At 40.6% G+C, this 227,817-nt stretch overlaps 4 protein-coding genes and 1 pseudogene across 16 annotated transcripts; 1 reads left to right on the top strand and 4 right to left on the bottom strand.

Annotated features, from left to right (window-relative positions):
- Positions 1 to 38,590: 38,590 nt before the first annotated feature.
- Positions 38,591 to 92,422, top strand: TM6SF1 (transmembrane 6 superfamily member 1). 10 transcript variants are annotated; one of them, XM_036845037.1, is made up of 11 exons: positions 38,591 to 39,134; positions 44,055 to 44,158; positions 46,319 to 46,416; positions 49,955 to 50,058; positions 51,837 to 51,919; positions 52,547 to 52,668; positions 54,453 to 54,557; positions 56,360 to 56,452; positions 56,656 to 56,775; positions 65,621 to 65,712; positions 66,021 to 66,112. In XM_036845037.1, the coding sequence occupies exons 1-10, from the start codon at positions 39,043 to 39,045 to the stop codon at positions 65,690 to 65,692; spliced, it is 993 nt and encodes a 330-aa protein (XP_036700932.1). In that variant the 5' UTR covers positions 38,591 to 39,042; the 3' UTR covers positions 65,693 to 65,712; positions 66,021 to 66,112. The 10 variants fall into 10 exon arrangements, with proteins under 10 accessions (XP_036700932.1, XP_036700934.1, XP_036700933.1 ...); XM_036845039.1 differs by lacking the exons at positions 65,621 to 65,712; positions 66,021 to 66,112 and adding an exon at positions 91,704 to 92,422 and having other exon boundaries at positions 38,595 to 39,134; XM_036845038.1 differs by lacking the exons at positions 65,621 to 65,712; positions 66,021 to 66,112 and adding an exon at positions 61,170 to 62,122 and having other exon boundaries at positions 38,596 to 39,134.
- On the bottom strand, positions 62,221 to 141,007 carry HDGFL3 (HDGF like 3). The gene is made up of 6 exons (XM_036845047.1): positions 140,493 to 141,007; positions 90,844 to 90,920; positions 83,297 to 83,435; positions 80,417 to 80,575; positions 76,319 to 76,465; positions 62,221 to 67,050 (listed from the first exon to the last, which is right to left on the bottom strand). The coding sequence occupies exons 1-6, from the start codon at positions 140,574 to 140,576 to the stop codon at positions 67,045 to 67,047; spliced, it is 612 nt and encodes a 203-aa protein (XP_036700942.1). The 5' UTR covers positions 140,577 to 141,007; the 3' UTR covers positions 62,221 to 67,044.
- Positions 120,156 to 140,076, bottom strand: LOC118891110 (annotated as a pseudogene).
- A 9,354-nt stretch (positions 141,008 to 150,361) lies between the features above and the next one.
- Positions 150,362 to 160,258, bottom strand: LOC118889800 (serine/threonine-protein kinase MARK2-like). Its single transcript, XM_036841974.1, has 3 exons — positions 159,964 to 160,258; positions 157,311 to 158,554; positions 150,362 to 150,393 (listed from the first exon to the last, which is right to left on the bottom strand). Exons 2-3 carry the CDS (start codon positions 158,314 to 158,316, stop codon positions 150,362 to 150,364), a joined length of 1,038 nt encoding a protein of 345 aa, XP_036697869.1. The 5' UTR covers positions 158,317 to 158,554; positions 159,964 to 160,258.
- Positions 160,259 to 193,136: 32,878 nt separating this feature from the next.
- Positions 193,137 to 226,929, bottom strand: BNC1 (basonuclin 1). 4 transcript variants are annotated; one of them, XM_036844268.1, is made up of 5 exons: positions 226,494 to 226,929; positions 205,154 to 205,277; positions 203,853 to 204,088; positions 199,695 to 201,541; positions 193,137 to 195,422 (listed from the first exon to the last, which is right to left on the bottom strand). In XM_036844268.1, exons 1-5 carry the CDS (start codon positions 226,500 to 226,502, stop codon positions 194,738 to 194,740), a joined length of 2,901 nt encoding a protein of 966 aa, XP_036700163.1. In that variant the 5' UTR covers positions 226,503 to 226,929; the 3' UTR covers positions 193,137 to 194,737. The 4 variants fall into 4 exon arrangements, with proteins under 4 accessions (XP_036700163.1, XP_036700164.1, XP_036700166.1 ...); XM_036844269.1 differs by having other exon boundaries at positions 205,154 to 205,253; positions 226,494 to 226,927; XM_036844271.1 differs by lacking the exon at positions 205,154 to 205,277 and having other exon boundaries at positions 226,494 to 226,928.
- Positions 226,930 to 227,817: the final 888 nt, after the last annotated feature.

The raw sequence follows: 227,817 nt of genomic DNA, 5'->3' as shown, positions 1-227,817 counted from the left end.
TAAAATCCTTTACGGTGATGTCTGCTCCTTGTGACTAGCAGTAACCTTCACAAGACTAGCAGAAAACTGCAAAAAATATGTGCTTGATTGCATGTACTCCCCCTTCACCAAAATCACATATATACTGACCTCCCCACTCTTTGGAGCAGTTTCTCAGAGCTATCTGAAATGCTGTCTCCCAGGCTATAGTCTTCATTTTGCCCCAAATAAAACTTAACTCACAAATCTCACGTTGTGCATTTTTTTTTCAGTCAACAGCTTGTAGGAGCCAGGGAGGGCAAAAAGTCACCTATCCTCCAAACACTGGGGATCTGTGCTCTGATTTCTGCTTCTGAACACAAATGTACAGACAAAGAGGGGGCAGCTATTGTTGTTGTAGTACCTCTCTCCATTGTTGCAAGATGCTTTAGCTGAAGTGACTTCCTGGGGATTTAAAGGACCAGCACCTTCCCTCCCCCACCCCCCTACCCCCATCCTTCATTTTCACTTTTTACCTTTTGAGGAGCCAGGTATTAAAGACTAGTATATTAAAAAGCAACCGTATTCATGGGGAAAATTAGAAAGTAACCATACATGCCCAAAAGGCTGAGAAAAGACCTGAGAAGACCTTAAGTTTATACCTCAGGCTGATCCGTGGCAAAGAGACAGATTTTACAGTAATCAAAACAACAAAAATAGCAAAAAATAGCAAATGCTGGGGAAAAGGGAGAATCTGATTTGCAAATTACCACATTACTAGATTCAAATGTCCAGTGTTCAACAAAAAAATCACAAGGCATACAAAGAAATAGGAAAGTTTGACCCATTCAAAGGAAAAAAATAAATCAGCAGAAACTGTTCCTGAAAAAGACCTAATGGCAGATATACTAGACAGACTTTAAAAAAACTATCTTAAAGATGCTCACATAACTTAAGAAAATGTGGAGAAAATCAAGAAAATGATGTGTGAACAAAACAGAAGTATCAATAAAGAGATAGGAAGCTTGAAAAGAAACCAAAAAGAAATTCCAGAGCTGAAAAGTACAATAACTGAAATGAAAAATTTGCTAGAAGAATTCAAGGGCACACTTGAGCAAGCAGAAAAAAAGAATCAGCAAACTTAAAGATAAGATAATAGAGATCATCAAGGCAAAGAACAGAAAGAAAAAAGATTGAAGAAAAGCAAACAGAGCCTAAGAGAACTATAGGCCCTCATAAAAGAGACAACACTGTGGGATTTTTAGAAGGAGAAGAGAGAGCTAAAGGGGCAGAGAGAACACTTGAAGAAATAATGGCTGAAAACTTATGAAGCAAAAACTGACAGAATTGAAGGGAGAAATAGATGGTTCTACAGTAATAGTTGGAGACATCAATATCCCACTCACGGTAATGGATAGAACAACCAGATAGAAGATGAGTAAGGAAACAGAGGACTTGAACAACCTGATAAGCCAACTAGATCTAACAGACATATACAGAACACTCCACTCAACAACAGCAGCATGCACATTCTTCCCAAGTGAACATGGGACATGTCTTCTCTGACCACAAAGAGATGAAGTTAGAAATCAATAACAAAGGGAAAATGGGGAAATTCACAAAATTTTGGAAACTAAACAATATACTTTTAAACAACCAATAGACCAAAGAAGAAATCACAAGAGAAATTAGAAAATACTTAGAGACAAATGAAAATGAAAACGCAAAATACCAGGGACTTCCTGGCGGTCCAGTAGTTAGGACTTTGCCTTCCAATGCAGGGGGTGTGGGTTCAATCCCTGGTCAGGGGGCTAAGATCCCACATGCCTCGTGGCCAAAAAACCAAAACATAAAGCAGAAGCAATATTGTAACAAATTCAATAAAGACTTTAAAAATGGTCCACATCAAAAAAAAAAATCTTAAAAAAACCCCACAATATACCACACAACATTGTAAATCAACTATACATCAATTTAAAAATATATATATACCAAAATTTAGGAGATGCAATAAAAACAGTGCTAAGGGGGAAATTTACAGCTATAAATGCTTATGTTAAAAAACATGCAATATCTCAAATCAACAACCTAACTTTACAAGTTAAGGAACTAGAAAAAGAAGAACAAACTAAACTCAAAGCTAGCAGAAAGAAGGAAATAATAAATATTAGAGCATTGATAAATAACAGAGAGAACAGAAAAACAGCACAGGAAATCAATGAAACCAAAAGTTGATTCTTTGAAAAGATCAACAAAATTGATAAACCTTTGGCTAGGTAGACTAAGGAAAAAAGAGAGAAGATTCAAATTACTAAGATCAGAAATGAAAGTGGGGACGCTACCACATGCTACAGAAATAAAAAGGGTTATAAGAGAGTACTGTGAACAATTGTTTGCCAAAAAATTGGATATCCTAGATGAAATGGACAAATTCCTAGAAACTCAAAACAACAACAACAGAAACCTTTTAAAACACTTTTTTAAGGGACTTCTCTGGCGGTCCAGTGGGTAAGACTCTGTGCTCCCAACGTAGGGGGCCTGAGTTCGATCCCTGGTCAGGAACTAGATCCTTCATGCCGCAACTAAGTCCACACACTGCAACTAAACTGAAAAATGCAGATCCCACAGGCTGCAACAAAGATCCCGAGTGCCACAACTAAGACCCAGCGCAGCCTAAATAAATGTCTTAAAAAAAAAAACCCAGTTATTTATTTATTTATTTATTTTAAATAAATACATTTATTTAAAAAATAAATAAATAAAAGAAAATGAACAAACACAATACAATACAATACAAAAAAAGCCACTGTGACCTATTCATCATTCTGTGTCAGAATCTAAACATGGTCACCTTTGGACAGAGTCCCACCAGTCAGCCCACCTTGGGCAACACGCCCACTGATGACACTTCTTATCCATTACCCAACCAAAACCATAACATGAATTTGAAACAGGGAAGGAAAAAAGAACCAAAATTTCTAAGGCCCTGCTTTTTTTTCTTCTTTTTCTTTAAATTGAAATATAGTTGACTGTAAAATATTGTGTTAGTTTCAGGTGTACAACATGGTGATCCAACAATTAAATGCATTATGAAATGATCACCGCAAGCCCAGTAATTATCTGTCACCATACAAAATCATTACATTATTAACTCTTAATTAAAATTTAGTTAACCTTACAGTATTAACTCTAACTCTACACCCCTGTAACTTACTCATTTTATAACTTGAAGTTTGTATCTCTTAAACCTCTTCACCTATTTCACTCAACCCCCTGCCTCCTTCTCCTCTGGCAAACACCAGTTTGCTCCATGTATCTATAAGTCTGTTTCTTACTATTCTTTAGTTTTGTTTTCTTTGTTCATTTGCAAAACACTTTTTTAAATGGTAAGGAAGACTTTATTCAAGTCCATTGCAATGGGGGCATTGCAGTAGGGGAGAGTGATCAAGCTCAACTCCAAATACAGCAATGAGAGCTGAGGATTTATAGCCAATAAGCAAAATGAGGGGGTCAATAATGGAAAATTACTAAGAGGAAACATCAAGGGTAGGGAGATTCTTGCTAAACTAATTTAGGATTTTTGCTGAAGGCAAGCCAGAGTAATCAGGTATCAAGGGTAGGGAGTGAGAAACTTGATCAGGTATTGAGGGTAATCAGATGAAGGGTGAGGGCCTTCTTCCTAAACTAACTTAGAGGATTCTTGCTAAGACTGAGTTAGGCAGGCCAAAGACAGGCCTGGGGCCGAGGTTGAGGCACATCTGAGAAGAAGGCTCAGAGGAGCCTGAGTAAAGTTTGGTCAAGGAGAGTCTTTGTCAGAATTAAAGAATAAATAATGCAGATAAGACTTGAGGGACTAGGGTCTTTAAGAGAAGGGAAGCACATGAGATTTACTCTTGCTTTTTCCCTGAGGGCATTTTCTAATTTGTTGCTTATTTCTCAAGCAGAAAGAACTCAAGAGACAGACTATGAAACTGCCAGAGTAGTTGGGGCAAAGTCCTGGAAAGGAGGGAACTACAAAGAAGTGAACCCCAAAATCTTCATACAAATTAACTTTATGCTATTGGATAACTTCTAAGTTCCGCATGGGCAAGGAGAAACAATAGCAGCCGAGAGAACGGAGACAAGGAGAGACTTCACATGTGCTGCAGTGTTGGGGAGACAGAGGTTGTAGTTCAAGGTCCACCAAGATGGAGGAGCCTTAGTGATTACAAGGGACTTTGGCTGAGATCCCATAAGGACATGCCCTAGAAGTAAGGGTTACACACTAGTAGTAAGAGAAAAATTAACTAGGTTAAAACCTGTCTTTGACAGGTTCAAGGTGATCTGTACGAGCTGCTGTGAGGAAATTTAATCCTGTTCAAAGAAAGATATATCATCTGGAGACTCAACATTTTTTCTTCTACAGTGTTGTTGGGAAAAAAATAAAAATTATGAGGCGTGCTAAAAAAAAGAGAGACAGAGAGAGAGAGAAGGAGAAAGAATAGACAACAGAATCAGTTCTATGGATGATTCAGATATTGGATTTATCAGATGAGGACTGTAAAATAACTATGATTAATATGATGAGGAAAATAGACGAAAGATGGAGAATTTCACCAGAGAGTTAGAATCCATGAAAAAAGAGTCAGGTGGAGATTTCTTGACCTGAAAAGCACTATAACAAATTAATACCTAGACACTTTGTGTTTAATAGCAAATTAGACACAGCAGAACAGACGACTAGTATAACTAGACGACAAGTCAGTAGATGTCCAAATTGAAATACAGAGAGAAAAAAGGACAGAAAATACAGAAGGGAATGTGTCTATTTATCATATGAGACAGAATGAAAAATGGAGTACTAGAAGGAGAACAGAGAATGAGGCAGAACAGTATTTGAAGAAAACTGGCTGGACATTTCCCAGAGCAAGTGCCCCAAGAAAACCAGGTAGAGCTGCATAATTTTTTGGATCTAGCCTCAGACGTCATGCAAGGATGCAAGGTCATATCCATTGCATTCTATTGGTTACAAACAAGTCACTAAGACCAGTCCAGATTCAAAGAGGGGGGACACAGACCCCCACCTCTTGATGGAGTAATATCTAAGAATTCATGGACATGCTTTAAAACCACCACCCTACTAAAACTACACATACCTCTATCCTATGACCCAGCCATTCCACTCCTGGGTATATATGCAACAGGGTACTTATGCCCACCAAAAGAAGTACATGAATGTGCATAGCAGCTTTATTCATAATAAATGACCAAATAATTACCAATAGTAGAATGGATAAATGGTGGTATATTCATACAATGTATGAAAAAGAGCAAACCCTAATATTGAAATAATATGAATTAATTTCAAAACATGTTAAGCAGAAGAAGCCAGACATAAAGAATATATTATGATTTCATTTGTATCAATCTTCACCATAGGCAAAACTAATATGCAGGGCTATAGGTATAGAATAGCAGTTAGCTTTTGGGGGATTGTTGACTGGGAGGGTACATGAGGGAATTTCTGGGGTAACAGAAATGTTCTGTATTTAGTGGTAGTTATAGGGCTGTTGTTCTGGTTATTTATTACTGTGTAACAAACCTGTCCAAAACCTAGCGGCTTAAAACAACAATTATTTTTTTTTTGTGAATCTGCATTGCGGGCAGGGCTTGGCAGGGAAGGCTCTTGTCTCTCCGCCCAGAGTCATCTAGGGTGGCTTGACTGAGGGCTAGAAGATCCACTTTCAAGAAGCCTCACTCACGTGGCTGGCAAGTTGGTGCAGGCTGTTGGCTGGGAGCTCAGTTGGAGTTGAGGGCCCAGGACCTTGGTTTCTCTCCACATGAGCCTCTCCATGTGACTGGGCCTCCTCATAGCATGGTGGTTCCAAGGGCAAGTGGCCTGAAAGAGAGAGAGAGAGCCAGGAAAAGGTTCTATCTCCTTTTATGACCTAGCCCTGACAGTCACACAGCATATTACCTCCACACTTAGTTTGTTGAGGTGGTCACAAAGGCCTGCCCAGGTGCTAAAGGAGGAGACAGACTCTGCACTTGATGGGGGAGTGGCAAGTCACACTGTGGGAAAGTCACATGGGATTATAGACATTGTTAAGTCATCTTTAGAAAATACAGTCGGTTATAGGAGTTTACACATGTAAACATTTGTTAGCTTTATACTTGAGACTTGTGTCCTTCACTATATATAAGTTATATCTCAATAGAAAAGCAAATAAAATGTGAAAAACTTGTGAAAGAATATATAAACTTACAAAGACTGACAATTCTTGCCCTTCTTTCCTGTACAACCATTCTGTGGGAGTCACCACCATTATCTGTTTGACATGTACACTTTTTTTTTATATGTACACTTTTAAACTTTATCCTGTATACTTGAAAACATTGCCTATCTGTCTATCTATCTAACTATCTAAATCTGTCTATCTATCCATCCATCCATCCGTCTATATAGACACGTATACTCCTAAATACAATTTTTTAAAAAATAAACATACACAATACACATATTGTTTTGAAATTTGCTTTTTTTCACTTAGTACATTGTGGAAATCCTTCCATGCCAGGCAGTTTGGGAGTGGAATGCCTTCAAATGTTCAAAGAATAGATGCTAAATAAATGAGAGCTTAGATGATAGATTTCCAAATTCATATTGTGAAGTTAGCTTAACTTTGTTACCAAAACCTGACCAAGAGAACTCACAGAAAGGAAAACTATCAGCCAATCTCATATGGGAATATAATATCAAAATCTCAAAGTAACAGCAAATCAAATTTAGCACTAATTAAAAGCATAATTAACCACAACTAAGTAAAATTTATTCACGTAGTAATTCGAAGGTAGTTCAATATAAAGAAATAGTACTGGCAATTATCTCTTCAAATATGGACATCTTGACCCAAGTATCAAAAAGACATCTCCAAATACCCTTTGACACAATAGTTTTCCTCTTGGATATTTATCTGATTCAAATATACTCATTTATTTGTGAAATGACAGAAGTACCTGGATATCATGACAGTTTTATTTGTGTAATAAAAGATTTGAATTTCCATTAAGAGAGAACTGGTTAAGTTGTGATATATTCATATAATGGAACACTATGAAGTCATTAGAAAGAATGAGGCAGTATTATATGTACTAATATGGCAGCAATTCAAGTTATATTGTCCAGTGAAAAAGGAAGATTACAAAAATAAATTAAAATGAGTTATACAGCTGAAATAATACAAAATTTAGTAGGCATTATAGTGTATAGCAAAAATCCTATGTGACGATGTATTATCCAACTGTTGGCCTTGACCTCTCTCTACCTCGGTTTCCTCATCTGTAAATTTATTATTATATAAATAAAAGTCATATCACAGAGTCAGGAGTGGACCCAGGTTTTACGGGTCTGAAGCTAATACAATAGTGTGTGTGTGTGTGTGTGTGTGTGTGTGTGTGTGTGTGTGTTGGCGGGGGTACTTTTTAAGAAAAAGAATGCAAAATCAGATAGAAAATTGGGGTATATGGGTCTTAATTGCACAAGTCTTTCAAACTTTTCTATATGTTTGAAATTATTGAAAAATTAGTTAGAAAAGTATTTATTTATAATGAAAAAAAAATCATAAGAAATCACACATTTTTAAAAAGCTGACCAATATCACAAACAGCACAAATCCAGAAAATAACATAATCTTTTAAATTAAGTAACTGCCTGAAAAACTTCTATAATACTTTCCCTCTGTAGTTTTGTCTTTATACTCTTTATCTCTTGACATGAAAATGATTTTGGAACATCATTTTCTAGAGAGAGAACAGAAAAATTATTTATGCTTTTCCTCTAACAGGATCAAAAAATTTATTATTGGTTGTTTAGAGAAGTTTTTTCATGTTCAGAACTTGTTACTGATAATATGCACATTCTAAGTATTATTATGAAACTTGGGAACCTCTCTCTGTCGTTTCTTCTCTGTCTGAGCTGTAACAGACATTTACAGTACTGCTAGACGTTTGTGTCCAACAAACCCAGGAATTCTGATAAATTATATTTTGTGTGATTCCTGTCACAAAAGGCTATGATTAGCTATCATTGTAACCAACGAATAATCAAGAATATTCCCCAAAAGAGAGGACTTCTTTCTTGACCAGATATTAATAAAAACCAAATCTTCCATTTGCAATTTTACATTTTGATAGATTGGAAAAATTTCCCACAGAAATCTGTTGTTATTTATTTTTAACCTTGTTTTTTTCCACTGTCCACATACCTCTGGGGCTGAGTCCCAGAAGATCCATTTAAATTGTAATAAGAGTTCTGGCTCGTACCTTTGTGTCATGATGCTGGGTAAGTTGGCACAAAAGGCAGTAGAAGTATTCCTGGAAGCTATTCCTACAGTGGCCATCTAGCAAAAGTGACTGATAACCACATAAGGATATCCTACTAAACCTAACTAAATCTATCCCTGACTCAGGTTCTCCTTAAGGCCAGAGGCCATTCCAATGCCTCCCAGTGACATAGAGAAATTGCGATGGAAGATTTATCAGAACCACCAGTCTTAACCAACAGTCATTAACATATCTTATTTTGCAAATTTTACAAAAACATAACATTGTGTGAATATATTGCTAGGGCCCCTCCCAGACTCTTGGATGAGGTTTGTGCAAGTGAAGGGCCCTGAAGCTTAAGCTTCATTAGTTTCATGATAAATCTGCCTCTGCATAGAGTTGATGTAAGGCTTAACTGAATTAATATATGGAAAGCATTTAGAACAGCCCAAGTAAGTGCTCAATAAATACTATTTATTATACATTACTGATATAGAAATAGATAGATAAATACAGCAGACTAGCAAGTCCAGAAAGAGACTTGATTACATATATACATTCATTTATTGGAGGTAGATTATATTTCACTCTCTATTCCAAAATATACACCTGAAAGAATAAATCTATATATTAAAGAAGACTGATAACAGAGAAGAAAAGAAGAAGAAGAAGAACAACAACAAGACAAAAGGAACCGGGCTTCCCTGGTGGCGCAGTGGTTGAGAATCTGCCTGCTAATGCAGGGGACACGGGTTCGAGCCCTGGTCTGGGAGGATCCCACATGCCGCGGAGCGGCTGGGCCCGTGAGCCACAACTACTGAGCATGCGCGTCTGGAGCCTGTGCCCCGCAACGGGAGGGTCCGCGATGGTGAGAGGCCCGCGCACCGCGATGAAGAGCGGTCCCCGCACCGCGATGAACAGTGGTCCCCACTTGCCGCAACTAGAGAAAGCCCTCGCACGAACCGAGGACCCAACACAGCCATAAATAAATAAATAAATAAAAATTAAAAAAAAAAAAAAAAAAAAAAAAAAAAGACAAAAGGAACCAAAATAAAGTGCAAGTGAAATGATCTGGTTTTGAGGTGGAGAATTTCTTTTTTTTTTTTAGAAATTAAAAAAAAATTATTTATTTTACTTATTTTTATTTTTGGCTGTGTTGGGTCTCTGTTGCTGCGTGTGGGCTTTCTCTAGTTTCGGCGAACGGGGGCTACTCTTCGTTGTGGTGCGTGGGCTTCTCATTCGATGCCTTCTCTTGCTGCGAAACATGGGCTCTAGGCGCGTGGGCTTCAGTAGTTGTGGCTCGTGGGCTCAGTTGTTGTGGCTTGCGGGCTCTAGAGCGCAGGCTCAGTAGTTGTGGCGCACGGGCTTAGTTGCTCCGCGGCATGTGGGATCTTCCCGGACCAGGGATCGAACCCATGTCCCCTGCATTGGCAGGCAGATTCTTAACCACTGTGCCACCAGGGAAGTCCCTCATCCCCTTTTTTAAATGGACAAAGGACATGAACAGGGACTGCATAGAAGTATAACCTTTCTGAACAGCGACTCAGAAATGTGTGTTCCAGTTTAAAATCTATGTATCTTTCGTCCCAGCAATTCTACCTATGGCAATTTATCCTGAGGAAATAAGAGCAGAGTATAGAACTAAAAACAACAACAACAACAAGGATGTCAAAGCATTATAATAAATTTTTAAAATGGAAACACCCTAGACAGATGATTGGTTAGGTAAATTGTGGTACAATCATACGACAGAACAATAAATATCTATTAAGGAATGTTTATTGGTATGAGAACGTCTTCTCAACCCATAACGCTGAGTGAAAGAGCAGGCTACAGAGCAAGATATAGAGCATACCATTTTTTCCTATGGGCTCAGAGTATACCATTTTGTTTTAAATATCTGTATTATATGTATAACAAAGACAAAGTTTATAACCACTGCTGTTAATTTGATATATTGCAGGGTGATGGAACTGTGAGTGGTTCCACACACTTTATATTACTTTTCTTACTTGAGATTAAGAAAGAGGTAAAAATATTGTGAGGTTTGACTGCATACAATTATTGAATTGGTTAACTGGTAAGTTATAGCAAGGACACCAGCATGTCTATGTCATAAGATGCAGTTTATTTCTTTGTCTTCCTCTGAAATGCTGTTAGGTATCACCTCTCATTTGACTAAATGCAATTTAATTCAGTTCAACACTCATTGCATACTCTTAGTGAAAGTCACTGGAGATGACATTACAAAGATGACTAGAACATATTACTTTCCTCAAAGAAGCTAATAATTTATTAGGAGGGGGAAACACACTGGGACCTGCTTCAGCTAGAAATAAAATTTCTTTTTGGATTTAAAAAAAAAAAGCAACAGTAAGGGCAATTTGCCATCCTGTAGACTAAATTCAGCTTATTTATGGAGTTCTTCTTTCTTTGCTTGTCATCGCTTTCTGGAATTCAGCCTAGAAAGTAACATATGTCACCATGTGTGCTAGTTTATAATTAGAACAAATGTGAGGATTTATAAGAAAAAGAGCTATTGGCTAAAAAACATTTAGTAAAACTCTAGAAAAGGCAGTCAGGAGAAAGAAGGAGGAAGAGTTCTATTTTGGAAATTAATTTAATGCTAAAGAAAGAGAAGACTTTTAAAAAATATAAAAGGCAATTATTATGTCCTTAGGATTTTTATGTTTCAGGAGTGCGTGAAAAAGTAGCTGCTATTGGATTACCCTGTATTTGAAAGGATGAGTATTGTGCGTATAAATAGAAGCTAAGGTCAAGAAACTAAAGGCAGAAAAAGACTCACGTGTTCAGCAGAGACTGATAAGCATGTGAAATAAAATCTTTTACTCATAAGCCTGCAATTATGCCTGTGACCAGAGTTTGAGCTCCAGGGAAGAGGGGAGGGGTAAAAGTCAGAAAGGTCCAAGATCGCCCTTCTTGTAAACCTTAAACCAGTCCAAGACTTCACCAGACTTCACTATGATAACATTAACAGCAGAGACTTATTTCTAAGACCTCTGAGCCCATAGGGTAATTTTCTCCCTACACTTCACCTGTTTCCAACTGAGCATTAACACTTTTCAGAAAGATGTGGTTGACCTAAGCCCTAAAAACCACCATCTCCTCCCCATTTAGGGTCAAGAGTTTCTGAGAAGGCTTTCCCAGAGGCATGGCCCCAGGAATTAAAAAGCAGACAGGGGCTTCCCTGATGGCGCAGTGGTTAAGAATCCGCCTGCTAGTGCAGGGGACACAGGTGTGAGCCCTGATCAGGGAAGATCCCACATGCCGTGGAGCAACTAAGCCCGTGCGCCACAACTACTGAGCCTGCACTCTAGAGCCTGTGAGCCACAGCTACTGAGCCTGTGTGCCACAGCTACTGAAGCTGGCATGCCTAGAGCCTGTGCTCTGCAACAAGAGAAGCCACCGCAATAAGAAGCCTGCGCACCGCACCGCAACGAAGAGTAGCCCCCGCTCACCACAACTAGAGAAAGCCCACGCACAGCAAAAAAGACCCAACATAGCCAAAAATAAATAAATAAATAAATTTATTAAAAAATTAAAAATAAAAAGCAAACAGGTAGAGGGTCACCTCTAGTCTGAAGTAGCTTGATTTCCCACCATCTTTCCATCCCCCTACTGACCTCCTCTAGCCTAGAATTCCCATGTTCTGCTTTCCTGCTCAGGACAGAGCAATTCAGCTTTCATCCTTCTCCACTGTCCTGTCAGCTTTCATGTCCCCTCAGGCTTTAGCAGGGCATGTTTCCCTGAGCACTTCCCCACCCTCCCCGCCTTGACTGTCCCCTCTGTCTTTTCTTGGGCTCCTGTCCCAGCTTCCCTGGGCCAGACTCATTCACCACGGGCTCCACCGCTACGCCCCACTGTGCATGGTTGCCAGGGTCTCCACTGAGTGGTGGTGGGTTGCCTGGATGCTCAGCGGATCTGCTGCCTCTTCTTTGTCCTTCTCTGAGGGACTCTGCACTTGACTCTCATCACTAGAGGCTCTTCAAGGACAGGGGAGAGAACTGCCTTTTAGTTTACCAAGTCAACTCAAGTTCTTTAAGTCCACAGTTCTTAGAGAGATGGACACACCTCTCCATGTGGAGTATCTCTCTTCTGCTTTCACCTAGGAGCCACTCTTGCCGACTTGAATGAGAATGTAATGGCTGATACACGGTTTTAGTCTGTGACCCATCTGAGGGATAGGGGGACATAACTACCCATCCCAAACAGATTCTTGGTACCTTTTCACTAAGGAACTGGACTCGTGGGTGGGAACAGGAGGTACTGTCTGTTTCCTTTATCTTTTGGGTCCTATTTCTTAGGTTCCCTCAGGCAATAACATTCCTTCTGATCCAGCTTTCTGGGAGTTGAGGAGGGGAAAGCTGAGATTTGTAACTCCAAATAGCCCTGGTTTCTTAACCCAAACATTTGTCCATTGGCTGGCCCTGGGGGGTCCTAGGCATGATTTATCTTTATTGCCTTCCCACTATTTTTCTTCCAAATCCCAGATCCCACAGAATTCTCATGGACTCCCAGAATCTGTCATCTTCTGTCAAAATTTCACCTCCTTTCTGTGATCCCATGAGAGCATGCATTATTTTGGGCCAGTACAACTGAAATAAACGTTAGATTTTTAGTTAACTAATGTGACATAGAGAGGAGTGTAGGGAAACTAGGTTTGTCAATCAAGTAGAAGTCAGGGAACTCTGAGGAGAGTTTATTTAGATGCCACAACAATACCAATAAGCACACAAGTACTGAGGTTATTGTTTTGGGTAATCACTTTTCTCCTCCTCCCCCTCCCCTTCCTTGTTCTGACACTACCTCATCACTTATTTTTAACAACTTTCTTGTTCAAAAATTCCATTTTTAATTCACCCTGGTTGCACAGCCACTATGGAGAGTAGTATAGGGGTTCCTTAAAAAACTAAAAATAGAACTACCATGTGACCCAGCAATCCCACTACTGGGCATATACCCTGAGAAAACCATAATTCAGAAAGAGACATGTACCCCAATGTTCATTGCAGCATTATTTACAATAGCCAGGTCACAGAAACAACCTAAATGTCCACAAACAGAGGAACGGATAAAGAAGATGTGGTACATATATTCAATGGAATATTACTCAGCCATAAAAAGGAATGAAATTGGGTCATTTGCAGAGACGTGGATGGACCTAGAGACTGTCATAGAGAGTGAAGCAAGTCAGAAAGAGAAAAACAAATATCGTATATTAACGCATATATGCGGAATCTGAAAAAATTGGTATAGATGATCTTATTTACAAAGCAGCAGCAGCATAGCACAGGGAGGTCGGCTCAGTGCTTTGTGATAACCTAGAGGGGTGGGATAGGGAGGATGGAAGGGAGGCTCAAGAGGGAGGGGATATGGGGACATGTGTATGCATATGGCTGATTCACTTTGTTGTGCAACAGAAACTAACACAGTATTGTGAAGCAATTATACTCCAATAAAGATCTATTAAAAAAAATTGACACACACACACACAAAAGAAAAGAAATAAAGACACAGGCGTAGAGAACAAACGTATGGATACCAACAGGGAAGGGGGGGGGTGGGATGAATTGAGAGATTGGGATTGATTTACATACACTATTGATACTATGTATAAAATAGATAACTAATGAGGACCTACTGTATAGCACAGGGAACTCTACTCAGTGCTCTGTGGTGACCTAAATGGGAAGGAAATCCAAAAAAGAGGGGATACATGTAAACGCAGAGCTGATTCACTTTGCTGTACAGCAGAAACTAACACAACGTTGTAAAGCAACTATACTCCAATAAAATTAAAAAAACAAAAAAGAAGCAGCCAACAATTTGAAGTGGGATAGCACGAAGTGTAGAGCACACACTCTGGAGCCACACGGCCTGGGTTTGAATTCCGGCTATGCCCCTTACTGATTGTGCGACCTTGGGCAAGTTGCTTAACCTCTGTATGCCTCAGTCTCCTTACCTATAAAATGGGGATTATGACATCTACTTTACAGAGTTGCTACGAAGATAATGTAATAAAGCACTTAAAATACTGCCTGACACATGGTGAGAGCTCTCTTTAAGTGTTTTAAAACAAATATATGTCTTTGAGCAAATTAGGGAGAATAAGCATTTGATTAGTAAGTTTTCTGAGACTTTGCAGACCTGAGAATGTCTTGGTGTTGCCTTGTTCTATGAATGACAGCCTTGCTGAGAAAACAATCCTTTGGAATAAACCTCATCCTTGCCCCCTCCCCTACCACCAAGCCCTGTAGATGCGGTTCCATTGCATCTGGGCTTGACCGGGTCCTCAGAAGAAGTGAAGGCAATCTGACTTGGATTCATGAAAGCCATCCCTGCTGGGAAAACCTGCAAACTATTTGCAATTGAAACAACCATGTCACAGTCTCTGACTTAAATAAATTTTTGTTTTTACTTTTTATTGTGGAAGATTTCAAATATACATAAAAATGAGAGGATTCCTGACAATTTTAATAAAGACTCTGTTTATGTATAAACTCATCTTTTCCTTCTCAAATTACCTTTATATCTTTAGTTATTGACTGTTGAGGGTTGGAAAATCTTCCTGGAGTTTCCCGAGGTCTGGAGTCCAGATGTTATTTTCTGTTGTCTAGGAGTTCTGTGATAAATGCTGTGGAAAGCCTGGATCTAAATTCTGGCTAGATCAGTTACTAATTATGGCTTTATTAATTTTCTCTACACATTTCTTCATTTTTCAAGCAATGTTCATGACTTTAGATTATTGTATGGGATAAATTAGTTAATACTGTATCTCAGCAAATCCAGGACACCAGTGATTATAAGAACATATTTTATATACCACTAAGAAACAAACAAGGCTTCCAATTAAACTAATACACAATGAATTTTTTTATCACCTAAGATTCTTGTTTTATACTTATTGAAATAATTCTTTCAGACTTATTTAGAAATATATATTTATCATTTACCACTTTGATAGGATTTCATTAGTATTTTCTATTTGACTAAACCTATAGTTTTATTTTTTTCTCAGTTGAATGACACATATCAGTTATAAGATGCATTCTGATTTTAGAGCTGTTAAAATGGGAAGAAAATATACATTTAGAATTGATTAAATACAGTATATGTAAACCTTTCTGCTTACAATAGGAATTCAGTGATTTTCTCCAGTTTTGTTTTGTTTTGTTTTACTGTACATTTTTCTTTTGGAGTTCTTTTATGTTCTGACTGATTTTCTACTGTGTCAATTTTTACTTCCACTGCTTCTAATAGTGACTTTAAGTAGTCTGGTATTAATTTTTTATAATAATTTTAAAACTTGCCTGTTGTTCTTGGATATATGTCCTCTTTTATCTCTTTCACAGCTCATGAACCTCACATGATATTAAAAAAAATCCATTCCAGATCTAAATGTAAAAGGACCAAAAAAAAATTCTTATAGCAGAAAACAAAGGAGAAGATATTGGAGCAGGCAAAAATTTCTTAAAAAGGAAATATAAAGCACTTTACCCATCAAATAAAATTAATGAATTGGCCTATATTAAAATTAAGAACTTCTGTTTATCAAAAGATACAAATTAAGAGAATGAAAAAGCAAGCTATAGATTTGGAAAAGATATTTGCAATACATATATCTGACAAAGGACTGTCATCCAAAATGTGTAAATTGATAAGAGAAAGGAAGCCAGCTGAATAAAAAATGGGCAAGAGGGCTTCCATGGTGGTGCAGTGGTTAAGAATCTGCCTGCCAATTCAGGGGACACAGGTTCCAGCCCTGGTCCGGGAAGATCCCACATGCTGCAAAGCAACTAATCCCGTGAGCCACAGCTACTGAGCCTGCGCTCTAGAGCCTGCGAGCCACAACTACTGAGCCTGCGTGTCACAACTACTGAAGCCTGCGTGCCTAGAGCCCGTGCTCCACAACAAAAGAAGCCACCGCAATGAGAAGCCCGTGTACCGCAATGAAGAGTAGCCTCCGCTTGCCACAACTAGAAAAAGCTCGCGTGCAGCAACAAAGACCCAACGCAGCCAAAAATAAATAAATAAATAAAAATTTTTAAGAAAGGGCAAGGGACTTGAATAGGCACTTCATTAATGAGGTTACTCAAAAGGCCAAGAAGCACACAAAAAGTTGTTCAACATCGTCATCATCAAGGAAATGCAAACTAACACCATAATAAGATACAGCTATACCAGGACCTCAATGGCTAAAAATTAAATGGCTGACAATAACAAGTGCTGATAAGGATGTAGAACAATCAGAATGTTCATCGTCCCCTGATGGGAGTGTAACTTGATACAACCATTTTGAAATATTATTTGGCATTATCTCCTAAAGATGAACATACACATAATCTATGACCCAGAGATTCCACTCTTAGGGATATTCCCAACAGAAATATGTATGTATGTTCACCAAAAGACATGCCCAAGAATGTTCATAGGAGTACAATTTGTAATAAATGAAAACTAGAGAGCACCCAAGTGTTCATCTTCAATGGACAGAAATGTAAATTGTGACATATTATCACAATGGAAACCTACACAGAATGAACTGATACAAGAGCATAGATGAATCCTACAAACATAATATTGAATAAAAGGAGCCAGACCCCAAAGAGTACATACTGTGTAATCCTGCATATGTAAAGTTCAAAAACAAGAAACTAATCTGTGGTGTTATAAGTCAAGGTATGAAAATGATGTGAGGCAGTCTTCTGGGTGCTGTTGATGTTCTGTTTCCAGATCTGGGTATTGCAGAAGTGTAGACCCACTTTTGAAAATTCACTGAACTATACTCTTAGGATTTGTGCACCTTTTGGTGTCTGTGTTAGACTTTAAGTTGCCAGAAAAATGTTGAAGATTTGTTCTCCAAATTCTTACATTTCTTCTGGATGATTTAGTCAAGAAGTTTTCCTTAGGCTCTTACTGCTTTTTACTGTCATCATCCTTAGATTACTTTTTGCTTGTTTACGTATTGGTGATGATATTTTTGCACACAATAAATGGATGTATTTTATTTCCCTCTTAAATAATGTTCCCGCGCAGCCTTCCCTAAGACAGGAGGCTTATCTTCCCAGAGAAAGAAAGAGTGACTATTTGGCCTCCTTATCAAAGTGATTGGTCTAAAATTAGGGTGGCCAGAGAAAAGATGCAGTGTTCATTCCTGAGCCTCTTTTAGCCCCCTCGGAATGTAGAATTGAGAGCCAGCAGCCCTGCCATGGATCTGCTGGTGGGGGGTGGTGGTGGTGGTGAGGTGACCCCACAGCCTGGACCTCCTGGTCAGGGGCCAGATGGACAATGTTGTAGCGATTCAGTGAAGCCCATGGCTCCGTGAAAGCTACGGTGAGGTCAAGCCAGCTGGAGAGCAGCCCTCAGGCTCTGAGCAAGATAAATAAAACTGGGTTACAGGTTAGAGCAACTGCAGGGGTCAGCTGTGGACACCAGAAGCCAGGGCCAAGGCCCGTTGCGCCTCAGTGGTCACCAGCCCCCACAGAGCAAAGGGCCAGCATGAGGCCACGATATCTTGAGGTCACCAGGGCCCCTTCCCTGTACCAAAATGCTACCTTAGAGATAAGCTGGAGGAGAAGGGTGGAATCTGACAGACTGAGTCGTTTTGACTCTGAAGCAGCCTTACTAAAAGGGCTTGGTCCTATTCCTGACTGGGACTGATTGTACTAGAACGGACTAAAATACATGTTTCCGTGTCACCTAATCAGTGGGACCCGGTAAGGTCAGATTGCTTAAGGATAAATAAAAGAGCTACATTTCTTTGGAACTTCTGAGTATAGTGCAACGAAATTTGCAGCCCTCTTTCTCTCTTTTATATTTTCTTGATTTTACCAACTTGTAAACTTTTGTTGCTGGAAATAGTTCATTTTAGGAATTTTTCTAGCTATTTGAATAGAATGTGAAGAGAAAGCTCCTGGCATTGCTACTCTCCACAATCATCCCTTTACTTATTAGTAAAACAATTTTATAGTTTCTCTTTCCATTCTATTCATCATCCAACCATCTATCTACCCACCCAAACAGTAACCATTTTTTGGAGCCATGTTCCAGGTATTGAGCTAGAAGATGAATGACAGTCCTTTGCTATCAGGTGTCGAATACAGAGGGTAAGCAGATAGCCAACACTGTTCCAATTTCACCTTTCCACACATCCACACAGGCTTGTTTTCACTTTTGGTGTCTAGGCATACTAATTGCCAGGAATTATTGAAAGTACTGGGTTTCTGAGTCTTATGACCCATTGGCAATCATCTTTAAGAGCTTCCTTGCTTTATAGTATGTCAAGATGTACATCTGCTGCCCTAGACCTGGAATCAGCCATTTCTCTAAGGAGCCTCGGTTCCATTTAATAGGAAATATATTTAGAAACCAGAATCTGGCCTCTAAGGAAGCTCATTTCTTCAGGGTTGGTCATTATTTCTAGTTCTTTTCAGTGGACAGAGATGAGATGAAGAATATTAGGGGAGGAACAGATTTTAGAGGGTAAAGGAGAACTAATTTTTCTCAGTTATTTTTCTATTATCAATCATAGATTATTATTTTTGACTATAAATACATACATCTGTTCTAAGTACCTTTATTTATAGTTTTTATTCCCCTTTGAATTCATTCACTTAGGATAATTTACTCTTGTAGGTTTATTAGGACCGAGGGCAGGAACACTCAAGTGTCTCGCTTAATTATTTCCTGAGTCTATATACAGGACCAGCTATGTAATTTGTCATCCCATATAAAATGAAAATGGGGGCCCTGGTTCAAACAGCAGTTAATAAGTTCCACAAAGGTACTAAACTAAAAAGCTTTTCTCTTTTTTTTCACCGTCTCTCCCTCCCCGATCCTCCCTCCACCTGTCCTGGTGTTTCTAATTTGCTATTTAATGTCAGGTTCCCCTGGGCCCAGGGCTACTGGCAGGCTGAGTGCAGACCTCACAGGCTCCCTAGGGGGCAGTCCCCTTGGCAGCAGGCATGCACGGGGCACAGCAGCTGCCAGGTTCCCTTCCCTGGCAAGACCAGCAATGTCCCCTTCCCATAGGCCAGTTGCCCTCACCCACAGGAATGGGAGAACCTCAAAGGTATTGCAACCTTCGTGCCAGGACGTGGTAGGTATCTAGATTTGGGGATGGGTGAGAGGTTTGCCCCGAGGCCAGGGTGTTTCTACTCTGGGGTGAGGTCAGCTGCCTGAGCCACCACCAAGTGCACTGTGCCCAACTCTGATCCTTCCCATGCCCTAGCCAAGGCTCCCACCAGGAACGAGGGTGCCAGTGGTTGCTGGGCAGGAAGGCAGGCCAGGTAAGGCCCAAGGCACCAACGTGGGGGGAGTGGGTGGCTCAAGCTGGTCCCTGGGAGGCAGGCAGTCATCAGAAGTGGGGGACAGTGCATGAGCCAAGGCTCCAAGCCTCTGGTGCATGCCCCATTGTCCCACTGGACTTCACTTACGAAACACAAATTCAAAGATTAAATTCTTAAGAATTTCATGATGGTGACTACAGAGCATTAAACCCCAAATGTGGGGCTCTTCAGAGCACAGGGCTCTGTGTGCCTCCACTGGTCCTGTGTCCATGAAGTGGTCCCTTCCTGTTTCAGCAGCAATTTTATAAATATGCCTGGGGCCCCTGGGGTTCTTGGAGACCCTTCCAGGGGATCTGTGAGGTCAAAACTATTTTCATAATAACAGGAGGACAATATTTGCCTTTTTCACTCTCATTCTCTCAGGAGTGTACAGTGAGGTTTTCCAAAGGCTGCCTGACAGTGTGATACTGTAACAGATTGAATTCAGAAGCAGAGAATTCAGCTGTCTTCTATTAAGCCAGACATTAAAGAGATTTTCAAAAATGTAAAACAATACTATTCTTCTCACTAATTTCTATTGTAGAAAATATAGTTATTTTAAATAAAAATATGTTATCTGTCATTATTTTAAATTTTTAATATTTATTTCTATATAGTCCTTTTTGTTGTTATTTTTAGGTGAATGAAGATATTTAAAATTTTCCAGTTTAAATTTCCAACACAACAAATATCGATAGATAGACCCACATAAACAAAAGCTGTTGGGGTCCTCAATACTTTTTTTAATGAATAAATTTTAAAAATTGAAATAAAATTCATGACATAAAATTAACCATTTTAAAGTGCGTAATTTGGTGGCATTTAGTCCACTGTGTTGTGCGACCATGACCTCTATTTAGTTCTAAGACATTTTCTTTCATCACCCCAAATGGAAACTCTGTGCTCGTTAAACAGTCACTCCCCCATTCTTCCCTCCCCTCAGGCCCTGGTAACTGCTAGTCTGCTTTCTGTCTCTATGGATTTGCCTATTTTGGACGTTTCATATAAATGGAATTATCTAATCTGTGACCTTCCTTTCACTTATAATGTTTTTGAGGTTCACCCACACGATAGCATGTATCAGTACTTCATTCCTTTTTATGATTGAATAATATTCCATTGTATGATATGCCATATTTTGTTTATTCATTCATCATTTGATGGATATTTGGGTTGTTTCCACCTTTTAGCTACTGTGAACAGTGCTACTGTGAACATTCATGTACAAGTATTTCTTGGAATACATGTTTTTAATTTCTTGGGGTATGATACCTAAGAGTAGAATTTCTGGGTCAAATGATAATTTTATGTTTAATTTTTTGAGGAAGTGACAAAGTGGTGATTTTTTTGTTTGTTTTTTTGACAAAGTGTTTTTCACAGCAGCTGCATCATTTTATATTCCCATCAGCAATGTACGAGGGTTCCAATTTCTCCACATCCTCAACACTTGTGATTTTCCTTTTTTTTTTTAATTGTAGCTATCCTAGTGGGTGTGAAGTGGTATCTCATTTGTAGTATTGATTTGCATTTCCATAATGATTAATGATGAGCAGCTTTTCATATGCTTACTGGCCATTTGTATATCTTCTTTGGAGAAATGTCTATTCAAACCCTTTGCTCGTTTTAAATTGGGTTGTCTTTTTGTTGTAGGGTTCTAAGAGTTCTTTATATATTCTGGATACTAGACCTTTATCAGATATATGTTTTATAAATATTTTCTCCCATTTTGTAAGTTGTCTTCTTACTTTCTTGTTAGTGCATTGTTTTAAATGAATTTTTATTGGAATATAGTTGATTTCTTAGTAGTGTCTTTTGATGTACAAAAGTTTAAAATTTTGTTTACTTATTTATTTATTATTGAAGTATAGTTGATTTACAATATTATGTTAGTTTCAGGTATACAGCATAGTGATTCAGTATTTTTACAGATTATACTTCATTAAATGTTATTACAAGATAATAGCTATAATTCCTTGTACTATACAATATATGTTTTTTGCTTATCTACTTTATACATAGTAGTTTTTATCTTTTAGTCCCCTACCCCTAACTTGCTCCTCCCCTTTCCCTCTCTCCTCTGGTAACCACTAGTTTGTTTTTTATATCTGTGAGAAAAGCTTTTAATTTTGATTAAATCAATTTGCCTCGTTTTTCTTTTGTTGTTTATGTTTTTGATGTCATTTCTAAGAATCTCTTGCCAAATCCAAAGCATGAAGATTTACCCCTATGTTTTTTTATGAGTTTTATAATTTTACGTATCATTGTAAATCAAATATACTTCAATTAAAAAAAGAGTTTTATAATTTTAGCTCTTACATTTAGGTCTATGATCCATTTTGATTAATTATTATATATGGTATGAGGTAGAGTTCTAACTTAATTCTTTTGCATGTGGATATCCAGTTGTCCCAGCACCATTTGTTGAAATGACTATTCTTTCCACCATTGAATGGTCTTGGCACTTTTGTTGAAAATCAATTAATCATAGATTTCTTGACTTATTTCTGGACTCTCTATTCTATTCTAATTATTTATATATCTATCCCTATGCCAGTACCACACTGTCTTGATTCCTGTAGCTTTATAGTAAGTTTTGAAATTGGGAAATGTGAGTCCTCCAACTTTGTTTTTCTTTTTCAAGGTTGTTTTGGCTATTCAGAGCCCCTTGTAATTCCTTATCAATTTTATAATCAGCTTGTCAATTTCTGCAAAAAAAAAAAAGGTCATTTGAATCTTTGTAGGGATTGCATTCACTGTGTAGATTGTAATGGGTAGTATTGCCATCTTAAAGGTATTAAGTCTTTTAATCCATGATCCCAGAACGTCTTTCCATTTATTTAGATCTTTATTTTTTTTCAGCAATGTTTTGTAGTTTTCAGTGCACAAGTCTTGCACCAACTTGGCTAAATTTATTCCTAAGTGTTTTTATTATTTTTGATGCTATTACAAATGGAATTGTTTAAAAATTTTTTATTTTCAGATTGCTTGTTCCTAATATATAGAAATATAGCTGGTTTTTGAGTGTTGATCTTAGATCCTCCAACTTTGCTGAATTCATTAATTAACTCAGTTTTTTTGTGTGTGTATTTTTTGAGATATTCTATATACAGGATGATATTATCTGTTAATTTTACTTCTTCCTTTCCAATTTGGACTCCTTTACTTCTTTTTCTTGACTAATGGCTCTGGCTAGGACTTCCTGTATAGTGTTGTTGACCAGCAGTGGTGAAAGTAGACATCCTTGTCTTGTTCCTGATCTTAGGGGAAAGTCTTTAGTCTTTTATTATTGAGTATGTTAGCTGTGGGTTTGTTGAGTGTTCTTATCATGAAGGGCCCAATAATTTTTAAGAATGTTGGGAATTCCCTGGTGGTCCAGTGGCTAGGACTCTGCCTTTCACTGCCGAGGGCCCAGGTTCAATCCCTGGTCAGGGAACTAGGATCCCGCAAGCCATGGGGCATGGCAAAAAAAAAAAAAAAAAAAGGAATGTAAAGGGGTCCTGCTGGTATAGAATATTAGTTAAGAGCAAGAGCTTTGTAATCAGTCTAGGTCTTTTGAATCACAGTTTGGCCGCTTACTTGCTTCATGAACTGCTTGGACAATTTAACGGTGCGCTCCAGTTTCCTTATTTGGAAAATGGAGATTTATTTATAACAGTGACATGATCTACCTCAGAGTGGTAAGTGAGGATTACATGACTACACACTAAAACAGTGCCTGAGGTGGAGTAAATGATCAATACATATTGGCAATTATTCAAAGAACTGAACCAATTTAAATGTTCCCTGGCAATTTCTATTCTGCTAAAGTCTACGCCACATAGATTTAATAATTTGACTTTGCTTTTGATTATTTAATAGATGGTGCTTCATTTTTCAAATTTACATTTCTGTAACTACTGTAGAGGCTGAAGAGTTTTCAAATTTTTATCACAGTTGTGATTTTCCCCTTTTTAATCTATTTTAAATCTCCAGTTGTACTTTATTATTAGCTGTCTCACATATTAGTTTGATGCAGTCAAGTATAAGATAAATAACTAAAATTAGTCCAGTTTACACCACATTATCAAGGCTGTTGTCCTGTTCATAAAAATAATATTAGGGCTCCAAGGACAGTGAAGAGCTGTAATTATCTGTCCCACATAATTTGAATCTTCGAAATAAGCCATGGAGACTGAGCACAGTTGCTGTGATTCTGCTGCAGCGATATAAATATGACCTTCCACGAAAAAGCATGTCATGGCCAGAAGTGAAATTCAAAGCAGCAGGCTGGTTTTCAGAGTCCACACCATTAGAATAGGCTGCCTCTCTGGTTACAGCAAAGTAAATATAGACCAGGCTTATTATATGAACACATTTCATTTAACTTTGCCCATCTCTATTGATTTCCCAATTCAGTTTCAACAGAAACTGGATCAACCCAGTTATAAGTAGGTCTGCTTATTCTTTTCCCATCCACCTCAGACACTTCCTTTCTTCCCAAGGCTAAGTTTTCCACCTTTGCTCTTCAGTTCATTCCCTTACTATCCTGCTGTTCTGTCTCTTGCTTTTCTTTCTGGTGACTTCAAGCTCTCCTCTTCCACCAGCACCTTTTCCCGGTACCCACAAATATGTAAATATTTCCCCTAACAGGAAAAAGGTCCTCAACCCCGTGTCAGTCTCAGAGTGTCCCCCTTTCTTCTTCCTTCCTATCACAGTATTCACTCTGCTTTCTTATTTCTGGCCACTCCTCAAGCAACAATAGGATGGCTTTGGCCACCACTCCTCTGAGCACCTCTAAGGCCGCTGGAGATCTCCTAACTGCTACATCTTTGTCATTTCATTTTTTTTTTAAGATTTTTTTTTTTTGATGTGGACCATTTTTTAAAGTCTTTTGAATTTGTTACAATATTGTTTCTGTTTTATGTTTTGGTTTTTTGGCCGCAAGTCATGTGGGATGTTATCTCCCCGGCCAGGGATCGAACCCGCACCCCCTGCATTGGAAGGCAAAGTCCTAACCACTGGACCGCCATTTTCACTGGGTGTGATGGTTGACTCCTAACTCTTTGACACTCTCCTTGCCTGGGTCTGTGATATATTTTTATAATTTTTCACCTTTCTAACTTTTCCTTTTCATTTTCCTGCATGACGAGCTCCTCCTCTGTCTCCACCCTTAACCGTTGGTTTACTCAGGATGCCATTCTTGGTGCCCTTTTTTTCCCCCTCCACCCACATTTTCTGCATGATCTCTTCTGTTCCCATGATTTCAGCTAATGCCGGTGATTCTCAAACCTATATCTTCATCTCTGATCATTCTTATAAGCATAATACTTGTTTTAGATATCCAAACGTCTACTAGAAATCTCCTCCTGGAGTCCCACAAATGCATCAAACTGAGCTGACATCTCCTTTGCCGGAAGCTCCTTCAGCTCCTTATGAAGTAAATTGCTGCTAACTTAAAAAAATCCAGCTGAAATCCTGGCACTCAAGTGGAAAGAATGTCTGGCTGTCTGATTTTAGCCTCTGGTTTCAACAGATCACAACATACAGAATGCAACACAGTTGTGTTCTTTCTTTCTTAGTTTATAAAATTTGATTTTATTTGGGCAGCAACAAGCACAAGGAAGGAGGACCCTGTCTCCAGGCCTCTGAGAAAAACCGCGATAGGTTTCCATATATCTCAGTGTACCTTCATCCCCTGAGTTCCCTGTCCCTTTCCTTCTCCCCAGCTAGCTGCCACTCCTAAATTCTTCTCTGCTTCGTGCCTCTCACATCCTGTTAATCTACAAGCTCTGTAGATTCTATTCCTAATTAATCTCTCCTTTCTACTCTCATTGTAGCTGCCCTGGTTCAAGATGCCTTTTTTTGTGTTTATTTATTTATTTATTTGTTTGTTTTTGTTTTGGGCTGTGTTGGGTCTTCGTTGCTGCGCACAGGCTTTCTCTAGTTGCGGCAAGAGGGGGCTACTCTTTGTTGCGGTGCACAGGCTTCTCATTGCGGTGGCTTCTCTTGCTGGGGAGCACAGGCTCCAGGCGCGCGGGCTTCAGTAGTTGTGGCACACGGGCTCAGTAGTTGTGGCGCACAGGCTTTGTTGCTCTGCGACATGTGGGATCTTCCCGGACCAGGGCTCGAACCCGTGTCCCTTGCATTGGCAGGCGGATTCTTAACCACTGCGCCACCAGGGACCCGACGACTTCGTTTTTCTTGCTTGGATTACTGCTCCTCTTATCCCTTTGCTTCCTGTTTCATTCCCCTTCACCTCAAACCCTGCACACCTACTAGAATAATCTTCTAAAATGGCCAACCTGAACATGTCCCTCTCCATCTTAAAAGTTTCATTCGTTCTTCTACCCCGGGGGTACCCCAGGGAGGCTGGCACTTCCTAGATCGTGCTATGGTATTTTAGCCTCCGTTCCATTCCATATGTGGTAGATAACTTCTTTCTGAAATGCCCTCTCTGCCTTGGTCCTCCAGGGATTACTTCCTCTGAGACGCCTTCGTTGAATTAATGATTACTTCCCTGGGGCACCTTTCATCTTTATTATTATTGTCCTTCTCAAATACAGCTGTGACTGTGATCATTTTTTTATAGGTCTGAGTCCTCTGTAGATTGTGAATAGGTTGGTCACTTATTTATACTTTCCTTTTTTATAACCACAGTGCTTAGTAGAATATGTGGTACATCATCTTTATTCAATAAATAAATGTGTATTGAATGAATGTTTTAAATGTGATTGTTTGGATAGGGAATTCAGTGAGCTCTCCAGTACTTGGAGGCTAATTATAAAATATACAGCTTCTTTAGTCCTCATTCTGTATCTCCTTCCCACTTCTCCTTTCTGCTTCCTGCCTTTATGTCATTTCCTTTCTACACTAGACATCAAGCAGGTGGTGAACCAATGAGTGAGAAGTGAATATGACAGTTGGGACAGTCAGTTTTACCATAAACAGAATTCTTATTGTCTGAGTATTCATTAGTCAAGACCCCACCGTTTGAGTTTATGTAAAGTAGCAGAAGTCAACAGCCTTCCAACATATTTACTAACAAACCAGTCAATAACGAAATCAGTCCCAACTGGACTAGCCAGAGTTTACCTCTGCCATTGAGTCAATGGCTTTTTTTAGTAGTCAGTCATCCTTTCCAGGATTGTGGGGTTGCAGAATTTCATGAAGTTGATTAAAGAGATGTTGGAGAATGGTTTATTCACAAATGAAAATTTGATTATAAAACCAGTTAACAAATGAAGCAAATAAGTGACAAGGATAAAAATGTGATAAGTTCTTCAAAGAAGGTGATTTGAATATCAAAGGACTAAGAACTGCCTTTGGAGGAATTCCCTGGCAGTCCAGTGGTTGGGACTCCACGCTTTCACTGCAGGGGGCAAGGGTTCAATCCCTGATCGGGGAACTAAGATCCCACATGCTTCGCAGTGCGGCCTTAAAAAAAAGAACTGCCTTTGGAAAACTGACTAATCTCTTGAATACTTATGCAAAGACACCTGTTTTGGATCTTGATGAAAAACTCAAAAATGATATGAATGTTGTGCACTATGCCATCATACTAATTTTATTTACTTATTTATTTTTATCAAAGTTATACATCTGTTTAATAAAAAGAGGTGTATGTGGCTTGAAACGAAAACCAGAATCCCTTTCCCTTCTTTTCCCCATCCCTGCATTCTGCCCCTGAAGGCAACGTCTTCTAATGCCTGCTTTTGCCCCATATTTCTAAATAACATGTTTACACTGGAATTTCTTGATTTTTTTCAGGTTTGGATGTTATCTATTGACTTTCTACTATAGAAGATGAGGCCGTTTGCTTAGTTTTCTATTTCCTCTCACTACTTCAAAGTCTCTGGAGTTGTTCATATCTTAATACCTTCAAACATACTAGGTAACCTAATAGTTACATCTTTTTCTAGAGACAGTTCTCCTGGAGTTGCCTCCCTTCTGCCCTAAACTGGACTGCTTGTTCTCCAGGCCTGCTCCTGCACAGCTGTCACCCCATCTTCCTGGGTGATCCCTCAGCCCCGTTCATGGGCTGGAGCTCCTGTTTCCTGAATCCCACATCTTCTTCTACATTGTATACTCCCTTGTATCAGTGAAACACGTTTTCCAGTAGCTTTCTGAGAAAAGGCTCAAGGGAGGTAGATTTTTTGAGACCTTGCATTTCTGAAAATGCCTTTTTATTTTCACCTCTTGCTTGATAGTTTAATTTTTTTGAGTTAAAGTCCTGAGCTATCTGGACTAGATAATCTGAAAACTTTCCCGCTTAATAACGCCTAAATGGGAGGACTTCCCTGGTGGTCCAGCAGTTAAGACTACGCTCCCAATGCAGGGGGCCTGAGTTCGATCCCTGGTCAAGGAACTAGATCCCGCATGCCACAACTAAAGATCTCTCATGTGGCAATGAAGATCCTGCAAGCCGCAACTAAAGACCCAGCACAGCCAAATAAAAAAATAAAAAAATAAAAATAAAATAAAAACACCTAAATGCTGGATACAATATAACAGGAGCACTTAAACATGTAGCCTAGACTGCAAGAAAGTAAGTGAAATTCCCAGAGGCTAAAACTAAAGTCTGGGGCCTGGAGTCAGCGAGAAATGCAGTGCCTACAGCTCCAGGGAGGTTGTCATTTCAATAACCTGGAAACTTGGTTTTTATGTCTACACTAGTCTAGGAGACCTGGCTTTGAGTTCACTGGATGCGGAACATTGAAACTGATATCCTGCAGAGAGCTGGGACCTTTAAAGGAGACATAACCTGTGATGAAAGGGTGAACTAGCAAAAAATGTCCCACCACAAAAGGGGCTAAAGACAAAGATCATAGGTCATGTCTTGAGCTCAGAGTAGTGGGGGAAGCCCTCCCTTGTAAAACTGTAGCCATTCTATACCATTGTTTGAGATCTGAATTTCTTCTACCAGCATATTCTGGGGGAAATTATTGACCTTTCCCATCTGATTCTTCTTATGATCAATTGCATCTTTTCCTGACATCTGATTTGGGTTTGAAGATATTATCTGTCTCCAGCAGTGGATTAGGACAGTGTTTCTCAGAGGGTAGACTGGAGACAACTTTGAGAACTTCTGGATTAGAGCCAAGCTCACTGACTCTTGGGAAGGACCTTTGCTTTCAAAGCTCATCAGGTCAGTGAAGAAACTTGCAGGAAACTGACCCTGGACTGAACAAGTGTAAAGAAGCTCCAAACAACATGCACACCTTGACCTGGCCGTTTTGTGTTTAAGTATTGCCACCTGGAGAAACTCTTGATGTGTGCACAAGAGAGAATCACAAGATGTTCATTACAGCATTGTTTATAGAAGTGAAAAATTAAAAACAATTCTGAGATCTATTAGCAGAGGAATGAAAAATAAATCGTGGTATGGTCATACAGTAGAATGCTCTAGCAGTGAAAATGAATGAACAAGTGTATAGAAATCAGTGGATTTCAAAAACTCAATGTTAAGTGAAAAAAATATGTAAGAATATTATCATTTATGTAAATTTTATAAAATAACTATATATTGTTTACATGTATAGAGACATATATAAATAAAGACTGGATATGCCCCAGTTACAGGGTAGTGATTACTTCTAGAGATGGTGGGAGAGGAATGGGACTGGAAAGGGGATTTCAATTTCAATTTTATTAAAAAAAAAAAAGGCTTTGAAACACCTTCTTCTCTGTCAGCCCCTCTCAATTTTTGTAGCTGTGATTCTTACAGGGTAAAGGTTTACAATATTTACATTTTGTTTTGTAACTCTGTTTTCCAGTTATTTCAAAAATAGAAAACTTTTTTTTTTTTTTGGCTGCAGCAGAGATCTCAGTTCCCCGACCAAGGATCTAACCCACGCTCTCTGTAGTGGAAGCGTGGAGTCTCAACCACTGCACCGCCAGGGAAGTACCTAGAAAACTTTTAAATAGCATAGTTCTGTGACATGTAAATATTAGTCACTAAAGAAACAATTCATGTGATTGGAGCCAGAGAATATTAATAAATGTAAATCCTCATGTCATTTAAACATTGTTGGTCCAGGGAGACCCATTCAAGCATCCCAACGTGATCAATTCTCTTGATTTGTTGCTGGCTTTTTTCACTTCCTTGGGGTTTCAGTTTCTTGTATTCCATGCTGTCTTTTCTTGAACTTTTAAAAAAATTTTGCTGGAAAATATACTGGCATAATCTGTCATCTAGGATGCATGGATAGTAAATGTTCTTGCGTATCTGAAAATGCCTTCACAAATTACTGGCAGTGTGGCAGGGTTTAGAATTCTAGGTCCGAGACTGGTTTCCTTGCTAACTGTGAAGATACTACTCTGTTTTCCAGGATTCAATGTTGTTAATGTTAGATGACAGTTCTGTGTCTTGTTCTTTAGTAGGAAATCCCAAAGATTTTAGGATTTCCTGTTTACATGTACAATTATAAAATTTTACCAGGATGTGTCTATCTAGATTTTAATTCAATTCAACAAATATTTACTGATGCCCGCTAAAGGTCAGGCACTGTTCAAGGTGCTAGGTTTCACTGGACAATGAACAAATCAGGCAAAGATTCTCACCCTCCTGGAGCTGACAATTTAGCAAGGGAGACAGGCTGAAAATAATATGCATATTTCTTATGCATGGATAAGAAAATTACATAGTATGCCAGCAGGTGAAATATGCTATGGGAAAAAGGAATGAGTAGATCAGTGTAAAGGGTTCTGGGAATGCTGGTGGGGAGAGCTTAGTCTTTTTTCTTTAATTTTGTTCAGTGGGCTTTTTCAGTCTTGAAGACTTGTGTATTTCTTGAGCTGAAGAAGATATTGTTCTGTTACTTCTTTGCTATCTTCTCTCCACTATTTTCTCCATTCTTTCCTAATAAGATAGGTGCAGGACCTCCTGGGTCCCTGCTCCACGCTCTTATATTTTCTGCCTCTTTATTTTTCTTGCTCTATATTATGTGAGATTCCTTGATTGTAGATTAACTGCTTGGTCTTTAACTGTGCCCAAATTATTATTTCAGCCCATGAATTGAATTTTCCCTACTGCAATCCCATTTTTAATTTCCTAGAACTTTTTCTTGTTCTTTGTTCCTTTCTGTTAGCCACTTCTGACCATTTCTCAACTGCAGTGCCTTCTCACGTTTCTCTGAGGATGTTAATTGCAATTTTTATAAAGTTCTTTCTTAAATTGTCTCTGTTTCCGCCAAGGTCAGTTTTTCTATTGGTTCAACCTGGGCCTTCTCTTTCATGCTGCTGATGTTCCTAATATATTTAGCAACCTTGGTTTTCTGCTTATAGTTATGAATAAAGGACTATGTTAAGCAGTGTGGGTAGCTTTCCTGAACATCTTGGCAGATTTGTTGGTCCCTGTCAGGCCTCTCCCCTGGCTGACAGAATTGTCTGAGAGTTCTATGCACGTGGGGTTTCAGAAGATAGATACCTTTTTAGGGTACCAGGATAAGAGGGAAGTAGTCAAGTTAGAGACCCTCACGGTTGTCCAAGTAGGTTTTATTCTGGGGGCAGAGCCCTTTAGAATTTCTAACTGGGTTCTGCTTAATTCTCAGGCCCTCCTACTGGCCCCCTCAGACATCGTCTAAACAGATTTCCCTCTTTCTTTAGAGAGCAGGTTTCTTGATTAATGATGAGGGAGAATGCCATTGCTTTCAGCTATTACATTTTCGTGCCAGGAGAGAAGGAAGGGCTGACTATCTGAGCTGTCCACAATACTGTTCCTTATGCTCGTCCAAACACCCCCTACTCTGCGTTTAGTGACTCTGAACTTGGACCTGCTCCTTATCTCCCTTGGGAAGAATTTTGGTGTCTCAGGTTTAAATTGTCTCTGTTCTTTCTCCACTACTGTTTCCTATTTTTCTGTTATCCATGACTGCATAACAAACCACCTCAAACTTTCGTGGCTTAAAGCATCAAAAATGTCTCACTTTTCATGATTCTGTGGGTTGACCATGCAGTTCTTTTGCTTTATGTGGTGTTGATGTTGGGATGGCTGGGAGGTCAAAACTAACCTTCTTCCATGTTTGGTGCTGGCTGCTGGCTGGGATCTCAGCTTGGGCTGTCAGCCAGGGGCCTTGGTTTTTCTCTGTGTTGGCCTTTCCACATGGCTGCTTGGGCCTCCTTACACCATGGCGGCTGGGTTCCAAGAAAGAGCACCATAAGAAGACAGACTCTAATGGGCAAGCTCTTATAAGCTTTTGTTTAAATTATGCTTCCTAATGTCCCATTGGCCAGAGCAAGCTAGCCACCTGCCAAGTCCAGAGTCACTGTGGTAGGGAAATACAAAGGGCACAAATACTGAGAAGTGTGGTTCAGGACACCAGCAAAGTAACAGCTACCACAATCTTCTATGTATCCTTCAGATTTCAGGTCTACTAGGAGTATTCTTTCCTATTTCAAGCACTGTATTGCTTAGTCTTTTTTTAAAATGTATTTATTGGCCAGTTAATTATGTTAACTATTCTTATGTTAACTACTTTTACGTTAACTCTTGAATCAGAGGTTGAAAAGGTATCTAGAGGGGAAAAGTAAATGTCAGGGAAGTCCCTCAACCTCCCCTCCAATGGGTTCTGTCTAACCCAAACCCTGACATGTGAGGTCTTTTTTGTTATACCTCAGGAGCGTCTGAACAATGCAGCAACCTCGGGTTTGTTTGTCCCATGCTCATCCTTTTCATGCAAGAGTGTCAAATTACCCTCCATTTGTTTGCCTGTCAAACCATAATGCTCTGTCCTTACTTATCCACTCAGAATGTTTCTTCTCTCTTGCCAGCCACTGTAATTTCAAACTCTCTGTTGCTTCATTTGTATTAAAATGTTACTATATGAAATAATATTCACAGAACATTGCCTGAAGGATATTCATGAATACCCTTCGATCAGAGCTGGCAGATTGATTTAAGTTGGCAAGTGAGAAGAAGCCTATTGGTGATGTCCAATCTCCATGGGAGAAGGTTTCATTGATCATTGGTGAATGATCAATGAAGCCCATTGGTGCTCTGGACTTGGACTGGACGTGGTGGTTTGCTTGCCGGGAAGGTATTTCCGCCTCTGCCCCCAGATATCGTAAAATTTATCACCGAACCAAACCAAACCCTCTGAGAGTTGCTTATCTGTGAGGAATTATTTTGGCTCCTTTGCACTGAGTGACTCTTGGCAATATGCTAGCCACCTGCACTGAAGACATACTGAGAGACAACTGTTCAGAATTAGATTTCTATATTTATTGTAGGAATGTTGCTGAGGACATACTATATGACATGGTGTTCCCTTTAAGAGGAGCCATGAGAGAGTTCTTCTGAGCCTATGATCTGTTTTTATCTTACGGACACTGTGACTGTTATAACATTGTTTCCCTCTGCTTTGATTGCTAGGAAACCCAGGGCAATGGTGCAGATCTCATCTAGCAACTGCACAAGACTTTTTGACAAACATTTTACATACTAACTTTACCTCTCCCTTCAGTCAGCATTTATTGAGCATCTGCTCTATGCCTGGCACTACCCAAAAATATCCATGTTAATCATTGTAGCATATTAAGACAGTCAGGGCACTCGTGGCCAAAGACAAACCCAGTGTTTAATGTGACTTAGTGTTTAGGATAACTTAATGTTTCTTTGAGTGGACTGGTCACTCTCTGGTCCCTTCTCGGGACAAGACCCTAGTAATGTACCCACTAAGATACACCACCCTTGCCCTGGTCACTCTCAGGTCATTTTTTTTCTGTCTCTATACACCCCACAGAGCAATCTGTTTGTCCCTTTCACGTTTGTCTAGAGTGTTCAGCCTTTCCAAAGAACACGATCACAACTTTTATCAGAAGGATAAAAAATAGGAAAAAATGGGGAGAGGGAAGAGGGGAGGGACAAATTAGAGGTATGGCATTAACAGATACAAACTACTATATATAAAATAGATAAGCAACAAGGGCCTACTGTATAGCACAGGGAACTGTACCCAGTATCTTGTAATAACGTGTAATGGAAAAGAATCTGCAAAAATTACTGAATCACTATTCTGTACACCTGAAAGTAACACAATATTGTAAATCAACTATACTTCAATAAGAAAAAAATAGAAAGAAAAAAAGGAAGGAAGAAAGAAAAATAGTGGAAAACTGAAGCATGTGAAAGGGGAAGACGGCACTGGGGCTGGGGGCTAACGAGTGAACACAGGGCTGACTTCTTCACTCTTCCAGAACAGCCTCACTGTGCTCCCTCAGTTCCTGCCCAGCAGTATTCTTCCTTAGTTCCTACTTCCTATGTGACCAGGTTCTCTGATGTTTTGCTTTCACTTCCCCTCCATGGCAGAAGCAGACATGGTCAGGGGCCCTTCCGTGTAATTCCAGATTTGTCAATTCTTTTGAACCAATACACCCAAAACTGTCTTTCTCATCAGGGAATGGGCAGAGTACAGACCTCCATGTGTCTATTTTTGCTTCCAGGAAGCTTGGAGTCAAATTTCACAGCTACAATATTAGCCTTCATGACTTGCAAGATGGATGGTCCTAAAAAAACAAAAACCAAAAATCAAAAAACAAATTTATTGTCTGAATGCCTTTTATTTTAAGTCATACCCAACCCTTTTTCAAGAGAAGGGGCAACTTAATAATTACTGATTTGCATAGAGCAGAACTCCAGAGCTCAGCCTCCTAAAGCAATGAGTCAACTGGCCAAATCTGTAGGGTGTCCACCCACCATTTCTAAGGTGCCCGATGTGATGCTTTGCTGCTGGTCAGCTGTGGCATCATGGGTATAGTGACTTAAAGTCAGCAAATCTGAATTTAAGTGCACCCTCTCTTAGCCCTTTGACCTTGGGCAAGTTGCCTCACCTCTTTGAGCCCCAGTTTCTTCATCCATAAATGGCTCCATATTCTTCAGAGAACTGCTGTGAAGATTATAGGATAATGTTGATGGAATTCCTTTATAATTTACAGAGTACTGCAGTGCTGGAGAATGAGATTATATTCACTGGGTTTGTGCCCTCCCCGGAAACCTGGGGAGGGTTCCTATCAAATAGTCTTCACCACTACAAGCATTCTGACCACTCATATTTTCAGCACTAAGACAAATTTTTGTCAACAAAATAATATAATCTCCAACATGTATACCAAAGTACCCCAAAGCTTTGCCATGGCCCTTGGGTCCCTTGCAGACTCCTAGGGAGCAGCTCACAGGTGTGGGATGTTGGATGCTTCTGCCATGGATTTCAGATGCCCTTGGGCTGCTCTGCTGATGGAAATGCTCACCAGCCCCTCTCAGGTGGCCTCTGTTACCATTCTCTTTGACTCTACCCTCTTCCTGGACATTGAATTCATTTCCTTGATTTTTAAGCCACACCTCTAGGCTGGTGACCCTCAAATCTGTATCTGCAGCCTGTGCTTCTCTTGGTGCCAAAGACCAGTATCCCCAACTGCCTATGGGATGGCTCCTCCTGGGAGCCCCATGGGTACTGGAAACCCAACATATCCAAAACCAAACTCATCCTCAAGCCCCCTTCTCCCAGCTCTCTCCTCTTACAATTCCTATCCAGATCTTTCACATCTGCCCCCTCCTCTTCCCTCTCATTGCCATCACTTTGGTTCAGGTCCTCAGCATCTCTTGCTAGGATAAGCCTCCTAACCGGACTTCCTGCCTCCTACCTCTCCTCTTTCTAAACCATGGTCCACATCAGCTGCCAGGCAGATCTTTGAAGATGCTACTCTGGGGAATTCCCCTGCAGGCCAGTGGTTAGGACTCCGTGCTTTCACTACCGCAGCCCAGGGTTCAATCTCTGGTCGGGGAACTAAGATCCCACAAGCCTCGTGGCATGCCCCCCCCCCCCAAAAAAAGTGACTCTGATTAAATCAGCCTCTCCTCCTACGCATAAATCTTAAATGCTCCCTGCCCTTGAGGTTTTCTGAGACTGAGTCCCCAATCACCTCTCCATTGCCACTTCCCGCCAGCCCCCCTCATGCATGAGTGTTTCCAACCAGAGCAAACAGCTTGAAGTTCATTGACTGACATGCTCTCTCGTACATTTCTGCCTTTCACATGTGTTGTTTCCATTTCCTGGAAAACCCCACTAGTCCCTGCCTGCTTGTCCAGCTTCTACTTGTTCTGCAAGGCTGGTCTAAAGCCTCAACTCCTCTCTGAATCTTTTCTTGACCCCTTCAGACAGATTGGTGATTCCTACAGCAATTTGTGCACAAATCTTTTATCACCTTGCATGCTAATTGTTTACATGTGTTTTTCTCACACTAGACTGTGGTCTTTTTGGGCGAAATGTGTTTGTAATTCATCTTTGTGTGACCACTTCTTAGAACAATGCTGGAAACATGGTAGACTCTCTGAGGATGTTTGAGTCCTCTTGTTAGTGATTTAATTGTCACACCCATTCCTAAAGTAGCAGAGAGCCTAACCGAAGCCAGCTTGATAAGATAGGAGGAATACATATAGAACTGTGAAGTCCAATTCAGAAGCCACTGGCCACAGGTAGCTATTAAGCACTTGAAATGTGACTAGCCTGAAATGAGATATACTGTAAAATACACACAAAATTGCAAAGCCTTAGTATTAAAAAAAAAAGAATGTAAAGTTTCCCATTAACACCTTTGACATTGATGACCATTGAAATGATCATCTTTTGGACATATCGTGTTAAATAAAATATATTATTAAAATTAATTTCACCTCTGTCTTTTTACTTTTCTAATGTGGTTACTAGAAAATTTAAAACTACACATGCGGTTCACATTTGTGGCTTGCATTATATTTCCGTCAGACAATGATGATCTAGAGCGTTCATTCTGTGAACAAATATTTCTCGAGTACCTGCTTCATACAGGTGTTAGTCTAGGTGATGGAAATAGAACGGTAAACAAGATAGATAAGGTTCCTGACCTCAGGGAGCTTATATCATAATGGAGAGAGGGACACAGAACAGGAAGCAGATGTGTAAACAAGATAATTTTGGACAGTATAAGTAAAGTACTATGAAGAAAGCAAAGCAGGGTACTTGATAGAGAGGGTGGGGGAGGCACAGGAGGGCGGCCAGGTAAGGTCTTCTAGAGCAGGTGAGGTCAGAGGCAGGGAGACAGGGGAGGAGGCTGGCACATGGAAGATAGTAGAGACCTGAACTGAGACAGCAATGGTAGAGATAGGGAGACAGACTTGAGAGATATTTGGGAAGTAACAGGAGGACTGTGGTAATCACAGGAGTTCGGGATTGGCCAGAACCGATGCGGACTGCCAATTTTCTGGATCACCAGGTGAATGGTGGTGCCACCAGATGAGATAAAGCTGGAGTGGTCTTGCGGCAGACGAGGAATTCCATTTTGGCCATGTTGAGGGTGAGGTGCCTGTGGAATGCCAGGGAGCAGCGCTGAGGGGAGACATTGGTGCTAGGAATGATAAAATGGGATCTATTAGCACAGACACGGTCATTAAAACCCAGCATAGATGGGACGAAGTGATAGAGTGGCATGGACATATTTACACTACCAAATGTAAAATGGATAGCTGGTGGGAAGCAGCCACATAGCACAGGGAGATCAGCTCGGTGCTTTGTGACCACCTAGAGGGGTGGGATAGGGAGGGTGGGAGGGAGACGCAAGAGGGAGGGAGATGTGGGGATATATGTATATGTATAGCTGATTCACTTTGTTGTAAAGCAGAAACTAACACACCATTGTAAAGCAATTATACTCCAATAAAGATGTTAAAAAAAAAGTTTTAAAAGGGATAAAAACAACAACAATAACAACAACAACCCAGCAAGGAAAGAGCGAAGATGGCAAATGGAGAGGACACACAGGTCCAGGGAGCACTTTTCTAAACTGGATCATACACGAGCGTGTGTCTAGGTTGAGGGGAAGGACCCAGGGTGGCTAGAGGGGTTCACGGTATAAGAGAGAAGGCAAGATTGATTCGGCAAGGTTTGGCTGGTGATGGAGGGGTTGGGCTGGCCTGGGAGACTGGCTAGGAGGAGAGAAGGGGTCTCGGACGAGGTATTTGCCCTTGGGGAGGAGGAAAGAGTTTAAGGAGCTGGTAAAGGTTAGGAGTAGTTGTGGAAGAGGATGATGTCCAGGTCACAGGTAAGGACATCACTTGGGGAAGCTTTGGATGTGTCACAGTTTGGGCCAAGGCTTTATCATTATGTCCTCAGAGTTTGAGAAGCCTCCAAGAAGCGCTGGGATAGGGGATTGGGAAAGCTGGCTTTTGAAAGTTGAGTGGCCCTGGGGCAGCTCAGAGCCTCTTTGCCACTCTTTTCTCTCATCTCTAAAAGGAGCTGCTGGTGTCTTCAGCTCGTTAGCAGGTGTAAGGTCACTAAGTACATGTGCTTCCCTTGGTTGCTTGAGCTGTCCTCTGTCTGAAACTCACTTCCCTTCCCTTTCCTAGCCAGTAGAGGACTCCAGGCTCTGTCCCAGGGGCCCCCCCACAGCATGGTCAAGCAGCCAGGACAGACTTGGCCCGCATTATTCTCTGTAACAGGGGGCGTCTGTCTGTCTGATAGCAGTGTGAGGGCAGAGCCCTTGGCTTCCTTGTACTCTGTATGGCCTAGGGCAGGCTGGCTGGTGGTAAGATGGCTTCCAGGAACGTTACCTGTAATAGAAATGAATAGCGTTCTAGTCTCTTGAATCATCGTATTCCTCGGAGTGTCAGCTCCAAATAAAAATGGGAACTGCAGGTGATAGCAGTGTACTGAGCAGTACTGGGCACGCACTTCATGCCTATTAACTCAGTGAATCCCACAGTCACACTGACGTGGGTTATTCCCATTTGGTAGAGAAGGGAAAAGACACAGAGAGGTTAAGTACTTGACCAAGGTCAACATCTGGTGAGTGAGCAGACGGGGTTTAAACCGGAATTCGGACTCGGCGTAGGAGCACTGCTCGCTGCCGGCTGTTGGCTGCTCCGGTGGAGAGGTTCCAAGGTTTCGGGATCATTTATCCCTTCCTATCCCCGGCCCGAGGGTTCCCCACGTGGATGATCTCGCGGGCTCTTCCCGCTCTGACACCCCCGGGTCTGGCTCCACCCTCTGCCTGCCCGCAGTTCGGCCCAGACACTCTCCAGAGCCTCTCTCGTCGATGACAAGGTCCCAGCTGCGCCCAGGGCCGGGGCCCCGCTTCCACCTCCCGGTCCGCCGCCTTCCCGCAGAGCGCGCGCCTCTGGGGACACCTGTCCCCGGGCAGGGGGCTGTTGCCGCTCCTCGGCGCCGCCCGGCGCTCGCGGTGGAGTCCCAGCAGCCCTGGGCGGGAGGACGGCAGGGGGCCTCTCGGGCCTGTGCAGCGGCCCTGCTTACCAGGCGGCTGCGGGCGGGCGCGCCGAGGGGGCGCTGCTGAGGGCGCAGCACGGTGGGCGCGCTGGGCGCGCTGGGCGGGGCGCCTTGAAGGGCGCGGCCGAGGGGCGCGGGCGCAGCCGGAAGCTAGGGCGGGGCGCCCGCACGGGATGCGGTGAAGGGCAAGCGGCGCGGCGGCGGCGATGAGTGCCTCGGCGGCCACAGGGGTCTTCGTGCTGTCCCTCTCGGCCATCCCGGTCACCTACGTCTTCAACCACCTGGCGGCCCAGCACGAGTGAGTGGGTGCGCGCGGCGGGGGTCGGCGCGTCAGGAGCCCCAGCAACTTTTCAGAGGGGGCCGAGCCGCAAACTGCAGGGCAGAGGTTCGCCGGCCTCCAGGGCTCCGCGGGCGGCCGGAGGAGGGGAGGCGCCCGGAGTCGTGCGGGCCGGGGTCCTCGCTTAGGCTGGCATCCCTGACATTCGGCGCAATTCTGGGGGCAAGTGCTGCGCGTCCGCTCTGTGCCCGCCCCGTGCCAGGTATCCGGGGTTACAGAGGTCAATAAGGCAATGCCCCTGCCCTTGAAGTGCCCAGGGACAGGGGTGGGGCGGTACACACACCGACAGCTTGGAGCTTGGTCTTATCTCGGGCTGTGCCTTGTTCGTTTCGCATTTCTCAGGAACGTTTCCATGTATGGACACACGCATACTTGTCATTTCGTATTAATTTTAGAAACTGTTGTGAATGACTAGCAGAAATAGCCCAGAACGAACAGGTAAAGACCTGGGTTCTAGGCCTGGCTTTGGCACTAACCGTGTGGCCCGGCCTCAGTTCTCCTGTCTGTCAAATGGCCTATATTTGCATCCTATTGTCGGGATCCAAAAAGCCGTAAGGGCGCAGTGTTGTGTAGGATGGGCGGCGAGGCAGAGAGGCAGGGCAGTTCCATGCTAAGGAAATGGGTGGGGCTGAAGGAGGCCGCACATGGATTTTGATCAAAGCCCTGCCTCTCCTCTGTGAGGGACCCCTGGCCAAGCAACGGGCACCAGGCAGCAGCCGGCCTGCTCCAGCAGTGGGAAAGGTGCCAGACCTCCGGGCCTGCTGATGTTTCTTGCTGTCTGCGGGGAAGAGGAAGTAAACCTGTTATGTTTCCCACAGCAGTTGGTGCTAAGGGAATTGCATCAGTCTGTACGCTGCAAACCCCCTCCAGACTTTCAGGCTGTAGAGAAGTGTCTGCCCACAGGGCAGTGACTTGCTCCTCTCTCGTTCCTGGGGTCACCACTTGCTGACAGCCTTATCCAGGTGGCACCCATCCATACTGAGTGCTCCCTAGGCATGGGTGGTGACAGCCCTTGGTCTGACCCAGTCTTGGGGCACAAATCCTGGAAGAAGCATCTCTGGGCAGTGAATGTCACATGTCTGTGAATATAGTGCATGGAGGACCCTGCCCTCCTAAAATGGCATTATGGGCAGTTCAGCAAATATTTATTGAGTACATATTGTATGCTTGGCACTGTTCCAGGTGCTGGGGAAATAGCTATGAACAAACCACAAGAGATTGGGGAGGCATGTGTTGAGATAGACATCAGCACAGAAAATGGGGCAACATGAGAGTGATGGGGGGGACTGGTGGTCAGGGAAGGCTTCTTGGAGGAGGTGACTTGAGCTGCAGGAGGTGGCCACAGGAAGATCTGGGGACAGAGCTTTCCAGGCAGGGGAACAGGGAGCAGTGCAGGGAGAGGGATGTGGCTGGGTGTGAGGATATTTGGGAGGGAGGGCAGCGCAGCTTGTTGAAGGATCACGTGGCATGGAGAGGATCTGAGGATGACTGAGATTTTGGCCTCAGCCACTGGGAGGATGGTGATGGCATTTACTGAACACATGGTGAATTATGTATTGCTGTGTATTGTTGAGCACATTGCTAAGCCCTGCAGAGTTTGGAATAATTGGTTCCAACCATTCTTCTTGTCCTCCTGCAGGTTAAAATCCCAGTAGCCTTTGCTTCCTCCCTCTTCTTTCTCCACTCCTTCCCTCCAGCCCTCCCACTGTCTCCTTCCCCCTAATTACCCGGGCTGGGCTAGCATCTGTTTCTTCCTTGCTGTTCCCCTGGCACTGGCCCTCTCTGGCCCAGCCCACAGCAAAGCCTCCCACGGGAGGTCCCCTTCCCGCCCCAGTGCCCTGTGCATTTCTGCCTCAGCCCACCAGCCCAGCCCACTGTGCTGGTGCTTCAGCCACACTGGACTGTTCTGTGCTCCTAGGACACTCCTTAACTTTCCCGCCTCCTTGCCGTTGCTCACACTGTTTCCTCTGACGGGGATGCCTTCCTCCCTGTAGCTGACTGTTGAAGCCACACCTGGACTTTATGGCCCAGAGGAAAATGCCACCTCTGCCTCTTCCAGGTCCCTCCAAGCAGATGTGATCTCTCCCTCCTCTGAGCCTCGCTGGGTTGTGCTCTTCCCACAGGAGTTACTTTCCTGTGGTCAGAACTTACCTTCTCAGGCCATAGCTCCCCTTAGTATTGTCCTGCCCAGCACAGGGCCTCATGCCTAGTGGGCATCCCGTTAAGTTTGCATTAGTTGACTTAGTTGAAGCTTCCTTCCCACCAGACCTTTTACGAAAGCCTGAAAAACAGAAAAATCAAATTAAGTCGAGGAGTCAGAAAAGGGTGGGATCTCTCTCTCTGTCACAAACACACACACACACACACACAAATGCACACACACACACACAAATACACACACACGCACAAACACTCTGCTCATACTCACCCATACATGACCCCTCTCAGTAGCTGTCTGTTCATGGAAGGGCATCAGTAACTCCCCGCCCCCCCATCCCAAAACGCACACACATTCCAAGACTAACAACATTTCCACCCTTGGGTTAATGGCAGCCCTTACCCCTCCCCCCACACCCCGAGTCCCTGCTGGATCCATGTCTCCCTGTTCTGAGCAGGTCCTGCACTTGGCTGTCAGTGGGAGACACAGGTGATCTGTTGCCCCAGTTTCTCTTCATTTTTTGCTCCTCCCCCAGAGGTGGAGAGTGTGAGAGGACACTGTGAACCAGTTCACACTGCTCTCTCATAGTCCAGAAGAGCACCAGCTGTGTGACGGTGCTGGCTGCGAGCCTAGGTCCTTGGTAGGAGCCGGGATGGGAGTTGTCTCCTGCCACTACCTGTCTCAGGCTGTGATTAAAATGTCTGTCAGCTTACATCGCACACCTATCCTCTTCCCTCTTCACCGGATGCTTCAGCCCAGCATCATGTTCCTGACCCACATTAGCTTCCTCTTCCATCCTCTCCTCCTTTGTCTCATCCCTACAGGAGGAGCCTGGAGCATCCACTGATGTGCACTGCTAGAAACCTCCTATTTCAGTCTCTTACCTGGTCACTGACATGGTCATCCTCATTCTTATCATAGAACTATGTCATCCATTCACCATCCGTCCATCCACCCATCCATCCACCATCCATCGTCCATCCATCCATCCATCCATTCATCCGTTCACCATCCATCATCCATCCCTCCACCCACCATCCATCATCTGTCATCCATCCAACTATCCATCCATCTACCATCCATCTGTCCATCTACCATCCATCCACCCATCCATCCATTTCTCCTTCTTTTCTTCCTCTCCCTTTCCTTCCCTCCCTCATTCATCCATCAATTCCTGAACACCTTAAAAGAGGTCCCGAGGCAGACTTTCTGTGCATACTCATCCAGGTTTCTTGAAAAAGGTTGCACGTTCCCATACCCCACCCCTGAAATATTCTGATTCTGTAGGTCTAGGGTGGCATTTGGAAATCTGGGCGCTGCTGATGCTCAGAGCCCACTCCTTTACTCTTAAGTGGGTCCTGGGGCCAGGTGCTGGGGATACAGCTTTCCTGGACCTGGGGCCAGTCTCCTTGGGGTCCATCTACCTGCAAGTAGTTGGATCACTTCCTGACTGACCTCTCTGACATTAGGGGCAGATTTCTGACTGGTGCCTAGCACCCATTCCAGCTGTAGGTGTGTGGAGTGAACTTCAGCATAAGTTCGTCCCTCAGATATTAGTAGGTATTGGTGGGCTGTGAAGGATACTTTCCAGAAGTCCCGGGGCATGTGGCAAAGGTTTTCCAAAAGTCCTCTGTGATGGTGTGGAGGGCTCTTGGCTAAGGAGTGGTGCTTGCAGCAGCTCTCAAGGGCTACCGAGGAGTGTAGCAGGCCATGGGAGTGGGCCAGGTGGTGCTTTGTCTAGAACTGGATGCCTTGTTGGTGTGGAGGAGTGAGAGAGAGAACATCTCTTAGGACTGGAGGTAGCCTTCTGGGTGAGAGAGCTCAGAGCCTATTGAGATAGGTTCCCCCCATGTAGACAGGGATCTCTTTTTCATCCACAGTGCCTGGCACATAGGGTGTACAATGCATTTTTCCTCAATATGTTTTTTAATGAATTAAAAAACAGATGATGAAATGACATGATGTTCCTAAGGTCACACAGGGAGTGGCAGAGTAGGTACTAGACTCCTGGTCCCTTGACTGCTAATTCCACCAAGCCTCGTGCCCTAGTGCTGTCCTGCTGAGGAGGGGCTTTGGTCCCCAGTCTCCTTGGTGCCATGCCCTTTCCCAGGAGAAAGACCAGGGGCTGTGCCCAACCTAGCCTCACCCTGGCTTCCTGGGTGTGGGGTTGGATGTTGGCTTGGCTTCCTGGGTGTTGGGGGGCTGGCATCATTCTCACCTTAGGCCCGGCCTAGGCTCTTCCCTCCTTGGATTGGCCTCGTCCTCTGGCCCCTTTGATTATACACACAGCCTGTGGGCTTGTCCACCGAGAAGGTGTATGTAGTTGTGACTCCTGTGTGTTCCCTGGAGCTCAGTCTGAGGGTTTCCAGCTGGCCCTGAGAGAGGAGGCAGATTCAGTGGTTAGACCTGTCAGACACTGGGAACAGGGCTTGGAGGAGCAGGTGGACAGAGGCAGCGGGACAGCAGCAGAAGGCGCTCGGACACATGGTTCACCCAGGTGGGCAGGATGACAGGAGAGTGAGGACCTAGTACCTCTGGTCCCTGAAAGTCACAGGGGCAGCCCAGAGGGGCCCAAGTGCTGCGGATAAACTTCATGAACTCCACTGTGCTTGAGGGATAGGCAGAGGCAGAGCTGCGAGAGAATGCATTCAATAGCCAGGAAATTCCATGCACCAGTGTGTTTATTTTGATAAGTGACCACCTCCCTGTTCTGGTTGTTGCAGTTCCTGGACAATTGTAGGGGTGGCTGCCCTCATCCTGTTCCTGGTAGCCCTGTTGGCTCGTGTCCTGGTCAAAAGGAAACCACCCCGGGACCCACTGTTCTATGGTACGTCTCCATGGGCGGGAAGCCCTTTGTGTCCACCTAAGAGCACAACACTCGGGCCTCAGTCTCTTTCCCTCTGTGGTTGTGAATACTCTGAGCCCACTGGTAAAGCGGCGGGAAGGGTGGGAGTATTTTTGTTTTCCTGTAAGCTAAAGTCTCTCCCAGGCTGTGGACCCCACCCTGTCGCAGCTGGGATCCTGGTGGAGGGAAGGTCGCTGCCAGGGCCAGGCAGGACACCCCTCCGTTCCTCTCCCCTGTCCCCAGCCATGCTCTGACCTCTGACCTCGGCTCTTTTACCAGCTCCTTCCTGGCTTCCTGCCTTCAGCCTGCTGTTTGCAGCGCCCTCCACCTGGCACGGAACGTAGCCGTGTGGAGCCTTAGTTTGCACATTTGTGTAATGAGGAAAATAATAGTATCAGTACTTACCGTGGAGGGTTGGTACAAACACTAAATAAGATACTAGTTGTAAAGTACTCAGACCATTGCCTGGCAAGTACACTTGTATGTTAAAGGAATAAAAACACCACTGATTGAGCACCTGTGGTGTGCCTGGTGTGACTCTGAGCACATTAGCCGTATCATTTTATTTAATCCTCACAACAAATGTCCTCCCTGCACAGATGAAGAATCTGGCTCAGAGGTGCTAAGAAACGTGGTCAAGGTCACAGTTAGTGAGACAGCACCGAGCCGCACAGTTTCTCCCAACTTGCATGTAAAGAATGCTGAAGCTTAGAGAAATGATGTCACTTACCTAAGGCCTGACAGCCAGTCAGGAGATGAGCTGGGCCTGTCTGAGTTCAAGGCCGCACTCCACCTGCCTGTGATCTGGCCTCTGCCCGCCTCTGCAGACTGTCTCCTGCTGCCGTCTTCCCCCCACTCCCTCCATACTCCGTGGAGCCCACGCTTAGCTGCGCTCATGTCTCTCCCAACCCCTCAGGGTGGAGGGCCCTTGCTCCTACGCCCTCAGCCCTCTGTCCTCATGTCTGTCACTGCAGCCACAGGGCCAGACTGGAGGGCAGAGAATGTCCTTGTCATCTCTGACCCAGCGTCTGACGCTCCTGTTGGCACCGGCGATTGTTGGTAGAATAGTCGAATGAGCGTGTGCTGAAGGCTTCCTCTCCTGGGGGACACGCAGTGGCCGATCACCTGATGGCTCATTGCTGTCAGCGGGATCTGGACCAGAGGCCTGCACAGAGGCCCGGGGAGGCAGGGCCTACAGGGCCGGGCACGCGTGGGCCTTCTGCTCCTTCTGGGGAGGATGTAAACGCAGACTCAGGGCAAGGCCAGCTTCCCTTCTCTGTGAGTTAACCTTCCCCGCCCTCCTCTCCATTTCTTTTTTCACAGCTGTTTTGATATTCACCATCAGATTTTTCTACCATCCATGCCCATCACATAGTTTGACACCGATTTGTTACAACTTGAACATGCAGCTTTACTGACAAACTGCCACACACTAAATTTGATCACTCACTGTTTAAAAAGTATTATTCCTAAGCTGTTTGTTGCTGGTAGTTTTCAGCCCGTTGAGGAGATTCTCACAACCTTAGTGAGATTCTCTAAGATGCTACGGCTTTCCTTCTTTAACATTCAATGGTTCCATCTCGTATCCATTTTTAAAAAAAATCACTGGCCTTTCTTCTTAAAGCCACTGTCACTTGCACGTCAGCCGCTGTCTGTCTTTCGGATCTCCAGTGTGGGATAAAGCAAGTGCGTTGGACACACCGTGAGGCGGACTGCTTGGTAACCACTGAGATGAATGATCTCTTTTGAGTCCATGTTTTAAACCTGGGGGTCACCTCTGTGCTTCCTTGGCCACTGGTTAATGGTTTTGTTCCCGCTACCCAGGTGGGTTGCAGATGTGGCCCTGGCAGCCACGTGTAGGAAGTGGAGGATGGGTGGGGCAGGCTGGTAGAATCCTCTGGGACAGTCAGTGGGTGACTTTGTCACTCGCTACTCCCTGGGGAGGGGGTGTCCTCTCCCAGCTCCACGACACGGGCAGAGATCCAGCTGCGTGCACAGGAGGTACGTTCTTTTAGTCCGTATTGACAACATCCGCAGTATCTTCTGGAAAACATGAAAAGAAATCATTACTGGCGAATGCCAGGCTCTTAGGCAACGTCCCCTGAGCTACGGCTTTTTGAACTCCTGCTTTCTTTGCTCTAGTGTACGCGGTTTTTGGATTTACCAGCGTGGTGAACCTCATCATAGGACTGGAACAGGACGGGATCATTGATGGCTTCATGACATACTACTTGAGAGAGGTACGGGGTCAGTAGCGAGTACAAGCCTTGAACTAAAGGGTCTGCGACCCCAGCAGCATTGCTCGAGATGGAAATCCTTTCGTTTAGCGTAAGCAGGGATGACACACGGTATTTCATTTGCTGCCATAGACACAGGACACTTAGTCACGTGGAAGGTGAAGCAGAAAGTTAGGATTGGATCATGGGAGGCAGTTCTCCTCGGCGTTCGGTCTTACAGCTCCTTCCTCACACCCAACCCACCACCTTTGCCCTTTACTTGTATTTAATATAAATGAGGTTACTTTAAATGAATCCAGTATCTGTGTATCTACTGTTATTAATACACTACTCTCTAAGAAAGCCCAGGTCAGTCTTAAATGTATAAAGCCCCAAACACTGAGGCAGTTAATAAAGCCATTTGATTGTGAGGATGAACACGCACTTCTCCCCCCATCACAGCATGACAGACCTACCTGGCACCTGACAGAGCTAGTCCTTTTTCCTTATTTTATGGTGTGATGAATCCAGCCCCAGAGAGGTTAAGTAACGTACTTAAGGTCACACAGGAAATAAGGAGCAGAGCTGGAAGTGTAGTCTTCATCTGTGTTTCAAATAATGGGGAGCTTTGTGTGCAAGCTAAGGGAGTTTGGATTTTGTCCCGCGTGTGAGGGAAGATTTTAAGTCAGCGAACAGTGCAGTCAGCTCTGAGAAGGATGGGCTTGACGGGAAGGGTCGATGTCATGAGCTGGGACTCCCGTCAGGAGGCTTTTGCAGGGCCAGCAAGGGCATGAAGATGGCCCAGACGGAGGCCAAGCATGGACCGTAGAGAAGAAGGACGGACTTCAGAGAACTTGGGCGGCTGGAATGAGTAGGTCTCGGGGATGAGTTTGGGGCAATGGGGAGAGTAAGGGCTGAGGTGCCATCCTGATTCCTGCTTTTGGAAGAACGCTGGTGTTATTCAACCGGAGAGGGACAAAAGGGGAAATGCAGTTCCACAGATGTTCGGTGAGCAGACTGGGGGGGTCACAAGACCTGCTTTCTCCCTCCAGGAGCTAATGTGGCAGTGAGATGGCATGGTCCTAGGCGCAGAGATGGAGGCTCACGCCGGGCGCAGCGTGCACTGAGGAAGAACTGACTCTGGGAGCACTCGGGGGAGCCTCAGCGAGTTGGTGCTGCTGCCCTCGGCTTCTTTAAAAATGGCAGTGGCAGTGGATGATAAACGTTTTCCAGATAGACTAGGGGGTGGAGGGCATGCCAAGGAGAAGAGACAGTGTGGGCAAAGGCTTAAGAGAAGGGACTTCCCTGGCGGTCCAGTGGTTAGGACTCTGTGCTTCCACTGCAGGGGGCGCAGGTTCCAGCCCTGGTCGGGGAGCTAAGATCCCACAAGCTGCACGGCGTGGCCAAAAAAGAAAAAGAAAAAAAATGAGGCTTAGAGAGGAGAAACAGCATATGTCTCCCCACTGCCAGCCTGGGGTGCACGTGTGCAGGGATGATGCTGAGTTCAGCTGGGGACGTGTGGAGTTTCAGGTGGGTAAGGAACATCCTGGCAGGGTGTCCCAGCTGGCAGGGCTTCGCAGCTGTTGAGCTCGGGGAAGAGATACAAGGACCATCAGGGTATAGTTGGTACCTGAAGGTCTGAGAGGAAAGGAGAGGGTAGAGAGGAGAGGGCCGAGGGTGGAACTTGGGAGACCGTGGCCAGAAGATCAGGAGCCTCCAAAGTGGACTGTGAGGGGACAGGCGAAGAGGCAGAAGGAAAGCCTGGAGAGCACAGGGCCAGAGTCCAGAGTGGGGAGGTTTCAGGAAGGAGGCGGCTGCCAAGAGGGCCTGGAGGTTGAGCTGGTGAGGGTGGTAAGACAGGGTATGAGATGGGGGGCTGGGATGTAACTGTGGGAGGGTCTGCAGGGCCAGGCTCAGGGACCCGGCTGCCAGATAAGAGGAGGTGGGGCTTGGTCTTACAGCCACCAGCAGCTTTGGCAGGTTTTTGAGCAGAAGAGTGACATGTCAAGAGCCAGGGCAGCAGTGTGGTGAATTGGAAGGAGAGGAGAGAGGTAGGAAGACCATGTGGGAAAGGTCCAGTGAGGGGCACTGAGGGCTTGAACTAGGCCATGACGAGAGGGAGGGTTGCCTGGGGTGACATTATAGAGGTAAAATTGATAGGACTTGCCAACAGACTGCATAAGAGAACAAGGAATGAACAACGACCCTGTGGTTTTGACCTGGGTAAGTTGAATGGTGTCGCCATGAAAATAGAGAGGCCAGGTGGGGCTTGGTTGAAGGGGGAAGCCAATGAGTTAAAGGAGGTAAGGTGAGTTTGAAGGGCCCATGGACCAGACAGTTGAAGATGCCCATCAAGCCACCAGGAGAGGTCAGCACTGGCCCCGAGAGCCAGGTGTGTAGGCATCAATGATTAAAACCATGAACTTAGATAGTATTATCCAATCAAAGCATGTCAGAGAGAAAAGATGTGGGCCAGGCACGGGTACTGAAGTATGACTCACGTTGTTTCCTCCACCTCTGTGATTTTCACTTGATTTGATTTTTGAGGCAAGATGACAGAGAGCAGTCTTTGCCCCAGGGGAGTGCAAAGCTTCAGAGAATCCCCTGCTTGGTTGGTTGACTGATGGGCTGGTTGATCTGCACTGTTCCTTGTTGTAGAAAGGACTTAAGGCATCTTAGGAAAACATCTGAAACAAGGCAGGAGAGCACAAATGGAGAAAGAAGAAAGGAAAGTGAGGTGGAGCCAGAATGACACTAAAAACCCAGGCAAGTTTGACAGTGACTTTACAGTAGCCACCTGGAAACATAAGCACCTGGGAAAGGGAAATGTCGTTCATCATATAATCTGTGCTTATAAAATTAAAAATTTCTCAGAAGTATAGCTCTTCTTGGTAGTATAGTTTCTGCTAGGAATTAGCTGTGTGACCTTAGGCAGGTCAAGTAAACTCTTCGAACCTCTGTTTCCTCATCTGTAAAATGGAGTCAATCGTGTCTATCCCATAGTGGTGTTGGGAAGGTTGAACGAGGGGTTGGGTGTGAAGCTCTGAGTGTAGTGCCTGCCGGTCTGTGCCTGCATGGGGACAGAGGCGGGGGAAAGGCGTACCTTCCTCACACTCATCCCACCAAGCCTCTGGGTCAGTATGAATTTTGACGGTCAGCCAGTGGCTCTGGTCAGCAGGGTCTTCCCTGGCCACCCCCTCTGCCCAGAGCCAAACACCTTTAGTCACAGATTAGACTTGGCCTCAGTGAGTTCGTCATGTGGCCAGGACTGCCTGTAACACCATCAGTTTTGCATCACTGTGCACACCTGTGTTGACCTAGCTATAGGCCAGGCATTCTCTAATTCCACCCTCTGTGGCAGACCCTAGTTCTGGCGGCTCCAGGGTAAATGTATATTTTCATGTTTCTACCAGTTGTGCAATTGTATGGGATTAAGAATAGTTTCATTTTAGCAGACGAAGATGTTCTGCTGCTTTATTTTACTTTCAGTACAGGTCTGGTGTTCTGTGTTGAAGTGTCTGAGTCATATTTAAAGTGGACTTCTGTTTAATGCTTTCCTTAGGGTGAACCGTATCTGAACACGGCCTATGGGCACATGATCTGCTACTGGGATGGCTCTGCTCATTATCTGATGTATCTGGTGATGGTGGCAGCCATAGCCTGGGAGTAAGTCAGTTCACCTGGTGGGTGTGCCTTTGTTACCTTAGCAATTGATAGGCGGGTAGGTAAGGAAAATGGATGTATAGAGGCACATACACAGGCAGGTACACATGGACACGAATCTAGGGTCTCTGGAGACAAGTTAGACATGGCTTTATTTTTCCTTGTGTCACTGCCTTTCGAACATATGCCTTTGGATTTCTCCTCTGCCATGATGGACAGCTCGGGCAGACCCCTTAACTTTCTGATTATGTTCTCTTGTAAGAGTAGTCTCATTTTCAGAAATTAAAGCCCAGCACATACTAATTCAAAACTTCAAACAACTCCTTTCAGTTCAGAGCTCTCTTTCCCTCCAGTTCAGGCTTACCCCTGAAGCTTAGCAGCCTGCTTTGAGGCTGGGGTGCGTGGTCTGTCCCTTTATTCCTTCTCAGCTTGCTCTGCGGCTGGCTCCTCTGGGAGCATGTGTGTTATGTACACGGGGTTAAAGGAAGAGGGGCAGAGTCTTACACGACAATTGCTGTTTTCTGGGAATTGGTAGCCTCTGTTATGATATGCTGGCTCTGTCTTGTGGGGCACATGTGTGGGTTCTTGGAGACCCCTACCACAGGAAGGAACCTCTGCATTACACTGATCCCTGAAATGAGCAATGCTCTCTCAGATTGAATTTGTGTGACTCTCCTGCTCATGGTGGTACACCCACAGCTTCTTTCTGCTGTGGCCTCTGTAACCCAGAGGGCACGCCCTTTGGGGTGGGGATCCTTTAAAGATGGCTCAAGCCCAGCTACCTTCCCAGGCCTCCCCTTGGCTCCAGGTTAGAGAAAGTCGTGCATTTTGCCCCACACCAGGTTGAAATTCAGCTTGACCAACTGTCCTGTGCCACTCCCATGCCCTCAGTCATCCACTCAAGGACAGTTCCAACTAATTTCTGGACTTTTCTAGGCCCCCCGCCCATCTCTTCATGAATGTTCCCAAGCTCCAGGGAACACATCAGGTATTTCTGAGAATGCTCAGGCTCTGCTTGCTGCCAGGAGTGGGCCAGTGTTTCTATGGTTCGGTTAGCATCCAGCTGGGGAGGAACATTCTGGTCTGTCCCCCTGCTGACAATCCCAGTCATTGTGAACGGGCCTCTTGGGATCTGATGCATTTGGCTTGGGGGGTGGGGCAGGGCAGGAAGCACACAGTATTCTCCACTTCTCTTTCCCATCAGAGAATCTCTTTTTGAATTTCTCATGGCCCTTTATGGAGGTGACCGTCAGTTATCAGTTGCAAACAGTTTTTGTCAACATCGCCTATTAAGATTAGGGGTATGTGTCTAGCAGCTCCTTCAGAACATGGGGTAGGTATCACTTATTACACTTATCTCTGGGGCTTTGGCTAAAATCCTGTGACACCAGGGAAAGTCCACTTAACATCCTACTACTCATAATGATTTAAAATATGGATCCAATTTTCTTTGAACCTTCTTTTCACTTTCATGCTGTGAGTTTCATAAATAATAGTGAAATGCAGGACTCCTTTGATAGTGATGACCATGGTATGGTTTAATAGATCAGTGTAGCAAGCATAATTTCCTATTCAAAAGGACACAAAGAGGGTTCTATAGCATATCACATATGGAAATGCAGTTTGATCACCAGGGTTCCTTGTATTTGATTTATTACTCTTGATTCAGTACATTTTGATTCATGTACTTTACTAGTTAGAACAAAGATAATATTGTGGAGCATCTTATGCTAATAGTATTCTAAGACAAATGTGTTAAGTCAGGATTTTTTTCATTACAGGGAAAGTTATAGAACCATTGGCCTATATTGGGTCGGATCTATTATTATGAGCATTGTTGTTTTTGTGCCAGGAAACATTGTAGGTAAGAAACTTTATCTTAAAGTTCACTTTCCTTTTCTGAAACAATAGGAATTGTTTTTAAATAGGGAAGCTATTTTGGTTGTAATAGAACCAAGAAATTCCAAGTATACCAAAAAAGCTGTTTTGCAGAATTACTCCTTTCCCTTCCATCTCACCTTTTAAGAAATGCTTTTGAGCAATTTTCCGAAGTGTGCACTGAACAATTAGACTATCTAATATCAGTGTTTCCTGACTTTTAGAAGGATCTAGTGGAGTAAGTATTGTGTTTGTGGCTACATTCAGTGTGAAAATATTTCCTACAACTCTTTGTATTATATATAACTCTTGACACACTATGGGAACTTGATAAATGTACTTGAAAATTAAGATTCTTGAAAGCTAATGTAGAAGAGTTATTTATGCATGCAAGAAATCAGGATATTATATTGTCTATTTTTAAAGTACTGTAGATAGGGCATGCCTGTTAATAATAAACACCTAATAATTTTAAATTGACCTGTTTTTGGTTTTATTAAAAATACTGTCTGGCCCATATCAAAATTTTAGATGACTTGAGATGGGGAGGTGTTCTCCATGTTGTGTTTGGATATACTTTTGACGTTCTCTTTTTTTTCTCTCTTTTAAATAGGGAAGTATGGAACACGCATTTGCCCTGCTTTTTTCTTAAGCATACCATATACTTGTCTTCCTGTCTGGGCTGGTTTCAGAATCTATAATCAGCCATCAGAAAATTATAATTATCCCTCAAAGGTGATTTTATTAAGTTAAATGTAACCTGCTCTCAGACTCACAGGGCTCACTCACCACTGGCTACTGGATTGAACCATGCCTCCAGGGATGGAACCTTTGGGGCATTCAGTCAGTGTGACTGTGCTGATTCTGCAGCATTGGTTCACACCTCAGTTATGGTGGCCAGAATGGTCTGTTTCTGCGTGAATAGATCTGCTTTGACTGGCCAGGCCATGCTTTTTGGAACTTCCTGTGCCAGAGGTTACACTGGCTCTTCCCATCAGATTCCGCATTAGTGTGCGGAGCGTGAGGTTTGTCTGGGGCTGTTAACAGCCTGGAGTCTGAGCACCTGGGCACCTCTTTCAGAGATATCTATGCACTACTGCCCCAAAGGGAGGCTGGAGAGATACTGCTGTTCCAGGTAGCACACACAGCCATAGGGTCTGATTACCAAGAGATCCAGGCACATGGAGACTGGCTACAGGACGTCTTCTGAGACACCTCCCTTCCATTCACAGCCGAGGTGGTCAAGGTGAAACAATACTGGCCGGGCAGGTACTCTGTTAAGGTCTTCATTTCTAAGCTAGTGACATTTTTCTAAGTTTCTCTTCCTTTCATAGGTATTAGATCCTTAAGCAAGATCCTTTAAGCAAAATTGATATATGAAAATATGAGTTACTAGAGATAATCAGAACACGATTCTTCATTTTACAAAAAGACTTACAATAGAATTCATTAAAATACATTTTAATTTACAAACACTTCATTTGTAAACATTTAGACACATGCTCTGTAAACTCAGCTTGGCACACTGACAACTGGTACTCCCGTACACCCTTCTGAGGAATGAGATGGTTGTTAAAAAATAAGCAAACAGTAACCATAGCCTTGGTCCTCGCTCGGCTCCACGTCAGTGTATCAATACCGTTCCGTTCATGTTGTAAGACACATAGACTGTTCATTTAAAAAAACTGTTAAAACACAGTGATGGCCGGGGAGAAATAGGCATTGTCATACAGTGCTGGTAGGAACATAAACTCAGCATCGCTCTGCAAAACCACCTGGCAGTGTTATCAACCTTAACAAATTTAACTTTTTAATCTATTAATTCTACTTCTAGGGCACTATCCTAAGAAAATCATCAGAGATGCTGTCAAAGATTTATGTACAAAGTTGCTCATCATCACATTAAGTGTAACAGTGAAAATGCCTAAATGTCCAATAATCAGAGATATGGCACTTCCATGTGATGTTAAGTTTTAGAAGAATTTTTAATAATGTGGTAAAGTACTGATAGGTAGATAGTGAGAGGCAAGAGAACAAATGCAAAATTGTTTATACATTAAGTCCTAATTTTGTGAAAAAATAAATGTAGATTATATATTATACATACCTATGTAGTACAATGTGTGTGTGTATATATATATATATATATATATATATATATATATATATATATAACTACATATATGTGACTGGAAAATATAACAACTGTTAATAGTAGTATGATGGGTTAATGGTTTATTTTTTAAAAATGAGTGTATTTTACATTTATAATCATAAAAATGCTTTTTCAAAAAAATATGGCCTCATAGAGCCAGAAGGGCCCTTTGAGATCACCTGGCCCAGTCTCATTTCACAGATGAGGAACTGAGACTTGAGAGAAATTTTCCTGTTACATGGTTAGTGGTTTTGAATCTTCAACATTCTCTTATCACCCATCATCATGGTATCTATGTTTCAGTAGATCTCAGATTATTCTTCGGCACCTTGGGCCTGCTCATTAGTTACCAACTCTACTTTAGGTCATTCAAGAAATCCAAGCGAAAGACCTGCTGAGAAGACCATTTGATTTAATGTTGGTTGTGTGTCTCCTTCTGGCAACTGGATTTTGCCTGTTTAGAGGCTTGGTAAGCATAAGAGATCATAATAACATAAAGTATATTTTAAATCAGATTTCCTAGTGCACTAACAAAACATACCTCCCATTAGAGCCTGGAGGCCTGGACCTGCTTCCTGACACTCTCCTACCCTCACCCCAGACCTCTCCTCCCAAAGGGGTAGTCCCTTCTGGGCTGCTCCATACCACCTCCTTCAGGTCCTTAGATCAAGCTCTGTACCTGAAAAATTAGCCATTAGTCTCATTCTTTTGGTTCCTTTGATGTTTCTGATTTAAGTATCTTTGGTAAGGGTGGTAACTTAAGACTAGTCAAACCGTGGCACAGAGCATCCATGTGTTCTCAGGAGTAGGGAGATGGGATTGAGGAAGGGGTACCAGAGTAAAGTGTTAGACTCCTGGCCATTTACTAGCTGTGTGGCCTTGGAAAAATCACTTAACCTCTTTGATCCTCAGTTTCTTCCTCTGTAAAATAACAGTACCTACCTTATAGTACTGTTTGAAGATTAAATGATAAGGCACATCGAACACTTGCAGAGGGCCTTATACCTAATAAGCGCTCAGTAAGTGATTGCTCTTACTATTTTTATTGATCAAGGATCCTTCACAATATCCCAGTTTCATGGTTTATTCTCAGTAGCAATAAATTTGAGCAGCCAGAATTATACGGGTAACTTTAATGACAATTACTGTTCTAAGGCTGCTGGCATTACACAGCAGTTGGGGGGCAGAGTGGCAAGTGTAAACTGATGCAGCTGATTCATTGTTTTGGGGCGGCTAGCTGGGTGACAGGGTGAGTAGTCTTAAGAGCTGTCTCCCTCTGTGGATCATCAGAAACTTCCTGGAGCAGAGTTGGCTAATAGGAGTGGCATGGAAGGGAAGTAAAGGAGAAAGCAGGGCCATAGGCTTTGCTCAGACCACAGAGCACTGAAACCATTCTTTGTTTAGTTTGCTGTAATTCCTAAAGTCAAAAGAACAAAAACAGCAACAATAAAAATGAGCCCCAACTGTTTTCTTGCATAGCCATCTCCACTTGCCTGTGCACATGAGAAAAACGTGTGCATGGGTGAGTGTGTACCCTTGGTAGGTGGGGCTTTGAGGTTGGGGCCCATTTTTACCAACTCTGCCACTGACGTGTTCATGTTATTTAGGTGGGACAACATTTATGGCTAAGGACACAAGGAATGGTACCTGAGGGAGGTGACTCAGAGGGGACCCAGTAATGTGCCAGAGACACTTTGTCTGTTCTGTGGCCTAAAGTCTACTCTGCCGTGACTAAATCTGCTCTGCCCTCTTTCAAAGTGGATATAGGAGGTGGCTTCAGAGAGGACCTCACTTTCAAATCATTATCCTTTACTGCCCCCAAAGGCCATTTACTCTGTGAGGCACTGGAGATAGGAGGATGCTATTTTTGAATCTTGCAAAGCACAGTTAAGATGAATTTGGTATAGAAATGTACTTTTCTTCCTGCAGGGAATAGTTGGTGAGTTATTCCCAGGAAAAGTGAAACTGATAATCTAAAGCAAGCTGTGCTTTGGTTAGCCAAACCTAGACATTTAAACTGAATACTCGAAAGATCCCCAAGAACAGAGCATTAGTTTCCATTTCCTTCTCCACTCTTAACCTCTACTTAATCTCTTCAGAGTAAATCTGTAGAATATTTATTTTCTTTCCTTTTTTTACTGATGAGCTTCTAAAATAGCTTTTGTTAAATAGAAAGCAGCTTGTGACTAAACCTGGCACGTTTAGCCTTATCAGCAAACATAAGAACCAGATGTGACTGTATCTTTATAATGCATTCATTTTTGTTCGTAGATTGCTTTGGATTGCCCAGCTGAGCTCTGCCGATTATATACGCAATTTCAAGAGCCCTACCTAAAGGATCCTGCTGCTTATGCTAAAATCCAGGTCAAGTAGTTATGAAGCCTAAGATTTTTCTAAAATTAATTTTCTCTCTCTTTTTTTTAAGAATGGGAAAATGTGATACCATGTAGGAAATAGGAGTTAACGTTTTCTAAGGCGAAAATGTTAATTGATGAAAATGTTGTGCTTTTCGTAAGGCCAGATTAACTATTAATTTACTGATGACGTTATTTCTCTGTTCAATGCAGATGCTGGCATATCTGTTCTATTCTGTCCCTTACTTTGTGATGGCGCTTTATGGCTTAGTGGTTCCTGGATGCTCCTGGATGCCTGACATAACCCTGATACATGCTGGAGGTCTAGCTCAGGTACTAAGAATATGCTGTTAAGAAAGTTTATTGGGGATTTGGCTGTCATTGTTGAGTGTCTAAAAAATATCTCTGCTCTATGTTTTAGGGTAGGAAACAGTTATTAGCTATGTTGTGCCCTTTGCTTTACAGTTCTTTGGAAGACATTTCTGCATTACTTAAATCTCATAATCTGGTAGGTGCGCCATTCAGTTATACAGATGAGGAAACTGAGGCCCAGCAAGATTAAATGATTTGTTCAAGGTCACATACCCAGCAAGCGGCACTGCTGTTTCCCAGTCTCTGAGCACCACAGCTACTAAAAGAGAATTGAGAGCTGTTATCATTAAGATGTCTATCTGAATTTAAGATTTCAGAAGTTGACTATATTATGCTACACAGGACCAGGGAAACTGGTTTTAAAAAAGTTCTGCTCCTGGGAAGCTGGGCCTGTCATTCCATTCCTCCCCTCTGGTACTTAGCCAAGCCTCTGGCCTACAGTAGATGTTCAGTGAATGCTTACTTCATTGAACTGGGAATGAAATTATCTATGGAATTATCATTCAAAGCATATTTTTATAACAACCTATCAAAACAAATTGATTTTATGAACAAGGAAAATTATTTTGTTCTCTTATTACTGTAAATTAGAAAACCCAAGTGAACTCATCTTTTAAAATCATTATCTTTGTCTCGCTCTTTTCAAGCAGGCATAAAAATGAGGTTCATCCAGCAACTCTAGGCATATACAGTTAATTATACTCATGGTATAATAATTATGATGGCAAAAAGACACACTAGAATTTACAGGGTTTAAAACCAGTAACAGCATTTATGGGTTAATACATTGGGCTCAATCTTTCCAGTCTGAGGTACTTCTTCTTAACTATAGAATTAGAATATAAATATCAAAAAAGTTGATACAGTATTCAGAAGTAATGTTTCCTGTCCTTTCCTTGAAGGACATAAGGAAAGAGAAGTAGTATTTACCCTCTTTGCAGACCTCTGAATACCTTATTTCTCAGGCCTTGGTGTGGGTCTTTATTTCCGTATCTTTCAATACCAACTGTAAGGTGATGACTTTTAATTTCCCATCCTTAGCTCAAACTGTTCCCAGACTCTTATATTTAATTCCGAACTCCTTCTTTTCACTTGGGTGTCTTACTGACATCTCAGATTTAAGGTCTAAAATAGGACTCCTGATCCTCCCCACAACTTCTCTTTCATTTCTCCATCTCTGAAAATAGCCCTTCCTGGCATCCAGCAGCTCAAGTCAAAAATGTGGAGTAGTTCTTTACACTTCCCATTCCCTTACCGTCTACGTGTAGCCCATCACTAGGTCTGGTTAGTTCTCTCGCCAGAGTAATTTGCAAATCCGCCACTTTTTTACAGCTCCACTGCCACTATGATAGGTTGAGCTCTCATTACCTTACTTCATGCAAGGCAAGCCATGCTAAGTGTTTTACTTACCTATTTGTGTAAAGACAGGCTGTGTGCTCTGCTGGAGTAGCAAATACCCAGTGGCTAAAAATAAAGTTTTATTTATTGCTTGTGCAAAGATCATGTGGGATATTTTCAAGAGTCAGGCCTGGCACCGACCCAACTGCACAGGAGGCTGATACATGTGGTCTTCCTGTGTGCCTCAGAAGAAACTGTGTGATGAACACACAGCATCATCTCTGCAAGTTTTTCAAAAGCCTCACTTAAAGATAAGCAGGCCAAGACCCAGGGTAGTTGTTACTTGCCTAAGGTCACAAAGTTACTAGAAGAGGGATATAAAATCCCATCTGACTCCAAAGCCCAAATTCTTCTCCGTTGTGTTATCCCTCTCCTCATGCAAACAGTTAACTATGCTCCAGAATCCTACAGCAGAGTAAGACTTTGTACGTGGCGTGTAGGAGTTAGAGGACCTTCTGGGAGTGGGAGGCAATGACACCTGAGCTGTGGGCTTTACTGGCCGAATAGACTTGAGAAGACTGCGGAAGCGTTTAGATGTTGGAGTGTGCCCCGGTTAGAGGGTACAGAGGGCCTCCCACTCGCCCCACTCTTACCAGCCCCTTGATTAGATTGTTCAGGGTTCAACATCTACTCATTACCCGTGTGCTTTTGCCTGCACAATCCAGCTTCCTCTGCATGCCATGTACCTTGGCCTGCCCTGCACCACGCCCTAATGCAGGAACACCGAGTGTCATCAGCTAGGAGGCTGGCAAGAGTAAGGCCAAGTGTTGGACCTGGTCAAGTCTCAGGAGACAACTTGAGAACTAGGCAGGAGGACCTAGGCCAGGGCCTAGCCATGTGCACAGCGTCAGCAGAGTCAGGAGGCTTAGGATGGTCAGAGCTTGGGGGCAAATGGGTACTTAAATCTGTAACAGTAAGATGAACCCTACACTGTACCTGCTAGTGAGGCTAAGCTTGCAGACAGGCACCTGTGACTCCAGCCAGGAGGTTCTGGGAAAGGCAGTGTGGACAGCAGAGCGGCTGGCAGCAGCAGTGGCAGTCTCAGCCATACGCCAGGCCTTGAAGAAATCTCTGGTCTTATCCATCACTGCCCAATTTGCAAAGGTAGCCTGAGGCTGTCGACTAGATTCTGTCAATGTCAGAAGGATGTTTCTCCCAACTCAACAGAAGAATGGTGTAATCTGAGAATTATGTGTCTGACATTCCCATAACTCTTAGCTGGGCTTTAATATCTACCTATTCAGAGTGTTTAGCCTAAGGAAGAGTTACAAATCACACTGCGACAAAACAGTGCATATGATGAGAATGCTGAATCCCAGTCGTGTGATTTGTCTTCTGCTTAGCGAATACTTGCTCACGAAATGAATTCTCATCTTGAGAGGATATCGGACACATTCATCATAGAAGCTCTCCATTACCTTGATTAGCACCCCGAGCTTGCTAAAACTGCCATTCCTAATTTAGAAGCTTTATGTATTCATGATCCCACTAACTTTATCAAAATCTGCTTTTATTGTAAGATCTAGTGAACTCCCAAGAACCTGTGACTTAATAATAAGAAAAAAATCCTTGAAGAACTTCTAGATCAGTACAAGTCAATGGAAAACATGGTTGGTAGTTATTAGGTCCCTCATTTCAGACCATTTAGGAATTTGCCAAACGTGCTGCCTTCAGAAATCAAAAGATAAATCAAAAGGTAAACTAAAATGCAATAAAACCAGGACACATTTTACACCGAAGAGTTCCATTGGGGACTTTAACCCAAGTATCTTTTCATATAAAATTAAAGTTTCAAGTCTAATTTGAAAAGTATTACAGGCTGTTTAGATCTACTTATTAGCATTTTTTAAATCAACTGAAGAATTTTTCTCTGCTAACATATCACTGAAAATTAAAAGATATAGTTAATATGGTTAAGACCATGAGCTCTGGAGGCAGACTGGTTCGAATCTCATTCACTGATCACTTCAGTGACCTGGGTCACTCACCTCTTTGATACTGTTTCCTCTTCTATAAAGTAAGAATAATAATAGTACCTTTCTCATAGAGCTGCTGTTAAGGATTTGATGTGGTAATATGTGTAAAGGGTGTAGAGCAGTGCCTGGCACATTATAAGCTGTGGGCCTCTTTGTTGCTTTTGTTAATATTGTTGTTGTTAGAAGCTTCCCAGTAAGAGTTCGGAGGAGAAATGCCTTATGTTGCTCAGAAGATACATTAATCTGTAGCTGTGTGTATTGCGTGTAATTACCTAAAAATCAGAGGAACTGGAAGAAAGCTCTGGGACAGGTTCACAGTGGGTTTGGCAGGGAGCCTGCCATGCCATCCAATTAACAGCTCGCAGCCATGGAAGCAGGAGCAGTTCCACTTCAGTCAGGCAATGCCAGGGCCCCTTCCCACCTGCTGCCTCAGACTCTCCCACCCCCTGGCTATGCAGGTGCCATGTACTTTCTCACAAAAGGGTCTGGAGGCTCATCTGTGGATAATCTGGTTGTCAAGAGTTGACTCTACTGGGGGACAAGTTTTATTAAGTTTTTTCCTTTATGGAAGCCTTTAAGAAAACCTGAAAGTAAAGGTTTAGGAAGAACATGGATAATTGGGATACTAATGCAAATCTCATTTTAATCATTTGCTTCTGATGTGATTCATCACTAAACATCTTTTTTAGTATTAAAACTAGAGCTTGGGTTTAATGTCTTTTTATGTGCTTGTTATCCTTTGGTGGAGACAGACAGTCTTGAAATTGTCAAAAGATCAGCAAGGGAATCTAAAAACAAAGGGCCCAGGTTTTCAAGCAAGTAGAGTGCCAGATCATGAACAAGTATGTCACTTGGGTTTTGTATCTGTCTGTGGAAGAGCTCCATGTGCTTGGCACTGTCCTAAGCACTTGACAAAGATCAACTCATTGAACCTGTATAACAATCCTATGAGGTGGACTCCATTATTATTCTGCTTTTCAGGTGAGGAGCCAGAGGTAGTTACATACCTAACACAAGGTCATATTGCTGGTTTTCGGTGAAGCTGGGATTTGACGCTGTCAATCTGGTTCCAGATTCAGTGTTCTTAACCACAAGACTATGGCGCTCAGAAAACCCTAAGAAACGGTAACACGGTTCTAGATTAGCTATTTATACCATATCAGCCAAACAGCCTGGCTACTGTCCCAATGTTCACATTAGTTTTTGCCTATAATATTTATGTGGACACACAAAACTCTTTCAATTCTCCTTTCTGGAACCAAGATTGTGATTTTTAGTCAAATTCTTTCCAGGTTGTCTCTATAGGAAAACAGAGCTATTAAAATTTAACCTTTTTCTTTGCCTTTATTGCCTTGTTTTCCATCCCAACCATCCATTCTTTAAAAAAAAAAAATATCAAAGTAAATCTCTTAACTAAATTTAAGGTGAAAAATGATTTAGAATGAAGTAGAAGAAAAATTATTAGGGGCTCAACCTCACATCACTGAATTTTGGAGAAATTTCTGGGATCCATAACTTGAACCTGTCATCTTGGCCATGTGTCAGTTCAGCAGCACTGAGGTCACCAAGCCACCAGATCCTACTAGCACAGTGCTCAGGCTGAGCTCTTCGGCCCTGTCATAAGGAGGTCTCATGTGCTGGTGGGAAAATCACCCAGGAGACACGGTGCAGCCCCTTAGCAGCTATGTGCTTGGGAAGGGAACCCTCCTCAAGTGAGAATGAGGGTTTTCTGAAACTTCAGCACCCTGGAAACTGGACGCCATATGCCTTGGGAGGAAGCTATGGTCAGGTTGCTCACTCAGCTAGAGGTGAGGCCACTATAAGTACACCCATTAGAACTATGAGCAGTACCGGAAACTGCAGAAAATTGGCCTCAGGCTTTTTCTCTCAATTACATACTTCTTTTGATTAGAAATGCAATCATCTTTGCCCCTTGTTAAAACATTCTGAAGCAAAAGGCCTACTAAAATAGGTATAAAAATAGAGAAATGCTTTGTAGAAGCTTTTTTGCATTTTGACAGTCACAAGACCATTACTGTTGAACGTTTATTGAGCTCTAACAATGTGATAGGTGCCACACAAAACATCAGACACAGTACCTGCCCGGTGGGCTTACAATCTAATCTAAGGACACGATCATTTTTTAATGTTGCCATGAGTTTGCTGTTTGTGAAAATGAGGTATTAACTGCACCGGTTAGTGCAGCAAAAAAAGCCTACGAAATCAGACTTTTTAGCAGGTTCCCTATGCAAGTAGGCATGATTGCTCATATTATTCTCTCAAACTATGGTTCGCATTTCCCCAAATTTGGTGATTTTTGAGATGTGTGTAAGTGTCTACAAAGATAGACACCAAATGCACATTTCTTAAAACCATGGTTCAAATCTGGCCTCTAGTCCAGAAGAAAAAATTTAGTTACATATTCAGAAAAATACTGTTATTCAAAATAGGCCCTAGAAGAAAACAGTGACAGGGGCCAAGTTCCTGTTCAGTGTTCCTAGAATGTCCACAAGAGCAGCTCCTCAGGGCAGCCTCTCAAATGCCCTTTACTCTCAAGGTCTTTTTAGCCCAGAGATGGAAACGCTTAACGTTTGCTGGGTTCTGTTTGGGCATGTGCCCCGGGGGAGGTGTGTTTGAGGGCAGAGCCCTCTCAGTGCCTCACAGATCACAATGCAGACAATTCCTGCATTGGCATTGGCGTTGGTCCCTGGGTCCTTGGCAACACACCACGCTAATTTAATTTCTATCTCCAGAAAGCAGCAAAACTACCAGAGGCCCCCAGAATGTATCAGTAACTTGCAAAAATGTAACCTGTTAAAATCTGTCACTGATACAATCTGTATACATACTGCTTATGAAAACTTGTCCTTTGCTCATCATAGTAAAGTCAAGTGCTAAGTAACACTTTTATCTCTGTTAACCACTTAGCAGAATAAACTGATTTATTAACCACTTAGCAGAATAAACTGATTTCATATGGAACGAAATGTAAGATAACTCATATGTATTTAAAGCAAATTATTTAGTTTTCATTCTTGTTACTTCTGTGCCTTCTTTAGATTATAGTATCTTCTGTCTCTTCACTTTGATCCTGATGAACTAAGTCACCACTTATCACATTTAGACTCCCAATCCTTTATTTGTGTATATCTTGAATTTCAGTAAGATATGAAATGCAGACTCCAGGATTGCACTCTGTAATGATACAAGGATCCTGAGGAAATACTTTCACAGAAGCCTTTTCTAATAGTTTCCCCTGTGCTTATGAAAAGTATTCAAAAAAGACCACTGGCACATTCTGAATGCATGTTCTCAACAAGTAATCTAAGTACAAATGGGAAGCTCTTGCCTTTCTGTTTTGTAAACTCAGATTATGCTGACAAGCCATACTTCTAAATAATTTGATTTGAAAAGGTTGCCTGCATGTATATTTGCCATTTTTTAAAGAGCAACCAAATCCCTACCCCCACCTTATCTTACAAAACAACCCTTAGTATTTTTTAAGTTGCATTAAAAAACAAATACGTGAATAAATAAACAAACAAATGCATAATGAAGGGCTTTGAGCTCTTGCTCCAAGGAGTAGGTGAAAGAACTGATAAATGAAGCTGAGGCCCTCCCTCAGTGCTTCTCTTTAAATAGTTAGGCTAAAAATATTTTAAGCTGTCTAAACTCTGTACTTGCTTCATTTTTATTGGAACACATTTTGTGAGCCACAACTGAGTTCCTATATAGGATATCTCCAGAATGTAAATCAGGAAAAAGCAGATTTTATTCAGATTTTTTGTTAAATTGAGCCACTGCTGTTTGGTATGGGGGCACTAGATGCGTTAAAAAACAGCTAGCCTGATAAAGACGTGCTAAAGAAGGTTTACTTTATTTGAACAGTTAAGTCAAGACTGGCCCTAAATTCAATGAAATATTGAAGACTATGGATTGTTTGAAAGTCCTAGTTTTGAGGGCACAGCAGCATGGTCTGAATGAATCATTCAGAACTCATCGTGCATCCAACTAAACACAAAATTCATGCTTACCCCCCCCCCTTTTTTTTAATGCAACAGGCTCAGTTTTCTCACATCGGTGCTTCTCTTCATGCTAGAACTGCTTATATCTACAGAGTCCCTGAAGAAGCGAAAATCCTTTTTTTAGCATTAAACATAGCATATGGAGTTCTTCCTCAGCTCTTGGCCTATCGCTGTATCTACAAACCAGAGTTCTTCATAAAAACAAAGGCAGATGAAAAAGTTGAATAAAAGCATTATTTTATGTTTTTTCTCTCTAAATTACTGACTTCTGTTATTTTGGTACCAATATTTGGTCCCATTCCACTCTCTTCCCATACAGGAACATTTAAGAATACATAAATTCTTGCTCCGTACTGTATATGTGAGCTATCATAGGAATTATGTGGATAAATTTTCTTTTTTTGAAGGAAAATTGAAGTTATTCAGAAAGCTTGTTTAAAGAAATAATATATTTCAAGTTATTTGTGAATAAACTTGACCACCTATCTCAATATTCTGTTTGCACACTTTAAATATAAGTGAAAAATTACAATTTAGCTCCTATAATAGTGAGCATGAAAAGGAAACTGTTCAAAAGTGAAAATGGTCTATGCATATTAAAAATTTCAAAGTAGCAAATACAGATGGAGAAATATTTTTGCATATAAGATCTATATGTTTCATTATCAACCTCAGTATAAAAGACAAATTATCATAATATTTAAAAATGTTGTTTGAAAAATGTTTTCCCAAGGAAAGTACATTATTTACTGCTGTTTCAAAAATTGCTTTTACTGAAATTTTTTTGTGAGTCTAAATAGCTAAGGAGGGAATCTATAACTTTATCATTACCCTTATTTTATTGGTGACTGGAAATGTTTCTATTGTATTTCTGTGTATATTTTTAATAAATTATTTTTGGTCTTTTATGAAGACAAATCTTATTAAATTTGAAACATTTTGTATATTTTTTTTCAGAAAAAGTTCTGTAGTCTTTACGCTTTTTGTTTTAAAAATCTGTCAGTTATATGTTCCAGTTCAAAATGTCATCTACATTCTCATGTTTTAGTGTGAGCAATGAAGAGGACTTTTCATGAATTAAATTTCATTACTTTTAAATTAAAATATTCAAAATTAAAAAGTACCTTTTAAGGAAAAAGAACTGGACTGGCATTCCTACTATCTTTTAATGAACTTTTCATATTTGGAAATGTGAGTGAGTATAATAGAGGAAAATCAATATTTGCTAATAAGTAAGAGAAACAAACCAAAAATCCAGCCGCCTCCTCAGAGCCCGGGAGTGGTAAGTGGACTGGCGCTTTCATGCCCTCAGCTGCCATCATCACCACCACCACCCCTACCATCATCATCATCAGTGGCCCTAAGCTTTTAGAGCCACTCATGTTTTTCCTTCATGTTATTTACTAGCTCTTCACCAAAATAAGAAAACCAAAAGAAAATGGGGTCCAAATCAATGCATGGATAATGTCAAGTGTGTGAATTTAGGGTCCACTGAACTGGTAAGTATCTTAGACGTGCAAGCAATCATGTAGCCAGTTCCTCTCCCTCCCCACAGGGTTTAAAAAAACCCTAAAACCCATAGAGTGTTAAAAGAAAACCCTCACCTGCACTTGATTCTATTGTCAACTTGCTGTTAACAATTTTTGCTTTAATATATGAATTACATTAATACCTCACATTACATATATGAAGCCAAATTACACTAACTTAGTTGTTTACAACCTCAAACCTTACTCCCAGTACACATTCCAATAAATTTATTCTGTAAAAACAATACATTTTTTTGTTTTTGATTTTTTTTTTACAGTAAACTTTTCAACTACAAACCTCGAATACGCGAAAGATGTTCCAAGGACAAGCATAACAGGATTGATAAAACCCAAACTGACTAAATGTGTTCTCACAATATAAGCTGGCATAAAAATAAATAAAATTTTCTATTATCACAATTGCAACAATAATGTACACATAATAATGGTTTGTGGATGAGTATTAACTATTCTAATTCTAGTTCCAAAAGAAAACAACAGATCATTTTAAAAGTCTATATTTAAAAGTCAATGCTTTGTCTTACTTCCCATAGGGCTACTGCTGATTCCAGCTTTAAAATGTAAAGTATCCAGCTTGAGTGATTAGCTCAAATTGTATTGAGACTGGGAAAAAATAAATCATTGCCTTTATTTTGGAGTAACACAAAAGACTCACTAACTTCACATATAGAAACTGAGTTTGTGTACGTTAACAACATGAGTTTTGAGAAGTATAAGCTGTCAACTAGCTATTTCTAATACGGAATAGATATTTTACAATATGATTAAACTTTACACATGGCCTCAAAACTGAAGAACAATTTTAAGTTTATCTTCAATATGCCAACATTGTGTATCTAGGAATTGGTTCCTGGGTTCTGTCACAGAGAGGAAATCCCTTAAGCATTATGTTGAGTGGTCATTTTAAAAAATGCTAATTTATATTTAACTGAGTGTTTGGTGATGGTGGAGTAAAGGCAGGAGACTGATGAACATAACTGCCTTGATAAAGGATCCTAGACTTGTATAAGCTTGTGCAAAAATCTGGATAATCCTTAGTGGTTAAGGGCAACTTCATGCAACCAAATAACAAGAAATTAAATCAATAACCTTAAAAAAGGCTAAAATGTCTTTTTTCCCCCAAACACAACAGAGAGGAATGTGAATAATGTACATACAAACTGGGGTTCTGTCAATGACAACAAGGACTATGTGTTGGTTCATATCAAATCCAAGAATATTAGACAACCAAACGTATAACCTTCTTGTGGTTTTCTTAATATGCAGCATTCATTATGGTAGTTAGGTCTGAAAAAAAAGAAAGAAAACAAGCCTTTAGATGATTTTGGATATTAAGAATAAAAGCTATCCACACCTTTATAGTATATAACTGGGTTTTCTGAGATTCCAACCTGCACTGCAGCATTAACAATACTTAGCAAGAACAGCCCCTGAGGCTCTGCTTTATACCTATCAGTGCAAAAACCTAAAGGAAGGACTAGGGCATTTTTAGTGTTCCATTAAGAAAAAAAAAAAAAAGGCTTCCCTGGTGGCGCAGTGGTTGAGAATCTGCCAATGCAGGGCACACGGGTTCGAGCCCTGGTCTGGGAGGATCCCACATGCCGAGGAGCAGCTAGGCCCGTGAGCCACAACTACTGAGCCTGCGCGTCTGGAGCCTGTGCTCCCAACAAGAGAGGCCGCGATAGTGAGAAGCCCGCGCACCGCAATGAAGAGTGGCCCCCGCTTGCCGCAACTAGAGAAAGCCCTCGCACAGAAACGAAGACCCAACACAGCCAAAAATAAATTATTAAATTAAAAAAAAAAAGTCTAATTGGAAAGGGCACTGACAATGTAGCTAATATTAAGAAAAAAAGGGAAAAAACCAATAAACTTTGTCTACTGTCTGGCAGGGAACAGAGTGCAGTAGCATGCACTCTGTACAACTCCAGTACTACGTATTGCTGGGATACATACAGTCCATGGAAAAATCAAGATAATCCATCTTTGTGAGGACTTTGGTGTCAGAAGGAAGGGTAAATTCCTGAAAATTTTAAAAGTATTTGAAGAGTATGCAGATTATTCTGTATAATATTTACAACTTAATTACTTGTGACATATGGCTCAAAGAAATAACAAAAGTTAATAAAATCAAGATGTACAAAAAGAACGGAAGCCTAGATTTCTGTTAAAATTTAGATTACATCCATGTGACAAAGATAAAATATTTCCGTTTCCTAAAAGAATTATGTTTCAATCTGGGTCCCACTTTAAATTGTATCAGGTTACATTTCCCCACAGGGATGCTATTTTTGTTTTCTTCATCATTATCCCAAATACATTAAACCCCTTAGTAATGTTCTCATGAGATGAATGAAAGAGGGAACTCGGGCCCCCAATATTTTTTCTAAAAACACCCTGCTTCAGCTCTTTACTTCACTGAGTGAATGAACTTGTTTGTAAGCATACACGTGCTCACTCATGGGTATGTTTTCACTTATGCAGCCAAAATCTATCTTGTACCGTACATAATACAATATACAAATAATTCCAGAACCTTCAAATAGGAAACGTTACTAAACCTACCATCCATTCAAGATGGCAGAAGTACATTTCTTAGCCTTCTTTGTTCCTACCAAAATGAGAAAGCCAATCAAATAAAAATTACATTTAAAATCTGTGAACTTGGAAGATTCAGTTGCCTGGTGACTCCTAACAAAGAAAAACACTAGAAATAAGATTATACTCACAGACTTTGGAGGATTTTCCTCCCTTATGAAGGAGGAAGACACCCATTAAAACAATGAAAAATTGTTAATCAACCAAAGAAAATTCTTTATAACAATGTCTTTTTATTAATATTAACGTGAAAGGCAATACATTCTATGTTTACATTGGTAGAAAATTCATAGTAACAACTACTCAATCCATGTTGAAGAGTATGTTTGGAACAGAGGGTCTGATGGCAGCCTCAGAATATTACTAGTGCTCCAAACAAAGTACAAGTGGTAGCAAAATGTGACTATAACTTTAAGGACATGCTTTTTTGGGGGTGGGGTCTTTAAACAAGGTGCTATCAAATGAGTACTTATAAAACCAAATTATAAATCTAATTTTTTTAACTTCTCATACCATAATCACTCTCTGTGCACCTGTGTGTGAAAATATATCTTGCTAATTCATAATGGTGAATGTTCTGGACACACTGTTCTGAGTATTTGCTAGACTGGAAGCCTCCTCCACGTAAGCGGCCAGAAGTTGTTCCTTATCGCGCTGGTTGCCATGCTCAGCGCCACACCACTTCTATACTGGATAATGGCTGGCTAATCCAATCAGATTCTCTCTTGAGGTATTTGAATATGAGGCACATTGAAAGGCTGTAGGGTGGCAGTGAAGCTGAAGGACACCCAGAACATAGTAAGCAGAAGTTATGAGGCAGGTGAAGTCATAGGATCATTTTATGGAGCACCAGTTTTACTGCAAAAAATGATGACAGATAAACTATGGTTATTCAGACTTGGGTATTTGGCACTTTGTCAAAAATAAATGAAATGAGCCTATTATTTCAAGGAAAATGGCAGTATTTGTCGCCAATGATAAAATCTGAGCTTTTAAGTGAAAATTAGAACTACATGTCTATATAAGACCACATTTTCTTCCTATACTTCAACCAGAATAACATATCACAACAGACTGAATCCAGAAGCAGATATGAGAATCCTGCCTGATGTCTTCTATTAAAGCAGACATTAAAGAGATTTTTCAAAATGTAAAACCGTACCATTTTTCTCAAAAAATTTTGGGGAAAATGCATTTATTTTTCACAAAAACGTGTTATTTATACTAAGTAATGGGTTTATTATTATTTTAAAGGAAATTAATATCTTAAAATTTTGTTTTTATTTCTAATTAAGTAAATATCAATAGCTATATCAAAAACTCTTTGGGGCGCTCAATAACTTTTAAGAGTATTAAAGGGGTCCTGAGCCAGCTTGATGAACCACTGGCTTAGAATAAATGAGAATGAACGGTGAGAAATGAGACTGAAAAGATAAATTGGGGTTGGAGTGTGAAGGCCATTATATGCTGAAATAAGGAGTCTGGGCTTGATCTAGAGGGCAATGGCAAGACATAAGCAGGCAGCACTATATGGCAGGAAGAACAATAGGTCCAGAGTCAGAAGAATAAAGGTGTGAATATTGGTTAGTGGTTACAGTGAACTCTCTGGCTGTCCTCCCAACATTTATTCTATCCTCTGCTCCTCCTCACAATTATGTGATAGCCTTGTGATTTGGGGACTTGACTCCAGCTCCAGGGATGGGGAGAACCTGACTGGTCTGAGCCAGTTCTAATCCCCTTGTTATCAGTGGTTGATTCAGGGATGGGCAGCTTTCTGACATGGATCTCAATGATGGCTGCCTCCTGGTATTCATACCCTTGTGTAATACCTTCCCTTTGAGTGTGGGCTGGACCTTGTGACTTGCTTCTAATAAACAGAATGAGGCAAAAGTGATGGGATAACAAAAGACTGACTTCTGTGTTGCTAGCATTCTCTCTCTTGCTAATGAAGCCAGCTGCCATGCTGGAGTTGCCTTATGGAGAGACTCATGTGGCAAGCAACCAAGGGAGGCCTTTGGCCAACAGTCAATGAAGAACTGAAGCCCTCAGCCCAGTAAGCTGTGTGTAACCGAATCCTGCCAACAACTTTCTGAGTGAGCTTGGAAGAGGACCACCCCGCCCCCCCAGTTGAGCCTCAAAATGATCTGAGCCCCTGCTAATACTTTTAACTGCAGCTTTGGAGAGATCGAGATAGAGGTATCAACAGGTTACGTCTATTTGGATTCCTGACTCATAGAAAATGCTGTTTTAGGCCACTGAGTTTTGGGATAATTTGTCACATGGCAAGAGACAATAAAGCAGGTATATTATCTGCATGGCTTCCTGGCCACAAAGATTAGTCCCCTCCACTTCAAAGCCACGTGAGTCAAGAAGGGGAGCTCTAAGAGTTCTGGAGCCTACCCCTTTCTGCCTCATGCTTCCACTAGCAGGGGTGAGGATGAAGGCAGAGGGCCTCTGGAAATAAAGGGTGTCTCAGAAGTCTGTGGGTTCCTTGTAAGAACCTCTTCTTTCCTTTCTTTACCAATATTCATAACTTAACACCACTATCTGCCTTGAGCCATCAATAATCCTTTTTCCTTATGCCCTTTATTCTTGCTTACTTCGGTTGCCACAAGATGGGCTCCAGAGCATCTATCACTTCCTGGACTCTCATCCTCAGTCACTTTATACATGTTCGTTTATAACCTCATCTCTTAAATGCTCCCACTGCCCCCAAACCAGATTCCTCAATCTCTTCCACTGGGCCCCTTGGAAATCATAGCCATCAGCAAATTTCCTATATTCACGAGATATTTTACTCATCAACTTGTTCTAACTGAAACCTGGTTTCCACTGAAGATAGTGCTGCTTCTTTTCCTGCAACCCCCAGATGGTAACTATTTCCTTTGCCACAGCTCTTATACTACAGGCCCCCGAGGTAGGGAAGGTGTCCTTGATCTTAATGACTATTTCTCAGCTATTCTTCCTCTCCCTTGTGCTTCCATCCCCAGGAAGAACAATCCTTCTAGCTTTTAGTCTCAATATTGTGAACCACCACCCCTCCCTACTGCAGTCACCTCCAGACACCCCGGGTCACTCCCCCTTTCCCCTTGAAGAATTTAGCTCTGGCCCACTGTCATTCAATACCATAACTGCTGGATGTCAACATGCAGAGAGATCGTCTTTCCAATACTCTGGCCTCTTAAGTTCCTAGACTTCCTCTTCTCCAAAGATCTCGTCTTCCACCTTACCTCAGTCACTCATTTCCATGGTTATTTCGTAGACAAGTGATTCTCAACCACTGAGAGTATTTGCAAATACTGTTTTAAGTCACTGTTTTTTTGGGGGGAATTATGGGAACATTTTAGGTTATTATAAGAACTTGGAGGTCCTGTGGCATTTAATGGGCAGGGGCCAAGGGTACTAAATGTCCTGCGATGTGAACAGTGCTCACACAATGAAAAACTGTCCCACTCAAAATACCAAACTCACCTGCACTGTCATCAGCACCTACTGCCACCCTTCCGCAGTTTGATCTAAACATCTTCCTATTCTATCTCCACCTATCTTTCCAGCTCGCTCCCTTTATCCAGTACTCCAACTCCAAGAATTCTTGGATATGCAAAATCTGTTGATCCTATCTCCTTCCTCACATCCTTATTTCCCTCTGAACATATTTTGGATTCCATGGGTCCATCATTATAATTAATCCCTTCCTTGCATACACCCGCAACTCCCTTGTCTTGAACCTCCTTTATTCTCTGGGCAAGCGCCAATTCTAGTTAAATGCAATTCTCTGCCACTCCGTGATTGCACAATTGAATATGCCTGGAGAAAAACACATAGCCATCTGACCGTTCTCACTTTAAATTCATGACCACTAACCTCATGTGGGCCCTTACTGCTGTCTGGCAATTCAACTTCATTTCCCAAGTCCAATCACTCTTCTGTTCTTCTAAGTAACTATTTTATCCCTTTTCCTCTCTCTTTAAACTTTCAACACTTCTTCCTGTTCTCACTCTCAAATGTTAACCTTGCTTCCTAAGAAGATAAAAGCAATCAGATGAGAACTTATGCATGCTCTCACCCCAAGTACTCAGTTACCTGCCCCTGTGCCCACTCTGCATTTCCTCCTGCTTCAGTGGATGGAGTAAGGTAACCCTTCCGGATGTGCACTAGATTTTATGCCTTCTTGCCTTCTGAAGGGCACTACTGTGGCAATTTTTTCTTACATTATTATTTTGTGATCATTCCATATTTGGATCATTCTGATCAGCATATGTGCTGTATATTCTCCCATCAAGAAAAAAAAGCCCCTCTGACCTTCTATCCTGGACCATGTCTATTAAATATTTGAAAAAAAAATTAGGCTACTTGCCCTACAAGATATCAGGACACATTATAAAGCTACTAAAATTTAAGAAAGTTTAGTACTGACCAAAGGAACAGAATAGAGAACCCAGAGAGAGACCCATGGCTATATGACAGATGGCACTGCAGATCAGAGAGGAAAGGAGAGACTATTTAATAAATGGTGCTGGTTAAATGGTTATGCTATGGGGAAAATGCAGTGGGAGCCTATCTCATACCATACACAAAAATCAATTCCAGATGGATTAAACACTGAAATGTTAAGAACAAAACTTTACAATTTTAAAAGGAAATATAGGAGAATACCTTTCTGACTTTGAGATAGGAAAAGACTTCTTAAACAAGACAGAAAAATGATAACCATAACAAGAAAAGTCTGATACATTTGACTACAATAAAATTAAGAAAGTCTGCTCACTAACAGCTTAGAGAAGATATCTGCAATGCATATGACCACCCATAGTAGTCAGAATCCAGAATATGTAAAGGAGTCCTACAAGTCAGTAAGAAAAGAAGTCCAACAGGAAAATGGGCCAAAAACCAAAATCAAGCACTGCACAGAAGAGGAAACAAAGGTGGTCAATAAACATGTGAAAAGAGGCTCAACTTCATTATTGATCAAAGAATCACAAATTTAGACTATAATTTACATCCACTATATTGGCAAAAATTTTAAAGTCTGACAATGCCCAGTTAGTCACAGGGAACTCATACACTGATGGTGGGAGTATACACGGGTCCAACAACTTAGGAAAATAATTTGGCATTACCTTGTAAAGTTAAAAACCTTAAACTCATGACTCAGCATGTCCAGTGTGAGTTTACATACCCTAAAGAAACTCTTACATATGTGCATTAGCTCAAAAATGAGTAAAATTAAATTATTATTTAAGTATATATGTATATGTTAGGTATGGGCTAAAATTCTGAAAATGAAAAGACATAATAAATACAACACTAGTGGTTATCTCTGGGTAGGAAGAAGATAGGATGGGGAAGAACATGTATATAGATACAAGTTATTGTTATGTTCTAGTTTTGGCTGAGTGGTAGGGTCTCTGGTATTCATTAAATTACCATGCTTACTACTTTATTTTTATATTATATATATATATATCCTTTTGTGTATAAAATTATATTATTAGAAACAGGTTAAAAATAAGATCTCAGCCTCTTGCTTCAAATTCAGGCTCTGACTAGCTGTGTGACCCTGGGCCAATCCTTTCAGCTTCAGTTTCCCCAGCTACAAAATGAAGATAACACCTGCACCTACCTCCTGGGATTTGTATGAGGATCAAATGCATGTACAGCATTTAGCACAGTATGTGGCACATGGTAAAAATGTTGGCCACTACTACTCTGACTCTGCTGCTGTTGTTACTTCTAGTAGCAACTATCTTCTGAGGTGCTTTCAAGTTATTAAAGTAGAAATGGTTTTATTAAATTAGAAAAATGAATCTACAATGCAAGAGCTACAGAGTGAGAAGTCATCAGTAATACATAACAGCTGAAACCACATGAGTGCATAAGATGGAAACAGGGGAAGCTTTCAGACTGGAAGTGTGCCAAGACAGCCTAGAGAAAAGTGCTCTAGAAGGAGACTGAGGAGCCACTGGGAGAGAAAGCAGAAGAGACTGGTGACCTGGAGGCAAAGTCAGGAGGAGAAAGTGGCTAATGGTATTAAATGCTGCAGAGTAAAATAAAGACTAAAGGAGACACTGGATTTGGCAATGAGAGGATCACTAGGAACTTTTACAAGAGCAGTTTCCATGAACCGGTCAAAGAAGAAACAAGAGTGCCATGGGTTAAGGTAGCGGTCCCCAACCTATTTGGCACCAGGGACTGGGTTTCATGGAAGACAATTTTTCCACGGACCGGGGTGCAGGGGGCCGGGGGGAGATGGTTCAGGCGGTAATGCGAGCAATGGGGAGCGGCAGATGAAGCTTCCTTGCTCGCCTGCCGCTCACCTCCTGCTGTGCAGCCCAGTTCCTAACAGGTCTCTGACTGACAGGTAGCGGTCCACGGCCTGGGGGTTGGGGAACCCTGGGTTAAGGCATGAGTAGCTGAGAAAATGGACCCTGGGAGAAGAAAGAACTCTTTTAAGAAATTAGAGATGAAGAGAAAGGTGAAAAGAGTAGGATACATGGTGGAAGGGAGGTATCTTTAAGGTTAAGGGAGACCTGATACTGTCTATAGGCAGAGAGTAAGGAGCCAGCAGAAAAGAAAGTAAAAGTATAGGAGAGAAAGGGGACCACTGATGGGGTGTAGCCTTGGAGAAAGCAGGAGATGATATTCTGGACTCTGGTGATAGGAAGGTGCAGATTAGTGCTTCTCTTTAATGTGCATATGAATGACTTGGGCGGTTAGTTAAAATGCAGATTCTGATTCGATAGCTCTGGGGTTGAGCCTGGATTCTGCATTTCTAACAAGCCCCCAGGTGATGTTGATGCTACCTGTCTGCAGACCACACACTGAGTAGTATGGGTGTAAACTACCTCTTCCTCTGTCACGGGAAGTACAGCTAGAAATGGGATTGGCAGTAAAGGGGAGACAAGTTGAGGGAGTTTTTGCTATATACATATTGAAGTTACCTAGGATGAAGGAAGATAGCAGGTGAGATAAAAAGAAAATCAAATCCAAGTCAGGTACTCAAGCCTTTAGTGACTGTTAGCAGCTCTGTGTCCCTGGGAGGGCTGCAGGCAAAGGTAATGATAGAGGACTATTTATTGGAGAGAGGTCAAGAGAAGGAAGACAGGCAGAGGATGGAGTAAACTGAGCTGGGTGACAGAAACAAGGGAATAAACAGAATCATAACTTGGGAAAAATTATGGGTAACTGGAAGCAGGAGGAGACAGTTGAGAGGTAAACAGTAATGACAAGAGTAAGCAAGAACTCAGCTGAAACCAGAATTTAACTAAAGAGTAATAATAATTTATTTTATCAGTATTGTTTTAAAATGATTTGCCGCTGTCCAATTAGTCTTCATAAAGACTCATGGAAAATGACCAGGGGCAAAATCTGCCTTCACTAAAACTTTTACAAAGGTGGACTTGCCTGTGACTTTGAAGTTAACAGAGGTTAACAAAAGTTAACAAGATTCAAAGTGTACAAGTTTTCCCCTTGGTTACTTTAAACATTAATATTCACATATAGCTTGAATATTTAAATGTTTATAATCCCCATGGGTATATTAAATTACATACTGCTTCTAAGAAAGAAGCAGCAGTATAAAATACCCTATTTTGAACATGCCATTCATTTTATAAGAAATACAACTGTCAAATTCTGAGGTGGCATTTCATAATTTCAATACTTCATGCCTGACTTCTAAAAAACTCTCAAGGTGCTGAAGTTAGTTTAAAAAAGAATAAACCTGTCAGAGTTCCAAACTGATAGACAGGTGTAATTCCCACCCAGCTCTCTTTTGTTCTCAGACTCTAAGCACCCGATCACTTATTCAGGAGCTGTGAGTGAATGTATATGTCAAGCTGAGAATGTTTCTCCATTTACTAAGGCAACGTTTACTAATGCTGAGATATGAAACCTGTCCTGAGGCAAAATGTCTTCTAAGTTAATAGGAAGATAAGAGAAGTTACAGGTATATTCTTACCCCTTCACTGGTTTTTTGCAAGTCTGAAGTTGTGTTTCTTGTGTCATTGCCGGCATCTCCACCCTCAGAGCTGCTTTTATTTTCTTCTTCTTTGCAGTCCTTGTCATCTTCATCTCCTGGAGATTTCCGGGACTGTTTGGAGGATTTCTAAATATTTAGACAAGTTAAAAAGTACAGTCAAAAGTAGAAACCCAAATGCACAAATGTAAGTAAGAAATGTAGAAGTAGCTGACCTATATCCAGTCTTTGTGGCTTGATACAGGATATACCAATACAACATGGCAGTGTGCCACGACTGAGCTAGGTGACCTTGGACAAGTCATTTCACCTCACGGGGCCTCAGTTTAACCAGCTGGAAAGGAAGTAGAGGTGGACTAGATAACCTTCTAGTTCTTTCCAGCAGTGTGATATTAAAAGTAGAAAATAGAGATTCACATACCTGGAACACTGTCAATGAATAAATATAGCTGACGGACACCACTCTAGGAAGGCTACAGAGCTAGAAGGCACCCTAAAGGTCTCCTTGTCCCTCCCCATCATTTCACAGTAGAATGTTAGGTCCAGAGAAGCAAGGTAAACTATCTAGGATACTATATGGATATTCATGTTGGAACACTTATGGAAGCTGTTTGGTTAATGGTATACATGGAATGATCTTGACAAAACTTTTCTATCACTAAATGATATGAATTAACTTTAATCTTTTAAATTATGGATAGTTATTTAAGAACTCAAGGCCACACTGGTAAACTAGCCCTTTTTTTCTTATCAACTTGCATTTGAAACCAAGATGAACTCTACAGTGAAGATGAAAATACAATTATAGTTCGCAGCCAGAGCTGCTTTGCAGAACAGCATTAAAGTGATCAAAAGCTGGCCCCACTGTGCACCTTTAAGAAAATAAAATGTAGCATTTCACTTACATTTCCTTTTTGAGAAATTTTATGAATCTTTAAGCACATGGCAAATAACAGCTAAGGCAAAACTCATTAAGGCAAGTCACTTTTGGTCTTACAGAAATGAATTAGCAAATCTGAGCTTCCTGAGACAATCAATATTTTAAAATGCAACTTTCAAAGAGAAAATATCTTCTAGCTATGTGATAGAATATGTAATTACATTGCTTCTATTTTACTTAACTGAAACTACCAACCAAGCCCAAAATGTCAGTTTAAAATGACTCCATTTTTACTTTTTACAAGGAGGGAAAGCAGGGATTTAATAATCCAAACATGGAGTGCCTGGAGTTAAAGTTTAGATCAAGTATGATGATATAAAAAGTGAAATACTTTTGTTTTCCTAGTAAATACAGTATAATTATTGAAATGCAGTAGTTGCTTTATATAGTAATTCTCAAGTAATAGTCCTTGACTTGCAGTTCTTACAGATAATAAGGCAGAACTCCCTAAAATTTATAGCGCTTACAAAGGATACTTACGAGTAATTCTACAAGTGAGTTTTTAAGCTTTATACTTTGATATACATAGACTAGAATTAGGGCATTACTATGTTTTGCTAATGAGTCACATTCGGTATTCTACTAAGAAATCTGGCTGCCAAGCTATATTTGGTAACCTTAGAAAGCTCTTACTGTGCTTATGCAGATCGTCGCAATTCCTGTAATTTTGGGGAAGGACCCTTCATCAGTTTCATCAATATGGTTTTGAACTGGTTGTGTGTCCAACTGTTGCTATCTTTGGTTTTTAACTAAGATTACTAACAGTTTACTATCATCATCAGTTTAGTTTGTTGTGAGGCTCTCTGATTAGCCCTACTTTATACAGTAAATAACTTGCATGCAAAATATTTTTTGCTTATAATTTTCTAGTATCTGTTATGGCTCAAATATGAATCACACATACACTTACTGCTAAAATGATATATACATAACCTCCCTCAAATGTGCTTATACTATGGCTCTTCATTATGAACTTTTTTTTTCCACAGAAAAACAGAATTAGGTGAGGTAGAGGGAAAGTGGGACTTCTCCCTCAACCTAACTTGGATGCAGTCAAAAAAGTCTGTGAACCAAAAGTTTAGTGGTAAAGGAAGATTATTGAACTTTAAGAAACAGATGTAAAAAAAATCACCATATTCAACAAAAAGGAAGCATTTGGGGAGCCAAAGAGAGCAGTGAGGTTATATGAGGTAAGTGGTTCTCTAAATGTGGTTCCCAGATCAGCAACATCAGCTCACTGGATATTTAATTCCCCACCCTGGACCCCGCCCTAGACCTACTAAAATAGAAAATGGTGGGGGGTGCCGACACTCAGCAATAAGTGTTTTAACAAGCCCTCCAGGTGATTCTGATGCATGCAAAAGTTTGAGAACTATTGTGCTAGGTTACTCAGTTGATATTGAAAATTAAAAATCATGGTTCTTAAGTGATCATGAAAGTTGTGATCTTGAAGGAAAGCAAAGGAAATGATTCTTTAATTTAAAATCGATAAGCCTTAGTAAGTAAAGTTATGTCTTTACCTCTTCACTACTTTAAATTATAAATCCACCCCGGGTATGAGCCCTATTACTTCTGGCTTTCACAAGAGTGATGAAGTAATGACATTTAAAAGCCACATATCCACACTATTAAATACCTCAGGTACCTTAGAGAGCTTAGATAATTTAGGGTGGTGCAACACATTACATAGAAGCTCAGCAGGCAATCATAAACTAAATTCAATTCAATTGGGTGTTTAAATGAAGTCCAAAACGTTAAAAGAAATTCAGCTTAAAAAATAACCCCTATGGAACATACAGTCTGTTAGGGAAAATTCTAATTATTTTGTTGCCATTTGCAAACTTTACCCCCATTTAAGGCAGATACCATGTTTTTCATTAGGTGTACAGGAAGTAACATGCATTCATACAATTTTACCCGTATGCCAGTTGGGTGGATTTTATAGACTGTAAAATAAAATGTTGATAGTCTAAGAAACCCTTGATACTTGTTTTAAGGAATTTCCTAAGTATATCCAGCCACTAAATACCAGAGTCTAAATGGAAGTAATTTGTCCAAGTATTCAACTGTGTGACAGACCAATTGCAGCAAAACTTGTACCCATCTTTATCTTCAAAGATCCATCTACCTTGCTTTAAGTTTCTAAAAGGTGAACAATTTCCACAATATCATAGTTTTTTCAATTGTATTTCTAAATTACTGTATGAAAAACCTAAACCTTCAATTTGTAAATCAAGGATCATGTCACGCCTCCAATAAATTATTGTTACATCTGGAATAAAATTCAAACTCCTTAACATGGCATGCCAGTCTCCATTATTTAGCCCTTGCCTGTCTCTGCCTTCTTTCAATCCAGGGCATGTCAAACTCTTCCTTCCCTCAGAGCTTTGCTGCTCTGCCACATGTGCTCTTCGTCCCATGCTCTTCTTTCAGGTCTCAGCATAAATTTCATCTTTTTGGAAAGGCCCGGCCACTCTATCTAAATAGATACACTTATTCTGTTGTTCCCTGCTCCCATTCATTTCCTTCATAGCCCTTTCAGAATTTACAGTTATTTATTATTTGTTTTTTAACTCTGTGTTTCCACCCCCCCAATCCACTGTATTGTAAGTTACATGAGGGTAGGAATGGCGTTGGATTTACTCACCACTATCTACCTAGTACAAGTGTCTGACATAGAATAGGTGACCTGGAAATATGAGAACTGAACAAATAAAGAGCCAAAGCACATTCTTTAAAGCAGAGAGACAAGAAAGAGTCTATCTTTATATTTACATCTATAATACTAGACATAGTCCTAAATTGTACTGAGTCTCTTATATTCCTAAATTCTTCAGGGCTCACCTGGGGGTTGTTATAAGAGGAATACCTATTCTTACATCCTTGATTAAAGAACAGTCCTCCTCCAACGGAGAAGGTGCTATTTTCAGGGTCTATAGCCCTTATGAGTCAATACCAGTTACCCTCACATCTAAGATCACCTGTCTTATTCCCCTCAGATATATTACTGTCTCTAAAGGCAGAGGCTCCACAGAGCTAATATATTTCTATGTGCCCAGTGAATGAATTAAAAGTAATCTAAAAACCTTTAATGAATATGCATACAGCATTAACAACAATGGAAAAGGTTTCTCAGTAACCTTTGAAGTGTATGACTTTTTCCGTTTTGAGCCTGCTTTTTCATTCTTTCTTTTGCCTTTTCCATCTTCTTCTACTCTATCACCTTCTTCCTCACTGCTTGCATCTGCAGTATTCCCGCCTTCTCCCTCGGTTTCTGAAGAGCTCTGTTGCTGAATTGCCTAAGAGATAATAAAATATTAGCTAATTACATTTTTGAAAAATAGCAAAGACTACAGACTATGAAAAGAATCATTCTATTCTAATTAGAAGAAGTTCAGCTTACTCAAGATTTTCAAAATAAACGGCTGTCAACTTCAATTTTCCAGTGACCAATTGACATGAACCCTCTTAAGGTGAAAGAATTACAGGCATACCTCGGAGATACTGCAGGTTCAGTTCCAGACCACCGCAATACAGCAAATATCACGATAAAGCAAGTCACGTGAATTTTTTGGTTCCCCAGTGCATACAAAAGTTATGTTTATACTAAACTGTAGTCTATTAAGGTTGCAGTAGCATTATGTCTATAAAAACAATGTGTATACCTTAATTTAAAAATATTTTATTGCTAAAAAATGCTAACCATCATCTGAGCCTTCAGCGAGTCCTCATCATTTTTGCTGGTGGACGGTCAGCCATGCTGATGGTTGCTGACTGGTCAGGGTGGTGGCTGCTGAAGGCTGGGAGGCTGTGGCAACTTCTTAAAATAAGACAACAGTGAAGTTTGCAGTATCAATTGACAAATGATTTCTCTGTAGCAGGCAATGCAGCTGGATAGCATTTTACCCACCATAGAATTTCTTTCAAAATTGGAGTCAGTCCTCTTAAACCCTGTCACCACTTTATCAACTAAGTTTATATAATATTCTGAATCCTTTGTGGTCATGTCAACAATCTTCACAGCATCTTCACCAGGAGTAGCTTTCATCTCAAGAAACTACACTCTGCTCATCCATAAGAAGCAATTCCTTATTGATTCAAGTTTTAGCAGGAGTTTGCAACAATTTAGTTACATCTCCAGGCTCTGCTTCTAATTCTAATTCTCTTGCCATTTCCACCACATCTGCAGTTCCTTCCTCCACTGAAGTCTTGAAACCCTCCAAGTCATCCATGAGGTTTGGAATCCACTTCTTCCAAACTCCTGTTAATGTTGATATTCTGACCTCTTCCTATGAATCATGAATGTTCTTAATGGCATCTAGAATGGTGAATACTTTCCAGAAGGTTTTCAACTGACTTTTGCCCAGATCCATCAGAGGAATCATCATCTACGGCAGCTATAGCCTTACAAAATGTATTTCTTAAATAATAAACTTGAAATCTAAATTACTCTTTGATCCATGGCTGCAGAATGGATGTTGTGTTAGGAGGCATGAAAACAACACTGATCTCATTGTACATCTCCATTAGAGCTTCTGGGTGACCAGGTGCATTGTCAACGAGCAGTAATATCAAGATTTTCAAAGGAATCTTTTTTTCTGAGCAGTAGGTCTCAACGGTGGGCTTAAAATATTTAGTATACCATGTTGTCAATAGACTGTGCTGTCATCCAGGCTTTGGTGTTCCATTTATAAAACACAGGCAGAGGAGATTCAGCATAATTCTTAAGGGCCCTAGGATTTCTAGAATTTCAATGAGCACTGGCTTCAACTGAAAGTCACCAGTTGCATTAGCTCCTAACAAGAGTCAGCTTGTCCTCTGAGGCTTTGAAGTCAGGCACAGACTTCTCCTCTCTAGCTATGAAAGTCCTAGATGGCATCTTCCAATAGAAGGCCGTTTCATCTACATTGAAAATCTGTTGTTTAATGTAGCCACCTTCATTAATTATCTTAGCTAGATCTTCTGGATAACTTGCTGCAGCTTCTACATCAGCACTTGCTGCTTCACCTTGCACTTTTATGTTATAGAAATGGCTTCTTTCCTTAAACCTCTGGCATCAACCTCGGCTAGCTTCAAACTTTTCTTCTGCACTTCCTCACCTCTCTTAGTGTTCAGAGAATCGAAGACAGTTAGGGCCTTCTCTAGATTAGGCTTTAGCTTAAGGGAATGTTATGGCCGGTTTGATCTTCTATCCAGACTACTCAAACCTTCTCCACAGCAGCAATAAGGCTGTTTTGCTTTCTTATTATTCATGTGTTCACCAGAGTAGTACTTTTAAATTCTTTCAAGAACTTTTCCCTTGCATTCACAACTTGGCTAACTGCTTGGCTCCAAGAGGCCTAGCTTTCGGCCTATTCCAGTTTTCAACATGCCTTCCTCACTAAGCTTAATCATTTCTAAGCTTTTGATTTAAAATAAGAGATGTGTGATTTTTCCTTTCACCTGAATACTTAAGATGCCATTGCAGGGTTATTAACTGGCCCAGCTTCAATACTGTTGTGTCTCAGGGGATAGGGAGGCTCAAGGAGAGGGAGAAAGGGGAACGGCTGATCAGTGGCACAGTCAGAACACACACAACATTATCAATTAAGTTCACTGTCTTATATGGGTGTAGTTTGTGGTGCCCCAAAACAATTATAATAGTAACATCAAAGAGCACTGATCACAAGTCACTATAACAAATATAAGAATAATGAAAAAGTTTGAAATATTGAGAGAATTACCAAAATGTGATGCCAAGACATGAGGTGAGCAAATGCTGTTGGAAAAATGGGGCCAACAGGCTTGCTCAATGCAGGGTTGCCACAAACCTTTGATTTGTAAAAAATGCAGTATCTGTGAACTGCAACAGAGCAAGGTATGCCTGTACATTTAATCCAAAGTGCTACTGGAGCCAGAAACAATTGTGACTTCAAATGGGTGGTGGGTAATCATTAGTACAAAGGACATATAAGAAAGATCCAAAAAAGAATTAAAATAAAAAATGAGATGTAGCAAGTGATAATGAAGTAAAACATCACCTGGTATCCAGTAAACTTTACTCCTGGGTTATTTTCTATTTCCCACAATCCTTCATTAAATCCTTTCCGTTTGTTTGACTTTCCAAACTTGTCTTTGTATTCCTTATAAGGGAAAAGGTCTTTGGGACCTAGAAATGCACTGCAGAGATATATTAGAAAGAGATTTGATATTTTGACCTTCAAATGTAAGATATTTTTAATATCAACTCAAGTGTCAGAGCATATTTTAGTAAATACATTAAAAGTATATATAAACCCTCTCAGTTAGACACATATCACAAGATGTTTTGCAAATAGATTTCAAGGTAGAAAAAATAAGACAGCTAGGTATGCAAGCCAGCAACCCTGGATGGTGCTACTTTGATTTTACTTTTAAATTACTAATTTCTTTTTTGTTTTGAAATTGATTTTTAGTTAAACTACTTTAAAAGTAGTTTTAAAAATGTCTACTTTGACCACTTAAATTATCATCTTAAACTAAGACTTACCTATGCTAATCTTTCAGAGGTAAGGGTTTTGTAAGACTCACAGTAAAAACATAAACACTGGATTAAAAAATGATTTTAACTCTATATGCCACATTAGTGTATTTATTCACTATTATTTCTATAAATTAAAAAAGCATTAGTGTTTAATGACGCACTACACAAGAAAAAAATTAGAAGTGGCAAAGTAGATAGAATCATCCAATTTAAACCTTATCCTAAATTAGTCATAATTATGAAAAGAAAATGAGTTAGAATAAATCCTGGGGCTGGCTAATAGATCTGAGCATTTAAACTAGAGTCTTCAGCATTATTATCTATGATATTAACCTGGTGAATAAGATGGTGGAGGCCCACATGCTGGCTGAGACTCATTTCAAACTAAGATTCATTTATTCAACAAATTTTATCAAACATCTCTAATGTGTCAGGCACTATTCCAGAGGTGCTGGGGATTCTTCAGGGAACAAAGAGATGAATGTCTCTGCCTTCATGGAGCATACATTCTAGTAGCAAGGGTAGGGGTCTAGACAATAAAGAAGATAAATAAATAAAATACATAGTACTGTGTGCTGAAAATAAATCAATAAATATATAGATGAAGCAGAGGAGGGGGATGGTTAAGGACTGGGGTGGATTTTACAGTTTTAGAAATACAGATCAAGAAGGAAGGCCTCACTGAAAAGGGAACATCTAAGAACTGAAGGGGGTGAAGGAAGAACCCATGCAGTTATCTGGGGAAGAGTAGAGCAGACTGAAGGAAGAGCAAGTACAACAGACCCTGAGGTGGGACAATGCCTAGTGTGTCTGAAAAATTAAGAGGCCAGTGTGGCTAGACTGAAATGAGTGAAGAGAGAGCTGTGTGAGATGAGGTCAGAGAGGTAACAGGGTGGGAGCACAGATTACGTCAGGCCTTGGAGGCCACTACAAAGGCTTTGAGTCACATGGGAAGCCATTAAAGGTTTTGAGAAGTGACAATTTGTGTTTTAACAGCGTCACTTTGGCTGCTGTGTTGAAAACACACTGAAGAGCTAGGTACTAGGGTAGAAGCAGAGAGACTAATTAGGCTACTGAAGTAACAGTGGTGACTTGGACCAGTTGTAAGCAGTGCAGTTGGTGAGAGGTGGCTGGATTCTGAATTCACTCTCAAGAAAAGAGCCAAGGTATTTGTTAATGGGCTAGATATGGCACGTCAGAGAGAGGGTGGAACTGAGGATATCTCCAAGGTTTTAGATTGAGCAATTAGAAGAATGCAGTTGATATTTACTGAAATGGAAAGATTTTTGAGAGAACAAGATTTGAAGATGAAAAGCTTAGTTTTGGATGTTGAATTTGAAAACTTGGTTAGATATCCCAGTGAAGATGTCAAGTAGGCAACTGGGCAGGTGATTCTGTAATTCAGGGGAAAGGTCTGTGCTGGAGATATATATTTGGAACTTATCAGCAGAGACGATGTTGAAAGCTTTGAGACCATAGGTTAACAGTTTACTGCTGATTTTTATAAATTCCATTTTCTGACTGGATCTTAGTACTGATCCCTTCCTTACACTGCCCAGCTGGTCAAGAATTCAAGTTGATAAAATCACCTGAGGAAGCTTTCTGACCCCAATCACCAAACTTTCCTTGACTGTTCACCTTTAATCGTTCAGCATGACTGCATTTCACTGAATCCAGAGATAGTTTATCAGGATACTGGACATTCTAACCAAATGCCTGACAAACTGAGCATGAGAAGGAAATGTGACTTTGGGTACGGTGATTTCACTTTTAGAGCAATTTGACATGAATTATTAGACTGTGGCTTTTGACCTTTCTCCAGTCCTTGACTCTATGTATAGGAATTAATTGTGGGCTAAGCTGCCTGAGGTTCACGTCAGCTACAGATGCTAACCAGAGCTTGTCTGTACTTTAATTATGCCACAGGAGTCAAGGTTAATGATTCAACTGGCCATGTTAGCTGTTGCCAGAAAAAGGAACACTGAATGAGCTATTCTAAAACAAGTTCTTGTTTTTCATAGACAATCTTGGTTTTTCCTGGATTATAGATAATTCCACAAATCAAATCCCCTCTCAACTGGTTAACTTTGCTGTACATTTTATAAATTTTAAAGGGTAGGCCAGAAAATAGAATTGTTCAAAGTTACATGCTCTAAGGATGTTATTTTTTTTCCTGACAAAGGCTGCCTTGAAAATTGTCCAGACTAAAACTACTGGGGTAAAGTTATATGGAGCAGAAGAAATTGGGGCTCCAATCACCTACCTGTCTGAGCAACAGATTCAAAGAAACTGGGGCTCCAATCACCTATCTGTGTAAGCAACAGATTCAAAGCCATGTTCTGAGGAAAATTCTGGTCCTGCCTTGGGGTGCTCCTGCTGACACAGTTTTCTTGTTAAGTTCCTCACCTTCCACATACTTTCCCCCCCTTTCATTTATTTCATTTAATCAATTTTAATTCATTCAACAGCTAGTTTTAGACACTCCCGAAGTCATTCTACGAGGCCACCATCACCCTGATACCAAAACCAGACAAAGATACCAAAAAAAGAAAATTACAGACCAATATCACTGATGAATATAGATGCAAAAATCCTCAACAAAATACTAGCAAACAGAATGCAACAACACATTAAAAGGAGCATACACCATGACCAAGTGGGATTTATCCCTGGGATGCAAGGATTCTTCAATATACCCAAATCAATCAATGTGATACACCATATTAACAAATTGAAGAAGAAAAACCATATGATCATCTCAATAGATGCAGAAAAAGCTTTTGACAAAATTCAACACCCACTTATGATAAAAACTCTCCAGAAAGTGGGCACAGAGGGAACATGCCTCAACATAATAAAGGCCATATATGACAAACCCAGAGCAAACATCATTCTCAATGGTGAAAAACTGAAAGCATTTCCTCTAAGATCAGGAACAAGACAAGGATGTCCACTCTTGCCACTATTATTCAACCTAGTTTTGGAAGTCCTAGCCACGGCAATCAGAGAAGAAAAAGAAATAAAAGGAATACAAATTGGAAAAGAAGAAGTAAAACTGTCACTGTGCAGATGACATGATACTATATATAGAGAGTCCTAAAGATGCCACCAGAATACTACTAGAGCTAATCAATGAATTGGGTAAAGTTGCAGGATACAAAATTAATGCACAGAAATCTCTTGCATTCCTATACACTAATGATGAAAAATCTGAAAGAGAAATTAAGGAAACACTCTCATTTACCATTGCAACAAAAAGAATAAAATACCTAGGAATAAACCTACCTAGGGAGACAAAAGACCTGTATGCAGAACACTATAAGATAAGACACTGATGAAAGAAATTAAAGATGATACCAACAAATGGAGAGATATACCATGTTCTTAGATTGGAGGAATCAATATTGTGAAAATGACTATACTACCCAAAGCAATCTACAGATTCAATGCAACACCTACCAAATTACCAATGGCATTTTTTACGGAACTAGGACAAAAAATCTTAAAATTTGTATGGAGACACAAAAGACCCAGAATAGCCAAAGCAGTCCTGAGGGAAAAAAATGGAGCTGGAGGAATCAGACTCCCTGACTTCGGACTAAACTACAAAGCTACAGTAATCAAGGCAATATGGTACTGGCACAAAAACAGAAACACAGATCAATGGAACAAGATAGAAAGCCCAGAGATAAACCCACACACCTATGGTCAACTAATCTATGACAAAGGAGGCAAGGATATGCAATGGAGAAAAGACAGTCTCTTCAGTAAGTGGTGCTGGGAAAACTGGACAGCTACATGTAAAAGAATGAAATTAGAACACTCCCTAACACCATACACAAAAATACACTCTAAATGGATTAGAGACCTAAATGTAAGACTGGACACTGTAAAACTCTTAGAGGAAAACATAGGAAGAACACTCTTTGACATAAATCACAGCAAGATCTTTTTTGATCCACCTCCTAGAGTAATGGAAATAAAAACAAAAATAAACAACTGGGACCTAATGAAACTTCAAAGCTTTTGCAAAGCAAAGGAAACCATAAACAAGATGAAAAGACAACCCTCAGAATGGGAGAAAATATTTGCAAACAAATCAATGGACAAGGGATTAATCTCCAAAATATATAAACAGCTCATGCAGCTCAATACTAAAAAAACAAACAACCCAATCCAAAAATGGGCAGAAGACCTAAATAGACATTTCTCCAAAGAAGACATACAGATGGCCAAGAAGCACATGAAAAGCTGCTCAACATCACTAATTATTAGAGAAATGCAAATCAAAACTGCAGTGAGGTATCACCTCACACCAGTTAGAATGGGCATCATCGGAAAGTCTACAGACAACAAATGCTGGAGAGGGTGTGGAGAAAAGGGAACCCTCTTGCACTGTTGGTGGGAATGTAAATTGATACAGCCACTAAGGAGAACAGTATGGAGGTTCCTTAAAAAACTAAAAATAGAATTACCTTATGATCCAGCAATCCCACTACTGGGCATATACCCAGAGAAAACCATAATTCAAAAAGACACATGCACCCCAGTGTTCACTGCAGCACTATTTACAATAGCCAGGTCATGGAAGCAACCTAAATGCCCACCAACAGACGAATGGATAAAGAAGATGTGGTACATATATACAATGGAATATTACTCAGCCATAAAAAGGAACGAAATTGGGTCATTTGTTGAGATGTGGATGGATCTAGAGACTGTCATGCAGAGTGAAGTAAGTCAGAAAGAGAAAAACAAATATCGTATATTAACGCATATATGTGGAACCTAGAAAAATGGTACGCATGAATCGGTTTGCAGGGCAGAAATTGAGACACAGATGTAGAGAACAAACGTATGGACACCAAGGGGGGAAAGCGGCAGGGGGTGGGGGTGGGGGTGGTATGAATTGGGCAACTGGGATTGACATCTACACACTGATGTGTATAAAATTGATGACTAATAAGAACCTGCTGTATAAAAAAATAAATAAAATAAAATTCAAAAATTCAAAAACAACAAAAAAACACCTACCATGGGCCAGGCACTGTGTAAAGCACTGTGTATATAGGGCTTAGCAACATCCACACAATCTCTGCTTTCACAGAGAGACTGAATGTTAGGTACTTGCCAGGGCATATAATCTCAGGTTTAAGGACACCTAATACTTAGTAAATGATCAGCTGAAACAATGTTATAACAGGTTTTCTAAAGTTCATTCTCCTCCAGATGTTTTAAAATCTACCTCTGGATGATCAAACCAGCAAAAAACTCACATACGGACTGTATCACACTGCTCCTTGGTAGAACTGCTTTTACTGAATTGAGACTTGGAATTATGCCACTGACTTATATTAAGGATGCTATAAGAAATAACTCCATAAAATCCTTCACACTGTTTACTGGAATGATTCTGTTACTTTTACTAGCAATATACCAGGTGGCAAATTCTTTAAGGGCAACTTTTATTTTCACTGCCTTAAAGAATATCTAGAAAATGTTTACTAAGTGAATGAAAGTTACCACATAATATTAGTAAATGGTTGATTTTGGTGTATGCAATGGAAATGTGATAATCTTGTTTATCAAATCCTGCCTTGTTCTAGATATACAATCAGATCACTTGGAATTAGGTCCTAAAGAAAAAGCAAAATAATGGTATAGACATAAAAGAGAAGGAGGAATAAGGGAAATACAAAAATAGGTATCACAAAGCCCTACGCACTTATTACTATAGGTAAAACATTTATTTCTAAGCTTCGAGCAACCTCTTCAAGGAGAAAAACATGTTAAGTTGCATAGTCCACAAGTGTCTATTAGATAAAAATAAAACAAAGAAAATAAAACCTCTTGAAAAAAACATAAATTTCTCACATGAAGACAAGAAAGAAATATGCCTTAAAGGGCCCTCTCCCAGCTAGCTCTCTTTCAATATGAGAACGAGGAAGATGTCAGAGTGGTAGAGACAGCAAGAAAAGAAAAAGTTCATGCCTGGCTCTACTAACATTCACATGAACATAGGGGGTGACCCTGAATATAAGATTTCATCTTAGTTTTTAGCTTTCCCCCCCATTTGCAGTTCCTATTCCATTTGTGTCCTTGTTGTAAATAACCATATACATTCTCAGTGTGTCAGGTTCTGTGTGTCAAGACTGCCTATGGTTCCCTAGCATCCATTATCATTGTCTTTCTTTTAATGGATACTCCTCCCAATTTGCTTCCCCAACAAAGTTGCCTAGCTAGAGACTATGCTTCCAGCTTCCTTACAGCTAGATGTGACCATATGGCCAAGTTCTTGCCACTGGAATAAATGCAACTGTAAGCCACATATTCAACTGCTGTGTCATTTCCTTACCTTTTCCCTCTCCCCCTTCCCTCTACCTGGAAGATGCACAGGTACTGCTGAGCCAGTTTCTGCTTTTTTTTTTTTTTTTTAAATAAGCAGACAAGGGCAATGCCCTAGGGAATGGCAGGCCAACACAACAGGAGAAACCTGGGTCCCTAGAGCACAGCTGAACATCCACCTTGATCTACCTACCTTGATAGACAGATCTATCTATCTATCTAGATAGATAGATAGATCCCCCATCCCTGGACTGTTTCCAAAAAAAGAAGTAAATTCCTATATTATTTGAGACACTGTATTTTCAGTTTCCTTTATTCAATAGCTTAATCTGTACTCTGACCAACACAATTACAAAAACTTAGAAAGGTAGTATGTTTCCTTCAAGGTCTGACAAGTTGAAGGAGCCTGAGAGAACATAACTTTGTTCTGTGAAATATGAATGGAAGACATCTCTCTAGGTCTTAAAAGTGTCCTAAAGGAAACTTCTGGGTCATGCCCAACATTTAAGCAGAAACAGAAATGATATTCAAAAGCAAAATAAATGAAAAATCTTTACATTAAGAAAAAAATATATTATCTTTGCAATTTTATATAATTGATTATAATGATTTTAACAACATATAAAATAATATAAAGTGATTTTAACAACATATAAAATAATGTAGTCTAGCAGAATCAAATTAGAACTGTTGAAAATTTAAGTTGTTTTGTTGACTTACGTTTCATGGGTGCCAAAAAAGAAGATAGGATACTTATTTGCTGGAGGCTTCACAGCTCCCTCTGGGAGTTCATCAATCTATTAAAGATAAAATCATGTAAAATAGCATAAACATGATATAAACATTGTTCCGATAATTTATTGCTAATTTCAAAATAAAATCACTCTAATAAAAATCCCAACAGTTTTTCTTTTCTTGAACCTTATGATTCTAAAGGTCGTATTTGGCACACCATATGGAGAGTAACACTGTAAATTGATTATAACTATTATGGTAATACATAATCAGGAGCCAAAACTACTCATTTCCTTCAACTCAATAGAATTACTCTTGGGAATCTGTCCTAGTGAAATAATTCAAAAGAATAACGAAAAAGAAACAGAAGATGCACTTTTGGGGGATAGTAACAAATTTTTACACCCCACCCTACAAGATAGGAGAATTATGGAAAATTAACTCAAAATACTATGTAGTCATTGAAAGATATCATCTCTTGCTCGGACTAGTGCAAGTCTCTCCCCATCCACTGAAGCTCACATTACCTTTTTAAAGCATATTTGATTGTGCCAAATCCTTCAACAGCTTCTCATAGCTGTGCATCTGAAACCTCTGGGGCTTTTAAAAAATAAAGATCATCAATCCTTCCCCGACCCAGCAATTTTTATGTACAGCTGAGGTTGAGAACTTCTCATAGGATAAAGTCTAAATTCCTTAGAATGCAACATAGTTATATATACATTATTCCCTAGAATGTTTCAAGAAATGGTCCTTGACTCCTAAATCTCCATCTGTAGTCCCAATCTTTCCTTTGAACTCCAGGCATGAAATTACAAACATCTACAAACCATTTCCATTTACAGGTCCTACAAACAGCTTAAAATGAAGAAAAGGCCTGGAGTTCTTCAGAAGAGGCATACTTGGAGTTTATAGAGCAAGGAAAAGGGTCTGGTATCCTGTGTCCTGAAGATATCTGCAGGCCTTCTTAACTAACATATGGCGACAGCCTGAGGATTACTACAGCATCACAACATTCATCTCTGAACTGAATGAACCATGTGTCACAGAACAGATGCTCTGGTGTACTGAGAAAAGATGGCCTTTCAGTCTAGAAACTTTAGTCCTGCTTCTGACTTCAATTGTGATATCGAAGATATCACTTAATGACTTTCACATCTGTAAAATGAGATGGTTGCACTAGGTAACCTCTAGGTTTCCTTCAAGTCCTGAAATTCCATGCCTTGCCTAAAACTGAACTAATTTTCTCTGAATCTGTTTTTGTTTCCTATCTTAAGTATTGGTACACTCAGTACCAAGAAAGAAACCTTAATGTTTTTATTATTATTCAGTTTTTCACCAAATTCCCCAATTTGGCTCCTGAAATGTCTCCAAATTGAACACCATTCCCATTACTAAATTTAGTTCCCTAAAAAAGTTCTCATTATCTTTTGACAAGGCCACAGCAGCCTGTCAAAGTATCTCCTTGCCTCTGGGCTTTCCCGTTACTGACTGTACAACTTCTGGGTAAACCCTGTATGTTTTACATTCAATACACTACCCTACAAAGACAACTTAAAATGAGTAATTTCATTTTGAGTAAAATTCAATATAGGGCTTCCCTGGTGGCGCAGTGGTTGAGAATCTGCCTGCCAGTGCAGGGGACACGGGTTCGAGCCCTGGTCTGGTAGATCCCACATGCCGTGGAGCGGCTGGGCCCGTGAGCCACAATTATTGAGCCTGCGCATCTGGCGCCTGTGCTCCGCAACAAGAGAGGCCGTGATAGTGAGAGGCCCGCGCACTGCGATGAAGAGTGGCCCCCGCTTGCCGCAACTGGAGAAGGCTCTCGCACAGAAACGAAGACCCAACACAGCCATAAAATAAAAAATAAATTAAAAAAAAAAAAATTCAATATATATTCAATTATATACACACACACACACACACACACTCTCTCTCTCTCATACATACATTGTGATAAAAAATACATAACATAAAATTTTCTATCTTACCCATTTTTAAATATACAGTTCAGTAATGTTAAGAATATTCACACTATGATACAGATCTCCAGAAAATGAATAACTATATTTTAAATGGACAAAAAATAGAACTTAATATGGAAATGTATATGTTTATGTATGTGGGAGGCACTGAATTGCTAGCTGACAAAACACTATCACATCATGGTTTGTTTTTTTTTTTTTAATTAATTATTTATTTATTTTTGGTTGTGTTGGGTCTTCGTTTCTGTGCGAGGGCTTCCTCTAGCTGCGGCAAGTGGGGGCCACTCTTCATCGCAGTGCGCGGGCCTCACTATCGTGGCCTTTCATTGCGGAGCACAGGCTCCAGACGCGCAGGCTGAGTAGTTGTGGCTCACGGGCCTAGTTGCTCCGCGGCATGTGGGATCTTCCCAGACCAGGGCTCGAACCCGTGTCCCCTGCATTAGCAGGCAGATTCTCAACCACTGCGCCACCAGGGAAGCCCCAACATCATGGTTTTTTTTCACTCTTGTGAGAAAACTGAAAGTGAATCTTTTTTAAAAAACTTTTAAAACTTTTCTTTCAAATAAAACACAACTTTTGGTTAAACTTTTCCTTTGCTGTGTTATATAACTAACATCTACTGTAGAAGTTGCAAACTGACGGCCCTTAGGCCACATCTGGCCTGAAGAAATGTTTTGTTTGGCTCACACAGTGTTTTTAAAAAACTGAATTAGGTATCAACACTTTAAAATTGCAAGATTCATCTTAAAATCCAGAATAGCCTCTGTGAAAAAATATCGAAGATAGGGATAAGCAACACTAAGCTTGCATTCCCAGGAGGCAACAATTAGCTGAAGATGATCAACAGCTGCCTTCAGACAAGGTATGTTCTCTCAAGTTTGCTACATTCCCCACCACTCTCTAGGTAATGTTGTAAATGCCTGCTTCCCTTACTTACATTGCTTGCATGGCCCCTCTGGATATGAGTTCATGCCCCTGTAATAAATAATGCCAAAATAGTGGCCTTACCATCACGCTGGTTCCCTCATAAAGGTGTTAAATGTTGACATGCACTAACTATATTTTACTGAGTCTTGTTTTGAAAATTACACTGACAGTTTTGGAATTATACCAAATTGTTCAAGTGGATATACCTTCTTGAACCAATTAAAGAGTGCACCTCCTAGGCACTGGTTTTTGTTTGTTTGTTTTGGCTTCTAGAGTGAATACCAAGTGGCAATAGAACTTTATCTTCAGAGTTTCTGTTTTTCTACTGTTTCTATTTTCCTGACTTTTATTTTCACTTTTATTTCTGGTTCTTGGCTATGTTTGGTTCTGATTCTGGTTTGCACACAGCCAATGTGTTATTCCCCATTAATAGGAGGATGGGGACCTATTCTCTTTTGGGTATGACAGGGCAAATAATCTGGTACAATAGTCTTTTGGTTTGTAGAAGAATAAGTCTTGCTTTTACTGGAAAGAAGAAAAGCCCTTTGAGATCTAGATCAGTGAGTGTATGTATTTTGTGTTTCCTTTAACCTGTAACTGAAGTTGTAGACCTGAAGCCATAGGCTCTCTGTGTGCCTATCATACTTGAGAGTCTTTACCCTTCCTTGTGTGAGTTTGAAACATTTTCCTATTTCTGGGAAGGGTATTAACAAACTAGATATAAATTTCTTAAAATGAAAGAGCTCTGTTTTTACTGATTTACAGATACCAATAAGATTACGAAAATCTAATATAAAGGAACGTAAGAATCCTCAAGAAATTAAAAAGTGAATGTAGAATACTTCAAATACGGTGGTCTTTTTGTTATTGTTCATTGTTTATCTGTCTGCTTTGTTCACTGCAGAGACACAGGGAATGTCAGTTAGAACTGAGGCTCTGTCCCTTGGAGTCTACAACTCTAACAAGCCCCATGGACTTGGGGCCTGGAGGCAGGCAGCCTCACATTTCCTAGAAAACTTGTTCTCAGAGTTTCATCCCTGGGCCTTCACCATCAGTGTCACCTGCGGACTCATTAGAAATGCTAGTTCTCAGTCCAGAACCCTAATGAGGGTTAGGCCCAAGAATCAGTGTTTTAAGAAGCCTCCAACTGTTTTTGATATACATTATAAAACATTCCATCCTCCTGCTGTGGTTTCTGTGGATGAGTTGCCTTTGTTTCTTCTGATTAACGTTAAGTCTGCTTAGGGAGGAGATATGGGGATATATGTATATGGAGAGCTGATTCACTTTGTTATAAACCAGGAACTAACACACCATTGTAAAGCAATTACACTCCAATAAAGATGTTAAAACAACAACAACAACAAAAAACATTAAGTCTGCTTAAATCTGTGGGATTTTTGCCTTGAGACCGCAAAATTGCATCAGTGCACATTTATTTTCCTAATATTTTAAAAAATGTATAACATGTCCAGTTTTCTGTTTTTTAATTAAAGGAGTGCTACATTATATTAAATGTGGTGGCTTTTTAAGGAAAAAACCCTTCTCACAGGAACTGTTAGCTCGTAAGTATTCTTATATAAGAATCCAAATTTAAGTAATCGAAGTGAATCTTTGAACAAATCAGACTGGTTTACAATTTTGGTTTAAAAATAACTATTCGGGGGCTTCCCTGGTGGCGCAGTGGTTGAGAGTCTGCCTGCCAATGCAGGGGACACAGGTTCGAACCCTGGTCTGGGAAGATCCCACATGCCGCGGAGCAACTAGGCCCGTGAGCCACAATTACTGAGCCTGCGCGTCTGGAGCTTGTGCTCCGCAACAAGAGAGGCCGCGATAGTGAGAGGCCTACGCACCGTGATGAAGAGTAGCCCCCACTTGCTGCAACTAGAGAAAGCCCTCGCACAGAAATGAAGACCCAACACAGCCAAAAATAAATAAATTAATTAAAAAAAACACAAAAAACTATTTGTCTTTATCTGGATTTAATCATTGTAGAGTGTAATATAAGTAAATTTAAGAAAATAAAATTGGGGTTTCTCATGAAGATACTAATTTACATCTGAATTTATTAAGTTCTGAAGTTCTTACCTAACCTCCCTCGGCAGACTTCCCTGGTGGTGCAGTGGTTAAGAATCAGCCTGCCAATGCAGGGACACAGGTTCGATCCATGGTCCGGGAAGATCCCACATGCCGCAGAGCAATGAAGCCCGTGCGCCACAACTACTGAGCCTGCGCTCTAGAGCCTGCGAGCCACAACTACTGAGGCCTCACGCCACAAACTACTGAAGCCCATGAGCCTAGAGCCTGAGCTCCGCAACAAGAGAACCACCACAATGAGAAGCCCGTGAACCTCAAGGAAGAGTAGCCCCTGCTCGCCGCAACTAGAGAAAGCCCACACACAGCAACAAAGACGCAACGCAGCCAAAAATAAATAATAATAAAAAAAAATAAAGGCATCATCATATAGATAAAAACAAATAAGGAAATAATTAACAAAAGAATAAAATGGACATTAAAAACAAAGGAAAAAAGGGTCTACTGATAAGCTAATATTACTTCCATATAATGTTTAAGATGAAGGAAAACGTAAACTTAAATTATAATTCTGACAAACTTTTCTATATCAACAGTAATTATGTTCTGTGGTATGTTAAGATTAAACATAATTTCCGGGCTTCCCTGGTGGCGCAGTGGTTGAGAATCTGCCTGCCAATGCAGGGGACACGGGTTCGAGCCCTGGTCTGGGAAGATCCCACATGCCGCGGAGCGACTAGGCCCGTGAGCCACAACTGCTGAGCCTGCGCGTCTGGGGCCTGTGCTCCGCAACAAGAGAGACCGCGATAGTGAGAGGCCCGTGCACCGCGATGAAGAGTGGCCCCCATTTGCCGCAACTAGAGAAAGCCCTTGCACAGAAACGAAGAAGACCCAACACAGCCATAAATAAATAAATAAATAAATAAATAAAAAAAAATTTTTTTTAAAAAAAACATAATTTCCAATAGTTAACTTTAAGACCTTGGACTAATATTAAATTGAGTTAATTAAATGATCATCTTTGCATCTTTGAATAATTCCTAAGTAAGACAGAATACTGAAACATTGGTCAGCAAGTGTAGTTTTAACATATATATGATTTTAATTTTTATATGTTATGTAGTGGAAAGGACACGTGTATTATGTGTATCCATGAGCTTTGATGGTTTGTTAAAACACCTGTATATAACAGAAATTTCTCAGTTTCTCTGTGAAACAGACGTTAGTTACCTTGGTTAAGTTATAATTGATATGGAGATTGAGACTATACTAAGAACAATAGTGACACAGAAATACAACCATGTATGCAAAGATAATGAATGGCATGTGTTCTTGTTTATTAATGGGAAAAGATTAGTCTTTTGTACTTGAAGTAAAAGTATCTAGGTTGTTCCAAAATGTGAAAGAGGATAATGAAGGACAAACCTGGATATTGAAAGCTGTAGAACATTAGTGGAAAGGGAAATTTATTTGCCTTGGACTATAATAACTGCAAATAATAGTCTAAAATATGCAATGAAATATTAAAATTTTTCCAAAGCTGGCTCAGTTTTGATGGATTTATTCATAAGATTAAAAAGGGAAAGCTTCTAAATCCATTAATGTCAAATATTTATTAATATAAAACTAGAATTTGGTTTTCTCTGTTAAAATAAAAAATTGGTCTTGGAGTATTCTATCTGTTCTTAACAAAATATGGTAAAAGGTTATTCTTTACCTCCTGAATAATCTGCATAGATAGCCATATCTCACTAGAATAACTTCTTGGAGTTTGTGCTGACTCTGTCATATCATAAATTTGTTTTTAAACAAACAACGAAAGTTCCTTGCTGAAGAGTTAAAGTTCTTTTAAAAAACTGGGTCACCACCTTCTATGTTAATTTAAAACATTATATTGTTACTTTGACTAAGTCATTATTCATTATCCTCAGATATCTAAGCTCCTATCTTAATGAAGCAATGAAGTCTGATAATTCTTGTGATGCTGCTGAGTTCAGAGAACTCACTGTGAAACAAATGATTTGGTTCAGATTGTGGTGTAAGACCAAAGTGCAGTATTACGTGCTACCTCAACATTTTGTAAAATGGGGATGGTCTTGAATGGTCTACCTGCAAGTTCTCTTCCTCGCTCTGCTCCTGTGGATAAGGTCCCCTAGTCAAAAAATCCTCTTCATCAAAGGGACCAAGCAAAGTTTCTTTTTAATCCCTGCTAGCCTTTATCCCCGGTTTTGGTTCCCTGCTAGCCTCAGAATTATTCAGACAAGCCAATCACATCCTCCTGTGTGAACCCCACTCTCCTGATACTACAAAGTCTTCTTCCCTTTGCCTGAGTTGTTCACTGTTTCTGAGTGCAACCTCCAGGTCGCCCTGTACAGCACGCAGTGTCCTCCTCCTCTGGGATGTGAGTTTATGTAACTAATAAATTGTTGCCTATCTTATCTGTCCAGTGTTGTGTGTTGAGTCATTCCCAAAAACATATTGTGGGAATCCTCTCTCTCACCAATAGGGTGAATAGGAAGTGATTAAAATACAGATAGGCACCAACATCAGGGGAATCTTATCAGAATGCTGGGGTAAGAGGTTCCACACAATGGCTCAAATTTATTATGTGTGGTAGCTTAGAGGTTTCATGCACCGAGTCCAGATGGTAGTTGCGGGTGGGGTTGAGTGGAGGAAGAGAAGTCCTGAGGGCCAGAGGGCTAGGCAGAGATACCAAGGTCCCTCCCTTGGCAGTGTCTCTTCTCTCAGAAATGCTCATGGCCCATTCATTCCCTTACTTTGTTCAAATCTCTGCTCAAATAGCACTGCATCAGAGGGCTTTTCCCCTACAACTCAACTTAAAATAACACCTCTTACCCTGTCATTCTCTATTCTTTTATTCTGCTTTATTTTTATTGTAAGAATTTCCCTGCCCTTGAGTATTTGTTTGTTTCTTCACATTAGAATATAATCTTTGTGACAGGGAAACTTGCTTTGTTCTCCACAATAGCTCTACTGCCTAAAGCAGCACCTGATACATGATTGGTGCATAATAAATATTCCTCGAGGACCAAGGTTTCCTTACTGACTCAGGATCTGAAGAAGCCTATACTTACATGGAGAGAATCAGTGACCCTGGCTGTGAAGAAGAGAAAGGTACACCACAGACCACTTTCAATCACAGATTACTAAGAAAAACTATTATGAGGTTATAGTATAAAGGAGTCTTTATGCTTAAGAAAAGGAAATAAGAAGAACAAACTTGTCTCTTTGAATATGCCAATAAGAAGAATTTTGGGGGCTAGCTGACTAAGAATGCGGAGGAAAAAAAGACCATTTTACCTATTAAAGTTTATTAGGTGAGGTTAAATTACAGAGGGGAAAAAAGCTTGTGATATTATAAAATGGCTTTAGATAAAGAGAAGTCTATAAATGAGTCAACAAATTTACTGTAGGGGAAGAAAGGGAAAGCACACTATGGAAAAAGGAAATGTGCACAAGAGGAAGGGGAAAGAATTTTTAAAATTTGAGTATATCTGGATTAACAAACAGGTAACTGATCAACTTAATATCTGAAAATAACACTTTGTTAGAAGGACCCCAAACATAAGGAGATAACTTCCAAAATAACAGTTCAAAAAATCTGTTGAAAACCAGTCCCTAATTAGCTTCAAGAATATAAAAACCATCACTTGTTAGTTGACAGAGCAATTTCACATTGAAAGACATTTTGTTTTTCACTCAATAAAACTTTGAAAAACCTCGCCATTTTCATCTTTAGAACATTATAAATAATTTTGAGAGGTCACAATACACTTAGAACACAGTGCTTTTAACTTATTGTAGGCTTTATGTAGAGGATAGGCCAGATGACTGACTGAGGTCCCTCATTCGTATGTTACATTGCTGATTCTGGAGGAGGAGCATGTATGGGGCATTAACACATCCTCACAGTATACCTGGGGAGAGCCAATCTGACAAATGGAGAAACTCAGGCTGAATAGTAAAAAGTGAGGGATTTGGTGTATGATCTTCATTTATATCGCCAGATCCCTCTTTTTTTTTTTTTTTTTTTTTAAATTATAGCAGGCACATTTTAAATTGAAATGTATAAAAAATCTGGCCTATTCCCCCAACTTTCCCTCAGTCTTAAGCAATTGTCCACACAGGTTCAATCTTGAACAGGTATAAATACACTCGTTTTTAGGGTTTATCTGCATTTTTAAAAAATTTTATTTATTTATTTATTTTTGGCTGCGTTGGGTCTTCACTGCTGTGCGAGCTTTCTCTAGTTGTGGCGAATGGGCGCTACTCTTCATCGCGGTGTGCGGGCTTCTCATTGCAGTGGCTTCTCTTGTTGTGGAGCACGTGTTCTAGGCACGCGGGCTTCAGTAGTTGCAGCACGTGGGCTCAGTAGTTGTAGCTCGCAGGCTCTAGAGCGCAGGCTCAGTAGTTGAGCGCACAGGCTTAGTTGCTCCATGGCATGTGGGATCTTCCCGGACCAGGGCTCGAACCCGTGTCCCCTGCACTGGCAGGCGGATTCTTAACCACTGTGCCACCAGGGAAGCCCTCTATCTGCATTTTTATTGAAGTAAAATTTATAGTGAAATATACTGGTCTTAAATGTATTGAATATATTTAACAAGAATTTGATACATGCATATACCCATTTAACCAACCCCTAATCAGGTACAGAACTTGTTATCTCAGAACATTTCCTCGTACTCCCTACCGGTTATTTCTCATCCACCACAGGCAACCACCTTCCTGATTTCCATCATCACAGATTGGTTTTGCCTGTTCCTGAACTTAAAAAAAAAAAAAGCAACAAGTTTTTGGTCATTGGCTTCTTTTGCTCAATGTCTTTTTGAGATGAATTCATATTATACTAGTAATATAATTCTAATATCATTCTTTTATATTGCCAAGTAGTATTCTACTGCATCCATTCTCTTTATGTGATGATGGACATTTGTTATTGTTTCTAGTTTTGACTATTGTGAATGAAACTGCTAAAATTATTCTTGTACCTTTTTTGGAGGGAATATATGCTTTCATCTTTCTTGGATAAATACCTAGGAAAAGGATTAGTGAGTAATAGTGTAGGGATATGTTTAACTTTGTAAGAAACTTCCACACTGTGTTCCAAAGTGGTTATTATACCTTTTTTTTTTTTAATTTATTTTACTTATTTATTTTTGGCTGCGTTGGGTCTTCGTTGCTGCACGCGGGGTTTCTCTAGTTGCGACTAGCGGGGGCTACTCTTCGTTGTGGTGCGCGGGCTTCTCATTGTGGTGGCTTCTCTTGTTGCAGAGCACAGGCTCTAGGTACATGGGCTCCAGTAGTTGTGGCACACGGGCTCAGTAGTTGTGGCACGTGAGCTCAAGAGCGCAGGCTCAGTAGTTTCGGCGCACAGGCTTAGCTGCTCCGCAGCATGTGGGATCTTCCCAGACCAGGGCTTGAACCCGTGTCCCCTGCATTGGTAGGCAGATTCTTAACCACTGCGCCACCAGGGAAGCCCAGTTATACCATTTTAAACCCCCTTGAACAATACACGAGTTCCAGTTGCTCTACATCCTAACCAACACTTGGTGTGGCCAGTCTTTTTAATTTTAGCCATTCTAATAGGTGTGAAGTGGTATCTATTGTGGGTATCTTTTAACATACCAAACTGTCACAGTGCTCTACACATTTACCCAAGAGAAATGAAAGCTTATGTCCATACAAAGATCTGTACAAGGATGTATATGGCAGCTTTACTCATAATTGTGAAAATCTGGAAACAGTCTAGATGTCCATCAACATGAGAATGGTTAAACAAACTGTGGTGTATTCACACAAGGGAATACTATTCTGTAGTAAAAAGAACAAAGTACTAATCATACGATAACATGGATGAATCTCAAAAGCATTATGGTAAATGACAGAAGTCTGCATAAAAGAGTAATACTGGTATATTGCATAAATGGAATATTGCATGATTCCATTTATATGAAGTTCCAGAAAAGAAAAAGCTAATTTGTGATGAAAAAAACCTCTAAACAGTGATTACCTCTGGGGGAAGGTGGGAGTAGTAACTGTCTGGGAAGAGGCATAAGAGAATTTTCTGGGGTGATGGTATATTTCATTTCTTGATAGGGGTTTGGGTTATATGGGTGTATAAATCTGTCATAACTCATCAAATGGAACATTCACTGTATGTAACTTTTACCTCAAAAATGTAAATAAACATTAAATTCTAGTTAATTACATGCATGCTAAAGTGTTTAGGAATGAAATACAATAATGTATGCAAATTCACTTAAAATACATAAAAATAAGATAAATTGATGGATGGAGAGAAATTGTTAGATGGATACAAATGTCATAAAACAAACCTAGCAAAATGCTAATTGTAGACTCTAGGTGGTGGGTTATGGTGTTCACTTTTTATATCAACTTCTGATACGTTTCAAAAATTTCATAATAATATTTTGGTAAAAATAGGAGAAGAGGGGAGAGAGGATGAGGGTAGTATAACAAGTTGGTTATAACCTTGTTCTTAAAATGGAGTCAACTGATATTGTTTAGTCAATAAATCAATATGAGACAGGAGGGGCTTCCCTGGTGGTGCAGTGGTTAAGAATCCGCCTGCCAATGCAGGGGACATGGGTTCGAGCCCTGGTCCAGGAAGATCCCACATGCTGCGGAGCAACTAAGCCTGTGCACCACAACTACTGAGCCTGTGTGCCACAACTACTGAAGCCCTCCTGCCTAGAGCCCAGGCTCCACAACAAGAGAAGCCACCACAACGAGAAGCCCATGCACCGCAACAAACAGCAGCCCTCACTCGCTGCAACTAGAGAAAGCCCGTGTGCAGCAACGAAGACCCAATGCAGCCAAAAAAAAAAAAAGAGACAGGAAACTGTTGTGCTTTCTTATAAGCCGAGTTGGTTTTTAAAACTGTGTACGTACAATACTTAAGCTAAAAACAACTGAATTCAAAAAAGAATTTTTAATGAAGCAATGCCATTTGCAGCAACATGCATGGACCTGGAGATTATCATACTAAGTGAAGTCAGACAAAGACAAATATCTCATGATATCACTATATATGGAATCTTAAAAAAAAAAAAAAAAAGATACAAAATGAGCTTGTTTACAAAACAGAAACAGACTCACAGACATTGAAAACAAATTTATGGTTACCAAAGGGGAAAGGCAGGGGAGGGATAAATTAGGAGTTTAGGATTAACAGATACACATTACTATATATAAAATGGATAAGCAAGGAGGACCTCCTGTATAGCACAGGGAACTATATGCAATATCTTATAATACCCTATAATGGAAAAGAATCTGAAAAAGAATATATATATAAAACTGAATCACTTTGCTGTACACCTGAAACTAACGCAACATTGTAAATCAACTATACTTCAATTTAAAAAAATTTTTAAAGTTTTTAAAACCACCAAATTGTCAATTAGTGATTGCACTTCCACCAATCATGTGAGTCCCTAAATCCCTACATCTTCACTAATAATGAATAATTTATTATCTTTTTATCTTATCTAAATTTGCTATGTGAAAAATGCTGTTTTGTTTTGATTTGTACTTTCTTAATTATAGATGATGTTGAACATCTTTTCATATGTTAAAAAGTTATTTGTATTATGTTTTCTATAAACTGCTTTTTCATATCCCGTGCCCATTTTTCTACTGGGTTGTTGTCTAGTTTTGTTACTGATCAGTAAAAGCTCATTTTGTTTGTATGCCTGTCTGTCTGTCTACCTATCTATGTCAGCCCTTTTCCTACCATTTGTTATGTTTTTTACCCATTTATCATTTGCCTTGACTTCATCTGCAAAATTTTTTTTGCTAGCAGAAATTTCTTAATTTTTACATAGTAACAGATATTAATCATTTCCTTTGTGGCTTACGGGTTTGTATCTTGCTTAAAAGGCCTTTCCTACTTTAAGATTACCCAAAAATTATCCCATATTTTCTCTTGTATTACTTTTGTGATTTCACAAGTCACAAAATAATTCTATGAATTATTTTCTTAAGCTAGAAATGTGCCTAATAGTAAGTGGAGGGAAATGAGCACCCACATAAATAATTACTAGGGCTATAAACTGCTACAAACATTTAAGAAATTGATATGATTGCATATATTATAAAATTAAAACATACATACCACATGGCCTAACAATTCCACTTCTAGGAACCAATCTATCCTACAGAAATAAGAACATGAGTGAGTATGTAAACATAAACAAACCAATATGTTCACTGAGGCTCTCCTGCCAAAGAAACAACTAACGGGCCATCAGCGTAGGAATGGTTAACTAAATTATGGTGCAGTCACAGTATGGCACATCCATAGCCAAGATCTATGTGCATTGACTTGGAAAGCTAGCAATATATCAAGGACAAGTGAAAAGAGCAAGCTGCAGGATAAAAAATGTTAGGACAAGTGAAAAGAGCAAGCTGCAGGATAAAAAATGTTAACTACATAAAACCATGCGTGCACGTGAATGCTTATGTAAGTGGAGGAAAACATTAGGAAGGGTACACGCCAAACTATCAATGCTAGTTATCTCAATGGGGTAGGAATGGTAGTGCTATAAAACATTTCTTCTGAAATTAAAAATAAACAAAAATATTATTTTGTCAGAGTAACCCAATAAAAACATTGATGTTTAGGGCTTGCCCTGGCAAGGCTGATTAAAAAAATAATTGCAGAATGGAATTTTTATTAGGTAAAGAGCAAATGGACAATTAAACTTCCAGACTCTACTGTCTATGTGTGCTGGATGACTTTTCCTTTAAACCGTCAGCCCCTCTATGGTTCAGCCCCTCTGAACCAATGAGAACCTCATCTGATCAGATATAAAGACACCTTTTCCCACTACAAGGGGGGTTTGGAATGAGTCTCCAGTTATATACTTGGTTTGAATTTCTAAGGACACTATATTTGCAGAATTTAGCCTTCCCTTTTCCATTTCCCTAGTAAGGAGTCTTAGCTGGTCTTCCTCCAGCAAAATTTCCTTAATTATATGCAAGATTTTATATAGCACATTTTAATGGGGAGAGAATTCACTGCTTTACTCATATCCTCCAAACCCTGCTTCCCCCATCAAAAAGATGTAAAGAAAAACAATCATGCTAAACTAAATTCAGACACTTGTGAATCTAATTCACAGTATTTGTACCAATTTGGGAACATCTTTTATTTTTGGTGTCAACTCATCAAGCTTTATGTTGTCAACAAAAAATGATATACAATATCTGTTTTTTTCCCCCTTAAATTCTATTTTATATGATATAAATTACTGCCATTTCTTGTTTTATTCAAATCTGATAAATAGATCTTTCCAATTGGGGCGAATTTTTGTCTTCTACTATTTTGTGTTAGATCGGTCTCTTTTAAACACTGCATTGCTGGGTTTTATTTATCAATCCAAACGGAGAACCATTTATGTTTGTAACATAATGTCTGACTTTTTATGCCTATTTTTTCTCTTCATGTTTATTTTTATTACATGAATTATAACTCAAATACCTCATTTTTAATTCACTAAGTACTTCCTATATTTCAAGAACACTATTAAAATAATATTTACACAATAATATTAAGATAATATTTACCTATTTATTCTAATCTGAAACAAAATATTTAGTGCTTTCCCCTCTCTTCTTCCCTTTCCCAATCTTCCCTCCATCTTTTCTCTATTAGGTTTTACTGTTTGGTTTAATAAATTAGTTACTAATCACTTTTTTTGTTATAGTGACTGTAGGCAACTATCCAAGGGAGATGCCTTCAAAGAAGGAGGAGGAAGAAGGCAAACAGCATGTAAAACAGGATGTTGATATGGAACTACCAGAGTGTCAGTTTCAGCTGAAGATCTAAGACAATAGATAATACATTCCAAAATGAGGTGAGTAACCACCATGCCAAACTTGCAAAGAATGTGGGCAAAAAACTTTGTAAACTTTAGCTCTAGCACAATAAGAAAACAAAACAAAGAAAGGTTGGAGAAGGAAAGAAAAGAGATAGAGATTAGGAGAGGATTTTTGGAAAAAGCTTCTTTTCCCCAAGGACCTTGACCTAGGGAAAGAAGTTTCAACAAGACTACTTGGAGAGCTTAAGATATATCTTCTAGAGCTTGGGAGTCACAGGAGACTGGTGTTTGACTCAGGTCTGAGAAATCCTGAGAAAGAGTACAGGACTTCCTGGTCAGTTCCTCTGATGGCAGAGTGAAATGGGTGATGAATGCACTGAGATTGGCTTGCACTTCAAGAGTTTCTTGTGGTAAGAATGCAAGTCTTCCATGGACCATTAGCTAGAGATACAGTAAGTCCTCTACATATGAACCTTCAAGTTGTGAACTTTTAAAGATGCAAACATGCGTCCACACGTCCAACCACGTAAGGTAGTTCACGTGTCTGGTATACATTGTCACATGCATGCATTCTCTACAAGTGGTTGTGCTTTCGTGTACTTTACCGTATAGCACTGTAGAGAGTACGGTAGTACAATATCTTTATTTCAAGTCAGGATGTCTGGAAGCAAGCGTAAAAGCAGCAGTGATGTAGCTGGTACTGCTAAGAAACGCCAAGCGGTAATGATGTAAACAAAAGTGAAAATAACTGAGAGTGGAACGAGGCGAAAAGATGGTAGGTGTTGCTCGTTCTTACGACTCGTTCAACCATCAGCATGATCCTAAAGAACAAGCGCGATCATGAAAAGTGTGAAGTCTGCTGTGCTGATGATGTTTACAATAATATTGAAGAAGCGTGGAGAAGTGATGGAGGACATGGAGAAACTTCTCAGTGTGTGGATGCAGGATCAGCATCAGCGTTGAGTCCTGCTCAGCTTAATGCTGATTCAAGAGAAAACTGAAAGCCTTTATGAAGACTTGAAGAAAAAACACGGCGAAGAATCAGAGGGTGCATCTTTTAATGCCAGCCATGGCTGGTTTCATTGGTTCAAGGTTACAGCCAACCTTCACAATGTAAAAGTTAAGTGTTGAGGCAGTGAGTGCAGATATGGTAGCTGCCCAGGAATTTCCTGAAATGCTTCAAGAAATTATTGATGAAGGCGCATATTTACCCAAGCAGGTTTTTAATGTGGATCACACAGGACTGTACTGGAAGAAGATGCCAGACCGAAGTTACATCAGTAAGGAGGAAAAGTTGATGCCAGGCTATAAAGCAGCAAAGGACAGGCTAACTCTTGTTGTTTGGTGGCAATGCTTCCAGTGATATGAAGCTGAAGCCTCTCTTAGTTTATCATTCAGAGAACCCAAGAGCCCTTTAAAAATATAGCCAAGGGCTCTTCCTGTTGTGTGGAAGAATAACCCCAAAGCCTGGGTTACACAGGCCATTTTCCAGGACTGGCTTTTCCACCACTTTATCCAAGAGGTAGAGAAATATTGCTTGGAGAAGGACGTCCCATTCAACATTCTATTGCTGCTTGACAGTGCTCCAGGCCATCCCCCATTCATGGATGACTTTCATCCCAACGTCAAAGTAGTGTTATCTGCCACCGAATACTACGTCACTTATCCAACCTATGGACCAGGGAGTTATAGCGACTTTCAAAATATTATTTGCATCACACTTTTCATCAGGCAGTAAAGACGAGTGACAAATCAGGAACAACCTTGCGACAATTTTGGAAGGACTGTAACATCTACAGGCCAGAAAAAACACTGACTTTGTTTGGCGTGAGGTTACAGCCATCACCATGAATGGGGTTTGGAAGAACTTTTGTTCACAGTTTGTTCACGATTTTTGTGGCTGTGAGAAGGTGGATGAGGAGTCCAAAGAAGTCTTCAGCAACTTAGTGACCCTCAGCGAGAAGTTGGAGCTAGATCTCCAAGAGGATGACTTCACTGAACTCCTTGCTGTGCAACATGAGGAGCTTACTAATGAGGACCTGATGGAACTGGAGGCCCAGAGAAAGGACAAAGAGAGACAAGAGGAAGAATTAACTGAAGAACCGAAGATTCACGATGCAGGAAATGGCAAGGGGATTTTCTGTTATTTGAGGAGGCACTGTTAGTTTTTGAGGCACAGGACCCGAACGTAGAACGGTACACGAAGGTTGCAGCAGCCGTTCAGAATGCAATCCTGTGCTACCGCGTCATCTATGACGAGAAAAAAAGAGCTGCTACCCAGACATCACTGGGTTGTCTTTTCAAGAGGGTAGATAGAATGGAATCCAGCAAGGAACCAGAATCTGTGCCATCGACGTCAGGTGTGAGTGATGTTGCAGCTTGCCCTCCATCTCCTATTGCTGATAATCCTTCAGCTCTACCATCTCCCACCTCCTCTCCCTCCTCCAGTCAGTAACTCTTCTTGCCTGTTCACTTGATGCCAGCCCCTGGATGCCAGCTCTTGTACTGTACTACTGTACTTTTCAAGGTACTGTACTGTAAGAGTCAAAATGTTTTCTTTCTTGTGTTTTTTTTTATGTATTGTTTGTGTGAAAAGTATTATAAACCTGTTCCAGTACTATATAGCCAATTGTGTCAGTTGGGGACCTAGGCTAACTTTGTTGGACTTAACGAACAAACTAAACTTATGAACGCGCTCTTGGAATGGAACTTGTTATACGTATGTAGGGGACTTACTGTAGTATGAAAGTTGTCTTAAATCCTATCCAAGAGGGCCATGTGGAGGTGAGGGGACCACAGCAGAAAGAAGGCAGAAATGTACCGTGACATGTCTAGGGAGGAGGGACTGGACTAAGTGCCTATTCATAGGAGATACATTTGCCTGTATCAAGAGAAGTGAAGGTGAGATAATCCCAGGATTACTGGAGGTGGGGTGGTAGGGTGCTTCTAAAATGGTTCCCAATAATCCTCATTTCCTGGTATTCATGGCCTTGTGTAATCCCCTCTTCTTGAGTGTGGGCTAGATCTAGTTATCTACTTCTAATGAATGGAATATGGCAAAAGTGATGGGATGTCACTTCCAAGACTGCGTTAAAAAAGGCTGTCACTTCCAGCTTGCAGACACTTGCCCTCTTGATTGCTTGCTTTAAGGAAACTTGCTGCCATACCATGAGTTGCTCTGTGGAGAAGCCCATGTGGCAAGGAACCCAGGGATGGCTCTGGCCGACAGCTCATGAAGAAATAAGGCCTTTAAAGTCAATAACTCATGAGGAACTGAATCCTGACAACAACTCCTGGAGTGAGCTTGGAAGCAAATCCATTCCCTAGTCAAGCCGTAAGATGACTATGACAGACACAGAGGCAGAAGGTCCAGGTAAGCCACGCCTAGATTCCTGATCCACAGAAATTGTGAAATAATAAATGTTTATTGTTTTAAGCCAGTAAATTTTGGAGTAATCTGTTATGTAGCAAAAGGTAAAACAGGGTAGCTCTAAAGAAAGTACAAAAGAATTCATGAGCAAAAGAATCAGCTCGAAACAGCTGCCCAGTCCAGACAGCATCAACGCCAGCTCACAACAGCTTTTAGTCTAATAAGAACTTTCCTGCTACCTTCTACCCATTTCAACCCTAGAGGGCTGAAGAATGTTGGATGAGCAGTCAATACATTAAGTAAGGTCAAAAAAATTAGTTGACTCCCCCCCCTCTTAATACAGTAGGCCAACTTTTGGTAGGGAGAAATTTTGGCTTTAAATAAAGTTTGAAGTTTTAAATAATTATACAGAATTGACCATATTCATTATTGAACTTAGTCTGCTTTTGTACTAGAACTGCTTTGAGGACTTCTCATTAGCAGAGAGTGATCAGAAAAGTTATAGGACTTCATCCAAAGGGACTGGAGCAATGTTAGCATCACAAAATGGGTCTGAACAGAGTAGAGGCAAAACAAAGCTTCAAAAAAGCAAAATGAGGAAAGAAAGAAGTCAGAGCAGCTAAATCATAGAGAGAAACAGCAAAGGTGGGGGTAGGTCAAGATGAATACTAAGTGATGCATGAAGACAAGGCAAGAGAAAATCAGCTAGGCTAGAATCCAACATTTTGTAAATGGTAGTTTCCAAACCCAGAGGTCTTCACAGTGCTCTGAGAAGTTTGCATTATTAATGACAGTCATGGTATCTGTTTCAATTTCAATTTAAAAATCAATAAATACAATAATTTAAATACTTTCTTTCTAAAACTGAACAGTATGAGAGCCTCTTCGTATCTACTGAGCAAGTATGTGTAGCAATAGTAGGTAAGTGTGTTCACGACTGAAATATTCAGTTAGGTTTATCACTCAACTGAACACAGCTAGCTGCTTCTGGATTTGACCATTAATCTGTTCTAATTTTTATTCTTTGTCTCATATTATTTAGCTTATATCCAAAACAAACTGTTTGTTAAGACTGCAAAAGAAATATGGATGTTGAAACAGAAGTTAGTGAAAAGCACAAAATGATAATAATCTTGTAACATTTTTTCAAAATTATCTTTATTCTATCTGAAAATTGAATTTATCTGATCAATATCAAGATTCTCCATCTGAACCAGTATTGAAAGGAGAAAAAAATGATGACAAGTATATCCCAATTTAGCATTTTATTTAAAAAAATTAATTATACTTTAGATTATCATTTTGGTGACTATCTTTTCATGTCTTTTATATACATGCACATATATTTTACATAAATGGGATATGTTACAGAAGCTGTTTTATCATGGAGATCCTTTTTCTTTTAAATAGAGACGTGTGTGTGTGTGCGCGTGTACGTATTGAGTGGTAGGTGAGCGGAGGTTTACCTCTACAACCTCTCTCAGACCTACTTATCCCAAGGTAATGATTACAGTTGGAACCTTCAAAGTCATGGTTCCTCATCTGCTGATTCGACCAACCGTGGAATGAAAATTATTTGAGAAAAAAAATTCCAGAAAATTCCAAAAAAGCAAAACTTGAATTTGCCAAGTGCTGGTAACTATACAGCATTTACATTGTATTAGGTATTATAAGTAAGCTAGAGATGATATAAAGTATATGGGAGGATGTATGTAGGTTACATATAAAGGACTTGGGTGTCTGCAGATTTTGGTATATGCAGAGGTACTGGAAACAATCCTCCTGAGAATATCGAGACATGATTATTCATAGCAAAGTATGCTTTTCTCCATGTTCATATACAAATATTTTATACACAGGCAGAAGTGTTTTTTTTGGGGGGGGGTGACTACGGTGTTTCTCACACACACATGCACACAAAATGAATCACATTTTATCAAATTCTCTGCATTATTAAAAGTCCTTGAAGTCAACTGGCATAGATTTAACTCATTTATTTTTAATGACTGCATAATAATCCAGTGATTGGATAACCTATAATTTACCCAACTTTTTCCTGAGGAATGTTAAATAAGGAATTTACCTTATTTTTAGTGTTTTTGCCCTTAAAAAAGGCTACAGTAAACATACTTAGATTTTTATGCACTGGTGCTTCTATTTCCATGAGATACGATTTCCAGGAGTGAGACTGTTGGATCATATATTAGAGGGTATTTTTCATTTTAATAGATATTGCCAGACTGCTTTCAAAAAAGGTTATAATAATTCACTTTTCCACCAAGATATGAAAATGACCTCCCTTCCAATCTTTGACAGCATTAGGCATTACTGCTCTTTTAAATTTGCATTTCCCTGATTAATGGTGAGGTTAAGCATCTTTTCATAGGTTTATTGGCTATTAGGATTTGCCCTTCAGTGAATTGCCTATTCATATCATTTTTGCATTTCCCTATAGGCTTCTGTCTTTTTACCATTCATCTGTAATATATTAACCTGATATCTATACTCTCCATTGCAAATATATTTCTCTATTATATAATATGTCCATTGAAACATTTTCTTCTCTTGAGTTCCAGGATACTACACTCTCCTGATTTTTTTTTTTTCCTTTCTCACCATCCACTTCTTTTCAGTCTTCTTTTCACAGCTCCTCTTCTCTACACAGACTTACTCCCCTGGTGATTTCATCCAATTCCATGGTTCTGAATGCCATCTATACACTGATGAGTCTCATATTTCTACCCCCAAAATCCAGACCTCCCTTTTGAGCGTCAGACTCACCTACCTCAGTGTCTCATAGGCATTTCAACTCTTAATCTTATGGCCTAACCCATTTATCTTTCAGTATTCTCTAATGTGAGTAAATGACATCACTGTCCAACCAGCTGCTCATATTCGAAACCTGGAAGTCATTATTGATTTACTTCTCTCCCATACAGATATGTCTCAATAACACTAATTCCTTTCAATTATACCCCCTTAAATATATCACCAAACTAACCATTTCTTTCTACATCCACTTCTGTCCGCTCTGGTCTACTCTACCATCATCTAATGCCTAAACTTCTACAAAAGGCTCCTAACTGGGCCCTTTGCATCCACCTCCCTAGCCCCTACCTCTGCCCCCAACAATCAATTCTTCAGATCCTAAACATAAGTCAGATCATGTCATTCTGCTCGAAACACTCCAGTGACTTGCCATATTTTTAAAAATTCTAAACTCATTGCTAAAGCTGTAAGACCCATGATAGGAATTTTGTCTACCTCCTTGAACTCATCTCCCGCCCTTCTGCCCCTAGCCCTAGCTCATTCTGTATTAGTCTCATTTGCCTTCTTGCTCTTCCTTGAATATGCCAAGCTCATTCCAACTTTTACCCCAGAGCTGTACGACTCCTTCCTCTCGAACATTGACTCTGCTCAAATGTCACATTTTCAGAAAACCCTTCCTTGATTGTGCAGAAACACACACCCACACAGCATCACATCATATGCTATCCTCTTTGCTTGCTTCATCTTTTTCCATATCTCTTATGGTTACATTAAATTACAGATTGCTTTGCTTGCTTGCTTAGTCATCTACCCCACTCTAAACTAAAACATAAGCTTTATGAGGACAGAAAACATGTCCACTCTCGTTCACTACTAAATCCCTAGCACCCAAAACAGTGCCTGGCACATAGCAGGAATTCAGTGTAATTTTTTTTTTTTTCAAGAATGACTAAATGTTGCTTTATTATTTTTTGACACCGATCATTGCAAAGCTAGCCTAATTACATTGAAAGGAACCAATATATAGCTGTAGTTCATTCGTTTTTAATGTTTAATATTTTTACATCAATATACCACCATTTAATTTTCCATTCTCTGTCAAGGACATTTGGGTTACTTCCAAGTTTTTTTGCTATTATGAATCATGTTGGTGTGAATATTCTTGTACACATCTTCTAGTACACACATGTGAGTTTCTCTAGGATTACAGATGTTGAGTCAGAAAGTATGCAAAATTCAACTTCATAACATAAAGCTAATTTGTTTTCCAAAGTGGTTGACCAATTTATACTCCTTCAGTGGTGTACAAGAATTCCTCTTGCTGGACTTCCCTGGTGGTGCAGTGGTTAAGAATCCTCCTGCCAATGCAGGGGACACGGGTTCGAGCCCTGGCCCGGGAAGATCCCATATGCTGCAGAGCAACTAAGCCCGCGAGCCACAACTACTGAAGCCTGCGTGCCTAGAGCCCCTGCTCCGCAACAAGAGAAGCCACCACAACTAGAGAAAGCCCGTGGGCAGCAACGAAGACCCAATGCAGCCAAAAATAAGTAAATAAAATTTTTAAAAAATTAATAAAAGAATTCCTATTGGGATAAACAACAAGGTCCTACTCTATAGCACAGGGAACTATATCCCATCTCCTGGGATAAACAATAATGGAAAAGAATTTTAAAGAAGAATGTCTGTATGTGTATAACTGAGTCACTCTGCTGCACAGCGGAGATCGGCACAGCATTGTAAACTATACTTCAATTAAAAAAAAGAAAAAAAATACTCAAATAAAAAATCACGGAGTCTAATAAAACACAGATAATGGCCAAAAATAAATTCCTGTTGATCCACATCCTCTCCAACATATGATATTGGAAAATCTCTTAATTTTTGGCAATCTCATTATGATCTTAATTTGCATTTCCCTAACTACTAATAAGGTTGAGCATCTTTAACTATATGTATAGGCCTTATGTAATTCTTCTATGAAATGGCTGTTCATGTCTTTTTGCCTATTTTACTATCCAGCTATTTGTCTTTTTCTTATTGATTCATTCTGTATACTAAAGCTTTGCTGGTTCTGTGTGTAGCAACTTCCTCCAGGTTGTGGCTTATATTTTCAAGTTCATTAAAGGATTTTTTAATTCAACAGAAGCACTTGATTTTAACGTACTAAAATTTATCAATTTTTCCTTCCATGGCTAGTTTTTTTCTGTGTTGTCATAGAAAATTCTTCCCTACTCCAGGGATATAATATATTCTCCCCATATGCTTTAAAAGCTTTTTACACTTTCATCTATGTAGAAATGATCTTTGCATATAGTATGAAATAGGGATCCATCTTCATATGGATACTATATAATTAACTCATATGGATAACTAATCATGCTAGCATTGTTTAAAAATACTCTCTCCATATCCCCCCTCCCCTACCTGCAATGCCACCCTTGTCACATAGCATGGTTCCATATATCTGTGGACCAGTTTCTGGGTAACCATTCTGTTCTACTGGTCAGTACAACTCTCCCTGAGCCAAACACTGTCTTAATTTACTATTAACTACTATTTGAACAATTCTACATTTTGATATCTGATAGGACAAGTCCCACCATCTTGTTCTTACTGTTCAGAAATGTCTTGTCTTGGTTATCTACCCTTCCATGTATATTTTAAAGGACAACAAAACAAAACCATAATTTAAAAACAAACACTCATTTACAACAGCAACAAAAAGTATAAGATACCTAAGAATGTACAGAGACTTATAAAACAATTTAAAAGCATTTAAGAAAGCCCACATAAATGAAGAAACAGACCACATTCATGTATTAGAAACCTAAATAAGATGTTAATTTTTCCATATTAATCCATAAATATAATTCAAATTCAATCAAAATCCCAACATAGTTTATTGTGAATCTTGACAAGCTAATATACTGTTTTTAACCCTCACTCCTTGATTGGAAGCATAAAGAATTATAAATTTAGTATAAGATATAAAACTTTAACCAAAATATGTATTAGAATCTAAAATGTGATCAGCCTTATCTATTTCCAATGATAGGTCTTTCTTAATCGAAGTCTAGAAATTTTCCTTTATTATACTTCAGATAATTAATTTTGAAATATCTGTCCTGTCTTCTAGAGTTCATGTTGTTAGCAAGCTGACTCTCTCTGAAATATACTTGTTGTGTATCATCTCTTCCCTTATATTTGTCTCCAAACACTTCTTTTGCTTTCTAGATATGTTCTTCAAAGTCTGTCTTCTATTTGACTAATTTATTGATTCTGCTTGTTACCTGAGGTGTTTACATACTCTTTACTCTGGCTATTCTTATTTAATAGAGTCATTGTTCACAACCTAATGTTCTTTACTGAAAAAAAAAAAAAAAAATTAAAGAACACAGACGTGTTACAGTACCATAAAGAAAGGCCTTGGACAATCATAAGGCATAGCATAAAAGGACTTTAAAAAAGCCAGCGAGAAAGGGAAGAAACAGCATAAAGGTTGGAAAAAGCAAATACTCTTCGCATACTTTCAAATTTAGTATAGAAGCAATTATCCTGAATGGCTCTGAAAACAAGGGACCTATGCCCTAGACTGCTGATATCAAACAAAAGGCAAAATCACAGAAGCAAAGTACAAGTATGATAATCCATGAAGTGCCTCAGAAATTTAACCTATAGCAGCATTAATAATATTCTAAGGATTTAGAACCATCTCCTAAATGTATCCAATTGTAATTTATCTCTCTTTAAGGATAAAGACGTGAAATTCGTTTTGTCTTTCTGCCAAAAGCACCAATCTACCAAAAAAAAAAATAAAAAAAGCAAAAAACAAACCCCCCGAAAATGTAATGACTGTGTTCCTGACAGGGTTGCTAAACAAATATTTAATAATAGAAAGTAGACAGTAGGAAGAAAACACCAAAAATTCCACAGGATAATTTTCTCAGAGATTCTTTCCTTCAGTTTATGTCTCAGGGACGAAATTCATCACTTGTAAATTAGAATAATTCTACACATAAAACAAAATTAAAGCATATAATAGTCTTAAACTATGCCTGTTTTTGACAAATAAAGGTGGTAGCTGAGCCAAACCATCTTGACTGCCTCATCTATGCAAAAGCTCATTTAAACATTTAAATAATCACTCACAGGCATTTTCTGAACACTGTATCTCATTTTCCTTGTTCTCAATTATACCCAACTGCCTCATATAAGGCTAGGCCTGGGCAAACTTGTGCTTTGTCTTCATTCTCACCTTTTCATCTTTCTGATAAGATCACAATGACCCCAGGACCTCATATTTCACTGCTCTTGCTTTCCCCACATATGCTGCATATGGATGTCCATAAAAACTCACTGTCCCAGGAATATCTGTTCAGAGTCCTGTTCTTTGCTTATTTTAAAATAAATTACAGGGACTTCCCTGGCGGTCCATTTATTAAGACTTTGCTTTCCAATGCAGGGGGTGTGGGTTCGATCCCTGGTCTGGGAGCTAAGATCCCACATGCCTCATGGCTAAAAAACCAAAACACAGAACAGAAGCAATACTGCAACAAATTCAATAAAGACTTAAAAATAAATAAATAAATAAACAAATAACAACAAGCACAATGATCAACAGAGTGAAAAGGGAGTCCACATAGTGGGAAAAATATTTGCAAATCATATATCTAATAAGGAGTTAATAATATTTAGAATATATAAAGAACTCTTACAACTCAATAACAAACCCCCCCAAAAAACCCAATTAAAAAATGGGCAAAGGACTTGAAGATATACTTCTCCAAAGATATACAAATGGCCAATAAAGCACATGAAAACATTCTCAACATGGATAATCATTAAGGAAACGCAAATCAAAGCCACAATGAGATATCACTTCATACCCATTAAAATGGCTACTTTCAAAAAAAAAAAAACCCAAAAAACAAAAAACAAAAACCCCAGAAAATATAAAGTGTTGGCAAAGATATGGAGAAACTGGAACCCTTGTGCGCTGTTGGTGGGAATGTAAAATGGTGCAGTCCCTATGGAAAACAGTACGGTATTTCCTAAAAAAAATTAAAAATAGGATTATCATATGACCCAGCAATTCTACTTCTGAGTATATACCCAAAAGAATTAAAGGCAGGGTATCGAAGAGATATGTGTACCCACACGTTTATAGCAGCATTATTCACAATAGCTAAAAGGTGGAAGCATTCCAGGTTTTCATCAACGAATGAATGAAGAAACAAAATGTGGGATATACACGCAGTAAAATATTATTCGGCCTCAAGAAGGAAGAAATTCTAATACATGCTACCACGTGGATGAACTTTGAGGACATTATGCTAAGTGAAATACTCCGGTCACAAAAAAGACATGTACTGTATGATTCCACTTATATGAGGTACACAGAGAAGTCAAATTCATAGAGACAGAAAGTAAAATGGTGGCTGACAAGGTTTGGGGGTAGAGGAGAACGGGGAGTTACTGTTTAATGGGTACAGAGTTTCAGTTTTGCAATATGAAAAAGTTCTGAAGATGGATGATGGTGATGGTTACACAACAATGTGAATGTACTTAATACCACTGAATTGTCCACTTAAAAATAGTAAATTTTATGTTATGTATATTTTAACACAATTAAAAAGAAAAAATTACAATTAGCACATAAATAGCTCATCCTAAGACTGGTTTTAAACCCTTTTCTTACCTGAGCCTTAAATTTTCTAAATTAAATAAGGGTTTCTGTCTAACTGTCAAAATGGTTAGAGTGAATTCCGTATTTTCTTTCACTTCTCGCTCTCATCCTACGCAGGTGAGTAAAGAGGGCAATGGATTGTACTGCAGTTCTTCCTACTAACTTGCTCTGTAATTCTGAGAAAGTCACTTGGTCAAGAAGTTTAATGCATTTTAGTTTTCTCATCCCTCCCCTCAAAGTAACACTGGAAGTCATCTTAAATCTTATGTCTCAGAAGGTACTATCACTAAACTTTTCATTAACGACTTCAAAACTGACTGCAGGGAGGCAGGAAGCAATAGCACAAAATGTAAAGGAAGGTCCATTCAAGATGCAGTGTTCTCTCTCTATAACAGTTAAATTGTGTAAGTCCTATTACAAATAATAGGACAATAAATAGTTCTAAAAACTACATTTCAATGTCCTATAACCAAAAAAGGGCTGAAACCCAGCCTTTTTGTAAGGAAATGCCAATAAAAAATGTCTCTATTCTCTTTTTCATGTTCCTTCTGGGTTGGTCAGTTTTATTACTTGTTCATTTAGTCTAGCTGCCTTGTTGATAGGAAAATCTTCTCATCACTTTCTGCACACATCTCACTTTTATTCTTTTCCTTTATGCATCTATGGTTCTCTTCCTTAACCTATCTCAAGCTTTTTCAAGGTAAGGTCATGTCTCATTCATTTTTGTAATGCTAAGTCTATCAAGTCTATCATGGAGACTAACCCAGAGCATACACTCAATGAACACTTAATGGGAATATGATGATGGAACACTAGTGTTACCCAATTCACACAGCCCCGCCTTCACAAGGAAATAACTGGAAATTAAAAAGATGAAAGTTTCAATGACAGAAATTAAGAATGTTACACAACAAACTGTTTAAAACCAGGAAGCATTTCTGCTAACCAAAAAAGGAGATAAAATCTTGAGGAAGTCTGCTAACAAAGAGTGGAATAGGGGAAAATCGCCCAGGGGTGGTCAAAAAACATTAAGCTACATATATACTGTTTATACAATTTACATCTTAAAACAGGAAAGAAAAGTTACGAGTGAAAGATTGGATAAAGACACAACAGCCAAATGTATACAAAAATAAAAGCAGGTTACAAGTTACAAGTACCATAACTTACACGCTAAAAAAGTATGAAATGGTAGAGTGGATCGTTATATATATATTTTTTGTAATTTCCCCAGTTTATCTGAAAACAATCTTTTCTGACATATATTCATAGGAATTTTAGATCAGTCATCTCCAAGTGCACAGAAATTACCTATATTTGCCTATAAACTAAGCACTGATAAAAGAATACTTAACATATCAATATTTAAGCATTCCAATATAAAAGGACTTTTCCCAACTTATTATTTTTTTCCCACCTAAGCTGATCTATATTTGACATTCAGGTTAATTACATGCATGTAAAAGCAGGCACAGTCCTCAAACTAACCTAAGGTAAACCAGCACACAAGTGTCCTTATTCCCGGACATAATTACATTTCCAGAGGCAAAGTGGTTCAAATGGGAACAAGTAAGCTAACTTCCTTATGAAATAAACTAAACAGACACAAACTAAGGAGTGAAGGTGCTAAAGATTAATCCCACAAATCTTCCTCCTTCCTGTCCTGTAAATGCACAAGTGTGCACTGTGAGCATGTATGAACACTTCTCACCAACATCACTGGACACCAGGCCCTGGCATCAAGAGGTAGTGCAAGGCAGGGGGCCCCATCCACACAGAGGGAAGACGTAGTGCAGATTCTTGGAAGTGCCGATGGGATCAGATGCTGATGGGCCTTACAGTGATGTTTTACTTCATTATGTTCTATTTTGTTGCTCTACTATTTTGTTTGTTCCACTATTTTTGTAACTGCGGTGAAGTGGGAGGTTCAACTAGTCTAAGAACATTTACCCCATAAACTGTCTGAATCAAAATTTTTATTTATTCTTCCGCCAAACACAACTGATTTCCATCTACAATTTTTTTTAATTTAATTTTTATTTTATATTGGAGTATAGTTGATTTACAATATTGTGTTAGTTTCAGGTGTACAGCAAAGTTATTCAGTTATACATATATCCATTCTTTTTCAGATTCTTTTCCCGTACAGGTTATTACAGGATATGGAGTAGAGTTCCCTGTGCTATGCAGTAGGTCCTTGTTGATTACCTATTTTATATATAGCCGTGTGTACATGTTAATCCCAAACTCCTAATTTATCTCTCCTGCCCACCTTTCCCCTTTGCAGAGCACAGAATCTTAAAAGGGAAAGTTCAGGGTAGGCTTCTTGGAGGAGGTGCCATTCTTTCTAAGGATAGTAGAACCTCCTGGGGTGGCAGGAGGGAGCAGTGTGTCAAAGTTTGAGAAATATAAGAAAATATGGCAAAACTAGGGTACACGAGTGGAACTCTGGGTTTGGGAAAGAAATGAGAGTTGATACTGGAAACCTAGTGGGGACAAACAGAAAGGGGCCTTGTTACAATTATTTTTTAAAGTAAGAAACAGTGAGTCAACTGAAGAAAGGGCTGTGGCCTTGGCTAGGGAATGGTGACACTGTGTCACTCGACTGAGAATGCGGGCCTATGGGGACGAACCTGGGCCGCAGCAGGACTGGAACCGGGTCAGTGAACCTTCTCCAGCAAGGCTGTGCAGCACCGCACACACTGGTGGTAGACGGTCTCAAAGTCAGCGTCATTACCATAATAAGGATCTTCAATAATGAGTTGTTCCTGTGGATCCTAGCTCCCAAGTGTTCAATTTTCGCTCTGCAGTTTTTAACTTGATTACTTTTCCTATTCACATCTCTCAGGTTGCTTTCATCCATACATAGTATATAATCAAAAGTGGCAAAGACTTCTTTGGTAACTTGCCAGGCAATGTGACTCATGGGGATAACCATGCTTCTTCATGCAAGCCTGCCCCCGATAATCAGGAGGGTTTCCTAGTTCATACGTGGACACTGCTGCACTGTCTATCCTCCAAGTATCTGAAATGTTTTGATCAGTTACAAGTTTCCTGAAAACTGTTTCTGCGATGGGTGATCGACAGATGTTACCCAGACACACGAACAGCACTGACTTGGTCACCCGTATGGCCGTCTTCCCGCGCGCATAGAGGCGCCCACTTGGATCATTATATTCTGACAAAAGGTACACTACCCTGGAGTTATAAGTCCTAAACACTTATGTGCCAAGTTAAGCCCTGAAATAGTCAAAAATATTGTGAGAGATATGTAGAAATATAATAGATATGGTAGCTATACTTCTGCATCTCTAAATATTGACTGCTACAGAAGCCTTCTTTTTAGGAATACAAAGAACACTTTAAAAAAAGTTGATCACAGGGACTTCCCTCGTGGTCCAGCAGTTAAGACTCTGCATTCCCAATGCAGGGGGCCTGGGTTCAATCCCTGGTCAGGGAACTAAATCCTGCATGCTGCAACTAAGACCCGGTGCAGCCAAATAAGTAAATAAATAAATATTTTTTTAAAAGTTGATCACATATTAAAAGAAAACTCAAATTAAAAAATAGTTTAAAAGACTACATACTCTGATAACAAGGTAATCATGCTAAAAAAACAAATTTAAACATTGTATAAAAACGTTTAACCAATGATAATTTCTAAAATTATCTCCTAAACATCTCTTAGGCCAAAAAAGAAAAGAAAATCACAATTAAAATCTATGTTGAAAATGATTATAAAACACCAATTACCCAAATCTACATGTTGAAGACAAATCTGACCTTAAGAAAACTAGCTTTAAAAATTTTCATTTTCAAAAAAAATTTCAAAGAATTTCATGACTTTTGAAATAAAGAAAAGAAAGGTAGAAGATGAAATCAGAAATTTATGATGTAGGGGAAAAAAAATAGGAGAACTGATTAACCAAAAAAAAGGGAGAAATAAAAACCAAGAGCTAGAGTTTTGGTGAAAAAAATGACAATAAAGCTGACACATCTTTGGCAAATCTAAATACAAAAATTTTTTTTAAATATATAAAATTAGTAATGAGATGTAACTACAGTGACTGAGACTAAAAATTATAATAGAATGATATATATATATATATAAAACTCTACACTAGAAGGTTTACTATATCTATGAAATAGACACTTTTCTAGGAAAATAAAAATGGTAGAATTGACTCAAGAAGAGTAGAACATGTGAATAAACCAATAACCATGAAATTGATTTAAAAGATGCCCGAAAAAACCCTCAAAAAGTTTCCAGGCCTGAAGTGGTTTTAAGGTCTTTCAAGTCTTGGAAGTAGACTTGCTTGCTTGCTAAATATAAATTATTTTAGGGACTTCCCTGGTGGCACAGTGGTTAAGAATCCGCCTGCCAACGCAGGGGACACGGGTTCGAACCCTGGTCCGGAAAGATCCCACATGCCACAGAGCAGCTAAGCCCGTGCTCCACAACTACTGAGCCTGCATGCTGCAACTACTGAAGCCTGTGTGCCTAGAGCCCGTGCTCTGCAACAAGAGAAGCCACTGCAATGAGAAGCCAGCACACTGCGACAAAAAGTAGCCCCCGCTCGCTGCAACTAGAGAAAGCCCGCATGCAGCAATGAGGACCCAATGCAGCCAAAAATAAATAAACAAAAATAATTTTTTAAAAAATTGAAATTATTTTAGGGCATCTAAAAATTGGAAAGCTTACCACACATTTTACCGAATCAGCAAAGTTGTGAAAGAAATCAGACAAAAGACTTACTACAACCGACAGAACTGAAAGGAGAATAGACAATTCAACAATAATGGATGGAGACTTCAATACCTCACTCTAAATAACGGATAGAACAACTAAACTAGACAGAAGATCAAAAAGGAAACAGAAGACACTATAAACTAACTAGACCTAACAGACATCTATAGAACACTTCACTGAATAGCAGCAGAATACGCATTCTTCTCAAGTGTACATGGAATATTCTCCAGAATAGAACATACGTTAGGTCATAAAACATGCTTCAATGAATTTAAAAGGACTGAAGTCATACAAAGTATGTTCTCTGACCACAAGGTAATGAAATTAGACATCACTAATAAAAGGAAATTTGGGAAATTCACAAATACATAGAAATTAGACAGCACGCTACTAAACAATTGGCAAAGGAAAAATCACAAGGAAAATTAAAATTACTTGTAGATGAATGAAAACATAAACATAATATACCAAAACTTATGGGATGCAGTGAAAGCAATGCTTAGAGAGAAATTTATAGCTATGTACACTTATATTAAAAAGGAAGATCACACATCAATAACCTAACCTTCTACCTTCAGAAACTGGAAAAAGAATAGCACACCAACTTAAAGCAAATAAAAGGAAGAAAAAAATAAAGATTAGAGTGGAAATAAGTAAAATAGATAATAGAAAAATACAGGAAATCAATGAAACCAAAAGTTAGTTCTTTGAAAAGATCAATAAAATTGACAAATCTTAGGCTAGAATGACCAAGAAAAAAGAGAGAAGATTCAAATTACTAAAATCAGGAACGAAAAGAGAACATTACTACTGACCTTACAGAAATAAAAATGACTATCAGGGAATAGTATGGATAACTGTATGGCAACAAATTAGATAACCTAGATAAAATGAACAAATTCCTAGAAAGGCACAAACTATTGAAACCCACTGAAGAAGAAATAGAAAATGTGATTAGAGCTATAATAAGAGATTGAATTATAAAAAAATACCATAAGTAATAAAAAAAAAAAACTACCACAAAGAATCTAAAAAAGGGCAACTCATAGAAACAAGAGTAGAATGATGGTTGCCAGGGACTGGAGGGTAGGGGAAATTGGGAGATGTTGGTCAAAGGATACAAACTTCCAGTTATAAGATGAATAAGTTTTGGGGATCTAACATACAGCATGGTGATTATAGTTAACAATACTGTATAGACTTGAAAGTTGCTGAGAGTAAATCTTAAAAGTTCTCACTACAAAAGAAATGGTAATTATGTGAGGTGACTGAAGTGCTAACTAACCCTACTAGGGTAATCACTTTATAATGTGTAAGTGTATCAAATCAACACGTTGTACACCTTAAATTTACACAATACTTTATGTCAGTTAAATCTCAATAAAGCTGTTTAAAATTAAAAAAACACCCACAAAGAAAAGCTCAGGTCCAGATAGCTTCATTGGTGAATCCTACCAAACATTTAAAGAATTAATACCAATCCTTCACAAACTCTTTCAAAAAACAGAAGAGGAGGGAACACTCCCCAACTCATTTTTTGAGGCCTGTATTACTCTGATACCAGGATCCCAGAAATAGACATCACACGAAAACAGAACTATAGATCAATATTACTTACGACCATAGATGCAAAAATCTATGACAAAAATACAGATCTCCCTCAACTTATGATGGAGTTACATCCCAATAAACCCATAATAAACTGAAATTATCATTAAGACAGAAATGCATTTAATACACCTAACATACCGAATATCATAGCTTAGCCTAGCCTAGCCTACCTTAAATGTGCTCAGAACACTTACATTAACTTACAGTTGGGCAAAACAATCTAACACAAAGCCTATTTTATAATAAAATGTTGAGCATCTCATGTAATTTATGGAATACCATTCTGAAAGTGAAATACAGAATGGTTGTATGGATAGAGAATGGTTCTAAGTGTATTGGCTGTTTACCCTAGTGACAGTGTGGCTGACTGGGAGCTACGGCTCACTGCCGCTGCCCAGCATCAGGAGAAAGTATCTTACTGCATATCGCTAGCCTGGGAAAAGATCAAAATTCAAAACTTGAAGTGTGGTTTCTACTGAATGTGTATCACTTTTGTACCATCATGAAGTCGAAAAATTATAAGTTCAACCGTCAAGTGTCAGGGATTCTGTTTCTTATTAGCAAACAGAATCCAGCAATGTATAAAAAGAATTATGCACCGTGACCAAGAAGTTTTATTCCAAGAATGTGAGATTGGTTTAACACACAAAAATCAATCAATATAATACACCATATTAATAGAACAAAAGACAAAACATCACACGGTTATCTCAACAGATGTGGGAAAAGCATCTGACAAAATCCAACATCCTTCCATGATAAAAACATTCAACAAACTAGGAATAGAAGGAAACACCCTCAACCTGATAAAGGGCATCTCTGAAAAACCCACAGCTAACGTCATACTTAACTGTGGAAGTCTAAAATTTCCTGCATAAGATAAGGAACAAGACAAGGATGTCCACTTTGACCACTTCTATTCAACATTGTACTGGAGGTTCTAGTCAAGGTCATTAGGCTATATGGAATGTAAAATGGTATAACAGCTTTGGAAAAGAGCCTGGGAATTTCTCAAAGGGTTAAACAAAGAGTTACCGTATGACCCAGCAATTCCATTCCTAAGTATATACCCAAGAGATTGAAAACATTAAATCCACATAAAAAATTGTACACACATGTTCATTGCAGCATTATTTATAACAGCCCAAAGTGGAAATGACCCAAATACCCGTCAACTGATGAACAGATAAACAAAATGTGGAGTACCTATGGAATGTTATTCAGACATTACAAGGAATAAACTACTAGGACTTCCCTGGTGGCACAGTGGTTGGGCCTCCGTGCTCCCAATGCAGGGGGCCTGGGTTTGATCTCTCATCGGGGAACTGGATCCTACATGCATGCCGCAACTAAGAATTTGCATGCCACAACTAAGGAGCTAGCGAGCCGCAACTAAGGGGCACACCTGTTGCAACTAAGACCCAGCGCAACCAAATAAATAAATGAATATTAAATAAACAATAAATAAAAGAAATAAACTACTGGTACACACTACAACATGGATGAACTTTGAAAATATTATGTTAAAGAAGCCAGACATAATTGGCCATATATTCTTTTTTAAAAAATAAATAAATTTATTTATTTATGGATGGCTATGTTGGGTCTTCATTGCTGTGCGTGAGCTTTCTCTAGTTGTGGCGAGCAGGGGCTACTCTTCATTGCAGTGCGCGGGCTTCTCATTGTGGTGGTTTCTCTTGTTGTGGAGCATGGGCTCTAGGCACGCGGGCTTCAGTAACTGTGGCACGTGGGCTCAGTAGTTGTGGCATGCGGGCTCTAGAGCGCAGGCTCAGTAGTTGTAGCTCACGGGCTTAGTTGCTCCGCGGCATGTGGGATCTTCCCAGACCAGGGCTCAAACCCATGTGGTTTAGAATCCCCTGCACTGGCAGGTGGATTCTTAACCACTGCCCCACCAGGGAAGTCCAATTGGCCATATATTCTATGATACCTTCAAATGAAATACCCAGAATAAGCAAATTCTTAGAGACAAAGTAGATTAGTGATTGTCATGGATTGGGGATAAGGATGGATGATGACGGACTGCTTAATGGGTATGCGTTTCCTTTTGGGGTGATAAAAACGTTCTAGAATTAGCAATGGTTGTACAGCATTGTGAATATAATAAAAACCACTGAACTGTATAACTTAAACAGGTGAATTTTATGTTACCTAAATTATATCTCAACAAAAAAAGAAATGTATGTACAATAGTCCCCCATTATCTGCAGTATCATTTTCTGTGGTTTCAGTTACCTGTGATCAACCATGGTCCAAAAATATTTAATGGAAAATTCCAGAAATAAACAATTCATAAGTTTTAAATTGCACGCCATTCTCAGTAGTGTTATGAAATCTCAAGCCATCCTGGAGTGGGACATGAATTATCCCTTTGTCCAGCATATCCTACCTGTTAATAACTTAGTAGCTGTCTCAGTTATCAGATCAACTGTTGCAGTATTGCAGTGCTTGTGTTCAAGTAGCCTTGATTTTACTTAATGAGGGCCCCAAAGTGCAAGAGTAGCGATGCTGGCAATTTGGATATGCCAAAGAGAAGCTGTGAAGTGCTTTCATTAAGTGAAAAGGTGAAAGTTCTCGACTTAATAAGGAGAGAAAAAATACCATTTGCTGAAGTTGCTAAGATCTACTGTATGAAAGAATATTCTATCCATGAAATTGTGAAGGAAAAAGAAATTTATGCTAGTTTTGCTGTTGCACTCCAAACTGCAAAAGTTATGGCCATAGTGCATTATAAGTGTTTAGTTAAGATGGAAAAGGCATTAAATTTATACAATAAGATATTTTGAGAGAGACCACATTCACGTAACTTTTATTACAATGTATTGATATAACTGTTTTATTTTATTATTTGTTATTTAATATTTTACCATGCCTAATTTATAAATTAAACTCTATCATGGGTACACAGGTATAGGAAAAAACGTATACATAGGGCTCAGTATTATCTGCAATTTCAGGCATCCACTGGGGGTACTGTAATGTATCCCCATGGATAAGGGGGGATTACTGTACTGAAACAAAGTAAGATGTATTCCAGGTATACAAGTACAATTTAATATTTAAAATATATAATTAATAAAAAGGCCAAAAGAGAAAACTTACAAGACTATTACAATTCGACAAAATTTAACTTTAACAAAATTTAACTTCCATTCTTGATAAGAATTCTTAGAAAAATAAGAATAAAAGAATACATCAATGGAAAACAGTATGGGGGTTCCTTAAAAAACTAAAAATAAGAGTTGCCACATGATCCTGCAATCCCATTCCTGGGCTTATATCTAGAGAAAACTATAATTCAAAAAGATACGTGCACCCCAATGTTCACTGCAGCACTATTTACAATAGCCAAAACATAGAAACAACCTAAATGCCCACTGACAGATGAATGGATAAAGAAGATGTGGTATATATACAGAATGAAGTATTACTCAGCCATAAAAAAGAATGAAATAATGCCATTTGCAGCAACATGGATGGACCTAGAGATTACCATGCTAAGTAAGTCAGAAGGAGAAAGATAAATACCATATGATATCACTTATATGTGTAATTTAAAATATGACATATGAACTTACCCACGACACAGAAACAGACTCACAGTCCTAGAGAACAGACTTGTGGTTGCCAAGGGGGAGGGGGGCTAGGGAGGGATGGATTGGGAGTTTGGGGTTAGCAGATGCAAATTATTACACATAGAATGGATAAACAACAAGGTCCTACACAGGGAACTATATTCAATATCCTGTGATAAACCATAATGGAAAAGAATATGAAAAAGTATGTATATATAGGTATAACTGAATCACTTTCCTGTATAGTAGAAATTAACACATTATAAATCAACTATACTTCAATAAAATAAATTTTAAAAAAAGAACATATCAACATGATGTGGACCCCAGCTGTCATAAAATTTTATCATAATGTTCTGAAATGTGCACAAATATAACAGTACTACTATTATAACAATACATTATAAAACCAAGATAAATTTATACAGTATTAAGTAGGAATAAAATGACACCAAAAAATCCAAATTAATAATTTAATGTCATACTGTTTTGCTGGAATTACATCCTGTTTACAACATGAATACGCCTCAGGTTCTTTTGTGTTTAGCATTCTTACGCTGCCCTGGGCTGTATAATGAATCAAATTTCACACTATTTTTCTCTATCAGAACTACCACCAGGCCTCCATTTGCACAGCCCATCTTGACATCATTAGGTGATCAATAAGATGTTGGAGGCAAAGAATAAGGAGCATCTAGGATAATTTGAGGTCTTTGTTTTTGGGGGTGACTGGCTAAATAGTAATCTTTAAGTAAAACAGGAATACTTGGGTTGGGAGGGGTGGCTAGATTACTTTTGATGATGAATTTGTGGTACCTGAGGGACAGCTAGATGGAGCTGTCTAGTAGGTAAATGGATGTATGGATTTGAAGTCTGGGCCTGAAACAGAAATTTAGAAGAATGGTGGCTTGAAGCCAAAGAAGAACCTGTAAAGTTATGGTTAGAGAAGCAGAAGAATCTTTCAAAAGAAACACATGAGGGAAGTCAAGGGAAGAGAATTTTTTAACAGCAGTGTTAATTTCCACAGAGGCAGCAATTAGGGTTGAAATGAATTCTATTAATTGGCAGGTGATGGTGACTTCTGGGAGAGGGGTGAGAAAGAGACAGTAAGGTCAGTTATTTAAAGAAGCTTGGCTACCAAGGAAAGCAGAGAGAGCAGTGCCTGGAAGATAGAGATTATTCTTTCTAGTCTGAAGAGAGAAGGTCAGTGGAGGGGAAGAGGCTGATGACTTAAAGTCTATGAGAACAAAACTTTGTTTAGGTCACCTCTCTGCCCCCAGCATCTATTAGGGTGTTAGTGTTTGGGACACAGCAAACACTCAAAAATATCAATATTTGCTGAATGTTGAATGAAGAAAGGAAAAGGGTGGGGTCAAGCAAGAAGGGGAGGGTCTTAGTAAGGAGGATGGGGAAGAGGCGATGGAGAGGGAAAAAAACATTTTTTTGATCATCCGTTAAACTTCAGATTCTTTATGTTCAAAATCTTTGAAATAACCCTGAAAAGAAGGCATTATTGTCTCCATTTTACAGTCCATCAAAGCAAAGAGATCAGGTACCCAAGGTCATTCATCTGTTGAGGGATAGAGACAGTAAGCAGACATGGCTTTATCTGCACATAAAGCTCCTGCTCTTCCACTGCACCTTGAAAATGAACATATAAAATATGAAAGTAAAATAATTTGCTGAAAATAAGGGGAAAGAAGTTGAGTTGGAAGAGGGTAGTAAAAGTATCTACTAACACCTGAGGAGGATGGACAAGGAGCTGACCCAGGTCAAGTAAAAGGAGTGATGAGCAGTGTTGAGGACCTAACTGAAATTAATACTGGAACAGCCCCAGTCTGCATGCCTTTGTGATTAAGTCTAGTTGGTCTCAGCAGGAGTTTGTAGGGTGAATGCATGAAAGTGTGCATGGGGTGAGAGCAGTTCAAGTAATCATGTAGATCTAATTTGGATAAGGAAGGAGTGAAGCCAGGAGGTAGCTGGGATACCCAGAGAAAATGGAGAGGTCAAGGGCTTATTTTTTAGAGTTTACAATATTGAATGAGAAGCAATTTTAATGGTGCAAAGGAGGGGTCTTCAATCACCATCATCTCTATTTCACTTCAACAAACTTCTCTAACCGCCCGCTCTTGCTGAGCTGCCCTACTTCTGTAATTTGCTTTTATGACAATATTAAAAACAAGGGACACATTTGTTCTGGGTTACCTGATCCCTTGTAGTTAAATAAATATTTGCCCCAGACAAGGAGCTTATTAAAAATGAACAATGGAGACCATCAAATTTCATAACTCTACAAAGGCTCTGTCCTTCACCCGCCACCCCACCTAGCACAAGATAGGGCCAGTGAACAACAGCAGTGACAAAAAGCTGAGCGGAGAACCACCAGAGTTCTTGAATACCTGACTTAACACAAAGATTAACCTAACCCTTTTGTTTCCAGATACTTCCACTTAGTATAGTGGGGCTATTTTCCAATAGAAGTGTACTTATTTTGTGTGAGTCAGTCAGCCAGATGTGAGATATAAAACTGTGCTTACTATAACTTTTCAGAAATATATCTTTTTCAGAAATTGAAGTGTCTTACTATCATCAATATTAGATTGTCTCTTCTGAGATTGCTGTTATCTAAATAGTAGCAAGGAAATCTCTTTTTGATTGGACAAAAGTGATTGTAAAGAAAATACAGAACCATTAGAAATGTGGTAGTCCCATGACTTTACATCCACCTCAGAGGGTACCACAAACCTACCCCACCTATAGGTTTTCTGGACTTAACAAAAGCCCATCAATCCCAGTCATAGATAGCCTGATACCTCCACAGTCTAGTCTCACAAACCCAAGAAAACCCCAGAACCTCAATATTATCAGCCAGGGAACACTAGATAGTCAGTGTTTATCACTAACTAGTTAGCAAATGTATGAAGCTTATTACCCTCAACAAGCCATATTTATGAAACTATAATTAGCTTCATAGAGAAAGCTAAGAAAGTAGTAGGTATATTTGCAGTTCAAAGAATAGAAGGAAAATGAGAGTAGAAATATCTGATCTGTATACCTTTGGAGATCAAGTAAAATACTGGCCAGGGTGGTTAAGTGACCTAACATAACTTTCATTTCTTATGTTCATGTGACCTCCATGTAGGACTATGGCTACAGCAGAATAAAAAGCTCAGGACTATTAACTCATCTCAAAAATCCAACTACTAAAAAAAAAAAAAAAAAAAAAAATCCAACTACTGTTCTATATAAACATATATAACTCACATAGATTAATCTCCCTTTGGCCTAACAGACCAGACCAGTGCTTTTCAAACTACAGGTAGTGAAATTGATTTTGTGGGTTACAACCTGATTTTATACAAAATGAAATATAAAAACATCAAGATGCATCACATATAGTATGTTTTGGTGAAAATCTTTTTCTAGTGTGTGTGTATGAAATTAATATTTATTTCTTACTGTCAGTTACAGTCAAAAACAGTCTGAAAGCCACTAGACTAGACTGCAACAGAATCAATCAGCAACAATGACTCATTTCCAAAGTCTAAATACTTTTTCAAAATTATTGACTTAATCCTCATGTAGCAGTCCAGCGAAGGAGATAAGAACAGTTATGCCTTGTTTGAAGATAGCTGGTCTCATTTTGAAAGTCAAACAGAAGTCTTGAGGGAATTAATTTTCAATCCATTTAACATATGCTAACTCCAAAAAAAAAATGAACTGAGAATTCATAATACTGCTCCCTCCAAATATGCATTTCCTCCAAAATTAAAGATGTCATTAGTACAAAAGTTCTACTTCAGTGACAGAAAGGAAGAAGAGATCTAAAGGCATGGGTTTATTTTTTGACATTTTTCCCTACATAAAAGTTTTTCAATCTCTGTGAAACTCATTTTTATATTTGCTAACCACTACTGAACCTAAATGAACCCACCACTTACAACAACTCTCACCTTAAAACATATTTTGATAGAAACTAAGAAGTTACTAGTATGTTAGTAAGAATTACCCAGTCCACTTTGAAACGGTACCTCCACTTTTGGGGAGCCTTCAAGACTCTATAATCAGGCTTAGGGAATCCACTCAGAGCTTGAGTTTCAGTGATCAAGTGGGAGTGGTTGATTCATAGGCACCGTTTATCTGCCAACGAAGTCCAGCTTAGTTTGCCCCCAAATCCTGAAGCTATGTGGACCCTCTAGAGATGGCTCATCACACTCAGAAATCTGGAGGGGTAATATTAATGGGAAGTCCCCACAACTCCCAGAGCCTAAAGCCAACTTACTATTATAAAGTCACAAGGAAACTGCTGAAAGACACACTTGCCAAACCACAAAAACATTTACTGAGACTTTACTAGGTCTGGTGTTTCTGGGAGGTAATTATTAGGTACTTAATTAGCAAACACTTCCTTCATGTGTATTTTCACATTTGATTACTAGGAAAAAGGGTGAGACTAAGAATTATCACTCTCCCTGTTTTACAAAGAGGTTGTAATAAAAAAAGATGCCCAAACCTAACAAACCAAGAGAGTGGTAGAATGAGGTGCTTATCTTTTAACTCCTGGTCTAGTTGTCTTTCCCGACATGGCAGGAAGTCTTGCTCAGAAATCTGGAGGATGTCACTCTAAATGTCTGAGCTCACCAATCATTAGATTATTTCACTCTTTTTAACCTCTACGTGGCTCTCTGTAACCCTACAGATGGTACTTACCTAACTACAGCAAATTCTTATCAAGTAAGAAGATATAGTAGAAAAATTCAATTACTACCTCCATTTTAATCAGCTGAAAGGAGATTACATATACAAATGGCAGTGATACACTGTACATAGGAAAATGCTGTTACAGAGATTGGGAATGCAGTAAACTGGCAAGAAGTTACACAGGCTAGTAGTAGTAGTTCTTATGATTTAGCTTCTAGGCTCTACTGAACCAGTAACTCTCATAACTACCCTACCTGATGTTCAAAGTAGATGTGTTCTCTCACACATAAAGGTTTTAGAACTTACACTAAGTCAACATCATGCTACTCATTCAGAATTGATTTTAATGGGTCTCTGCTTTCTTTAAATGCACAACTAATATTTATTTTTATATTGCCTTGTGTCAAAGGGCTTTCAAAGAGATATAGACTAAAGATAATATAATAAATGTTACAATAGTAAATGTTCTCTGACTGAATATTTCCAGCTTCACAGAAACTTGTGAGCCCTACAAACACACATATATGTATGGTCTTTTTACATACCGCCAAATGCTTCTTTAGTCCTTTACCTAATCTGATATCACATTTCTTATGTTCTTGTGGCATTCTTAATAATCTGGGATTAAGACACTTAATTAAGTTGTCTTTAGGTGAATTTCTTAAGCTAAGTCTTGGTTCTCTTACGGGGATATCTACCTCATAGTAGTGTTATTATATATACTCATTCTAACTTGATAATCAAGACACATATACATTATTGATAGAATGTCATATACGATACATATATTCTGCCTAACTTGTAATCAAAGAAATTAATTCAATTAAATATTTGTGCTTATTAAATTGAGAAAGATTTTTAAAAGTTTGAATCATCTACTTTTAATGAATATGTGAAAAAACAAGTATTCTCTTATTCTGGTAGTGGGTAAGATAAGATAGTGAAATCTTTGTAATACAAACCTTTAAAACATGCACATGCCCCTTGACTCAGAAATATAATTTCCAGAGATTTCTCCTAAGGAAATAACAATTAAGCCAAAAGAATGTTTCTCAGAGTATTCTTTTATAGTATAAAACTGGAAATAAAATAAGTGTCTTACAATAGCAAGTAGTTATAATTTATAAAAATAGGTCCATGCCATAAATTACCAGATGGCTACTACAAATAATGTTATAAAAACATACTCATTGCCATTGAAAGTCTTCTAAAGATACAGTGTTTAGAGGGGAAAAAAGGTTGCAAAACTGTATATATTACAAAAATTATGTACTTACACATATAGGTACATATTCATGATGCTTGTAAGTATGTCTAGGGATGTTAATCTTTCTACAGTGAACATTATTACTTGTGTAATAACTGTAACTCTGTCACACAGGTGAAATTAATATATAACATGAAGGTCAGTCCATTCTCTCTTTTAAATAAGGATAGTTTAAATAGTTTACAGTATGAGTAAATTGTTTTCAGTGCAAGGAACACTATTAACTGTTAAGGGTCCTCTATAGTCAGTACTTCTATTCTGTGGTGAAGGAGAAATTTTAAAAAATTCTAATCAGTTACAGACATTTTAATAAAATACATTAAAGATGAATTATTAGAAAATTAAAATTAAAAGGCATACAAATACAAACCTCAATTTTAAACCAGATTCACAAACAAAAAGTTACTCTATCAAATTGCTAAAAAAGTTTCTAAACTCTTGCTCTCAATTTCTGTATCTATCTTGTCACTGACAGGTAACAAACAGTCCACAGACCATGCTTTCAGTACTGCTTGAAATGATTAAGAAATCTTTTTGCAGTGGGCTAACAACCGTATTAAGTGGACTATATTTTGATCAGACATCTGGAGACTCTTCTGCAATAGAAGATATTTCTCTAATAAACAGGAATATTTGGGCTCTTCCTCTACTATATTTATTAGTCTATAATGTTTTTCTAATGTTAAGACATTTTCAACAAAGTCATATATCATTTTAAACCATCAGTCATTTTCCAAAAGAATCAAACACAATCTCATATAGTGGAATTAAGAGAATTAATATTCTTCAAATCATGGGGCAACAAGTAGTCATTAGGGCATTCCAAAGGGGATATGCCAGATATACAGATTCACCTGGCTGATGGAAAATGTAAATGTTGGTATTGAGAGTTTAAGTTGCCTGTTTGCTCCCAGGGTTAAGCTGAAGAAAATGAGACAGTTTGCCAGTCTCAAACTGGCAATGTGAATATAGTCTCTTGGGGAAAGGCTGAGTGAGCCTGTGCCACTCTACCTGAGGAATGAACCAACGATGGACTTCTGTGGACTCAGGAGAAAGTAATACAGATTATAAACATCTTACTTTATGTCGAGATTGAAAAGAATTTAAGTGTCAACTGATTCTCTGAAAATATGTAGCCTGGTCTCCAGAAATAAAGGTTCACAGTCTAGCAGTTTACTGTCAAGGCCAAAAAAAAAATGGAAAGTGCTATGGATCAGAAACTGAGGATTCCCAACCAGTATTTACATTAATAAGAGGATAGGGAAACACTTTAATTATTCAATTACAATGTTTTAAAATTGCTGCAAGTTTAATCTGTTGGTAGAAAAACAAAAAAATACACCTAGTACAGTGCCTTACATACAGTAGGTACTCAATAAAAGTTCAATAAGAGTTCAGCTCTTTGAACTGTCATAGAGGGGTAAGTCAAATGCTTAATTCTTAAGTTTTAACAAGTGAGAGGTGGAGAGCTAGATCAAAAATATGATGAGCAATGAATGATTTACCATGAAAGGAACAGAAAGACTCTAGTAGCGTTAAGCAAAAGACAGAGGCAGAATCCAGAACTACAAAGAAGCCTCAAGAGAAAGCTGTTAAGTAGTAAATGAAGCTTCTAAAATAGTCAAAGGGAATAGGAAGATGCAACTTTGTAGGACTGAAGCCCTAAAGGAAAAAATTTCTCACTGAAAGCTAAGAATGGTGAAATTCAATCCAAGAAGAAGCTTGGAGTATTAGATTCTTTTTCCCCACCTCATACAAAGCGTGCTTTTAAAATTGAGGCATTATATACACAAATTGAGGCATTATATACATAATAGTGCATAAATCCCCATGTGCAAGCTTGATAAATTTTTACATACGTACAAACCCAGATCAAGATACAGAACATTTCCAGTGCCTCCTACCAGTCAGTAACCCCACCACCACCTCCACCTACCACAAACTGATCACCATTGATCAGCTTTGCCTGTTTTTGAACATCATGGGATCATACAGAAGGTACTGTCTTGCGTCTGGCTTTTTTCACTCAACCTTATATTTCTGAGATTCATCCATATTTTTGTGGGCATCAGTAGTCTGCCCCTTTTTATTGCTGGGTAGTACTCCACTATACAAACATACTACAAATTTGCTTATCCGTTCTCGTGTTGATGGACATCTGGGTTGTTTTCAGTCTTCTGCTATTATGGATAAAGCTGCCATGTACGAGCATTACTGTACAAGTCTTTTGGTGGACATAAACACCCATTTCTCTTGGGTATATGCCTAGAACAGACTGCCAAATCACAAGGCAGGCGTGTGTTTAACTACAGTAGATCAGGCCAGTTTTCTAAAGTGGTTATATCAACTTACTCTCCTATTAAAGATGTTTGAGAGTTCTCATATAAAGTTAATTTTTTTTAAATTTTTATTTATTTACTTATTAATTTATTTATTTTTGGCTGTGTTGGGTCTTCGTTTCTGTGCGAGGGCTTTCTCCAGTCGCGGCGAGCGGGGGCCACTCCTCATCGCGATGTGCGGGCCTCCAACCATCGCGGCCTCTCGTTGCGGAGCACAGGCTCCAGACGCGCAGGCTCAGTAATTGTGGCTCACGGGGCCCAGCCGCTCCGCGGCATGTGGGATCTTCCCAGACCAGGGCTCGAACCCGTATCCCCTGCATTAGCAGGCAGACTCCCAACCACTGCGCCACCAGGGAAGCCCCAGAAGGTTAACTTTTAAAAAGCTCTTTAATTGAAACACAAGAGCTTTAAGACTTCCTGGTTTTTGTATTGTTTTTTGTTTTTCCATTTTTTAGAGTAGGGGTAACATAAGCAGAGTGCTCACACCTCAGGGGATACACAAGATGATTTTAGAGGGTCTGAGAAGAAAATAGTACAACTTCTATCTTAGTTTCTTATTCTTTCACCTAAAAAGTAAATTTTACTAATATCCAATACATCAATTAACACTAGTTTGCTTATTTAGATAGTTATATTTATTCACTTTAGGCATACTGTGACTTATTGCCATTTGTGTGTGCCTGGTTGAGTAGAATTATGGAACATCTACTTCTAACAGAATTCTCGCTAAATGAACAAGTGGCTAAAGGAGTCCTACAAAGATGACACTAATAATGTAAGCACAAGCAAACAAGGAAATGGCCAAGCTGACAGTTCTATTCTATAATATCTCTTTAGAAGATAAAAACTGTGACAATCTAGTCAGATCTCACAAGAAGGAGGCAAAAATATTCCAAAAATTAGTACTTTTTAAAATATAAACTTAATCTAGTACTATTAATGACATTTTGCCAATAAGAATTTTAAAACATAAAATATCTATATCATCTGTCATCCCTATTAGTTTTTTCGTATGTATCTTATAATATGTATAATAGTACAAAGTACATGTATATGTAATTTTAAAGTAAATTTACACATAGTAGAGATGCATGCTCTATTTTTTTTTTTTTTACCAACAAGGTACACAATCAAAAGCCTTCAGAGGGACTTCCCTGGTGGTTCAGTGGTAAAGAATCTGCCTTCCAATGTAGGGGACTCGGGTTCCATCCCTGGTCAGGGAACTAAGATCCCACATGCCATGGGGCAACTAGGCCTGCGCGCCTCAACTGGAGAGAAGAACTAGAGAGAAGCCCGCATGCCGCAGTGAAAGATCCTGCATGCCCCAACTAAGACCCTACGTGGCCAAAAATAAAAAATAAATAAAATATTTTTTTAAAATTAAAAAAAAAAGGCTTCAGAGACTCTTGTTTTAGCATAAGTATTTTTTAGTATTAAGCTAGTTAGTCCTTAGGCATAAATGAACTTCTAATTTTTAAAGTCATATACAGCAAGTATACTCCATTAGAAACAGCCAGCTGCTACTTAATGTTAAAATAATACATCTGAAAAGGAAGGAGGACAACAATCAACTGGGAAGAGGCATAAGGGAACTTTCTTGGGTACTGGTACTGTTCTGTCCCAGTAGGGGCTTGCATTATACCAGTGTATACATTTGTCAACTCACTGAATGGTACATTTAAGGTAAGTGTGTTTCAGTCTATGTAAATTTTACCTCAAAGGAAAAAAAAAGAATCTATTAGAAATATTGACCTCTAGTTAATGAAATACATTCTGGAGTGTCTAGGAGTAAATTATCTGCAACTTACTTTGAAATGCATTAAAAAAAAGATGGACTGCTGTATGGATAGAGGGATGGATATGTGAACAAATAGGTGATACAGCAAGTATAGCAAAATGTTAAGTACAGAATCTAGGTGGTAGATATATGGCTGTTCACTATACAATTTTTTTAATTCTCTATATGTTTGAAATTTTTCATGATAAAATGTTGGACAAATAACAAATCTACTTAAGAGCTGAAAATTTTAAATAGTGTAGTGATACAGGGGAAAAATTAGAAATTCAAAAAGCAAAAAAGATAGGAACATTCAAGTACTGCTGCTTAGTGCTTCTACATACACTAAATCTGTGAGGTGAGAATTATCCCTATTTTACAGAGTAGTAAACTGAAACTTAGACTACAGAACACACCCTGGGCACAGAGTGTGAAGCTCAGCCAAAAGCTGAAACCAACCTGATCAAATTTACTAGATGCCTGAATTCTCTAGACTCACATTCCTCACAAGGGGATTCCTAGGACCAAAACAAATGTCTTCTCTACAGCAGAGAAGTCACTTCTCCATGCCACGTGGACCAGCTCTGACCATCAGAAAGCTCCTCCCCATAGCCTGAAGAAATGTTTCCCCCATGTTCTCCCTCCTATGTTTCATTCCTTGTGGCCATATATTGATAGAATCCCAACATGGCTGGCCTTCATATCAAGAGACAATATTTGAAATTTAAATAAGTAGGATTTTCCCCCCCATACTTGATAATATCATCATCTACAAAGCTATAGCTAGGTGTAAAGTGGGGATACTATCTCACAGAATTCGGATGCAAATAAAACGAGAACACTGACACATTCAACTGTAACAAAGAGTAGGGACTCAAACATCTTTCTTCTTTTTCTAACCTTTACCTTTCTTTGGAAATTACAACATGTCACTCACTATAAAATATTTTTTAAAAATTAGAGACTTAGGTCCTTCCCTTGAGGAGCTCACGTTAAATGTGAACAGACACACATTTTTTCCCCTGTATTTACTGTATCTTATCTAACAATGTAATTGATTTTATTTCCTCATTTTATTTTCCATTTTGCCTTGGTTGGGAATTATAACTCCTAGGAATTTTATGTACAATTAAATATACAACTACGACTACTTCTGCAGCACTTTTTTGTTTCAAAATGACTACAGGTGGCCAACATATGCAAGCAATATGTTAATGAAATTTTAAGTCTATTTTCTTTTTGACTCTCAGGAGATATTTTCAAAGGTAAGATTAAAGAAAGCCATTGTGTTACAAGAAAATGACCAACTAGTGATGATAACTTTCAATTCACTTTTGACTATGTATAAACATATGTGCCCTATAGCTGTTTATTTCTTACTTAACGAATATATTCAAGGGGTTCCCTAAAGGACTCCTAAAGTAACAAATCTTGCCTCAAAGCATTATGGCACTGTAGTAGGAAAAATAACCCATTATTCCACCATGAAAACTTTGCCTTATTTAAGGAAAACCTACAATTCAGATGTGGAGAAAAGTTATTTGCACAGCCTCACGGAATCTGAATAAGACTGTTTTTTCCCCTTGAAATCTGAGGTTGTTAGTGTTGGAAGGAATCCTAGAGATGATCATTTTACAGTTGCAGAAATGGATATTCAGACAGTTGAGATGATTAGCCCGTAACAGAGCCCAGACCTGATGCCAGGGTCCCCCAATTCCTGACCCAGTTTTCTTTCCATTTTACAATCGTGACAAACTAAAAACAAAAAAAGTGTTTATGTCCATCCATTACTTCAACTTCACTAAATTTCAGTCTGGCCACCCATGATGTCACTTCCTTTTGTGAATGGGTGTATTTGGGGGAGGGGGGAATCTCAGTACCTTCACTTGCATATAATACAACATTTTTAGAGCCTGCACTCATACTTATGCCACTATTTCCCATGTCTACTTCTATTCCTCAAGTTTACTAACATAATCTTCAACATGTTTTGACCCTCCTTTTCACTGTTTCTTATTTCAAGCAATTAACTGCCAACTGTTATAAAAGTAAAAGGGATTTATTTTAAGACACAAAGCACACATGTTAGCAAAGGGCCTAATAAAATTTAATGTTATGTATTACACGCAGATGCTTTCTAGAGAAAGAGCCCAGCGAAAACCCTGCTACACAGAAAGAGAGCGCTATTGTGGACTGTTGTGGGAGGCCGAGGATAAGGTCTGGGATCTGACCTAAAACAAACATGGAGGTGAAAAGGCACGAGGAGCTTACAGGACACACCAGCCAGTGCCAAGCTGCAAGCTCCCGGCTATTTGGTGTCGGTTTAAAAGAACCATGGGCACCAAAGATGCACGTACCCCAGGACAAGGATAGGGCAGGCGGGGCACCCGGAATCGCGCTCAGGGAAAACTCAACAAGTCTGGATGGCGAAGGATGCAACGAGACGGATGAATGACTGCCAAGAGGCTCCAGCTAGCTCTCAATGACCACTACCCCTTTCCAGGATTTGCGCCGCAGGCGCCCGCCGGCTCTCCGACAGCCATTTGCACTACGCTCCCCTACGTGCCCCGACGTTCGCCCGGGACCGCGGTGTCTACCAACGACCCTGCCCGGAGCGATGGCCCCACTCCAGGCCCGCTTCCCGGCGGCGCGGGCTCCCGGTCACCACCGGCTTTCCGGGAGGAAGGCAGCGGCGGGCCTGCCGGGGCCGGAGCCGCCTTCGAAAGTGGGCGGAAGGATGGCGGCCCTCGCGGGGTGCGGGCGCGGCCCGGAACCCTCGCCTCCGGCGCGGCCCCGTCCTCCCTGCGCAGCGCCGCCCGCGCCCTCAGCCCCGGCCGCAGTCGGCCGCTCGCGGCGGGCTCCGCGCTCCGGGCTGAGGCAATGGGGAAAGGGGGCGGGCGCGCCATCATGAAGGGGAAAATGGTGGGCGGGCGGGCCCGCGCGCGGCCGCCGTACTCACCCGGGCCGGCCAGTGCGGGTAGCCCTTCATCTTGGCGAAGACCAGGTCGCCCGCCTTGTACTCGCGGGGCCGCGGACGCGCCATCCCGGCCGCTCCCCTTCCTGGTCGTCCTTGGGCGACGCGAAGATGCCGGGAGGCCGCCCCCCCGCGGGCCAACGGACTGCGCCGCGCTCCCCGCGGGCCTCGAGCCGGGCGGGCGGGCGGACGAGCGGCCGCTCCGACGAAGGGAAGCGGCGAGGCGGCGGCTGGGGCGAGGGGTGGGCGGGGGGCGCAGCAGGCCCGGCAAATCACCGCCCGGCAGCGGGGGAGGGGAGCCCCCGGCCGCTCGGCTCTCCCCGCGCTGAGGTTCCCCGCCGCCGCCGTGCGCTGCTCACAGGCGCCGCGTCGCCTGCCTCATGCCGCCGCCGCCGCCGGCGGCCTCTTTCCCGGGCTCCCGGGCGCGGCGCGAGCACCGGGCCTCGCGCCTCCTCCGAATTCCTCCTCGGGCAGCGACCGCAAACACGATCTTATTATTGTTCTCGCGCGCGCTCAACATCCCCCCCACCACCACTTCCCGCTCCCCACCCCTCCCCTCCAGGGCCGGCCGGTTAATTCCTAGGTACACGGCCGGCTTTTGCGCAGAAACTGAGCGCGCCAGCCCGGCAGCTCGGCGGGCGGGCGGTGGGTGCGTCTTCCCCCAGCACCGAAGCCCGCGCCGGGCGGACGGGAGCACCTACTCCAGAGGCCGCCCGCCGCCCGCTCTCTTTTGTTCTTGGCCCGGAGCTGCCAGCCTCAGCCCAGCCAATCACCACCTGGCCGGCCCGCTCCCCACCCGTCCGCGCCACATCGGGGGCGCTCCCACCGGCACCCCCAGTCCCACGGCCACCTCCCGCTGACTGGTCTCCCTCCCGGCTCCCCGCCGCGGGCCGCTTCTGCTAGTGCTCTCGGTGAGTGGGGCACAAAGGCGCTCCAGGCCGGGGCCGGCCGCGCGAGGGGACCCGCTACGCAGAGCATCAGGCTGCTGGAAAGAGCACCGCTCTGGAGTCAGCGACCTTGTTGGGGTCTCACCCTAGGCCTGCCCTTCACAATGTGGTGTGACCCACCCAGGGCAAGTTAACCGGAGTCACCGGAGGTTATCTAATTTGCCAAGCGGGACAGTCGGGATTCGAACACGGATCTCCATAACTCCAAACTCCGGAAGCGGTTATGCTTTTCCATGCGTGGGCCTTATAGGCCTGTAGTTTTGTGAAAGGGACTTATTCTGGCAGGTCACTCGTTTCCAATCCTGGCAACATTTTGGACAAAGTTTTTTTGAATCTGCCCAATGAATGCTGCCTCTCTCATCATCCTGAAGCTCATCTTTAAGAGGTCAGCTGACGCAGCTCCTGAGCGTAACGAACTTTATGTGGTCCTCATCTTGTCTCCTTGTTTGTGTCTGTCCCCTCTTCTAGGCTTTCTTGCCCTCTCCCCCTTTTATAGAAGCTACAGTTCCTCCCAGCATTTGCGTTCCTCACTTGCTGTGTAGAATTGTGCGTGTGTTTTAACCCCTGCTCGTGTTCCTTTAATGGGGCTTTAAATTCTCTAGACTTCCTGTGGATTGTTTACTTTAATAGTGCTTAACATTATCTACTAATGCATTTCCTTACTACTTGCATCTGGTGATTTTCCTTTTTAGATATTTACCCTTCCTCACCAGTCCTACAGGTTCACCTTTTCCTGTTTTCTCACTGTAGACTAGTCTAGGTCCTTTTGCCTCTGTTGCAAGAGCCTGTGTAAATCGTAGTCTCTTCGGGCTGCTATAACATAATACTGTAAATACTGTAGACTGGGTGACTTATAAACAACAGAAATTTATTTCTCACAGTTCTGAGACTGGGAGGTCCAAGATCAAGGCATAGGCAATTCATTTGTCTGGTGAGGGCCTGCTTCCTGGTTCACAGAAAATAGTCTTTTCTCTGTGTCCTTACATGGGGTAAGGGGTAAAGGGGAGGAGAGTGAGGCAGCTCTCTGGGATCTCTTTTATAAGAGCACTAATCCCATTGATGAGGGCTCCATCCTCATGATCTAATCACCTCCCAAAGGTCCCACTTCCAAATACATTGGTCATTAGGATTTAACATGAATTTTGGGAGGATACAAACATTCAGTCTATAGCAGCCTGCTAATGTGTCTCCCACTTCTAGGACTGCCATGTATACCTGTCGTCATGTCATCATGCGCTGCTCATGAACCTGTGAATGGTTCCTATATCCTCTTATGCCAAACCCAGATCCCTCTGACCAGCTGCCAAAGCCCTAGCTGTTGGCTGCTCTCCCCACATGGTCCCGCCTCCCTCTGGGCACAGATTAGAGATAGGGGAGAGGAGAGAAATGAGAGGGGAAAGGTGGTCAGTTGGAAGCCATGGGAGGACTTTAAATAGGGGAGGGGCACGATCATTGTTTGGGTTTAGACAGATTACTCCGGGGGCCTCTGTGGAGGTGGATTTGAGGGTGAGAGTCTGGAGGCAGGAGCTCAGCTGGCAGGTGGGGGGCTCTCTCCAGAAGAGAGAAGACAAGGGCTGAGACAGGCCTTGCTGACTCACTGGGCAGTATGTAGCAAGGAAGAAGGAGGAGTCAAAAACTCTTCCCTGGTCTCTGGCTTAAGCAATGGGATGATTAGTTTTGACATTCACTGAGATGAGGAAATCCATGAAGAATGGGCAATTTGGAGATGAGATCATGAGTGGTTTTGTGTGTTGAGATTTCCTGGGGTATCCAGAGAGAGATGCTTTAGTGGAGAGCTGAATACACAGCGTAGGGAAAGTGGTCAAGGTAGAACATAGAGACTCGAGTGACTTCAGTAGATAAGTGGTGGCTGAAACCATGAGGGAGGTTCCTAGGAGACCATGTAGAATGTAAAAAGCGGTGGCGAGGATGGAGCCAGGTAACACCAACATTTAAGGGTCAGGCAGAAGAAGAAGAGGAACGTGGTCCTGTAGGAACCAAAGAATTAAAGAATTTCCAGAAGGAGGGAGATGTCCAGCTACATGCCACAGGGAGGTCAAGTTAAGATAAAGGAGGCGATGGCTCCATTTAATCTGGTGATTGAGAAGTATTTGGTGTCCTTGTTGGGAACTGTGTCACTGAAATGGTGATGAGAAGAAACCAGAGAGCAGTGGCTTGAGATGGGAGTGAAAGGTGAACCTGTGGAGGCAGGAAGTGTAGACAGCTCATTCCCAGCGGTGGAGAAGGAATAGCCCAAAAGCATGCAGGGAGAGTTGTTCTGTTGTGATTATTTGGCTGGATTTTAAAGATTGGAGAAATTTGAGTTTGTTATTAGGAGAAGGAGCCAGCAGAGTGGTTGAAGACAGAGTCCAAAGAAGGGACATTTGATGGGGGTTTGGTTATATAGATAATGTGGAGATTTCTCCCAGTCTAGGCTCTGGTTTCAGGTTTTTAATTGAGCCTCGGCCTGACTGCTCAGCACACATTTGCCGCCTGCCTCTCCTGCCGTACCAAGTCACACTTAATGACACACGCACATGGGATCCCCTTACAGGCTCCCTCTGACTGGTCATCGGGAATCTCCTAATGTGCTTGGCTAAGAGCCCATCTGTTTTGCAGCCAGGTTGGATGCAGACCACCTTGTCAACACAGTTTTGCCAGGGATGAAGCATTGCTCTGTGGCTTTCACTGCAGACAGAGCTTTCAGACTGGGTCCTCCGCTTTTATGCAAAGGATTGTTCCTCTGGCTATTCCAGAACAATGCTCTATTCAAATATTTAACAGATAATAAGTAACCCTTTAGAGATACCACTAAGACCATTAAAAGAGTCTGATGTATTTTATTTTAATCAATGTGGCCCCAAGAGCTGGTCTATGTGCTATGTCAAAATAGAATACATTAATTTTACTTGAAAAGTGGAAGGATCTCCATTCACACGTGGTGATAATATCAACTTCCTTTGATCACCTGATTTCAGCATCCTCAAATCCCGATGGGCTACTACATCTCCCTGCCCTTGGCTACCTGATCTATTTTTTGCCACTTCTCACTCACACATCCACACATGCTGTCAACCCTGTCCTGTTTTCACCTTCCCCTTTCATATCTTGGCTCAGCTTCCTGATAAAACTCTTTTAACAGTTCCTTCAAATCTTGTCTCCCAATTCACCCATTCCACGATGCTTCAATTACCTACAATCTATTCCTCCACCCAAAATTATATATGAGATGATATATCTAAAGCATTCGGAACAGTGCCTGGCACATACTAAGTACTCATTAAATGTTAGTTTATATTGTTGTCTTTGTTGTTAACATGGTGTGGTGAAAAGAATTATGGAAAGGGAGTTGGGAAAATTTGGTGTTACACACACACTCGGTATGTCAGAAGGGCACTCCCTGGACTTTGCATCAGAGTTCATTTCTATTACTTTTGCCACTAGGGTTATCTCTCAAATGTCCTTTACCCAGTCCCAGAAGAACTGGTCTCATATTCTTTGAAAGAGAAAGGATCATAAGATATTGACACCCTTGTGACAGTCAAATAGAAGAACTGTAATATACTACTTGTGGTGAGAGAGGGAACTCCCACCTCAGTGTGAGCACCAGGAAGTTCTAGGTTGGCAAAAGGCATCATAAACTCAGCATGGGCCACGATGGGGCAGGGTAGGGGTCAAAGGTTGGGGTCAGCATTGCTGGAGGGAGGGTGGGTAACAGCAGCAACTGTACTCAGGCCACAATGTATAGAAACAGAGAGCCCCCCAATAATGACCCTAGATGCATGTTAATGTTCTCTGAAGACATACTTGAGTCACCTGGATCTTTTTTGGGGAAGGAAAGGGATATTGTTTAGGTCCTGGGAATTTTCCTCCCTGATACTCAGAGTCCAAGGCTGTTTCTATTAAGACTGTTCTCATTCTTCTCCCTTCACTGTCCTGTCTCAGGCTGAGAAACAAACTGGAGAATTTTAGTGAGTTATCAGCTATTTGGGAGAAGAGGTGATTCAATATGTAGAAAGTATTAAAGACGAAGAATTTGCAAATTTAGCTACCACTTTGGCTAGTATTGTTCCAATATTTGTGTAAATGCTGCTGAAGAGAGCCTTGGATCAACAGTTAGCATTCATTTCTTCATTGACTTATTGAACAAATATTTGTCGAGTACTGCTGTGTGTCAGTCATTGTTCTAGGACTAGAAGTCATGGACAACAAGGAGGATGGTGAGGGAATCAAAAACATGTCAGATGAAGTAGTGTTGCAGGAGTTACGAGAGGGCAGTGTATCTAACGGCAACCATCTGAAGGGCTGCTGTGTGGAGTGAAGGATGTGGGAGAAATGATGCGTTGCTAGCTCTAGTCCTAGCCATTGTGAGGCGTAGTAACTTCCACTTTCACCTTCTTGGAATCCTGGCCCACCGTGTAAATACAGTAAGTCCCCTACATACAAACAAGTTCTGTTCCTAGAGCGCGTTCGGAAGTCCAATCTGTCCGTAAGTCCAAAAAAGTTAGCCTAGGTACCCAGCTAACACAATCAGTTCTATAGTACTGTACTGGAATAGGTTTATCATACTTTTCACACAAAAAATACATAAAAAACAAACAAGCACAAAAAATAAAACATTTTTAATCTTACAGTACAGTACCTTGAGAAGTACATCAGTACAGTACAACAGCTGGCATCCAGGGGCTGGCATCGAGTGAACAGGCAAGAAGAGTTACTGACTGGAGGAGGGAGAGGAGGTGGGAGATGGTAGAGCTGAAGGATCATCAGCAATAGGAGACGGAGGGCAAGCTGCAATTTCACTCACTCCTGACGTTGCTGGCACAGGTTCTGGTTCCTTGCTGGAACCAGGTGCACGTTAACGTCTTTGAAATTTCACAACTTGAAGGGGAGTTACTGTAATTACAAATACCCTGCTGGTATGGAAGGGGAAGGGGCACGTGGAGAGAGACAGACCCTGGAGAATGAAAGACTATAGAGAGAGAGAGAGAGAGACACCTAGACAGCCCCCAACTCTTCTGATCCCCCTATTGAGGTGCCAGACATGTGAGTGTAGCCATCTTGGGTCCTCCGACCCCTGTAAGCTACAGGCAGTCCTTACTGAGCCTGGCTCAGATTGCAGAATTATGTGCAAGTAAATGGTGATCATTGTTTTAAGCTACACAATTTGGGGATGGGTTGTTATGTAGCAACAGATAACTGAAACAGGGTTTAATTAGCAGATTAGATACAGCTAAAGGGAGCTTGTGATCTGGAAGATAGGTCAAAAGGAAAGATATTCAGACTTAAGCCCAGAGAGACTAAAGGAAGGAAAAAACAGAAAAGAATGTAGTATAGCCACACCAGCTTTCTATTGGTATTTCTAAGGTATTTTCTATGAGATACGGTGAGAAAGTCTAATATGAAGTCTCAGATGTTGAGGAGAGAGAGAGAAAATGGGATAGAAGCAGTATTTGAAGCCATGATGGCCAAAAATTTTCTAAAACTGATTAAAGCTATCAAGCCATGGATTAAAAAGTATTTTGCATGATGAATTACTTGGGTAATATATATGGAGAAATAAACATTCACAAAAAGTGAGATGAGGTGCATGGAATAAAAAGGCCCTAGATCCTAAGATAGTACAGAAAGTGGGAAAAGCACTAACATATTAAATTTTAATAATTTAAAGATTCATGTCATGATCTGTAGGATAACAACTAAAAGAATAATAAAAGAATTCTCAACTAATGGGTGCAATAACAAAATAGTAAAATAATACAGAACCCAAAAAGGTAAGAAAGAAGAGAAAAAGGACATAGAATAGTGGACTAAATATGAGATAAATATTCATAATTATTTTAACCCAAAAATATCAGTGATCACATTAAAGGTAAAAGGAACAAATACTCCAATTACAATTAAAAGATTGTAAGACTGGATTAAAAAGACATCAGCGTTATGCTTTCAAGAGAGGTACTGTAAGAGTACTGAAAGTAAAATGATTAACAACAAAAAAACCCTTGCAAATATCAATAGAAATGGCTTTACTAACATCAGACAAAATAGACTTTACAACCCAAAGCATTACTATAGATGAGTGGCTCTCAAGTACGAGCGATTTTGCCCTCCAGTGGACATTTGGGAATGTCTAGACATTTTTTTTTTTAAGTATTTATTTATTTGCCCGTGCCGGGTCTTTTTTTTTTTTTTTTTTTTGGCTGCGTTGGGTCTTTGTTGCTGCCCGCGGGCTTTCTCTAGTTGTGGCAAGTGGGGACTACTTTTCATTTTGGTGAATGGGCTTCTCATCAGGGTGGCTTCTCTTGTTGTGGAGCACAGGCTCTAGGTGCGCGGGCTCAGTAGTTGCGGCACACAGGCCCTAGAGTGTGCAGGCTTCACTGGTTGTGGCGTGTGGGCTCAGTAGTTGTGGCACACGGGCTTAGCTGCTCCGTGGCATGTGGGATCTTTCTGGACCAGGGATCGAACCTGTTTCCCCTGCATTGGCAGGTGGATTCTTAACCACTGAGCCACAAGGGAAGTCCCAGTGCCGGGTCTTAGTTGTCACACGCCGGATCTTCGTTGCCGCGAGCAGGATCTTCCTTGCAGCGTGTGGGATCTAGTTCCCTGACCTGGGATTAAACCTGGGCCCCCTGCATTGGGAGCTTGGAGTCTTAACCACTGGACCACCAGGGAAGTCCCTATTCATATAGTTTTGATTGTCATGGGTAGGGTCAGGATGCTACTGGCATCTAGTGGGTAGAGAACAAGGATACTGCTAAACATCCTACCGTGCACAGGACAGCACCACCATACCCACTCAACAAAGAGTTCTCCTGCCCAATATGTCAATAGCACCACAGTTGAGAAATGCTGCTATAAAGGGACATTACATAAAAATAAAATGGTAAATTCACCAGAAAAAAATCAAAAGCTTAATGTATACACTAATAACGTTGCCCCAAAATATATAAAGCAAAAAGTTTACAGAACTACAAGGAGATGAGACAAATCCACATTTATGGTGGGATATTTCAACAAAGTTCTCTTAGGAACTGATAGAAGAAGTGAACAAAAAAAAAAAAAGAATAAGAATGTATGTGATTTATCAAAATATCTACAAACAATAAATGCTGGAGAGGGTGTGGAGAAAAGGGAACCCTCTTGCACTGTTGGTGGGAATGTAAATTGATACAGCCACTATGGAAAACAATATGGAGGTTCCTTAAAAAGCTAAAAATAGAACTACCATATGACCCAGCAATCCCACTACTGGGCATATACCCTGAGAAAACCGTAATTCAAAAAGAGTCATATACCACAATGTTCATTGCAGCTCTATTTACAATAGCCAGGGCATGGAAGCAACCTAAGTGTCCATCGACAGATGAATGGGTAAAGAAGATGTGGCACATATATACAATGGAATATTACTCAGCCATAAAAAGAAACGAAATTGAGTTATTTGTAGTGAGGTGGATGGACCTAGAGTCTGTCATACAAAGTGAAGTAAGTCAGAAAGAGAAAAACAAATACCGTATGCTAACACATATATATGGAATTTAAAAAAAAAAAAAGTTCTGAAGAACCTAGGGGCAGGACAGGAATAAAGATGCAGACGTAGAGAATGGACTTGAGGACATGGGGAGGGGGAAGGGTAAGCTGGGATGAAGTGAGAGAGTGGCATGGACTTACATATACTACCAAATGTAAAATAGATGGCTAGTGGGAAGCAGCCGCATAGCACAGAGAGATCAGCTCGGTGCTTTGTGACCACCTAGAGGGGTGGGATATGGAGGGTGGGAGGGAGACACAAGAGGGAGGAGGTATGGGGATATATGTATATGTATAGCTGATTCACTATGTTATAAAGCAGAAACTAACACACCATTGTAAAGCAATTATACTCCAATAAAGATGTTTAAAAAAAAAACAATGTATGTGATTTAAGTAACGTAAGTAATAAACACAATCTTATTGATATATTTAGAACACAGTACCAAATATCTATAGAATACACATTTTCAAATATATATGGAACATTTACCAAAACTTACCATATGCTGGTTCTTAGAGTTAATCCCGACAACTTCCAAAGGATAAAATTAGGCATGGTGTGTTCTCTGCCCACAGTGGAATTAAGCTGTGAAGTCAGTAACAAAAAGAAAACTAGGAAATTCCAAAATATTTGGAGATGAAACAATATTTTTAGTGTCTAATTTTCAATAACCCATGAGTCAAGAAATTACAATGGAGATCAAAATATATTTTGAAGTGAATAATATTGGAAACACAATGTATCTAAACTTGTGAGATGAAATTAAAGCTGTGTAGAGGCTTAAATGCATATATCAGGGGGAAAAGGATGAAAAGCAATGATCTCAAGCATTCATCTCAACAACTTAGGAAAAGAACATAAAGGTAAACCCAAAAAAGGAGAAGGAAGGAAATAACAAAAAGCAGAAATTAATAAACCATAAAAATATATCACAGGATAAACAAAGCTGGTTTTCTAAAGGACTAATAAAATGGATAAGCCTCTGTCAAGACTGATCAAAAGAAATAGAGAAAGAACAAATAACAAATGAGAAATGAAAAGGGGGACATTTCAAGTTCTACAGATATTTAAAATAATAAAAAAGTCATTGTGGACAACTTTGTGCTGTTACATTTGGAAATTTAGATGAAACTGACAACATACTAGGAAAACACTTCTTACCAGAATTCACACAAGAAGAAAGAGAAATGTGACTAGTCCTAAATCTACTACTGAAAGAAATTCCGTCTGTAAGTGAAATCTGCCCCCAAAGAAAATTCCAGGCCCAGATGGCTTCACTGGTATATTACACCAAACATTTTTAGGAAGAAATAGTGCCAATTCACAGAAACTCTTTCAGAGAATAGAAAAAGAGAGAAGACTGGAAAGTTGTTTTATGAGTCCAGCACAATCTTAATATCAAAACCTGACAAGTATATAACACAAGAAAGGAAAACTATATACCAATCACTCTCACAACACAGATAAAAAAATCTCAACCAAAATATCAGCAAACCAAATCCTGGTATACATAAAAAGAATAATATATCATGACAAATTTGAATCTAATCCAGAATGCAGGTTGTTTAACATTGAAAATTAATCAATGTCATTCACAACGTTAATATAGTAAAGGAGAAAAATCACATGATCCTTTTAGGAAATTCAGGAAAAGTGATAAAATTCAGCATATATTTTTTAAGCAACAACAAACTAGGAATGGATAGGCACTTTCTTAATAGAATAACGGGTATATACAAAAATCTATAACAAACATCGTACTTAATGGTGAAATATTGAAAATTTTCCCTATGACTGTGAACAAGGCAAGGATATCTGCTGTAACACCTTCTATTCACGATTGTACTAGATTCTTTAGCTTATGAATTAAGGTAAAGAGAAAAAACAGGGACTTCCCTGGTGATGCAGTGGCTAAGAATCCGCCTGCCGATGCAGGGGACAAGGGTTCCAGCCCTGGTCTGGGAAGATCCCACATGCTGTGGAGCAACTAAGCCCATGCGCCACAACTACTGATCCTGCGCTCTAGAGCCCGCAAGCCACAACTACTGAAGCCCATGCGCCTAGAGCCCGTGCTCCGCAACAGGAGAAGCCACCACAATCAGAAGCCCGCACACACCACAACGAAGAGTAGCCCCTGCTCACCGCAGCTAGAGAAAGCCTGCGCACAGCAACGAAGACCCAACGCAGCCAACAATAAATAAATAAAATAAATAAATTTATAAAAAAAGAAAAAAAACAAAGTATGAGGATTGGAAAAGAATAAATATACTGTTATTTGCAGATGACATAATTATGTATGTACTAAGTCTAAAAGAACCTATAAATAAACTATTAGAATTAATAAGTGAATTCAACAATGTCACCAGCAAAAGGTCAATATAGAAAAACGAGCAACTGCATTTCCATACACCAGCAATAAACAATTAGAAAATGAAATTTTAGAAATGCTATCATTTTCAATAGCACCAAAAACATCAACTGCTTAGGAATAAATTTCATGAAAGATTTGTTAGAACTTTGCACAGAAACTATATTATTTAGAGAATTTAAAGAAGAACTAAATAAATGAAGAGATATACCATTTTCATAGATTGGAAGACTCAATATCATAAATGTGTTATTCCTTCCCAAGGTGATGTATGGAACCTAATTAAACCAAATTAAAATCCCAACAATTTTTTTGGGGGGTTGGGGGTGTGTGTGAAAATTGACAAGCTGCTTCTAAAACTTGTGTAAAATGCAAGGGGGTAACAATAGCCAAGACAACACTAAAGAAGTGAGTAAAAAGACAAACCACACAGAGTGTGAGAAAATATTTGCAAGACACGTAATCAACGAGGGGCTTATATTCAGAAAATACAAAAAACTCCTACAGATCAATAAGAAAAAGCAACAATCCAAAAGAAAAATGGTTAAAAAACTTGAACAAGCACTTCACAAAAGATGTTAGGCATATGGAAAAAAAAAAAATGAAAAGATTCTCAAATCATTAGGTATCAGAGAAATGCAAATTAGAATAATAATGAAATACCACTATCTTCCTAAGAGAATGGCTAAAATTAAAAGCACAAACAATTCCATGTGTCGGCAAGAATGTGAAGTAATTGAAACTCTCAAACACTGCTGGCAGAAGTATAAGTTGGTATAACCAATTTGGAAAATAATTTATCATTATTTTACTGAAGTTGAATATATTTACTAAAGTTTAATATAAAGCAATTCACTCCTTAGGCATATAAATGTGAACATAAGTACAACAAAAGTCATGTACAAGGGTTTTCTTAGAAGTGTTATTCATAATAGTTAAAACATGGAATAAATCCAGATGTTCATCAACACTAGAATGGATAAATAATGGAACAGTCATATAATAGAATAATTTATGGGATGCAATACCCATAAATACCATAAATACTACCACATGTAATAATATGGATTAATCTTATAAACATAATGTTGAACAAAAGTAGCCAGGCACATGAAAGAATAAGTACTATGAGATTCCATTCACAAAAAGTTCAAAAGTTATCCATGGTATTAGAAGTCAGGATAGTGGTTATCTTTAGGAAGGAAGATGGAGATAATAATTGGGAATGGGCACAGGGGACTTTTGCTGGTAATGTTCTGTTTTTCCACCTGGGGGGTGTTTACACAGGTGTGTTCACTTTATGATAATCACGCTGTACACATGGTAGGCATGTTTTTTCACATCTTTATAATTGTTATACTTGAATAAAGTTTATTTCAAATTAAAAATGAATATTGGTGGACTATGGCTTAAAAATTCTGAAATCAACTCCATGTACATGCTTTTATGTCTGATGTTTGCTTTCCTTGACAAATTCCTAAAGGATGAAGGGGATTTCTGACTTTCAAAGTGACTTCAGGAATGGGAGATAATTCTTAGAAAGTATGCAGAATTCTTTCCAGATCATTAAGGACCACTTACCAATAAAGTTTGAACTTCTCAAGGAGAGAGACTATTTCATTTACTTCTGTATGCCCAGCACCTATCACAAGGTCTGACCTAGCTTTAGGCCAGGGATGGCAAATAGATTTCACTAACTGTGCCAACTCCAAATTATTAATAATGGCTACCTGGAACACCATGTAAGAGAATGTATTTTGAGGCTGCATCCAGGATCAGTGGGAAAGATTCTGTGTTCAGTTAGCCGTGTCTGCCATGTGTACCAGATAAAAAATGATGGCACACACAACATGTACCTGTCATTTGTGGCTTAAAGATGCCACAACCATGGGATCTTGGTTGATGATGCAGAGCACTCAAGAGAATTGTTTGCCCAGGAATTCACCATAGGACCAAAGGCTTTTAAGCTAATAATGGATGATATCAGAGAAAAGTCAATGAATCAATCTGTAGAAATAATTACTATGGAGGAAGTAAGTTTTGATGGGAAGAAAAATAATAGTAAAGGATGTTGGCAGTAAGTCAAAGTGAAATGGAAAGGAAATCAGAAATAGTACTTATGACCTCCAGTGTCTACACATCAACTTTTCCCAAACAAATACTGCTTTTTTAGGATATTCACAAGCAGGTTTCCTAACATTTGTGAGACCCAGGTCAATAGTGTAAATTGAGGCCATGTATCATACAAAAATATTTAGAAGTTATAAGTCAAGCTAACATACTGTTAGATAAAATATGTTCTGCCCACTTACTTTGGCAAGCGTACTTTCAAAATGATAAAACTGAAAAATGTGTAAGCAGCTATAATCTTTATGTGATTGAAACATGGCAAAAATCAAAGATGATGAATATAATTATTATCGCGCATGTCTGCCTGTTCTGTTGATTGTCCAGTGATGTTTGGGTGAGTAATAAATTAAAGGTACACATGGTTAATCAATTGTTTTTATATTTACTCCATAACATTTATTTTCCTGCCTTCATTTCAGCAAATCAAGATTTCCATAACATGCATTTTATTGATAATGATGTCAAATTAGACATTACTAATGTCTGTAATATAACACTGTAGTTCTTAGATGATTTAAAATTTTTTTAAAATTATTTCAATTTGGAGAAATGTTGCTCTGCTGGGGCAGTAACAACTATAATTGCCAATATTCTCAAAGCAATACCTACATTTGGAAAGAAACCAATAATTTTACATATTTTATATATCATGTATATCATGATATGCAACAATGGGATTGCATATATAAAATGATTATTACAGAATATATTATAAAAATATTTTAATTTCATCATATACTGTTAATATTTATTATGATTTTTATCATCTTCTAAAGGAATATCTGTATACATACAGTATTTATTCAGTTATTTTCAAATATTTTCAATGTTGAAATATTCCATAGAAAACCAAAATAGCAGTATCTTGCTTGACTGGTGCAAATTTCTCTTTAAAAAAGACTACTTCTGATTTAATTTGACCAGAAAGGGGTCTCCACAGAATTAGTTTTAGGATCATTTGTAAGTAAATCCTCTCCTTCAGAATCAAGCAAATTGTCTGTTTCCATGTTCTGATATCCTACTATTTTATTGGACTATCACTTTTTTTGCGTATTTCATATGTAGCTTCTTTTGATTTAGAAAAACATGTTCTCAAAAATTAAAAAAATTAATCCTTTTAAAAGTGAAATAGTTTAAAAAAATAAACTTCTGCTAATACTTTTAGTAGCAAGCAACAGTTTATACCAAATAACTGGATAATGCAAATTCAAAATTATTTTAATTTTCCAACAAATACCATGATTTGTTTTTCATTTGAGGATTTTTTGTGATTTCACTGAACTCTTTTTGGGCATTTCATATCTTGTCTAAATTAAGTCTAATAGCCTTAACAACATTCAGCTGGATATAATTAGTGTCCTAGAATGGTTGTAAGGTCACAGTTTATATACATTTTCATCAATATTGTTCTATCTTTGGGCAGACCTAGAAAAATTGTAAGGGAGGAAAAAAACTATTCCTATATCTTTTTCAGTTCTATGACTGGGGCCTGAGAATTAAACTGACAAAGACAGATTAACAAAAGGAAAGGCACACAGATTTTATGTGATGTTAGTATTTTAATCTTTACATGCATGGAGGCCTTCATAGAAAAGCAGTTAGGACCCCGAACAAGCAGTTAGACCCAGGAGCTTGTATACCATGTTAACAAAGAACAATCAATGCAGAGACGTGACAAGTCAAAGGAAAAGGGGTTTGGGCTTCTATGGGTGGTAAATTATGGGAAGGGAGGAAACTAATGGAAGATAATGGTTATTTTAGTAAGATTTGTTTGTCAGCACCTATCTTGGTGCTGACTTTCTGTCTCCAGAAATAAGAATCGTTTTCCTCCTGGTATAGGAGAGGGGAGGGGGAACACCTTCACAAAGGGAAACTTATGACTTGCTTTTAGGGAAAAAGCATTTTTTTTCATTTGCACCTTCTTAATTGCCTTCAGCTCAAAATAATCCTTATGCCAAAGAGGCATATTTTGAGGTGGCATATTCTGATCTTCTGATCTCCTACAATATCATACATAAGCTTTGAACTGTTTCCAAGTATGTCTCTTATCAGAACAGATGAGGCCCCATCTTTTAATATTAAATTCGAACAGTACGCCGTATATGGCACAAAGAATACGTCTATATCCAGGGCCAAAATTCTGGCTTATCCACCCATTTCTTTTTTTTGTTTTTAATTGATTGATTGATTGATTGCTATGTTGGGTCTTCGTTTCTGTGCTAGGGCTTTCTCTAGTTGCAGCAAGCGGGGGCCACTCTTCATCGCGGTGCGCGGGCCTCGCACTATGGTGGCCTCTCTTGTTGCGGAGCACAGGCTCCAGACGCGCAGGCTCAGTAGTTGTGGCTCACGGGCCTAGTTGCTCCGCGGCATGTGGTATCCTCCCAGACCAGGGCTCGAACCCGTGTCCCCTGCATTAGCAGGCAGACTCTCAACCACTGTGCCACCAGGGAAGCCCTATCCACCCTTTTCTTAACTGTTAGTACCCTTGACAGTTTTTTTCCAGCTTTACTGAGATATAACATTGTGTACGTTTAGGTTCATAATGTGATGATTTAATATACATGTATATAGTGAAATGATTACCACAATAATGTTGGTTAACACAACCGTCACCTCATGTAGTTACCATTTCTATTAACACATATATGTGGAATTTAGAAAAACGGTATAGATGAACTTATTTGCAAAGCAGAAATAGAGACACATATAGAGAACAAACGAATGGTTACCAAGGGGGGAGGGATGGATTGGGAGATTGGGACTGACATATATACACTACTATGTATAAAATAGATAACTAATGAGAACCAACTGTATAGCACAGGGAACTCTACAGAATGCTCTGTGGTGACCTAAATGGGAAGGAAATCCAAAAAAGAGGGAATATATGTATATGTATAACTGATTGACTTTGCTGTACAGCAGAAACTAACACAACATTGTAAAGCAACTATACTCCAATGTAACAACAAAAAAAGATTTACTCTTTTGGCAACTTTCAAGTATATAAGTCAGTATTGTTTTTTTTTTTTTTTTTTTTTTTTTTTCTGGAGCATCAAATTTATTAACTAGAATTGGAAGAACCAAAGAGTTCTTGGAACAAGAACTATCCCCCTCCCCCACCAACACGGAAGACAGAAGAGTAGGGGAGGGGAGACGTGCCCCGGGAATGACAGCCCAGTCTCTGAAGTTTCACCCAGGTGGGGGTTAAGGGGCAGACCTGCAGCCACGGCGGCCTCGCTTTTGGTCGCCCGGGCTGCTCCGGACCATCCATCCTCTGAGCTGGCCAGGGTCTTGGATACGATGCTTCTGAAGGCCGTGCAGAGAATACACTCCTCTTCCCCTGCACCGGGCCCCAGGGAGCGCGGCGGCCTGACCTTCCTGCCTCGGTCATCCATGGGGTTCACATGGGCTCACTTTATTATGACGCCTCATGCTGGGCAGCTTGCAACAAAGATGTTTCAAAATAAAGTTCCAGATTCTCCCAGCCACCCCTTGCTTTTTCTGGCTGTGGCCAGAGAGAGTGGATGAGGACACACTCTCAGGCTGCCCAGTGTGGGAGGACCTTCCAGTGTTGGACACACCCAGGGGGCAGCTGGTTCCCTCTGGGGCTCCAATCCTGCTGCTGCTGGAGGTGGATGTCCCAGTGCCACACTGGGGGGCTGGGCTGGGGGTGGCAGTCCTCGACTCCAGGCTGGGTGGGGGACAGGCAGACTCACCGGTCTTCTGCCCTGCCTGCTGGTCTTCCTGCAGCTGCACATTTTTTCTCTGGTAGAGCCACCTGGTTTGCAGGGAGGACACCACAGGGCTTGGAGAAGGCTCACATTCACTGCCACAGAGGTTCCCGCAAGAGAAGGGCTTCAGAGTTATGATGGAGACCTCCACCTTGGGTTTCTTGGAGCTCACACTGCCTGTCCCAGTGTCCTGGATCTGGTCGCAAGTCAAGCCCGGAGTCCTCACCGTTGTCACCTCCCGGTCCTCTGCACAGGGTGGCTGGAGTGGCTCCTTCTGGCCCATGTTGACCCATGGATGCCTCATGAGGTCAGGTAAGGTGCCTCTGTCACTGGGGTTGAGGACAATCATTTTTTGTAATAGATCCCTTATCTCCAAAGACAGATAAGGTGGGATGGGGTATCGCCCTCGTAGGATTTGCTTCAGCAGCTCCTGGAAGTCTTTTCCCACAAAGGGCTGGGACCCAGTTACCATGGCGTAGAGCACTACTCCCAGGCTCCACACGTCCATCGCAGGGCCGCTGTGCCTCTGCCCCTGCAAGAGTTCCGGGGCAGCATAAGGGGCTGTGCCGCAGCTCATGTCCAGTTGGCCAGTGTCATCACACTTGCTGCTGAGGCCAAAGTCTGTAAGTTTGATATTCATGTGGGAATCAAAGAGGAGGTTCATTGGCTTCAGGTCCCGGTGCACGATGCCCCTCTGGTGGCAGTGCTGCAGGGCGGAGAGCAGCTGCCGGAACAGGCCTCGGGCCTCCAACTCTGTCATACGGCCATGGGTCTTCAAATAGCGGTACATGTTCCCCCCACTGAGGTACTCCATCACCACGAAAAATGTCTTCTCTGTGTCAATCACCCCCAGCAGTTTGACAATATTGGGGTGATCGAGAGCCTTCAGACCGCACACGTCCCGGAAAAGTGCCTGGGCACTTGAGAAGCTCTGATACCTTTTTTTAACGACCTTGAGAGCCACCTGTGTCCCGGTCAGAATGTGCCAGGCCAACTTCACTTTACCAAAGGTGCCTTCACCAATGGTGCGGAGGATCTCGAAGTCATCAATATGAATCTCCTCGTCAGCAGAGTTGGCTGTGAGGCCCGGCATCATGGTGATCTGCTAACTACACTGACTGACAGCACTACCTAGCAATACTAACTAACAATGCTAACTGTACCAACAGCGCTAACTAGTACTAACTACACTAACTATGCTAATAAACTATTAACTATACCAACAATACTCACTATGCCAACAGCGCTAACTAGTACTAACTACACTAACTATGCTAATAAACTATTAACTATACCAGCTGTGCTAACTATACCAACAATACTGACTATGCTAACTGTAGAGAGAAAAATGAGACAAATAAAAAAGAGTAGAGAAAAGAGAAAAAAAAAATCAACAAAATGGCAAAAACAAGCTAACTGTAGGTCCAAGGCCGTCAGGTCACCAAAAGCAGCTTCCTGGGCTCTAAGGACCAAAAACCTGGGCCCAGCTTTCTCTTTTATAGGGCTTTGTGAAGTACATCACAGTGGTGCACTCTGAGGTCAGAGCAAGAAATGGACCCATCACAGCTGGGGATAAACCACAGTGGTTTTCTCACTTTTTGAGTTCAAGGCCCCTTTACACTTAGGAAAAAGGATCCCAAAGAAATTTTTCTTTACGTGTGTTATTAGATATTGGTATTCACTTTGTTATAAATTAAAATCTATAGGATACTTCAGTGGCCTTTTTATTTCTAGTTTGAAAATGTGTAATAATTTTAAAGACCTCATAATGTCTACACTTGAAATATTCAATTCCTTTTCCTTAAATTCTGGTCTCAAAATAATGTTACAACTTAACTGACTTCATGCTACTATACAAAATGTTCTGTTGCGTAAGACACGATAAGGTACATTATGAAAGTCTGTGAAGCTGAGAGAAGATTTCCCAGGAAGGTAGGTCATGAGCAGATTTCTCATCAGGAGCCTCGGAGGCCAGATGGCATGGCTCAATGTACTTGAAGTGTTGAAGGAAAGAAACCGTCAACCAAGAATCCTAGACCTAGCAAAACTTTCCTTCGAAAATGAGGGAGAAATGAAGACATTCCCAGTTAATCAAGAGTCGAGAGAGTTCTTAACCACCAGACCTGCCTGCCACAGGGAGTTCTTCAGGTTGGAGTCAAGGACCCTAGGCAGTAACTCAAAGCCTTATGAAGAAATAAAGACCTCTGGTAAAAGTAGATAGACGGGCGATGAGAAAAGCTAGTACTATTGTAACTTTGGTTTGTAGCTCCACTTTTTGTTCTCTGTTTGATTTAAGAGACTAATATATAATAAAACACACACACATACAAATCAAAAAAAAAAAAAAATGTACCTTCCCGGGCCCTACTCCCAGATAATCTGACTTGGAAGGTCTGGAATGAGGTCTGGTAATCTAACTTTTTAAGTGCTCATTTTGAATAAAAAGAAATGTCATAAAAAAGAGAAATGGGGTGGGGGAGGCTATACATTTTTATAAAATGTGAATAAGAGAAAATATCAGAAGGAAATCCTTTAAAATGCCTGGATACCTAGATGGGATTATGAATTTTTTTTCTCTTCTCTCTTCTAAGTTTCACAAAATTTTACATTTTGTTGGGGGAAAAAAGCAGCCCCCTCTCCCCCACATTTTTGATAGAAATAGAATAATCTAAACACTTTCTTAAAGAGCCCCTGAACCCCGCGGCCGCACCTCCATCCTCCTCAGGCCCCGCCCCTCTCCTACCCTCCTGAGTCTCCTCGGCCTGGTCCATCTCCAGTCTGGTCAGCAGGCTCACAAACCACTCGAAAGACCGCTAGCCTCGGTTTACCCAGATGAAGTCCACCTTGAGGAGCTTCCTGTCAGCATCCGGCACACCCTCCCTCCCCGAGTGCTGGCAGTTGGGGCAGATGTGCGTTCTCTTCTGGTGCCTGTACAAGATGCTCTGCAGGATAGAAGCAAAGGGGGTGATGCCGACGCCCGCCCCGATGAGCACGGCATGCTCGGAGGCGAAGATCCTGCGGTTGGGGGTCCCGGAAGGGCCATCGATGTAGCACTTGATGTTACAGAACCGGTGGTTCTCAGAGGACGATAATTCAGTATTGTTAATCATGCTGTGCATTAGATTCCCCAGAACTTACCCATCTTATAACCGGAAGTTTGTACCCTTTGACCACCATCATCCATTCCTGGTACCCTGGTGACCACCAATCTACTCTCTGTTCCATAAGTTCAGTTTTTCTAGTTTCCATATATGAGATCAGACAGCACAATTGACGCTTGAACAGTATAGGAGTTAGGGGTGCTGACTCTCCTCACAGTTGAAAACCTGCATATAACTCATAGCTGGCCCTTTGCATATGTGGTTTCTCCATATTCACAGTTCCAAATCTGCAGATTCAACCAACCTCCGATTGTGTAGTACCATAGTATTTACTATTGGAAAAAATCTGATTATAAGTGGACCCATGCCATTCAAACCCATGTTGTTCAAGGGTCAACTGTATTTGTTTTTCTCTGTCTGACGTTTCACTTAGCATAATACCCTCAAGTTTTATCCATGTTGTTGCAAATGGCAGAATTTCCTTCTTTTTTATGGCTGAATTATATTCCATTTATATATATATATATATATATATATATATATATATATATATATATATATATATATACATACATATAAAACAAAAGAAGAACAGGGAATTTCCTGGCGGTCCAATGGTTAGGACTCTGTGCTTCCACTGCAGGGGCCACGGGTTTGATCCCTGGTTGGGGAACTAAGATCCCAAAAAAGAAGAGCTGAGTGTTTTGCCCACCATCCAATTTTACAAAGATTAACCCACTGTAGTCGCTGACTGACAGTGCACCCTGTGCTTCAGACAGAGAAATTAAGGTGATGACAGGATGAAGCAATCTGTGCTTCAGACAGAGGAAATTAAAGGCGATAAGAGGATGCTCTGTGCTTTGGACAAGCAGGCCCCTTAGATAGTAAGATGTATCTCAGGAAGAATTTTAATGAACCCAGCTTCTTGCATCTTCCCATACATAGAAAAGCACTAAAATCATTAACTTGTGATATCTGTTCTTTGTGACTAGTGGCAAGCTTTTACAAAGATGTATGCTTGACTGCGTGTATTCCCCAGCAAAAAAAAAAAAAAAAAGAGTCATATATAAACTAAGCTTCTACCACCTCTTCAGAGCAGTTTCTCAGAACCCTCTTCAGATCTCCCAGGCTATAGTTAGTCCTCAGCAAGTTTAACTCACAACTCTTGCATTGTGCATTTTTCTTTCAGTCAACAACATACCACACACACACGCACACACACACACACCCCACATTTTCTTTATCCATTCATCCATTGATGGATGGGAACTTAGGTTGTTTCCATATCTTGGCTACAGTGAATAATGCTTCAATGAACACATGGGTTCACATATGAGAGAGTGACTTTATTTCCTTTAGATATAATACCCAGAAATGGGACTGCTGATCATATGGTAACTCTATTTTGAATTTTTTGAGGAACCTCCATACTGTTCTCCATAGTGGCTGCACCAATTTCCATTCCCACCAACAGTGCACAGGCTTCCCTTTTCCCCACATCCTTGCCAACACTTGTTGTCTCTTGTCTTTTTGAGAATAGCCATTCTCACAGGTGTGAGGTGATATCTCACTGTGGTTTTGATTTACATTTCCCTGATAATTAGTGATACTGAGCACCTTTTCATCTACCTGTTGGCCATTTGTATATCTTCTTTGGAAAAATAGCCCTCAACAATTTTTGACATTACTTACATAATTTATATAAAACCAAAATGTTATTTTATTTTATTTTATTTATTTATTTTTGGTTGTGTTGGGTCTTCGTTGCTGCGCGCAGGCTTTCTCTAGCTGCGGCGAGTGAGGGGCTACTCTTCATAGTGGTGCACGGGCTTCTCATTGTGGTGGCTTCTCTTGTTGTGGAGCACGGGCTCTAGGCACACTGGGCCTTCAGTAGTTGTGGCACATGGGATCAGTAGTTGTGGCTCAAGGGCTTAGCTGCTCCACAGCATGTGGGATCTTCCCAGCCCAGGGATCCAACCCATGTCCCCTGCATTGGCAGGCGGATTCTTAACCACTGTACCACCAGGGAAGTCCCCAAACCAAAATGTTTTAATTTTAACTTTAATTAAACTTCATAAAATATTTTCATGGAAATAAAAGCATTTGCCATTCAAGCATAAAATGTCCATTTTATGCCAAGGTAAAGAATCAGTATTGTATAGTATATGATGTATCTATATGAATATATATATGTATACACATTTAAAATTAGTCTTTTTTTTTTTTTGGCCGTGTGGCATGTGGGATCTTAGTTCCCCAACCAGGGACTGAACCTGCACCACCTGCAGTGGAAGCTCGGAGTCTTAACCACTGGACCACCAGGGAAGTCCCCTAAAATTAGTTTTAATTGTTTAGTATTGCAACATATTCTTCTCCACCCTGTGCAATCGTTGGCTGAAACCTTACTAATTCACACCAGAACGATGAATTGGAATACAAAGAAAGGAAAACAAGTAAACTCAGTCCTACCTGGAGAAGATATTTTGTTATGCAAAAATGTATTCAAGCTATCAGAGAAGGATTTGACATGTTAATTTTTCCTTTCTCTTACTTAAGCACTTCTCCCACTCAGAACTTCTCCAGACTTCCAGCCGGTGTTGATCATTCACACTGGCAGCAGAGCCACCCACAAACCTTCATTGTGTTTTGACACAGTCACCTTTGGTTTTGAGGATGCAGGGAAAGTGATGCAGAGAAGCTTTTCTCTGGGTCCTGAACAACGTTTGTGATATGCAGGGCCCAGGGCAAGGATTCCTCTCGTCTGGATCTGTGACTGGTACAGTAATAAGTGTAGGGCAAAAAGAAATACATAGTCACATAAGTTTGGCAAATGCTAAGTTAAAGCACAGTTAAGCCATCTTTACTGTGGGGATTCTTAGAGCCTCTAATACGTTAGAGAATCTAATAAATGGGGGACAAATCTAACAAAATTTTTAATCTTCAAAAGAGGACAAAGTATGTAGCTCATGTCAAATGAATTCACCCTCAGGATCCTTTATTCTTGGAACATCTTATAGGATGGGTGCTCCAGGGAGCAGAGGTTGGGAGATGCTGTTGTACCTCAGTGCACAAGATTTCCTCTCCACAAAGTGGTGGGAAGGGGAGGAAAACACCCTGCAGGGCAGTGCAGTGTTTGAGAAGAGACTCTTTCCTCCACTTACCTCTTCAAAGCCAAGTCAGGGATTCCCCAAGGGAATCACTCGTAGAATTTGGGAAAGTCTGTGAGATGGGGAGGCTGAGGTTTCCATTTGTGACTGTGTTCTTGCTTAGTTACTTGACTTGCTGACCTTTCCCTGGGATACCAGAGCAAGGGAAAAGAGCACTGGAGAAGACAGACGAGGGGCCAGGCCCAACATCCCGTACTTCCCAGAAGCCAAACATATGGAAGAGAGATCCCACAGAACTCCAAGGGCCTGTCAACTGAAAAAAAGCACAACCTAAAAGTTGAGAATTATGTTTTATTTGGGGCATTACTGAGGATTTAAGACCAGGATGCAGCCTCTCAGCTCTGAGGGACTATTCCAAAGAGGTAAGGGAGGAGCCAGGATCTATAGGAATTTTTGCAAAAACAAAACAAAACAAAACAAATCAGGTAATCAAGCATCAAAAGATTATTGCTAATTAAAGAACAACCAGATATCTCAAGTTAATGAATTTAACGCTTTTCTATGTACAGGAAGGTTTAAGAGACTGGGCTTAATGAAATCATTCCTTTGATATGCACCTTAACTACCAAGGGCCAGGATCCTGTTTTTCTCCATCCTGAATCCCCTCAGCGTGCACCGTTGTGGGCGGCTGCAGTGGCTGATGGCTTGATGGCCACAACATCCTTTGTTTTCTGATATGGCAGATGATATTCTTTGTTTATAGTCACACAGGTTGCCATGCAGAACAGATGATATAGGGAGCCTTAGTCTTTCAGGGGCCACCACAAGGGGGAATGACATTTTACAGATATCCTAGGAATGCAACACAATACCACTAGCTGGGGAATCATGGAGAAGATGCGGCCAAGTCTCCTAATGGCACCAGTGCTAACCCCTCACCATTGTTCACACCACACCAACAGACAATGAGCTAAGAGAGGCTTGTAACATGGAGGACCCCAGGTTTCTATCCTCCTCCTGCCCTGGAGAGAGAAGAAGTCACCAGGAAGAGGTGGGGGTTGAACAGATCTGTCCTGCTACCAACACTTCACAACATGACTCTATACTTTAGTCAGGATGGTGAAGTGGAGAGGGAGCTTTAAGCCACATTTGCAATTGATACATTAAAGTCAACTGGACTGAATCTTAAAAAAAAAAATGAAAAGGTAACTGAATTTAGGGAATTAGTATGAGAGGTTAAGAGAGCCCTCTCCGCAGTAAGAAAAAGATTTCTCCAGAGAAGAAAAAAATAAATAAAACTATTTCATAGTGGTGGTTAAAAACAGGTTTTGGAGCCAGACTACTACCTGCACTGACTTGTTGGTTCCTCTTATTAGCTGAATGACCTTTGACATGTTACTTAATTTCTCTGGGACTCAGTTACCTCATCTGTAAAATGGGGATGATGAGAGTATCTATTTCACAAGGTTATTCTGAGGATTAAAAAAGTTGCTATTTGTAGAGCACTTAGGAACATACATGGCACAGAGTAAACTTTTTATAAATGGTTGTTAAGAATAAAATAAGTTGGATTTCCATCATACTCAATAGTGAAAGGCTGAAAGCATTTCCTCTAAGATTAGGAACAAGACAAGGATGCCCACTCTTGCCACTTTTATTCAACATAGTTTTGGAAGTCCTAGCCACATCAATCAGAGAAGAAAAAGAAATAAAAGGAATCCAAATTGGAAAAGAAGTACAACTGTCACTGTTTGCAGATGACATGATGCTATACATAGAAAAATCCTAAAGACACTACCAGACAACTACTAGAGCTCATCAGTAAAGTTGCTGGATACAAAATTAATATACAGAAATCTGTTGCATTTGTACACTAACAATGAAATATCAGAAAGAGAAATTAAGGAAACAACCCCATTTACCATCACATCAAAAAGAATTAAATACCTAGGAAGAAACCCACCTAAGGAGGCAAAAGACCTGTACTCTGAAAGCTATAAGATGCTGATGAAAGAAACTGAAAAAGACATGGATGGAAAGATGTACCATGCTCTTGGATTGGAAGACTCAATATTGTTAAAAATGACCATACTACCCAAGGCAATCCACAGATTCAATGCAATCCCTATCTAGTTACCAATAGCATTTTTCACAGAACTAGAACAAAAAAACTTTTAAATTTGTATGGAAACACGAAAGACCCTGAATTGCCACAACAATCTTGAGAAAGAAGAACGGAGCTAGAGGAATCATGCTCTCTGACTTCAGACTATACTACAAAGCTACAGTAATCACAACAGTATGGTACTGACACAAAAACTGACATATAGATCAATGGAACAGAGTAGAAAGCCCAGAAATAAACCCTCACAGTTATGATCAATTAATCTATGGCAAAGGAGACAAGAATATACAATGGAGAAGAGACAGTCTCTTCAATAAGTGATGTTGGGAAAACTGGACAGCCACATGTAAAAGAATGAAATTAGAACATTCTTTAACACCATACACAAAAATAAACTCAAAATAGATTAAAGATCTAAAGGTAAGACTGGCTACTATAAAACTCCTAGAGGAAAACATAGGCAGAACACTCTTTGACATAAATCACAGCAATATTTTTTTGGATCCGTCTCTTAGAGTAATGGAAATAAACACAAAAATAAACAAATGGGACCTAATTAAACTTAAAAGCTTTTGCATAGCAAAGGAAACCATAAACAAAATGAAAAGACAACGTACAGACTGGGAGAGAATATTTGCAAATGATGCTACTGACTAGGGATTAATTTCTAAAATATACAAATAGCTAATACAGCTTAATATCAAAAAAACAAACAATCCAGTCAAAAAATGGGCAGAAGACCTAAATAAACATGTCTCCAAAGAAGACATACAGCGGCCAACAGGCACATGAAAAGATGCTCAATATCACTAATTATTAAAGAAATGCAAATCAAAACTACAGTGAGATATCACCTCACACCAGTCAGAATGGCCATCATTAAAACTTCTACACATAATAAATGCTGGAGAGGGTGTGGAGAAAAAGGAACCCTCCTACACTGTTGGTGGGAATGTAAATTGGTGCAGCCACTATGGAGAACAGTATGGAGGTTCCTTAAAAAATTAAAAATAGAGTTATCATATGATCCTGCAATCCCACTCCTGGGCATATATCTGGAGAAAACTCTTAATACAAAAAGATACATGCACCCCAACCTTCGTAGCAGTACTATTTACAATAGCCAAGATACAGAAGCAACCTAAATGTCCATCAACAGATGAATGGATAAAGAAGACGTGGTATATACACACACACACACACACACAATGGAATACTAGTTAGCCATAAAAAAGAATGAAACAATGCCATTTGCAGCAGCATGGATGGACCTAGAGATAATCATATCAAGTGAAGTAAGTCAGACAGAGAAAGACAATTATCATATCACTTCTATGTGGAATCTAAAAAAAATGATACAAATAAACAAAACAGAAAAAGACTCACAGACATAGAAAACAAATTTATGACTACCAAAGAGGATAGTGGGGCGGGGGAGATAAATCTCAGAGTTTGGGATTAACATATACACACTACTATACATAAAATAGGTAAACAACAAGGACCTACTGTATAGCAGAGAGAACTATACTCAATATCTTGTAATAAACTATAATGGAAAAGAATCTGAAAAAGAATATATATATATATATATATATATATATATATATATATAACTGAATCACTTTGCTGTACACTTGAAACTAACACAACATTGTAAATTAACTATACTTCAATTAAAAAAAATAAGAGGTGGATTTCTCAATAGACTGGCTATACTCAAATGACTACTGGGCTAGGCAAGAAATGTAAGTGGTTGAAACAAACTATGTACAAGATAAGGAGTGGTGAGGACAGTGGCAAACTGGGGAGCCCCTTATAAAAGGGACAGTCATGCTAAGCTTCAGCTGATTGTTACCATATTGGAACGAGGCCCAACCTTAATTAGAAATATTCCTGAAAGACATTACTGGAGAAAAATGCCCTCACCTACCACAACTTCAAGTGGTCCATTTCACTGATAATTCATTCAACATGAAATAACTAGAGGTGAGAATCTATACTTATCTCTTGGCAGAGGTTTATGAGTTGGCCAGTTGGCCAGGGACTTGGAAAGAACAATATTGGAGTGAAAAGGAGATCTAGGGAAGAGATATGAAGATGGACCTCCTTGAAAGGGCACAGAGTGTAAGGATATTTATGTCCCATGTGGGTGCTCACCAAAGGGCATCTACCATAAAATAATTAAGTAGATAAGAAGACATGATCTGAGGAGGTCAGCAAGCCTCTTTTCCCAGCTACCTTAGTGCTTGCTGAATGCTCTGTATTCAAAGTGGCCATGATGGCAGCAATGGGCCCAACACGTAGACCTCCTCCTCATCAGGATGATGTAGCTGAATGTCTAACCTGCCAACAGCACAGGCCAATGATGATACCATAATATGAAGTAGGCAGTAATTGGTTCTCATTGGAATAATCACTTATGGATATGGATTACCTTTTCTATCTGCAGTGCTTCTGATAGTACCACCCTCCCTGGACTTATGGAATGCTTTATTCACCAGGAAAGTATTTCATACATCACTTCTGACCAAACAACTCATTTCACAGCGAAAGGAGAACCACAACAAGTTCATGCTCATGTAATTCACTGGCTTTACCATGTGCCCCAACACTCAGAAACAGCTGGCCTGAGAGAACAGTAGCATGGCCTACTGAAGACAGCTACAGTGTAAGTTGGAAGACAATAACTCTGAAAGGTTGGGGTATATCCTACAAAATATGTTTCTTTTCTTCTTGTACCAGTGATCAATATATGTGCTAATTTTTCCATAGCCAGGATATTCAGGTTTAGAAATCAAGGGGTAGAAATGGGAATGTTTCTAATAACCCACTCACAAAATTTTTGCTTCCAAATATGATAGGTTTCTGCTAGCTTAGAGGTCTTAGTTTCTAATAGAAGAATATTTCCACTAGGGATCATAATTGATTAACATCCTTGAGTTATAAGTTGAGACTACAATTGGCCAATTTGGACTTTAATATGCCACTCAATTAACAGGCAAAGAAGGGGGTCATTGTATTGGCTGGGGTGATCCCAATCATATTAGGGAGTTGAGTTGCTAAGACACTCAGTGGATTCTCTTAAGGCATCTCTTAGTGCTCCCACGTCCAGTAGAAAGAAAGTTAATAGTAAACTAAATAGTAAACTAAATGAAGACCACTGGGGGTCAGATAGTTCAGGAATGAAGGTTTGGGTTACCCCAAAGAATCTGTATCTGCCAAGAGACTGGCTGAGGATAAAGGGGACTAAAATGTATAGTGAGACAAGAAGCTGGATACAACTACAGCTTGAGTACCAGTTACAGAAATGGGGTGCATCAGCATGTATATTTTTCCTTGCACCCTCTCTCTCTCTCTCTCTCTCTCTCTATATATATATATATACACACACACACACACACACACACACACACACATGCGTATATATATATCTGTATATGTATTATTTCTTCCTCCCCATTTTCCCCTGGTCAATTTCATATAAGGCTTAATATTAGTCTTTGTGTTCCAAATGGTTCACATGGGATTCTGACTGAATTAGAAGAGAAACTAGCCTCACCCAGAGATGGAAATAGGAACTGTTAGGTTTTTGTATATTGCTTATTTGGGAAGAGAGTGATGGCTGTATTGCTTTTTTGGGAAGAGTGTGATAGCTTTGTTGTACAAAAAATGGTAGCATCCTGTTAGGTGGAAGCATGGAGTTTTTATTCTTGTCTTACATTCCTGTCTTCTGGCATTGTTTTTCTAGAGATGATCAGAACCCTGCCTGGGTTTATTCCCCAATATAGGTGACTTGCCTGTGTGCTAATAGTATTCTTTATCTTTAGAGTTGAGAAACTTCTCCAGGCTATGTCTCAGTTTTGATGATACTGTATCATATTTTCCTCCACAACTTTGTTGTCTTCAGTTGACTAAATTTGAAGATATAGTTATTTCTTCATTTCAGGGGTGTTTTCATCTGTTCTAATTTTGGACACTTTTTTTTTTAACATTTGTTTATTCTTTATTTAGGAGTATCATTTACCTGTCTATGTCTTCCATATCCATCATTTTACCTCTAATTGTTTTATTTCTTTGCCTTTTCCCTTTCTGTGAGACATTTTTTTGTGTAATTCATTATCTTCCTTGATTTTTATTCTCATATATGAACTAGTTATATACAGACATTTTTTTCCTTTTGTTCTCTATTTCTTTCCTTTTCTCTGAAATCTCCCTGTTATTCTTCTTAGTCTATTGTATTATCTTTTAATCTTTTCTTTCATACATTTCATGTTCTCTAAATTTAAGGGCATGAAATATTTATTGCTTGGTATTTCCTTCTTTTTTCTAGGGTGCACTTACTGACAGAATGGACTTTTCCCTGGTTAAAAGATCTGCCATCATTTACCTGGTAGCTTCAGTCTATTCTTTTTTATTTTATTTTATTTTATTTTATTTTATATTGGAGCATAGTTGATTGACAATGTTGTGTTAGTTTCAGGTGTACAGCAAAATGATTCAGTTATACATATACATATATCCATTCTTTTTCAAATTCTTTTCCCATTTAGGTTACTACAGAATATTGAGCAGTGTTCCCTGTGCTATACAGTAGGTCTTTGTTGGTTATCTATTTTATTTTATAATATTTTATTTTATTTTTTAATTAATTTTTTATTGGAGTATAGTTGATTTACAATATTGTGTTAGTTTCTGCTGTACAGCAAAGTGAGTCAGTTATACATATACATATATCCACTTTTTTAGATTCTATTCCCATATAGGTCATTACAGAGTATTGCAGTCTATTCTTTGTGAATGTCCTTCTAAAGGCCTTAGATGTGATTATACTTGTTCTTAAATTCATTCTCATGAAGAAGTTACCTAGGTACTTGTATTTAATTAGGGTTCTCCAAAGAAACAGAACCAATAGTGTGTGTGTGTGTGTGTGTGTGTGTGTGTGTATCTGATGGGGTAGGCTGGCAGGCTGGAGACTCAGGGAAGAGTTACAATTTGAGTCCAAAGGCAGTCTGCTGGCAGAATTTCCTCTTTCTCAGGGGAGGTCAGTCCTTGTTCTATAAGGCTTTCAACTGATTGAATGAGGTCCATCCACATTATGAGTGGTAATCTGCTTTACTCAAAGTCCACCAGTTTAAATGTTAATCTCATTCAAAATACACCTTCATGGAAACATTCAGAATAATGTTTGACTAAATATTTGAACACTGTGGCCCAGCCAAGTTGACACAAAATTAACCATGACAGTACTATACCAATATTTTCTGAATGGGTGGTGTCAAGAAAACAAATGGGTAAACAGAAAGGCAGAAATTATCTTCAGACATGTAAAATAGATTTCATCAGCCAACCATACTTTAGAGAAGCCCAAAGTTTCTGAGGTAAACAACTATCCTCTTTAATAAAGGCTAAACCAGAATGCAGTATTTCATTCATTCAAGGAGAAAGCAAAGAAAATTAGAGGTGATGAATGAATAACTGTACCCCCAGCTTTGGGAAGACCAAAATTTCTTCCAGGCTATCAAAGAAAGAAGGTAATTTGCATCAGCTAGTGATGAAAAGAAAGCATCACTCTCTCTCACACAGACCACACCATATGCCCCAGGTACTATCTGTGTTCATTTCCCCCCTTTCCCAACTTCCCTTTGGTTAAGGGCTCCCTCCCTTTGGGGCCCAGTTCTGTTCATATCCTGCATCAAAACTCCCCTCTAGGATTTAGACTCCTCTCAAAGGCTATAGCATTTGGTATCTGTACTAGGCATTTTATTTATTATTTATCTTACATATCCATCCTTTTCCTGACGCACAAGACTGCAAGTTTCTCAAGGACCCATGTCTTATTTCTGGAGTCCAGCACACAGCGTGGGCAGTTAATGAGCTGATAACATCTATTAAGAATGACACTATGGACTTTTTCTTAACATTGTATTTACATGGTACTGTAAAAGTGTAATATCTTTATATAAAATTTCAGGGTTAAATGGCGACTTGAGTAAAGGCAACCTACTTCTATCTCAATCCCAATGGAAATGAACAAGGGAATAAAAAAACTAAAAAATGTCCTATTTCTTTCCTATAGAAGAGGGCAGTCGCATGACAGAAAATTAATTTCTGGAAGTCACAGTGAGCTGGAACATGATCAAGAAGAATGCCAAGTATTAATTTATAATTCCCCTCCCAAGAAGGCAGTTGAACTTGTGGATTTTTAAATCTAAGAATTCCTAGTTTTTTGGTTTTTTTTATGACGGGAGGGAACACTGAGAGTGGGCAATAGGACAGATAGGCAACACTCAACTCAGTATCTTCTTGTCTATAAATATCAGTGGCATTTGAGGGCCTGGTTCATGGCACAGAAACTTTACCAGACATAGAGAAAAAACTATGTAGATACCTTGGCCCACAGCCCTGGCTTCCTCCTTTTTCTCTTTGAGAGGCTTGATCACTGAACTGTAACAAGTTCTTTACCTTAAGATAAAGGCAGAATGCCATCAGCACCTGAGTCATGCATGGAGTGATCTAAGAAGAATGTTGGGGGCAAACACAAGGCATGGATGACATTCTTAGCATTCAAATCCGATTAAATGAACGAGCACATAAAGAAGAACTATTCCGTGACTTGAAAGGAAGCTTGCCAAGTTCTCATGAGTCAGAAGAGCACGTGTTCACAGGAGGAATTTTATTTTGGGTTCTCAAAATTCAAGAGAACTTCAAGGTATCCCTGGATGATGGTGGCCACCTAAATTTATATCTTTCCATGCTTCCTCCAAAAACTGTACAGATTGACAAGAAAAACAAGTGAAACCACCACTAACCTGTGCCTTTGGCATACTAGAAGACAGAGAACACTACACACTTCAAATTCATTTAATACATGTAACTTTAGCTCTAAGACTAAAACAAAAGTGGGGGGCAAGAGTGGAAGAATAATATGTCTTGGGGATGATAGAATAAGTTCATGGATTGTTGTATGGGCAACAGGTGGGAGTTACTGGATACTTTTCATAACTGGCAAACGCAAAATATAAAAATATATAAAATAAAATATATATTTATTATAAAATAAAAAAATGTAAAAATATATATTAAAAATAAAAAGTAAGGTTATTGTAAAAGGTCTAAATATAAGGGTAACAACTAAACAAATATTCTGTGACTTGGCAAACCTCTCTAAATATCAAAAGAAAATTTAAAAATTAGAACAAAGAAAATACATCCAATAGAGAAAGAAATACAATAAAGATACATGTATAGTAATTATAACATAAAATAATACGGCAGAATTGAGGCCAAACATATATGTCATATCAATAAAAGTGAGTGGACTGAACTCACCTAATAAAAGAAAAGGATTTTTAAGTTGGCTCATAAAGCTGATAGGTATACAAGAGACACTGAAAAGTCATTCAGAACGGTTAAAAATAAAGAAATAGGCAAAATATACCAGGTAAATGGAAAGGAAAAGAAAGCTGGAGTTGTAATCCTGATATCAGTCAAAGCAGTATTTAAGTCAAAAAGCGTTAAGTATAACAAATAAAGATGCTAAAACCTATGACTCACAGTTAAGCTAGAACAATTATAGATAGGTATGCACCAAATAATGCAGCAACCACCTATAACTATACTGTAGTTGCAAGGAGACACAGATAGGAAAACACTAATAGTAGGAGGCTTTAACATACCACTACAAGTACAAGACAGGTCAGATGGTCAAAATAAGCAAGAATAATGAAGACAAACTATGTAATCAATAAGGTAGACTTTATGCATATATAAAACTTTCACACCCTGATTATAGGAATTACACCTTCTCAAGCACACACAGATCATTAGCAAAAATGGATCATGTATAAAGTCATAAAGGAAATATTAAATTCCATAAAGTAGAAAATTACTAATAATACTTTCTGATAACATAGAATAAAACTAGAAATTAATAGCAAAGTATTTTTAAAGGTCCACCTAGAAATTAAAGAATCTCCTATTGGGTCTAATTTTTCCAATGTTTATGGAACATCTACAAAAATTAATTGTATATTGGGCTACACAGAAAACCTCAATTAATTCCTCCAAGCTGAAAATGTACAGGTCACACTACATCTTATCATGATGCAATAAAATCAGAAAGTAATAACCTAAGATTAAACAAAGAAATAATCTTGTAAAACTTGGAAATGAAAACAATTTTATTATATCTTGGATCAAAGAAGAAATAAAAGTTAAAATTATACTACTTAAAAAATAATAACATTATATTTTAAAACCTCCATAAGAGTTAAATTCTTAGCACCAAATTCTTACACTAGAGTGAGAATAAATGAATTGAGCATTCAACTTATGAAAACAGAAAATAAACACAAGAAAAGCAGAAGTAAGGAATTAATAAGGATAAAAGTAGTATATTAGTAAGTAGAAAAATGAACTAGTGTTACTGATAAACAAATTGAAGGAAAAAAAATAACACAGATTTCTAGACAGATTGATCAAGAAAGGAGAAAGAAAATGTTTCTTTTAAATTACATGTTTAAATTACCCGAATTGGAAAATTACTTTTAAAATTGGCAAAGTAAAGGCATTTTTTTTTCCTCCTCCTCCTACTCCCCACCTCAAAGCTCATCAGAACCAACCATCAAAAAAGAATGTGATCTAGGCTCTGCAATGGGCATAAGACATTCTTTGATGTGAAAGAGAGCCAGGAGGAGGCAGGCACTTTGTGGATTCCATTTTCTGGAAGGTTGGCTGGGGAGGGGTCTGGCCTTGGGTGCAGTGTGGCGGAGTTTCAGGGCGTCCAGACCCAGTGACCGAGGTCCCAGCTGGCATAGGGTCTTCACTGTAGAAGAAGAAAGGTCTTTGCTGGGTGAATCACACTGTGTGGCTAGACAAGCAATGCTCCTGGCTGTGTAGCCTCCAAACCTGACTTGCTGTCTGGCTCCCCTAAAGGTTTTGTGAGCCACTTAATGTCCTTTGATAAATTCCTTTTCTGGTTACAATAGCTTGAGTGAGTTGTGTAGTTAATGACCAAGAACCCTCCCGATCTGAGGAAGGTCAGAGACCTGAAAGTTCATTGCTAGGGGCAGTCTTCTCCAAACATTTTTGATTGTAAACCACTATCAGAATAAAATAGATGCACCCCAACACATAACCCTGTAATTTATATACAGGGTATGTTCATGAATTATATAAATGATAAAACAGATTGAAGGAGAAAATTTAAACTGATGAGATTTTAATGGACTAAACAATATTTAAAGCCAGATCATTTTAATTTTATTTATTAACAGCACATCTTTACTCATATAAGAATCCACACCTCAAATAATTTTTTTGGATAAAATTTGGCTTTCTTCCCGTAGATCTGATTAGATTGTTGTAGTTTTTACTCTGTAACGTGGCTGATGAAAAGTTCATCTCTAATAGTAAAAGAGGTGTTATGTCTGCCATTTTGATCTTAGTGTTTTGTTTGTGCTTGCTTTAGTATTGTCTTCATGCTGTGGACAATGAATGTCTCCTGCCATATCAGCAAACAAAGGATGCAGGCACTGCAACCACCCCCAACAGTGCACCCTGAGGGGATTCAGGATGGAGAAAAACAGGATACTGGCCCCAGATAGCTGAGGTGCATATCAAAGGCATGATTTCAATGAGCCCAGATTCTTGCATCTTCCCATACATAGAAAAATGCTAAATTGAGTAACTTGAGATGTCCAGTTTTTCTTTAATTAACAGTAATCTTCTGATGTTCTGACTACCTGGTTTTGGTTGTAAAAACTCCTGTATATCCTGGGCTCCTCTCTTACCTCTTCAGAGTGATCTGAAAGGCTGCCTCCTGGGCTTGAGTCCTCAGCAAGTCCACTGAATAAAACATAATTCTCAACTTTTAGGTTGTGCAGTTTTCCACTCCATAACACCATAGTTTTTTGTTCGTTTGTTTTGTTTTGTCTTGTTTTTGTTTTGGCAGGAATTTCTGTAAACTTCTTGTTTACTTTGTGTTGGCTAGGTTTTACAATTAGATAGTATAGTTGTTAATCTTCTAAACTGGGCACACATAAACTGCGTTACTCTGCAACACAGAGAGGGAAGGAAGGAGTGTGAGAGCCACTGTCAACTTCTCTATGTGTTTAGCTTCCAGTCTTCCGAATATGTACCACATATCCACCTGACACACGAGCCAAACAAGGGTGCTCTTGTTTGGCTGTATATTCAAGGTCAGTAAAGATGAACTTCTTTGTTTTGTCAAGATAAAAATAAGATCAACTTATTTGAAGAAATAAGGAGAGACTCCTTTCTTTTTTTTTTTTTTTTTTTTAAACATTCAGTTCTTTTGGGAATTATTTATTTATTTATTTATGGCTGTGTTGGGTCCTAGTTTCTGCGTGAGGGCTTTCTCTAGTTGCGGCAAGTGGGGGGCCACTCTTCATTGCGGTGCGCGGGCCTCTCACCATCGCGGCCTCTCTTGTTGCGGAGCACAGGCTCCAGACGCGCAGGCTCAGTAATTGTGGCTCACGGGCCTAGTTGCTCCGCGGCATGTGGGATCTTCCCAGACCAGGGCTCGAACCCGTGTCCCCTGCATTGGCAGGCAGATTCTCAACCACTGCGCCATCAGGGAAGCCCGAGACCCCTTTCTTTAAATATGAAGCTCCATATTTTCTTCCTTCAGCCCATTTGATCATCTTGTGCACCCCCTTGGGAGTGACTTGGCCACCTGGGAGACTCTGGACGGCAGCAGTGAGATCCAGAAGCAGGTGTCAATCATGAAAGAAGCAGGACACTTCCTGTACAGGCCAGGTGGACACTGGAAAGGCAGGGGAAATGGAGCTGAAGGAGAAGTGACACTGGAAGGCCAAATTTGTTGCTGGTGACCTAGTTTGTATGGCTTCTGAGAAGAGGCAGTAATCTCCAGACCATAGCACAGGGAGTAGTGACTCAACCTCTGAGCCAACCACCCAGTTGAAAAATGGAATATGAAAGGAGACTTAGTCCCAGGACAAAGGAAAGATGTGGAAACCACTGTTTGTTTGTTTATTTATTTGGCTGTGCCACGCAGCATATGAGATCTTAGTTCCCCAACCAGGGATTGAACCTGCGCCCCCTGCAGTGGAAGCGTGGAGTCTTAACCACTGGACTGCCAGGGAAGTCCCCACTGGGTCTCTTTAAATTGAAGTATAGTTGATTTACAATGTTGTGTTAGTTTCAGGTGTACAGCAAAGTGATTCAGTTATATATATACAACTGAATATATATATTCTATTTATTTATAATATATATATTCTTTTTCAGATTCTTTTCCATTATAGGTTATTACAACATATTGAATATAGTTCCCTGTGCTATACAGTAGGTCCTCACTTATCTATTTTATATATAGTAGTGTGTATCTGTTAATTGTTAATTAATTGTTAATTGTTAATTGTATCTGTTAATTTGTTAATCCCAAATTCCTAATTTATCCCTCCTCCACCCATTTTCCCTTTGGTATTCATTAGTTTGTTTTCTATGTCTGTGAGTCTGTTTCTGAAACCACTGTTACTTGGCTAACTCAGTAGACAGTTCCAAACTCTTTCTTTGTTGCCACCTCCACTACAGAGGAAAGGAAAACTAAATCTTTGCTTTCCCTGCTTCCCTGGCTGCTAAATATGGCCATGTGACATGGTTCTGGTCAATGATACGGAAGTAGAATCTGCTAGGGCCTTCTGGGAAAACTTCTGCTTTTCTTGATAATACAGAAAAACCTATTTAGTGCCACTCCTCTATCCCTTCCTCCTACCTTCAGTTCAGGTTGGTGACTGGAGTCAGAGAAGCCTCATTGTTCCTTGACAAGGAGGGAAAAGTCAAGAGAATTGCAGAGATGGTGGCCCTGGCCAGGTTGGGCCACTACACAAATCCCAGCAGTTACTTATGCCTAGATTTCTTGTTATTTGAAATAAATTCTGTCTGACACTAATTTTTTGAATTTTCTGTTGTATGCTTCAAAGCATTCCTAAGTGTTACAAGACACCTCCTTATAGACTAAAATGATAGAGCATTTCTCTCCATTTCCTCCCTCCCTCTGCTCAGCCTCACTCATCCCCACTCTATTCTTCAGCAAGTAACCAGCCCCACTGAAAGGTGAAAAATCATCAGAAAGAACCTTGCATAAGTTCTGTGCATGGAAACAGCAAAAGCAAAGGAGGAAAGGAACGTAGGCAGTTGAAAACCATACATCCCAAGAAGAATTACTCCTTCGGAATATGGAGCTCTTAGAAATATATAAATATAAATATAATATCTAAGAGAATATAAATATAATAGCCAAAATAAATATTACTTAGATAAAAAGAAAAGTAAATAATTAAACAAACACGACTTTTCTTTTAACAAAAGAAAGGAAATAGATGGAAGGATGATGGCAGGGTGGGATTTTTAAACTTTTGTCTTCTGTGTTTTCATCCACCTCCCCTTAGCCCCCCACGAGTTTGTATTACTTTTGCATTCAGAAAAATCCCGATATTTAAGAAAAGATTCCACTTTACTATATCCTCAAGTCTCTTCTCTGGTGGCTTGGATTTTAGGTCAGAGAGACTCCTTTCTTTAACAAAAGCCATGCTGTTCTGATTATGTTAGGATGACTATTATCAAAAAGCCAAAAGAGGAGGAGGAACCAAGATGGCAGAGTAGAAGGATGTGCTTTCACTCCCCCTTGCGAGAACACCAGAATCACAACTAGCTGCTGGACAATCATCGACAGGAAGACACTGGAACTCACCAGAAAAGATACCCCACATCCAAAGACAAAGGAGAAGCCACAATGAGAAGGTAGGAGGGGTGCAATCACAGTAAAATCAAATCCCATAACTGCTGGGTGGGTGACTCACAGACCAGAGAACACTTATACCACAGAAGTCCACCCACTGGAGTGAAGGTTCTGAGCCCCACATCAGGCTTCCCAACCTGGGGGTCTGGCAATGGGAGGAGGAATTCCTAGAGAATCAGACTTTGAAGCCTAGTGGGAATTGATTGCAGGACTTTGACAGGACTGGGGGAAACAGAGACTCCACTCTTGGAGGGCACACACAAAGTAGTGTGCGCATCGGGACCCAGGGGAAGGAGCAGTGACCCCAGGGGAGACTGAACCAGACCTACCTGTTAGTGTTGGAGGGTCTCCTGCAGAGGCGGGGGGCGGGCTGTGGCTCACCGTGGGGACAAGGACACTGACAGCAGAAGTTCTGGGAAGTACTCCTTGGCATGAGCCCTCCCAGAGTCTGTCATTAGCCCCACCAAAGAGCCCAGGTAGGCTCCAGTGTTCGGTTGCCTCAGGCAAAACAACCAAAAGGGAGGGAACCCAGCCCCACCCATCAACAGTCAAGTGGATTAAAGTTTTACTGAGCTCTGCCCACCAGAGCAACAGTCAGCTCTACACACCACCAGGCCCTCCCATCAGGAAACTTACACAAGCCTCTTAGATAGCCTCATCCACCAGAGGGCAGACAGCAGAAGCAAGAAGAACTACAATCCTGCAGCCTGTGGAACAAAAACCACATTCACAGAAAGATAGATAAGATGAAAAGGCAGAGGGCTATGTACCACATGAAGGAACAAGATAAAACCCCAGAAAAACAACTAAATGAAGTGGAGATAGGCAACCTTCCAGAAAAAGAATTCAGAATAATGATAGTGAAGATGATCCAGGACCTCGGAAAAAGAATGGAGGCAAAGATTGAGAGGTTGCAAGAAATGTTTAACAAAGACCTAGAAGAATTAAAGAACAAACAAACAGAGATGAACAATACAATAACTGAAATGAAAACTACACTAGAAGGAATCAATAGCAGAATAACTGGGGCAGAAGAACGGATAAGTGACCTGGAAGACAGAATGGTGAAATTCACTTCTGCGGAACAGAATAAAGAAAAAAGAATGAAAAGAAATGAAGACAGCCTAAGAGACCTCTGGGACAATATTAAACGCAACAACATTCGCATTATAGGGGTCCCAGAAGGAGAAGAGAGAGAGAAAGGACCAGAGAAAATATTTGAAGAGATTATAGTCAAAAACTTCCCTAACATGGGAAAGGAAATAGCCACCCAAGTCCAGGAAGCGCAGAGAGTCCCATACAGGATAAACCCAAGGAGAAACACGCCGAGACACATAGTAATCAAATTGGCAAAAATTAAAGACAAAGAAAAATTATTGAAAGCAGCAAGGGAAAAACGAAAAATAACATACAAGGGAACTCCCATAAGGTTAACAGCTGATTTCTCAGCAGAAACTCTACAAGCCAGAAGGGAGTGGCATGATATACTTAAAGAGATGAAAGCGAAGAACTTACAACCAAGATTGCTCTACCCGGCAAGGATCTCATTCAGATTCGATGGAGAAATCAAAAGCTTTACAGACAACCAAAAGCTAAGAGAATTCAGCACCACCAAAACAGCTCTACAACAAATACTAAAGGAACTTCTCTAAGTGGGAAACACAAGAGAAGAAAAGGATCTACAAAAACAAACCCGAAACAATTAAGAAAATGGTAATAGGAACATACATATCGATAATTACCTTAAACGTGAATGGATTAAATGCTCCAACCAAAAAACACAGGCTTGCTGAATGGATACAAAAACAAGACCCATATATATGCTGTCTATAAGAGACCCACTTCAGACCTAGGGACACATACAGACTGAAAGTGAGGGGATGGAAAAAGGTATTCCATGCAAATGGAAATCAAAAGAAAGCTGGAGTAGCTATACTCATATCAGGTGAAATAGACTTTAAAATAAAGAATGTTACAAGGGACAAGGAAGGACACTACATAATGATCCAGGGATCAATCCAAGAAGAAGATATAACAATTATAAATATATATGCACCCAACATAGGAGCACCTCAATACATAAGGCAACTGCTAACAGCTATAAAAGAGGAAATTGACAGTAACACAATAATAGTGGGGGACTTTAACACCTCACTTACACCAATGGACAGATCATCCAAAATGAAAATAAATAAGGAAACAGAAGCTTTAAATGACATAATAGACCAGATAGATTTAATTGATATTTATAGGACATTCCATCCAAAAACAGCAGATTACACTTTCTTCTCAAGTGCGCATGGAACATTCTCCAGGATAGATCACATCTTGGGTCACAAATCAAGCGTCAGTAAATTTAAGAAGATTGAAATCATATCAAGCATCTTTTCTGACCACAACGCTATGAGATTAGAAATGAATTACAGGGAAAAAAACGTAAAAAACACAAACACACGGAGGCTAAACAATATGTTACTAAACAACCAAGAGATCACTGAAGAAATCAAAGAGGAAATCAAAAAATACCTTGAGACAAATGACAATGAAAACATGACGATCCAAAACCTATGGGATGCAGCAAAAGCAGTTCTAAGAGGGAAGTTTATAGCTATACAAGCCTACCTCAAGAAACAAGAAAAATCTCAGGTAAACAATCTAACCTTACACCTAAAGGAACTAGAGAAAGAAGAAGAAACAAAACCCAGTTAGCAGAAGGAAAGAAATCATAAAGATCAGAGCAGAAATAAATGAAATAGAAACAAAGAAAACAATAGCAAAGATCAATAAAACTAAAAGCTGGTTCTTTGAGAAGGTAAACAAAATTGATAAACCATTAGCCAGACTCATCAAGAAAAAGAGGGAGAGGACTCAAATCAATAAAATTAGAAATGAAAAAGGAGAAGTTACAACAGATACCGCAGAAATACAAAGCATCCTAAGAGACTACTACAAGCAACGCTATGCCAATAAAATGGACAACCTGGAAGAAATGGACAAATTCTTAGAAAGGTATAACCTTCCAAGACTGAACCAGGAAGAAACAGAAAATATGAACAGACGAATCACAAGTAATGAAACTGAAACTGATTAAAAATCTTCCAACAAACAAAAGTCCAGGACCAGATGGCTTCACAGGTGAATTCTATCAAACATTTAGAGAAGAGCTAACACCCATCCTTCTCAAACTCTTCCAAAAAATTGCAGAGGAAGGAACACTCCCAAGCTCATTCTATGAGGCCACCAGACAAAGATACCATAAAAAAAGAAAATTACAGGCCAATATCACTGATGAATATAGATGCAAAAATCCTCAACAAAATACTAGCAAACAGAATCCAACAACACATTAAAAGGATCATACACCATGACCAAGTGGGATTTATCCCAGGGATGCAAGGATTCTTCAATATATGCAAATCAATCAATGTGATACACCACATTAACAAATTGAAGAAGAAAAACCATATGATCATCTCAATAGATGCAGAAAAAGCTTCTGACAAAATTCAACACCCATTTATCATAAAAAGTCTCCAGAAAGTGGGCATAGAGGGAACCTACCTCAACATAATAAAGGCCATATACGACCAACCCACAGCAAACATCATTCTCAATGGTGAAAAACTGAAAGCATTTCCTCTAAGATCAGGAACGAGACAAGGATGTCCACTCTTGCCACTATTATTCAACCTAGTTTTGGAAGTCCTAGCCATGGCAATCAGAGAAGAAAAAGAAATACAAATTGGAAAAGAAGAAGTAAAACTGTCACTGTTTGCAGATGACATGATACTATACATAGAGAGTCCTAAAGATGCCACCAGAATACTACTAGAGCTAATCAATGAATTGGGTAAAGTTGCAGGATACAAAATTAATGCACAGAAATCTCTTGCATTCCTATACACTAATGATGAAAAATCTGAAAGAAAAATTATGGAAACACTCCCATTTACCACTGCAACAAAAACAATAAAATACCTAGGAATAAACCTACCTAGGGAGACAAAAGACCTGTATGCAGAAAACTGTAAGACACTGATGAAAGAAATTAAAGATGATACCTACAGATGGAGAGATATACCATGTTCTTGGATTGGGAGAATCAACATTGTGAAAATGACTATACTACCCAAAGCAATCTATAGATTCAATGCAACCCCTATCAAGTTACCAATGGCATTTTTTATGGAACTAGAACAAATCATCTTAAAATTTGTATGGAGACACAAAAGACCCCGAATAGCCAAAGCAGTCTTGAGGGAAAAAAACCGAGCTGGAGGAATCAGACTCCTTGACTTCAGACTATACTACAAAGCTACAGTAATCAAGGCAATATGGTACTGACACAAAAACAGAAACATAGATCAATGGAACAAGATAGAAAGCCCAGAGATAAACCCACGCACCTACGGTCAACTGATCTATGACAAAGAAGGCAAGGATATACAATGGAGAAAAGACAGTCTCTTCAATAAATGGTGCTGGGAAAACTGGACAGCTACATGTAAAAGAATGAAATTAGAACACTCCCTAACACCATACACAAAAATAAACTCAAAATGGATTCGAGACCTAAATGTAAGACCGGACACTATAAAACTCTTAGAGGAAAACATAGGAAGAACACTCTTTGACATGAACTACAGCAAGATCTTTTTTGATCCACCTCCTAGAGTAATGGAAATAAAAACAAAAATAAACAAATGGGACCTAATGAAACTTCAAAGCTTTTGCACAGCAAAGGAAACCATAAACAAGATGAAAAGACAACCCTCAGAATGGGAGAAAATATTTGCAAACGAATCAACAGACAAAGGATTAATCTCCAAAATATATAAACAGCTCATGTAGCTCAATATTAAAGAAACAAACAACCGAATCCAAAAATGGGTAGAAGACCTAAATAGACATTTCTCCAAAGAAGACATACAGATGGCCAAGAAGCACATGAAAAGCTGCTCCACATCACTAGTTATTAAAGAAATGCAAATCAAAACTACAATGAGGTATCACCCCACACCAGTTAGAATGGGCATCATCAGAAAATCTACAAACAACAAATGCTGGAGAGGGTGTGGAGAAAAGGCAACCCTCTTGCACTGTTGGTGGGAATGTAAATTGATACAGCCACTATGGAGAACAGTATGCAGGTTCCTTAAAAAACTAAAAATAGAATTACCATATGATCCAGCAATCCCACTACTGGGCATATACCCAGAGAAAACCATAATTCAAAAAGACACATGCACCCCAATGTTCATTGCAGCACTATTTACAATAGCCAGGTCATGGAAGCAACCTAAATGCCCATCGACAGATGAATGGATAAAGAAGAAGTGGTACATGTACACAATGGAATATTACTCAGCCATAAAAAGGAACGAAATTGAGTCATTTGTTGAGATGTGGATGGACCTAGAGACTGTCATACAGAGTGAAGTAAGTCAGAAAGAGAAAAACAAATATCGTATATTAACACATGTATGTGGAACCTAGAAAAATGGTACACATGAATCGGTTTGCAGGGCAGAAGTTGAGACACAGATGTAGAGAACAAACATATGGACACCAAGGGGGGAAAACTGCGGTGGGGTGGGGATGGTGGTGTGCTGAATTGGGCCATTGGGATTGACATGTATACACTGATGTTTATAAAATTGATGACTAATAAGAACCTGCAGTATAAAAAAACAAACACAGAAAAAAACAACTAATACTAAACTTTCTTTGGGTTATTTGTATGGAAATATGTTAATATAAATGTTTCAGACATTACATGAAATTTCTAAAAATCTTATATGTTCTGGTATAATAAGTCATAATTCTAGTTATTACTTTAAAATGTATATCTCAGAAATAACTAAATTTCCTTGTCAATTGCATTATTATGAACTTTCATCAAATCTTTAACCATGGTCATTTTAAAGTCTTTTGTCATTTACAGACAGTTCTGGGTGTACTCTGATGCTTTTGCCAAAATGTTCCTATAAAAGGGTTTCATCTTCAAGGAATTCATGGAAAAGACTCTGACAAGTACAGGTTTCTGGTAACTGACTATACTGCTGAACTGAATGAATAAGCATTTTCAGAACTCTAATGGAAAACTGATGAATTCATAAAAGTGCTAACAAAAGATCAAGATGAAAAAAAAAATTAATTACATGGGACTGAGTGAACTGATGAGGATGATTATAATTTTTGTGACTTTCTGTTTGAATAAAAAATAAAATAAAATAAAATAAGTCCCTCAAGGACTCAGAGGCAAAAAATATCCAAATCAATTTTCACTGCAAAGTAAGGGACCTGTTACAGTGGAGGATTACTGGACTGAATGTCAGTATTATGACATAGTATGAGTGTGTTTCGTGTTTGGTAATTGCAATCATTGTTGCTTTTGTTGTGGTCATCCATTTACAATGCTTGGTGTCAGTTTATTTATCTCTTGTAAAAATAAAATACAGTGTGTGTGAAAAAAAAAAGTTAAAAAAAAAAGCCAAAAGATAACATGTTGGTGAGGATGTGGAGAAAGGGGAACCCTTGTGCACTGTTGGTGCAAATGTAACTTAGTACAGCCACTATGGAAAACAGTATGAAGGTTTTTCAAAAAATAAAAAATAGAACTACCATATGATCTAGCAATCCCTGTTCTGGGTGTATGTCCAAAAGAAATGAAGTCACTATCTCGAAGAGATATCTGCACTCCCATGTTTGTTGTTGAATTATTCACAGTAGCCAAGACATGGAAACAACTTAAGTGTCTGTTGACAGATGAATGGATAAAGAAGATGTGGCATATTGGGACTTCCTTGGTGGTCCAGTGGCTAAGACTTCGTGCTCTCAAAGGTTCAATCGCTGGTCAGGGAACTAGGTCCCACATGCACAACTGAAGATCCCGCGTGCCACAACTAAGACCCGGCGCAGCCAAATAAATAAATAAATATTAAAAAAAGAAGATGTAGCATATATATATATATAATATACATATATTATATTTTATATATGTTCTTTTTTTTTTTTTTTAGCAGAACACAAAATATTAAAACCTAACATATGAGACCAGATAGAAGGGGAATGAACTCCTCTGGTGCTGGTCATTGCCCTCCTGGCTACTCCTCATACCCCCTTTGGCCTGTGAGGTCCCTGTGAGGTTCCTAGAACACTTTGAAATAAAATCTGAAACCACCATTTGGTAGATGGAGAAATGAGGTCTCCAAGCGTTAGAGATGTTTAAGGCCCCACAGCTAGGGTGTGCAGAGGTGGAAGGTGAAGCCAGGAGCCTGGGGGCCCTAAACGTGTCCTTCCCACCACATCACTCCTCCACATGCAGGCAGGTTGGAGAGCTGGAAGGGCTCTGGTTTCACCTTCTGTTCTAGGAAGGCAAGTGCCAAACTGGGGAGTGACAGAAGGAGCCTGTGTGAACTTACCCTGAACCACTGCCCTAGGTGGAGACACTCAACTTCCACGAAGCAGGTTTAAGAACATTCAGGAAACATGTCTTCTTTTCACCTGGCCTTGGCATTGGAGGACATGAGGGGAATTTCCAAACACATTATTTCTGGACAGGCAGGATTCCAGCAGCACACAATGCCAATTGCAATAACCAAGACATTCCAGCAGAGGGCACTATTCACCAACAATCTGAAAGGTGGCCAAGCATCAAAGAAGATTGGAAAGCCAAGCAGCTCCTTTAAAAAATCATTTGTTTTTTCTTAGTATTCCCAGCCCTCTGCAAAGAACATAAAGAAAATATAGCAATACAGATGAATTAAGAATCAATCACAGATTTCTAGGATGTAGCTTTAAAAGCATCAGGTGACCAATTGGCATTCAGTTCTTTATACAATGTGTCTGAAGTCACTTCTAAAGTTTCTTGGGGGACTTCCCTGGTGGTCCAGTGGTTAAGACTCTGCGCTTCCAATGCAGGGGGCACGGGTTCGATCCCTGGTCGGGGAACTGAGATCCAGCGTGCTGCAAGGCATGGCCAAAAAGTGAAAAAAAAAAGTTTATTGGAAAATATGGTTTTAATGAGTAGCCAAAAGTAGACCTTGCACAGAAGGAGTTATGGGTGAGGAGGGAGGGTGACAGGGGCTGGGCTACCTGTCAGGACTATAAAGCTGGTGTTCAGAGATTCAGACGTTTTTCTTGTACCCCACAATTGCCAGGGAGCTGGGACCAAGGTCTCATTTCCCCGTGAGTAAATCCTGGGTGAAAGATGTTGCCTCAGGGCGTCTCAGGCTCCTTTGTAGATGCCCCCCCAGGATCTGAGGGGGTGGGAGAAGAGGCTGAGAGAGGTTGCCTGAGCCAGGGGCCAACTCTCCTCTTCCAGGAATGGGATGAGTGACAGACCCTCCCTTTTAGGAACGGTCTTGACCAGTGGTTCTCAACTGGGGGCTATTTTGTTACCCACCCCCACTAGGGGATATTTGGCAATGCTTGGAGATATTTTTAGCTGTCACAATTTTGGGGGTGCTACTGGCATCTCGTGGGTAGAAGCCAGAGAAGCAGCTGAACATCCTACAATGCGCAGGGCAGCCCCCTACAGATAATAAAGAATTACCTGGCCCCAAATGTCAACAGTGCCGAGATTGAGAAACCCTGGTCTGGACTTTAGACCAGGGATTCTCAAAGTGTGGTCCCCAGTCCAGGTGCATCAGCGTCACCTGTTACAAGTGTAGATTCTCCGGCCATGCCTCGACCTACTAAATGAGAAGCTCCGAGAGCCACCTGTACTTCAATGAGCCTTTAAGATGATGTAATGCATGTCCACTTTGAGAACCACTTGCCCAGGGACGATACAGCTTGAGATTTAGAAGTCTAAGGGTGCTTTTAAGATATGAATGTGCTTGGGACTTCCCTGGCGGTCCAGTGGTTGAGACTTCACCTTCTAATGCAGGGGGTGAGGGTTCAATCCTTGGTCAGGGAGCTAAGATCCCACATGCCTCGTGGCCAAAAAAACCAAAGCATAAAACAGAAGCAATATTGTAACAAATTCAATAAAGACTTTAAAAATGGTCCACGTCAAAAAATCTTTAAAAAAAAGAAAGATACAAATGTGCTTATAATCACCGTGGAATTGCTAAAATGCAGATTCTGATTTAGTTGTATGAGAATTTGCATTTTTTACAAGCTCCAGGTGATGCTGATGTGGCTGGCTGAGGCCTACACTTTGAGAAGCAAGGATCTAGGATATTGCTTCCAAAACCTGCCAGATCATAAGGTAGACCTGAAATGTGCGTCGAAACTTCAGATTCCCAGGATCCCCCTGAGGCCCACTCTCTAAGCCATCTCCAGAGAAGGGGCCTATGAATCTGTATTTTTAGGAAGCGCCTCAGAAAATTCTCACGATCAAGCAGGGGAAAACACTGACTTCTGACGGCAGATTCAGGAGTTATCGATTAATGACATCATCTCTGAGTCCTCTTTGTCTGTATACTGGAAGTTCTCAACCAGGGCTGAGGAGAAGCATCTGGGGAGCTTTGAAACTCTCCCTGCAAAGGCCACAAAGCAGGTTGATTACATCAGAACCTCGGAGGATGGGACCTAGGAAGTGGTAATTTTAAAAGATGCCCAGGTGACTCCAATGTGCAACTACATTTAAGAATCAGTGACCTTAGAAAACAGTCCCGCAGTTCCTCAGAAAGTTAAACATATAGTTACCATATGACCCAACAATTCCACTCCTAGGTACATACACAAGTGAATTGAAAACGTATGTCTACACAAAAATTTGTATATGAATGTTCAGAGCAGCATTATTCAAAATAGCCAAAAAGTGGAAACAATCCAAATGCCCACTAACTAAGTGGAAAAACAAATTAAAATAGTTGTGGTATAGCCATACAATGGAATATTATTTAGCCATAGGAAGGAACGATATGTTACAACATGGATGAACTTTGAAAACATTACATTAAGTGAAAGAAGCCAGATACAAAAGACTATATATTTTATGATTCCATTTATATGATATACCCAGAATAAGCAAATCCACAGAGGTAGAAAGTAGATCAGTGGCTTCCAGGGGCCGGTGTGAAGGGGGAATGGAGAGTGATTGTTAATGGGTACAGGGTTGTATTTTGGGGTTATGAAAATGTTATGGAACTAGATAGAGGTCATGGTTGCACAACACTGTAAATGTACTAAATGCTGCTGAATTGTATACTTTAAAATAGCTAAAATGGTAAATTTTATGTTATGTGAATTTTATCTCAATTAAAAAAAGAAAAAAAAAAGAAACAGTGACCTATACAATTTCCTAATAGAGTCTAAGAAATCAGGGAAAATCTGGATGTGAGTGGATTAGCTCATTCAGAATAAACTTTAAGATCGGCCATATTTATGCCCCCATGGTCTTTGACCCTCTGCTAGAGGAGGGAGAAAAGGGTTTTTGAAAGCTTGATTGGAGGAGTGAATATTATCAGATCCCTAGGATAAAGGGCAAAGAAGCTAGTTTTCATCTCAGTTGAAGTTGTATTGACTTGAAAGTTTGCTCTCAGAATCTGGGAGGCTCGTGTTCTTTTAGTGTTCAAAGGCTGATGGAGAAAGTGATTGCTGAGATGAATTTTCTTAAAGTGTGGGCGTTATTTAATGTGAATATAAACAGAAGGATGACCCACAAGGCTGAAGGTTTAGGGACGTGCAGGCAATTGACAGTTAAGTTACATTTATGCAGCCACACACCTGGGCGTGGAGACAGAGTGCCCAACCTTGAGGAGGGGAGGTCACGGGGAAGTCATGACCTCATTCCCTCAGTTAGGTGGGCCTCGCAGGAAGGGATGCTAGTGAGAGAAGTTGAAGATAGAGAGACCTCTCTTCTGGAAATTCAGCTTGTATCATTTTTAAATTTTTTGGTTTATTATCAGTCTTCCTTGCTGGGCTTTAAATTCCCCAAGAGCAGAGACCATGTCTATTACATTTACCACTGTGCGCTCAGCATGCTTGGCACACGGTAGAGGGTTCTCTGTTGATTGACAGCCAGAGGTCACAAGTAAAGCCCCTTGGTGAGGGGTGAATGCTGACAGTAGACCTGCCAAAGGAGGGGCTGGGGTGGGGGAGGGCAAGTCTGTGGGTAAACCTGACAGCACATGGGTGCCAAGAACTGGCTCGCTTCACTCAACACTGAGAGGGAGAGACAGCGAGGTCACCAGGGGCTTTCAGGAAGTGATGACACCCGAGCTGAGTCTCAAAGGAGGACCAAGGGTTAGTGGGTCAGAGACTGGAAAGGCGATTCCTGCAGAGCAAGCAGCATATGCAGGGCCTTTGGGGCCTGACTAGCCCCAGGATTGTGGGCCCACTGCAGGGGGTCAGCCTGGCTAAGGCCTGGCTGGACCGGAAGTCCCTGGAGGGGGTGACACCATCAGACCTTGGGCTGCTGTCTGGAGGTTGGATTTGAGAGAGAAATAAAAATAGGAGGCTGCTGAAATACTCTCAGAGAACGGAGTGGAGGGTTGCCTTGATGAACTGACATCGATGATGAGCAGGAAAGAGGGGAAGGATGTGAGAGCGTTTTTGAAGGTAGAGTTGTTTGGATTTGGTGACTGAGTGCTGTTGTTGGGAGTGAGATGAAAGGAGAAGTCTAGGATAGGGATGATGATGGTGACGAAGACGATGCTTACGGCTAATGTTTGTTGAGGGTGTACGTGCCAGGCACTGTGCTAAGTGTTTCATATACACCATGTCATTTGGGTCTCATAATGAGCTATTGAAGCTCATGAGTATATTTTTATACTCATTATACAGATGAGGAAACTGAGACCCAGGGAAGCTGTTACTTGGCCAAGGTCACCAGGTTAGTATGTGGAACAGCCAAGGACAGTCAGACCTAAAGAGCTATGCTCTTAACCATACTCAGTACCGCCCCAGGGTTTTAGTTTGGGTTGGCCAGGTGATGGCGCCACTCCCTCAATCCGAGGAAACGGAAGGAGAAAAATGTTTGATTGGTGGGGAAACGACAAACTGAGTTGAGGACAAGTTGAACTGGAGATGCTGTGGGTTATTGCATGATAACCAACAGTGAAGAGGGCAGCTCTGGAGGGATCCTGCTGGGAATGCAAGTCACAGGGATGAATAAGACAACCAAAAGCATGAGCATGAGGAGAGAAAAAGGCCAGGGAGGGACCAGGGTGCACCAATGAACCAAATGTGTCCTTTGGATATGGCCATCCGGGAGCAAGAAGAGTGCAGCCATAGGACAGAGGCAAAATCTACTATTCTAAGGAAACTGGATGCACAAGGAGGAGGAAAGAAGAGTCACCAGAAGGGATCGGGGGAGGGGGGGGGACAGAGAGCTATTTTTTCTTTCTTTTAATCCTTAAGATGAGAGAGATTTGCAAATGTTACAGGCTAGAGAGACGGAACCATTAGAAAGACGAATTTGATAATGAATGGGAGAGGAGAGAAGTGATGGAACGACAACCTTGAGGCAGCTGGAGGGATGAGGTGAGAGCATCAGTCTTCAAAAAGAAAATGAACACTTCTTCTGAGTCTAGAGAAAAACATAGGTTTGAATGTACCTTGAACAGGACCCAGGGGCTTTAGAAAGGTAAGATTTGGCCAACTGCTCCAGCTATCTTGCTCTACACCCGCTGCCACGTTTGCACAGCGGCCACACTTCCCATGGGTTGCTCGCAGTCAAGACGGAGCATGGCAGGGAAACGATTCCCAGGGAACCCATTCCCGGGAGATGGGGGACTGCTCGGATGGTTCATCTGGACACAGGGACTCCCCAAAGGCCGTGCTGAGCCTTTCTCAGGTACACGGCAGTCTCAAGATACTTTCACCCAATCTTCCCTCCTTCCTTTCTTCACTTGGGGTCGGCCCTGCATTGCATCTGCCGGCTCCTCCAGCTTTCCCCAGCTCCCTATTTTCTCTCAAGAGTGTCTCTTAATACCATCCTTGTACATTTAGTCCTACTGGCATCTGCTTCTTAGAGGACCCAGACTAACATAGCCACCCAGGCACACATGGATAAAATCAGAAAGGTTGAGTTAGGGAGACTCGGATCCCTCAGTGGGAGGTGATGAGCCCAAGGAGGCTGTGACGGGTCTGCGTGTGATGGCAAAATGGGTGGTGGGAGTGCAGGCGGGATCCTGGTCCCCTTCTCACAGAGGCCTGCAGCTCACTGCTGTCTGCCAGGCACAAGATAGATTCTCAGGAGGTCCAGGCAGATGTGACCACATGAGGACGGGTATGAATACAGACAAATGGATGGGGGCTGGTGGGCACCGGGGGAGAAGCTGAAGGGGTTCCCACCTAATTCGCGGAGAGCAGGAAGTGAGGTCAGCTCTGTGAATATGACCGGTCCATGGGGTGGGACCTTGCAAACTGGAGGTTTGGAACAGCTGCTATGGTGAGAGGGAGGGAGAGACGGCTGACAAAGACTGTAATGAAAAGAGAATGGAGAAGCGGCAGGGGCAGGAAAATGTTTTAGGGCCTTGTAGGCCTTGGGAGGGTCTCTGGATTTTACACTAACTGCTAAAGGGAAACCTTGGATGGTTTCGAGCTGGGCACTACAGGACCGGAGGCTATAACTTAGAAGGACATTCTGGCTGCTGTAGGAGATGAAGAATGGATGCAGCAGACCAGTGAGGAGGTTAACGCAGTCATCCAGGCAAGAGATGACACAGCCCGGAGCAGGCGGGAGCAGTGCAGATGCTGGTAGCTAAGAAAGTTCCCCTCTGATGACTCCTATTCTCCCACTGAAATAAGAAGCAGGGACACTGACATCACCTGAGAGGGGGGCTGGATGGGTAGGTGGGATCGTGCTTTTATCTATATGTTGGAAGAGTAGAAGAAAGAGGCAAAGTTGTTAAAAGATAAGTAATAAAAACTTACTTTCATGTATAAATAGATAACTAAGGAGTACCTACTGTCTAGCACAAGCAACTCTACTCAATGCTCTGTGGTGAACTAAATGGGAAGGAAATCCAAAAAAGAGGGGATATATGTATACGTATAGCTGACTCACTTTGCTGTACAGCAGGAAACTAATACAGCATTGTAGACCAAATATACTCCAATAAAATTTTAAAAAATAAATTAAGGGGCTTCCCTGGTGGCACAGTGGTTGAGGAATCTGCCTGCCAATGCAGGGGACACGGGTTCGAGCCCTGGTCTGGGAAGATCCCACATGCCGCGGAGCAAACTAGGCCCGTGAGCCACACTTACTGAGCCCTGCGCATCTGGAGCCTGTGCTCCATAACAAGAGAGGCCGCGATAGTGAGAGGCCTGCGCACCGCGATGAAGAGTGGCCCCCACTTGCCGCAACTAGAGGAAGCCCTTGCACAGAAACGAAGACCCAACACAGCCATAAATAAACACACAAATAAATAAAAATTAAAAAAAACAAAAAAACCCCAAAAAAACCCCACAGAACTATAAAAAAAATAAATAAATAAAATAAATTTAAAAAACCCTGCGTATTTAAGAAAGAAAGAAGAGGCTTAAATCTTTCATTGCATTCCATTTTGAGCATTGGCCATAAGACTTATCTTTGATAGCATAGATTTTTAAAAAATCCCTGTATTTTCCTTGATAAGTGATACCTAGCCCCTCCTCCCAGTGAAGTAACCACTTAATTTCTTTGCAACTCATGAACCGCTGCAGTTCCTGTTAGGATGGGGCAGTAGTTACTGATTCCTGTCCACCAGACCAGACCTTCCCTGGGTGGTTAGAGCTGTAAAATTCATAAGTGTGTGTGTGTGTGTGTGTGTGTGTGTGTGTGTGTATGATGATCACATGCACTCACACAACACACAGTATGTATGACAAAACTGCTTTGACAAATGTTTGCCTTTTTAAACAAAAAGTGTGTCATATATTTTTATTAAATCATAGAAAACTCATTTGTATACAAATTTTTCCACTTTGGGGACAATGGAATATTAAACAGCTGGGTAACAAAACAGTTGAAACATACATCTCATTTTAAGCAGAGACAAATTTTAAGTTGTCACATTCATTTTTAAAAAAAAATGTTGAAATAATCAGTAACACGTTATTGGCTTTTTTCACCTTTGAGTCAGAGGAATAGTATCTCTTATAAAGCCCCAATTCTCCTTAAGGATGCTTTTCATTACTCAAACCAACCATGAGTTTAAAAAGGTGATTAACTTGAAGTTTTAATACAAAATCAATTTCTTTTTCCCAACCATGGACTTTTAGGGTATTGTAAATGCCAAATTTCAGGAGAGGGTCTCCTTTCACAGGACCTATTATGCTTCTTTTCTACAACAGCAAATGTGTATAATGGTACAGAATATATTTCAGAATAAGTTAAATATTAAGACATACAGTATGGCAATAATGTCCTACTTTTCTTTCTACCATGTAAATTCAAATGTTCATCCTAACCTTACACATTTATAAAAGGGTGAAGACTGAGGGATCCAGTGATAATGAAAATGCACAACCATCAGGACCACATTCTCTAAACACTTTGGCTGAATATATACAAATGGTCCTGCCAGAGTCACGCCTGCATTTGTTCCACAGGGGATCTAAATGAACAGACGCCGAAGGTCACCAAACGAAAATGGGCAGTGGTTTTGCAGTTTAGGTTGTCACTCGTTCTGCTTTTGAGCAGAGACCCAGTGGTCACACTGTGACATGTCTGCACTCACCACAAACACTCACATAACATAAACACAAATTAAATATTAGCAAACTCATTTTAAATTAAATTGAAGACCGCTATTTTTAAGTGCATGAAGTATTTCCCCCTAGCTTCTTAACGCGTGTTACAGAGCGAGAACTAACATCTTGGGTAACATTCGTGTTCCTACGTATTAGAGGCCAACGTGCTTCCTTTGAGAACTCCCTGGAGTAACACATGAGATCTTCAGGGGGAAAAAAGGCAATTCTCCAATCTACATGGAGGGATAGTCTCAAATAGTCATTTTCCCAAACTCCAGTTTGAATTTCAGACTCATTAAAGCAGGAACTCAAAAATGTGATCTTTGGGAGTGGCTCCCAAAGATGGGAGTGTCACCTGTGGTGACAGTCTGTGTCCCAGGACACTCGACTGACTCTTAATACTACAAGCCTCACTTCAAGCTGCCCCCAGGTCCTGGGCCCCTGCTGTCAACCTGCAGACCTGGAGCTCTCCCAGGGAATGTGTAAACAAATCTGGGGAAAACCACATCTCTGCAAGTTTTTGTTATGTCGGTGGTAAACCTCCTGGGCTAAGAAAAATAATAGGAAACGCCACCCCAATGACAACTTCTCACAAGGCTTGTCTTCTGCTCATCCTGCTGTAGAAGACTATGAAGTCAACTCAAATATTCTTTGCCTCACTTGCCCCAAATGGTAACTAAAGAGAGTTAGAAACTTTTCTTTGGACTACCTTATTCCTGAATTACGACAAATGCTTATCTGAGCAAACGTGGTCCACTACCTTGTTACTGGAGGTGACTTGGAGAGGAGGCTAGGCTTTTGTGCAGGTTGGGATTCTGGCTGTGTCTGTTTCGACTTCGAACAGACGAGAACATGGTGTTGCAGCCCGGGACTTTGCACTTGTGGAGCTGGCGGAGGTGCACAGTTTTGTAGTGAGCCCTGAAGGTCCCTTTATTACTGTACGTCTTTTGGCAGAGGTGACATGTTATGGGCAGCCCAGACGGCAGGCTGGCAAGGCTCTGGTCGGCCTTCTCCATCAGGACGCAGATGGGATAGTCATCCTCGCCGGGGACCAGGCTCGCCCCTTCACAGTTGCCATCGCTGTCCTCCATGAGCACGGTGCCTTCCTCACTTGCCCCGTCTGAGTCCCAGGAGGAATGGCTGCTACTCTCCGATTTCATGCTCGAGGTAGTACTCAAATCCAGGATGGTGCCCTCGCTTGGCGGACCGGAGGTGTAGCTCTCCAGGCCGGCGCTGTGGACTTGGGCTACTGGGTAAACCAGGCTGCCCATCCGACTCGTTCCCTTGAAGATGACAGATGTCGGGGAGGCTTGCTGTGTGAAAGCCACATCCTGATAGGCCTCCTTAGCCATATCTTTCAACAAGTAAGCTGCACGGAAATGGTCTTCATTGCTCTCCAACACTTCTTGAGTCAACACTTTTTGGTGGAGGTTTAAGTTTGAACTGTGTCTACGAGAGTGAAAAGATGGTTAGCAATGGGTTGGGCTGTTGTTTCTGTTGTGTTAAAGACAGCCTTCATTCTGAGTAGAGACACTAGGCAGATACCAGGAAAGCTTGTGGCATGAGAGAAGTGATACAGTGCGTGTGTGGTGGACACTGCCCACTGCCATTCACCACTTGTCACAAGTTAGCATTTGACTAGATAGGTCAACAGAATATGTAGTTCTCTTCAATTTCCACAATCTGATTGACACGTAAGTTCTTGTACCTCATCTTTAGAGAATGGCTAGACTACTTCAGTTAGGCCAGTTCAACTGGGACACTGGAACCAGGACATCCCAGAAGAAAACTGGTCACAAACAATAAGGAACTAAGCAGAGGACTTTATTTCAATGAAACCAGGAAATATTATCTTCTAGAGCTGCACTGTCCAGTATGACAGCTACTCATAAGTGTATGAGCACCTGAAAGGTGGCTAGTGTCATATATTGAAATGATAATATTTTGGATGGGCTGAGTGAAATAAAATATGTTACTAACACTTACTTCACTTGTTTCTTTTTACTTTTTTAATGTGGCTACCAGAAAATTTAAAATTTCCTATGTGGCTTGCATGGTGGTCTAGAGCATTTGCATACACACCCCCACGCAAGTTCTACAGGTGTGAAAATCTGATTGGCTAGAAATTGTATGCGTGTGCATGAGTGTGGGGGGGGTGTGTGCACATGTGCGTGTGCTAAATTTAGTTCGTATTTGCAACATTTCACTATATAGCAGACAGAAAACTTGCAAAGGCAGCACTGTGAGCACACTGCCAATCATCTACCCAATGATTACTCCTAAAGGACAGATAATGAGTATCCATTATGACACATGCCTTTTACTCATAAGGTATCATTTGATGTAACTTGTCAATCAATGTCGGCCTTGCTCGGAGATCCCCTAACTATTGATGAGCAAAAACACCCCTTACCAGAGGGTACAATCTTAAAGGTGATTGGAGAATTATTCCAAACAGGGAAAATACCTCCCCCAACACAGATCAGAATGCATGCCAGGGTCAAATTGGGAAAAACACCCTCACCTAAATAACAAGGAATCAAATTCTCTCTTCTAAATCTCCAAAGACATATGGGAGGGGTGTTACTCATAAAATGTATCAAATTTATTTCTGAACTTCTTTTTAATCCTCTTATACATTCTTTTCTTGGGACATAATCAGAATTATACTCCCAGATCACCCACTTTGCAAGCAGCTCTTCTCAACTGCAACTCTGCCCTGTGATTATGTCAGCACCCTGTGTTGAAGGGGCAGGTATGTCTCAGCAGAAAACCAGATATTAGATTGACATACAGGTTCCAGTATACACAAGTTGTCAAAAAAAAGTCTGACAAACACATTTACTGGAACACCTTGCACAGAAAGGTCCCTGATGCAACAAAGCAAACCTCTGGGCCCTTTGCTCAACTCCTGAGGATCCCATGAACACCAAGAGCTAACATGTGGGCAGCCCTCTCTCCTCCTTAACCATCCTCAGATGCATCCTTAGATGCACTTCCCAAGGTGCCATGTACCCTGAGACCAGTGAGTACCACAGCTGCAAAAACCCTGTGGACCACGTGCCAGGCTTTCTGCTTCCAGGACTAATGCTGTGCCTACTGCCCAGGTCTGCATTTCTTCCCTCCAACCTCTACACCTCCCCCTCCAACCTCTACACCTCCCCCTCCAACTCTTCCCTCCCGTTTTTAACTATTTAGATTAGCTGAGACCAGTGGTTTTCAAATTGCGGCCTGGGTACCCCTAGTGGTCCCTGAGATCCTTTCAGGATGTCCCTCAAGTCAGACTCCTTTCATGATGATACTAAGACATTATTTTCCCTTTTCAGGCTCATTCTCTCACTAGTGTAGAGTGGAGTTTTCCAGAGGCTACGTGACATGTGATATTGCAACAGATTGAATGCAGAAGCTGGTATGAGAACCCAGTCGCCTTCTACCGGACCAGACATTAAAGATATTTGCAAAATGTACAACAAAGCCACTTCTCACTAAGTTTTTGATCCAGAAAATGTAGTTATTTTTTCATAAAAATGTAATGGTATCATATAATAGGTTTATTAAGTGATGTGATACATATTTTTTCAATTTTAATTTCTAATACAGTAAATATTGATAGATAGAAACCCAAATAGACAAAAGTTCTTGAGGGTCTTGAGGTTTTAAGAATTTGTAAAGGGGCTGTGAGACCAAAACTTCTGCGAGCTGCTGGATTAGACAGAACTCCTCTGGGAAACCATCCCTAACTTCTCAGAGTTTGGTTAGGCGCCCTCCCACGTGCCCGTAATATAATACCCCCGCTTCTAGCAACCACCACCTTCAGCTGTAATCACCTGCTTACTGCTCTGTCTTCCCCACTGGCCTTCTTGGGCAGGGACTGTGTCTAGAGCACCTAACACAGAAGGTTATTGACTATTTGTTGGCTAAATAAGTATCCACAGTGCTGTCCTCGTCCCTTGGTGATGGGTCCTAGGAACTGCTGTTGGCAGTAGCAGTGGCTTGAAGGGAGGAAGTCAGTTATCCTTACAGCCATGCAATTCTCATCCCTGACTCAGAAAAATAGTGGTGGGCCCGGGACTGCTCACAAAGTCCTGTTTAAAATGGTATCATTTAAATCACAGATTCTAGGGAATATGCAGTCCAAGTTCTAGACTACTAGAATTAGTGGTTTACATTTAGAACGAAAGATGTTTTCCTGTGGTGGGGCAGGAGCATCACAAATAGGTCCCAAAATAAGAAAATATTAAATATATGAAAAATAAATATAAATAGTATCTTAAATTCCATATGCCTTCTAATTTAGTAGACAATGTAGGTCAGAACAGTATCATAAATATCAAGGATAACCTGACCGATACGACTATCTCTTCTTTATAATGACAGCTTATTCATGAATGAACACCCCTCTTGGAGGGTAGAGGAGGGGCACTGGCTCACTAATTTGGGTATCTTGGTGGTTTGGTGCAACATCCAGCAACAGAAACAGGAATTTTAACTAATATCACCCCTGCCCTATCCTCTCTGCTCAAGACAATGTGTGTGTTCTTAGGAGCCCTGTCCAGGAATGTGTGTGGGAGTCTATACATTTTCACCCTCTTAATAAATTAGGTGCTACAACTTGGACTGAGGCAATGGTGGTGCTGAGCTGTTAGAAGTCAAGCTTGTTCGAGCGAATGTAACATTTTAACATTCTGTGAACCATTTAGCATCCATAATGCTGCATTTCATCAGAGAGCTGGTTCTCTCCTTAAAGCCTCCTGGGGTCATCTTTTGGTAAGCTTCCTCTTCCCTTTATAGGCTGGGGAGGAAGGCGACCTGAAGAGTGGTTATGCGACTCAAGTTCATTAAGAAAAGCACAAGTAAGATAGTAACGCCAGTGCTGTGTCCCCAGAGTGATGAGAGATACTCTATACCCGGGCACTCTGTACAAACAGTCTGACTCTGTGTGGTGAGGTCATGAAAACCCGGCACTGAAAGTCTTCTCATCTTTGAACCACACATCACAGACACTGAAATAACCTGTTAATTGCCTTTACTCTTTGATATCTTAGTATTTCAAAAATCTTCAATCAGGCAGTTATTCTTCCTTTCAAAAATAGTGGTTAAATAGAAATTGGAGAAAACGTTTCATTCTGTGGACTTCATAGTGTGAAATGAAAATCAGACAAGTTTTGGGGAGCTACAATCCTAACTTTAAAAGCTCCCCCGCTTCCTCCCCCTCTAATGTGTGAACTAGTTCATGATGCCTTATCCCAAACCCTTGGGGCCAGATGTTTCTGAATCCAGAATTTCTCAGGCTTTAAAAAGGCAGAATGATGCATATACTGTCCTATCATGGCAATGTCCCCATAATAAATCCATTAACATTTCTGTATGGAATATGTATTAAAAAAATCCACACAAAGGGAGATTTAAAAAGATTAAAATAGCCTCACATCATTTCAGGTCAGGTTTTGTGGCTAAATGAGTTTTAATTCTGGAATTGAAAATCCAGGAAATCTGGATCTATAGAACACTGTTTCTCAATCTGTGGTCCCTGGAATAGCATCAGTGTCCCCTGGGAACTTAGCAATGCAAACTCTCACATCTCGTCCCAGACCAACTGAAGCAGAAGTTCTAGGGGGAGGGCTCAGAAGTCTGTTTTAACAACCCTCCACGTGACTCAGATGCATGCTAAAGTTTAAGAACCACTGCCTTGGAAGAAATGATTGCCACCAGACGTCTTACCTGTCTCTGCTCCTGCGGGAAGGGAATGTGGCCTTACAGCCCTCCATCGTGCACGTGTGCGTTTCTTTGGCATGCATGTTCTTGTGATGCATTTTCACACCGCAAGCGTTTTTAAAGGTCTTCTTGCAGATGTCACACTGGAAGCGATTTTCCTCCTTTGGCCTTGCTAATGCGTGCTGACCTGAGTGCTCCAGCTCTTTGGAATCTTCAAAACAAGGAAAAGCCATCCCCCGGCTGGACAAAGCACTGAGGAGGCCCCCAGCCAGCAGGCGCTGCTGCAGTTTGACGTAGTCAGGAAAAGGGACACAGGGCTCCAGCCCGGGGGTGAGATGAGGTTCACGGCCACCATCCTCCCCGTCCCGTGGCACCACGGTCAGCACTGACTTCTGCTCAGTCTCCCTCTCTGAGTTGTATGTGGCCTGCTCGGGGGTTTGGCGGATGGCTCCGCTGGACTCGATTGCCGGTTTGAGATGGCAGGGCCTCTCTCCTTCAGGACCAGACTTCCCTAAGCTTCCCAATGGGGCTCTGTCTGACCGGGGGCTGCAGCCCTCCAGCTCGTCTTCACTGACCACCTGCAGGGGCATGTCTTCATCTGAGCTGAGAGTGTGCCTCTTCTCATCCGCTATCTCCACAGCCTCCTTCTCTATTTTGATGGGCATACTGGACTTCCGCGATTTCTTCTTGGGCAGGGCATCGAATGGCATTTCGTTGGAAACCAGTTGTTCCGGGATTGAAGAGGACAGCAGAGGGAGGGAAGGTAGCATCCCAGGTGTGTTTGCTAGCTCAGCCGGGGTGGCCGGACTGCGGTAGAAAGGAAGGACCGGCTGGACTGTCTTCAGGTTGGGAAAAAGCACTCCGTTTTGGCCGATGCTTGGGAAGGCTGGCTGGCTCCTGGAATCCTCCCCTGAACCAGTGTAGCCAGGGAGAGGCCGACAGTCTGGAGAAGTCACCCTGAAACCTGGGCGCTTATAGCTCTCAGAGGCAGCCAGGTTCAGACTGTTCCTCAGGTCTTTGTCCCTGTTGTTTCTGTTCATTGGCATGTGCAGCCGGGGGTTGGGGTTGGCGCTGTGGCGGTTCCGGCTCCTCAGGGAGCTGAACACCATGTTACAGCCTTCGATGGTGCACTTATGCTTGATCTTCAGGTGGACGGCGTTGTAGTGGATCTTGAGGGTGCCTTTGTCGTAGAAGGTCTTCTCACACGCTGTGCAGAACACCCGGCCCTTCTTTGTGCCGAGGCTGTTCCTCTCGGACTTCACTTTGCCCTCTGGGGACAACTGTGTCCTTTCGAGTTTTGTGATGATGTTGTATGAGCTGGAGTCACTTAAATGGGCGCTGTCTTCCTTTTTAGTAACAGGACCTGGACAGTTTAGACACTGCTCTTTTTCAACCTGAAATGGGGTGGAACTGGAAGTTAAGAAGCTGCTGTTGGGGAAGGGTCCGTGGATTTCCTGTTTGGGGTCCTGACTTTGGTCCTGACCCTGCTCCAGCACATATGGTTCCGGCACTGACCCTATCAGTGCAGGAGGCACAGGGTTGAAGAACTGGAAGGGCAGCATGAAGGTCATGTTGTTTATGAGGTTCTCAAAGGGGTGTATACTGCCGGGGTTTCCTTTGTCTACAGAAGGGGGGAGGCTGCCACTCCGGTGGCTGCAGCTCTCGATGAAAGCCCTGATATCTACGTTCGCCGTGGAGGGCGGGATGATGATGGACTGCTCTTCCTTCTCTTGAATTGCCATGAGCTCAACGATAGACTTGGTCTCTCCAAAACGAAGGAACTGCTGCAAGGTGGCCACCTCTTCCTCACTGGTCATGATGCTCCAGTGATCCAACACCTTTCCTGATGCATCCTAAACCCAAACCAGAATTAAAACGGGCAATTAATTTACTATTCCTTACCCTTTTCTCTAAGAAAGGAACCATGTATGTGGTCAGGGCCTCCACCAGCACCACAGGGCACTTTTTTTTTTTTTTTTTAATTAATTAATTAATTTATTTTTGGCTGTGTTGGGTCTTAGTTTCTGTGCGAGGGCTTTCTCTAGTTGCGGCGAGTGGGGGCCACTCTTCATCGCAGTGCGCGGGCCTTTCACTGTCACGGCCTCTCTTGTTGCGGAGCACAGGCTCCAGACACGCAGGCTCAGTAGTTGTGGCTCACGGGCCTAGTTGCTCCGCGGCATGTGGGATCTTCCCAGACCAGGGCTCGAACCCGTGTCCCCTGCATTGGCAGGCAGATTCTCAACCACTGCGCCACCAGGGAAGCCCCACAGGGCACTTTTGTACATATTAGAAAAAGACACCCCTGTGAGCACAAGGCTTGATGAGTTCAGCCCTCGCTCACCCCACTGTCCTAGGACAGAAACTCTGTGCAGAAAATAAACTGCACAAATGTAAGCAGTGGTCCAGAAGAGAGAAATAAAATTATATCACTTAAGCCTAAGGAGAAGTTTGGTGATTATTTTCCATCTTATTTCAAACCAATTGGTTGTCTTGCATCAGGCATAATTTTCCTCCACTAAAATTAAAATATGTATCATTTGAACAATAGTAACTTCTTTATCTAAAGAGTATAGATGAGGCAATCAGGCCTAGATATAGTTCAAGTATTTATTTGCTGCAAGTTTAATAATCTTTCCCAAGCAACTAACATTGAAAAACAAATGAACCTGTATTGATCTATTGCCTATGTTCACAAAGCAGAGCTGTAATTACACTAGAGTGTTGGAGATCTTTCAAACTCTAGCAAGGCCTAACTTTTCCCAAAACTACAATAAATATTTTATCACAGAACATGTATTTGATGGCCTACTGAGATTTTTCACAGTGCATGTAAGAGTTTTGAAGATGATGAGGAATGTAACATCATAAATTTTTCATGCACTAGAGGTTCAAGGTAATTGATTCCATATTTTTAATCCTAACACTAGAAAGCAAGATTATTAGGATCATTAAATATTGATCTATGTCATAATGTAAGATCATAATGCTGCTCTACATAAAAGGTGGTTTCTAGCCTGCTGGGGGTCCTGCACTCGAGGTGAGCAAACATGTTTCCAGAGGAAGACTGGAGGCACTGTCAGAGTTCGAAAGAAGTGGGTTCAAATTCTCAGTCTGCTGCATACAAGTTGAGTGACTTCAGCAAGATTTAGAAGCACTCAGTCTCTGGTTTTCTAACTGGAAAATGGGGATAATCTACCTACCTTGTGAGATTACTGGATGAGGGTCTAAGTCAATAAATGGTTGTTATTAGTGTTTGTTTCAGGGTTATGGTCCAGCTGAGTTAGACTGAAGTGTATGTTAATCTTGGAAATAACATTCATCCGCCCATTTCGTTGAAATTTTTATCAAAGTTAGCTGACATTTTCTAGCGTAGTAACAAGGAAGAAAATGCTGTAGCTGTTTCATATGTCAGAGAAATGATATAATTCACACCAGGGAATACGTTCTTTGCTGTCGAAACACCCTGATAGCCTCTCTGGATAGGAAGCATAAGGCCTACCCCCCACAGTATGGTACAGAAAGAGAGGTAAAACTACTCTGCAAAGGAAAGAGATGAGAGAAGGGACGAAAGGCATGGAATGATGGAGAGACGTAGAGAAAATGCGAGGAGGCCAAAAGGAACTGGGGAGGCAGAGAGAGAATGAGCCAGAGCATGCACACAGAAATATCACAAGGTGATGGAGCCTGGGAAGGAAAATTAGCAGTAGGATGGATGGCAGAGGGCTTTAAAGAACAGGAAGGTGTGGCATGAAATTGTAACTGTTTGCTGTGCCCTTCTGCAATGTAAGTTCCCTTCCTCAACCCCAAACTCTCAGTAAAATCTGAAACATGATGTCTTGTGTCAGTAAATAGTTTGAGGATAATAAAAGAAATGGAGGCAGCACCAAGGAAGGGGCAAATGGCTGACTGTGGAAGAGCTGGCTGAGTGAAACCCAAATCAGAGAATACGTAATGCTCCCGCATCCTGAAGTCTCACAGATACCTTGAGGAAAGGCACGGATTTCACCCAGAACATGGAGGTAGGGTTTAAGCCATTAGAAATAACTATGAAAGGGAAGGATGACTACCAATGGCTGTAGCACTGTAGGCAACTGGGTTACATCAGTTCCATGGACACGAGCTTCGGAAGACATTCTAGGAGAACAGTGCCCATGGTCCCCATACCTGCAGCACGTATCCACGGATGTAATCCTGGAGGGTCCAGTCCAAGGCACGGAGGATCTGGAGGACCTCATCTTGCTTCAACACACTGAAGAGCCGGTCCAGTAGGATTTTCAGGCGAACAGGGATGGCCTGGGTCCCATACAGCATGAGGCTGCTAATATCAAACACCACATTGGACTGGACAATCTCCACCTGGCTTGTTGGATACACGGGGGGAATCCTTAGCTTACTTAGAGCTGAAAAAGTGAATTGAAGAAATATCGTTTTTCAAGATTCTACTTTTAAGAGAAACACTGCACAGAAGTAGGTTAGCGCTAACTCTCAGTTATTTGTTCCAGTAGAAAAACCACAAATATGCAAACAATTAATAATCTTAATAGCTATCTGGCTCCAAGTTATTCTCAGGAACTTCTAAAATAAAATGGACTAGCCTGAGAAGCTTCTTTTCTCCCTTTCCTGTGGCATGCCTAAGGAGTAAAACAGACGCAAGTAGGGACCGTGCACAGAAAACGGGTAAAAACGAAGGCGGCAGGTGCATAATCAAGAAGATGGAAAACCAGGAAGCATGGGGTCTGGGGAAGAACCTGGACTTGGAAATCCAACAGATCTGGGTTTGAGCCCTGGTCTGCCACTATCTAGTTGTTGGGCTGGGCAAGTTAAGCCACTGAACTCCATGCTGTCCAATGCAACAGTCATCAGTCACATATGGCTATTCAAATTTAGATTTAAATTAATTAACATTAAATAAAACTAAAAATTCAGTTCACCAGTTGCGCTAGTCACATTTCAAGTACTTGTAGCCACATGTGGCTAGTGTAGGGCTGTCAGGTATAGCAAATAAAAATACAAATAAAAATTAAACTTGAATATACATTTCAGATAAAAAATGAATAAGTGGTATACACTTAAACCAAAAATATTCATTGGGATATACTTAGGCTAAAAAATTATGTATAGTTTAACCGAAATTCAAATTCAACTGAGCATTCTGTTCTTCCATCTAGCAACCCTGGGTTAGAGGCTACTATATTAGACAGCACAGAACATTTCTACTGTTGCAGAACGACAGCCCTGAAGCACCATTTTCTACATCTTTAGAAGGGGGTTGATAAACACTTATCATATAGAGTTGTTAAGATTCAAAGAGATAACATATATAAAGCTCTTAGGCTGTTACCTGGCACATAGCAGTAACTTACAAATGTTAGCTGTCATTCTTAGATATTAAATCTGTTCCTGAATAACTGTAAGTTATTTAAAGGGTACACTAAAGGCCAAGAGAGGGGGCAAAATAAAGTTACCGTGGGCCACCCATCCATGTCTGCACTGCTCACACTGACGGTGGTTTATTTTCCCTGGTTTGAAGCTTTGGCAACTACAGTTCAGAGTACAGCCGATGGCCTGCAGAAGAGAACACAGGGATACCTGGCATGTTAGTGTGGCGTGGAACACACATCACATTTACATAACAAAACACACTCCTCCACTGAGCAACGTCCTTTGAGTGATGTGTGCCCACTCTGTGCCAGGCCCAGACTTGTACAGTGTATCCTGGAAAGAGGAGAAGCTGGCCCCAGACCTGGAGACGGTGAACATGCTACACAGATATTCTGCATGCGAGAATGGGCTAAAATCCCAGAACTCCTTATAAGAAAGGATTACAGGGCTTCCCTGGTGGTGCAGTGGTTGAGAATCTGCCTGCCAATGCAGGGGACACGGGTTCGAGCCCTGGTCTGGGAAGATCCCACGTGCCACGGAGCAACTGGGCCCGTGAGCCACAACTACTGAGCCTGCGCATCTGGAGCCTATGCTCCGCAACAAGAGAGGCCGCGATAGTGAGAGGCCCGCGCACCGCGACGAAGAGTGGCCCCTGCTTGCTGCAACTAGAGAAAGCCCTCGCACAGAAACGAAGACCCAGCACAGCCAAAAATAAATAAATACATTAATTAAAAAAAAAAAAGGAAAGGATTACAGGTGGGAAGGAAACATCTTGCTTGTTATTAAGGACACAGAAAGGGTGAAGAAGAGTCACATTCTCACTAAATCTCTAAGTTGACCAGAACAGCAACCCTGAAAGGTATACACGGGCTACCCTGACACAAGTAAATAGGAGAGCAATCAGAACTGACAGTATCACACATGCGTAATTCGTTACCCCCCAAAATGAGGCAGAGGCTGAACATCAAGATAGATTTGAGGACATGCAATGGCTGACCACACTGACGATGATTCCCCGACTCCGCTCACTGGACTGTGTGACTGACAGACGCACACAGGCTGGACAAGCCCTGCATCGATGCCCAGGTGCAGGTCGAAGTGTCGGGTGTGGTGTGGGGGTGTGGAGTGTGCAAACACACAACTGAAATTGAAACTAGAGATGTACGTGACAACAAAGTTCTAGTATTAAGAACAAAGCTTCACATGTATTTTTAAGATGAATTTCTCAAAACGGAATAGAGGCCTGAGGAATATAATCTATTATTAAAGAGAAAAAGCTCTCACAGGAGCTCTGTCAGTGAGATTCCTGGGAAGCGCCTCTGTGTGGAATCTGTATGATTCAAGAGAGCTTTGACACTGGGGAGTGTCTCTGTGTTTGGAGGGGATGAAAGAGCCCTACGACTATGGGTTTAAACCCTCCATGTGACAATTAAGGGACTATGTGGCCTTGGGTGCAGACAGGGAAGGGGAGAATCTGGCCTAGGACACTTTAAGGAGTATATAACTAGTCTTCACTTAAAAATCAGTTGCTGGTGGGATTGTAAAATGGTGCAGCCACTTTGGAAAACAGTCTGGCTGACCCTCACAAACACAGTTACTATATGACCAAGCAACTCCACTCCTAGGGATAAGCCCAAGAGAACTGAAGACATATGGCCACGCAAAACTTGTACCCGAACTTTAAAATCAGCATTATTTATATTGGCCCCGAAGTGGAAACAACCTCAATATTGATCAGCTGATGAATGGATAAACAAAATGTGGTATGTCCATACAATGGGATATCACTAGGCAATAAGAAAGAATGAAGTACTGATACCTGCTAGAACATGGGTGAACTCTGAAAATATTATGCTAATGAAAGAAGCCAAGTACAAAAAGTCACAGGTGGAATGATTCCATTTATGTGAAGTGTCAGGAACAGGCCAATCCATAGAGGCACAAAGCAGACTAGTGGTTACCAGGGTCGTGGGGAGCAGGTAGGGATGAGGAGTGACTGCTCATGGGTGGTAGTGGGGGGAAAGGGTTACCTTTTTTGTTTGTTTTCATCTTTTATTAAAAATTAATTAATTAATTAATTAATTTTTGGCTGCGTTGGGTCTTTGTTTCTGTGGGTGGGCTTTCTCTAGTTGCGGCCAGCGGGGGCTACTCTTTGTTGCAGTGCGTGGACTTCTCACTGCGGTGGCTTCTCCTGTTGCAGAGCGTGGGCTCTAGGCACATGGGCTTCAGTAGTTGTGGCGTGCGGGCTCAGTAGTCGTGGCTCGTGGGCTCTAGAGCGCAGGCTCAGTAGCTGTGGCACACGGGCTTAGTTGCTCCACGGCATATGGGATCTTCCCGGGCCAGGGATCGAATCCGTGTCCCCTGCATTGGCAGGCGGATTCTTAACCACTGCGCCACCAGGGAAGTCCTGTTTTCATCGTTTTTTAAAAACAGCTTTAAGTTGAGATATAGTTCACATATACAATTCACCCATTTAAAGGAGACAATTAAATAATTTTTTAGTATATTCACAGAGTTGTACAACCATCGTCACAATACAATTTTAGAACATTTTCATCATCCCCAAAAGGAACCCTGTGTACAAGTTTATTGCAGACATATGCTTTCATTTCTTTGGGATATACTCCTAGGAGTAGAACTGCTGGATCATATAGTAACTCTATGTTTAACTTTTTGAGAAAATCCCAAACTGTTTTTCAAAGTTTATATTCCCACCAGCAGTCTATGAGGGCTCTGATTTCTCCACATCCCCACCAACACTAGTTACTGTTTGCCTTTTCTACTGTAGTTATCCTACTGGGTATAAGTGGTATCTCATTGTGGTTTTGATTTGCATTTCCCTGACGGCTAATGGTGTTCAGCATCTTTTCATGTGCTTGATGGCTATCTGTATGTCTGTTCAGATCTTTTGCCCATTTTTAAATTGGGTTGTCTTTTTAGCATTGAGTCGTAAGAGTTCTTTATATACTCTAGGTACAAGTCCCTTACCAGATATACGATTTGCAAATATTTTCTCCAATCCTTGGCTTATCCTTTCACTTTCTTCATGGTACCCTTTGAAACACAGATAGTTTAAATTTTGACCAGAGTTTCTTTTTGAGGTGATGAAAATGTTCTAAAATTAGATAGCAGTGATGGTTGCACAACTCAATGAATACAGTGAAACCACTCAGTTGTATACTTTATAAGGGTGAATTTTATGGTATGTGAATTATATTTTGATAAAAATATTATTTTAAAAAATCAGTCCACTATACTCCTATTAGAATGGCCAAAATCCAGAACACTGACAGCATCAAATGATTGTGAGGATGTGGAGCAACAGAAATCTCATTCATTGCTGATGAGAACACAAAATAGTAATAAAGCTACTTTGGAAGACAGTTTGGTGGTTTCTTATAAAACTAAGCACACTCTTACCATACAATCCAGTAACTGCACTCTTTGGTATTTACCCAAAGGAGCTGAAAACTTATGCCCACACAAAACCTGCACATGGATGTTTATAGCAGCTTTATTCATAATTTCTAAGACTTGGAAGTAATCAAGATGTCCTTTAGTTGGCAAATAGATAAACTGTGGTACACCCAAATGACAGAATATTATTCAGCACAAAAAAGACATGAGCTATAAAGCCATGAAAAGACATGGAGGAAACGTAAATGCATATTACTAAGTGAAAGAAGCCAATCTGAAAAGGCTACATACTGTATGATTCCAACTATAAAACATTCTGTAAAAGGGAAAACTATGGAGACAGTAAAAAGATCAGTGGTTGCCAGGGGGTTGGCAGGGGTTGGGGAATGAACAGGTAGAACACAGAGGATTTTTAGGGCAGTGAAAATACTTTGTATGATACTATAATGATAGATACTTGTCATTGTACATTTTTCCAAACCCATAGGATGTACAACACCAAGAGTGAACTCTAAGGTTAAACCATGGATTTTGGGTGATTATGATGTGTCAAATGTTGGTTCATCAATTTTAACAAATGTATCCTCCAGTGAGGGATGTTGAAAATAGGGGAGGTTATGCCTACGTGGAGGTAGGGGATATATGGGAAATCTTTGTACTTCCCTTTCAATTTTTCTATGGATCTAGAAGTATTCTAAAAAAATAAAGTCTTTAAAAAAACCAGTGACCTTCCTTAAATACAGGTTAAACTTTACATGATTTGACTGTTATCTACAATTTCTTTTGGATTACAATGGGCCTGAACAGAACAACTAGACAGAGATTTTCAGGTGAAGGAATAGGGCTGTTTATAACTGAGGTATGCAGCAGACAGCAACAGTGTTACCTAATCCCTTCAACAGGCTATCAAAAAACAGGAAATATGGGTAAAGGGTTTTGCTCTTTGTAAAGTCATAGAATATAACATAAAGAACTCCAGATGATCAGAACAGTCTCTCACTCTAATAATGCATACATTCTCATCTGGGGTATACCATCCCCAAAGGGTGAAAACTGTTCCATTCTTTTTATGTATAAAGCACACATATACATACATAAACAGATATATAGTATATGGTGTGAAACTAAAATTTCATTTGGGTAGGCACAATTAGAAAAAAATTTCTGAAGTCTCCTTAGATGCGTGTGGGGGGGTGAATAATGAAAAAAAAGATCAAGAAATATTGCTCTAATGACAGAAATTATTTTAATTTTTGGTTATAGAGTTTCTACTTGTATACACATATACAAATGTATTATTGATAAATACACAAACACACACATCTATATACCTACACACATAATTATATAGTTATCTTGACTGGAAGTTAAGGGATAAAAATGAGTAATGGTTTAGTTTCTACTACACACTGTCAAAATTTAAGAGTGCCATTACCTCAGTTTGCAGCATTCCTATCTTGTCCAGCTTCTAAACTTCCCTGCAACTCCCTGAACGCCAGCTCACAGGCAACCCAATTATCTATACTCTCAATAGCTACCAGCACACTTAGTACTAAACCTCTGAAATATTTCACCACCTACATTCTACAAATATGACTGTTTTAATGGACATTTTTAAAAGAAGAAAAGTTCTTATTTTGGATTATGTCCCTCAAGATGCTATTCATTCTTTAAAAACAAGATATTGGAACTATATGAAGTGAATTCACATTTCATTTACTTGGAAAGTAGGACCTGCCTGAATTAGAGAAAGATGTCCTTGAGCACATACTTCCTCCACTCCCTAAAGAGTCTGCTCAGAAGGCTGACTCATGGGAAGCCCCCAGGAAACTCTGAGTGACACTATCTCAGGCCCAGCACAGTGAAACTACAGAGGGAACAATTCCAAGCACATTTCATAGCCTAAGGTTGAAACTCATTTTTTTCTGCGTCTCTTGACACCAACTCAGGGTTTCTCAACGTCAGCATTATAGACATTTTGAGCTGGATACTTATTTGTGGTGGGCGCTGTCCTGTGCATTGTAGGATGTCGAGCAGCATCCCTGACTTCTACCCACCAGGTGCCACAGTAACACCTCCCTTCCCCAGCTGTGAAAACCAAAATGTTTCCAGACATTGTCAAATGCCCCTAGGGGCAAAACTGCCCCCAGCTGACACTCCCTGATCTAACCTGACTATTCACAGTTATAGCAGCTTCTAGTTTGGGGACTGAATTTTAAGCAGTTTTATCTGTAATTCCAATGTATGAATGCTGCTTTATAAAAAACATTCATGTGGTTCTATATGAACCTGTTTGAATAAGGCTTAATAAAGCTCATTAAACGTCTATGGAAATAAATCTCAGAAGAATTATTTATGAACTAAAAATGCTAATTACAGTGTCTAAGAAAACTTCCAATATTAAAGCCCTTGGGTTTTTTCCACCCATCTCAGAATCCCACGATGTAGTAAAATTATAGCACCATTATCTATAGACAAATTAAAACTTCTAAGGTGAAATCAAATCAAAAATTCTAATCACAGGACAAAAAGTACTCATGTAAATCAATAATGGAGAACTCTTAAAACTTACATCCTTTCTTTCAGAATCCTGATACTTGTTCCATTCTTCAGAAACATAAAGCAGATGTTTACAACATTCCGAACTCATCAAGACATGATTATTGCTTTTTACGCACTCATTTTAATCAGACTATTTCCGAATTGTTATTAGTCACTTTGATGCGCTACAAATCAACATTCAAAATTCTGGTTTGCTTTTTTGTAACTATCATTTGCTCATTCATTCACCCAGAAATTACTGACACACCTAGTATAGGATGGATGATTTGGTTATTTTCAGTTTTGGGATGGAAAGTTATGACCTAGATTTTAGGAAGATTTGAGGGTCCCACTTCCTCTCCCAGATACCCTCTACCTTCAGCTTGGGGAGATGCTGCCATGGGCCTTTTGTCAGTAGATGCTGACTTGAACTCCTAGCAGTGGCCAGTGCAGGCACACAGTGGGGTAGATGCACAGACATCCACTGCTGGACAGTGCAGGCCTTTGATGGGATTTGAATTATTGAGCTTGAGAGTAAAAACTGTCCACTTCAAAACTGTTTTCATCTCTAGTACATGCAAACATTTTCGTATCACTGAAGATAAATTCAGGGGGATACTCTTGGGGGGACCAGATGGAAGTGGGGAGGAGAAAAATCACAGAGGACTTTTGGGATTTCCAGATTCATGGTACTGACCCTTTGAGGGGAGTCACTTGTGATCTGGCTCAGGAACAAAACTGAACTGCACATCAGCCAGACAGCTTTGTAGGGTCAAGTTACTTAGTCCGCCTTGTCCAACAGTAGCCACTAGCCACATGTGGCTACTTAATTAAAATAAAATAAAATAAAAAATTCAGTTCTTTGGTCACTCTAGTCATATTTCAAGTGCTTGGGAGCCACATGTGGCTAGTGGCTATTATACAGGACAGCAGAGATGAGAACATTTCCATCATGACACAAAATTCTACTGGGCAGTTCTGAGTCCAAAGGCGAGACTAGCTATTCTTCCAGCATCTGCCCTTCCACATGGTGGCATTCGTACGTAATAGGTGATCGCATTCAATCCTCACTACATCACTGTGAGGAGGGAATTATTCTCAGGAAACAAACTTATGGAAGATTGTAATTTGCCCAAGGTCACATAGTTCATGATACTGATTGCTTATTTATTATGTGTGAGGCACTGCAGTAAGCTGTACCTATGTGTTATCTCATTTCTTACCCCCACCCCGTTTTATAGATGAGGAAGCTAGGAACTTATAGGCTACTTGAGGGTGGTCTCAAACCTGGACACTGAGCATAGATTATATCTTGAATTATCAGTATCTGGTACCAACTGCACTTATATTTATGGTTTCATTTAATCTCGACAGAAACTATAAGGATATTAAAGTTCCACATGGTAAAGAAACCCCATTCATTGAATAAATATTTACTGAGTGTTTATAAGCCAGGCATTCTAAACTCTGGGGGCTAAAGTGTTGAACGAGAATGATGAGGTCCCTGCCCTCAAGGAGCTTATATTCTACAAGAGAGAGACAGAATAAACAAGTAAACAAACAAACAATACCTTTTCAGAATAAGGTAAGTGCTATTGAAGAAATAAGCAGAAAGCTTTGCTAGCAATTTTACTGGGTGGCATGGAGAGGCAGGAGTAGTGGTAAGTGCCTTTTAGACAGGGTCATCATCAAAGGCTTTTGAGGAGGTGACACTTGATCTGAGTCCTAAGGCATGGCAAGGAGCCAGTGAAGAACTGGAGATTGAAGGAGTGTTTTGGGTAGAGCAAGTGCAAGGCTCTGAGGCATAAAAGAGGCTGGAAGTGCTCAGGGAACAGAAAGGGGGCCAGGGTAGCTGAGTGGAGTTAGTAAGGTTAATGGTAGAAAATGGGGGTCAGAAAGGTGACAGAGACCACTGTGCATAGGATCTTGTGCGGCAGGCCAAGGAGTATGGTTTTGTCCTAAGTCTAACAGTGAGCCTTTGAAAAAAGTATGAAACTAATATGATTTGCCTGTTAAAATGACCCCTCTGGAGGCAGAGCTGGGGAGCCTAAACTCCTTCCCCCTCATCACACTGAGCATCTTTCACTGAGAGGTAGTACAATCTACGATTGTCCTCAGTCTATGTCTTACTTTTTGTAAAGCCATATAACCTTCAGCTCCATGCCTTGGAGTCTTTGACTATAAAATGGGCTGGATATCTGTTCCTGCCTATCTCAGAGGCCTATTAGTCATATTAAAGAGGATATACAGATAGAGAGTTGAAAAGACCAATTAGCACAGTGAAACTGTTGTTGCTACCAGACCTACAACAAGCAAGATCTTAGGTCCTCTGGGCTCTAGTGATCTGACTCTGCACAGACAGAGCTACCAAAAATACCTATGATAAAAACCTCCAAAAAAGTTGTTCTATAACAAATCATTCCCTAAAGAGGCAACAAAAGTGAAACTCCAAACCAATACCTAGTGGCTAGCACAGGGCCTGATACTTGGTAAGCTTTCCACTGGTATTAAGAGAATAATGAATGAATCAATGAGAAAGCCGCACCACGCTTACTAATTACAGACACCCATCCAATATCCTTTGCCTGATCTGCCTTTGTAAAGGAAACTTAATTTCCACGTCTCCTTTGGTGGCCAGGTGACTAAGGATTGACCAATGTGTGCAAGCAGAAGTGGTTGGGTACAGCTTTACAGAAAGCTCCTTATAAATGGGAGCTGACACTATGGAGAACAGTATGGAGGTTCCTTAAAACACTAAAAATAGAACTACCATATGACCCAGCAATCCCACTACTGGGCATATACCCTGAGAAAACCATAATTCAAAAAGAGTCACGTACCACAATGTTCACTGCAGCACTATTTACAATCGCCAGGACACGGAAGCAACCTAAGTGTCCATTGACAAAAGAATGGATAAAGAAGATGTGGCACATATATACAATGGAATATTACTCAGCCATAAAAAGAAACGCAATTGAGTTATTTGTAGTGAGGTGGATGGACCTAGAGTCTGTCATACAAAGTGAAGTAAGTCAGAAAGAGAAAAACAAATACTGTATGCTAACACATATATATGGAATCTAAAAAAAAAAAAAGGTTATGAAGAACCTATGGGCAGGACAGGAATAAAGATGCAGACGTAGACAATGGACTTGAGGACACGGGGAAGGCGAAGAGTAAGCTGGAATGAAGTGAGAGAGTGGCATGGACATATATACACTACCAAATGTAAAAGAGATAGCTAGTGGGAAGCAGCCGCATAGCACAGGGAGATCAGCTCGGTGCTTTGTGACCACCTAGAGGGGTGGGATAGGGAGGGTGGGAGGGAGACACAAGAGGGAGGAGATATAGGGATATATGTATATGTATAACTGATTCACTATGTTATAAAGCAGAAACTAACACACCATTTGTAATGCAATTATACTCCAATAAAGATGTTAAAAAAAATAAAAATAAATGGGAGCTGACTCAGCTGGGGGAATTCTTTGCCTTTCCTCCTTCCTCCTTCTTGGAACAAGAACACGACTGCTGGACCTCATGGATGCAAACTTGAGGTCAACCTCGCAGTCAAGCCCTAAGGATGGCTGAGCAGAAAGGATGGCAACTATTATTTAGGAGCTCTTTTACTAGCAGCCAAATGCTGTTCCTAATTTACACAATGATCTTCCTATCGACCGTGGAGAGTGCCACATAAAAATCATGTGAAAAACTGCTAACTAGTAGAGATCACTGAGGCCAAGTTTAGAGTCTATGGTCCTCTCTTAAATGTGAGATTCTAAGACTGTGTCAGATTCTCAGTTCTGAGAATCATAATTTTCCAACTTGAAATCAAAGGACTCAGTCAGCTAAATCACAAATCACTTTTTAAAAGTCACCAAGCTTTAGAATAAAAATGATTCGGGTTTCTCCAAGTTTTATTTTTAAATGTTGAATATAGACAATGGCTATTCATATGTTTGAGTCCTGGAAATCTACAGTGCATATCAAAAACTGCCCATCTATAATACAAAACATCTTCTAAAGTGGCTGGACCACCCTTAGCTTGTGGGGAGAGAACTTACTTTCTTTTCATCTCCAGTGAAATTGTATTCCCATTCTCTCTGTGGCTGCAGAGTTAGACTTCCTGGTTTGGGAAAATGCTTGATTCAAGGATGGGAGGTCTCTACCCCATTGCTCTTTGGAGCTATTCTGCCTCTTAACACACATTTTATACTTCTAACTTCTCTTACTAGAACTGGCTTTTTTTCTTGTTTGTTGCTCCCTACCTTCCCTCCTCTCATTTTCCTCTAACTTCTTACACTTTTCATTAAGTTTTTCATTGTTTTTCTAACATATGCAAAACCACAGAGGTACAACTAGGATTCTGAAAATAGTAACATCATTTGCCAGGTGTCCCAGGACAACTGGAATGAAGGGAGAAGAAAACCCATGAGGTCCTTTTGTGTGAGGTAGCTTATCTGCTGCTGGCAGCACTGGACTGACGCCCACCTGGAGAATTACACACGGACCAGATGTTCATCATGCCTTCACCTTCCATTAGTAGTCTGATAAAATGAAACCAATTTATTTAACAAATCATTTTTTTTGTGGGGGTCGTTGTTTATTTTTAAAGCATCTACCATGTACAGGTAACAGTGGGGAGCCTCAGGGAGACACAAAGATGAGGAACTCCCAGTGTCTGCTCTTGGGGAGCACATGGCTTCATTGGGGAAAAAAATTCAGACACCTTGATTGGTCAAGAATTGCTGAACAAGGACTTCCCTGGTGGCGCAGTGGTTAAGAATCTGCCTGCCTTTGCTGAATGGATACAAAAACAAGACCCATATATATGCTACAAGAGACCCACTTCAGACCTAGGGACATATACAGACTGAAAGTTAGGGGATGGAAAAACATATTCCAAGCAAATGGAAACCAAAAGAAAGCTGGAGTAGCAATACTCGTATCAGATAAAATAGACTTTAAAATAAAGAATGTTACAAGAGACAAAGAAGGAGACTACATAATGATCAAGGGATCAATCCAAGAAGAAGATATAACAATTAAAAATATATATGCACCCAACATAGGAGCACCTCAATACATAAGGCAACTGCTAACAGCTATAAAAGAGGAAATCGACAGTAACACAATAATAGTGGGGGACTTTAACACCTCACTTACACCAATGGACAGATCATCCAAAATGAAAATTAATAAGGAAACACAAGCTTTAAATGACACAATAGACCAGACAGATTTAATTGATATTTATAGGACATTCCATCTAAAAACAGCAGATTACACTTTCTTCTCAAGTGCGCACGGAACATTCTCCAGGATAGATCACATCTTGGGTCACAAATGAAGCCTCAGTAAATTTAAGAAAATTGAAATCATATCAAGCATCTTTTCTGAACACAACGCTATGAGATTAGAAATCAATTACAGGGAAAAAAACGTAAAAAACACAGAACACATGGAGGCTAAACAATACGTTACTAAATAAGCAAGAGATCACTGATGGAGTCAAAGAGGAAATCAAAAAATACCTAGAGACAAATGACAATGAAAATACGATGATCCAAAACCTATGGGATGCAGCAAAAGCAGTTCTAAGAGGGAAGTTTATAGCTATACAAGCCTACCTCAAGAAACAAGAAAAATCTCAAATAAACAATCTAACCTTACACCTAAAGAAACTAGAGAAAGAAGAAGAAACAAAACCCAAAGTTAGCAGAAAGAAAGAAATCATAAAGATGAGAACAGCAATAAATGAAATAGAAACAAAGAAAACAATAGCAAAGATCAATAAAACTAAGATCTGGTTCTTTGAGAAGATAAACAAAATTGATAAACCATTAGCCAGACTCATCAAGAAAAAGAGGGAGAGGACTCAAATCAATAAAATTAGAAATGAAATAGGAGAAGTTACAACTGACACTGCAGAAATACAAAGGATCATGAGAGATTACTACAAGCAACTACATGCCAATAAAAAGGACGAACTGGAAGAAATGGACAAATTCTTAGAAAGGTATAACCTTCCAAGACTGAACCAGCAAGAAACAGAAAATATGAACAGACCAATCACAAGTAATGAAATTGAAACTGTGATTAAAAATCTTCCAACAAACAAAAGTCCAGGACCAGATGGCTTCACAAGTGAATTCTATCAAACATTTAGAGAAGATCTAACACCCATCCTTCTCAAACTCTTCCAAAAAATTGCAGAGGAAGGAACACTCCCAAACTCATTCTATGAGGCCACCATCACCCTGATACCAAAACCAGACAAAAAAAGAAAATTACAGACCAATATCACTGATGAATATAGATGCAAAAATCCTCAACAAAATACTAGCAAACAGAATGCAACAACACATTAAAAGGATCATACACCATGACCAAGTGGGATTTATCTCAGGGATGCAAGGATTCTTCAATATACACAAATCAATCAATGTGATACACCATATTAACAAATTGAAGAAGAAAAACCATATGATCATCTCAATAGATGCAGAAAAAGCTTCTGACAAAATTCAACACCGCTTTATCATAAAAAGTCTCCAGAAAGTGGGCATAGAGGGAACCTACCTCAACATAATAAAGGCCATATACGACCAACCCACAGCAAACATCATTCTCAATGGTGAAAAACTGAAAGCATTTCCTCTAAGATCAGGAACAAGACAAGGATGTCCACTCTCGCCACTATTATTCAACATAGTTTTGGAAGCCCTAGCCATGGTAATCAGAGAAGAAAAAGAAATAAAAGGAATACAAATTGGAAAAGAAGAAGTAAGACTATCACTGTCTGCAGCTGACATGATACTATACATAGAGAATCCTAAAGATGCCACCAGAAAACTACTAGCGCTAATCAATGAATTGGTAAAGTTGCAGGATACAAAATTAATGCACAGAAATGTCTTGCATTCTTATACACTAACAACGAAAGATCAGAAAGAGAAATTAAGGAAACAATCTCATTCACCATTGCAACAAAAAGAATAAAATACCTAGGAATAAACCTACCTAAGGAGGTAAAAGACCTGTACTCAGAAAACTATAAGACACTGATGAAAGAAAACAAAGATGACACAAAAACAGATGGAAAGATATAACATGTTCCTGGATTGGAAGAATCAATATTGTGAAAATGACTATACTACCCAAAGCAATCTACAGATTCAATGCAATCCCTATCAAATTACCAATGGCATTTTTTACGGAACTAGAACACAAAAATCTTAAAATTTGTATGGAGACACAAAAGACCCCGAATAGCCAAAGCAGTCTTGAGGGAAAAAAACGGAGCTGGAGGAATCAAACTCCCTGACTTCAGACTATAATACAAAGCTACAGTAATCAAGACAATATGGTACCAGCACAAAAACAGAAATATAGATCAATGGAACAAGATAGAAAGCCCAGAGATAAACCCACGCACCTACGGTCAACTAATCTATGACAAAGGAGGCAAGGATATACAATGGAGAAAAGACAGTCTCTTCAATAAGTGGTGTTGGGAAAACTGGACAGCTACATGTAAAAGAATGAAATTAGAACACTCCCTAACACCATACACAAAAATAAGCTCAAAATGGATTCGAGACCTAAATGTAAGACCGGACACTATAAAACTCTTAGAAGAAAACATAGGAAGAACACTCTTTGACATAAATCACAGCAAGATCTTTTTTGATCCACCTCCTAGAGTAATGGAAATAAAAACCAAAATAAACAAGTGGGGCCTAATGAAACTTCAAAGCTTTTGCACAGCAAAGGAAACCATAAACAAGATGAAAAGACAACCCTCAGAATGGGAGAAAATATTTGCAAACGAATCAATGGACAAAGGATTAACCTCCATAATATATAAACAGCTCATGCAGCTCAATATTAAAAAAACAAACAACCGAATCCAAAAATGGGTAGAAGACCTAAATAGACATTTCTCCAAAGAAGACATACAGATGGCCAAGAAGCACATGAAAAGCTGCTCAACATCACTAATGATTAGAGAAATGCAAATCAAAACTACAGTGAGGTATCACCTCACACCAGTTAGAATGGGCATCATCGGAAAGTCTACAGACAACAAATGCTGGAGAGGGTGTGGAGAAAGGGAACCCTCTTGCACTGTTGGTGGGAATGTAAATTGATACAGCCACTATGGAGAACAGTATGCAGGTTCCTTAAAAAACTAAAAATAGAATTACCATATGATCCAGCAATCCCACTACTGGGCATATACCCAGAGAACACCATAATTCAAAAAGACACATGCACCCCAATGTTCATTGGAACACTGTTTACAATAGTCAGGTCATGGAAGCAACCTAAATGCCCATCGACAGATGAATGGATAAAGAAGATGTGGTATATATACACAATGGAATATTACTCAGCCATAAAAAGGAATGAAATTGGGTCATTTGTAGAGACATGGATGGATCTAGAGTCTGTCATACAGAGTGAAGTAAGTCAGAAAGAGAAAAACAAACATTGTATATTAACGCATGTATGTGGAACGTAGAAAAATGGTACAGAGGAACTGGTTTGCAGGGCAGAAGTTGAGACACAGATGCAGAGAACAAACGTATGGACACCAAGGGGGGAAAGCGGTGGGGGGTGTGGGTGGTGGTGGGGTGAATTGGGAGATTGGGATTGACATATATACACTGATGTGTATAAAATGGACGACTAGTAAGACCCTGCTGTATAAAAAAATAAATTAAAAAAAATAAAGAAAAAAAGAATCTGCCTGCCAATGCAGGGGACACGGGTTCCAGCCCTGGTCTGGGAAGATCTCACATGACACGGGGCAACTAAGCCTGTGCACCACAAGTACTGAGCCCGCATGCCACAACTACTGAAGCCCCCGCACCTAGAGCCCGTGCTCCACAATAAGAGAAGCCACCGCAATGAGAAGCCCGTGCACTGCAACGAAGACCCAACACAGCCAAAAATAAATAAATAAATAAATATATTTTAAAAAATTGCTGTATTGTATCACAGTCACACAACAAAATACACACTAAAAATTTCATTAAAAAAAAGAATTGCTGAACAGAAAATATGATTTGCTAAAAATTAGTGCGAGTCATTTACTGTATTAAAATCTAGCAATTCATAAGGCAGTTAAAAACAAATGTAAAACTCACTGGCCCCCTTTAGAGGATGCTATGGAACCAAAAAATGTTAAACAAAGGGAAAGAATTAAGCATGTATCCTTTTTCATACAAATTGTACTTCAGGGCAACCAAATCACTGATGAGGCAAAGATTCTCTTTATAGTATTCCAGTAAATAAATAAATGAAGAATTAGAATATCAGCATTCTGCAACTCTTAATGAAAAAGATAACAACTAGGTCAGCTGCCTCTGCATTGGAGGATACATACTACTACATATGGGGTGCTCTTGCCCAAAAAGTTCAAATCTGAATTAGATCAAGCCTTTTTGTATAGGGGATAGAGGAATGTTTAAATGATATCACGAGGAAACAATCACCAAAATCCAGGCTGGGGAGTACTCCCCAAGACAAATGATCCAGCTTTTTCTACAGATAAATTGCAAGGAAAAAAGTAAAATGTAAACCTATAGATCAGTAGACACAATTTATGGACCTTATTTGAATACTGATTTGAACAAACCAATGATAATATAAACTTAAAGGGACAATCAAGGGAATTTGAACACTTTAGAAATTTAATGACATTACATAGTTACTGTTAATTTTTAGATGCTATATGGTATATTGCTTTTCTTAACAAAAGAGCCTTTTATTTTAGAGCTACATATTAAAATATTTATGAATGAATGCTCAGGATTTGCTTCAAAGGAATTTAGTGTTGGTGACGGTGAGGGGAATGGGTAGGGAAAACAGACGAAACAGGATTGGCCCAAAGTTGATCACTGTTGAATCCCCAAGCACGTATCACCAAGCTTCGTTAAACTAGTCCAATTTTGCTTGAAATACTCTATAATAAAAAGTGAAAAAAAAAAAAATCAAGACTCCACCTCTCCCCCAAATTTTAGTTTTGAGTAAGACGGCATAGAGGGAGAGGGCAGTGTTATGCAGAGAGCCCAGAGGAGGCTTTCTCCAGGAAGCAGCAGGCATGCTCTCAGCAGTGCATGCAGGAAATGCCACAGTCCTAGGCGTAAAGAAGGCTCACCCTGTACATGTGTGTCAAGCCCAGGAGGCTGGGCCACAGAGCACAGATTTCTGTCATGGGCAACAAGAGCCGACCGAGAAAGGCCAAAAGGGGGGGGGGTGCTGTCCAGATGGGCAGCCATGAGTCTCTCTCTTGGGTTCATGGAACCATCAGCGTTCTGAACAATGGGAAGACACCGTTTATCATGAGCACGGTTGAAAGAGGGGATCCTGGGAAGGCTCAGAAACCAGGCAGGTAGCATTTGCAACATAAAAATGACACTAAAGGAGAACTGACAGAATCTGGTTTCTCACTGCAAGGATGGGGATGAAAAGAGGCCGGTCAAAGAAGAGTGAGAGGGTGGAGAAGGGTCTGGTAGAGAAACGGCAGATGGGAGGTAGAACTCAGGGAACAGATGTTGGGCCAAGTCTACCTGTTAGTAGAAAGTATGCATGAGGCACTTGTAGTATTTTCCCTTGCCGTTTAGTTCAAAGAGGGAGATGGGGAAAATACCTGTTCCTTTGATCTCTATAAATCAAAGTATAAACTCTGTGCCAAAATAATTTAACAGCTGTGCCTTTTTCCTTAAAATTATTAGTTCTAAAAACAGAAAATATAAGAAGTAGAAAAATTTGTGAGTCTTACCTTAGAAACCAAACCAAATATTTCTTCTTAAAAAAACTAACAACAACAACAAAAAACTATACAGGTATATAAATGATACGGAGACATTTTTTTTCCTTTATAACCTAAGTTTCAGAGACCTCAGTTGTAATCTTCAGAAAACTTTGACAACAAAAAACAAAAGGACATTAACGTGCATGTAGGGAACTTCTGGACACAACAGTCAGCCTAAGGAAAAAAATAAAAACCAAAACAAAAAAAGACATTTACACTTCAGGATAATTTCAACTATACAAACAATGCAACTTCACCATTGCTGCTGATGTAAAATAACGATGACATTATGAACATCGCTAAGTAAAATTTTGCCAATATTTCTTTTAGGGACTTAGGGAGAACTAGATTTTAAAAATGAAGTGTAAAAAAACCCCTAGATTTTCCAATTGAAATTTTTAAAAAGAAAAGATCAGACTTACTTATGACATCCTGATCACTGTCTTAACAGTCAGCATGGTATATCGTGAAACAGAGTTGTCTGTATAAAAATTTTATCCTCATAATGAATAACGAAAGAAATAATCAGAGGGCTACAGAGCAAGGACAATGCTTCTGGAAGCTAATGTAGAGCTGGAAAATAATTTTGATATTTGCTAGCATGTACTGAAGGATCACACAAATAATGTGTAAGAGGAGACAAACCAATACAACTCTATGAAAAAAGTTAGCAGCCTGAATTAACTTTACCTGAGACAACCATTTCCCTCCACATAGGCTGTTTGGACCTGGCCTTCACAACATTTTATTTGTCCATCTCTCTTTTCTCTCACATTAGCTGAGTGAAATTATCAACCCCCAAGGCAGCGTCCTCCTGTGATTTGTTAGGCTGGTTTATAATAATGAGTCCATGTGTAGACAGGAACAGTGATAGCTGGTTTGCTTATTTGTGCGAAGTTTGAGAAGGCCCCAAGTTGGACCCTGGTGAAGCAGGTCTGCTCTGTTTAGACCCACCCTTTTTGGATAAAATAGGCGTGTGTCTGAGTAGAGAAATGGAGCTGCACCGGAATCGTGGAATTTCCAGAATTAGGAAAAAGGGCTTCAAAGAATGACAAGATAAGAGGAAATAAGGTTTTCAGGTGGAAACCGATTTAAAAGGGAAAAAAAACCCCAAAAAACAACCCTTTCCAGATGCTCCTTCTGTGCAGAATCAGTTAGCTTTAATATCTCTCAGATAAGTCATCAAAAATAAAATATCTAAATAAATAAAATTTAAAAATCTACAGAATACTCAGAATAAAGTAATTTAGAAAATTTATTGACTCTAGCACTGAGATTTCACCTTAGCTAAGATATTTCTAGTTCTTTTTTTTTTTTTAACATCTTTATTGGAGTATAATTGCTTTACAATGGTGTGTTAGTTTCTGCTTTATAACAAAGTGAATCAGTTATACATATACATATGTTCCCATATCTCTTCCCTCTTGCGTCTCCCTCCCTCCCACCCTCCCTATCCCACCCCTCTAGGTGGTCACAAAGCACCGAGCTGATCTCCCTGTGCTATGAGGCTGCTTCCCACTAGCTATCTATTTTACGTTTGGTAGTGTACATATGTCCATGCCACTCTCTCACTTTGTCGCATCTAGTTCTTTTTAAACAGGACTGTTTCTGACAAAAGTAACTCATTCTAAATGATGTCTGTAGAGGTGAAAATTCACCCTGGGGTAAAGCATGCTCCTCCTGCAAGTAATTTACCTTGTGGAACCTTCAGGGCAACTCTTTAATGGCCACTGTCAAAACAACTTCTAAAGCCATACACAAAAGCTAAAAGACACTTATGCCCCTCACCCCATATGCTGTGGTTTAATTTTACTGACAAACTAAACTTTTAAAATGTTTTCCCATTTATATTTGTCCACAGGCATTCAGAAATAATAAGTGTATGCTTAAAGGACAATTATTACTTGTTCCACAGGGAAACCGATATGGCTTTTCTCACCCAATGGGTTGGTTCGTCCTTCTTTCCAAGCTGATGCTTCTGAGGTACAGAATACGGGCATGGGCTTGGGACGCAGGCCTAACTGATCCATGGGAGAGGCATGAAAATTAAAATAAAATAAAGATAACCCTCTATGTAAACTTTATGCTTCCATTGCAATTACTCCATTTTCGTTAATATTTCTAGTGTGAATTATAACCAGAGCAAACAGATCATCGTTCCACATCCCAGTAGATGTCAACAGCCAAATAACCACTTCAAACTAACCACTCTCTCTGTCTGACTGAAGAAAGGGCACACCGCTAAATCCTTACTATTCTGAAGGGAATAGGAACTATGGGTACAGGTGATATTCCAAATTAAATTATGCAGATGTCTGAACATATTTATGAGTTCCCAGAGTATGAGCAGTACTTATTCTAAGATTTCACCACCTCTTCTTAGCATTTAACTATAACAGAACATGTTCAACCAACAGTTGAGGTGAAATGGTAATACTTTCTTGGGGAAATTAAAGTTAGCAAACTTATTAGATGAGAAATCAAATAATGACTCTTATTCTTTTAGGTATGACAAAAAAGATAAAGCTATTTATCAAAATTTATTTGAGCAAAAGTGGTGGCTATCTTTTCACACCTATTTAAAGCAAAAATCAAATCCTGGACAATCTGTAACATTTGAAGTAATGCTCTTTTACATCATGCACAAAGTTTTTATTTTGACGTATTCAATTTTAATGAAATTTTAGTAATATATATCAACAGATTTGGGGACAGCTGAGAAGCCAGTATATTTATCACTGAACAAAAGTTTTAACACGTAAGCACGTATTTGCAAAAAACAATCTAAGAAATCTTATGAAAAGATCCCATGAAATCCAATATCAAATTAAAACAGCAAGGAATAAAAGGACACCAGAAAAAAAAAATTATCTGCTAAATGCTGTTTTTCAATTCACTTACTGTCCAGCCAAAATCTTTGTTGCTTTGATGAGAAGAATATATTTTTTAAAAATTGTTGCTAGATCTGCTCTATGGGACACACACACACACACACACACACACACACACACACACACACAAACACACTGACAGGGATTCCCAGGACACCAGTGGGGCCTCTTTTAGGCCCCTTAAGTGTTAACAGCAGAGGCCTGGCTGCGACCAGGCGCGTCTGGCCCGATTTAAATGCCCTGTCTTCAGAGGACTGCGCTGAGCATGGCCATAAAACTAGGGGACATTACTGAACCTTAGAGTGTCTGATCCTCCCCCCAACAATACACACAACTTTACTCATACAATTAAGGCTGCTAGTTGGCATTCCATTTAACTGTCAAAGTCAGACCGGTGGCAGCCCCGCAGCCACAAAGAGATGCCTTAAATGAGAAGAACATGTTTCTACACCGCATTTAAGAAAGTTTGGCTCCGAGCTATGCACTGATTAATATCAGATCTCCTCCTTCATTCTCTGCTCGACAATCTTGTCACATCTGGCTGACAAATCCTTAGGAGGTTATGCAAAACCAGGCGGCCGGTGGGGCTCGGGGTCTGGCCCGCGGCGCCCGAGGGGCAGCGGGGACCACGCCGCGGCCTCCTCCTCTGCCCTCGGGCACCCCCCACCCCCGGTCCCCTGCCCCGCCGCCCGGTCGGCAGCGGGGAACCCGCCTGGGCGCTCGGGTGGCGAGCGAGCGCGGCGCCCCCGGGCCGGGAAGCCGAGGGCGGCCGGGGTTCAACACCCGCGACGCGGGACCAGCCGCCCCGGCGCTTGCAGGCGATGCCGAGTGCGGCGTGGGCACCGCCGCCGGCTCCGCAGCCCGGTCCAGCCCTGTCACCTGCAGGCTGCCCGTCCCCAAGTAGCCAGAGCCCACTGTGTCTGGCTTGGACGTGGAAACCCTCGAGCCTGACCGCGATTCCCGGGGCTGCCTGAACCAGGGGGGAAACACCTCGCGCTGAACTGTTCCGCGCCCCCGGCAGGTCAGCTGTAACCTTTATAAAAACCTGACCTTGCACCCTCGAATCTATCCTGTCCCGGAAGCTTCCTGACCCGACCTGTCTGCGTCTTCATTTGCAGTTTTGTACAAAAGATTTGTAGACAACCCCTCCCCCCCGCCCCGGACAGGAGGCCCCGTCACTGTCCCTCGCCCGGCTCCGCAGTTCTCCGAGTGACCGAAGGCTACCGCACGCTTAATTCTCCGGAAACAAAATCCAGGTTTAAAAAAAAAAAAAAAAGGCCACTTTAAAAATCAGCTGCTTAATTAATTCTGAGGTAAAAGCGGTTGAAACAGTCCCAATGTCCTTGGACCGAAAGCCGAGGTGCTGAGGGGGCGGGAAGAAGTGCGGAAGGCGGCCGCCCAGTCTCTCCCGACCCCGCACTTTCGACGCGCCGGGGCTGCCCCGGGGACGCCGGGGACCCGCCCCCGCCCGCCAACCCGGGTCGCTCACCCAGAGCGCGTCGGGCTGTTCCGGGACGTCGGGCGGCGACGGGTCCGAGCGCCCCCACGGGCCCTCCCCGCCGCAGAGACGCTCCCTCACGCCCTGCCTCAGGGAAGGACCGCGCCGCCGCCGCGCAGGTGGCCCTCGGGGAGATGGCCCCTAGCGCACCCCAGAGTACCGACCTGCCCGGGGTCCGAGCGGCGTCCCCGGCTGCCCCGCCCTGCGCGCTGAGGGGGCCCCGCGCCTGGGGAGGGCGCCACGCTTACCTCGGCCATCCTGCGGCCGCTGCAGTGCCGGGGCTACCGGCGCGTGTCCCCGGCTCGGGCCGCCCCGCGTCCGCCTCGGCTCGGCGGGCGCCGCCGCATCCAACCTCCGGCCGTCGGGGCCCGCCGCGGCGAAGTGGGTGGCTCCCCGTGCGCCCAGGCCGCCCGGCGCGGTGGCCGCCCCCGCCCTCCGGAGCGCCGCGCACCGCGTGTGCCCGCACGCCCGCCCCCTGCGCCCCGGGGGGGCGCCCCTCCTCCTCTCCCCTCCCCCTCCTCCCGGGCTGCTGAGTCGCCCGAGGCTCGGGCGCTGCTGCGCCGCCCGGGAAGCCGCCTCCTGCTCCCGCGGCCCACTAACGCGCTAAATCGATGCAGCTGATGCGAGGCCGTGGCCCCCGCAGACAGCGGAGACCTAGCCGGCGGCCGGTGAGGAGGTGTCTGCCCCCGCTGGGCTTGAAGGCACTTGTCGGTAAAGACACAGACGTGTCGGTGTTTGCCTGTCCCGGGGAAGGGCGAAATGCTCTGAAGTTCTCTGGCTCCCATGTCGGGGGATGATTCTGCCGCCCTGCCTGCTCCGGGGCGCCCTCGGGTCCCACCGCGGCCAAGAAGAGGGCTGTGCCACCCTCGTCACCAGAAACATTATTTCCAGAGGAAGTGTGGGGACGTGTCCCAGGATGTGGAGAAAGGGGGGCGCCAGGAAGTTTTATTACGAACTCCAACAGGCATCCCCGCTTCCCTTCTGTGGTCTAAGGAGTTACAGTCTCAGCTTTACCACTTTCCTGGGACAAGTCTTTGCTCCCTGAGCCTCAATTGCTTCTGTGGTAAAATGGGATTAAGTTTTCACCTCTCTTATTGGGTAGTAAGGACGAAATGAAATTAAATGTCCTGGAAAACCAAACAGGAGCTTGGCCGCCATGAGCAGATGGGGAGGGGGCCTGCCGGGAGAACCGGTTTCCTGTCCTGGGGACAGGGGATGCTTCACCCCTAGGAGCTGACAGAGATGGCCCACAGCTGCTGAAGCAGGACCCAGCTTTTCTTCTGCCCCGCCCTGGGGCAGACACAGAACCTGAGGAGAGTCAGGCCTTCTCTCCCTTTTCAGGTCCCTAAAAGGATTCTCTGAAGGCTGGATTTGGGGGAATCCTACTTCCTTGTCCCCCAAGTTATCCCACCTACCTTGATGCTAGTGGAGGTCCTTGGAGGGAAACAAAACCCTTGCACATTGTGGAAAAAGATGTGAGATGAAAGGGGAAAAGAAGCGAGTTGCACTCATTCAGACGGAGGGTACTGGTCCTGGCTCTGAACGGCGCAGGCCTCTGAATGGAAGAGGAGG

Source organism: Balaenoptera musculus, chromosome 2, assembly GCF_009873245.2.
Source record: "Balaenoptera musculus isolate JJ_BM4_2016_0621 chromosome 2, mBalMus1.pri.v3, whole genome shotgun sequence".
NCBI classification, from domain to species: Eukaryota; Metazoa; Chordata; class Mammalia; order Artiodactyla; family Balaenopteridae; genus Balaenoptera; species Balaenoptera musculus.
Note: the sequence above shows the minus strand (reverse complement) of the source record. Positions and strands in the feature narration are given on the sequence as shown.

Excerpts from the sequence above, each read along its gene's own strand:
- HDGFL3 (XM_036845047.1), bottom strand. The coding sequence starts at position 140,576 with ATGGCGCGTCCGCGGCCCCGCGAGTACAAGGCGGGCGACCTGGTCTTC. Across the intron at positions 90,921-140,492 it reads ACCCGCACTGGCCGGCCCGG|ATTGATGAACTCCCAGAGGG; the intron begins GTGAGTACGGCG and ends TATCTTTAATAG. Across the intron at positions 83,436-90,843 it reads TTTTTTGGCACCCATGAAAC|TGCATTTCTAGGTCCCAAAG; the intron begins GTAAGTCAACAA and ends ATATCTCTGCAG.
- BNC1 (XM_036844268.1), bottom strand. Across the intron at positions 204,089-205,153 it reads ACATGGATGGGTGGCCCACG|CTCTAAGTAAGCTAAGGATT; the intron begins GTAACTTTATTT and ends TCACTTTTTCAG. Across the intron at positions 201,542-203,852 it reads TCCGTGGATACGTGCTGCAG|GATGCATCAGGAAAGGTGTT; the intron begins GTATGGGGACCA and ends GTTTGGGTTTAG.
- TM6SF1 (XM_036845036.1), top strand. The coding sequence starts at position 39,043 with ATGAGTGCCTCGGCGGCCACAGGGGTCTTCGTGCTGTCCCTCTCGGCC. Across the intron at positions 46,417-49,954 it reads TGACATACTACTTGAGAGAG|GGTGAACCGTATCTGAACAC; the intron begins GTACGGGGTCAG and ends TGCTTTCCTTAG. Across the intron at positions 51,920-52,546 it reads TGTGCCAGGAAACATTGTAG|GGAAGTATGGAACACGCATT; the intron begins GTAAGAAACTTT and ends TCTTTTAAATAG.
- LOC118889800 (XM_036841974.1), bottom strand. The coding sequence starts at position 158,316 with ATGATGCCGGGCCTCACAGCCAACTCTGCTGACGAGGAGATTCATATT. Across the intron at positions 150,394-157,310 it reads GAACCTCTGTGGCAGTGAAT|GTTTTGATATTAAGATTGTG; the intron begins GTGAGCCTTCTC and ends TATACTTGTCAG.